This window comes from Lagopus leucura, unplaced genomic scaffold (assembly GCF_019238085.1).
Source record: "Lagopus leucura isolate 7727_CA_CO unplaced genomic scaffold, USGS_WTPT01 Super-Scaffold_100012, whole genome shotgun sequence".
Classification (NCBI taxonomy): Eukaryota; Metazoa; Chordata; class Aves; order Galliformes; family Phasianidae; genus Lagopus; species Lagopus leucura.
Window position 1 is genome coordinate 11,843,654 of NW_024962267.1, and position 222,115 is coordinate 12,065,768.

At 40.9% G+C, this 222,115-nt stretch overlaps 4 protein-coding genes across 9 annotated transcripts; all 4 read left to right on the top strand.

Annotated features, from left to right (window-relative positions):
• The first annotated feature begins 17,834 nt into the window (after positions 1-17,834).
• Positions 17,835-127,351, top strand: ANKRD44 (ankyrin repeat domain 44). Of its 3 annotated transcripts, none has more exons than XM_042874553.1 (28): positions 17,835-17,905; positions 58,184-58,267; positions 65,971-66,049; positions 74,411-74,481; positions 77,226-77,426; positions 78,605-78,692; positions 80,711-80,853; positions 82,191-82,403; positions 83,798-83,876; positions 86,007-86,121; positions 89,416-89,498; positions 90,865-90,928; positions 93,311-93,379; positions 95,523-95,663; positions 98,434-98,514; positions 99,529-99,640; positions 108,971-109,042; positions 111,359-111,560; positions 114,701-114,779; positions 115,766-115,883; positions 116,890-117,106; positions 117,956-118,043; positions 119,265-119,348; positions 120,011-120,156; positions 120,970-121,052; positions 122,165-122,247; positions 122,915-123,006; positions 126,625-127,351. In XM_042874553.1, exons 1-28 carry the CDS (start codon positions 17,879-17,881, stop codon positions 126,681-126,683), a joined length of 2,973 nt encoding a protein of 990 aa, XP_042730487.1. In that variant the 5' UTR covers positions 17,835-17,878; the 3' UTR covers positions 126,684-127,351. The 3 variants fall into 3 exon arrangements, with proteins under 3 accessions (XP_042730487.1, XP_042730485.1, XP_042730486.1); XM_042874551.1 differs by lacking the exon at positions 126,625-127,351 and adding an exon at positions 125,135-125,595 and having other exon boundaries at positions 90,811-90,928; XM_042874552.1 differs by lacking the exon at positions 126,625-127,351 and adding an exon at positions 125,135-125,595.
• Positions 127,352-130,280: 2,929 nt separating this feature from the next.
• On the top strand, positions 130,281-168,090 carry PGAP1 (post-GPI attachment to proteins inositol deacylase 1). Of its 3 annotated transcripts, XM_042874872.1 has the most exons (27): positions 130,281-130,399; positions 135,187-135,340; positions 137,091-137,266; positions 137,746-137,917; positions 138,950-139,110; positions 140,810-140,862; positions 141,025-141,091; positions 142,688-142,793; positions 144,197-144,252; positions 144,327-144,410; positions 145,778-145,827; positions 147,091-147,142; positions 147,380-147,457; positions 148,521-148,596; positions 148,904-148,977; positions 149,050-149,101; positions 151,282-151,348; positions 152,273-152,381; positions 152,760-152,798; positions 153,825-153,918; positions 154,605-154,695; positions 154,913-155,110; positions 156,492-156,624; positions 157,504-157,554; positions 158,562-158,782; positions 159,141-159,245; positions 160,525-168,090. In XM_042874872.1, exons 1-27 carry the CDS (start codon positions 130,367-130,369, stop codon positions 160,661-160,663), a joined length of 2,691 nt encoding a protein of 896 aa, XP_042730806.1. In that variant the 5' UTR covers positions 130,281-130,366; the 3' UTR covers positions 160,664-168,090. The 3 variants fall into 3 exon arrangements, with proteins under 3 accessions (XP_042730806.1, XP_042730808.1, XP_042730807.1); XM_042874874.1 differs by lacking the exons at positions 158,562-158,782; positions 159,141-159,245; positions 160,525-168,090 and having other exon boundaries at positions 130,297-130,399; positions 157,458-157,507; XM_042874873.1 differs by lacking the exons at positions 157,504-157,554; positions 158,562-158,782; positions 159,141-159,245; positions 160,525-168,090 and adding an exon at positions 157,228-157,303 and having other exon boundaries at positions 130,297-130,399.
• Positions 168,091-173,173: 5,083 nt separating this feature from the next.
• Positions 173,174-175,909, top strand: CUNH2orf66 (chromosome unknown C2orf66 homolog). Its single transcript, XM_042874697.1, has 3 exons — positions 173,174-173,411; positions 174,323-174,523; positions 175,701-175,909. Exons 1-2 carry the CDS (start codon positions 173,289-173,291, stop codon positions 174,503-174,505), a joined length of 306 nt encoding a protein of 101 aa, XP_042730631.1. The 5' UTR covers positions 173,174-173,288; the 3' UTR covers positions 174,506-174,523; positions 175,701-175,909.
• A 332-nt stretch (positions 175,910-176,241) lies between these two features.
• GTF3C3 (general transcription factor IIIC subunit 3) lies at positions 176,242-196,221 on the top strand. Of its 2 annotated transcripts, XM_042874899.1 has the most exons (19): positions 176,242-176,393; positions 177,120-177,222; positions 180,412-180,602; positions 181,017-181,140; positions 181,668-181,859; positions 182,329-182,494; positions 184,100-184,247; positions 185,894-185,966; positions 186,722-186,811; positions 187,833-187,936; positions 188,512-188,683; positions 189,134-189,336; positions 189,545-189,646; positions 190,570-190,705; positions 191,349-191,586; positions 191,904-192,094; positions 193,051-193,175; positions 194,702-194,854; positions 195,561-196,221. In XM_042874899.1, exons 1-19 carry the CDS (start codon positions 176,295-176,297, stop codon positions 195,681-195,683), a joined length of 2,733 nt encoding a protein of 910 aa, XP_042730833.1. In that variant the 5' UTR covers positions 176,242-176,294; the 3' UTR covers positions 195,684-196,221. The 2 variants fall into 2 exon arrangements, with proteins under 2 accessions (XP_042730833.1, XP_042730834.1); XM_042874900.1 differs by lacking the exons at positions 189,545-189,646; positions 190,570-190,705; positions 191,904-192,094; ... (1 more) ...; positions 194,702-194,854; positions 195,561-196,221 and having other exon boundaries at positions 191,349-191,465.
• The last annotated feature ends 25,894 nt before the right edge of the window (positions 196,222-222,115 follow it).

Genomic DNA, 222,115 nt, shown 5'->3' on the forward strand with positions numbered 1-222,115 from the left:
AGCACCTTTTTTTACAAGATAAGCAAAAATAGAGCTCTGACACAGGCAGGAATGGATGAGGACTTGCAATTTTTTAGTTGTATCTCAGAAATTTTTTTTTTTGTTTCTTAAAGTCAAATAGTGAAAGTTTTTTTCTGTAGGGTGAAGGAGAGTAACTTCAGCCTTTTGTCTTCCAAGCTCCTCACTATCACTCAAAAGTCATTTTTAACATGGTTTTGCAGAAGATGCAAACTTTTTCTTTCCCAAGAAAGAAGAAAAGGGGAAGGAAATGTGCTGAAACAGCTGTACACAAAATTTGTTCATATTTGGTGTCTTTCTTTGTTATCCGTAGCATCAAGTATGAAATCTAATTTGAAAGAGCAGTACTGAAGTGCAATTCCTGTGTCAGAGCTCCTAAATAGAAAGACCATCTCTGGGTCATACACGATTTTGATAAGACTTTATAGGAGTAGCTTTACAGAATTTCACTTGTATTCTTTAGCAACCATAGCATGTTTTATTTGGCACAGACAGATTCAGGGGACAGAGTCTAATAGTACTGACTGCCATTGTTTTGTCCGCTGGCAAAAGGGTTTGGGGAAGCAAGTAAATCAACTGGAGATAGGATCATTAGAAACAAGAACTTAGCTTTTTGCTTGTAAAACAAAGTGCTGGCAGAATGCATAATGATGTTTTTATTCCAATGCTGCTACATTTTAATACCTTTAAAACATTCTTGTAAATGGGTTTCAGCTTGCAGTAAAAAGGTATGTCACTCTGAAAGTAATACCTCCTATTTATTCCCATGGAAACTACAGGAGATACAATGACCACAATAGTACTGTTTGATAGAGTACATTCCCAGCTATAAAACACTGTTTTTGAACATAGTCGCCACCATTAGCTTTGTGTTTTCACCAGCAATGAACAAGAGCTCCCATGTTGTGCTTGTAAAATGTGCACTGATGGAGATGAGCACTGTCCCTGCTGCTCAAACGCATTGCCTGCTGCCTTACTGTGCTTACATCCACTCTGCGGTCTCTGTGGTGTTCAGCAAGTATTGCTGAATGTCAATGGGTGCCGTTTGTGTCACAGGGAGGAATCCTGTGACACGCATTTCCTTCAGACACCATTTTGTTAGACTGCCCCTCTGCTGCCCTCTGTCATACAGCAACAGAATGTAATGGGATGTTGGTGGGAAGGCTCAATTTCTGCTGTCATACCACCAACGTCTGCCTCTGACGAGAGCCCCTGTAATAAATGGGAGGCAGCCCTCATACACTTTCATTTGTACTTGTGTTATTCTCTAATATCCAGGACTGTACAAGTGCAGACGATGTCTTACTATTAAGCTGTTAAAATGTAATGTGAATACAATTGTGGCCCACAGGTTGTAAGGATCTGACCTTGGATATTCTGGAAGAAGTGAGGCGGTTGAGATGAGCACAGTTAAACCAGGAGCATCCTGGTGAGGGTATGTTAGCATTCCTTTTTAGAAGCTGCTTTTTCAGGTGCTGGGAAAACTGTTACGCATCTTCTGTGGATTTCTTTTATAGTTTAATTATCTGAGTCTTGAGAGCCCAAGAGTATTTGGTGAAATGAAGAATTCTTACCACAATACTGACATGGGGATGTTGACCTGCTGGCCTTTCTGTATAGCAGTGAGTTGAAGACCCTGAGCCTGGGATACCTCTAGCTAGGTTTACTTAAATTTAGTTACTTGTATTTACGTGGCATCCATCCATCAGGGGACAGAGGTCCTCCTTTTCCAGTACAAATGAAAATCAACCACAATAACAAATGGGGGGGTCACTTCAAGGCTGTGATTGGTGATATCCTGCAGATTCTGGACAACAGTGAGCAAAGTGTTCAAAGAATGGAAAGATCACGTTGCTGCTATATAAAATCCATTAATGAATAACTAATTATACAATTAATATAGAAAAATGTATTAGGCTAAGTGAACAAAAGATGACCTTATACTGTTGTGCAGAAATGGGAGACTTGCCATGTCGTGGCAACTGAGAAGTTTACATTGCTGCAGAATTACTGTGGCGCTTTTTAAGTACATGGCAAGTTTGAAACTTGGATGTCCAGAGAGCCTCATCTGCCTTATTTAGATTTCTTTGTGAAGGGAATGAAGTGTTCCTTCCCAGCTTCCCCCCTTGCTCCCCCCCTACTCTCTGCTTTTACATACTGTTCCTGACTTTATCAGTGAAACGCTATGGAGAAAATCCTCACTGCTAACAGCGGGTTATCCTGATTGGGTTCATCCAGCATTGCCAAATTGGGTGGAGGGACCTGTCAGAAAAAAAGGATGTATCCTTTTTTTTTTTTTATTTCTTCTGTAAGTACAGCTGCAATGATACATTTGTGAAGGGCCTGAATTAAAAGAGTAGAATGCGTGCTGTGCTGTCATGAGCAATGCTGCCTTGGACTCTTCCTAGCTTAGAGGAATTAATTTCACAATCGTGTGCCGTTCTTGGTTGTAACATGGTTGTCACTGTTTGTACTTTCTGAATGTGAAAAAGATGCAGCACTTGTATGTGCCCATGTTTCTTTACAGTTTAAACTTCTGCACTGAAACATGTCCTGTTACAGCCTGAGCTGATGTGGCCAAGATCAGCCAAGGCTGGTGGTTATCCTTCAGGCACAGTGGCCTTAAAGACTGGCAGAGGTAGGTTGTTTTTTTTGGATGTGTTTTGTCTGAGCTACTTTCTGAGTGGAGCAAAATATAACAATACAGTTTCCTGAATTTTATGTTGACTCACAGTTAGATCTCTTCTATACTTCTGTCTGTTCTGGTATAATTTCATGCACATATACCTACGCCCCACCTACTGTTCTGATTCACATGTACTTGCTTTGCATACACCTCACTTACCCGTGGTACCTGTCCTGCACCTCCTCCTGGGTCTGTGTCAGAGCTCCTTTCCCCCTGCATTTCGTGGGGGAGCAGCTGCAGTGGCAGTAAGGAATGATTCTCTTGGTCTCTGTTTGCACTTGTAACTGCAGCAGTTCTGGCTGTGTGAATAATTGGTCATTGCTGGACAATTCTCATTTTGCTCCTGTATTCAGGCCAGAGCATGCCAAGTACAGGGAAGTATCAAAGGGGGTGTAGCTGCCAAACTCTAAACTGTCTTGGAAAATACTGGGAAGTAGTGTACCTGTATTTCTATACTGGAAAGGTCGGTGCTGATGTTCCTTGCCCAGCCTGAGGTATGTGAACTGGTCTTCTGCCAAGTGAAGTGGAGATGGATGTCTTGTTATGCTCAATTTTTCATCTCACACTGGAGTCACTGTGGGAGTTAGAGTTGGCTTTTCCAGGTAGAGCAAGGTGTCCTGGTACTCCTGGAAAGATGAGGAAGTGGAAATGCTGGAGGTGCTTTGTGTGCACCCTCTCACCTGGGTGCCTGCTGAAGCCAAGCTCAGGATTTTAGGTCAGTAGCAAAGGTTTGCAAGTAACCATGAAACGCACTGGCAATTATTGTTGCAAACATAAATTCTAGGTTACTTTTTCTCCAAGGTCCTGGAAGTAGCTTCAGGAGAGGCATTTTTTCCACAAACACAGAAGTTTGATGCCTGGTGCTGTGGTGCTTTTTTGCTTTTTTTTTTTTTTTTTTTTTTTTTTTTTTTTTTTTTTTTTTGAATGACAGAATTTCAAAGAAATCATCAGCAAAACATGCTGTTGTTTGGTATTTGCTTTTTAAGTAAAATTACACGTGAAAATCTTGAATTGGATTTCCCCTATCTTGTTCTTATCAATGAAAGCAATTCTACTCTCTGCAGATTGGATCATTATGAAGTAACTTCTACATGTTAAAGGTTAGAGCTGGATATGTTTGTATAAATAGAGCAGTCTACATAAAAGCTAGGAAAAAATTGTTTGTGTGTTGTTAGCACTGCGGCCTATTAGCTTTACTGACAAATGAAAGCAAACTCTTCTCTTAATTAGGTTTAAATCCATGTAGTACAAGGCTCTTTTTTTTTTTTCCCCTTTGGTTACTTCTCATAAGTTTGTTTCTCACAGGCCACTTTTTTAAACCTTTTGGTGTAATAACTGTTGTGAAATCAAATTTCAGACCATGTTGCAACACACTATTTTCTTACCCGTTTCTCTCAAGGCAAGAAACATTTTCTCTCTATGGAAGCTGCTGTAATGAATACCCTCTACTAATAGATTAGAGTGGGATGGGGAACAGCTTTTGAGTTTAAGGTTCTTCACTAAATGTGGGAAGTGTTGACGTGTGAGTGAAGCAGTTGCTGGCTATTTAATGTGCATCTGTGAACCAACTGTAGAATCTCATGCTTTGCCTTTGGATTAAAAAGGAAAGAGGTTAGTGAGGCACAGGCTCTTGATCTGAAGTATAAATCTGTGCATCAGTGACGGTGTGTGGTGGAGAGTCATCTCACCAGGAGTTGCTGAAAGAGGTTCCTGCTGCTGACTTTCCCTCTGACCCATAGAATTTCAGCTCAGCCTTGCTCACACTTGCCTTCCTGTAGCACCCCCAGGAACCAGCATAAGCTGATCCGAGCTCAGACCTCCCAGAAGCTCAGTGAAGAGATGTGGTATGGCCCTGAATGGAGAGTGCCTCTTTGTTCCCCTGTTACACTCAGTCACTGCTAGCTCAGGCCCCAGACTGAGTGTTTTGTGAGTTATGGATAAGTTGGTTTCATCTGTGGGCAACTCAGCAACAAATGTATTAAGAATAAGGGAGTAAATGAATGGCACTTAATTTACTTATCCTAAGGCTGATGGATCTCCCTGGTCAGCTATGTGACTTTTCTTGATAGTGATCATCAGAGTTTCAGGTTTTCTGAAGGCTTGCTTTCTTGATAGAGGGATATCTTTTTTTTTTTTTTTTAAACTCTTTTATGGAGTGTGCATAAGCTTGTTTCATTCACTCTGAATCTCCCGTTCCTTTCACAGGTAGGAGATGGTTTGGAAACCATAGTATTTAAACATTGCCTTCCCACCAGTGGATGTGTGTTCCTTTGCTGTAGTAGCAGTTGTGCATGGAGCTGGCTGATCAGCTTCAATTCGGTGAGCTCTGCAAGTTCCTCTCCCCCTCCATTTCCTGTGACTACTCACATTTCTTACTGAAGAATGCCATCTTTCATGCTCCTACTGCTCTGCACCAGTCTGTGTGTTAGAGCTGTATGTGGTCCTGGCCTTTGAGCAGGCTGGCTGCAGTTTGTTGCTGGGTTTTGATTGAGACCAGATACGATGGCTGTTACCGCCATGGGGTGACAAGGGTCCGAGGTGACTTATTTCCATCCTCTTCTTAGGTAATTTCAAACACAATGACCTTCAATCTGTGCCTGTCATCCAAAGCAGTAGACCAGAACTGTGTGCAAGTACATTAATTCTGCTTTGAAATTCAGACATTTTTTTGTCTCTGTCGAAGCTTCTGAGGATCTGTGGATCTTGAGCCCAGCTGATAAAAGGAATAGAGCTGGCCATTTATTATTTCAGCTAATAAAAGAGGATATTGTATATTAGCTTTTTCACATTCCAAGGCCATAGCAGCAAAATGAAGGTTAAAGGCGCCTGATATTCACAATTAAAGAATGGAGTCTTTGTCTTTAGCATGGTATGCAGCTGGGGCAGGAGGAATAGGCCAGGAAATGAGAACCAGGTGGCTTGAGTTTGAATTTTTTAAGACCAAAGAAATGACCTTCAAAAAAGGCTGTTTCCTCATTCAGTAAGGAAAAATTAATTATGTACAAATACATGAAGTTATTCTGCACATTTGTTTGCAGATGTTTCTATATATTTATCTTGTTTTTCCACAGAAAAAGGATGGTGATGGACAGGTATGCCTTAAAGCCTGCTGAAACGTAGCCAGCAATTTCTGTAGCACTGGGTTCTTAGTTAATTCTGACAAGAGCGGAAGGTAAGTGATATCCTGTGAGAAAAGACAGAACCTTTTGGCTTGCTTAAGTATATATTAGGCATTCAGCTGCACATCTGTATTACTGTTAAATACTGCAGTAGTAATACTTTTATTACATACCACAAATCTTGTGTCAGTACATGGAGAAGAACACTTACATGTAAGCAAAATGACATAGGTAAGTGATTCTTGTCATTTTCTGTTGACTGTTGTATCTATTTCAGGAGACACAGCCACGATAACTTAACTTAGCATAAGGCAACTGTAGCATAAAATGGCAATTGATCATTGAGTGCAATGACCATTTTTTTTAGGTGTTCTTTTCGCTTAAGCAGATTTTGCTAAGTGTCTCGTCCCCAGTTTAACAAGTTTTATTTTGCTTGTGATGAGCTGTGAGGTCACTGTTACCAACACAGCAGAGCAGTTAAAATTGCCATTAGGGCTCCACAGAGCTCTGTGCTGCAGCTGCTGTCTCCTGTAGGGACAGGCTGTGCTGTAGGTGTTGCCCTTAGCCCGGGTGATGCTTGAGAAGTGTGTCAGGCCGAGGTGTAAGGCTGGCTGCTGGCTGATGTGCAGGCCCTGGGGTACTGCACTGTTCTGTAGCAGCAGATCATGTGCAGGGGCTCAGGAAGCACTTTCAGGTGGTCTCTGGGGAGCTGCTCTTGCAGTATTCTCCTTCTGGAAGCTGTGCTTCCCGCTTAGCATTTATATCAAGGCTGGAGATGCTTGCTATTCTGCTCTGCTTTTTGCCTGTGCAAACGAATGCACTGTTAAGCACGTTCAGAACTTGTTGGCATTAAGGCAAAGCATGCCTTTTTTCCCCTGTAAGTACTTGATTCAGAGCCCAGTTTATCTTAATTAGGGAGAGTGCATTTCCAAGAAGTTTTCCTTGTCTGCACATGTGCTGTGCTTTGGGAAGTTGTAGGGAATGTTCTGCTTCCAGCACATGTAGGCCCAGGGCAGCAACCAACTATGATTCATACAAGAGACTCAGCCTGATTTGTGCTGAGCTCTTCAACTCTAATCTGGTATCCTACTGAAGATGCCAGTGATGCTGTTTTATTTATTGGCCCACTAAGCTTAATGAACAAAAAATATCTGTGACCATAGTGCTTTCCTGAGGCTGGTCACCACCCTATGTCTATTCTGACTTTGTTGTTCTGTGCATGAAATTCTAGTGGAATTTTCCTGCAACAATTACATGAGCGAAATTGTATAATTACCGAATGTCACATGCATTGATGTATATAACATACTCACTATTTGTAGGAAGCTGCAATTAGTAATTGCATAAGCCATCACATGGTTTATTTATAAAGATCCTCCTCTGAGGCACTTCTGAAAGTTGGAAAATGGACTTTCCAGTGTTCATACACCCACCTTTGATTGCCCATGGGCAAGGAAAAGAAAAAAAACCTATGCTTCTGAGGGCAGCTTCTTTTTTTCCGTAGTACTAGTTACAGTTTCTTTCCAGGCAACTCTGTGCTTTGGCCAACAGAGACAGTTCTGTAGTACAAACTTTGAGAGCGCTAATACTACACCTCTATGTGTTGTTTTTAAGTGTTTGAGATACAAATCTGCTTGTGACAGAAGAATGCTCTGCATCCTTCGTAGTGGGATGTGTAACGCAGTTGTCCACCCTTCAAAACTCTTGTTTTTATGTTTGTCCCTTTCCTGGGATTGAGATTCTGCCCAACAGCAAATCCGTGGCTGGGGATGTGTGGAGTCACAGTTGCATGGGGTATGCAGTGGAAAAACTGACCAACAGACGAGTGGAAAAGCAAACCTCCGCCACACTTGCCTTCTGCCGTTCATCTCTAGCTGTATGGATGGCATCGATTTGGGGCTATTGATGTTTGCTTTCCAAGTATGGGTTGTAAGGCTTCTCCTCTGTCAGAGACACCTCCAGGAGAGGTCTGTGCGCTGCAGTGAGGGATACCTCTTTGGTATGGATACCGACAGCTGGGAGATGGGTTGGGAATGCCCGTGCTGCTCAGTTATTGAAGAACTTCCTGCCACATCTGTTAAAGGTTTTACCTTCTTCTCACTTCCTTTGAATTTGTTGTTACCTGTGTCTGGAGGTTTACTGCTATAGACTGTAGTTTGTCTTCCATGGGAATGAACGTGCATCTGGCAGTAATATTGCTGTTACTGTTGTTTGTTGCTTGCAAATCCATCTACATGTAAACATGAGGTGCTTTTATTTATTCCCCCCCTCCCCTCCCTGTTTCAGTGTTCCTGCTAAGTCCCCAGATCCCCCTCCAGTCCTTTGTTAACACCTCAGCTGACGATCAATTGTTCCTAACTTTCTAGTTCACACTATTTTTAATCTGTCCATTTTTTATACTGTTTTACTGGTATGGTTTTCCTCCCATACTCAGTCCTTTTCTTACGCTTACATCCTAATAGAACTGCAGGTACCTTAAGACAGAAGTCCTGGGCTTTGTTAGTAGTACCCAATAACGTGTGCTTACATCCAGTGCTGTCGTGCTTACCCTACAATGTGTTTCCTGAGGATGGAGAGTTAAGAACTGGGCTCTTGGTACACTGTTATGTAAAATAAGTGTCTTGTCTGTTGTCCTGTCAGAAGTGGCTTGATTACATGCTTGGAATTGGACAAGTCCAGATGTAGACAAGCGGGACAGCACCTCATCACTGAAGCACAGTAATGGATGTGGGGATTTCTGGTTCTGCTGAAGGGTTTGAGGAATGACCTCATTGCTGAACTTTTCAAATAGTGACATTTAGTTCACATAAACCAGCCTGAGGGAGGTTAAAGGATACTTAGAGTGAATTAGAGTATGGTGGTTACCTTCATCCAAGAGTTGCTGTCAGAGCAGAACAGGCTCTGGGTAAGGTATTGGTCTTAGAAAGAAGAGAGAAGAAAAAGTATTTGGCACGCACATTATTCATACTATCTGCTGGGTGTATGTGTGTGGAGATTAGTTTTTTGGTTTTGTTTTGTTTTTTACTTGATCTGTATTTGCACTGTATGCAGTTACTTTGTAAAGTTCCCTTTACGTTTTTAACTATCTTGTACCTCTGGAAGTTGACACTTCTCACCCAAGTTTCTATCAGGCCCCGTGTGTGGGAGGACAGCACTAAGCTTGGTTTTAGGGCCTACAGTAAGAAGCACCAAGGTTGCACTCCTGAGCAAATGGGCAGGTGCAGCTCTGTGAGCAGCAATGAGCGGGGAAGTCCTGAAGGAGTGCCAGTTCCAGCACCCCGGCTGTGTGCAGCAAGGAGTGCTGTGCCTGTGGTGCATGCAGTCCCCTCCTCTTCCTTCTTCCCATGATAGTGAAGCTGAGCAGTGTTTCATTTCACCTGCTATTCATGTGGTCTAAAAAATGTTCCAGTTTAGTAACTGCTGAAAGTAGAAGTGTTTACTTGCATCCAGGGACATCAAGGCACATTGGTAGCAGGGTTTCCTCCCTTTAGGCTGCCCAGGAGAAGGCAGCTGGGAGCCCAGCTGGTGCTGTATCATGCTTCAGCCATCCTTTGGAGGCAGGTCCCGTTCCCTTCCAGGGCTTGGTTGTGTTTCACTGCTGGGATAAGAAGGCTTCTCGGTGTTCCTTACCTTACACCAGCTAAGCTGTGTTGCTGGAGTGATTGTGGGTCATCTGTCCTGATCTAAGAGAGCACGGCCTGCTGTCAGCTATCCTAAGCCATTAGCAAATCAGCAGTGTGACATGGAGGACTCAGCAAGGAGTCTTACACTGAACTGCAGGCTCTTGCTATTAAAAGCAGGCTGTCCTACTTGGCACAGTGGCTCAAGAAGATAGTGTGTTGTGGGGAGCATTTCAGTCATAACAGCATGGCTTTTCCTGCCTCTGACCATGCCCTCCTCCCACCTCCGTGCACACTGGTTTGAATCCATAACAAACCATTGGAAAATTACAGCTTTCTTTATAGGCAACACAGAAAGTCACAGCGTCACTGAAACACGGTGCTGAAGCTTGTTTTCTGCACGAGCAGAACTGCAAAACCTGCCAGGAAGTGCTGTGCGGTAGGGTGTGATTTGTGATATGTTGTTTATGGTAAATATCAGTTACTTGTGCTGTGGTTGGACAGCAGGATGGAGATGTAAATGCATTACTATGTCATCAGTGCAGCATGCAAGAAAAAAGTTTCCAGTGCAAAGTAAATGAACCAATAAATATTAATATTGTCATACGTTCACAGTTTCATCCTGGGAGATCACTAAGTTCTCACCTTGCCTTTTCCCAGAGATCAAGATTTAACATTGCTGAGTTGCACACTGCTGCTTCATGGCGCTGTTTTGGTACAGCACAGTGTTTTTTTTCTTTTTCACTGTGCCCTAGGATTTAGGGAATTAGAAGGGAGCAAGGCAGCTGCACCATCAGCTTAGGAGCCCAAGTATCCCTGACCTGCTTTATTCTTGTGCTGTATCTGTGATTATGTCTGGAGATGTTAACAGTGACGTTTTCTGGAGCACAGCCATTGGCCCAATCTTCTGATCTTGCAAGAGGACTGGGGAGGCATCTGCACTCACACAGAATCTTACGTATGCCTTGAGGCACCACGCGAGTGCAGGGCCTGTCTGCATGGGCTGAAACCATGGATTTTTATTTTGGAATCAGGATCAGTGTGCTGCGCTTTATTCCATCCCTCTTTGCATCAAAATGTTGTGCAAAGTGGATGTTGCAATAGCATACAATTCCAAAAGAACTGTATGTTTTGTTCTGCATGTGTAAAGGATACTTAACTTCAGAAACTTAGATGCTGTGATGAGGGACATGGTTTAGTGAGAATTATTGGTGATCGGTGGATGGTTGGACTGGGTGGCCCTGTAGGTCTTTTCCAACCTTGGTGATTGTATGATTCTATTATTCCATGAAAAAGAAATCACACAAAGGGAGTCTGTGCTGTATGCTGGTGTTAGCTCTAAAAGGATTCTGACAGTGAAAGACAAATCCATTTAAAAGGGAATTGTCTGCATCAGACTTACTTAATCTCGAGGTCCTGACTTTCCTTCCAGATACCTTGTTCCAACTCACGTAAATAGAAGGCAGGCTCCTCATTTCTAAGAAAGGAAAGTTGGGTTGAGTTGGAAACCCTTTGTATTTTAGTCTCTTGGAACTCTGTCATTCGCTTATTGGAGGCTCTCAGCAGTTCTTAGCCACAGAGGCTGGGTTTTAGTAAAGAGCATGTGAGATGAAACTATGCTGATGCTGTGTTTGTAAGACCATGGTCGTGGGCTGTCCAAAAATGTAGTACAAACAAAGCCAGTCACCCACAGGAGCTTCCAATCTGTGGCATTTTTCTGCTTGGGCTTTGCCAGTATCAGTGTGTGTGTGGACTTCCTGGGACGCGTTGTGCAGGCAGTGTAGCATCATTGCTGCTGAAGAGATTACTGCCTTTCCCAATCTCTCTGTGGTTTTAAGGGGCACTCCTGAGCTAAAGAAATTCTTTTTTTTTTCTCTCCCATGAACACAATAATCTCCTGTCAAAACAATCAATTGTTTATTCTGATGAATTATTGAAAACAGAACCAACCTCTTGAAGAAATTGAACATGCATCAGAATCTTATAAAAGTCTCCTTCCTTCTTTGGAAATGAAAAGAGGTTGGGGTAGAAAATGCTTTGTTTTCTTTTTCTTTGGAAACATCCTTATTTGGCATCTGTAAAGCATTTACATTCCCTAGTTCTGGATCAAAGTCCTTTCATGGCTCATGTTACTTATTTCCTTCTTTAACTGAAGCACAGAGAGAAAAATGGATTTTTCCTCCCTCAGGCTTACAGTATAAGTAAAAAATCAAATCCTGGTTTTTAGCAAGGAAGTAGAAAGAATGAAGAATAAAAGATCTCAATGTAGTTTGCAGAACCATCTACACATGTGCTTCCAGAACGAGTGCTGTCAGTAAGCACAAGTTTCTGTAGTAGTAATGAAGCAAGCAAAGTAAAATTTAGTAAAAAGATGACTGTGCTGCTGGATTTCTGTTGTTCCTCCTGTTCCAAAGGTCTGTGCTCTCCAAGGAGGAATTTCATCCTCTGCAGCATGTGCTGTGGCTGGTGCAGTTGTCCAAGTGTTCAGATGCAGAATGCAGCTGGATTGGGCTACTAGAAGCAAGGTGCTGTTTTCTCTTGTAGTATGAGTGGCAGGATGGAATGTGGGTTTGGCAGGATTATTTTTTGATAGAAGAACGAGAAAGTCCTGGGTCAGCCTTGACGCCATCTCATTCTAAACTTGCAGGAGAGTGTGGATAATTTTGTTTCTGAATGCATAACAAACTCTTTACTTATCTGCCCCTCCTGTTGATTCTGAGCCCTGAAGAGCTTGTTTTCCTGCTTGCTTTCAGTGCTCTGCTGGCTATGCTGCTGGATTTTTGCCTTTTGCACATAGAGCCCAATCAGCCCTTTCCAGTCTGCAGATAAAAGTTTCTATGCTGTGGCCTTGTGTACTGGCTGTTTGCTGTTTCCTAGCATTGCTACAGCAAAGGGCATCTAATACCTGTTTCTGATTTACCTTGTAGGAAAATCTTGAGCATCAGTCATTTCTAGCAAGCCTGTGACTAAGTAGCCTAGGTTAAGGTGAGCTTGCACCATAACACCCCTTTTTCCCCCAAGTTTTGTTGGGAAAATGGATTGTAAATACTCTTCCATATTTCACTGTGTTCAGATATTTTAATTGGTTTACTTCATAGATATTCGTCCTGCAGGATCTTAGTTGGTGTTGCCTTTCTGTAAGAGGATAGACAGCGCTGCATGGCATGTTTTATATGTAACCATAAAGCAATGTAGACTACGGTCTGGCAGGCTGATTTGTTTCCAGTAGCTTTCATCCTGCAGATCTGAATTTAATCCAGACTTCCTTCCTCCAGAAATAACGTTGGAGACACCCACTGTCACATCATTCTCCCTCCAGAGTTCTTGGCCACGTAACTCCTCTGACGGAAGGGAAAAGCCTCCCTTTGGATTATAAGCTAAACTCCAAGGGAAAACCACTGCAGCGCTCTTCTCTCCTTGGTGGCTACTCCATGTTAGTCACTGTGTGCTCCCACGCCCCTTCTAATTAAATGCAACTCCAAGGATAGGATTTCTTGCTTCGTATGACCTGAAAATGTAATCTGGTGCTTGTTTGTGGGTGCTGTGAAGAATCTTGCTGAGTTTTTGGAGAAGGGTTTTGCCAGCAGAATAATCCCAAGTTTTGCTTGGCTCCTAAAACTGGTGTTGGCTCTGGCAGAGATTCAGGTGTAGTCCCTTCTTCCCCTCTGCACACCAAGGATGGTTTGATGTGCATTCCTAGCTATTCTAGCTCTTGCAATACTCCCTTTCTTTCCAAAATTAATTGTTTCAGCTGGTAGATTTCATCACTACTGGAACCTGTGCATTGATGGTGTTCTGGTGTCTGTACTTAGTACTGGACAGCAGTGATATTATCACTGCTTCAATTATCAGGAACTGTGAGGCAAAAGGATCAAAGGTGTGACATGTTCAGTAAAATAATAACGTTCTGATGTAACTGAGATTAAATCTTAGTATCTTTGCAAGACTCTGTGTTAATGCAATGTTTCAGTAAATTTGAAGTAAAAAAGACTTCAAAGCTAGAGGTTACAAACAACTAATTGCTTCAGGTTATTTAGATGAAAAGAGAACATAAAGAGATACCAGCAGTGTCCATTTAGCTATCAGTGATCTCTTCCCAATTAGTAAGACCCATTAGGTAAACACTGTTTGTACAACTACCTGCTGTTGCACTGAAAGGGTTTGCACAGGGTGTATCAATGTGACAGGAATCTTACCCCAGGGAGACCATTTGTGCTGAGTTCTCGGAAGGTCAGATGTACTTCAAAGTGTAAGTCAGAGAGAAATCAAGATTTAGATTAAAAAAGGAGTACTTCAGAGCTGATGAATCACATAAGACCATGAGCATTAGACGATACCGCTTTTAGAGTCCGACAATTACTGTCTTCAGTTGGAAGGGGTAAAAAATAGAACATTTTAAACTCATACATAATTATCTTATGCACTAAGAACTCCTGAAAATATTTATATGGCTTTTTATTATTATTATTCAGCTCCTGTTTCCTAGAAGATTGACACGGGAGATTAAAGGTCTCACATGCAGCCATAGATGGAATAGGGCTGAGAAAAATACTGAACTTCCCTCTCGCTAACTTGGTTTTGTTCACCCTTTCCTTCATCCTCCTTTTTTCTTTTTTTCCCCCTTTTCCAATGAAAAACTTCAAGCAGAACCAAGGAACTTGACATTTCACAAAACATAAGGACAGGAGATGACGTTTAAACCTCTAGCCAAGCAGGCTAATAACGCAAATCTTTCTTGCTAATGAAATACAAGGTACTACAATGCAGTAAAGCCTTTTTCTCACCTTTGTCCTGTCCTCTCTGTGTGCTGTAAAACCTTGTCCAAAGCCCTTGAAAATCAGCATCAGTCTTTGTGCTGACTCAACTGGTTTCTGGATGGAGCACTGGGCTATGTGACGGATTGCTGAAAATTTTCTTGCAGATTATTTTCAGGGATGGTAAAGAGAGGTATGTATTTGCATGTGCCACTGACGTATTATGACAGCCTAATGCTTTCCACAGTTGGTGAAGCACATTTTTGGGGAGATGCAGAGACTAATGTAACCAGAAGGGAATTAGTCAGCTGTCTAGCTGTCACCTGCCTTCATACTTCACTTGTTTTTTATGCAGACATCTACAAGAGAGGTACTAGCAAAGACAAACGGTACAAACACCATAACGTTTGGGGGAGTGTTTATTCCTTTTTTGGTTAATGCAGCAGAAGGCTGCAATAGTTATGAGTTCAGCTTTAGATTTATTGTTTCCAGATTTGTTGTAGTGATACTTATGCGTTTCTCTAATCTGACTCCATGAGAGAGGGGAAGAAAGTTCAGTAGGATGCGTGTGCTGCTGCTAGCAGATAGGCAACAGGGAATAAGCAGACACGTGCTAGATATGCTAGAACCTCAGAAATGGTTGGCAATAACAAATGACAGCCATCAGTCCTATGCTTCATCTGTGCCTCACAGGGGCACTGCTAAGGGAGATGTTGAGTGTATTTCCTTGTCCTTCTTCATGAGGCAGATGCCATTTAAATGCAGCAGCAAGTCTGACTTGGGAGAGCAAAACGGAGTAGAGCTTCTGCTGCTCAGCTGTATGGCAGGGCAGGAGCAAGGGGGGTGGCGGTGCAGATTTTGGCTGCCTTTGAGCAACCACATCCTGTCAGGCTGTGGAAACATCAGACTAATGTAGAGATCTGTCTGAGATGTAGACGTGCATGTGGGAATCTGGCAGATAATTTGCAGACGCATTTATATTCCTACAGGAGGAATTCCTGGTGCAGGGAAGGCTGCTGCCCTCACTCTTGGTCGGTCTGTTCACCCAATTCCCACCCACATCCCCATTCTCCGTAGCACTTAAGTACAGTGCAGACAGATTTATTTCTACAAGGGTGTTTTCCTTTCTTCTAGTACTGTGCAGGAACAATGTGTGTGGCACAACAGAGAACTGATATCCAGTCTCCTACTTAACTCATTGTCCAGATCAAGACATGCAGTATAACGTTATGTGAAAGTGTTGCATAACAAAGATAATAAAGGGCAGATTGGTTATGATGATGGTTAAATTCTGTTGACGTTGCATGTTGAAATCTAAGTGTTCACAGGAGCTTTACTGAGCCCAGTGGGTATGGGAAAGCTGGGTGCTTTCCGACACAAAGCCTGACAAGGAAGTTGTGCTGTGCATGAGTGGCTGCTAGTAGCAAATGGTATTCATCCAGTGTCAGATGGAAGTGAAGGAACTTTCTTTTTACTGTTTTATATATGTATGTATGTATGTATATATAAGGGAGGTATAGGCAAGGCCTATGGTAGTAGACCAGGCTACAAGGCCTGACTGTTGTGGCCAAAAAAAATTAAGAAATTTCAGTACAGGAAGCTGAGAAATATTTCGGGAAATCTTGTTCTTAGTTGCTGTTGACCAGAAATTGCCTAAACACAAACTTACAAGCTTCATATTCCTATTTTTGTGGGTGTTTGTGTTTCACAGAACCCTCCTAGGACTGAGCACAAGAGGAAGTGCACCAGCCAGCCCGAGTAGGTTTTTCAGTTTCCCCATCAGACCCGGTGTGGCTTTCTCCTTTCCAAGTACAGTTTTAATCCAAGACTACGGTATCTGGCAAGATGAAGCATTTTCTCACTAAGGCTGCTGCACACCTGTTTTGATGATACTTGCTAATATCTTAGTATGGAAAGTTGACATAATGCTACCAGTTTGAGAGCTGCAGATGTGGTCATTACTTGGAAAATTAGCTCTGCGTATGGATGTTTTTGTGCCTTTTGTTTCCCAGAAAAGACTGCTGACTGTGCTGTGGGGAAACGTGCCATGAAGGGGGAATGGCTTTAAACTAAGACGGGGGAGGTTTAGGTTGGATATTAGGAGGAATTTTTTCACACAGAGGGTGGTGATGCTCTGGAACCAAGGAGGTTGCAGATGCCTCATCCCTGGAGGTATTCAAGGCTAGGATGGATGTGGATCTGGACAGCCTGGTCTAGTGATTGGCAACCCTGTACACAGCAGGGGGGTTGAAACTAGATGATCATTATGGTCCTTTTCAGCCCAGGCCATTCTATGGTTGTATGAAAGTCCTGTTACATGAGCCAGGGCTGAGAAGCAGTTGAGTAGAACAGCTCAACTATTGAGCCAGCTCAAAACAGCGTGGTAGTTTAGAGGCCTCTGATGTAGCTGCCTGTGATATTCTGTGAACAGGAGGGGAGGATGTTGTACTTTGAGAGAAATTTTGGACTCCTTTACTGTGACGGTAATAACTATGGCAGTGATGGCTGATCTCAGCACTTCATGCAAATGCCACTTTAAATGGATGGTGTACATATAAAGATAAGGACTTCTCTGCAGTGAGTGCTGTCCCCCTAATACAGAGTGCAAGCACTTTTCTTGTCATATCCACCAAGTTTAACTGCAGGGACAATTCTGTGTTGAATGTGAAATCCTCAGAAATACGCCTTGCTCAGTGCAAGAAGTCCCCTTCATTTTCTCTCTTCTCTTTTTTTGCTGGTCTCAGCTGGAAGTAACTTCTGTTTGTTTCTAGTCTCTGTGGGGTGAGCGTGGGTTTCTGCAGAGCCTGGACAGGACTGCCAGGCTGAATTTCAGGGTCGCATCAGCAGGATGTGGCTGCGCTGCGCTCCTTAGCGACTGCTGTGACACAGAGCAGCCTGCTGCTGCCAGCATGGTGCTGCCGTGAGGAGTACCGTAGGGGGTGCAGCTACTGAGAGCAAAAGGGCCTGAGTTCAGATGAACCGAGCGGCTCTTGGCTTCCATCTTGCTGCTCTTTTATTTTTTGCTTTCTTTCCACAAGCTGGTGTACAGTGACACGGGCTCTCTAGTAAGACTTGTTGAAAATAGACGGAGTCAAAACGCAGTTTCTGTTAATGTAAGTCCCATTTGTAATGATACCACAAAAGCCTAACGCAAACGTCTGCCTCCTTGCTGGCTTTTCTTCCACGGAAGACATTGCTCTTTCTTTCACTGCTCGCAGTCCCTCCATTCCGTGACAGCGGGTCAAAAAGTCACGGCGGAGCTACAGCGTCCGCGCCTCGGGGCGGGGGGACGCGCGGGCACGGCGGGCCGGGCGGCGCACAGGTGCCCGCGGCTCCAGGCCTCGGCGCGGGGCCGCCCTCGAGGCTCAGGGCGGGCTCTGGCGGCACCGCCCCCGAACGCGGCCGCGCGGGGCAGCCCCGGGTCCGCGCCGCCGAGGCAGCGGGCGGCGGCGCGAACAAAGGCAGCGGCAGGCGGCGGTGCGGCCCGCGCGAGGCGGCTCGTCCGCTCCCGCTTCTTCCTGGGCTGGGCCGCGCCGGGCGAGGCGAGGCGGCCTTCGCGGCCCCGCCCCGCCGGCGCGGAGCTGCAGCTTCAGCAGCAGAAGCGGCGTCGGTCGCGGGGCGCGCGCGCCGCCCGTCGCTGGAGCTGCATGTGCGCGGGAGGAGCGGCGGCGGAGGAGGAGGATGGCCGTGCTCAAGCTCGCCGACCAGGTGGGTGCCGGGCGGGAGGGGAGCGGCGGGCCCCGGCCGCCGGGAAGGGCCGGCAGCGGGTGGGAGAGCGACGGCCTCATCCGGGGCGTCCCCGGCCGCGGGGGGCGGCTCTCGGCCGCTGCCCGCCCGAGGGGTCGGCGGCTCTGGGCGGCCCGCGGCTCTGCCCGCCCGGCGCCGGGCTGCCGACCCGAGCCGTGCTTGTTTGTCAGGGCCGTGAGGGAGCTGCAGCTCGGGTCGGGTAAATGGCGGTGGGCGGGCGGCTGTGAGCGGTGCTGAGTTATTTCTCGTCTCTTAAAGCGAAGAGCTTTTAATGCGTGTTGTCGGTGGGTGTTTCGGTTCGTGCGCACCGCTTTATCCGCGTTCTCGGCTGGCTGCTGCTCGCCTTGCCGTGCGTAACGCGGTGCCCGCCGGTAACCGAGCCGTGCCGAGCCGAGCCCCGCGGCCGCTCTCAGCGGCACTGCCCTGCCCGGGGCTGCTGCGAGAGGAAAAAAGGGCGAAGCGGCTCTTGGAGAGAAAGCAGCGCCGTGTGACCCGGCTCTGTCCGCAGCGCATCGCTGCGTTGTGCGAAGCAGTGTCTGTGGGCTCCCGGCGCGGCACCCGCACCTCGGCTGTGCTGTCTACCTGCGGGCTCCTGGCCCGGCCGTGCAACAGGCAGACGGGTTTTCTTGGTGGGTAGCCCATCTCTGGTCACCTGCCAGAGGAACGAACTGCTCTGTTGGAGTGCTTCTTATTGGGTCCCGTGTGGTTTTATTCTCAGTTTCTTCACTAGGTCCTCTTTCACTTCCCTGGGAGCAAAGCAGTAGGAGATGCTCCAGGCTGCTGTGTAGTCCCTCACAGCAGGGCTGAGTGCTCAGTCTGCCTTGCTGCACGCTCGGAGCTCACGTGCCATACTGAATCTGCCTGAGTTGCTGCAGCTGTTGGAGGTGAAGTGGCAGCAGCTGCCCACGTACTGCAGCTGCCCAGGTGGAGCTGGGCTGAGGAGAGGTGCGCTGGGAGGCTCTGTGTAACAATCTCTGCCTGCACTTGGACTCGCTGGGGTTGTTTCTGCTCTTCTTCCTGCTCTGGAACGCAGAGTGAGCTGTGCAGTGATAGCTTGAGGCAGTTCAGGAAGCGATTTCCTTTGGCTCAGATGTAGGCAACCGCAGCCGCCTGTGTTGGCAGCTCCCTGCCACAGAGTTGCCATATGTAGGGTGCTTCTGTGGCTGTGACCTGGGCTGCGCTGTGTGCAGATGCTACAGGCGAGTCTGTGATGCCTAGGGAAGGCCAGCTGAAACCAGCCATTCCCCCCTGCCTCTGGCTGTGATTCTGCAGTGCATGCTGCTGTGTGACCAGGGCATTGGTTGGGAGGAGAGGTGTGTGTAGGAGGAGACTGTAGATCCTCACATGGGAAGCTTAAGCACATTTCTCCAGGTACCCTGTTTCCTCCCTGCCTTCCTTGCTACATGTTATCTGTAGCATCCGGTAGAATGCAGAGCCTTCAGGCAGCTGAGAAACCAAACCCAGGCTTGAGGGCAGACAAAGCAGACTTCCCTTATTGCTTCTCTATTGCTGCTGGTAGGTGCTGAAGTACTACTGTGCTTAAATCTCTAAAGAGATGGTCACTGCTGTCTGTACAGGTGGGAGAGCTCAATTCCAGATTGTTGCATGTTTTATTTTGGGCATGTAGGTTACTTGAACTTGTTTCTGAGTGGGCACAACTGCTAGCTCATCTGTTGTGCCATGAGAAACCCTTAAACACCAGAAGTGCATCTCTGCCATTGTTCATTTCTGCGTGAATTTCCTTCGGGTCTGTCTGCCTTCACTAGTCCTTTTGAAAGGCTGAACGTTAAATTGAAAGCAGTCTGAGCCTATTTGACACAAAGGTTAAAATGCTGTGACGATGATGTGTCTGTGCAGTTGTACAAGTTCTAAATGTTTCTGCTGTCACAGGAAAATACTGCAAGAAGTATTCAAAAACTTAAAACTTTTTTGACCTGTTTTTTTTTTTCACCACTTTTGCAGTGAATATTGATCACAGCAAGCATGCAAATTGCTTTAAAGCACTCAAAGTGTATATTTTTTGCATTCTCAGAGTTACTGCTCTGATGTTCTTCCTTGTGAGTCTCCTCTCCCTTTACTATCGTTCTCCCAAGTGCTGTGGCTGCTCCTCCAGCAGCCTGGATTCTACCTTGCCCCTGGAGCTCCCTGCCCGCTGCTGGCAGCTCAGGCACGGCCTGTCTTCCATTGCTTGCCCTCACACGGGGTGCTCTGTTTCCCGAGAGCCATTTGCGTGTTTATTGTTTGCAGGCTTTTCAGGAGAGAGCCAGGATGTCCTGCTGAACGTGCCTTTAATCCTCAGGGTTTCCACTGATGGCTGTGGACAGCAAGTGCACTGACAAGTGCTACTGTCAGCGCTCTGATGAAAGGTTAAAACATCACACAGTCCCACTGGCTGGAGCTTGCCAGAGGCTACATGCACCTCGCTGCTGCTGAGCTATATGTACCTCGGTGTTTTTGGCCCGTATGTAGGAAACATCACAATAATAGGTTACCCTTATGAGTGTGGTGGGGGCAATGGAGCCTGGGTAGATGGTTGAGGCATGCAGCGAGGCCACTGTTAGCTGCAGAACCTTGTTCTGTCCCCCCAGTGTTCGCTTGTTGTCCTCAGTGGCTGAAAGCAGTGGAGCCAAAGGGGCTGTTTCTCCGCCTTTCCCAGGTGCTTTCCTGGGTCTGACAGTTCTCGCTGACCATCAGGATCCATTTTATTATGGTCACAGAGAAACAGCACTGAACAGATGTTTAAAATGATTTTAAACAGATGTCAGAAATCGTAAAAATCATCTGGGAAAAGGTAGGGCTTGATCTGAATACACTTAAAAGGGAAATGAGGAAACAGTAACAAATAGTCTCCTAACGGAGCTGATTACATTTCCAAATGATGGTGCTTTTAACTTATTTCAGAGTCACTCGAGTGGCACAGCTGTCTGTTTCATTTCTCTCAGATAAGGAGAGCATCTCAGAAGGTGCCCCCGATGTGCCGTGCAATGTCAGAGTGGTGAACCTGTGCACAGCCCACAGATCAGACTGTGGGGTCCTGCGGTTCCTTCCCTGCTGTCAGCATTGCTGGGTGATGCTAAGCTGTGTGTTCATGTGGGCCAGCACCCTGCCCCATGGAGTTGGGTGCAGGTCAGGTGTGGCCAGGATGTCACGTATCTTGTGGCCGTGTTTTCCTCTCCGCCGAGCTTCCCTTGCCAGTCCCCATCCCTTCCTGCAGGGCTATTAGGAACAGCAGGATGGTTTTGGTAGCTGGAAAGCTCGGGCTAAGCGGTTCCCCCAGCTGCTGCCTGTGGCCTCAGCCTGGTTCTAGCTGCTGCACTGGGACGTGTAGCAGCCTGCTGCTTTGCCCTGCAGCTGCTGATGGGTGGGAATCAAAGAATCACAAAATGACTTTCAAAAAGGGGAAATTATTTTGCAGTTTAATCCAAGGGTTTGAGGTCACTACTAAAGTTTGCGAGGAGCTGGTCAACAAATTACAGCATTTAGTTGTGGCTGGGTAATTGGGACGTTTTGAGAAGGTGCGTGCTTTTTGACGGCGTGTGTTTTGCTTTGAGGGGAAGAAGTTGCTCCTTTCTGCAGCTGTACAGCCAGAAATGGAGGCTGTTTGCGTGGCCTTGCCTCACAGCACTGAAGCTCCGAGCCTAACGTGAGCTGGATGTTTGTGCTTTGTGTTATGAGCCAGCTTGATGTGCGGACATGTGTTCCTGTGCTGGAATGATTTGTTATGGCTTGCTTCTGAATTTTAAAGGAAGTGCTTGGATAATGCCCCCACCCTCCCTGCAGCTGCGTGCTGCTGCATCCCTATGAGGAAGGAAGTACAGCAGTGGTGGGTGCGCAGCTCTGACAGATGCACCTGACTGGAGCTGTGTGCTGAGCTGGGCAGGCGGCTTTTTGCATAAATAAATTGGTTTCTCACAAAAAGAAAATGCTTGTGCTCTTGGATGATGTCTATTGCAGGATTGCTGCAAGGTCTGTGTCTTGATTACTTCATTGGCACAAAAATCTGCAGATAACCAGTATGATGGATAATCTAATGTTTAGGCATTGCCACTTCTCTTCTGGCATGTTCTGTGACCTCATCTAATGACTGTTTTTCCCCCCTTGTGTTGCAGCTGTTATAACTTCAAATACTTGTTGCTTTTTCCAGTGTTTTTTGTCCATGCGAAGACTTTGAGCAGAAATATCACGTGGTGCCTCCTGAGTTGCACACCTGTAGCTGGTGTCTCTGTAATCAAAGTATTTGCTGTAGAGAGAGAGAGTAACAAGAGCAGACCATGTAACTTAAAGACTTTTAATAGCACAAAGGTAAATGTGAGGCGTTGCTGCCTTCCTGAGCTGCAGGCTGTGTCCTGGCTCCCCATCCTCAGACCGAGCTCTGTGTTGGCTCTGGGCTGACTCTGGGGAGATTGTGGCAGCACCTGTGGCTCTGTCTGTCTATGGGTGAAGTTTGGTTTTCCCTTGTAACAGACAGGTGGGCAACGTGTGCTCTTCACTGTATTTTCGTTCTTCCGTTCCTAGCTGTGGGCCAGCAGGATTTAGGGGCTGAAGCCTGTGATGGTACCAGCAAAACACTGATTTGCTCAGTGTGTTCTTTGCTTGCTTAGCATGCTGTGGGTGAAAAGGAGAGAACAAAGGCCTGAAATACCCTGTATTATCTTTGTACTTCCAGCGGCCTTAATGCGCTTGCCAGTGAGACACTCAGCATTTATCTCTAATTTAAAATCAAGAGAGGGACTTATTTAGTCATTGACTCCAGGAAAGTGTCCAAAAAGCCTCAGCAGCCACGTGGGTACAGTGCCAGAGCCCATAAGCATCCTTTCTACCTCAGTGGTGTACATAGGTGAGCGGCCCTGTGGCTGTCCTCCCCACTGGTGGTGAAGCTGAATGATTTCCATGGCAAAGTTCAGGCTGAGGACACAGCAGAGGCAGTGAGAACCCAGCCCCAAGTGCTACTTTCCATGGGGAATCTCGGGCTGCTCTGCCTCTCTGCATGCTCTGCCAGTGCCGTTTGTGCTGCGTGGGCTGATGCCAGTCTTACGGTGTTGCAAAAGGGGAAACAAATGGTGGCATGCAGTTTCATAGCATGGTGTTAGCAAACAGCCTATTTTGATGTTGGCTCTGTAGTGCGTGAAATAGGCACTGGTGCTGCGTAAGAGAAAATGCTCTCTAAGGAAATGATTTCTAGGTCACCTGGGAAGTAAAGGTTTATTCTGGCTGTTGGCAGTGGGCGGCTAAGCCTGTGTCATGGGCTTAGCGTTGTGTGCTGGCAGAGCGAGTGGTAAAAATGAGATCAGCCTTTTGTGTGGCAGTGCCACTTGTTTAGATTAAGCAGCCTCACAGTGCGGGGCTGCATTGCCTGCTGCGCACATTAAGGCTGGCTGGGTTCTGAGAAATGGAGGTAACTTCTCAAACAGGAAAGCTGCTGTTGGTGGACAGGGTGGTGCTCCTGGGCATGTTCACACAAGGTCTGTTTCACATCAGGCTGAAACTGGGTAGTCTTCTTGCTGTGTTTTGTTTGTTGTATGTCAGTATTGTATATGTGTAATCAGCTTCTAGGTAGAAGAGGATACTCCTATCAGAAGTGTTCTTGTGAAGACTAGTGAATTTGTGCCTCGCTGCCCAGAGAAGTATTAATTCTGCAGTGCAGTGAGAGCAAATAGAGCTGAGTAAATTTGTCCTCCTCCACAGAGGAAATACAATTCACTCCCGTGGCCATGTAGACCAGAGATGTACCAGAACTGCCTGGAAATGGAGCTGGGAATGACAGCGAGCAGCAGGACAGGCACCTCTGGTTCCTGCAATGCCAGCAGAGTTCTGCAGAGTTCTGCAGACAGCTGTCTGAAGACCTTGGTGTGATTCCTTCTGATTGATGCTGTGCAGACACGTGGTCTCCAGCACTTTCAAGAAGGCCTTCAAAGGCCTGTAGACTGCTGACAGTGGTCTGGAGAGTTCTGCACTTGGCTCTGTGGGATCAAAAATATTAAGGAAGCAGACAAGCAGATGTAATTTGGTTCCCTAAGCTTTGCTTCTGTATTTTCTGCCTTCAAAAACCTTTAGTACAGAGCGGGGTTTTACCTCGTGCCTTTTTACAGCTCTCTGCCCAATGGCCAACACAGGGTGTTCCCCAGGGAGGCTTTGACCTGCAGGAGTAACAGAACCCCTCCGTGTGTTACCCAACCCCATGAGCCCATCGAGCTGCACAGTCTGCTGGACGGAACGGCACCGCTGCTGGCTGGGATATTACAGCATCAAAACCCAGCACTGGGAATAACTGTGCTACAGCTCTGTAGGTGCTGCAATCTCTGTGACAATGTTACGTTTGGGAGATAATGACTGTTTCGTTCTTGGTGCTCTCTGTGTTGTAATTTGTTTGCTTTCAGGCAGTAGGCTTGGAGAGAAAGCAGTCCAGATTTCTGTCTGGTTTTAACAAAGTGTTTTGATAACATTAATTGACCCTTGAACATGCACAGTGATAGCTTTAAGCCACAGTGGATGTCTCACTAGTGCAGCAAGTCTCTCTACAAAAAGAGTAAGTGATTTGCTTGGAGGAGAGCCTGGTGGAGCGTGCCTTCCTGCGCACATTCCTGCATGTTGTCTTCCCCTCAGAGCTGTGCTGGTCCCGGCAGTTTGCAGTGTGATGAGTGGCATTGACACAAAAGCCATATTTTTGCCAAGTCCACCTTGAACTAATTTAAAAAACAGTCAGACCTAGTTTGTGCAGCTCAACCACTTCTTGAAGCATACATCTGAAGAAAAGGTTTGCATTAGCGGCACATCCTTAGCAATATAAACAGAAGAAATATATGTGTAATTTCCACAGAAATAGAAGCTGCAGAGGCTTTCTTTGGCTAGAAATGGCTAAGAGGCTGCCCCTTGCAGATGGGAGGTGGGTGAGGCTGCAGAGAGGAGCTGCTCACTGCCACTCATTGCCACTCACCGCTTTCCTATCCCGCCATGGCAGAGCCTGGCTGATGATGCTGCTTCTGACTTCTCCGACCCTTAGCAGTAGCTTATCTCAGCGTTGGGACTTTCGGAGCAGGTCCTTGCTGCAAGCTCTTTACACTGAGGCTAGCCCTGGACTTTAGGATCACAGAAGGAACAAAGGAGTTAAAGTGTCTTTTTGATCATCCCTGCTTCCCCAAGGCAGAGTTACATTATTTGCTGTGAGCTAATCTCAGCTGCACTTGGAAGTGTACAGAAACAGCTTCCCCCAGACAATTGTTCTGGGTGGATATTTTGGTGTGGGTGCCCTTTGCATAAAAGCATCACTTGCTAATCTGTTTTAATGCACTGTGCAAGTGGAATAACTGCTGGCTAATTATTGCAGGAGAGCCCTTTTGGCAGATATCTGAACTCAGAAAGCCCCCATCCCACATCAGTTTCAGAGAGGAGGCTCTTCCCAAGGAATAAAACAGTTCATTCCTGGGTGTTTAGAGAAGAGCATACCAGTGGTAAGTTTTATGGTGCAGGACTTAAAATATTTCACGTTCATTAGCAAACAAGTACCAATTAATTTTACATTATGATACTTAAAGAGTAGACTGCAAGGAATGGTATTTAGCTGAGGCTGTTTGGCAATTATGACCTTGTATATAATAACAGACTGAATAAATTCTTGATGTGAGAGCTCACCATTAATCAACACAGAGTTAATTAACTGTGTTGCTTGCTCAGGAAGCGCTGCACAGAGCTGTCTGGCTCTCTGGAGTGCCACAGGCTGAAATGTTTGATTGGTCTGAGACCTGGTGCATTTCCCCAGGATTTGTCTCAAAGCTGCTGCAGAAGGGAGCAGGCTCTGTGCTGAGCACTTGGGCAGGTCCTGGTGTGGCACTGCGGTGCTGTGACTTTCCATCCCTTCCATCAAGAGCCTGGAAGCCAGCCCTCAGAGGGGTACTGACTATTGGAGATGTAAAGGGGTTTTTCAGCTGTGGATTTGGACAGATTAATCCTACATGGCTGTCTGGGAATTTAGGAATCAAGGCAGTAATTACAAGTTATACCCATCTGCTCTCATTTACACTTCATATAGGATATTTTTCTTGTCCTTTCTTTTTCCTTAGTTTGAGAGGTAGCCCCCGAAGTAGAAAATGAAAGATGTTCAGCACATCTTCAAAGAGAAAAGTATTCCATCTCCACATTGCTTGCCCCTCTGCACTCTGAATAAATCTTGTCATTTCCTGAGTATAGGATGCTTAGAGGTGTGAAATTGGCTCTGCATTTCGGAGTGACACGGGCCATCATTTTGGTGGTTTACTTTATTATTGGCTCAATGTGAATACTATCTTATGCTGCTTTCTGCCTCGCTGTGGCTGAAAATACACTGCCTGTTAAAGGCTGCTTTTACTGGTAAAACATTTTTATGGCTGGGAAACGTCAAAGATTTTTTCTGCTCTTTACATTTGTGCGTAATGATTGCTGGCTTTGAGTAGCAAAGTATTTCACTTGCCTCCTCTGTCTGCCGAGACAAATGGTTTCCCCATATCCACCCTCATTTATGATGCGTAATGGGATGCCCCTGACAGTTCCTGATGGTGAAGTAATTGTGGGGTTCTAGGAGTGGAGAAGAAAGGACAGGGAATGGAAGGAGAGGGCAGTGTGTTTCCCTGTCAGGTCTCGGGGCAGAGGGACGTGGTGATTTGGCCAAGCTTTGCTCCCCTGCAAGCAGACCTTGCCTCAGCTGTACGGCTTCTGCATTTGGTACAGAGAGAGGCAATAATTATTAAAAGTTGGAAAACCATATATTTTTTTCCTTCTCTATCAGAGAAGCAGCAGTGTGCTGATCCCTCCCAGTGTTAGCCCCAGCATGCATCTTATGACTGTGGACTGATGCTCCCAGCAGCCCTTCCTGCCTGCTCAGCAGCCCTGCTTTGCGTGGGCACCCAACACTTCCCGAAATTCAGACTTCTCACACCCGATCCTGTGTCACAGAGGACATGCAAAGGTCAGACTTTCTCCTCCATTTCCTTCCACCCGGTCTATATTCAGCAGAGCCTTTTCCTTTCTTGATGCAGCCACAGGATCTGCAGTGCTCTGGAGCTCAGTGGTAAAGAATCCTTAGTTCTACGTGGGGTGTTGCCATCCCCTTCATTCTGGGCTGCAGGAAACCAGGCTGCTTTTGTCCTAACAGCGTCTGGAGGCTGGAGGTAGTGGCAGCAGTCAGTGGTTTCCCAGATAGTTTTGGGTATAGTATGTCATCTGTGGCTCTTAATTTCTTACATTTATAAATAGGGCTTTTCCTCATTCTTTTTGGCCTTAAACTCTCAATGTCTCTTGTTTATTTTATTAAGCAAAATGGAAATGATTTCATAGGCGTATCAGATGTAAGCTGAGGACAATGACAAATGGTGTGAAAGGTCTGCTTGCCATGTGATATGGAAGGTGTGCAAATGGATGGATGCAGGCAGAAAAGACTCAAGAAGAATTAAAATGGCCACAGTAGAGTGAAACTTTGTGAAGACTTCGTGAGTTTTGGAGGATAAGGAGAGCCCAGGACTTAAGACAAACATGGCATTTAAAAAGGAGGAAGTGAGGAGCCAGGGGATTAGCGACTGTAATGCCCACATTGTGAAGTGTACAAAGCAAATTGTTGAGCAGCAGATTCATAAGCATCCAGAGGATGTTAAGGTAATTTAAAAGCAGAACCAGCAGAACCACAAACAGCATGGAAACAAATGTCCTAGTGAATGACCTATATCTTTACTTTCTTTTTTTTTTTCCTTTTTTGCAAAGGCTCAGAGTAACTGGAGGACTGGTATTACTTCAGATTCTGGTCCCCTGTACGTCAGTGATGTTGGAACTTCCTTTTATTAAATGGTTTTCAGCCTTTTTGATAGTGTGAGAGGAGGAAGAGTGAGAACGCCATGTTGGAAAGTCTTATTCCTTATTTCTGTGAGCGTCTGGGATGGCGGACATGAGGAATTCTGTGAGGGGATGTCACGGATGTCTCTGCTGTTGGTTTTCTTATATGCACACGGAATGAGACTTTTTGCAGCCTTAATGAAACCTGATGTTGTATTCGTGATACCAGCAGCAGCGCTGTAAAGGCCCAGGACTTTTGCTTACTACTGTGGCCAGAAAGAGGCTAACACAGGACTGTAAGTGCTTGCCTTGTTCCTCCTAGAAGCGTGGTGGAATGGGCTGGCACTTGAGTGATTTTCTGCTGTTTTTAAAGTATGAAGCTGATATAAAAACTCCTTCTCTTCCCCACTTGCTTTCCGTAACTTTTTCTTGCAGACCCTGAGAAGCACGCTGTTTTTGTCCTGTGATACGGCTTTCTGATCAAGCTGTGATGTAGCTGTGGCAAGCGTAATGATACATGAAGATGCTTTTGGATGCTTCTTCATTTGGAGGATTCTGTTGCCAAGGCAGGCAGTTCCAGTTTCAGCATGCAGTGAGAGAAAAATAAGCCATTGTCTGGTTTAATGAAAGCTGTAAAACTAAGGGAAAGTAAGTGCGCTCTAGACATATCCTTGTGAATATGTCAAGAATGTAATAGTGTCAAAATCTACCCTGTTATAAGGTAACAGTGGCTTTAAGATACTGATTCTTCGATTCAGAAACATATTTAATCTTTAAATGGTGCACTGTAGATGCTTTCTTGCATTTCAGTACAAATATTTCCAGCATGTTACTATACAGATGAATGAGTGGAAGGGAGAGAGATAAACTAAGGGATGTTTCCTGATCACAAGTGTTCTTTCTGTCAGTTAGAAGAGCTGCCTGTTTAGAACATTTTGGTTACTGGTGTAACAGAAGAATAAGTGGAAGTTTTAATGTCAGGTGGGTGACATGGGTCTGTTAGCATCAGGACACTTGGTTGAAGTAGATGTTTTTTTGTTTTCCTAGTGACTTGCTAGTAGTGTAGGTTCATATGTTATAGTGCTTATGATTTATTCAGAAATTTGGATGCTTAAGACTTCTAGTTACAAAAGACATATCAGAGTTTCTGCTGCCTATGTGGATTTTAAGAGCTCGATATATTTGTTATCTTTTTGCCTTCATAATAAATTCCCGCTGAAAGGAATAGTGAAGATCTAAAAGTTAAGAGCAGATAAAATCTGTACACAGCAGATCTGTGAATACGTTTAACTGTTTCTCATGATTACGGAGCATACTATCTAAATGCTTATAGGTGAACTGAATTAAGTCAAATCTTGAGAAGAAATGGGCAAGTTAGATGAGGTTGTGAGAGTAACAGCCAGGAATGGTATTTATTTATATACCTTCAGTTCCTGGGACAGGCTGTTTTATGTCAGACAAAGCCTTTGTGATAAGGCAGGTGTTCTCTGTTGCTGATGCCAGTTTATCCTTTGAACTCCATGCTCTGAAACCACATTGTAAGCATTACTTTTACTGTAGCAGGTTGGCTTGGTGTCGCAGCTGTATTGATGTGTTCATGCTGACATCAGGGGACTGATCTCTTTTTCATTCCAATCAATTCTGAATGGAGCCTCTGCAGTTGTTTGTTCCACATGGGAATGTCTGGGGGACCAAAGAGGAGAGGAGAGACGATGAGAGCAGAAACGATGCACTGCTGTGCTTCCCTTGGGAGGAGAAACCCGAACATTGTGCTTAGAGCATTTCCTTTCTCAAATGTTGAATATTTTCTTTTAAGGACGACTGTGCTTCTCTGATATGAAAGCGTCAACATTGCTTCTCATCATGAGTGTAATAGAAGCGTCCCATCTGGTGTTACAAAGATGTAGGTCTGCGCATAGCCACAGTTCCCTGCTGTTCAGAGGCCCCCGTTGCAAGTCTCCAATGACTGGCCTGTAGTTGCATTGCTCAGGTTAACCCACCATTTAAAAGTGAGCAATGATGTTTTTTCCTTTCTTTCTACTTTTCCAGAGCATGCAAAAGTAGTATGCACCACTCAGAGCTACTGTCTTACTGTTGTCAGAACTTGCATCTTCAATAAAACCTCAGTGCCCCTGTTCCACTTCAACCTGGTTATCTTACTGAATTCTGCTTGTCGATCCTGTGACATGTTCTCCCCCTCATCAGAGTACTTGAGACCTTTTGGCTGACTGTGATTTTCCCATCCTGAACTTTGTCTTGCTTCTTCTTAAGCCACCCACAGTCTGTCTCTGAAAGTGTCTTATAATTATTTTCATCTGTTCTTTCTTTTTGATATTTTTTCCTGCTTTCTTCTTGTCTTTTGAAATTATTGCATGCTACTTGTTCTGCCAGCTGAGATTTTGCTTGACTTGCACACTCAGCAGTGCTGCTGTCTTTCAGAGTTTATGTAAAGGAGGAGTCCAGTGCAGGTAGCTGGGCTGGAATGGCTCAGCGGGGACCTGGCACCTGGCCTGGCCAATCCAGGTATTTCTTCTTAAATAAAGAATGCTCTGTGTATGCATGTACACATGCATAGCAGTTCTACACCAGGGCATACATCTTTGGATCCTGAACCTTTGAGACAGTGTCCTCTTCTTCCTTGTTGAAACCACTTGTCAAGAATTCCTCTTTGAATGTTGCCTTCTGTCTCCGGACCATGAAAGTCTGTACCTTCTATTTTGCATTCTGTCTGGTTTTGAATTATCTGGTGCTAAAATATGCATGTGAAGAGCTCTGTCCTGGTGCTAGGCGGCACCTATTTTTGTAGCTGCAGTTGAGTTTCTAAATGAAGTTGAATTTTTATTTAAAAGATTTTATTTTGGTGTGTGGCTCCACATAGTTTCATGCTTAAAAGATCAATAAAACCACATCCTGACTCTAAAAGGTAAGGAGTGTTATTCAATGTTAGGAATGTGTCCAGTACGTAGATGTACTGTATACTGAATACTGCACTATTAACATAAGACAGCAACATATATTTTAAAGTTTATAATATATTTAAGACAAACGTGCAGTATTTACAGAACTAAGAAATGATTTACAAACTCGTTCTTTATTCTGCACATTTCTCCTGTGTGGGCTCTACATCAAAATCCTTTTGGAGAGCTGCAGTAGCGATAGGGCTGTGGTTTCCATTATGTCCTAGTGGGGCTTTCTGAGAGCAGCACACAAGAGATGCAGGCTGTGAGCAGGCAGCTGCCCGAAGGTCCTTGCTCCCTTGGCCCTAGGAGCAGGACTTGGCCACCGCTGAACTGCCAGCACTGAGCCGTGTTCCAGCATAGCCCAGGAAGTGAAGTCAAGTTTCATGTACCAAAATAAGAAAAGCCTGCTCTAACCTGTTTTACAAAGTTTTCCTTCTTCTGTTTTTTTTTTTTTTTTTTTTTTTTGTATGTAAGTACAGTCTTTAGCTACTGCTTTTTTAAAAGACCAGTGGAGTGCAGATGTGGTATTGTAACATTCACAGAATCACAGAATGGCCAGGGTTGGAAGGGACCTCAAGGATCGTGAATCTCCAACCCCCCCAGCCACATGCAGGGCCGCCAACCTCCCCATTTAATACTAGACCAGGCTGCCCAGGGCCCCATCCAATCTGGCCTTGAACACCTCCAAGGGACGGGGCATCCACAACCTCTCTGGGCAGCCTATTCCAGCATTTCACCACTCTCTCTGTTAAGAACTTCCCCCTGACATCCAACCTCAATCTTCCCTCCCTCAACTTAAAACCATTTCCCCTTGATAACTGCAAGACAAGGGGAAATGGTTTTAAGTTGAGGGAGGGAAGATTTAGGTTGGATGTGGTGCATTACAAGCAGCAGCTGATTCTTGTCCTTCGTTCTTAGGCTGCTTAGCAAGATGCCTTAGAGCTATGTAATTTTACCTTTCTTAGTCCTGTCTGATTTATTTCTGGTGCGTGTCTTCTCTCTCCTTTAAATCCCCATGTGTTATGTCCAGTGTTGTTAAGATTTGACTGTTTTCCCTCCTGTAGACTCTGTGAAAAGACTGACCTTATTGTGGCTGGTGCAGCATCTCTCACAATCTTGGGGCACAGTTGGGAACCTAGCAGCAATTGTAGGGCATGTGCCCAAATGCACCTTGTGGGCCAGCAGCTCATGCCTCTGGGCTGTGCCTGCCAGTGCTTCCCCAAATCTTGAGAATCAAATCATTGAATGGCAGCAGCATGGCAGTGCTCTACCTTCTCTTTTCAACCAGATAAATGAAGTGCGTAAGTGACTGCAGGAGCAAATCTCCAATGCACTGTTGGCCTGTCTTACTCCCTGCTGGTGGAGATTGAGTTTGAGTTAATAGAAACAAAGGAAAAGGAAAAGAAAACATGGGGTAGGATGATGCCAGTGGTGCACACCCCACTCCCAGAGAGGTTGGGTACTGGACTACTGCAGGACTTGGTCTAAATCACTCCACTGAGTAATTAGCATCTTAAGGGGTTGCTGGGATTTGCAAGACCAGCAGGACTGGCGTGCTTTAGGGGTATTAAAGAATGGGGTATGAGGGAATGTTGATCAGGGAGTTGGACTAGGTGACCTTTAAAGGTCCCTTTCAACTTAAGTGACTTTATGATTCTATAATCTTACTCATTGCTGTTCTCCTTTGCTGTGTGAAGGTGAAGGCTGTGTGGCAGGGCAGAGCTGTGGGAGGGCTGTGCGTGCTGTATGGGGCCATCTGTTTCCCAGGTCTGCTATGAACTCCTTGCATATGTGCTGTTATTCCGCAGTATGTTTGTGCAGCATGTGCAGGCTCAGGCTAGCATGAGAAATGCATTTATCTTCTGCTGGCAGAGATAGCAGCCCTGCAGCACTGACATGAAATACATTTGTTTGCTTGTAGGGTAAATAGAAGTCTCTCCTCTGCAATTGTTAACCAGATTGTTTGAACATGGTTTACTTTGTACAATTAACCTTTCATTGAATAGCCAATGTGAAACCTTTCTGGGTTTACCTTGGTGGTCAGTGACAATAATGATAAATATTACTGTTCAGGACTTACCTTTTAGATACACAGCCAGTGAAGCTTGTCTCCACCAGAGTTAATGGGCAAAGTTGATGGGTGGGTGTAGCATTTCCCCCCTTGTGTGCTCAGGAGATGTTCATGTTTCATTTCTTTCTTGCATGTTGATGGGAGCTGCGAAGGTTATGGAGCACCTTCCAGAGCTTTTGTGTTGTATTGGAGGAAAAGAGTTGGGTATAAAGTAGTACAGCAGCGTTTCTGCCTATGCAAGTCTCTAATCAAGGCATCCTCTACGCTGTGCTGAATGTCCGCTGCTGGGCTGGTGCACCTGCATTTTCCCTTGCCAGAAGGAGAAAATAAAGCTTGAGCATGATCTCCTGGTTGTGGTTCAGTCTGCCTTTCTTGTGGCTGCAGCAGCAGTCTGCAACCTGAGTGGCTTTTGAGATGCTGCTGGAGGGAATGGAATGGAAAATGGAGAAGTATCAGATGGCTTAGATATTCACTCTGACATATTGCATTAATGTGAGGAATTTGGGTGTGTTTATCATCCTCCTGGGGATTTGCTCCATCAGGTGATGGAGAACTTGGGAGGAAAGGAGGGAAAGGTGGTGTTTTGGTAAACGTTCTGTGTAGTAAAGGTTGACAGTGGTGTCATTTCTGTTCTAGTTGTTTTCTGGGACGTCAGCATTGTTAGCCTGAGTAATTATTTGTGTAGTTATTTGTTATGGTATTACTTGCTTTCTGTCCTAATGTCTTACATGGTGTTTTCAACTGTTACACAGTTGTCTTTTTTACACCTCACTATGTGTACAATCACCTGGACCTGTTACTTGGCAATCCCTGTGAATGATTTAATTCTGGTACCAGTGTGTTTGAGCGTTCACAGGTAAATGCCTGGCGTTAAGGAAAACAGGAGCAGAACAGACACCTACTGTCCTTTCCTTTGTGTGCCCCTGGTTGAAAGCTAGGAGTTGTTCATTTTTGTGTATGATAGTAAACTTTAATTTAATCCACTTGCAGTGGGACTAAAAAGCAATCTCTTTTCCTCCCTACCAGGCTTGGAACTTCAACTAGCTCCAATTATTGGAGGATGAATTTATTTCTGTTTTAACACTATACGAAAGGGGAGAACATGATGTAGCTGCCAAGTAGTTATTTGTTAACTGTATTATTTTAGACACTAAAGAGTCTTTTACTGAATTTTTAATTAGTAAAAGTATAATTTCTGGATGTCTCATTGCTTGTGATACTAACTGCAAATTTAAATGAATCTCTGCAGTCTTCTTTTACATGTAAATTATATATCAATTTGCTGTGGTTGAGAGCAACACAGTTCTGTAATAGCAGTATTCTGCCCTGTGTCAGATAATTTTTATATGCATAGTTTTTTCTACCATCATTTCTAGTGTCCAAGAACCACTGGTCCACGAAATCAGATCTGTGTGGCTATTCCTGGTATACTAGCATTACCTAATTTTCTATGACTAATCTTGGTAATGCAATATGCTGGAGGTTTTTTGTTGCCTTTGTTCAGCTTGAAGCAATCTGAGTTGTGTGTATTGCCACGCTGCTTGGCATTCTGGCCTAGTTGCTCATCAAGGTGGTTGTCACCTGTGTTTCTGGATAGGCAGGTGCAGATTAATTGGCTTCTAGAGAAGGCAGTGCATCATTGCCCTGCAAAGAAGTAAGTTGAATCACACATCTCATGGCCTGAGATTGTACAGGCTTTACAGTATTGTAATAGAGATTAATGTGTTTGTGTTTCTGGTTTGGATGGGTGGCTTGGGACGCTTGGGTTCCTGTATATGCAAGCTGTGACAAAGGCAGCGCTAGGTGAAGATGTGGAGCAGAAATGCTAGAAAATAAGAGTCTAGTTCTTGCTAAATGAGCTGGCATCAGAACATTGCAAGTCACATCAGCAAGTGCCCACTTCCCCTTTTGTGACTGCAGCAGACGTTAAGCTACTGTACAGGAGTCTATCTGAGAGCTAAAGTTTGGGTTAGAAAGTACTATGTGTGAAAACTGCTGGTGAGAAGGAGTCTGGGGGCCACTTGATGCGAGGAGCACCAGGCGAGTCAGCCATTGAGCCCTCTGGGGCAATGGGTTTGGGGAAGGTTTTGGAACGTCCCAGAGCTTTTGGCATTTGAATCAGTGGTGTTTTAGGCCCATCTGTACACCTCATTGCTTGCTTGGAGCTGCAGTTCTGCTGAGAACTCTTGGAGTCTTTAGAGATGTGCATTTCATTTCTTTCCTTAAGCTGGAGACCCACCTCTGGTGCATACTTACTAAGCATAGAGTGGCCTTCTAAAATGAAAGCAGGCTGCTTTTGGAAAGAAAATCAATGATGAGATATTAAACATGCAATTAACTGTATTTCAGTGTCGTGATATTCAGGTAGCATCGACATGAATGTGTTTGGGGGGGACATTTACTGTGTGATGCTGATAACCTCTACTGGACATAGAAAAGCTGAAGGTTCAGCAGGAGCAGTGGCACTGTGTGTTGACTTACCTCCATGTTATATAAATGACTAGATGTGTGTTTGGAGAGTGTCCACAGGGTAGCTTTGAAAGATACTGCAAGCTTTCTACCTACAGCGATGCGTTTGCGTGCATGCTGGCACAAAATAATTCTCTGTGTAGTAGTTGTCTTCTGGGTGAAGAAAGAAGTCAGCCACATAACAAAAGTTTCAGATGTGTTCAGAAAATGTGTTTTCTGTCACGAAGCTTCTCAGCTTCCTTTTTTCCTTGTTTGGAGGGTTTGGAAAACAAGAGACAACTTTTCTCCAGGTGCAGACGTCTCAGCCGTAGTTGTCCTGCAAAGTAAAGCTGTGTTTTCCATGTGCACCTTCAGCTCAGTTGCATTTTTGAAGGCTTGCAAAGTGATGACATCCCTAAATTTCAGGTAGAACAAAGTGGATGCTATAAACATGCTACTCGCTCCTTCCATGCCTTAGTGATGATCTCATTCCTTTATGCAGAGAAATGGAGCGTTGTTATAAACAGGAAACATGATCAAAACAAATTAACTGCACCCACCCACCCTTAGAGGTTCAATTATATCCCAAGAACTTGGTTGAACAAAATAGACTGCGCTTGTGGACAAGCATAGGGATCCGATTATATCCCTGTATTAAATAGGGGGTTGTAATAACATGGGAGAAAATCACAAGTTTCACAGGAAAAACTGGAAGAAATCCAGTTCTGAACTTGGCAGGCTTACTTACATAATTGAAGGTCTGGGAGGTCAGTCTGTTCCATGCTATGGTTTAACTTAATTTATATAATTAAAGCTGCTTCCGTCTCCTTCCCCCCAAATAAATGTGGCAAAATGCTGCTCTGTCTTTAGTGCGGGAAATAATGAGAGTTATCAGCTGTGACTATGAATTACCTGGTGAACTCTGCATCCATGAGGGAGATAACATCTCTGTGAGTCTCTTATCTGGATTCATTAGGGCTCATTAGATAACAATAACATTGCCCAAATAGTATTTATGCTGAAGCATGCTTGTTTGTTTCCAGGAGGAACAGAGATAAAATAAAAATAGAAATCCTTTCCAGTAGCTCTCTAAAAGATACATTTCTGCTAAGTGTAGCTGTAAGTGCATTTAACTTTGCACGGCGGCTGGTGTGCCGCACCGCACCTTGCCTGGTGCAGCTGGTGTAAGAATGACAACGTTCTCTGCTCGTTAGCAGTGCGACCTGAGCTGCAGGTAAGGCAGAGGAGTGGAGTTGACCTGGTATCTCTGTTGGAGCATGGTGCTGGTGTGCCTGAGCCCCTGCTGCGGATGTGGCCTGGCCCTCCCTGCCCACGCTGCGTTCCTCAGCCCTAATTGCAGCAGGCCGTGTCTCAGTGGAGGAAATCATTGGTAACCCTGCTGCCGTGTGTCAGTGCTGTTTGTTCTCTGTTCATCCAGGCTGCTGCTGGGGATCCGTCTGAGCCAGGCACTCAGGAAGTGCCGGGGTCAGATGCCCTGCAGGGCCAGGGACTGGCCTGGTCAGGTGTTGGACATGTCTGCTGCTGCTCTTCAGGGTGAGCAATGCTCACGTGATTATTAAAGGTAGCACAGGCCTGTGTTCTTGCATCGTCATCCCAACCTCCTAGTTCTTGGTACTTGCACAAGCAAGACTTGTCTTGTTATTGAAGTTTGGCAGGTGCATAGATGTTAAAAGCGTCGTCTCTTCTGTAATTTTCCTGATCTGGCCTTTACCAGTTGCCCTAGGTTTAGATGGCACAGGATATAAACAAATGAGTTTGCTGTGCTCCTGTGCTTGTTTTAGTAATAATCCAAAGAAGGGCCCTTGGGGCTAGCTTCTGCAGGGTCTCAGCTGCTGTTCTCAGAATAAGAGCCTTTGTGGGAGACTTAAAGAGGTGCAGTGGATTTTGCAGGCGTGGCGGGTTCTACGATACTTTACTTCCCCAGATCAGCCTTGGGAGCCTGGTGCTGACTGCAGAGAGCAAGAACTATCACTGTTTAAAAATGTGTGTGTGGAAATAGTCTGCTTATACAGGAGAGCATCCCAAAGGACCAGTCTTTGTCTCCTGTCCTGTAGGCAGCAGGAGCACTGGTGCCCTGAGCACCAGCAGAGCTGCTCCTGCCTGCTGCTGGGACCACACCAGCATGCTCTGACCTCAAAATACAGCGCATTTCATGACCTAAGGAAGCACAGTGGAAGGATCCCAGTAATTAATGGCAATTTTCAAAACTGTCTGCTTCTGCCCAAGCTGAAAGGAGATGAATTGTCCAACCCAGCACAAAGTTAAATTCTGCTTGGCATAATTTCTTGATGACTAAACTTGTAATTGGCTCCATGTGGTCTGTGGTGAGCTGGGACCTGCACAGCAGACACAGAACGTGTTGGAGGGAGTAGGTAGAGGCAGCATTTGTATGGATGCTACATGCTTCAGTGTTTTAATTGTTGCTCTTCAGAAGCCATGTCCAGCTTTTTTAAATTTTATTTTCTCTTCTTTATCTTCAAAGGATCATACATAACTTAAAGGCTAACATCTCTGCTGGGGGACTGGTGCATCTGTGTTTCTTTTCTGTATGAATTCAGATGACAGTGAACCCTAACCAACATCCAGGAGCCTTGTGTAGTTGCCTTTGACATAGTTAACCAAAGCTGAAATAAGTCCCCAACATAACAAAACTACTCCAAGTTTTGCAGTTAAATTTTCTTAGTGATGATTGCCTGGTATTTCCATTCTCAAGGCTGCTTCTATACGGTTTTAAGTTTAGATGCTGCTTTCCTACGCATTGCTCACAGGTATTTGGCTTAAATACAAGAAAATGACAACCAAGTCCTGCTCATCCCTGTTTAAATGCCAAACAACTCCATTAATGTCATCATTATTACTGTGAGTCTATTAGTCTGGGTCTTATGTGAGCTTTTTCTTCCTTTCATATTTTTAACAATGTTGTGCCTTTTTAGTTGAAAAAGGCCTGATTTCAGAACAAAAGTTGGCTTTTATATGCATGTTTACTTCCTTTAACTCTGGAAAATTTTGGCCTTTGACTTGAGACTCAACATTTTCTGTCTGCATGTAACCTCAGTGCTCACTTTGAGGCACATATGTAATTTACAGACTTCTGTCTCCTGGCAGATTGTTAGGGCTCCTGTCTGCTCTGTTGAGATGACTGCACATGGCAGTTCAAGTCACTCCTCTATTTTTTTTTCTACCAGGAGCAAAATTTTTGCTGCAAGCAGAACCTGAGCTCTCACCTCTGTTAACCTCTTTCTTTCCTTTCTTCTTCTCTCTGTGTCAGCCATGGTTCTTTTTTTTTTTTTTTAAGGTGTTGGTGAGTCTTATTGGTTCTTATTTCTTTTTAAGGTGTTGGTGAGTAAAATCAGGTATGTAAGTGGCTGTTATGGTAGAACCTCTTTGTCCCTGCCCTCTTGGTGCTGCGCTCCTGGCTGTTCCTGGGCACAGTGTCAGTGGTCCGTGCCTCCTCTGTGCAATGAAGGTGGCTGCAGGGCAGAGCTAGCTACAGCAAAGCTGCTGCTATCAAGTCTCTCTTCCATATGTTAAAGAAAACCAGTTCAACTAACGAGGTATCAGACATACAACCCGTTCCATAAATAATTCCATCCTTAGCAATGAGCGCTTATTAGCTGAAAACATTGCCAGTGCCTCAGGGAGCAATCTGAGGGAGCCGATTTTAAGGTGCTGAATGAAGCCTCATTCCCAGTGATCGGTTAAATGGTGCTGCCTAAGGACCAGTGAGGTGGAGGAGGAGGGCTGCAGGGAGGCATCTACTTCAGTAAGCAAGGGAAGGAACCCCGAGCCCTCCAGTGCTGTCATTCTTTGTGCCCTTCTGGTCTCAGCTTTGCACTCCTGTGGTTTTGGGCTGTGAGGTAGCTGAAACCCAGACCACCACCTTGGGATCATGACGTGGGACCTCAGCAGAGCAGTTGGCCTGTCTGTGCATGCCTCCTGGCATTGCTGCTTGTGTGGGAATTGTTCTGCGATGGAAGCAGTGCTGGATGTAAATACAAGGATGCACTCCACTCAGCTGACATCGGCTGTGTTGAAAGGGAGGATAAAAACAGCCTAACTGTATATTTGCAGTGCCTAGTTCAAGGTGTCTATTTAGTTAGGTAGCAGTCCCTTACTTGCAAGGAAATGGCATGCTGTCTCTTCTCACAGCAGTGTCTCAGTGAAAAGTGGAATTGTTTTTGGCCTGGCCACGTAGCAGATAGCAGCCTTGCAGTTCAGCTTGTCGCAGTCCTCTTGGTGACATGCAGCTGTCCTTAAGGGACTCAGTTCCCCCAGCCCAGTACAGGGAGCAGTAAGTGTGCTAGGCAGCATGTGGGCAGTGTTCAGAACAGAAACTGCAGGAAAAGCCTTTTGCATACCATAAGATTTCATTATCAAAAAGCTTAAACTTCATGGAGAATTTTATTGAACATAGTTACACCTTGTCATGTTATTTTTAATTAACTTTTCCTTTTTACTAATCACACTGCAGCACAAGTGCAAAGCTGTTTAAAGGGTTTATTATAAAATTGCTGCTGGGGTGTTAAGCTCTGAAGTGTGCTGGAGTGTGGGGAAAGCAGTGACACATGCATGTTAAGTGCAAAGGTTACAAAGATGCATTTTCTTAAAATATGCTTTTCTAGCTTTGACTTGGGAAAGTGATTAATGCTTATTGTTTAACACAGGAATTCAGGCACTTACAAGCTTTAAAAAGTAATGAAGTAATTTTATCTTGAAAAATATGCAGTAGAGATCTGTTACATGAGGAGTTCATAGAAGACAAGTTTGTAGCGTTGGGATTTCCTTAAAGAAGTTGGTCTTTCTCCTGACAGCTTCATGCTGTTGAATAGCATCTCCGTGTAGGCTGTGATGGAATCAAAGAGTGCTTTATTTTTGCCTCCTTCATGACCTCCGAGGAGAAAAAACAGGACATTAACCTTTTCATGTGTACATGTTTGAAATTATAAACTTAAAAATCCTTGAATGTGCTTCTGTGAAAATCTCTTCCCAGCTGGGTTCCTGTAGACCAGCTCATTTCACTGTTGTCTTTCAATAGCAAAAACACTCTTGCTATTTATGATGCATTTTTTGGCTACTTGCCATTGCGTGCTGTTTATCAGCAAGCCTGATGTTTTAGGTGGAGGAAACACCCTTGCTTTTTTTGCCCTGTGTAATCAAGTTATGCCTAGCTTAATTCAGTTTTTTTTTGGTTGCTGGAGATGTTCCTTTGCTGTGCCAGCTCTGCTAAGGAGTTTTGCAAGTGTTTCTTTTGTATTCCCTGTTTATTGTCTGCTGAGCTGGGATTCACCCTGTCATTACTCAATTAAAAATGTTAATCTTTACAGCGGCTCTTTTGTTCCTCACGTGTATAAACCAAAAGAGAGACAGAGATTAAAATTCTCATATTTTTTTCAGTTTGTAAAGGAAAACAGAACAAAGATTTATGGAAAAGTGATGTAGTAGCAGGGTTCAGTGCACTTGGAAAATGCTTTAATAGGTGTTCGGAAGTAGACTAATTTATCTGTAGGCAATCCTCAAAGTAGTGTTTGTTAACTTACTTTAGCTGGGAAAACAAGCAGTATTTTTCACCAGAGTGAAGTAGGACAAAGATTCACACTGCAGCTGTTGGCCACTGTGAAGTAAGTTGCCTAACTTTCTTTTCTAATTCTAGTTTCTTGGTGAACAGGGCACTGTCTCATACCTTTTAGTATTCTGTGGTAGGCTTAGCCTGCAGTCCAATAGTTTGTTTAATCTAAGTCTCCTTAGAGCTGTGAACTTTTTAATAGGACATCTACCTGTGCAGAAATTTATTTGGAAACTCTCGTGTATCTTTTCCTGGTCTGTTTCTATACCTTAGATGGAAGGTAAGTGCTTACAGTTACAGATGTGAAAATAATTATGAATAGCTGTTTGATTTATTGAAGAAATCTCTGATTAGAACTGATGATCAAGCAGGGCTGAAAGAGAAGGGTCATTTGTAAGGATGTAAGGAGCTGAACTTCTTCAGAGTTGAATAGTGTCCGTGCAGGTTGAGGATTAGATTTACCCAGAAGCAGTGCAAGTGTTGCTGTTACAATTTGATACATAAAAATCATTATCTTTCTTTTCTTACATACTGATATAGCATCATTTTCCAGTATTGGGTTTTTTTGGAGGGATGGAATTACCTAACATGTAGTTGGTAATGGAAATTCCCATCCTCCTCCTACCACCCCCTTGATGTGATGATTTGTCACCTCCCTCCTCCAGCCAAGATGTTTTGAAGAAGCCAGTATTTTGAGGCAAACGAATAACTGCAGTGAATGCCACTGTATTGCAGCATATCCTTCCTTTATGCCAGCCAAGCTGTGCTGCCAGGAAGCAACGTGAAGGTGTTCAGAAGAAAACCCTTGCTGTAACACATCTAATTTTGTCCCAGGTCCGAAACTGATTCCTTTGAGAGGTGGTTATATGCTGTCATAAACGGTGGTGATACATTTCTAAATGAGTGCATCTTTTCTACTGTTTTCAAGAGCAGTGAAGTGATGGAGCTGCTCCCAAACCTGATGCTGAACATGGGTGCGTTTTGTTTATCTTGAACTCTTCCTTCAGTTGTGCAATAAGCTTCAGCTGCATGAACTCTCAAGGCCCGTGTTCATCTGGAGACCCAGTGCTCGAGTTCTTACCTGAAGCTATCATATTGTTCCTCCCCATGCTTTCCTGCTTTCTCACTCCAAGTTATCCCTCAAAAACATCAAGAAGTTACCTTGTATTTCTACAGGAACTTTTCTTGGTTTTAGTTCATTTAAATGGAAGAAACTTGAAACATTTAGCAAGGGTCTGTCTCAATGACTTCATTTTTCTTTAGGATAATTTGGGAACATTTGAGCAGCTACCGAACAGCACATGCTTCTCTCTTTGGTCTGAAGAGGACGTGCTGTTGGGGAGGGCAGGCAGGGGAGGTGGTTGGGGTGGCAGCCCCCCGCTGCTGTCTGCTGTTAGAAGTTCCCCAACCTCAGACGGGTCCCAGTGGTTCCCCTAGCGAGGGAAAGGATGGTGTCAGTGTCTGTGACAGCCCTGCTCTTCTGTGGGCAGTTGCCTTGCCTCCAGGCTGGGCTCTGTCAGCGCACAGTGTCTCTTTCTGTCCCACATAGCTGCAGTCACACGAGCGTGGTTGGCTAACATCACTTGCCTGTGGAATGGCAAACATTTTTCCTTTTTCTCTTTTTATGCGAATAGAAATTCTTTCCTGTGCTGATCTCCTCGGTGGGGAAGTTCTGGCTTCGTGTTCAGTTCAGGCTCCGTGAAGGAGCCTGCTGCCTGCAGGGCCCACACCCAACAGTGAGCTCAGCCTTTAGTTCTGTCCCTCAGTGTCCTCTCAGCATGCCCTGACCTGGCCTCTCGCTTTGCCTGCCTGTAAAGGGGCAAACACCAGGAGCTTTGGTGTCTGGAAATGCTGTGCCACATGGCAGTGCTGCAGTGTGGTCCCTGCTTCTCCTTTCCCCGTTTGTTGTTTACGCTGCGCCTGAGATGAGTATCTTATGCTTTTCCTGTAGATAATAATAGAACCCTGTCTCAACCATTACAGGGTTGAGTTCTGCTTTCAGGACGATGTGGCCAGCAAAAAATAAACGTGACTTTTGTAAAGCGTGTGTGACAGTACAGACCTGAGGGCTGGAGAGCAGTGGTCTGCAGCCAGGTGGGAATGTAAAGCAGCAGCAGTGCTCCTGAAGAACCTCTTTTTCCCTTAGCCTGCTCATGGGCTGCCCAGTAAGATCTCCTCAGTACCAGCTTTTCCATTCATGAAAAGACTGGCTTTGCTTCCTAGTGGCAAAAAGCCACAGTTGTGTTGCTGATAAGCTGTGCCAGTAACAGATGTAGGAGGTGCCATTTGGGTTGATGAGTTTCCATCATTGATCTGATCCATCTTTGGCCTTCTGTCACCTCTCTTTTCAAAATAAGTATTGTCACTTGTTTACGCCAGTTCATGTTGTTGTGTCTCTGTCAATATGGAAAATCGATCTGCCTGCTTTGATAAAGGAAGCACACTGCATTTGGTTTGGAGTCTAAATTGAGAATCTTTATTGATCTTTCCTGTTGGCCAGGGCTGATGAGACAACTGTTTTTGTTCTGATGCAGTGTGTATGGGAATGCTGACCTGTCAGTCTGTCACTCTGGATATTCCTGGAAATTTGTAGAAATGCAGGTGGATGGATTTATAGATCAACACCTGTAAAGAGTTTGCAGTCTATTGAATTGCCATGTGTTAATTGGACTATGAGCTGGGACAGAGCCCTCTTGCTTTTTTTCCCCACTCACTGCTGAAGTGTGGCTGCTGCAAAGTAATATGGAAGCGTGTACAGAGGGGAAACTCCCTAGAGGGGTTCTGGTATTTCTGCATTAATTCCACTGCTGTGGTGAGACACACAGCTTGGTCCTTTTTTCTCGTTTCCTTCTCATATTCATTCATTTACTTTAGGCCTATAGGTCTTATTTTTGTCAGCACAGAGTACACAGTCTGACTCTGCTGTTTACAGGATTCCTATCTGCCATGCATTTTCATCATCTCATGGCTTTGCTGTGCTGCAGACTTCCGAAGCTATGAAGATGTATTGACTCCCTTCTGCCTCAGCCTGTCTGTGTCCGTGATGTTTTGGAAGCGAGACCAACGTTTCCTGGAGCCTCCTTTATCTCTTGTTTTTCTGCCTCATGAAAAATCTATCCTTTTTTATATTTGTATAAATTTTGGCTGTCTTATCTCATGAAATGTGCTGGCATTTATCTGTAACCCGCAGTTACTCGTAAGATTTATTCCCTACTTGCCTGCAGAGTTTAGTCTTGCTTTAAATGGGACTCACTTGGATGGCAGCCTTTTGCACTGCCCTTCCAAAGCAAAGATTGCCAGCTCTTCTACTAACCTAAAATACAACTTTGGAATGAAGTGGCTTGACTTGTCACTTACTTAGCACTATTTCCTGCCTTTTGATATGGTTGTGTTTGTGGATCTTGTGTTTTCAACTGCTTTCAGTGATACCTGGTAGCAAAAACTTCCTCCAAGGTATCTTTACAGCTATTCTTGCTGCTCTGGAGGAAGTGGTCTGAGCTAGTGGATGCATTTCTGTTAACTTATGGACAGGGAGGAACTTCAGGCTAGCACGGCTTGAATAATTTCTGACAGCAATTGTAATTGACAGCAGGAATTTTCTATTGATGGTGTGTCAAAATCAAGGCATTCATGTTGCTGTCTTCTGAGAGGGGCAGCCATGTGAACAGAGCAGTGCTGACTGCTCTGTTCCAGTCTTGCACTGGAAAGGACATTGCTTATGTTTTTCAGGTGTAGTTCAAGAGCTGGAATAGCTTTTCATACAACAGATTGACGAAGCATAGAAGAATGCTGTGCTTGTAGGCCAAGGTTCACCCTGCTGTTTTTACAGATGCTGTATTTTAATTGTTTCTTGCTCTGTATGTGGAAGAGATTGTTTCATATACTCTCTGAAAACTACATGACAGTTAAGTGTCCTGTGTGCCTTTATGCTTTTCCCTACTGGTTAGATGTATTCATTTTTCTTTTTAATTATTGTCCAAGTGTTTTTGTGGATATTTTGCAACGCTAAAATATACAGGCACCAAACATGCAAAAGCGGCAGAAAGGGTTCTGTGTTGGTACGTCTTGGAGATGCATTTTCCTTGTGATCTATGAGGTTGAGTCCTGTCTTTTTATGTACTCTGTGTAGTTCTGTTTTGGTCCAGAGACTGGAAACACGCTTGCCCTAGTGATGCTTTTGTCTTGGCTGAAATGTTTTCTGATGCAAGGGGTGCTCCTGTCTGCTGGCTGTAACAGATACTTGCCTTCAGTACGGTGCTGTTACCTGTTCTCATTTCCTTCTGGTGTCATCTGAGACACTGTGGTCCTGTGCTTGAAATGGGGGGCAAACCACCTTTTGGGGATCTTTGTTTTAGGCAGACACGAGGAAAGGGCATGGGAGACTGCTGTTTTAAGATCTGCGTGCTGTTTCCTAGATGTTGTGCCTTTAAGAAAAAACGAAGCATTTCAGCCTGGTGTCCGTGTGAAATCGTGTTTACCCTACAGTGTTTATTAAACCTGAGTTAATTTTCCTCCTTGCTCCTTGGCTCCAGGAGCCGTGCCAGCGGCGCTGTGTGATAGCTGGCAGCCTCGGAACGCCGGGCTGTGGGCCAGCTTCCCTGGGCTGCCTCGCCGGTGGGCCGGGGGCTGCTGTGTTGGGGGCCTCAGCAGCCCTGGAGCGATGCTCTTGTTTAAAGTAATAATTAGAAAGCCTTAATGATTCTCCCTCTCTCCTCCCCTTCCTGTCTGAAGGGCTCTTGAAATGAGGCAATTAGCGTTGTGCTATCTCTTGACAGCCTCCGATCTTTCAAGCAAAAAAGATGGCCGTGTATGTTTACCTTCACTTTCGCAAGATAAGCAGGAATTGCTGCTGCTTCTCAGCCTGGTGATGCTTTCATCAGGACTGCCCTGGCTGAGGAGAGTGATGAGTCGTCACCACTGCTCCTCACAGCAAGGGTGGCCGTGGCCTGATTGCCACCTAGCCTGAAGGGATGGGGCTGGCTCCTGGTTCGGATCCCAGCACTGCCTTGGCTTGAGTGTTTGCAGACCTAATTGGCAGGGAAACTTTGTCTGGACAAATCTGGGAGAAGTTCCATCTGTGCCGCCCACAGATGGGTTACCAGGGTGAGACCCGAGGGGTTGTCAGCCTTACATACCAGCATCCATTGGTATCAAGAAGGTGCTCAGTAAGTGGGTGTGTCTGACAGAGATGTCTGTGCTGCTGTAATTCCTCTGTTGCACATCTTTCAGCATTACTGCTGTTGCTAGGAGTATCTCCTCTGCCTTGGCTATCTTAGGGGATTCACCTGCAGCCCTGAAGAGCACCAAAACAAAACATGAAAGAGGACAAGAGCTGCCCCTGGCCCAAGAGTAAATGACTGGTCTGGGCTATGAAGACTAGTCAGTTTCTGGGTAAAAATGCCATGCTCCTGGAAGGGTAAAAATGAAAGTTTTTCCAGCAGATAAAGCACAGCTGCACCAAGACCATTTCTATGCTTTGGGATAAACACCTACAGGACGTGCATCCGCATGTGAATTTTATTTACACAATGTTCCACTTACACCAGCAGCGTTTCTTGACGTGACATTGCAAGGCTGAGGCATTTGGGTTTGGTTCCTCTTTTTTGTTTTGCTTCCTTGTATAGACAAAATTGTACCAGTTGTACCAAATTATGCCAGATTTAGTTCTGCTGTATTTTAGGTTGCACAGTGAACCATGCAGGCTAAAATTAAAAATAAAACCTCACAAATAACACGAATTTTGAAAACCCTTCTAAAGCTCTTGTTAGGCAGCAGAACTAAAAGTGGAATGTCATCCTCCCTCTCCCTTAACTTGCTGGTTCAAATGTAAGAGGTTGTCCTGTGCTTCTTGCAAACTTTTAGTATTCAGCCAAGTATTACTCAGAATAAATAAGAACTGTCAGTTCTGTTGGAAAAAAGGTCATGTTTCCATGGCTCTCTTCTCGGCTGCTTTGATTACTTACTTGTTTCCTTTTAGAACAATCTGATTCAATGAGTCTGACATCTAAAAGAATTGTACCAGTGCATCGCATAAATGTGATTTCTTGAAAATGAGATAAATTTTCTGGGAACCATGCTAGGTCTTGGGCTGTAACATCACCTAAGTGTAAGGTGCTTGCTTCCAACTGAGGGATGTGGTTTGCATTGGTCGCAGTAAATGGAAACACCATTTTAGCTGTATTTCCTTGTCCACATCATGCTTTTCTAAGGAATTAAGCTCTGTTTGGAGTTGAGTTTTCTATGAAGTCATGATCTTTTCAGTGATACGAATGCTAATCCAGATTAAGAGGTAAGCCCAGTGTGGCAGGCTTGTCTGTCATCAGTACAGACCGGATGCAAGCTGGTGTTCTCAAAGGGAGAAGCTTGGTGTCCTGTTATGTATCTTTTGTGCCTTCCCAACTGCTTTGTGAAAATTAATTTACAGTGTTTAGGAAAATTCATTTTATGTGATAGATTTTTGTCCAGAATCTTCCTCCCTGTGGAGGAGGAAATATCAGCTGACACTCAGGGTTGACTCTGACTTGTCTCTTCCTTTTGATGACTTCCATGCAACACGTACACTAGACATTTTCCCTTTGGGATTAAATTGTAAAGCCTGTTCAAGCTGAAGTTGAGTGGGTTGGGGTTTTCACTTTGCTGAGCTGAAGCACAGCATCATGTCACTTAATCGTACTGCTGCTGATTTGGTCTCTCAGGCTGCTTTCTTTTTCTTTTCTTTGCACCTTCCACCCCCCAGCTTATTTCCCTTGGACCTTTTAGGAAATCTCAAGAAAAGCAGAGAGTTGCTGACACTGACAAAACCAGGCTAATGACAGGAAGAGGGCTGTTGTCCCAAAACGCAGACAGCTCTGCGCTACGTTAGCACACTTCAAGCTTTCTCTCCTCAGAGTACTTGAGGAAATGTTTACAAGAAAGCTGTATGTTGTTGGCATCCATTTATGGTAGTTATTTATTTTTCAAGGCAGTCAAATGAACAAAATGTTGTTATTAAAGCGTTTGTTATAAAAGCAGAGGTCTTAAACCTGCTTTCTCTTGGACCCCAGTCTTTGAACGTATTTCATGTTCCTGGCAGAAATATGTTTCCACTTTTGCAAAGCTAAGCTCTGAGAGCAAAGTGGAATCACTTCATCTTTGTGTTGATGTCCACAGCTTTAGCAGCACTCCAGTGCAGGGCACAGCAAGCACTCTGCACTGCAGTTTTTCTCGTATGCCAAATTTAATTGGCCTCAACCCTTGCAAGAGAGGATATATACATATATTTTGCTCCATATCAGAGCTCCAATGGGCAAACTCTGGCTGACTGTGGTATGAGGAATTCTTTCCTCTCTGCTGAATGTTTTCAGGGCTGTCACAGTTTCCTTGAACGCTTAACTGATGGGTTTTGTCCCAAGACCAGTGGGAGCAGATATGGCATGTGCCTTGTCCTGGTGGCCCTGCAAGCACAGAGGTGCGGGTTGGGAGCCTGGGGACACTGGAACCTAACAGAGCTCATCCCTGCCCAGGCTGTTTCTGAACAGGGAAACGAAATAGTGAAACACATGGGTGTTCAGGCCTCTAGAGCAGAGGCAGTGAATAGGCAGAATCTGAATTTTTCAGGTCGCAAGGAGCTGAAGTGAGGTGACTTTCAGAGCAGGCTCAGTGGTGTGTCACTGCTGCTCCAAGTCTCCAGGTTAGGGTGGCAGGCAGTGTGCTCCATGCATCAAGTTCTGAGGGGCAGACAGGCAGTTTGAATTGCAGCCATGCATTCTTCAGGCAAGGCAGAGGATGTTGATGGATAAGAAAAACATTTCAGAGTTTCCTAAAAAGGAAACTTATCTAAAAAAACCCACCACCACTACCAACAACAACAACAAAAAACCCCAAAAAATAACTCTAAATGTTATCTATTTCCAGAAGATTTATGTGGTGTCAAGTTTTAATGTGGAAAGATTATTTGACAGTAAATAGAACATAATTAAAATGCTGAAAAAGCAGTAATAATTCATGCTTTCTGAAGTGAGGCAGCTACCTCCTGCCTGGTTTAGAAGGAGACTTCCTCCATAGATAGGGTTTGATGAACAACATGTCTTTACATGATTTGGAAAAAAGAGCAGTTAGAAGTTCACTCTACTCACAGTAAGCAAGGGCTGAACAAAGACTGATGGTGCCCATTAAAAATGAATCATTTCTGCAGGAGAAAAAATGGCCTCACTGGGAGCGACAGCAAAGAAAAAGAAGGGCAGGAAATGAGAGTGCAAATTAGACAAAATTGGGTGAGAAAATATGTATACTGTGAAACCAGAGCAAGGAAGAAGTTACCCTGAAATTTGTATTTCGCTTTTATTGCGCCTCATTGAAGCATGAGAGAGTCTCTGAAGGGCCCAGTGTCTTTGTGTTCCTGGTGTTAATTTTTACCACTCCTTAGCTTGCTTTCTTCTTGAGGGCTTGTTAGTGGCTGCTTTGTTCAGTGACATCTTTGGGGGAAGGGGAGGGGAGGTGGTTTTTCCCCTGGTGGAGTGTTAGTCACTGTGCTTTCTGTGTTACTGGGGGTGTTGGTTGGGGTTTTGCTGTGACACAGACAGCAGCACGCTAGGAATTGGGCTGTCACTCATCCAGCTGCTTTCCTAGGGGCTCACTCCCAACTGAGTGTATGTCTTCATGCAGCAGCAGGGAGTGAGATGAGCAGTGATGGCAGCGAGTAGGCACTAGCAAGAGGCTGGAAATTTGGCTTTTGGGGTTAGTGGTGGGCCTGTAGATGTCAGTCCCAAAGCGGTGATGCCTTACAGCCTTGGAAGTGCCTGATGCTCTGCTGATGTAAATTCCTTTTTGGGTGGAAGTGAGAGTACAGAGGGAATCACGGTGATTTTTTTTCTATCTTGTCATTCTGTTTGTTCTGGTGCCTGCGAGTTCATTTAGAGAACTTCTTACCGATTCTTCTCTAAGTGCTGGTTTACTTAGGAAGTTTAATAATGCCATCACTCAACAAAAAGTACTGGAGAATTATTTTAAGTGCTTTGCAAATGCAGAAACCTGGAAACAGGTTCAGGATGTGTGAAATCATCACCACTCTGAGGGTCAGTGTTACTTGAGATTTGTAATTCAGAGCATAATTCTCAGAATTTTAGAAGCACAGATTTTTTTTTTTTTATAACTTATTTTGGATAGTGCCATATACAGTGGTTTGAACTGAAGTGATTGTGCTAATTTTCATAAAGCTGTCCTGTTGCTGTCACGTAACCTTTCCAGCTAAGGAATGTGATAGTTCTCTGTCAGTGTGTAAAAACTGGGCCGTGCTTCCTGATAGCAGCACGAGAGCTGCTGGGCAAATTAACACTGGTAATTAACTGGGCAACTAAGTTGTTACAGCGGGCAGGTAGTCTTCCTTGGAATGGACAAATCTGTGTGGAATGACATTGTAGTGGCAAAGTAAGCCTGTATCACTACCAGCATAGCTAGGAGGGAAGCTGCAGCAAGTCATCAGAGAGCTGCTGTGTTTGAATAGCCAGGGCCATTTGTCTTCACTCATGCTTGGAAAAATGGTGAAGAACACAGTGTTTGTAATGCTTTGCTCTTTTGTGCTTGACGTTTTGTGGTGGTTACTAGGCATGTTTCCCCCCCAACCCCCAGGCTACTTGCTCTCCCAGCTGTCATAACCTTCAGGAAGCTGTGCAGGAAGGGTCAGCTGGACCTGCAAAGGAGCTGCACTCGGTCATTACAAAGGCTAGAATTGGTGATGCGGATGGAACGGTGCAGGACATGGGCTGGCTCAGGGCTGTGCATAACTGCATTCATCCAGTCTGCGTGGAGCCCTGCTGGAGGCAGATGGGACATCCAGCTGTGATTGCTTCCCCCTTATCTCTGTCAGGCACTGCTCAGTGGGCTTGGAGCATGGGGTGACCAGCTTCTGCTCTCTTCTTACAGCAAGCAGAACAAAGCTGGAGTCAGATAGCCCCCGGCACAAAATTGCACAGAGCCTGGCATGTGCTCAGTCGTTGCCTCCTACCAGGGCAAGCTGTGCATGTGGTGCTTATGTCATCTCAGGCGGGCTGGGCTGCTGGAGTCAGATGCAGCCATTTAGAAATGGCATTTGATTTTTCCTTGCTTCACACAAACCTGCCTGAAGTATTTCCTGAGGCTTTTCTCAAAAACTGTGTCAGAGCAGCAGGTTAGCCAGTGACAGCTCTGTCTGCAGAGTTGAAATGTAGCACAGTGATACTGCAGCATCTTTTTAAGATGCCCTTGATTAGAAATGTCTTGCTCTTGGTTTACTGAGCTCAGTTCAAATATTTGATGTTGTTCAGTGTGTTGTGGGTTTTTTTTTTTCTTCTTTAGTAGAGACATAAAGAATATTATAGTGAGAAATGCTGAAGTGCCTCTAGGACTCAAACAGCTTTGGGGACCAGGAGACTGGAGTTAGATGCATCAGAAATGTCTCCCCTCCATGATCTACGTGCAGCTATGGCATGGAAGGAGATGAAAGATTTCCTGTTTCACTCTGCTTTTACTGCTTTATGTGTTTGACCTGCTCTGTTTGGCAGGATGTCCAACTCAGAAGTCTGAATTAGCTTACACATGAGGCCAGTGAAGATCCTGACTGCCCTCCTGGGGACCCCCATGCAGAGCTGCAGGTCCAGCCCAGTGCTGGCTTTGGTCTGGCTGGGTGTGAGCTCTGGACCATAACCCCAGGAGCGAGGGGGGCAGAGGGCAGCTCTCCAGCTCAACTTTCAGTTTAATTTGGGTCATTTTGGAGGTGCTGGATCTGTCAACATCAGATCCTTTGTGCTTGGCAGATCTTGAGCTGGTTTCTGAACTGCAGCCAATTTGGAAAGCATTTTCAATTTCCATTTCATTTGTTTGGCCTCATGCTACATTCATCAGCAAAGGTTGATTTTTACATTCTTAATTCTTTTTTCCTGTCAGCTTCATCAATTTGATTGTTGATGAGTTTGAGGATATTAGGATATGTTGAATCAAGCTAATCTGTTTCAGATTCAGAACAGAGATGCAACATGAGCTTGTGCTGCAGAGTAGAGGAAGAGACAGAATGTTGTTACGGACTGATCCGTGTGCTCACGTGTTGTTACTCTGCACAAGATATGGGAGTGTGTGAGTTCATGCTGCAAACTGCATCCTTCCTTAGGAGAGTGTTATGTCTGAGCTCATGGGAAGAGAACCTGAGCTGAAATTACCTCCTGACGATTGAACCAAATGGGGTCTGAAGGTCTGTTGGGACTGCCATGAGTCAGTGTGTTTCTCTCCAGACACTTGCCGCCCCTTGAACTTCTGTGATGTACGCATTTTTATTGATTTCAGCTGAAATATCCCTAGCACCATGTGGCACACCATTTAAATTAGCTGCCCCTTCATGATGTAATACCCAGCTGGAAGGCTGCGTTGCCTGTGTTCTTTGCTTTCTTTTGAAATTGCACTCCGCTGTAGCTTATCGTTTTTGGGTTCAGCTTTGTATTTATGTCAGTGTGGTGTGAACTTCCTTCAGGCTCTCTTGCTTTCATATGCTCAACCCCTTGCCTACTGAAGCCTGCAAAAAAAGATGGCTTTCTCTTATCACTGGATTAGATCTATTTTTGAAGTGAACTTTTGCAGTTCTCACGTTGTAACCCTGCTTTTTAATGCACTTTAATGGAGCAGGGTGAGTTGCTTGCTTGCGTGCAGCCATTTGAGTTCTGTGTGACTCAAAGGTGGAAAGCGGATGATTTCTTTTAGTATCAACGTTTTAAGTGTTGCAATTTGTTCTCACATTCCCTTTAAGTTTTCTTCTGGGCAGCCTGAGTAGCTCTGGTTTGTTTGGATTTTCCCTGAAATTCATGCTTAAGAGCTCCATTTCAGTTTCCTTGGATTTGTGCTTCCACACACCAGGTGCCTCCCTCCAGCTGCAGCCCAAGTGCAGAAGGACTCTTTTGGGTTTTGCAAGCTGTATCCTTAATGTGAGGTCTCTTCCTCTTTCATAACATTGTTCACTTGCGTTCGCTTTGCAAGCTGCAGCTTCATGTTCTCTGTGCTTTGGATTTCTTGCTGAATGGCGTGCAGTGCTTTCCTCCATAGGGAACAGTGTCCTCGCCTCCCTTCAGCCCAGCTGTTTGTGTAACGCGTTGGGGTGGTTGTATATTCTGTTCCTGCCTCCAGCGTGCTTGTAGTCACTTGTAGTTCACAAGTATCTGCACATTTATTAAGGCACACTCTGCTTCATAGCTGTCGTCTTGGTGTGGTGTGTGTTAATATAAAACAGACACGGCTAGCCTGCAGACGTCCTAAACTTTTTGAGTAAGATCTTACAGGATCAGATGTCACTTTACAGTGCTCTAAATCAGAAAATGAAAAGGTTTATATTAAAGTTCACGATGAGTATCAAGGCAGGCTAAAGCGGGTGCAGCCCTCACGGCATGGATGGAGTCCCCTCGCACTGCTGAAGGCAGGTCTTGCTGTGCTGGAGGCATTGCTGCTCCTGCGGGTGTGCAGAGCTGTGCTTACCATAGCTGCAGAGCTGGAAGGAGATAAGCTTGCAACATTTCCGTTTCAGTCCTCTTTATTTTTTTTGTTGCCATTGCTACTGATACAGTAGGGTGAAGGCAGGATGTCAGTGGTCTCCAGAGGACATGGGGCCTCCGAGTGGAGCACATCTGTGGGTGTGGGGGGAAGGCTTGCAACCAGCATGAATCTGGTTGCTCCCCAGAGGATTCTCCCCCGCACACAGGATTATTTTTAGTTGGTATCATTGATGTGTACTTGGTGAGCTGTTAGACAATGGGCAGTTTGTATCAAGACAGAATCCCAAGAAACGTTGATGAAATAAAATGAAAAGGGCAAGAAAAAGTTAGGATACCATTAGATCAATTATCTTCAAGCCAGTCTCACTGGGCTGTCTGCAGCAGACTTCTCTGTGCTAAAATGGGAAACGAATGCTGGTGAATGTGACAAATGTTATGCTACTATATTTATGTTTGTCTCCTTGAAAAAATGCTTCCTTATTTTAACTAGTCTGTGGCATGCTGGGTGTTTGTCTCCATTTGATTAATGAGACTTCAAAATGGTATTTATTAACTAATTTTCCAATATGGTCTACAAGCACTTAAAAAAAAAAAAACACACAAAAAACCAACAACCCGAAGTATCCTCACATTGATGCCGATGAACAATCTTCAGTAGTGAGAATGAAGGAAAGGCCATTGAGTGAGCACATTTAAACTTACTTAGCTCTCTTCCTTTTTAGAAGTGATCTAAATTTAGCATGCCAAGAGTTATTTTGGTGCCTTAACTGATAAGTGTGTTGTCCACTCTCAGCATATTCTGTGTGCAGATTTTCAGAATTCCAGGAACAGCAGGATGTAACCTTTCTTTCACCTGGAAACATAAGCAATTCTTGGGGCAGCTGATAGGCGACGTAATGAAAAATGGGAGGCAGCCAGGAGCTGGAGCCAAGGCAGCAGTCTGAAATAGGCCTGCCAGAAGGCTTGCTTTGCACTGCCCATGCTGATGTGTCAGAGGTGGTATGAGCAGAAACACAGAGCTCAATCTTGCAGTGCACGTGAAGAAGTAGTCTCAATCATTTCCTTTTTCAGTGTCGTGGAAGCTTGGCTAAATAGATGTTACAGTTTCAGCTGTCTCAATGTATGGTAGCGCCTTGCTCCATTTCTTTATGGTTTCCTTTCGTTTTCACTCCTGGGCAGTGTGTCCATCATCCTAAAAACTCCAGCTTCAGGGACACAAAAATGAGGCAAAGAGAGTCCAAGTTTGAAATGGTTTGGAGAGGGTGATCGGAGAAGGGGGGAGAGGGAGGCAGTGAGAGGTTGCGGGGAGGCAGGGGTGCAAGGGGTTTTGGTTGTGCTGGTTTACAGGCAGCATGCTCATGGGAAAGGGTACAAAATATTCTGGTTTGCACATCACTCGCTAAATGATTAATCGAGGTCACGTTTAATTATAGAATCAGCTCCATCTCTGTCTGGCTGGAGGTGCAGTGTGCTGCGGTTGGGCTGCGTGCAGTTGTGTGTCTCGCTACACTGCCTTGCCAGCTGAGGAAATGTGAGTTCCCAGACATCCAAATGCTCAGTTCAGTAAGGTGCTTTAATGCCATTAGAGCAAGCTAGGGTTCAATATATAACTTCTTTTCACTCAGAGGAGTGAAGAATAATTATATCAAACAGACACAGAGACTATCCTTGACCCATCTGCCTCCTGCTCCTGTCAAAATGAGAATTTGTCTAAATGAGTCTTGAATAGTCCTTGTTAGTGAGTCAGGACACCTAGAGTCAAGACAAAATAGTTAACAGATGTCACAGTTACTTGACAAAATACTAGCTGGTTTAGGAAGCTGGGGGCTTCATCAGCTGCTTTGACAGTAATTAAGATGCTGCACGAGACATCTGCGCAGTGCTTCATCTCATCTGGGGCTGCAGAACCTGGCAATGCAGCGTGCTGATAGTCTGCTTTTCTGTGTGCTGCCCGTCGGGTGTGTGGAGGATAATGAGAAGTAATGGGGAGAGTTATTTTTGTTAGCTGCTGGTGTATATTTTCAAAAAAACAAATGTGAACCCTCCAGCTAAAACTCTCTTTAGGAATTTGAAGGCTCTGGAGAACTGAGCTGATGAGACAGCTGTTTGTCACTCCGTGTACCCTTATTTAATTCTAGTAATAGAGACACATAAGCTGTGCTGCGTTTGCTTTCTGTTTTCTCTCCAACTTGATTGCTTACCAGCTTCTAAACTTGAAGAATGCTTAAGGAACGTATTTGTGCTAATGGAAGAACCATCTGATGATGCTGTCACGGGTTTTAGACGATTTAAAAAAATATTGTACTCTGATAGCTAGGAAACTTTGTTATTCACCTTTCAGGAATAAATAAGTTACTTAAAGGTGAAGTCATTCTTGCACAGGTATGGATATCACTGGAGATCAGGAGTGTAATCTGTCCAGGTCATTGGACATCTGTCATGAACACACACCTGGCTGCTCAGGCTCTGTGTTGTCGCTGTTGGCTGGTGAAGAGAACAGCACCCCCTTATCCTGTGCTGACCAGCAGTTGCACATTCTTACCTCTGACTTACAGCTGCAGAAACAGTGCTTCAGCATGCTTCTGACGTGTTTTTCCTAATCAGGACATTATATGTGCCCTGGTATCGTACACATACTGACAGATCTTAATGCAATTGGTGTGAAAAATTCCTTAACAGCCATATGCTTCTTCTTTTAAAACTACTGCTTTTAAAAACAAAGCCAAATTATGAAATGGCGAAGTAGAAAAATGGCCACTTGGAGCCAATTGCGCAGCAATGACTCGATGAGTATTGACTTATGCTGGTTTTATCTGTTTTATTTTCATGTACAGACTGTGATCTCTCTCTGCCATCTTTGTCTCACTGTTTCAGTTAGCAGTGATTGATCCCAATTCAAGGAATTTATAAAAACTAAGTGTCATGGGGAAAAAAAGAGCCTAAGGAGTAAGGCCTTTGGAGAGATGTAAGCTAGTTATCTCGTGTGTATCAGCGGTTGGAGAGTTACAGCCTGCTTTAGAGGCAGAATAAATAGTGGGTTCTCATACAACAAGCTCAATGTAATATGTTGGAGGAGAGTTGAGACTTATGTGTATGCTGCAGGTCTCAGGAATGCTGTGTTATTCTCAGTCAACTTTCCATGTCAAGTAGCTGATGCTAATTAAATAGGCCAAGCGTTTCCTGTAAAGCCAAGTGTCTGATGGAGGCCTCTGGCAGATGGAAAAAGGGTCAAACTATCTGACAATACAGAGTATTTTACCTTCTCCTGACGAGAAGAAAAATGTTACATGTGACAGTATTCAGAAGCTTCTGAAGACGTTCGGATGCTGATCCAAGATCCTGGCAATGTCTTGGTCACTGGGTTGTGTTGCCATCCAGCCTGAAGCTGGGGAGTTCTGTGCTTGTCTGTTTTGTTATATTGGGATAAACATACATGAAAGGGAAATATTTTGTTGTTACTGTTCTTATTCTCTGTTTCTTCCTAGCCATTAGCGTGAGGTTTGTGGTCAGCCTAGGAAATACTAATTTGATCTATTGTGTCAATGGGCGTAAGATGAGAAAATCACTTGAAACGACTTCTTTTGGTACTGAGTAATGCAGAAATGAGCAGATCTTACTGTTAGTTAAATTCCAGTATGTTTGAATATAGGTTGGTGGATGAGGGAGGACGGTGCAGGCTCGGAGCTTTGGCTTGGCATCCCCCGGGGAATGCTGTGTGGCTCATCTGGCATGAGCTGGGAAGGAAGCATGGCAAATGTCCCAGTGAATTGGCATGGTTTTTTTTTTTCCTATTCCAAAAAACTGCTGCAGTACACAAGCCCACAGTGCCATGAGGCACATCAGGCAGCTGTGGTAAAAGATGCCGTTTTAGTTCTTTTTCTATCAGAGGTGTGGCAGGAGTGGAATTCCAGTGTGAATCTTTCTTAAGGACATAAGGGATTAATGTATCTTAAAATAGACACCGCCAACTTAGAAGTGGGTTTTTCAGATGTGATTATGATGAATATTGTGGGGAAAAGAATGGGAATAATGGTATTTGGAATAACTTGTTTACAAGATTGTTACATTCCTCAAAGCCTGGAGAGCTGTTGTGGTTTTATGTGCTCAAGTAGCCAGGCACATTTCCATTTTGCAGGGTTATTTTTAATTCTGGTGATCACATGGCACCACAGACCTCTCTGTTGGTTGCTGGGGTGGGCAATGAGCCCCCAGACTGGCTGGCACCCACCTTGATTTTGGGGGGGGAGGGTGTCACTGACTGTGGGGTGGGCAGCTGGAATAGGGGCACCTCCTGTTTCTAGCATGTGCTTTTCATCAGGGGACAGGTAGCTTTGCAGTGGTGCAGCTACTCCTTAACCACAGCATCCCCTGCCCCTGATGGCAGCAGTGTCAGTGGAATAAGTGTGGCATATTGCTTCTCCTGTATGCCTGATAATTTATTTACGCATTCCACCTAATTATAGCGTAATAATAGACTTGAAACAATGTGATAATTATTTCGTTTTTTGAGTGGTTAAAATTAACTGTGCTCATTGCATATTTACTCAGTATAAAAGATACAAAATGTTTAGTAATTGTCCAGAAATTCATTATCTGGATAATATTCTGTTTCTAAATGTGTATTGCATGGCCAGTGATGTGTCAGCAGCAAGCATACAACAATATCTGATGTCATTACTTTTTTCTGTACGTGCCATCTCAGCTATTGGTGTGTTGTTGACAAAAGTGCTGTTTGGATGGGAGTTCCAGTTTGTGCTGAGATGCTCTTGTTAGCTTGGTACTGAAGTCTTGCTCACACCGCTTTCACGAGTGTTGGGATAAATAATATGTTATCTTTTTAAGCAGGGGAGAAATAAACAAACCCGTAACAGTGTACCTTCTCTTTTGTTTTACCAGCCTCCACTGGTCCAAGCTATTTTCAGCGGTGATCCAGAGGAGATACGGATGTTGATCTACAAAACCGAAGATGTCAACGCCTTGGTATGTGACTTGGGATATGTTTGTGCTGGGATTTCTGAGTGCCATGCCTGTGAACTTTCTCAGTGGCAATGCCAATCATGTCCTTAGCAATTAGCATATAACAGAATGGAAAAGGCTGGGGGCTTCAGTAGAGTCCTCATTATTCGTCTGACATATAATTATCTCCAGCAGGTGATTTCTAAATGTAATGGTAATGATTCCAAATGTGCAGGTCACGGAAGGACATTGTTTTCTTGCACATTGAGAAAATGAGTGAAAACAGCTGAAAGCTGCATGTTTTTATTCTCTGTAGAGTCTCCTTTTTGGAAGAGTCTTTACAAATCAGGAGCTTTTATTCACCATCTGACTGTACTTGAAACAAAGCTTAACTAAAAGTCTCAGCAGTGCGAGTAAGGAAGCAGCATCTTGGCCACTGTTTGTCCACAGAGGAGCTGCTGTTCTTCAAATTGGCTTGTTCTAGATAGAGCAATGGTAAGCAGCTGCAAACAAGTAGTATTTAAGTATTTTAGCAGAGAAAAAACTCTCTACTTGAGCTTTATTTTTTTGCACATTTCCTCTTTCTTCCTTAGGCTTCTTAAAACTTGGTTTTAACTGAAATATGTACTATTTGAAATGAATCTTGCCAGTCTGGACTACAGTTTGTGGCCTCTCAGATTGGTGACAATATCAAGCAGAAATGGAGTGATGTTTTCCTGGTGTTTTTTAGACTTCGGAATCAACCTTCCTTTTCTTCATGTCTTTCTCTGACATAGAGTCACTAGTTCATTCAGAGCTAATTCCAGCACTTTAGCCTGGTGCAGCCGTGGCACTGCAGCTTTTACAGATAGGCAGGGTCCTGACATCTGGATCAGAGGTGCAGAAAGGAGCAGGAGAGGTGAGCGTATTCAGTTCTCTGTCAAGTGGATGGAAAGATTTGCTTCTGTTTTTAATGAGGAATTTGGGCAGAGGAGGAAGACCTTGACGTGAGGCTTTCCTTGTGATTCACTGACTGCTTGTTTTCTTGAAATGTCTTCTCAAAAGTGCTTGCTTAAAGCATCTTCTACTTTGAGCTTCCTCCGTATTTGTTTTCCCTGATCATCTTAAAAATTATATAAAACAAAAATAATAATAATAAAAAGTTTAGGTGAACATGATAATCCTAAAATTTCCTCTCTATTTTGTGTTAGCATTTCAAAAAGTGTTTCTTGTACGAGGTTATAGTAGGCTTCTCAAATGTTTTTATATCCTTTGGCTGCAAGTGTGCTAGTGATGGTTGCTAGGGAGATGCTGTCATCTGTCAGGTACAATGTTAAATGCTGAATATGTGTTTTATAGATGAGCACCATAGTGTTTAATGGAAAGAGTCAATTGAGTGGTTTGCCTACAATCCTATTTAAGTTAGTAACAATGGGCACAAGAATGTTCTGACTGAGCAGCTGTTTTGTCCTTAGTACTAATTAGAAAAATACCAGTCAACACAAAGTCTGAAGATTGTGTTTTGAATAGTCTTTGCAGAGAAGTGTTAAATGCCTAAACTGTCACTAGAGAGATCAAAAGGCAGCATGTTTTGCCCCTGTGCTGCCAACTGGCTATTTGTGATACTTGCTTACATTTCTATTTTAAGGGTGTTTTTAATTACTTCCATGCTAGTTTCTCTAGTGCTTGGGTGCTCACGTGAGAGGAAACTGACACTGTTTGGCAATGCTTTGTCCTTTGTTGATCGTTTTTCTATGCTGTGTTAGTACTGAAATAAATCAAATGTAAGTAGAAGAGGGAAATAAAACTCTCTTCTTGCAGCAAATTTTAGGGATTTCTAAAGTTTTATAGATTTTAGAGTTTTCGAGGAAGGCAGAAAAAAAAGCCCATGGAGAAACTATGCAAAATGAGTCAAATATATGCATGTTTCTTAAGAGAAAATTTACCTTGCAGGAAAAAATTCAGAACAAATCAGTTTAAAAGGTTACTTTGTTTTTTTTTTTTCCACTCTGGTCAAATAAGTAAAATCTTCCCAAGCCAGGAAGCACATGTTTATGAAAACAGCTGCTTTCTGGGTGCTGCTATAATTCTGACTTCTGTTTTGCAAGTGAGTTGCAGCTGCTTGGCTCAGAAGCGTGTTTTCAGGTCATTCAGCAGTCACTTTGACCTCCTCATTTCCATGCTGTGCCTGGGGGTACGTGGTGTTGCTGTGCATCACAGAGGCACGGGCAGCGTTGCATGTGGCTGGCGGTGATCAATGATGTGTTGTGGAGGACTCAACATGCTGCTTCCCTGGAGAGCCTGGGCTGCCTCTGGGTAGTGTTCAGCAGCCTGCTCTCCCAGGCTGCATGGCGGATGGGCTGGCGCTGTGCAGACCACTGAGTTAGTTTCAGGCAGGAAAACTGAAGGAGGATCTTATCAATGCTTATGAACATCTGTTGTACTGGAGTCAAGTGGACAGGGCCAGGCTTATTTCAGTGGTGCCCGGTGACAGAACAAGGGGCAATGGGCACAGACTGGAACGCAGAAAGTTCCATACGGACGTGAGTATGACAGAGCACTGGAATAGACTGCCGAGAGGTTATTGAATCTCCTTATCTGGAGGAGGTAAAAACTCACCTGGATGCTTTGTGTGAGCTACTCTAGGGAGCCTGCCTTAGCAGGAGGTTGGATTTAGACGTTCTCCAGAGAACCCTTCCAACCCTCACGATTCTGTGAATTTGGCTCATTTTCATTCAAGCAGACGTCCTGAGCTGGCAGATATAGTGCAGCTGCAGTGACTCCTGATGTGCCAGGCTGAAGCCATGTTGAGGTATAAGACCCTTGGGCATTGCCTGCCCACTTCCGCCTGCAGATCTGGTTGGTGGATATGACACCAGCAGAGACTGCAAGGCCCTGCACGCATGCGCAGAACTTAAATATACTTCTGCAATACTGCTAAGTGTGCTGTTTGGGATGGTGCAAATGTTTGACAGTACAAGTGTGCACATGTTTCAGATTCTGAATGTGAAAGGATTTGCATGCTTAGGATAGCTAATGTGGAAAACAGCTTGTCGCTTAGTTTAGAGGGACATGTTCAACTTGGGACAAAAAGGCAAAGCCACGTGGTATTTCAGTCATCTTGGGAATCAGGCCCCTGTCTTTGCTCTCATCCAGGAATTATTTTTTTTTGGCACTGTGGAATCTCATAGGAGATAAAGCTATCCTGGAAGCAAGTGACTGTCTTTTGGAAGTGCTCCTGCCATGTTAGAAAACTTCCGAAGGAGTGGATTCAGGATGTTTGGAAGGCTTCTGTTTTGTCACCGTAGGGCAGTTTCTTATGAGCTAATGGCTGTGTTGTCAACAAGTTAAATTTTTATAGAACAGTAACACTTGTCCTGTTTTTTAGGTTGCAAACCCACCTGTAATTGAAAGGAGAGAGTTGAAGAGGTCTGGTGCCCACAGCTTTTCCTCTAAAAGTAATTTGATTTAAGTAACAAAATGCACTAAACTGGTAAAAATCAATTTATCATTGCAAAACTAGTTGAAGAACAAATCTCAAGATTTAAGCTGAAAACTTTGAAGTAACGTAAAGTCAATACATAAATATGATCAGAGTGAGCACAAAATCTTTTTAATTTGGCCCTTGAAGGACAACAGTAGCAGGCAGTGAGATGGTGCATGGCTAAGCCCTTTGGAAGCATGTTTTTCTAACAAGGTTGCAGATTGCGTATCTTTGTCAAACCCTTGTTTATCAAATTCAGTTTAAAAGAAGTCGCATTTCCCTTAACTGCTGTAAGTAATTATTTGCAGAACAATTGTGGCTGATGTTATGTAGTAGAAATACTGTTAAGCATCTTATTTTCTTACAGTACTTTCCTATTTAATAAGAAGAGCAGTCTTTCTATTTTTTCTCTTTGACAAATTCAAATACTGTGCATTAACCTTGCTGTTCTTGTAAGTGAAGAAGAAATGAGAAGACGTAATAGGAATAATCTGTGCAAGTAGTCTGAGACAAGAGTAGGAGTGTATATTGGAACATAATCATCCAGTGCTACCTCCTGTGATGCACTTCTCCAGTATATTTTCTCAGTCTTAGTACTTAATTTGAATAGTTTTTGCGACCTCCTGGCTGTAGCTGGTTGCTTGGAGATGGTGGGAGTCCCAACCTTCTCTCGGCTCTCAGTCACCTGGTGAATGCTGTTTCTGTGGCACTGTGCTGAACCATTTCTGCTGTTTTCTCAGGCAGATGGATTACAAAACGTGGATGCTGACACTTATCTTCTGTCGAAGTCCCTCTTACATTGTAATAATAAATAATTACGTCCCCCAAATGATCTCATCTGAACAGCTGATACAAAGGTTCAAATCTTTTGCCTACTTTGAGATGCAGGCTATGCTGAAGAGAAACTGCTGGCCTGTTTCTTGATGTGCCTGAATATTCTGCGTAGGATGACATGATTCATGTGAGCCCCACCACGTATACTGGGGCTCTGATCCAGTAAAGCACTTAGGACTTAATCTGTGGTGCACCTTATCAGTGCCACTGGGATCCCTTCAACAGCTGAAGCATGTGTTGAGTGCTTTTCTTGTTGAGGCCTTCTGCTCTTGATCACCTGTTTGTTAAATTCATAATTTCCTTTATTAGTTAGTTGAAAAATAAAGAAGTACAGATACTGTTAACTCTGAATCATCTCTGAGAACCGGTGTAAGCCCCTCTCATAGGTTTTAGTGAGACAATGTTTGTTTCAGCTTCTCTTTTACCCACTGTTCAGCTTATCTGCGGTCTCTTACTGACCTTTCGTTCCTTTAAGAGCTGCACTTGAAGCAGGCCTGATTGTTTGTCTTGGTGCTATTTGTAACTCTGTTATCACTCCTTCCCGCCTCCCCTTTCAGGTTTGGGGCGCTGCCAAACTCTCTTGCTGAAACGACAGATTTCCTTTTTTAATTCCCATCTCTGTTTGTAGCCTTTGGTCTTTACACCGGTGACTTATTTTTTGTGCTCCTTTTAATGCCTCTGCCCCAGAATGACACCTGTAGCCCAACACCTGGACCAGGAGCTTTGCAGACCTCGCTGGAGTGGCTGGCGGCTCTCAGGAGGACACGAGGAGCATGGTGGGACGGGCAGGCGGGTGCTCCATTTCCTCTGCATTTCTATCAGCTTTGAGTGCAATGTAAACAGGAACTCGAGAGTTTTCCTCTGCTGAGTTTCTCAAGGCTCAACAGCAGGCATCTTGTTGGCACTTCCCAGTGAAGCCCAGAAGACGCTGCCTGGAGGGCTCTTATGTTCGTTTGCCCACACTGTACATCTTTCTTTTTTTCTTCTGATAGTTTGTGTGAGGATGAACTTGTTATTGCCTGGCTGAGGTAAATGGAAAAGGTTTTGGCTTTTGTGTCTAAAACTTGGATAAATCAATCAAGTACAATTTAATGATGGAAACTTTTCTTTCTCTGAAGGCTTTATTCTCATATACTGTGAAAGAATTTTGCTTTGACTTGTAAAAACAATAGCTGAGATTACTTACAGTTAGTTACTACTCCAGTGGTGGAAGCATTCCTTCTGTTGTTCTTTTCCAGGTTTCAGACCCATCAGTATCCCTTTGGTTTTAAAATGTACTGCAAAGCAGAGCGTAACAGTTCTACTTTTCTGTTTCCTGTCCTTTCCTCCCTGGATTATCAAACTTCTGTCAGGCTTACAGTTTAGTACAAAATATTGTTTATTATCAACAAAGCACTGAATAGCCTTGGTTCCTTGATATAGAAGATTTTTTGTTCTTGCATTGTTAGCGTTCAGCTTCAAAATGTTTCAGCTCTGTTGGCAGACTTGGCAGTGCAGCAGGAAGCTGCTGCAAAATTTATCACTGACAGGTATGACAACTATTAGAAATACTACGCTTGTACTAGGAGAGATTTGTGCATTAACTTTTAAGAAGGTAAAAATAAATAAAACACATTATTTTCTTGTACAAGTCTTGCATGCATCCTAGTAAAGTAATGCAGTGGATAGCATTTGTATAGGCAATGAGAAGCAGTATTTATGAAAGTTGACAAAAGTTATCTTGATGTATGAAATCTTGCAGCCCATCAAATCTAGTCCTTAGGGGATGACAGCACGGCAGGTCAACAAGCAAGCAGTGCACAGATTAGCCTTGGTGAAGCTTTAGCTCTTGTGGTAACTTGAGTGTATAAGAGAATCCAGTTTATTGTAATTTTGGTTTCTGGGCAGATGCTGTTGGATGTGGAGCTCTTATGGAGTGTGGCCCCTGAATCATCCAGTACTCCTGATTCTGAAAGTGAAAATGGAGAACAGCTTCATATTCCTGTAATTTGCGTATGGCATGAGGAGGTGAAGCTCTCTGAGGCATCTTGTCCCCTGACCTGGGGCCGCAGAAGTTGAGGACAAATGTACATTGTGTATGGCTGGGAAAAAAGCATACAAATGTAAGAATTGTGCGTAGCTCATTCTGGACACCAGTGGCTCTATTGCACAGCTGGAAAACAATTTTCAGCATGCACATGACAAATGATTCGGCTGTGCTCATTTGTTCACATTTATAGCATACTTTGAAGATAGTCCAAAATAGCTTGCAGTTGATGACCTCTTGGGCATGTTAAAAGAGATATTTTGCTTGACAGACTGAGAGAGATATTTCAGGGGGAGAGTGCAAATACCAGTAGGATTTCTCTGCTGGTATCATTTGCAGGAGGTGGTGAATTTGTTACCAGTATTGAATGATGGTAGGCTGTAATTTAGAAAGTTTAATTGATAAGTCTCTTAGAACTTGGTGTATTAGTGGTTAATAGGCCAAATGAAATACATATTGGGACTGAGAACAGAGGTAAAACAGTATGATAAGCAGTATTAGCTGTTGTGATTTGTTGCCCGTATCATCACATTCAGCAGTTTCTTTTAAAGGCCTGTGTTCTGGAGTCATCAGAATGAAGGAATAAAAAAGGTTTTTTGTAAACACCATATTTATAACATGAAATCACAAGAAGTCTTGAAAATTTAGCTTCTTAATCTTGAAAGTGACAGAAATCAAAAGGAAACATCTTTGCTTTCTAAGTTCTATGCAAGATTATTAGTGATTTTTAGAAATTTAAAGCTGCAGTCCTAATTGGTAATATTTTTCTAATTAGTGTTTAAAGTTTCATCACTGTGTACAAGTCCATTTCTGTCTGCATTAGTCAATGAGAGTAAATGGTGTACGATTGATTACCTTTCAGGTCTATGAGAATTGCATCTTGTCTGTGTGTGGTTCCAGACCATCTTCCAAAGATGGCTCTCTTGATGGTGAGGCAATACTGTTGATGCAAACTGCATTGCAGTATGATGTCTACAAGCATCTGAATTATGTTGCTACAGTTTTTAGTTGCAAATCTTTCCAAAAGAGACCCGGGAGACCCATGTCTCTCATGTCTAGCTGTGTTCTGGCTTTCCAGGATGTGATGCAGTGTGCAATGTGATGGATAGTTCATCTAAATTTGGATTAGATGAGATTTTATCTACCCGTATAAAGGATTTCAGAGTGAAGAGAATTTCTCTGCTAGGTCTGATGGAACCTGGTGACAAAACATTGAGGATTTTTGCAAGGAAGTGTTTTCTTCAGACCTTGAATTCTGTTCTTTCAGGGGTTGAACTTGTGTTTTTAATCACAAGCAGGAATAGTTGTAGAAAAATATACACCATGTAAAAACACATTGCCTGCTAATACTAATGCTTGCAGTCATCAGCCATGTTTTGTAACTGTATGGTCTGTGGCTTTCAGGATGCTGAGAAGCGAACTCCTCTTCACGTTGCGTCATTCCTTGGGGATGCAGACATCATTGAGCTTCTTATTTTGTCAGGTAAGTTAGCACCTCTCTCTGCTACTAACTGTTAAATTAATTTTAAGTCTACAAGAAATAAATAACAGAACACATGAGAGTGAACTTTGGGAGTAGAAGTTTCTGGATTTCATAGAGCTGGTTGCAGTTGTTTGCAGACTTACAAAATATGTTTAATTTGGGTGGTGTAACTATAGAATGTACTGTGACTGAATGAAATTAATAGATAAAACAAGTAGTTTGTAAAAGCTTCTAAAACTTTCAAGCTGATAATATTTGTGGATTCAAGTGCATGCGAAAGTAAATACATGTTTGAAATGTAGACTCTAGTTCTGGACCATAAGCCAAGAATTTCTGTTAGGTAAAAATGATTATGGAATAATAACAGAAAGTTATGAATGAGTTTGAATAAAGTGTAATTGGTATTTAGAATAGAAAGGGAGTCAAGGAAGTTGACTTGGAGAATAGGAACACTGCAGTAGAATGTATCTAAGCAAGAACGTGCAAATAGAACAACAGTTATCCTTTGAAACCACTTAATACTAGTTGATACTTGACTTTCTGAAATGCATATTTTTGTCCATAGTCTCTGAAAAAATGAGAAACTGGTCAAAAAAAGAAACTGAGTAGAAAGTTAAGTGTTGTCAGAGTAGAAACAGCATGCATATGTGTATATATATACATGTGTGTATACAACACAAAATATTTTTATTTTTTATGTTTGTACATTGTCTTAGGGTACTCTAGTGAAAACTAAACTGTGTTAAAAGTGTTCTGTAAATGCTCATATTCACATAAATATCTTTGTGTAATGGTTTAAATGCTTTCTTGATGGGTTGCCAAAAGGCTCATCTTGGATGTTGTCATCTAATGTCACAGTCATAGAATGGCGTAGGTTGGAGGAGACTTGAAGATGATCTTATTCCAGCTCCCCTGCCATGTGCAGGGTTGCCAACCACTGTGTCAGGTTGCCCAGGATCACAACCAACCTGGCCTTGAATGCTTCCAGAGCTGGGACATTAACACCCTCTCTGGGCAACCTGCTCCAGCATCTCACTGCCCTCAACCTTTCTTCATAGAAGAGGTGCTCCAGCCCTTTGATCATTTCCGTGGCCTTCCTCTGGACCCATTACAACAACTCTGCATCCTTCCTGTACTGGGTACAGGAATCCAGATGGGGTCCCACGAGAGCAGAGTGGTGGGGAACAATTCTCTCCCTCTCCCTGCTGGCCACTCCTCTGTTGATGCATCCCAGGATACTGTTGGCCTTCCAGGCTGCTAGAGCACACTGCTGGCTCATGTCCAGCTTTTCATCCATCAAGACCCCAAAGTCCAAATCATGAACAGAATAAGCTGTTTGTATGCATGGGGCCTGGTCAGTGATTCGGTGATAGGTGCTCAAAATACCTCACTCTTATTTATTTATTTATATGCTTAAGTAGTGTGTGTGTGTGTGTGTGTGAGAGAGAGAGAGAGAGAGAGAGAGAGAAAGACTAAATTACCATCTTAACATTGAACTATAACTCTGGAACTCCCCTGTTGTAATCTCTCATGCTGACACTGCTGATTTAACTTGCTCTAGATTTTTTCTTCCCAGTTTTCCATAGGAATATAACGCCAACCTTCTTTTCCATGAGCACTGTGAAAAATAATGGTAAATGTTTCCAAACTCTTTAAGCAACAAAAAACATGATCAGAATATGTCAGAAGAAAGCATAAAGCAGATGTCTCTCAAGAAATACCTGTAATTCATGGTAAATTCCTGGATATGCTTGCAGATTTCAAAAGCTGTTTTTCTAAACTGGAGAACTGTAAAAGGTACAGCTTAGGGTGATTTAAGAGTGGAGGATGGGAAGGAATCTTATGGTACGAATTTCCAACCCCTTGCAGGTTATCTTACTGTGTGATTCCTGCTATATGATACTTGAATTTTGGATCTTACAAATTATTAGAATGCCTCTTCAAATGACTTGCTTATTTTTTTAGTGAAATTATTTAAGAAATATTTGAAACTTTGAACTTGAAAATAATGCTGTCTGGAAGGAATTTCTGAAGGTTACTTGATCCAGCTTGTAAAAGAGCTTTTGTAGCCCAGAACTAATAGTTCTGTGAGCCATGAAATTGAAGAAAACCAGCTTTTCTGTTGTCTAGCAAGGTGAAAGTGCCAAACGAAGCTTCTCCCACAGCTGAGTTACTCAAAGCCGTTGAACTTTCTAGATGCTCTAATATCTAGCATGGATTGCAGTAATGTTTCAGTCTTCTCTCTAAGGTAGCTATGATACATGTAGTAGATTCACTCTAGCCATTTGTGTGTCCAAGGCCCTAACACCAAAAGGACCGAGCTTTTTTGCTTGGCAGTAGCACCATAGGCAGTGCAGCTGTCTGTCACAGTGCCCTACACCCTGCAGTCTCTCTCCAGCTGCAGACTCTGCTGCTTCTTCATGATCTTCAGCTTTATTGCTTGCTTCACCTCTTCTCTCTACCTGCATTGTTTTTCATTTTGTGTAGACCTTGTCTCCTTGTTGAATAAAACAAGGGATGGAGGAACAGATATTCTAAATGTTTCTTTGAACAGAGCCAGCCTAAACTTCATTTGGTGAAGGAAGAAAGAATTCATTTGCTGTAGCTGTGTTTTCTCGGTATGTTTTTGAGGTTGTTTTGAGTAATCTGATTGTTTAATGAGGGTAACTAGTTTGTCATCCATCATAAATTGGATTTTTCTGCTCTAACCCTCACGGCAGCAAAGCGATTTAAATGAACATTCGTCTGCTAGCAGGTTGTGCTTGGATGCTTTTTCATTATGTCAGATGCAAGCAGTCTTTTCTTCACTAGGAGACAAAAGCTAAACTTAATGTGTGTGTGTGTTCTTGCAGTGTGTGTTGTTTGTAACATGCTGTTGTTCTGCTGTTGTGTGTCTTTTTTTCAAGTACTGCAAATAACATCACAGGCAATATCTGCATAAATAGAAAGGTGAAGCAGTTCTGCCGATTCCTCCTGTGAATCCCAATAGCGTCACATGTCCTGACGAAGGCAGGGTACATTCTGCTGCTTGTTTTCCATTGTGTTCCTAATGAGAGAAATAAAGAAACTTTGCTGTGTTCTTCTGGGACAGTTTGTTCCAGTGCCTCACTGCCAAAATGTCATCCGCAGGCTGTAGGATTTGTCTGGTTAGCAGCATAAAAAGTAGGTGATAAATGTTGCCTACTAGCTCGGCATGAGTCAAAATTAAATCTTACATTGTGTATATCTGTCTACTCATTGTACTGTAATCTCACTACTCTCATTATGTATCAGAATGTACATCCAAGAGCAGGTTTGGAGGAGCAGGTCTATGAGTTTTTTATAAACACATTTTTGTTACTGGAATTTGTGAGCTAGGTTCTGAAGAGAACAACATCTTTTTGCTTCACTTCTCCATTGCAAAATCGTAATACGTAGGAGTGTTTCATAAAAGATTAATCACAAAATTAAGTCATATATAAGCAGAAAAGCTTTGTTATCTGGCCTAAATGAGATAGTGTTTTTACTGAGCAAAAACACAAAAATGCTTGCTGTTGGAATCAAACTAGGGTATTCTCAGCCTCGAGCCTAGCAGAAGCTTCTACTAACTTCTACAGCCTAGTAGAAGCTAGGAGAACTGGCATCCCATTGCACTTTGTGCAGAGCTCAGGAAAGAACTGAAATGAAATATGTGTATTCTAAGGTTTGTGGCCCATGAACTGGTGACAGCACAAATAATTATAGTATCTAATGAATAAAGCTTCTACCCAGATGCTTGGAGTCATATCAAAAATGGCTTTTTAGCCACTGAAATGGAATGCGTTTGGAATTGATAGAGGTGCAATGCCAAGTCCCTCAACTGTTATAAATCATCTCAGTCCATGAAATGTCAGGGCTAGGTGGATTTACACCAGCTCAAAGATCTCATCCGTAGTCATGTGGTTCAAACTGGAGAAGTACGTTATGTGGTTTTGTTTTTCCAGGCTATATGAAAACGGGCTATATAGAGCTTTGAGCACTTCTCCTTCACCTCCTCTCTGTCAAGGAGAAGGACCATGGCAGCCATCTCATGTAAATACTGGAGAGAAGAAGGCTGCAGGGTGACCTCATTGCAGCCTTTCAGTACCTAAAGGGAGCCTACAGAGGGAAGAGGAATCAACTCTTTGAAAGGGTTGATATGTGTAGGACGAGGGGAAATGGTTTTAAATTGAGGGAGGGGAGATTTAGGTCAGACATCAGGGGGAAATTCTTTACCCAGGGAGTGGTGAGGTACTGGAACAGGCTGCCCAGACAGGTTGTGGATGCCCCGTCCTTGGAGGTGTTCAAGACCAGGTTAGATGGGGCCCTGGGCAGCCTGGTTTAGCATTAAACATGGAGGTTGGTGGCCCTGCATGTGGCAGGGGGTTGGAGATTCATGATCCTTGAGGTCCCTTCCAACCCTGGCCATTCTGTGATTCTGTGATTCTGAAATACGATGTGGATATGATGGTGTGTTCATGGATATGACAGAAGAATTGTCTGGGTAAATCCAAGCTCCATGGTTATTTGTGCCTGGACCTCTCCCCTTCCTGGGCTTAATCTGGTGCTGAGGGCAGAGTGAGCGAGCTCAGTACCCTTATCCTCTGTTCTCTCCTTCCACAGGAGCCTGTGATCTGGACAGTATTACCATATCTTTTTCTATTTCATATTTTTTTTTAGTATTTCAGAAGGCTTTGAGCTACTTGACAAGAAGATTATGCACTGGGGAGGGTGTGTGCAGTATTAACATCCATTCTTTCTAAGTTGTGCGTAGGTGAGGAAAAGGACAAACCTCAGCATGCTTTGGAAAGGTTCCTGGTAAGCCCTGGCATGCAGATTTGACAACAAGACTGTCATGAATTTGGCAGGTTCTGGGCCATCCCTGTCTTGTAGGCCGCAGGGAATGGCACTGCCTGACTTGAATTCATATACAGATTTTTCTCTCGTATGGCAGGCTAAACAGGAGGAGGTCTGGAGTGGCAGCTTCTCTCTGCCTTTCCCATGGCTTTCAGACTCCAGTCCTTGGGGATTAAGAGTGTCCTCTTCTGAATAAAGTGTGGAGGATGTCCCAGGACTATCTCCTCACTCTTTCATGATGGACCCAAGACCTGTGTGCTTTTACCTTGCTGCTTACTCTTCCTGTCCTCTGACCGCAGCGGCATCTCTGGGCCAATTCCCTAATTAGCACGTGACCGAGACTTAGCTCTGATGAAATTCCAGCATACCTGTTTCTATCATGTAGCTGTTCTCAGGCTCTTAGGTACATTTATCAACATCTAGCATGTGTTGCTCTCTTGTTGAAAGTCCCAGTTCCACCTACTGTCTAGAGCCATTCTGTTAAATTTTTTGTGCTGATCTTTGCTTTATGTTGTGCATCTCTGTGTGTGGTGGTGGGTCACTACTTATACTTTTGTGTTGCTGTTTCTCATCAGGACTTGGAAAAGTGTACATTATTAATGTCATTGATAGATTAAAGAAGGTTCATCCGTTGATCATCCCTGATTTCAGAAATTTAGGTTGCAGAGGTTAGGCTTATTGAAAATATGTGGATTTTGCCAGATGTGCTGGATGAAAAATCATTTGGTTAGGAGAAAGAGATGTTAACTTTATTCCTGAAAGCAAACATCGGGTTGGTTGTTTCTGATCTCAAGTGAACAGAGGAAATTTCAGATTTGTCTCCTCTTTTGGCAGAAAATAAATGGAGAGTGAAAGATCTCAAAGGCTTCTTCTCTGAAGGAGTATTTCTTGTTGATATTTTGTGGGGTGGGTGGTTGCTGTGGCTACATGGAAGGATGTTAAGAGACAACTTTTAAAAGGTAGAGTGTTACTGTGAAGTCTGCCAGATAGAGCAGCTGGAGCGTTAGCAGCTGTAGGCCTCTTGCAATACATTTATTGAACTTTGCAGGTAATTGCAGGAAGTCCATTGAAACATGATTAAAGAACATACTTCATGGTAGAGAGTGAGATGCTGAATTTCTTGGTGACTTGAAAATTTAAGCTTCTCATTTTGGGACACAGATGATGTTAGGTGCTGGAGATCACTTTGTTTTCAGAGTTGGATTTCTGTGTTGCTGTCAAAGAGCTGTCCTGCAGGGTGGGCATTCAAGTTTGTTAAGTGTAGAGGAGGCCTTTGAAAATATGAGCATTGCTCCTCAGGTGTCTCCACATTCTCACTTTAAAATGGAGATGTTGTCCATCCCCAGAGGCGTGCCTCAGTGCTGGTGGAGCTCTTTGATCATCATTAGCTGTTGCCTGCAAGGAACCTGATGGAAAACTGCAAGATGAATTTTGGTAAAGCAAATAGGCAGTACAAAGGGAATCATTTTGAAACATCTCTTCAGAGAAATATGTGCCTCAGTTCACAGAAAACACTGGCGTTGCTAACGGGCAACAGCTGAATTATGCAGCTTTTTAAAATCATAAATCACAAATTTATTCAGCTGGCGCATTGAATTAGAGGTGTAAGATGTGTGAAATCACTGTCACATAAAGAGCAGAAAACCACAGAGAGGTAAGGGAATATGGAAAATTACTGAAGAAGAAAAGGTCGATAGCATGCTGTAGATTATTTTATTTATAGTAGCAGTGTTTTGCTTTTATTATTTTCTTTCGTGCTTTTCTTGGCAGCCATCTACTGCAGCCTCCTGAAGGGTGAGTGGATCAGTGAAAGGCATGAATAACTACTGGGGGAGACACTTGCCTAGGTTTTTTTAGTCACCTTTGTGTTCTCTAATACCATGGGGTGCTGAATACTGACAAATGATGTGATTTCTACTCTCATTTTGCTACTCTCTACATAGGTCTTTCTGATTTCCTACCATCTGCTTGTGGGAGTTGGTGAATAGGCAGCAATAAGGCAAAAGAAAGCTTTGTTAAGAAAATAAGGATTAAAAAAAAAAAGCAAGGTAAATGTAAAATAGATTTCTAAACCTGAAAAGAGGCATTTGATGGCAGTCATTAGGAATTAATCTAGGCAGTTTGCATCCCCAAAGTCCCTATAGGATCACAGCAGTGTATCGTGAGGTATCTTGGAGTTCTGATGGTGGAAGATATGGCTGCTTTATGTGTGTCTGGAGCACCTCAGACAGTGCAGACTTAGAGTTGGTACTGATAGGCATCAATCATAATGGCCTTCTCAGGAAGACGAGGGAAGGCAGCAGCTTTCTTCCTTTATAGATTAATTTGGAAATACTTCGAAACCGTCACACACCTTTACTGGGGTGTTTCTCTGGAGTGCAGATTGTGCCACCAGATACAAGGTCTAAGGTGAATTATTGCCTCTGATTGCTGCACCAGTTATGAATATAGCTTTCTTCTTCCAGCCAAAAAATTGTGTCCTAACTTGTGATTATCTGAAATAAATCTTTTTTTTTTCCTCTGGTTACCTAGTACAATTCCCAGTATCTGCTGTGATTCAGAGGCAAACACCTTAATATTCCTGAGAAACAGCTTTCAGAAATCATTTCTGATTCAGAATGTGATTTATTAATTACGGGATTTGACATGCGCTTTTAAGTTGTGGTGCACAATGGGGCTTAAGAATCTCTTTGTTCATGAAGTTCAGAAGCTGATCTAGGCAATGTGCATGATGCTCTTGCTTCTTGTAATTTTTGTCTATGTATGCCTGTCTTCTCAAACTAGTACTGCTGTCTGTAGACATTTAAAACATGAGTTTCTCTAGTTCTTTCCATTGAACGTTTTATTCTGAGGTGTCACTTCAATGGCTAGTTTAGTATTTCTTTCAAACAAATCTCATCACACAAATATAGAGTCCCTTTATGTCTGCAGTCAACCAACACTGTAGTAGTTGTTTGATATTCTTCTTTTATCCATTATTCTGGCAAGCGACCCTGAAACCACCCTCTTGCACAGCTGCCTTTTGTCAGGGTGCACATTAGCACTGAACTGTGCATGAGGCAAATGGATCGTGCCCTCTATCTCCCTTCTGATGTCTGCTGAGGGGCGCCTGTAGATGTGGAGGTTGGGAGGCATCCTGTTTCCTCTTCAGCCATTGTCCTTCCCTGACTTGTCTTCACAGCAAGGGAAGCAGAATTTTAACAGATATCCTATATTTGTTAATCTTATAAATGCATACACATTAGTGCACGTGTACACATGTATGTACGTAATCCCTTGCTACAAACCCGGCTTCTGTCTCCAGTAAACAAGGCTATATCGAGTTCCTTTCTTTCTGTGTTTGCTCCTATCTGTCTGGATGATGGAAATGTATTTTTAAGGGTAGAGGAGTGCCAGAAGAGCTGAGATGAGAGACTAAATCCGCGCCTGTTACTAGGAAACCAGTTGGGCAGTGCTCTTCATGTCGCACCCAAGGCATGGATGTAACCTCTGCTTGTTTACTTGCAGGCGCTCGTGTTAATGCCAAAGACAATATGTGGCTGACTCCTCTCCATCGAGCAGTTGCTTCAAGGAGCGAAGTGAGTACGATTTGATTTCTCTGCTTTTGAACATAAACTCTGTGCTGGGGGGAAAAAGCAAACCATTGAAAGCTGCAGCAGGCGGCACTGTGACAAACGGGTGAGCATTTGCTGTGTGCAGGGCCTGTAGCATTGCAGCCAGCGGCCTGCTTTTACCAGCTAATTACAGCTGCTGTTGAGCCTTGGTGTGGCTGACTTTTCCCTTTGCGTAACTGGAGCGGGTTGCACTGAGCCGCTGGCAGCTGGAGGGAGAGATGCTGGCTGAAGTGAGGTAGTGTCACCAGTGTGCAGGGCCATCATCGTCAGGCGGTGAAACGAGGAGGAATCAACCCATACAGACGTGTGCACACTGCGTGTATGCCAGGAGGGAGTGGATGTGTGTGAGATCCAAACTGCACTGCTTGTTTTGGTTAATTGCATTTCAAGGCATCCTTCGGCTTTTCTGTTAATCCGCTTTGATTGGTGCACAAAGGAAGGTTAGCCCTTATTTCTTCTGCTAAACAGCTAGAAATCTTCTGGCATCACGTTGTGCTTTTTCCACTACTGTCTCAAAAAGGAGCAGCAGTAAGTACCAGGGATGACTGTGCCATTATTTTGGCTTTCTGTTTTGGACTCCTTGTGCTCTCCCTAATACTCAGCTAAGGGTGAGCCCAATTCAGGCTGAGTTGGCTTCTGGGTGCAAGGGGAGGGGTTATTGGACAGACAGAGTGTGGCTGCCTTCCAGGGACTGGCGGAACTTGAGTCACCTTCGTAACAGTCCCAGTGCCTGCCAGGCCCGCAGGCAGGAATGCTGGGCCTGCTCCTGAACTCGGGCATTGTTTGGCTACTGGCTGAGCTTCCAGCTGCTGGCAGCTGCCAGAACCCTCTGAAAGGAATATCTGATAGGATATGAGTGCTGTAATGAGGCAAAATACAAAAAGCCGTGTTGAGAAACAAAGGTCAGACTTTTAACCTTGAAAATAAGCCGCACTCTTTCTGGTGCAGGAATTGCAGCGTGCTTGGTTTCTTTTTTGGATGCTTTGAGTACAGGATTTTTATTTCCAGTCACAGTCCTAACTGAAAATGCATGTCTTCTTGGGGGTTTGTGCCTGCTCTTTAACTCTTCAGCTGCTGAAAGCTGGTTTTGCAATGAGAAACTCTTCCCTTGTGCCTGCAGTTCTGGTACCCAAAGGAAATACCCAGAGAGGCAGCAGGAGAAGGTGTGTGGTGTGGGAAAGCAGAGACATCTCACTGATAACATGGCCTAGCTGGAAATGCTGGACACAAAGGCTTTATATAAACGTTGCAGATAAAGAAGTCAATCTAAACATTATTAGCTTAGACTTTTCAGTCTTTACCATTTACTTTTTGGAATTCTCCCTTAACTTTTCCCTTCTTTCATTGAAAGTCAAATGACATGAATATTCCTGCTGACTTCGTATCCCAGCTGGGTAGGTCCCCAGTGTATTGCATGTAAATAGCTTTTGAAACAGCAGAGCTGTAATTAAAAAAAAGAAAAAAAAAAAAAAGGAGAAAAGAAAATTCTGTTGAGACATCAACAGTGTATCATTCTTGGTGCCTGGAGAGATGCTGTCTACTAACTGAACCAATCTGTTAGATGTCAGTTTGTGGGATGGCTATAGAAAATGAAATTGCTGAAATTAGTGGAGACCAGAGAACAAAAACTGCTCTAATAGATGTATTCTTGATGCATACTGCAGGCGCTCTCCTGGGCCTTTCTAGATACAAAGGGGCTATTTAAACATACACACGATGAATTTGTTATTCATTAATAAATCTCTGGCTGGACTTAGCAGAAAACTTTTCAGTTTATGGAAAAAGAATTGAAAGAACATGTAGTGCTGGTCTCTCCTGCTTCCAGCTGTGAGTTGTAACTAGCAGGCAAGGCTACTTGAATGCTACTGTCCCCCTGTGACTCTTCTGTATTTTGTTTCTGAGGAAAAATAGAAGAGGAAACAATGTAATATAGACAGAGCTATTTTTTAATCCAACTTGCTTAATGGCAGATGCGTGAGGAGGAGCAGAAAAGAGCTGATGGTAAACTAATGAGACAATCTCTTGACAGAGAATAGTACATTTTGTCACTGGGAAATACTCACTCTTAACCCCTTGGGGAGGGATGGAACACTAATGGCAACTGGGGACACCAGTGCAAACTCTTGCATGTGGTTCTCATGGTTTTTTTTTGTTTGTTTGTTTTTTTTTTTTTTTTTTTTTTTTTTTTTTTTTTTTGTTGAAAACTAAAATTTTGTTTTTATATCTTTTGTTGTTGTTGTTGTTTTTTCCTTTGTCCTGTTATAAATAAAAGAACAGTTTGCTATGATTTCATGGTCCAAACTGATACATAAATATCAGTTTGAAGTAACTGATGCAAGTGCAAGCTCAGATCTATCCATTCATTTTGTCAATTGAAGCACAGTTCTGGTGATTCGGGTCTCAAAGGTTAATTGGCCAAACAGGTTGGGCTATCTGCATGGACAATTTTGTATATCCTAAAATCAAATTGGAAAATTGTGGCCGTGGACATTGCTTTAAATGACAGCAGAAGTGATGTGTGCTCTGGCATTTGAATCAACAGTACCATGTCAGTAACCATGGCTATTGCTTGGATGAGTGTTGCTCTCTCTGTGTCCTCCTGGGCTTGCCTGAGATGCATAACTAAAATGCATAGGTAACACCATTGGGCTGTCAACTGCATGTTTATTGGAACTGCTTGTTTACAGCTGTAACTGTTGCTGTTGTAGGAAGCGGTGCAAGTACTGATCAAGCACTCAGCTGATGTCAATGCTCGGGACAAAAACTGGCAGACCCCGTTGCACGTGGCAGCCGCAAACAAGGCAGTCAAGTGTGCAGAAGTTATCATTCCCATGCTGAGCAGCGTCAATGTCTCTGACCGAGGCGGGAGGACAGCATTGCATCATGCAGCTCTGAATGGCCACATTGAGGTGAATTGTTTAATAGCATAATTGATCTTTCATTATCTATTCTTTTTTTTTTTTTTTTTTTTTTTTTTTTCCTCTTTCAAACAGTTGGCTTGCATGTCTGGGTGTAGACTAAGCCATATATCACTGACCCCCGTGGTTGCTGCTTTCCAACCTGTATGCCAGATTTTCTGCCTGCAGAAGTGAGAGTGACAAGAAACTGCCTGTGCAGATCTGGCACACTAGTGTAATGTACATGCAGACTTGGGGGGCTGACTGTGCACCTGGCTCTGGCAATTCAAATGTGTCCTGGCTATTTAGTGCTCAACTGCCTGAGAAAGTAAGAGGTGGAATGGAAAGACAGGAAAACTGGTGGATTCATTTCATACCAAAGTAATGTTCAGATGTGTGAGATCTAGTCTGCTTTTCCAATTGTTTTCTAGAGAATGTCTTTCTGGTTTTGAGATTGTATGTGCTGCTTCTGCTTACCTAATACGAGTAAGCTCTTCTAATTACTGGTTCTATATGAAAAACATAGTTTGGTAAATAAAGCCCCTGCGTAAAGAGTTTTGTTAGGTGTTAGGCATGGTTGAAAGGATTCTTGTTGCTTGTTCCACACTCAAAGATCTAGATAAGGAATAGAAAGTCTTTAACTAGAACAGCAGAATTCTGTCAAAGGAAGTTGATCAATTATGCTGTAATTAACAGGGCAGGGGAATGTAATTCCTGTAAAACAGTGATGGTATTTGGCCTTTAAACTACTGCACTGTTGGAAAAAAATAGTGAGGCTTGTGAGCTCTGTATCTAACTATCATGATATTAAAGTCCTGAACTTTCAGGTAGAGTGTATTAGAAGTGGTAATGGAAGTGTGTTGTTATTAGCTGATCTCTGTACTGTGGCAAAGCAGCTTACTAGTGGAAGGCAATTATGCATCTGTGCAATTTGTGATGTTAGAATGTTTTGTTGGGGAAGAAAGTTGTTTAATGTGTTTTTTCTTTTGTTTTTGTTTTGCCTGATTTTGCTTATTTCTAATATTGCATGACTGGTAATAGAGAAAGCAGCTTTTCAGCTCTTAGCCATACTGCAATCACATACAGAACAGCCTGATTTTATGATCACAATTTTATCCCTAGAATGTATTTTTACAAAGTATTGAGTGTCTGATCTACAGGGTTTGTTTGCTTGCTGTTGTTGCTTCTAGATGGTGAACTTGCTCTTAGCCAAGGGTGCAAACATCAATGCTTTTGACAAAAAGGACAGAAGAGCTCTTCACTGGGCTGCATACATGGGTAAGGCTCAACTTGTTTGAATTTCCTGTTGACGAACTAACAGTATGTTTTATGGAAGACAAGATGCGGACCTGTCCATGGAAAATGAGAATGGTATTTATGCTGTGCAGGGAAAGGGTTGTCTGATCTAAATACAGTGTCTTTTCACACTTTTGCAACTGGTGAGAACATTGCTGTGATTTTAATGCAATTAATGTGGGCTTTTAATGTTGCTTTTTTTATTTTGGTCTTTCTATCCTGATCCTAATTCCAGGTATACTCCCAACTGAAGTATATTCAAACTTGAAAAAATACAGGTTGAATTTCTATCTATTTTTGCAAAAAAAAACCATTATAAAATACAGATAAATGTGATAATGATTTTTGCTTCTTATTTACATTCATAAGTAGACAAGTCATGGTATTATTAGAAAGTTCTTCTCTTATGTTAGAAGCAAATTGTCATCTTTTATTTCAGAGCAGAGAAGATCAACTAATTCATGTAACATAAATGTTACTAAATGCTGCTTAAATAAATCAGACTGTATTATTATTTTCAAGTTATAGTAAATTTTGTTATTGCAGGGGATTGTTGGGATTGTTTTGTATTTAAAAATGCCAGGACAAGAAATGGTAGCAGTCACTCTTGTTCAATCGCTGTGGTGTCAGGAAAGCAGTGTATTCAGGCTATAATTAATGAGACATTGTGTGCCCTCTGTCAGGCTTTTCACCTGACCTATCAAATTCTCAATCTTAGCCCTGGCATCTTTGGAAATGAGATAATAAGAGATTTCAGAATGTGAGAAAAGCATATTGTGATGTCTTGATAGGCACAGACAGATGGAAGGCTGCTTGCCAGCAGGCATGATTTGGCTTTTGAGCTAGTGAGCTTTGAAGACCACTCTGAAGTAGTGAAAGGCTTTTCTGTTGTGCTATGTAATTCCACGTATGTTTGGGCAATTGAGATGTTGTCAGTAAAGACCAAAGCTGTCTGTCACGAAAGTGCTGAGCAGCCCAGGTGGCACACATCTTCCTATGATGCTTGCTCTCTTTCAGTCTCTTTAACCTAACAAAATTCTAAGAATTCAGCAAGGAGCAATAATGACTGTTCCTCAGTTCCTTGAGTTAATTTTGGTGGCTAGGGCACTGTCTGGGATGGCAGGACATATACTTTGAAACCTGCAGAAGGAGGAGGAAACTAAAGATAGGTGGGCTATAAGTTGCATTTTGAGATGCTTGGCTTTTCTTATGTATTTTACGGGAGACCTTAATCCAGAGGGAGGGTATTTCACTCCTGAAGACATATGTCCCATGGGTCTGGCAGTAAGCTTTAAGTCTGTGTCACTTTTGAGGCTGTTGCAGTTATTTTAGTTTGCGGACTAAATATGTATTTATACACCACAAGTTCAAATTCAAACATTTGTAGACCTTTATTGAGGATTTTTTGCTAGATTTTTGCTAGATAAACGTAATCTGAAGATCAGCAGTCAGTAGAAAATCTTAAGATGGTACTGGTAGACTTTGCACTCAATAAGTATTCATGTCCTCAGTGCTCCTGGAAAAGAGGGAACCTTTATTTTGAAATTTGTTATACACATTAAATATTGTCAACAAAAAAAAGGAGCATTAGCAGTCGGGTCTACAAATAACATCATCAGGATGCTGTTTTGGAAGTCTTATTGTCTTGCTCCTGTGCTCACTGATCTTTCTTTAAAAGGGAGGAATAAAACAGGGCTGTTATTTTTAATGAGGAGTAATGTGGGAAAGAGATGTGCTTTTGTTCTTTTAATGACTGGAAAACTAGCTCAGTAAAAAGAAATTTGACCCACCTGATGGAGAGGAATACGTATTGCATGGATTTCTTGGCAAGGCCTAGAGCTAGGATTAAGAGCATTTATGAAAACCCTTTTCCTTTTCCCCTTGTAAAACTGGGAGACACTAAAATGCTAGTGAGAGGGCCAGCATGTTAGCATGAGAGTAGTACTCTGTGAAAAGCGATACTGGTATACCTGCTGACTACTTTCTCTCATCTTCTGAAGGTCACCTGGAAGTTGTTGCCTTACTGATTAATCATGGTGCAGAGGTGACTTGTAAAGACAAGAAGGGTTACACCCCGCTTCATGCAGCTGCATCCAATGGGCAGATTAACATTGTGAAACACCTCCTTAACCTGGGAGTAGAGGTACGTGTTTCTCTGTATTCAAAGATAATATTTTTCTCTTATGGATGCTGCTACATCAGTGAAGCTTCTAAAGAAAGTAGTTCCTGTTTTCTGGACTGTGAAAAGCACCTTATACTTTGTGTAGATTATTGGTTTAAGAGCCAGGAAACATTCTGGAATGAAAGTGTCTGATATGGACACTAAATTCCAGGTCACCTTGCTGGGGGATTAGGGAAATATATGCTGTTTTTGTAGAGAATGGTGGAATAATGAAGTCTCCCTTGGCCTGGCATTCCTTTCGGTATGGTGAGAGGAGATTCAGAGTACATAGATGGAATACTTTACTACATTTCAGCCTGTTTACATTTCAGGTTGTGTATTTCCTGTGTTAGCTAGTGGAAGGAAGGGGAAGAATTATTTTCACTTGGGAAAAGATGTTTATTTCAGGGTACAGACTTCTCCTAGACTAATATTGTCAACTCAGTGGTCCAAAGCAGCAGTGAAATGACCAGAAGAATCTGTGCTGGTTGTCGATCAAATATACTAAATCAATTCATTGTATTTGCTAGCTGTGTAGCCAGCTGTCGTGACCTGCCAAAAAATTGTCAGAAGTCTGTGTCAAATGTGAATAGGTGTTTTCCATTATTAGCAGTACCAGTGACATTAGTGATAGTGACATTGAAGTTTCACATTCTCCACAGAGATAGGATCTTCGAGATCTTTTTTGTAGAAGTGTACTCACAACATGCCCAAGTGTTCTGTGCAACCTGCCTCACCCTGCTTTACAGAACAGCAGTTGAATTCTAAGCCAACGATCAAGAAGTAATGTAATCTTAATTACATCTTCATAATACTGAACTGCTGAAAGTGGTTTCTTTATTGAAATGTGAATGGCTGCGCAGTTTCTCCATCCATTCCCTAAGACACTTGCCCAACCTAAAAGGAATCTGTGGAAAGAGATCGGAAGCCTGATTCTACTCACAAAAACTCAATAGAGTGTATTGTTATTATTATTATTATTATTTTAAAGACTAAGCTTTTTATTTATCTTACTTTCCCATTTTTATATTAAAAAGCTTCTAACTTATTAGGATTTTTATCATCATCATTACATAGTCCTGCTATCAGCTTTAAGCTTTAGAGTGGCTTTTAGAAATTGCCAGTAGGATAAGAAGTTAATGATAATGAAGGTAAAGCATTCCGACTTAAGCTCTCTGGGAGTATTTCTTTTTTTGTCAGTGAAATTTGCTGGTGAGAAATATGCCCTATGACAGTTCAAGCCTCTAGCTATTTCCATTTGCAGTACGTGATGCAATATGTAAAATGATAAGCTGATGTGTCTCCTTGTCTCGTTTTAGATTGATGAAATGAACATCTATGGAAATACTGCGCTTCATATTGCCTGTTACAATGGTCAGGATTCTGTTGTTAATGAGCTGATTGACTATGGTGCTAATGTAAATCAGCCCAATAATAATGGATTCACTCCCTTGCATTTTGCTGCTGCCTCCACTCATGGAGCACTGTGTCTTGAACTGCTAGTGAATAATGGGGCAGATGTTAACATTCAGGTAAAACTGGCATTTTACCTCTTCAATTTTACTTTATCCTATTTTGCATACCTTTAGAGTCTGGAAACTGCAGCAATGAGTACAGCAAGTCTTTAAGTTCTTAATAGAATTAGAGTGATGCTGAGAATGCCAATCATTAAACCATTTGTATGAGATTAACTTCTAGCAGAGGAGCATTCAGTGCCTTTATAAATGTAATAGCAGCCTTAAACTCTAGGCAAGCCACTCTACTGAAACCACAGCTAAAGTTTAGTCTCAGGAGCTCCGTCAAAATGTTGACTTGGGCAATGGTAATAAGTCAAGGAAATGTTTCTTTCTGGTGTTTTCCTTCCTCCTGCAATATGGATTTAATTAAATCTGATTCTAACCAAGTTTCTTTAGACTTTCCTGGGTAAATAAAACCTCAAGGTTATTTGTTTACACATTTTAAAACCTGGTTTTACAAAGCCTGATTCTGTTTTGGTTATCTGGATGCTTCTTGAAAGGTACATGGGTACATATACCTTGATGAACCTGAAATGGACTTGCTAGAAGACAAGATCTCTAAGTTCAAATAAGACTTTGGCTACTTTACTTTAAATTGTGCATGTTCCAGTTTCTCATCTGTAAAAGTGGTCTCCTAGCATGTAGTAATTGTGGCTGGTCCCTTGAGATCAGCGGACAGTCAGTGTACTATTTAAACTCAGCATTATTGAGGTGAAATTAGATATTGTGCTTGCCAGTGCGTGCAAAACTCAATGCCAACAAAAATGAAATGATGTGAGTAGTGAGGCAACTGTCACTTGCTATTTTCTCAGCTCCTCAGCTTTCCCAAACTCAGTTTCGGTCTCTAGATCCAAAACATTGATCTCAGCCCATTGTAGCTTTCCTTGTATACTCACTTCTTATTTTCTGTTTGTCTTCTGTAGACATCTTGTTTTTGATTAAGTTGACAGAACTTCTGTTCTAGGATATATCTACAAAATTGCAGATTGAAACATCAGTTATATTCCTTGCATTTCTGTGACTGCTCCTCCTTAGCTTTGTGGTTCATTTTTAAGAAATTCTTCTTGCTGCAAAGAGTAAGGAAGAAAAAATGACTAAATGGGAGATGGCATGGTCACATTTAAGAGTGATACGTTATGCACTTGGAAGTTTCTACCTAACATTGCGTATGGCCAGGCTCTGAGGATAGGCTGTAGCTCAGATCATTTCCTGACCACTGCTGAGGAGCTGCTTTGTGTGTATGTTTGTACCTCTTGCATTTATTATGACATGCAGATTCAGGCCTGTAGTCTTTAGAAGCCATTGGAGCTTTTATGTGAAGAATAGCTGTAGGATGTTGAACTGAGAGACTTCAAGTTGTTACCTCTTCTTTTCATGCTAGATGATTGTTTTTACATTTTGTTTGTTAGAGTAAGGATGGGAAGAGCCCACTGCACATGACAGCTGTCCATGGGAGGTTCACACGGTCACAGACCCTCATTCAGAATGGTGAGTTTCAATGTCTGTTCAATAACTCTCCCAAAGAGTAGGCATTTCTTGGGTTGGAATTTTTGGTTTTCTGACCCAGAATGCCAAAGAACTTCTCTGAATGGTGTTCAGCTCTGCATCAAATTCTGAGTATGAGCTGCGTTTACAGGTCTCCTTTTACAGTGTCACCATAAGTGGCAACTCTTAGTTCTAGACAAAATTCAGTCTTCCTCTAGCTGACGATGAAACGACTGATCTTTTGTGATCAGCAGTTTTGTCAACCTGCTAATAAGAGTTAAGAGCTCTGTTTAGGATATTTCATATGATGAGAGGAAGGCATAGCTAGCTTTCTCAAATGATTAAAGGAGTAAAAAGTTCTGGTTATCCTCCCTTGAGAGCTGTGGTGCTTTTAGAGCCCACGCTGTTTTCTCTATGCCACCACTCAACAGCTGTACTTGTCTTACCTCCCTTACCTGCACATCTTATCACTGTCTTCACTAAGTGCTGAATAAATACACTGCAGGGTGGACCAGCACCGCTTTGTTTATTTTGGCATAGCCATGAGTAGATTCCAGAGCTTGTAATTACCTGTCACACTCATTAAATATCTCTTTTGCCCAAAAATACTAGAGCATATAGCAAATATTATTGTTGGAGATCTGACAGAGGCCTGCCTTCTGACTAACAGAGGCTGCTAATACCGATTGTTTGCTTGTATTTGTTTTGGTCATTATACTGGACAAGACAGTCTGTTTTCTTTTATTTGTTTCTGTTTTCCTCTTTCTTTGTTTAACTACAATCCCAAAGTTGGAATCTCATCTAACTGCAGTATCTCTGTTCCAGCATTTTGCTAGCCTTTATTTACCATCAGAAAATTCCTCATAGCATTTCACTAGAACTTTTCTTGCTGTAGTTATGGCCTGTTATCTCATTTGCGTAGTGGAAATGCAGTAAATATTACCATATCCTCATTTTGGCAAGACTTTTACCTAATTTCACAAGGTATTCTCACAGAAAACTAATGAAATATGGTCTAAATGGAAATATTATTGTGTAGGTGCATAACAGCTAGAAAAACTACACTCGGACATTAGTAATAATAAATGGATCACTGTTGACATAGAAGGTATAATGAGATCTTTCAGCTTCCCTCCTGGGTCTGGTATACTATCCAGTATTTTTGTTAACAGCTTGGATGATGGAATATGAAGTGTGCTTTTAATATTCAGAGAAAACATGAAGTTAGGAGAGACTGTTTTTCTGGCAGAAGCTGGAGTTGAAAATGAGCGCTTAAAATTGGGGAAAAGTTGTGATGAAAGTAATGCAAAGGAGAGATACAACACAGGCAGGGATATCAGTTAAATAAATACAGAATGGCAAAAGCTGAGTGGGTGACATTTCCTCAAGAAAGGATTTGGTGTTTGCAGAGGATCGGAAACCAAATGCGCATCAACAATGCCGTGGTGTTGCCAAGAAGAAAAGTAGAGGAAAAAAGCATAATGGTACAGGAGTGTGTAGATAGGAGCATAGCCAGCAGGCATGAAGTAATCCTTTTGCTCAGCATTAGTAGACATCAGCTGTAGTACTGTTTCTGGCTTTTGACATTTTCCTTTCAGAAGGATGTGGGCCAGCTGGAGAGAACTGGAGGAAGGACAAGGATGGTTGAATTACAGCAAACCTAATTTACAAAGAGAGACTGAAAGAGCAAAAGTTGCTCGATCCAAAAATGAAAGCAGGGACTTGATAGCAATCTTTGCATGCATCAAAAGCTGTAGCAGAGAAGAAAGAAACAATCAGTTTTTCCTGTTTGAGGATAAAACATGAGATGACAGGCATAAACTGCAACAGGAAAAGGTCTACGTAAGCACTGTGTAGCAGTTTCTAATGATTAAATGTTAGTCATATGTCATCGTTCTCACTGCCTGTTCCCCACCATGCTTCCCCACTGAAGCTGGACAAGGAGTTGAGAGCACTGCTGTTGAACCATGGTCGGTACCATGGCTGACAGCTGATGGCTCACTGTGTACCGATCTCATTCTTTGAAATTCAGTGGCTTGATTTTGCTGCATTCACTGGGGAGAAATAGCATTTGTAGGCACAGGTGCAGACTTAATCTTTTGGTATTAAACTGTCTGAAAATATTTTTTGCAGGAGGAGAAATCGACTGTGTTGATAAGGATGGTAACACCCCATTGCATGTGGCTGCAAGATATGGACACGAGCTATTGATTAACACCCTCATAACCAGCGGAGCTGATACTGCCAAGTAGGTGGCTGCAGTGGAGCTTCCAATGATCTAATGCTATATCTGGTGTTGGGAAACATAGGTATTGCTCAGCTTCTGAGGTGAAGATGGATAAATGCATTAGCTCTACACTTCACTAAAATATTAAATGATTAGGCAGGTGGAAAGAAAGAAACCATGCTAAGCTCTTTGCGCAGTTATATGGTTGCAAGTAGTACCAGCACTGCCTATTTTTCTGAAGGGTTATCAATACAGGGTGTATATAAAAGTGCATCTTGATCACAGTTAGTCCATAAAGTCCCTAGCAAAAACTTTGTCTAAGAAACATAATTGGAAAAATTTCAAATACTTTCCAAGGGAATTATGTCCATGTTCCATAGCATTTAAATTGGTGTTATAATGGCATGTTACATGCAGTGACAGTTCTGTTATCTTGTGTCTTTTGATGAGACAAAGGATAATCAATAGAATTGCAGTACTACAAAGCAGATGTTACTAAGCCTGAGCTCAGTATAAATTTAGATCCTGTGTTGATTTTGGTAGCCACATGACTGAAATAGTAGCACAGGGTTTTTTTTCTGATTCGTGATTTTAGGGCTTTTTTTAATGAATAATGGGACAAGAAGTTGATAATCGGACACAGATTGCTAAATATTGCTAGTCTAATGGCCTGTCAAAAGAAAACAGCAAACCTGGAATAACAAAGTAGTGTAAGAATAAGAAAAGAGTAATGCTATGCCATGAGATACCTATGCTGGATGTTTGCAGTGGCATCTGATTACATAAATATAATTTTTCAGCTACCAGCTGTGTATTTCCACAATAAAATTTAAGTTTTCGATCTCTAAAGCACTGCAGAAGTCAGTGACCTCTCTTGACTTACCTAGAAAAACCTGTTTGCAGATTTAAATTAGCTTGTTTTAGTTTTGAAAGTTCTTGCAGCTCTCTCTGATTGATGTTTGAGGATGTTTAAGAAAGAGATATGTTTGCCCATATTTCTGCATAAAGTATGGCTGTCTCTGTTTAAACTCGGAAGGTGGGACAGATCTTCAATGGGCACAGATAATAAAATTCTGTAGTTTCCAGTTAATGCCATATTAACATAGCCAATACAAAGATCTTAGTGTCTAAATCAGGGTATACTTTTGCTAGCTTTTTCTCTGGTACAGTAAACTTCAATCTGCCTCTTTTCTTGAGGTTTGATGTAAAATGAGCTGCAGTGGAGTAGCACGCTCTTGGACTTAAGGTTATCCAACTCAAAATTTCTGTATTCCACTCAAGTGCCTGGAACACTGATAAAATGAATTGCTTCTTCCAGCAACAAAAATGAGTGAAATAAGAATTTGTCTCAGAAATCCCTGGCAGGTCCAAGTGATGCTCAGCCAGGAGCACTGAAACACTAGGAGTGAGCTTTTGTATGCACTGAATGTAAATAGCTCTAGCTGAGCTCCCCAAACTGGGTTTGAAAAAGAAAACTTCAGAACATTGCTAGCAACAACAGCATACAGCTCAGTCAATCTTTGAGGCAGTTGTGTTTTAAGGAGAAGGTATGTAAGAGGTGGGAGGAACCACTGTGAACAGTGCTGTTGAAGCATGGCTGGTTAGCAGATGTGCAGATGGTGTATTTTGATGGAAACCAGCCAAAACACGTGCTGGGTGGAAATCTTGACCTAAAAGATGAAAAATATTGCTTGAGATAAAACTGCGTGGAGGAGGAGATGGAGGGAAATGGGTGTAGGAAGAAATATGGCAAGACAGAGTGTCCAGTGTTGGCTTAAATAAATGACTCCACAGTTAAAAAAGAATTGCAACCTGTTTATACAGATGCATCAGCTCAGTGGAGCTTGTGCTGTTTCCTTTAAAAGAACAGACTGCCAGATCGTTTTTAAAGAGATTGACTCTAAAATGTAGATGGTGAACACTGGCAAAATTAAAATGTGTGTAGCGCCCCTTTTTGCTTCTTAGTGTAGAAAAGCACCAAGGAGGACAAATTTAATGTGAAGACAGAGGAAGGATGGAACTGTGGCTTCTGAAAAGAATGATGTTTTTAAAAATAAATCAGTATTGGTTAAATACGTATGTGTAAAACATTGGTGAGAACGAGACAGCTTTATTAACATTCACGCTTCTTTGTTTAAAGTATCATTAGTAATTATGATTTATGGTGAGCCTTACAGGAAAAAAGGTTAGTTTGTCTTTTGTCCATATCTAAAATCTTCCGTGAGGTGATGGTGCTTTCCATCCGCCAACTGTATTCTCAGTAGGAATCCATCTGCTGCTGTTCAAGTGTTTGTCATGTTCCAAAAATGTATCTGCTGAAGCAGGCACTAGATTATAATCTTGGTGAGATGGTTGGTTTAAGGTTCCGTGTTTGTATGCAGTTGGAGGACTGCCTGCAATAGCATTTCTAGAATAACTGTATACTTTGCACAAAACACGGCGCTAAGTGGCAGAAGCCAAGATGTCTAAGCTAAGAAATCTTCTAAGATGGTGAATAGTGGCATGTTCAGGGGCTGAGCTGGGATGATTCGTGGGTGCCAGTAACAGCTGCTGAGTGCTCAGCTTGTTGAAAAATGAATGTGACTGCCTGATACAGATTTAGCTTAATGATAGGTGTCTGCTTTTTTGTTTTGCTTTGGTTTTCTTTGTTTGACCCAATATGTCTGCTCTGAGGAGTTCATAGTGTAATTGAAAGGAGGGTCATGTATGCAAAGGGAAGGGAGAGTGAAAGAATGTGTAGGGACAGTAGCTGGAGCAAACAGGGTTAGATGATGAGTTGTTTGGGTGTGGGAGGAAAACCTAAGTGTCACAGCGCTCGAAAGGAAAGCATGAAGAGAAGTCATCTGGTGCTCCAGCCCTGTGGTGAGGGAAGAAAAGGAAGCTTTTGAAAACCCAAGTGAGAGTTATGTAAAGCCAGATAACAACTGTACAAATGGGTTCCAGAAATAATGCAGAGAAGCTTTTGGTATTTACTTTTACCCTCAGCGTGCCATTGCAATATACATAGCTGATGAACAAATTTATGTATCCCCCACTGGGAGATTGACTCTGCTCCCTCGCTATCCCCCTTACAGAAGCTTTCATTTCACATTTTTAGAAACCTTCCTCCTGCATTCTGTTCAAAGCATAGTGCCAAGATTTTTCTGTATAGAATTAATTTTAACTCCTGAGCGGGATAGTAAGGAAACAGAGATAAAAATCAGCAAGGCAGGATCAAAAATGCGGCCTCTTTGGAAGGACCTTTTCACGTGCAGTGTTTGTATGCCACCTGTATTTTTACAAGACCCTATCTCATGAGGCTGTTGTGCCTTTCAGGTGTGGGATCCACAACATGTTTCCTCTGCACCTTGCAGCATTGAATGCACACTCAGATTGCTGTAGGAAATTGTTGTCCTCGGGTAAGTAACTGTAGCAGCGTTGGTGGAGCTCAATAATGTATCTGTGCAGCTTACAGCCCCTCTATGCTCTTTGTTGTGAACTGTTGAAATGAAAGACTTCCTGTGCTGCTGCCTGGTGTGGTGTACGGCGTGCACAGGGTTTTCCTAATGACATGCTGGTAATTCTTTGCATCCTGGATTGTTCATGCACAAAGCCCTTTTTTCCTGGCAGACACAGAGTTTTTATACCGGGGAGAAGGAGAAAACTTGGGAGCCTTTTCTAAATTATAGGAGTATGAGTGTCAGTTTTGTTGTTTTCATTTTGTTCACAATGAAATGCCTCAAGAAATTACCTCCTTGTGCAAGTGCAGGCTTCAAGTTTTGGCATCTTACTGATAATGGTGTATCTTAGTTACAGCTAAAGTGTGTTTCACAGTCTGATCAGAGTATAGGAGTGAGGCTGGCCAGAATTCGATGTGCACAAGAGGGGAAGCTTAGTGAAGGTGCCATGTCTGAAGAACAGTCCTGGGTTCTTCATCAGAGCCCAATGCAAAAACAGCAGGAGTTTGCTGACCCAACTGTATTAAAAGGGGCAGTTATCAGAGGCCAAATCTCTTTTTTTTCCAGGCAAGAGTTCATCTGTGTTAAAAATAAATAAATAGATAGATAAAACAAAAACCCATCTAAAAACAGGGCAGATCATTTTCTTTCCTAAAAAAAAAAAAGTTTCATTGCTTATTGTACAAAATGTCCTACAGCTACTTTTTTTTTTCCCCATAAGTATGAGTCCTGTAGAGTGTAAAGAAGATGTGAAAAATACTAATTATATACCCTTTACTGGTATACTTTGACCTTGACCACCAGATCAGGAAGGAGAACAAAACCTCTGGGTGACCACAGTTACCACTGCCATGCTTTATCTTGGGCCTTGTGCATCTTTATGACTATCCCTGCATGCTCCTGGAAGCCTCCTTCCAAAAACTAAAGCCGGTCTGAAAACCACACACACTAGAATTGGCCCTGTTTCGTGTTCAGGCTGACTCTGTGGTTTTTCTTCTTTCTTCATGTTTTCTGTCTTCATGTCCTGCTGTCGCAGTTCTCTCAACTATCTGCCTCCTGCCTGCCACATGCTTTTCAGTAGGGATGTGGTGCAGAGCTGGATGCGGAACTAAATTCTCGTTGACTTTGCAGCTCTTTTTATAGAGCTGCCAAAGTGGAGCAGTCGCTCGCCATTTCCGTGACAACCTTTTTCTGACTGTAGTTGCTTGTGTTCTGTTTTTTTTCTAACTAACTGATTTTTCTGTCTCTGCAATGTTTCTTGTGGTTTAACTAGGACAAAAGTATAGCATAGTGTCCTTGTTTAGTAATGAGCACGTGCTGTCTGCAGGCTTTGAAATAGACACCCCTGATAGTTTTGGAAGAACGTGCCTCCACGCTGCCGCTGCAGGAGGGTGAGTAATTGTGACTACAGAATATACACAGACCAGCTGTTACAAGTCATTTTGTAGTTCCATTGCAGATTTGGGGCATACCAATTCTGCTGTGCCAGCCAGAAATGTCAAATTTGGGTCATCTGGGATGGTATTTTGCCACTGTCCTCATGCTCATGTTGCTTGCTTGTAAAACAAAGAAAATGGTCTGATCTCCACAACAAACAACTGACTTGTGATTGAAGCGTGAGTTTCAGACACAGAGTGAAACTTCCTTCTCACGTCCCTGTGAAAACTGCTTCAGTTTGGGTAGGAGTGCTGTGTACTCACCCAGATCCGTGTATTGGCCATGGTTGTTGGTGAGGGCTGTCAGTCAGTAGGAAACTGTCAGCTCCTAAAGCAAAATGTGGAGTAAGGAGGAGGTGTGGCTCCTGAGATGCTGCTGGTGCAGTTGTTGCCAGCCTCCTCATCTGGGCTGCATTCTTGCCTGTAAACACAAGCATGCACTTACATTTGCTGCCTTGTACTTGATCATGCATCCTTGGAGTCCAAATGCAGCTCATCTCCCTCCCAATTCTCAGGTGCAAGTTTGAAAATGAAATTAAAAAGCCCCACCAAATTAGAAAGCTAAGATTGCTATCCTTTCAGGATGATGTATTTCTGCCCAGAGCCTGGGAATGAAAACAAATGAAAGCTGAAATGTATCAATTTATGTCGTAAATATAGCATCCAGTCAGTTATATATTTCCAAATTATTGTCAGTGGAGCACTGTGAAATAGCAAATGCACAAAACGTTTGGCAAACATTGAGTTTTGACTCTTCTGCTGAGTACTTTATGGCTCAGAAAACAGCTGAAATGGAGCCTTGGATAGAACCACCTTGGATTCTCTGTGATGATAGCAAGCAGAAATGGTCATCTGTAGTGCATACTTGGCAGTCTTTCTGGAAGTTGTTTTTCTTCCTGGTGTATTAAAAGGCATATATCACAAAATTGTCATTATTACAAACACCTAATGAAACAGATCCTAATGCTGGTTGTATTATTTTTATGGCATTATTCTTGTTGATACTTGTCTTCTGTTAATTAATGAAGGAGGTGTGAGCCTTGCTTTGATGGGGATTCTTATAGTACATTTCAGATACTACCCCTTTGATAAGGCTGCACCCAAAAGAATAATAAAAACCATCTGAAAGTCCAAAAGAGAGCGAAGGAGAAATTTCATAAGAAGCAAAAGTGGCTTATGAAAATAAGCTGTATATTTCCAGTGGCTTTACTACAATTGTCATCACTAACAAATGTTTCTATTTTTAGTGTGTTGTGATGAGTGTTTTGCAGTTATTTTATGGAATAGCAATTTTGAGTAGGGATGAACTTATGCCAACATTCTGCATCCAGTCTTTTTTTTTTTTTTCTTGGAGTTGGAACTATGCAAATAACATTGTTTTTTTTTTCCTTGCACATACCTGTTACTCCCATTACATTAATGGGAGTTGTATGGGCTTGAGGAAAAGGACATACTTTAAGGCTTGCTCATTTCATTTTGATTGTGAACAGAATGATTTATTGCCCCTGTTAATGACAAAGAAGTCTTGGAAAGTGCTATGCTTCTTTATGTTGTTTTCTAGCTTGGAGTCATACATTTACTCTCTTGAACTACAAAATAGATGAGTATTCAGCTATTATATTTTTGTATTAAAACTCACCTGGCTTTAAATGAGATGAAGTTAGGATGTGGTGAATTCTTTCAACAGATTAAAAAAGAGAAAAGCAATGGAGCCTAACTCATCTGCTTATATAAAAGCAATGTTAATGTGACAATCATTTTAGATAGTTAATGCTTCTTATTCAGCAAAGTACATAAAGGCATGCTTAAATCTATCAATTGCCAACAAATGATTTGAGAATAAACCTAAAAGTAACTCTGTATGGAATCTCACTGAAGTAAACAGGATTTTAGCACACCATTGCAGCTTTGCAAGAGGGGGTGGATTTCGTTAAATGTCACCTCTTCATTATTAGACTGGCATTTTATCAGCTAGCACCAACTTTAAAAGTCTTCTCATAAAATACCATTCCAGCGTGGGAAGCGTTAGAATGCAGCCCCCTTAGAAAATCTCCAGATGCAATGAATTCAAATCATATTTACTGCTTTCTCTTCAGAACATTAATTTTTCTTCTGCAGAAGTCTGAGGTTTTCTAGAAACAAAGGAAATAATTTCTGAAACTTCACTTTCTGTTTGCTGTGACTGGATTTCAGGTTGTAGTTATCCATATCCTGATTTTGCACTGCAAATAGTTTAAAAAAAAAAAAAAAAAAAGAACTTTTTCCTTTTGGAGGGAGGGAGGCAACCGAGATGTAAGCTTCTGCTTTGTTCATGCTTTGGTTTTCTTCTCTTTTCAGTAATGTTGAATGTATAAAACTCTTGCAAAGCAGTGGAGCAGATTTTAATAAGAAGGACAAACGTGGGAGGTATGTAAATACTGAAACTCACTTAAAAAAAAAAAAAAAGAAATCTAGCAGGCAAGGGTGAAAGACTGCCTCAGTCTGGATATCATGTGTTCCATGAACAATGGCAGTAAAATAAAGTAGGAGTTTGACATTCCCTGCAAAGCTGCTGCTACAGTTATATGCCAAGCAAACAGGTGCAGACTTCATTAAATACGTAAAAGCCATCCCATCCTCTTGAGCTTTCTGTTTTAAAAATACCACTGATTTTTTTTTTTCCTTATTGCTTTTCTTATTGCCTGAATTCTTGTGCTTATGTGCCCAAGTCAGCACCTGGGTTATGATGGGAAGGACTGCTGCTATTTGATGTGCTTCCTACCCTTTTACGGTTTTTTTTACTGTTTTCTCCTCCATATGAAGTGTTGTTAAGAGTGTTGCTATGCCAGAAATGGGTTTCAGTCTTTGATTGCTGCAGAATATCTGTCTGGTGTTTTGTTCTGTGTTTTTCAACAAGGCAGATGTTTTCCAAACCAGGTTCCCCAAAGCCTACTGGTGGAATTGGAAAGGGAGAAGAGCTGTAGCTGACTTAATAGCACTATTTGGTTTGGCACATTGTGTCTTGTGTGGCAGCAGGCTGTGCCATGACACACTGATAGATCTGCAGCCACAGTGGATATGGTATTATCTACCCTCAGCTGTAACAATGAGGCACATGCTTGGGTTTCCTGCTTCTTATGAAGCTGTAAACCATGGTGGATGTATGCACAGTTGCTTTAGATCAGTAAGGTGATTCACATTAAATGGCTGATGATAGTAGCTCTGTTTGAACTGAAGACACTGCAGAAATTCTCCTTAACTACTGCTGGGATGTCTGGTTCTTTGGAGGAAACACAGTAAAAGCCGCAGGTGCTTCAGAGGCCGATGAACTCTTTTGGAGGATTTATGGCTTTGTCATTATACTAGCATAAAGGAACTATGGTTGAAAGGGTCCAGCGTGGCTCAGGCACTGTGGGCAGTACTCCATGGTAGAGAGACAGCAGTGATTATCATTCACATCCTCTGAATATAGCTGGTAGAAGTGTGTCAGATATGTCAATAAAAATTACTGTGTTCTTCTGTGAAGCAGAGCTGTCCTTGATTTTTTGTTTGTTTTTTTCAACCTCCACCAAAATAAAAGTAGATTGTTTTAGGGGACAAAAGAATTTAAACTAGTTGAGCACTTTTGTGTAGCTGATAGAGCCTTTGCAAGTTTCAGCCCAGCTGGCAGTTGTCCTGATGATTCGAGCTCTCTCTGAGTAACATTTGGCCTTTGAAGTGAGTGTGCTGAGCTTCCCTGCACAATGGATCTCTTCTTGGGCTTTGGAATTCGTCAGCGATGGGATCCCCCACATCTCTGTCCACCTCTGGTGCTGCTGAGCCTGCCCACGCTGAGCTGATTTTGGAGCTGAATCCCAACTGTGGTTTCTTTGTCTGGAGTGCTGTTGCCTCTGTGGGCTGATGCTGAGCAGCTGGAGTGAGCAGAACCAAAGCAAGGAGCTGGGTTTGGCAGAGGTGCTGAAGCTCACATTGCCAGTGCTGCTGAGGGGTGCTGTACAGCAGGTAGATTATCAGGCTGCAGTGAAACCAAAGCTTTTAAAGCTTTGATCGTGTGTGCTCTTAATAAAGAAAAAAAAGTTCATGATATTACTATGCAAGTTAGGCTTAAAAAAGAAGTTTATATATGTGTTATTTTAAAAAAAGAAAGGCAACTGTAAGAGAGGGAATAACAAAGTCTCATTTACTCTGTTCAGTTGGTATGGCTCTGAAAGCTATAGCAGTTCCCACTAATCAAGGTGCTGTGAGGGCTGTCTGCTCTGCCCTGACTCCCAGCTGAAGCAATGTAGTGTGAATGCAGAGCAGTAGCAGAGGCTGTTGCTGGGAACAGTTTGCTTGCAAGATGCAGAATGTGTGCAGGTCTGTATGCTCTTAAGCTTGGTAGGAGTATCAAAACTTCCTAGTAAGACAGTAATTTGTTAAATTTGCATAACTTTGAATGTCATCACAGTAATGTAAGGTGCTGATTTTGACTGCTGGAAGTCTGTAGGAATGCAGCGGTAGTTAAGGTTTATTGTGATCCTTAACAGTGCGTGTTGGAATACAAGGTAACAAACTGTCCCTTTTGTTCTAGGACACCTTTGCACTACGCAGCTGCAAATTGTCATTTCCACTGTATTGAGACACTGGTGACCACAGGAGCCAATATTAATGAAACTGATGAGTGGGGACGCACCCCTTTGCACTATGCTGCTGCTTCTGACATGGACCGAAAGTAAGAGAGCCTGTTTGTATTCCTTGTTCAGTGTTTTTCCAAATCAAGCGTTCTATTCTCATTATGACTGTGCCATTTGAACCAAAAAAATGAGCCGGCTGGCACAGGATTTCTCTCAGGTGTATACATTAACTCCACACTGAACTGCTGTGCCTGTAATCTGGATCCTCAGGTGATGTGGCACCTCAGCCCTGCAGTTTACCTTTGAAGTAACACATGATTTTACAGCCCCTCTGTCCTAATGAACTGTTTTTGCTACATACTGTCTTTCTTCTTCTGTGTGGTTTCCTGACAAGGGAAAGCTCAGAGAGTTTTGTGTCTGCTTTCCAAGTCCATCAGAAGGAATGGAAAAAGAGACAGTAGAAGGAGTTTTCCCAGGTGGACTGCAGTGATAGTTGGCCATTCTGATAGACTTTCTGGCAAAAGCAAGATAGATCTACCCATCACTCTCTCCACTGTCAGAGCTAATAAAAACTCTTACCTTTTCCAAATAGGTTGCTTTCTAGAGACTAAAGAGAGAGGCCTGGGGAATATCCTTTGGCAGAATGCAGAACTGTTCTTCTGAGAAAAGTTTGGAAGGGGAAAACAGCTGCAAAACTTAAATATCTGGAGGTTACTGAATAGAGTTTCTGCATATTTTGGCAATCTTTTTTCTATAACATATTGCATGAAACAGCCTCAGTTATCCTGTTAGTTGTCTCTTAAAACTGATAGGGACTCTTCAGACTCTCAGGAACTATTTTCCTGGTTTCTTATATAGTGAGGTCTGGTTAAAAGGAGGGCACAAAAACCAAACTGAAACATAAAAAGTATGGCTTATTCCCAGCAGAATACCACCCCAAAAGCACTTTTGGAAGACTTTTCCCTAAGCTCGTAGCAAAGGTTTGGATACCATAGGTGTACATCAGTAGCTTCTTCACCATTTGCTTCATTTGCTGTGGTACTACTGGTATCAAAAATGTCTGCCCCGTCAATGTAAAACCAGAATGGTACTGGTAAGAAGGCATCAGGATGTTCAGAGGACTGTTCTTGGCGTTGCATGCTGAATAGGCTTGTATGAAGGCTTTCACCACTGGCTGTTTCTAATTAAAGCTTGCCAGGGTGTGATGTTCCCTGGGGTGTTGAGAATTGTGATTCAGTATGCATTTTCAGCTTTTGACTATTTATAGGTTATGCTCCTGCATGTAAACAATCTTTTGGCTAACTTTAGGGTACAGTTGCTTCCAATGATAACTTTAAAGTTAATAAATAAATAAATACAAATCTAGGTTTAGTCAGACTCTGAGCATTGGTAGGAATGTTTGGCCACCTTTGCCTTCAGAGTCTAAGCCTAAATTGATTCTGATGTTGTCTTCTCATTAAATTTTCCTGTTGGAGATGTTTTGGAAGAAGCCTTGTTAGATGAGATGTTATTTACAGTCCGTGATTTTGTAGGTCAGCATATTTATTTTTTTCTGCTGAACAATGGCAAACTCAAAGTTGGACAATCTTTGTCCAAAGGTTATTCAAAATCATTTAACTTTGAATGTGGGCAGTTAATGATCAGAGAGAAGTCTTTGTGCAACCAGGTTGTCCAGTGTTTCAGCTGATTTGGTAAGTGTTGTTGCTTATGGATTTCAGAAAATACTCCTTTCCTGCAGGGGAAACAACATGGGCATTTACATTAAATAGATTATTCAAGTTTATGAGGATGTATTGTTTTTCCTGATGATAGCTTACTCTGTTCAGGGAACATTATATTGGGATCTCACTAATTTATCGTTAGCAGAAAGTAAATGTGGGTATGGCTTTCACTTGCTATGTGAGCAGTTTGAAAATATGCTCAGTACAGTTACTTCCAATGGCTTTTTTGAGGTTGAGTGTCTTGCTTCAACATGGTACATGAGTACTGTCTATATGTTTACAATGTTAGGATTTTTTTAACTGATAAATAAGATTTCTTTTTGAGTTAGTGAACATCAAACAAAACAGACCTCAGATTTGTGGAGCAGCCTCTTACTGTAAGCATCCACAGAAAGAAAGTCAAATCTTGGAAATACATATGGGAAATGACCTGATAAGGAAAAGATGTATTATTCTGCATTGTGCAAAACTCAGTCTGGAATACATGTGTTATATAGGAATTGAATTTAGCAAACTGTCCTTCAGACCTTCCAAGGTACTGATCTGTAATGGTACTTAGCAATTGGGAAGCATGCATTCTGTGTTGGCCTTGGTGCCCAAGGAAAGTCATAATCCAAGGCTCATGCTCATAAGCTCACAGATCACAATCTTCTGGCTGCCATCCATCCAGCTGGGAAACAGAGATGCCAAAAATGATCCGGGTGTGCAGGAGTATGAAGACATGCTGAGCAATTTTGAAGAATCCAAAGAATCTGACCAGACATCTGGGAATCCGAGATATCTCACAGTGCTGCCAAGGCATTTCACAGAAAGTGAGAAGAGTCAGCAACACAGCTAAAGCTGATTAAAGATAGACTAATTCAGTATTAGTGACTAAACAGTACCTGATAGAACCAGAATTCTCTGGTGGCTTTTTTGTTTGACACTCACTTGGAAGATGATAAACTTCCATGCTGTTGTTGTCTGCGTTGTTTGCAAAATGTATTATCTGCAGATCCAGGTAGTACGCTCACTAAGCTTATGTAACTTTTTACTTTTGGAAGAGGTCAACTCCATGTGAAGGAGATTGGGGATGGGTAGCATACTGCATCAAAATCACTCATATTTTGAAAATAAGTTGCATTTTTCTGTCATTTGTGTCAAGAAGAAAGAATATTTTAGGTAACTCCCATGAAAATGCTGAAGAACTTGAAAGAACCAGTGAAATGAAGGAAAAAGAAGCTGCATTGTAAGTGGTGTCAGTAAAGAAGTTAAACTTCATTTCTGGAGAAAGCCATTGCTTTGCACTACAGCTTACATCCTGCTTTTGCTCATTCATTGCTTTGCTAGACACGATGCTTGGCTTTAATGGGAGCTAACCTGAGGAAAAAAAGCTCTGCACTCTCTTTTATGTGCATATTCCCTAATATTTCTGCTTCTGTGCTTGTTGGGCTTCCTTAATGGAAAATAAACAGCTTCAATAATTTAATAATTCATCAGTAACATGCGCTGCTTTATTTTAATACTTTGCATTGAGTATGTATGTTGCAAACATAAGTTAGCTAATGGCTGCTTCAGTGTATTTGCTTGGACTAGCATTTTCGTATAGCTGCATATTGATTATTTCTCATTTTAAATATCCACTTTTTTGTATGACAGCTTATAGTCACTAACAATTACAAGTTACTGAAGAACATAATAATGACAAGATGATGATTTCTTGGCGGTGTAAGAAAAAATGATAGGAGCTGAGAAGAAGATATGGGATCTTTTGGAAAAAATGATTTAAAAAATGCCAGGAAAGAAGACAATATATTTATATACATACATGCTGGGAAATAACCTCAGTAAAATCCAATTTTTATTTTGCTGTAGTATGTGGTTGGAGGCCAACTGTGTGGTTAGAGAATTTGCAGATAATAGCAGTTCTGGCTTTCTGAAATGGGCTGTTTACATCATGGGGCAGAGTTTTCTTTCAGTCTCTTGTTAGAAGGCCGTTTTGGAATCTAGAGTAGCAGCAAAGGTAGGGTTTAACATTTAGGAAGATCTTCAAAGATGAGGGGGGATCTTATGTTTAAGAAAACAAAAAAAAAAGTTGAATGTGGGAAGCAGTTGGTGAAAAGGAAGGAAACCTGTGAATGCTTTGAAGTGGTGTTAGAGACACCAAATGGGCTGCTTGTCTGCAGTGCCGCTCCTACTTGCAGTGAGGGATAAATCTGTTAAATATTGAGAGTTCTCATTTAAACTAATGCATTGTTTACAGGTGTCTGGAGTTCCTTCTACAGAATGATGCCAATCCATCCATCCAAGACAAAGAGGGGTACAACACTGTGCATTATGCTGCTGCATACGGACACCGGCAGTGTTTGGAACTGGTGAGCGCTCAGATGGTTGAGAGGTCTCTTAACTACTGATACAGATATATGTGTGTGCATGAATGTCCCAGTATTGTGAATTCACCTCAAGTTTATGATTTGAGTCCTTTGGAAATACATGGTTCTGTGAAAACTTGCAATAAACTTAGTAAAGTGGAACTAATAAGCAACCAGGTACATGTTGAAGACGTGATAGTTTTGTTAAACCAGTCCTTGTTCAACAAGCTGGTGCTTAAATGTTGAACATGAGTGGAGCTCTGGTTATTTTTTACCGTAATGGAAATATTCCCAGTGTTTGTGACAGTAATAAGGAGTAGTTACCTGTGTGTGGGGATGTGTGTACACAATTATCAGGCTTGTGTGCTGAGAGCTTTTATTAGCTGCATACCTACACTGTGTTTTTGCCTCTGAAGAAACAATAGCAGCACTGACAAAGCTGATAAACCATAATCAACCTTGTGGGCCATGTGGCTGTTTTCTTTGTTGGTGTGTTTCCGCTGTTGTTGCACCTGAGTGATTAGAAATTGCATCTCTCAAGAAGCCCAAAATGTTCAGTCAAAAACTGGATTTGGGAGATCTCACAGTGAGCATTTATAGTAGAGTGGAAGTTGTAAGTAAATAAATCCATAAAAATCCTGTGAAAATGGATGTTACCTGAACAGCTTGTTATACAGGGGGATCCAACACAGATATAAATAGGCTCTGCTTTAAAAAAAAAAAAAAAAAAAAAAAAGGTAGAAAATTGTATAGATGTTCAGACCTGAGTAAGAGTGCTGTGCGCTGTTCAGTGTTTCACATTGTTTGGTTTGCTCTTTCCTTGTTAAAGAGTTAAAGTGCTTAATAATTGAAGAAGACTTACGCACAAACATGTGCTGCCTTCATCCCACGTGCACCGGCTCTGTCAGTCGCTGCCACCTCTGGGAGATCCTGCAGCTGGCCCAGCCTGGGTCACAGCTCCAGGTTATAAGCCTTTCAGCTCCCACCTGCACACACAATTATAGTAAGGACACTTGGAAGACCACTGCTTCTTTTTGCTTGTGGCAGATGTTCGGCCTTTCCTGGTTGGGAGGCGTCTCCTGGAGCTGCTCATATGTGGCTCTGCCCCTTGGGGACTGAGCAGTCCTCTCCTGCACACTGCATTTGGAGCAAAAGCAAATGTTCTTGGCCTTTGAAGGGTGTGTATGTAGTTTGTTTGGTGCAGTGTACAAGCCTATGCTTGTATGGCTACAGCAGAGTGTACTGCAGCCTCACTTCTGTCTTACCAACAGATTCTTGCAGGACTGGTGTGAGCAGAGCTGTCTGCAACAATGTCTTCTCTTTCAACCTGGTATTGTAGCCCTTGTGTGCCCCTAGGTGCTAGGCAAGCACAGGGAAAGGTCTCTTTTCTTGCTGCTGGACACATTTTCTCACAACATAGCAGTTACAAACCTGCTGTCAGTTCACAGTGTTACTTAGACATGCCAGACATACAAGAGCTGGGAGTGCAGCACGTATTGGAGGTGTTGTGTTTCTCTTCATTTTGAAGGGTGACATGCAAACCATGAGTGAGAGGCAGCAATGCAGCAAATGTGCTGTATTCATATCGGGAATTCAGTGTTGTTTCATGTTAATCCTCACATATTTGTGACTAGAGCTGCAGTATAGAAACCAAAGGCCAAGGGTCACTTGCAAAGTTACAGCCATACAGCGTGTTTTCCACACACCTATGAATGACCATTTACATACTATGCTGTCTACCTCAGAGCATTATGTGGACCAGGATTTTGCCACTGGTGTTGAGAGATTGACAGACATTTCACCTCTGGAATACAAAAGACTGAGTGCTCTGGCAAGCAATTGTGCTCAGCCTGCAGCAGGACTGGGGTCATCATCTTTTGTATCCACTGTCAGAAGAGACTGATTCTGTTTAGTTCAGTGAGTAGTTTTCCCTTAGTTCTAGTGAGTTACAGAGACCCAGGTTATATTTGTATGATGATATTTGATAACGATAATGAATTGATGCAGGCAGTTACCTTTACATTGATTTTTTTGATTTTTTTTTCTTCCCTTCATTTCTTATATCTGAAACATCAAATGAGCTAGGAGCAGTATCCAGCAGCTGAAAGGTAGTGTTGCTGTGAGCATATTTTCAGTTGTCCTTGCTCAAGGAGTAGTGGGATCCCAACAATGCCAATTCCAGTCTAAATGCATCTGTAACTAGATAGAGAGACTTCTTGTTTTGGCTTCACATGTGTAATAACAGGTACTTGGGTATCCAAGTGCTAACCTTGAACCATTAATCTACATGACAGGGTCTGTCATGTGAAATGTTCCTTCTGAAATATTTACAGTTTCATCCTAAAGAAGAGATTTCTCAGGCAGGATTATTGAAATTAAAGCTTTTTTTTTCAGTGCCAAGTTAACTGTTATTTTACTGTTTTATCCCTTGGGTGTATAGTTTCAGTTTATTAGTGGCAAATCAGACAAAAATATCTGGAAATTTTCCCTTGTCCTACAAGACAGTTTTTATGGGCACAAAACTGTTAGGGGAAGAAGTTCATTTAAGATATGAAGCTTTGGATCTGATCAAAACTAAGGCAAAATGTTGCAATGCTGAGCTTGATTTCTGTGGTAACAGTTACTAGCATTTCCCTAAATGCACAATATCAAGCTAAAGGGATACATTAATGCATATTTTCAGTGTTGTGGACCTTGCCAAATGTGTCAGAGCTTGTAAGCCTAATTTTTTAGTTCCTCCTTCCCTCCTGTTTCTTTTATGCAGGTAACTGAATTAATCTATTTCAAAAGAAATGATCACTTAAAAAAAAAACATTCTGAAGAGGACAGTGCAGTGTCTAGTGAAGTTTCCTTAGCTCTAAGGGATCTGATCATTACTTTAAACATCATGGCTTCTCAGCATGACAAAATATTTACACCTCTGAGTACAGTTTTGGAAGGGTTGGTTTATCTACAGAAATATGTTTTTAATTTTTGCCATATTTTGTGGCACAAGAAATAAGGTGTGTGTTTGTGTGTTCAACCACAGAGCTCAATGCCAGAAGCTCTTCTCTGGAGGACCCTTAAGTTGCCTGGAATATCACTTTGCAGTGAATGACGTGATGTTGCTAAAAAGAGAACAGTGGAAGCAGATTCTTGAATTCTTTCGACATTTGTAGCAAGCCATTCATAAAGACTGAATGGTGAGCATGTGTGCTTGAGAGCAAGTGAAGCTCTGTCTTTCTTGTGTGCTTTCATACTTCTAACAATATAACCTCATGTTTGCTCAGATTGAGACTGAGCTTCTTTGGTGTTGGATAGTCGGAGATGCTGTTCTCTATCACTTACTGATACGTTAGAGTTGATCATGTTAGTGAACTGAAGTAGTTACGAGTAAAAAAGGTTTATTTTTCATTGAAATGATCTATCACAAAATCATTATTGCCATGGAAAGAGTGAAATTGCAATTGCAAATTAAAGTGTAGTGTGGAGCGTCAGTCAGACCCTTTATGTTTTAATGTCAAGACAAAGGAAATGAAGCGTGTCAGTGTTTTGCAGTGATATCTCTTCTCTGACTGTAAGTACTGATTGTTAATTTTCTTTTAATCTGCACTTCTCCTTATCTCATCAGCAAATGAAATTCACTTTTGGCCAACAGAAACTGAATTGGCACAATGGCCGATTCTCTTAAGGATGGGAGGAGGGCGCATGGTTTAATGGAAAACTATATCTGAGAGAAAAAGTACATCTTGGTTCATATGCCTGACCAAAGCAGTGAGCTGCAGAGCCATCTGCACTGGGAGATCTGCTAGCAGAGCCTGTCACTGTGGGCTGTGTTGTGGAGTTTGAGGGCAAGGACACATCTTTTGTTAGACCAGGTGTGGCAGTGAGGAAGCAGCAAGCTGTGTGTTCCATGTTCGGTCCCTTGCATGTGGAGAAGTTAGAATCACAGACCCTCCAGGTCTTTCATATGACTGCTCCTGATTTTCTGTCTGTTCATCAACAAGAATGTGTTGGTTCATTCATCTGAGACACTGGCAATCAGTGGTGGGCAAATCACATGTGGTTGGGATAGGCGTGAAGTAGCTGTCTGCCGCGTGGGGTCCTGCCTCGACCACTTGTCTGGCTCCAACCCCTGATCTGCCTCATGGCCTGAATCCCTGCATTCAAAGGGGCTGTGCTCTGTTTTTCTTCTTTTATGCATGTCTCACTGTCTCCATGACAAACGCTGCTATTCTGAAAGGGAGAATTTTATCTGACAGCAGCAGTGATGGTGCTTTGTGCCAACCTACTTTGAATGTCTGAGCAGTTGTTCCACGTGCAGTGCAGAAATTTGATGTTTCCTCTGCAGTTTAGGTACAATTAGGACTTCACGTGCTTACTTTTCATGAAGAAAACACCAGGTAAGACTCAAAAAATACACAGGATAAGATTTCAAATAAATAGGCTCCCTATGCACAGAATTCAAGGGAGGTTATGTGAAGTATAACTTTGAGCAATTCTGAAAAACGTGAGTATGAGTTTGGATGACTGCTTAGTGAAGGGCTGTTAGCAGCACCAGCTGATATGTGAGAGTGGGTGCCTGTGCAGGCAGCTCTCAGTGCATCACAACCAGGGAGCCTTTCTGTCAAACCCACTGTCGTACACACCTTTCTTGCATATTTTTTCTAAGCAGAGGAAGTTTACAGTTATTCTAGTATCCTTTTTTGTTGTTTTCTAAAAGGAGAATGCAAAAGAAGATGGGAACATATCGAACATTTGTACATGCTGATTAAATTATTAATAGGAGCCTATATGTGCTAGAATTGCCAATATATGTTAGCTTATGGCAGTGCATAAGCTTTGGCTTAGGTTTTTTGTTTGGTTTTTTTTTTTTTTTTTTTTTTTTTGCTTTGGAAGCTGAATTGGAAATCTTTTAAGAATCAAAATTAGGATGCTAAATACTGCTTTTGAACTTCATATGAGGGCAGGAATTTGCCATCTGCATCCGAGTGGCACTTTGGCTCCTAGAATAGCAGGATTGCCTAGGAGGGCTTTTTTCTGTCTAACAGATTTAGGGATTTTTTTCTTTTTCTTTTTTTTTTTTTCTTTTTTTTCTTGATTTTTTTTCTTTTTTCTTTTTTTTCCTGACAGAGAGAAGCAAGCTGTTAACATATGCTGTCTTTTGTCAGAGAGTAACAAGGTGATCACAGAGCTGCAGGATATGGTTTTCCTTCAGGCATGGACTTGTGCTGTTGCCTGTAGTACCTGTCTGTGAATGTGTGTGGTGTTTGAGTGGAAACGTGGACAGGATATCTGACTTTCTAATCTACTGAATCCAGTGAGAGAGGTGTATGGCATTGCATTAGACAGCATAGCTCAGAAAGAGGTGTGGCTGCTGGGGTCTTCAGGCTGTAATCAGGCTCTTTTATTCAAGGGAAGATGTTTGCCTGTTTTCAGCAGACTTCCAAAAAGCAATGTCTCTGGTTTATTGCTGTAAGTACGCTTTAGACAAAGGCTCCCACAGCGTGCATATTTTGTGTCTGTCTTTTGCCAGTCGAACAGATTGACTGTAAACATTCTCCCTGACTATTATTTTCCTCTTTCTCTTCCTCCCATGTGATTTCATGCAACTGGTATCTGTTCTCAGGGGCTGACATTAGGCAGTTGTCTTATTGCTGCTTCAGGAGCATTTCGTCCATAGGTGGACAGTATAGAGACAGATGTGTAAAGGTGTCCTTGTTAATATGCTTTTATTCATTCCTGAAAGTGCCACGAAAAATAGCTACTAATTGATGAACATTTTGACATTTTACATTTGGTATTAATAGCACCCAGCTATGGTGCTATGAAGAAATAAATCACTTGTGGGTGTGGAAGTGATATGTGTTTAAACTTGGAAATTGCCTTATTGAAATAATCAAACTTTCAGTGGAAAGCCACTTGAATGTCAGTGGTGGTTAGATCAAACCTTTGACATAGCTACAGGTGGTGTGTACAGGTGGCTGTGTACGTGCATGCTGTTTCATACAGAATCATGCTTTCTCTTTTCTTCTAGGATTTGAGGTAGCACCCATCACTACAGTGATCTGGTTTGAAGTTGCTTCTGATATCTTATTTTTAAAAGTGTAGCTTAAAGCTTTTATGCATGATGAAAGTATGACCTCATTTACTTCCTAATAGTAATTTTAAATTACGGAGATACTCCATCAAGCTTTATTTTTTTAAAAATAGAGATAAATAAATAGAAGATTTACTGTAGTTCAGAAGAACAATGGTGTCAACTATCCTGTCAGTAAACAGCAAATCGGAGTGGGGAGAAAAAAAAAAAGTAAAATCAAATGGAGTTAAATACCCCACACCATATTCATCCATGTAATCCTATATTGTAAGCACAAAATACATTCAAACAGTGAGTCTTCTTCTATCTGTAAATACCATTACTGTACAAATGAAATTGTGAGAACTGAATGTTATTAATCTTTGCATGGAACGGGAGGAGAGAGAGCTGCAGCCTCGTAGTGCTATTAGCTGGTAGCAATGGAACTGAATAATTGATGCTTTACCTTGTTTTGTCTGCATGTCACTCCCAAAGCACCAAGTTCTTGAGTGTGAAGGAGACTTAGCAAAATAACTGATGACGTGCAGTGCTAAATGGTGCTGTTATGAGAAGTGCAGGATAGAACTGGGGATCCTTACCTTTTAAGAGGTGATGGCCTAACCAGAGAGGACAGTGCCCACCACTTTGGCTGGCAACAGCTGTGCAATTCTGACAGCACTTAAAATCTGCAGATGACTGAGTGCAGAAATGTAGTATTCTGAAAGACATTATCTTAATGGCACAAGACACGAGATATGCTGGGATCTTCCCCACTCAGCCAGCTGCAACTATGAGCTGTTGGTAATGTGTTCTTATTGCCTCTTGAGAGAAGTGCTTTGGCCAACTTGCAGCAGGAAAGTTTTGCACTGCAGCTGGCATAATTGGGTTGTTTTGAGAAATAAATTGACATTTCTTATTATTTAGAAAACACGCAGTGTGCATCGCTTCCTACAAAGGTGCTCTAAGGTGGAAGCTAATGCTAATGGAATTAGAACCCTGAGGAGAGCTTTGTGTATTCTTGTAACAAGTATGTGAGAGGTATTGTAAATGCCTCCTTCTTAGAACCATTGCAATGCTAGTGAAGCTGCAGAATTTGCCTTGTAACTTACACCTGGTACTTTTTGTGTCTGAGTGTGGTGTGTATCCTTCACATGAATTGGTTTTAACTGCAAGCTGTGCTTGATAAGACAAACAAGAAAATCACTAATTCTGTGCCCTTGGTCTTCTTTTATGATTTCTCTTCTTGCACTGTTGGACCACGTATCAGGGAGCAACCAGATTTACTCTCAAGTTCTCATTTATGCTTGACTTTATGATAGAGACATTCATCCTTGTGAATAATAAGCTCATTAACCTTAGTCTGCATTAGTCTAAGCTGCTTTAACTAAGCTATTGGGATGCCTTTTGTGAGGAGCTCTCCAATCCTGCAGTAAAATTCCTTTAGAACCTTCATTGTGTCAATTTTCCCATCTATTTGAAAGGCAGTTATCTGCCTTGTTCCAGAAGACTCACGGAGCCCTCTGACAGGTTCAGGGAAGTACTAAGATTGTGATCCCAGCATTTCAACAGATGATGATCAGCGTAGTTAAAAGCAATTAAAATAGTCTTCTGTGCCCACCTTTATGGATTGTAGTAAAGGTGAGTATTGAGCAGGCTGGGGAACTGGCTTTGTACTCACATTTGGATATTTTTTATTTCATTTGCTCAGTAGAGAAGATCAGAATTAAATTAATTACCTTATTAGAGCGTGTTTGGAGTAACTGAAAATTTGTGACCATGTGTTCGGAGTTGCCACTTAATCCTGTTTCCATCCATTTAAAATACAAGAGAAGGATGATATTTTAAATTGGAGGTCTCTCCATGTGTTTGTAGCAGATGTGTTTGTGTAACTCTGCCCCAAATCTACTAAAAAAGTGATGTGGACTTGTTGTTTTTTCCCTATCTGCAAGGTTGTGTTAGAATTCATATTGCATATTAATACACACACTCATTTATGAATAGTATTTGCATCAACACATTTTTTTCTCTGTCCAGATATGTTACTAGGTTCAAGATACACAAATGAAGTTACTGAATAGTTTTTTGTTGTTGTTGTGCTTTGTTATTGTAATAGGCTTCAGATTAATGTCTTTGTTTAATACACGATTTGTGATGCTTTGGAAAAATTTATCTTTGATGTAGGTCTATTAAGGACTGTTTTGTTACATAGAAAGTTTAGGCAAATGTGAGTTCAGTGTGTATCATCATCTTGCAGTGCAGGTGGGTAATTTCTGCGCCTGCCATAGGATTTCAGCAGTTTCTTTGGACAGCATTCCATGTTGGTGTACCATAGAATTGTCCAGATTGTCACCACTGTCCCTTTTTTCAGTTTTCAAGTTAGATAATGACTCTCTCAAAAAAGTTTGAAAAAGTTGAAACCATAGAAATGTTTTTCAGTCTCTGGTTACTAATTTTTTGGACAACATTAATTTCCAGTCACAGGATTTTGGAGACTAACTGTTTGAGTAGTATTCAAGTAAAAATGCCTTGCGTGCCAGCAGTAATGCTACTCTGCAGTGTTGAATTCACAGTATTTTGTCAGTATCTGTGAAGTTTTCTTTACAGCCTCAGTGGGGTCAGTTGCCAGGGTTCATGTGCTTTTGTGAAGGGGTGCTTGTCACAGTAATTCTGTAGTTTTTCATTCTGGCTGGGTAGAAGTACCCCATTTGTAAGCCTTAAAATGCTTTGGGAAATGTAGAAAATCATAAACATATGATGCATTTTATTAGATATTAATTTTTTTTTACTTTTGTGAGCATGGTTATGTTCAAGGATGTGTTGCACTCTGGAAGACTGTAAGGAAGTTCTACTCAGATGAAGTATAAAAATGGCTGTGTAATTGCTAGCAGCTTAGTTCTAACTATTCTCAACCCAAATAATGTATCAGAATGATAAAAGAAATGCTGAATCAGAGATGGTTTGTATGTGCATTACCCATGTATTCATGAAACAGTGCTTCTGCAATGCAAAATAACTGAGGGCTCTACTCCACAGATTATTCCTTTTACTGCTGATCAGGGTAAGGATGTTCATTAAAGGCTTTCAAATTACTTTTAAATCTCTATCCTATAGGGTAAGAAGACTTGAAAATACTTTACTGTAAATATAAAGTACTTACTCCTCATTGCCCTTCAATATTCACTGTAGACATCAGAATTTTTTTTGTCTGCTGAATCATAAAAACTTATCCTAAGTTGTACAAGAATGTTTTAAGACTTTTTTTCTTCCATTTTCAGCTTCTGGAAAAAAACAGCAATATGTTTGAGGAATCAGATTCTTCAACTACAAAAAGTCCTTTGCATTTAGCTGTAAGTATGAGATGTGTAATATGTTGATCATCTCAAAGAATAATTCTTTAATCTCTGTCTTTGAAGCAGGTTTAATCATAGGCTTGGTTTTGAAACAAGTAGGCTTAGATGTAAGAAAAACAAGTTCTGAACGGGAATTGTTGAGTTTCTGGCTGTTGAAGCTCTTTGCTCTTATTGATTATAGCACTCAGGTAGTAGAAGAAACAGAAACTGAAGTAAAATTAAATGGCAAGCTACAAATTTTTGCAACCAGTCTATAAAGTTGGAGCTGGAGCTTGAGCCTATGGCTCTGATGATGGAGTGGGATGTTCTGCTGCAGACATACAGTGTGCAGAAATAGTCTGATGCACAGCTAGGTGTGGGAATGCATACAGTATGTCCCAGTACCTGAACACCCTTGTGGTAAAAACGTTTTTTCTTGTATTTAAATGGATTTCCCTGTGTTTAAATTTGTGCCTGTTACATGCCTCATGTGGTGTCACTGGGCACCACTGGGAAGAGTCTGGCTCTTTCTTCTTTGCTGTCCTGCTCAGATGTACAGACACATCAATAAGGTCCTTCTAATGCTTTTGTGTTTTTAAACTGAACAGTCTCAGCTTGAGAGAGCTGTCTTTACAGGTCAGCCACAGACTGGCCCCACACTGACTGTTCAACATCACCATGAATCTGCTCTCTTCTCAATAGGGAAGAAACTTGCTTACTGGAAAATAGGAGCATGTTTTAGTTCTGTAGTGATCATATCTCTGTTTGCCAGCTGGTCAGAACTGCTCTTAGCTGGTGTTTGAATTTTCCGTACATCATCTGAGGGAACAAGAGCCAGAAGTTGGTTTAAAAGGGACTCACTTTGTCACTAAGCTGTTCTCTCAGTTCTTTACTTCTACAGTTTGAAGACTGCAGGAAGGACAGTGTCTGAAACCCAAATAGGGGTTACAGCTTTCTCTATCACCAATGCAAATTCTTGTGCTGGGAAGGGACTTGACCTGCACCTGGCCAGACAGCAAGCTCATTTCCTCGCTGGTCTTTCTTGGTCAAAATCCTTGCAAGGACGCTGATGGAGGTCTTTCCTGTTGTATCTGTTGCCAATTAACAGCTCTTCATTCACTTGAGACACCCCTAAAACAATTCAGGGAAAAAGAAAAAAAGAAAGAAAAAAAGGAAAAATAAAAAATTCACATAAAATGTTGCTATTTCTCACACTTCGAATGTATCAAAAATCAGGTTATTGGGTGTTTTCCAAGAAATTATAATAGGGAAGGAAATTACATCAAGACTGTTTTCTGCTATATGGATTCTCTGTGCCCTAATCTCCTTACCCTTTTTTTTTTTTTTCTGCCTTTGCCTTTCTTCTTTCCTTAAGTAATTTTCTTGGTCTAGCAGTGCAACAACTGCTTGGCCACTGCTCTGTCTCATTCTTTTGTACTTCTGAGAACAATCAGTAGGAGTGCTTAACCTTGAAGATTGGTGTCTGGTTATTTCATGTTTGTATTTCTCTTCTGTTTTCATTAACTGTATCAACTCTGGCAACATGTTTATACATTCATGTTTAAATAAAAAAGATTATCTTAGTTGACAGTGAGGAGGACAGTCACTACAGAACCATATGAAGTGCTTCCACTTTCTGGAACTATCCATTAGGTTTTTGCAACATCAGCTGCATTTGTGTAGTCATCCCAAATGTGACTGCTGGTCTGGAAGTGCATCTACTTGTCCACTACAGTTGTTCTACCAAGTGATCCTACTGGTAGGAACACTCTGTGAAGCATCAGCTGTGAAGAGCTGGTCAAGGTTTATTGTGTTTATTAGTACTGGCACAAAAGTCTGTTTTGGGAATTGTTTTCATTCACTTAAGTAATACTCTACATTAAATGTGTATCTTAAAGAAATGGCGGATGTATTGATTTTGTCAGATAATCCATGTGGTTTTTGACCAGCATCATTCCCATGAACCTAATTTTTGAAGCCACCATTTCCCTGAAAAATGCAGTGCAAGCTGAAAAGTGAATTGTTGATTAGCCCGTGTTGAAGTGAATCATTGCCTGAAATTCCCCACCTTGAGCTCTAATAGAATCAGGGTAAATAAAAAATCATAATTACTGTCCATGAACACTAGGAGTTTTTGAGAGTCTTGGCTATTTGTATCAGTGGCAGTGTAGTTTGGCAAAATCCTTTCAAGATGGAAGAGTCATGAGAAATCAACAAACTGTCATTTCCATTGTGTTTCATAAACCCACAGTGACAGATCTTATTCATGTTCTGCGTGAAAGTCTTTGAAAGACAAGACTTGTGTTCCTTACATGACTCATTTCATATTTCCAGGCCTATAATGGTCATCATCAAGCTTTGGAGGTGCTGCTCCAATCTCTGGTAGATCTGGATATTAAGGATGAGAAAGGACGCACTGCTTTGGACCTGGCTGCATTTAAAGGGCATGCAGAGTGCGTGGAAGCTCTCATCAGCCAGGGTGCTTCTGTCACTGTAAAAGACAATGTCACCAAAAGGACCCCCCTGCATGCTTCAGGTGAGTGTGCTCTTGTGTTACATTTGCAATACAAAGCCTTTAGCATGTTTGCAGCTAACTTTAGTTACCTACTATCTCTATGCTTATTTCTTCTAAACAGAAGAAATTTTGATGTGTATTGAGGTGGTCTTGCAGTTAACTCTGTCGTTCTTGTGGTATTTTTCCTGTCCCATGGTCCATTTATCCCTCACAGATACTCCTGCTTTTCCACACTCTACTACTGCTCGGACTTTACCTGCTCAGTTGTGCTTTACCGTACCTCTATTACACCTACTCTAAGATGTGGGGTGTTTTTCCTGCAGCAGTTTCACTTAATGGTTCTTTAGCCAAAAAAAAGAGAAGAAGAGAGAACAGTTGTTTCATTGCTTATCCCAAGGAAAGAATAATTGAAAATACAGGTGGGCCTTGGTGGCAATGAAATTGTTCTGTGTTCAAAGCCTTCTGCCTGTTTCAGCGGTAATGTTACAGAAATTCATCCGCTTTCAAATGTTCTTCTCCTCCTGAGCCAGCTTGTGAATTTGCTGTTGTTAGGAGTTGCTCCATTCTTCATACGTTGTGTACAACATGTTGCTTAATTAACTAGAAAATGTAGGATTTGCCAATTATTTAAAGGTTATTATTTAATATATACTTGTTGGTTAAACACAGCAGTGCTGGAGGGAATATTGCTCCTCTGGCTGTTAGTTCAAGGACTCAGTGCAACCCAGCAGTGACCTCTAGTGGGAAGAAAAATGAATACTTGATTAGACAGTTTTTTAATTCTCAGGCTTTATTTTTTCTCTGTATTTTTTCATCTTGGTCAGAATAAAATGCATACACAGTTCCTGCTGTCTGGGACTTTCCATGTGAGCAGTGCAGTGTTCTGCGCAGTCAGCACAGCTCCCAACAAAGCTTTCATCTCCACCCATTACGAAGAGCCACTCGTGCTTTTTGTTACGCTGTTCTTAAACGTTTTGCTTAGGAGTGTTTTAACAAAGAATGGTGTCACCTGTTGGAAGCTGCATGGTGCCACAGTGATGTTCACTGTCTCTTATTTGCAATGCAGTCATAAGAGATAAATTGGCATATTTTGAGAAATCTAACAGAATTCTTGCTGAATTAATCCTTTGAGTGGCAGTATGTGTTTGCACACACACAAGTGAAAACTTGCATGCATTTACCATTCACTGGAAAGAAACAAGACGGCAAGTGTGCCCATCCCCTTAACAGTGTCTGCCTTCATTCCTTCTTATTACAGAAGCCGAATTGCTGAACACAACAGTTAAGGAGACTTAAACCTATGGATTAGATTAGAGGACTCTGCAGAGCTCTCTTCAGCATAGGGGTTTTTGACTTCAAGAGGCAAATAATTCAGCTAATGAAGTATTTCTTTTTAAATGTCTGTTCCCCAAGGGGACTTCCTTTTTCCTCATAACATGGAGAATTTCCTTAGCCTAAATCATGTGTTCCCTGTATAATTTTATTACCACCAGACTTTACTCTCTCTGGCTTGGGGGATGCATTGCAAATGTTTGCCTAGTGTAGTGTTGTAGCTCCATTGACAAAACTAATGTTCCCTGCAGGGTCTGTAGTGCTCAGCAATTATTGGGTTAGCTCTGAAGTCTTCCTGGGAGTATCTGCTCAAAAACTCATTTACCAAAATCTTTTTCAGACATCAGTGTGAACAGGTTTTGATTTCTCTTCCTCCTGCTGGGTGATAGAACTGATTTTTTTTTTTTATTATTTTTTTGTTTTCTCTGTGAGTCACTGGTTCGTCAGCCCTGCAGAAGTGTTTCCGTGTTATGTATATGGCATTACTTAGTGGTAAATAACTAAAAATGTCTTGTTGTTTTTTGTTGTTTTTTTTTTTTTTAGTAGAGTGACTAAGATTATTTCTGGAGGAGTGACTTAAATGTGATGATGTGCACTCATTTCTCTGCAAGAATGGTGTGACATAGGTGGAACCCGAGATTTTTGCCTTGGTTCACAGGGTGTGGGCAGTATGAGTGCATGACTCTGAAAGGAGGATATAATTTCTGTGTACTGAATACAGGAATTACTGGATTTTTAAAGATGAAATTCTTGTTCTGCTCATCCTGTGGGTCATATAAAGCTGAAGCCTTTAAGCCAGCTGACAGACAGATGGGTTTTCAGTGCTTAGCCCTGCAAAATGTACCTTGGAGCTGTTTTCCAACAGCACTAGGTTGCATTTTAAGAGCAAACCCTGTTTTTGAGAAGTAACCATGGCTTCAAATGTTAAAGTAGAAAAGAACCAAGAATTTTTGTTTCTCTGGTTCAAAGATCCTTAACAGGGTTTTGAGGAGGAAAAGAAGCAGAATGGGATAAAACAGCCTTCCAGTTATAGAATATCAAGAGTAGTGGTGAATTTGTGTGCTGAAACTTCAGTCTCCTTGAACATGCCCAACAGTCAGAGAAATTTGGTGCTGCAGCAAACCAGAGTGTTGTGAAGCAGTCCGAATGGCTTGAAGAGGTCTTGTGCAATAGACTGGGGGAGTGTGATTGACTAGCCTGAGAGGCAAAAGTAGAGACACAATAGCTGCCTTTTGTGGTGGTGTTGCTCTGAGGCTTCCATGCTGCTCTCCTTGTGGCTTCCCCAGAGCTGTCAGTAGTCAGCCTGGAGGTCACTGGGGAGCAAAATGTGGAAGTAATGTCATGCTTCCTGGAATATAATAAATGTGTAACACTGGTCATTCTTTGTAGATGCTTTTTAAAAAACAAAACAAAACCAAAAAAACGAGCACTAAGGAACTTGTTTGTTCCTTAGCCCACGCAATATTAATGAGCCCTGCTGAGAAATTCCTAAGGTGTTCCAAAACTGGTCACAGAAAACCTCGTCTGCCTCCTGACTGCAGGGGATTTTGGAATGCTGTCTGCTTTGGTAGAAATCTTCTCTGTAGTAAGAATCACAGTTTCTGTTCTACTCATTGGGGATTTATGTACGAAAGGAAAGTAGTACTTACTGAGGAAAGAGAAAAGGAGCTCGCCATTTTGTTGGTAGAAGTAAATTGTGGGAATGTTCTTTTCTTACACTGGGGAATATTTTCTGTATACATATAAGAAATTTCTTATCTGTAAGCATTCCAATGGGAAAGCATCTGAAATTAAGCCTATTCTAATTATACACACTTTTTTCTTTACAGTCATTAATGGTCATACACCTTGTTTACGGCTGTTGCTAGAAGTTGCAGACAACCCTGATGTGACGGACGCCAAAGGACAGTAAGTTTCTTTGGTTGTTTTGTTTCAGTTCCGTAATTCAAATGGCATCTCAGGTTTCTTACTTCAAAAAAAAAAAAAACCCAAAAGTGTTTATTTGAAATACTGTATGTCCTGCACTATTTGTGAATAGAATTTGGCAGAGACTTCAAGGTACGCATGCAGTTGATCTAAGCCATTCATTAATCATAGCCTCTATTTCATACGTTAAGGTAGCTTTTCACATATTCTTAGAGCCAGATTCAGTAAAAACTAACAAGATTCTGAGATGCCTGGAGAGTCTTATTTTCTAAGATGCTGATGTTTCAGCATATATTATGTGTCTAGAGGTATATTATGCTGACAGAGTGACACAGAATGTTTGTTCAAGGCGAACCCGAAATTGGAGATGTTCCTACAAAAGTTTTGTGTCTCATTAAATGACAGCTACAGAGAGAATAATCAAGTATGTTTTAGAAGTGAAAACTTGAATGTTTTTCTTATTTGGGGTACCTGGAATATATCTGACTATACATATTATTTTAAATGGTATTAGTCTTACTTAAATATAGAAGGAAAATAGATCCCTTTCAGGATGAAAAAACTGTTCATTATTTTCAGAAGAAATACTTGGAGTTGTTGTCATCTTGGTGCTTAGCAGAGGCATTCACCCACAACTTGGTATTGTAAAGCTTGTATTGCTGGAGATGACAATAACTGTAGGTTTTTAAGAGGAAAAAAAAATTGTCTGGAATGATGTTGCTCTGTAAACTGCTCACAGGTGGGTTTGTCTATCGCAGTCATGATAGCTGGCTATTAGGCACCTTAAGAAAAGCTTTATGCAACTGTTTTCACTTGTGTTGTATAGATGAGTATGGTGAAACGAATAGATTTCTGGGTAGGAATGGAGAGAAATGCAGGGCTTCCTGATTTATGCCTTACAGTAAGTTAGCAGTAGCAAGTAGTATGCAGTTCATAGACGTGACTTTTTTGTTTCTTTTTCCTTCCAGAACCCCACTAATGCTTGCAGTGGCACATGGACACATTGATGCTGTTTCCTTATTACTTGAAAAAGAAGCATCTGTAGATGCAGCAGATCTCCTGGGGTGCACAGCTTTACATCGAGGGGTGACTTCATTTTTCTAAATTCTAAGTATTTGTTCTATTGTCACTGCAACTAATTTATAAACATAGGGATGTTGAATGTAAGAGATATAGCTAATGATTGAAAATACGACCAAAAACAGTCAATGAGGTAAAAATTGGGATAAATCTGCTCTGTTTTTGATTGTTCGCTTTGATTAATTAAAGACTGGATCTTCTCTTAGAGAAAATTAGTGAATAGACAATTCACTATCGCAGTCATTATTGTTCTGAGAGCTGTATGAATTTTGAAAACAGCAAATTTAAAAGGACTGCCCAGCAGTTATTATCCTTTTTCCTGGGTAGCAGAATGTAACTGTGTCAGCCCTAAACTTTTAGCCAGAAGCAGTGAAGTGCAAGGCAGATCTAACCTTTTCTAGGAGCCATCTTCCTGCCCAATGTGAAGTTGATGCAAACGATCATATTTCTTCACAACTGTGTAATAATTGCAGTGAGCAGTTCAGCTTAGAGTCCAGCACTGGTTTGTAATAAATGTTATGGTGAAAAATTGCTGTTCTGCCTTGACATCAATACATGAACATGACCAAGGTGCTAAAGCTAAACTAGATGTGTTATGGAGGCCCAGCTGTTAAATATCTTTTTTGTACTTCTGGTAATTTTATTTATGTTCCCCTCAGTCCTTTTCGCACATTTGTAAGCTGTCTAGAGTGTCCAGATTCAGGTTTTGTAGCCTCACCCTTTGCTCATACGTTTCCTTAGTCTTAAACTCCTCGTTGCTTTTGACTCTCACTTAGAGAAGCCTTTTAGAGAAGTCTCGTCCACAAACTAATAAGTGCCTTTGAAAGCCAGTACCAAATATATTTCTATATAGCAGTTATCATAGGTACCCATGGGAGAAGTGGAGCTTTCATCTCTGCCACCTGAATCCCATACAGGCTTTTTCATGTTTATAGTCATCAGTCATATTCCACATCTCCTGGGTAGAAGTCTGTGTTTGTTTCAACCTCTTCACTCATTTCTTTGTTGCCAGATTATGACTGGGCATGAAGAGTGCGTTCAGATGCTTTTAGAGAAGGAAGTGTCTATTTTATGTAAAGATGCTAGAGGTAGAACACCTCTGCACTTTGCAGCAGCTCGGGGTCATGCCACTTGGCTGAGTGAATTACTGCAGATTGCACTTTCAGAGGAAGACTGCAGTTTAAAGGATAATCAAGGTTATACACCACTGCACTGGGCTTGTTACAATGGTAAGTTTATCCCTGTGGATTTTTGCCAAGTTCGAATGTGGCCTTTGTTTTAGGGAAGCATGATAGCAAAGCAGACTGACAATTTGAGAAGGCTGAAATGAAGAGTCAGATCATTTCTCCTCTACTTGCTCTCTGTGGTTTGTTTTTGCTCTATTTACCCTTCAGTTCAGGAGCCAAGGAAGTTCCAGCAATACCTCCCAGTGACTTTGTGACTTACAGGGAAGTTCTCAGTCACTGTGCTCATTTGTTCCCATCGCAGGAGGCCAGAGTGAAATTCTGTGTTTAATGAAGTAAACTATAAAGTTCTCATTTATTTACCAAGGGACCAGGAATGCTTCTCTGAGGTGTTACCTTTTCATTTATTAGTGCAGGAGACCACATCATTAGTTGAGAAGTCTGAACTGATTATGCTTCTTGCCTAATGTAAGAATAGAACTCCTTTCTGTCATCACTTCAGACCATCTTGGAATGTGTAAGGTCATGTACATGGCATCACATTTGAGAAAGAAATACAACTTTTTTTGTTTTTTCTTTTTATTCCTTTTTTTTTATTATTTCCTTTTTTTTTTTCCTTCACTTATGGCTAATATTGGGCTGGTGGAGCTGCATTGCTGCTGCCTTTAAAACAAAACAAACAAAAAAGACCCAAAGCCCCAAAACATAAAAACAACAAAAAACAAAGATAAAAACTCAAAACATTTTCTTATAATTCTGTTATATGAAAGTTCACATTCACAATAGGTCCAGCCTTAATGTGCTTGAAGTGTCAAATTATAATCCTTCTGTGCCTGGTCTGAAATAAGTTAATTCCCTGCTCTGTGCAACACTTGAAATATCTGTTTCTTGTAGGTCATGAAAACTGCATAGAGGTACTATTGGAGCAGAAATTTTTCCGCAAATTCTATGGTAATAGCTTCTCTCCGTTGCACTGTGCTGTGTAAGTAGAAATCTGTAACAAATGCTTTGCTTTGGGTTATGCCTGGAGAAAGTAGTAATATAAGAAGAAAGCTGTCTTTATTTCATATTATTTGCATGAGCAGATCATTTAAAAATTGTTCACAGAACGGTGCTTATTCTTTTCTGCTGAGAAAAAGAAGTTGCATGATAAAGAGTATTTGGCAGAAGTTTGATACATTTGAGCTACTTGATGAAATGCTGACGTGTCATTAAACAGCTGTATTTATACTCCTTTTCCAGTTCCTTTTCCCTTGCTTGCCACTGCAGGCCTATGCATTCTCTGCCACTCAGTGGAATTTCATAGCTCTTCCATTCTTAGGCCACGACCTGGGCTATTAGAATGACAAAATTATGAACTCCTCCTACTATTAGAAGAGTTAATATGTTTGAGAAGTAATGGTGAGAGATATTGTTGCATAAACTTCTATTCTACAGTCCACATTGTTGCAAGATAGAAATGTTGTTAGTTTCCAAGTGTGATACATAATTAAACAAAAGCAATTACAAAGTTACTGGTTTTATTCTACTTAAAATAAATTCTTTAGGGAAAAAAAAAAATTAGTATGTAATTCTCCAACCCACCTCTAAACACATGCAACTTAAAGATGCACATAAATTTAAAATGAAAGAACTGCTGCTGAGATGACATAAGTGTGTCTTTTAGCAACATTAGACATAGACTGTATGTCATTAGTTACCATACGCTGTTCATTTTCATAATGAAATAAGACAAATTACCAATAACCAGGAGAGTATTGAGTACCTCCAAGAAAAGTTATTGAGAGTGTGTGTTGAAAGAGGTGTGTATTTCAATACCTTAAACATGAGAGTAAATCTCTCTGTGTTTAGGTACATATGACCGAGTGCTTTCTCAGTTCAGCTGTGCTTGTTGATTAGTCTCAAGGATTTAAAGGTTTTAGGGTTTTAATCCTAGCTTGGTACTGCAGTTTCAGTTAATCTGGTGCATAGGGAATTGAAGGATCAGCTTTGCTTTACATGTGGAAATCCATAGCAATAGATGCAGTTTGGTTAAGAGAAGTGATGAATGGTCAGAACTGTGACTGAAAGTGTTAAGGCAAAGGTATGTTGGGATAAATTATAAATAATCACTAAGCAATATTAGTGGGAAATGAAGTAAATGAACATGGGGTAATGGTAAATATGTAGAGTTTTTATCTTCTTGAAAATGTATCTTTGGCAGAATCAACGATCATGAAAACTGTGCATCAATGCTCATCGGAGCCATCGATGCCAGCATTGTCAATTGCAAAGATGACAAAGGAAGGTAATAGCTTCCTAAACAAATTGCTTTTCCTCATCATGAATATATCTCTCCTTTTTCACAGTTCGTTTCTGAATTTCTGGAAAATAACCCTTGCGGTTGAGCTAAGACTTGTAATGCAGACTCTTTCAGACAGCAGCTTTCGCTGCAACACAGTTAAGTGATGGCTGACTTAAAGCAAGTGAGCTGTGAAGCATTCAGTTTTGCTATTAAGAAAATAGTATTTTAGTTCTTTAAGATGGGTAAAGGTCTAGGATGTTTTCCTGAACCTATTTTTTTTCTTTTAAATGTTTAAATGCATTCATATTATTTGCTAAATGAAGTGATGCTATGTGCAAATAGAGAAATATTTCATTAAAAGTTGTTATACTAACATTCTCTGGGCACGTAACTGGAAATGAAATAATTCATGCTGGTACAGCAAGAAATATACTTCAAGTCAAATCTTTAGTCAAACTGATAATCTCACCATATGTATATACTTACATAAAGTTGCTTGGACAAACACTGTAAATACAGTTTAACTTGTTTTGGATGTTGCCGCTATAACTTCCCCCTGGTGAGAATGTTTAGGAGGATTCAGAACGTCTTGCACTTTCAGGCCAACAAGCAGGAATATTGTAATTCTTTGGTAACAGCTGTGGCTGTGTGACTCTGCCCCACAGGACGCCCCTTCACGCAGCAGCCTTTGCAGATCACGTGGAGTGCCTCCAGCTCCTCCTGAGTCACAGCGCTCAAGTGAATGCTGTGGATCATGCAGGGAAAACAGCTCTCATGATGGCAGCTCAGAACGGTCATGTGGGCGCTGTTGGTAAGTGCATCCTTGCCCCAGCTTATCTTCAGGGTGAGTGTGACTGAGGCCATTGATTTTCAAGCAGATGATCATTTTTTCCTGGGAAAACTAAGAAAGAGAAAGCTTCTTACAGCCCTGCTCAGAAATTCTACTTCTACGCTGTTAAAAAAAAATATATTTCTTCTTCCTTCTGCAGTGTTTGCGAAGCTTTGCATTAACCTGAGTTTTATTTCCTCCAAAGGGAGCACTGTAATGCACTCAGAACATGAAAGGAGTAGTAATCCTCTTCTCTTGACTACTTCCTTAATTTTAAGGGTCAGGAAAACTGCATGTGTGAAAAAGATTTAAGTGTTATCTCTCTTTCTGTTATGTTATAGAGAGTCTTGTTGCTTCCTGGCTAGAATACCTGAGGCATAGGGATTGCAGTTGTACTGACTTAACAGAACTCTCTTTCCTCCAGCTTTGACAGCACAGGCTGCACCCTGAATTCTTTATATCCACTTAGTCCTCTCAGAGCAAGACCCAGGAGGTGACTCAGGCAGAACTTGCTGACCTGCAAATGGGGAAGTTCATTTTGTCTCAAACTGTCAAGCATAGATTCATCTTTGTTCATATATGAGGTCTGCCTTTGGTTGCAGATAACTGCACAAGATTATTCTGATGTCTACCGTTATTTTCACTTCATGCTCATAAAGCTTAAGCTGCATCAAGGCTTAGCACATAAGCACACACATATTGGAAATAGTAACAAATGGGAAAATTTTTTTCCTCTGTTTTCACATGCTGCTTTGCCCATTGCATTTGTTCATTGATTTATGTTCTAAATTTCAGACTTTTTGGTGAATATTGCCAAGGCTGACCTGACATTAAGAGATAAGGACTTGAATACATCTTTGCACTTGGCTAGCAGTAAAGTAAGTTGAAGACCACTGTGTGCTTCTGTAATCGTCAGTCTCTTGTGTCGGTGTGCCTTCTAAAAAAAATAATTCCACAATAGAAATGTGATGGTCAGACTTGTGGTGAGAACACTGTATTGAGCTTCTTTACAAGTCTGTTTCCAGACTTAGTAAATGGAGAAATATGAGTGTCTCTTAAGACAACTGAAACATAAGTGACACTAGGAGAAATAATTGAAAATCCTTTGATATTTTTACTGAACAATATTACTGTAAAATAGCTTAACATAGGGACAGTGGAAAAAACAACAAGAAAAAACAGATATATATTTATTCTTTTTCTCCAAATTCTGTGAAAGGGACCCAAAATTTTATCTTGAATTCTGCAACAGTGAAAGTAGGGGCACTGATAAGATTGATGCTGATGTCTTTTCTCCCTCCTTTTTTTTTCCCATTGGTTCCAATTGCTACTGCTGTTGCCTGTCTTGGCAAAAAATAAAAACAAAGCGTCCATGGCATTCCCTCTTCAAAGACTTTTCTTCTGCTGCTGTTCAGAGATGGGATTCCAGATAGCATCACTCCAGTTTCTGTAGACATATGAACTTCATTGAATTTTTAAGGTCCTTCAGGCTACCAGGGTCTCAGAAATAAGGCTCTGGTCTGTTATTGCCTGTTCGATCATCACAGAGCTCTGATGCTGAAGAGCTTTTATAGTTTATAATTAATTAATAGCACGGGAAGGCATTTAAAAGTCCTAGGAAGTACAGTGTTAGTTTTTGAGATTAAACCCTCATTTTCTCTGTTATTGTGTAGTTGTAGTAATCACTTGAATAATTTCTCTTGAGGGAAATTCAAGTCTTCCTGTAATCTGAGGAGGTGAGTTCTGCATGAGTGGAGGGTTGAAAGACAGATGAATGCCTACGTCTGTAAATGTGCTAAACATTCTAGTAATGGCAGTTTGTAAATGGTTTTATAGGGCTTTTACAGTTCACCTATTACAGATTCTTATAAACTGAGTAACGTTCTGTATTTTAAATAAACTTTTTACACTTTGCATTTGTATATAACATTTATTTTACCTCAATTTTAAACTTCTCTTTAAATTAATACAGTCATTTGTTTCCAACTAGGGTCATGAAAAATGTGCCTTGTTAATACTTGACAAGATACAAGAACAGAGCCTTATTAATGCAAAAAATAATTCACTGCAGACGTAAGTATTGCCTGATCCTCTCAAGTCCAGTTGACTTTCCAGAAGATTCTGATTTAGCTTCTCAATTTCACGTCTTGGATTTTTTTCTAGATAAAATTAGATTCCTTACTATTTTTTTAAGCCTTGACAACACTGCATTTATATTGCATTCTCACTTCTGAATTCTCTAATGCTCCTTGTATATGTGATCTGGTGGAAAATATTAGGTCATTTCTTTGAACACTGTATCAAAATGTCGTTTCGTAATGTGACTATATAAGCATACATCTAACTGCAAAATATTTTCTGTCTATTTCAAGATTTACTTTAATCAATCTAAGGTTTTACATTTAATTTTTCAAATTATTTGAGGTCATATTTTATGTATAACTGCCTTCCATACTGCACATTACTAGCAGAGTTGTAGCCATCAATGTTCTTACTCCAGCTGCAAGTATTTGAGTGGAATGGAGGAATTGCACAGCAGAAGATTTAACCGCGAGCTCAGGCAGTTGATTTAGTGCTTGCTGATGAATCCATTTGTCCTTAGCTCATTTCCCTTCCCTCCCACCCTTCAATTTGCAGTTGTTCTTCCTCTCCCATTAGCTGCTTCTAAACAGGAGCAACCTAGCTTTCCTTAGAATAATTATTTTAAAATAAACTTGAGTTTTGTTGTTCTGCTTTGTAGACCTCTCCATATTGCTGCACGTAATGGCTTAAAGATGGTGGTTGAGGAGTTACTAGCGAAAGGGGCATGTGTCCTAGCAGTAGATGAAAATGGTAAGTAAATAATATGCTCAGACAATCTTCAGTAGGTACCTAATATGTAATTTTACCACAGACTGAAGCAATAGACTTAAAAGCTTGTAGGCATCATTGATGCTTATATTCTTCCAAGAACAGTGAGCTGTGTGAGTATATTAAAAAGGACACTTTTTTTTTTTGTTAATATAAAAATGTATTCTCAACATCACAGTGGTCCCTTTTACTGTTCATTTTGCATGTACTGTCAACAGCTAGTCTTTTTTAATGCTTGAGTGCAGTGGTAACTTGAATTTCCTAAACATGCAAGTGGCGCCGGATAATTCTGACTCCTTGCAGAAGAATTAAGGATTATGCATTCAATCAGCGCATGTTTTAATGGGTAGGAAGAAAATCATCATCATTTGTTTGATTGTGTCCTGGTTCATTCTGAGAGCAAAACTTGTCGTTTCCAACTGTCTGACCTAACCCAAGATGCAAATTAATTACTGTTGCCTCCTAAAATAAATGATTAGTTAATAAATCTGATAATTTTATTTCAGATCTCAATGAAGTCCTTCCTTAAACATTACAGAGTCTATAGAGGGTTGTGCTTCTATTTTTTATTACAAAGTCTTCCTGAAATATGCTGCTTTCTCTTAAAATACGGACTTCATGGCATTAATGTAACGATTCAGTACTTCCATCTTGCTGTATCTGTAAAGCAACAATACTGCTACTTAGTCATTATTGCAAGACATTTTGAGATCTATGGATGAAAAGGGCGGAGTGGTATTTATTGTTAACCAGATGCTACCAGATGGACTTGCATGAAGGAGTCCTGCAGAAGTCATCTGGCCCTAACCTCATTTAGAGAAAGGGGACAGGAAAGTGAACCGGACTAGCTTCTAACCATAGTTTTTTTATAGGTAAAATCATACATGCAGATCTAGCCAATTTGCATGTATGTAATGAGTGAAAATTAAGTTTAAATTTGATACTAGCTTGATTTTTTTTTTTGAGTAGCTGCTTACACAGAGCAGAAGAGAAAAATTTAAGTACAATCTTAGTAAAAGTATAGTTCTAAAGAACGCTTGCACTTGGAACACAGTAGAAGAGGGAGTTCTATTGAGAGTATTTATTCACTGCTGTTGATGCCTGAGTGTGGGTAGTTTGCTGCAAAGCTGTTCTCAAACTCACCTGCTGCAGATGTTTTCAGCTTATTTGAGGCAGTAGGATATCAGTGGAGGTCATTGCTTTAGATTAAGATTGAAGCAATCTGCAAAAGAACTCTTTGCACTTAGAATAGAGGAGTTGTTGGAAAGTCCTGAAGTACTACATAGCAACATGTAAAACTGGTAGATAGAAAGCAAAATCAGCACATCCATTTCAAAGATGTGTGTATGTGAAGAGCTGATTTGGGGAAGCACTTGAACAGGTGCAAAGTTAAACTGCAGTGAAGGCAAACTTGATGGCTCCCCATTCTTACAGTTACTGATACCAGTATTATTTTAACTTCACATTACAAAACATAGGCCATGCTTACTGAATACAGTCATTGTTCTTCTAACATAATGCAAATTGTGAAAAATATCCAGATAGTCCTACTTGCTGTACATGTACCACGTATGTTGATCTGATTAGTTTCTTAAATTTAATTCCTAAATAAATTCTCTGAGTTGAGTATGTTCTCAACCGACCAATCTTTGAAATTGTTTGCTTGTTACTTCAAAATATGATTAAACTAATATCTGTCATGTTTCAATGAAAGCCGTTGTTCTCAGAATGAGACTTGTTCATCTGTGCAGAAACTGAAGCCAGTTTCTGTCTCTGTTGCTGTACACCCGTGTTCTGTATCCACCGTATTGTTTGTGCTGTAGAATCATGTTTGGCAAGTGCTTTTATTTATATTGTTGTGGAGTCTGTTTGCCTTGATTTAAAAAAAGCAGTGCTTGTGGTCACAGCGATTTAAATGCTCTACGAAGTGTGTATCTTCCCAGCATGTCTAATTTGAGAACAGTAACACACCCCTGCTGCTTGGCATGTGACTGTAACTGGACATACATCTCCTGCCTACAAAGTGCTCTAGAGATGTATATGAGGATTGCTCAGTGCCGTTCTCAGTACCCTTAGTACTAACCGTTGCCTTGTCTGCGTTTGTGCCCAGGTCATACGCCAGCCCTGGCTTGCGCTCCTAACAAAGACGTGGCTGACTGCCTGGCACTCATTTTGGCTACCATGATGCCTTTTTCTCCTTCCAGTTCAATGACGGCTTTCAACTTCGCTTGTTATAAAAAAGACAGTTTGGGCAGGACACATCTCTGCGATGGCTCCGCTATGGGTAGCATTAACTCTTACAATAAGCCCTTGAGTAATAACCTAGGAACAGAGGATGGGTACAATGAAAATGATTCTGATTCTGAAACATTTTGACTTTTTGGTATTCAAAAAATTTTATTTCGTTACTATTTCCTTTCAGTTTTTTGTTTTTGTTTTTTCTTTGAAGACAGCTTAAATCCCACTGCGATATTCTTAACTATGACTCTTGACAAGTAGGTGTTGAGATTTGTAGTGCTGATGAGAATTAAGCCTTTAAATAACCAAGTTGGGGGCATTTACTGGAACGTATTCCCATTACTGTTCTGTGGCTTTTTGTCTTCCTCGTGTTTTCTTTAGGCCCTAAGTGCCCCTGTGGAAAGTCTCTACCTCTAACTTCAAGTATTAAAAAAAAAAAAAAAAGAAAAAGAAAAAAAGAAGAAAAAAAAAAAGAGAGAAAGAAAATGCCTTTTTTTTTCTTTTTGACAGCACAATTAAACAGGGAATTGTTTGTAAAAAGTACTTAAGTGATTTAGCTGTACTATTAGTACACAAATGTGTTTCCAACGTAGCCTTCATAGCATCATCATTTTTCTCTATCTGTCTGTTTCTTAGTTCCAGGGGCTCTAATAATTAGGTATTTTTTTTCACACAAACCAAAGGTAAAGTTGTAAATCTTAAATCTGCCTGTATTACTTTTTTACAGGAAAAGAAATGTTTTACATTCCGCATGCATTAAGCACTTAAACGTACAGAAGGCACTTTTTTACAGTTATTAGTTACAGCACACAATCAGAAAAATATTAGCTCTTCAGGCCAAATTCTACTTGTCTTAACATATGTCCCACTGATGTTAGTGGAAACACTTGTGAAAATGGAAATGGCTTGGTCCTCCCCCCCACACCTCAATTCAGCACAAGCATGAACAGTTGATTTGCACTACAGAATTAAGGAATTAAGGTCAATAGAAGTTTCTGTCACCTGAGCTGTTAACCAGGAATCTAGCTAGTATCAGAACAGAAACGAAAAATCAGGTGTAGGCAAAGGTGTACATAAAGGTTTGTGATGTCTTGCCAACTTGAAGGGATTTTTTTTTTCCAATGCTTAAATACCTTGTTTTTACTGTAGACAGTATTGATTTTTAAAACACTTTTGCCACTGTTTGGATTGACAGAACAAAGGTAAAGCAATGAAAGCGTAACACCAAAAGTTGAAATACCAAACAGGAGAGAAAACAAAAATGGACCAGGCAGGGGATTGGAGATGCACGCTAAGAGCCTTTTGTCACCAGCTTTGAAAGCAATGTCAGCTTTGTGAATATGTTTACTCCTTCTGCCAAAGTTTCTAGGTCAAATGGACCCCGACCCTCTTCTACAACAGATGTACAAAAGGAAGAATGAGACTTTATAAACAAAACAAACGCCTATCCAAACTAACCAGCTCTACCAAGAGGACCAAAATGCTTCAGTGAATAAATGGAAGACTTTATTGCTTTTATTTTTTCTTCAAATGTGAGTGACATAATGAAGTAGCTTTTCTAAACCACGAAAATATAAACTTTTGAGGTAATGACTAGTCTTGAGTGAATTTTACATTTTATGACACAGGTTTCAAGATGACATTTGTAACTAACAATGTGTTGACCACAGGTTTGTTCTTTTTTTGTTGTTTTTTTTTTTTTTTCAGGCTAAGGAAAATGTTCATATGCTTTTAATGTAAATGTGTTTATATTTATTTGAAATGAAACAAATGCCCAGGAAAAATAACTATAGCTTTTTCTCTATGGTAGTATTTGTGCATATTTTTCAGCATAATGCAAAATTAAATGTGAATCGAGGCAGGAGTGATGGCCTGAGTGGAAAGAAGGGAGTTATGCACTTGGGAAGTGCACCCATCTTACCACTTGGAATACAAAGATGAAGTCCACAGGCTATATTGGTAAAATGCATGATCATTTAAGAGCATAAGAAAGGGATCCAAAACATTGCTAGACAAGTGAGAGAACACTGTACAGCCACAGGAAAGAGGAGAAGGGTAATATAGCATAGAGTGGGATGTTGAAGTTCCAGTGATCAGAATGTCTGCAGGCCTAAGTCTTTGGAGGGAGAGGGAGAAGAGCTGCTGCTTCAGTGTACACTTTTGGCAGGGTAGATGAACAGTAGGGATTTCTAGTTTAGTTGCAGTTTTTAGCTGTGTTCCACTGAACTGTTTAAAAGCTGTCTGCAAACTTCAGTTCTTCAGTTAGAAAAATGATATATTGTTCATTTTGCCTTGCTAAAATTAAGCATTCTTTTCTTGAACAATAATTCATTTCCAAAAATTGCAACAAAAAATCCTGAGAGGCAGCTCTGTGAGGATAATGATGTTTTCCCTGAACCCTGCCTTTTCTGCAGTAGAATGATAGAGCACCTGAAACTGTGGTTTCCTCCTCAGAAATAGCACAGAACATTTTTATCATTGACTTTATTCAAAGTTTCAGCTTGTAAAAGCTGCAAAATAGCAATAACCACCTCACTTCAAGCACTGAAAATAAGAGACAGTTGTTGGTTTTCAGTGGTGTCTGCTGAGAAATGAATGGAAATCCCACATTTTACTACTTTTGTTTCTGTGGAAGGGTGGCATTTAAAATGAACAAACCAATGGGAAATGGCTGGCACCTGCCTGATAGGCAGCACCTTCATCTTACTTCAAACAGAGATTAATCATAGTCCAACCCTGAAATGCAGAGATATGTTATCCTATACGAAATCATTTCATTTGGAGAAAACCAGTCCTCTTTTCAAGGAGGATGTTGTCTTATCTGAAGCAGGCATTCAAAAAGAAAATAAAAACCAGTATTTTTACTCACTGCCACACAGTTACTGAAAATATTTCTGTGTGTTTGCAATACCTCCTAACTCTGGTAACAGGTAGTGCAATATCTGCTGCTGCTTACGATGGATGCAGTGTTACAGAAGCATAGGTGATTACTGAATTAATTTGTACCTTCTAGGAATCAAATCTGAACTTAATTGAGAAATCATTTCTGTAACCCAGTGGTGACGTAAGTACTCAATACTCCAGAAATCTTGGAAAAGTATGATGTGTTGGCATCCTAAGGGCATTGGGAAAGCCGTGTTCTGAGCATGGTGTTCTTAGGAGAAGGGACAGGAGCAAGGCGCTTGGATGTACGCAGCATTGGCCTGCCTCAGATCTCACCTGAGTTGCCAGAATCCCTTTTCATGTATGCCAATACGTTAAGCTGTAATATAATTTATCGCTTGTAGCAGTTAATTAGTTATTTAGGGCATGGGAATAATTTTACTCTTGTAAATAATTACCTTGCCTTTCTGTGGACGTTGTACGAGGGTAGAGTTAATCACACATAATTGTTGCACTTAACCCCAGATCCTGCAATTTGCAGTAGATGGACTACTGCTGTATCTGCACCAAACAGTGGGTGTTTGGTACGGGCAGCAGCCTGCCCAGCTTTATTAGCAGGATGGTCCCATCCTGTGTTTTAACCACAGTCGCAGGTGGAATCCATGGCGGGATTGGGTCCGTGTCTCTCTCACAGATACTGAGTTACAACCTCCGGACTGCCTGAATTGCTGTGAAATAGCTCAGGGGATTTCTGCTCATCGCTACTAAAAGGGCACCATAATGTGTTTGGTACTTTTATGCAGTAAACCACTGCCAGATGATGAAAGGAGGACAAACACATGAAATGAACCGTTTATCCATTGTACTGTTGAGAAACTCGGTTGTGTATCTTGACGATGATTTTAAAAAAGAAATTGTGATTTTTATTCTTAGTCTTGTAAGAAATATTAGAGTGCCTTTTTATATTTGCGTATGATGGAAATGTTTTGTGGAAGTTGTCATTTTTTTTTTTTGTTGTTGTTGTTTTTCCTCCTCATTTGAGTGTTACAGAAGCAATATATCACCAGTAAATTTTCATTTCAAACCTTCTTTGAATGTACAAAGTGTTTCTCCTTTTCGTATGTTCTACCTGCATTGAAATGAAAATCGATATGCTAAATTTCTATAGGAATAACGTCTAATTTTTGCAGTGCTGAAAAGGCTTTCTTATTACACAAAGTAAACCTTAGGTCAGTGTTATAGGAAAGGGCGTTTGAAACTAGTGACAATCCGAGCGTGCGTGTAAATGTGACTTTATGCGTTTGTATGCAGTGATTACATATTAAAGCCAATATCTCATGTTTTGTAGGTTTTGTCTCATATCTTATGCTTTAGCATGTGCAATATATCCTTACAACCCACGGTGATACGAATCTGGTGCCAGTGTTATATTTTGCATAACGTTTGTAATAAACGATATGAAATGTTGTTGCATCGTTTCGGTGGGGTTCTGTCGGTATTGTTTTCTTTTGTAAACGGCAGCCTTCGGCTCGACGTCCCGTATTCCCGAGGCAGGATGCGGCGCCTCAGCCCGCCCCTCTCAAGCACAGTTTGTTAACTCCTTTCAACTACTGAATGCTGTATTAATGTAACGAGAAACCCCACCCGTGAACTACACTTGATATGCATTCAGATGGTTATTTTTACAAATAAAAATGGTACAAATACTGTCAGAAAAACGGAGTACGTTTTGTTTGTTTATTCAAATGAGGGGAACGCGTAAATATTCAGCGCGGGGGCGGTGCTCCGAGGGCGCTTCGTTTAAAGAACGGGAAGCGGCCCCGCTCCCGCGATGCCGGGACGGTGGTTCTCCCGCACGCGGCACCGAGCGGAAGGCGGCGGCGGCAGCGCACCCTGAGCTCCCCATCACGGCACGCGCGGCCGCCCCGCCACGGGCGGACCTGTGAGGAAGTGCCGGTCCAGCGCCCGCCCTTCCCAAGATGGCGGCCGCCCGCTCCGCCTCCCGGGCGGTGCCGGCCCCGCCCCGCCGTGTCTGCGCGCGGACGGCTGGCGAGGAGAGGCGGCCTCCGCGCCGCTTCGCAGCTCAGCGTGGCGGGGCGCCATGGGGCGGGCTGGCCGGCGGCTGCCCGCCGTGGCGGCGGTGCTGTACGGGGCTCTGGCGGCGCTGGTGCTGCTGGGGGTGCGGGATGTGCTGTTCGTTTACGAGGAGAACCGGTGCAGCATGACCTACATGTACGAGTACCCCGAGTACCTGGTGAGCGGGGGCTGCGCGGGGAGGGAGGCGGCGATGGCGTAACAGGTGGCGGCTGCCGGGCGGGTGAGGTGGCATCGCGCCGCCCCGCGGCTGTCGGGGCCTCACCGCTCCGCCGGGGCGCAGCCGGGGACGGCTCTCCTCGGCCCCGTCGTGCGGTCGAAGGCAGCTGTAGGGGGACGGCTGCTGGCGGCTCCGAACTCGTGTGTGCCCGGCGTGCTGCTGTCGGGAAGGGGGCTGCAGCCTGGGCGAGTTGTGGGGCTGGGCGGTGCGCCCTGAGCGGCTAGAAAATAGCCATCTACTTGTGGGGTTACGTGTAGTGCTGTCACCTGCGCAAAAGAAGACCAAAGATTGCTGCTTTTTCCTCTACCTGGTAGTTATAGGTGTGTTATTTGTGATCGCGGTGAGACCAGTCAGGGGCACGTTCCTCTTGTGTAAGAGGAATTGGTCGGCCAGGTGCTCCATCAGCACAGTGCGGAGCCGTCGGTGCTCGCAGGCCGAGGCTCGTTCCGTCTCACGGTCCTTGCGTGCTCTGCGGGGTGCCAGGCGGCTGTATGAGGAGGGGGAAGCTCAGCCGTCAGCCTGTGCCTCGGGTCGGCGAGCAGAGGCGCTCAGGTGAGCGCTGCCGGCAGCTGGGAGGGCTGCGCGCCTGATGGGGCTTTGCTGACGAAGCCTTTGTAAAAATCTCTTTGGAAATCTGCTGTACTGAAGCGGTGCGTTCATTTTGGATCAGTTAATGTGTGTCTGGTAACCTTGGTATGGTCAGGTCGTTTCGATGGTGGCATCCAGAAGAGAGCTGCTTGAACAATTTTACTCTACCGTGCTGACAAAGAACGCAAACACTTAAACATCATGCAGTAAATTTTGAGGTCTCCTGGTAGCCAGACCCTACTTCAGGTTCAGTCTGAAGCCACCAAATCAAAGTTACTGGCAAAATCCTAGAATGGTTTGTGTCGGAAGGCACCTCAAAGATAACCTGCTTCCAACCCCTGCTGTGGGCAGGCTGCCAGCCACCAGCTCAGGATGCTCAGGGCCCCGTTCAGCATGGCCCCGAACGGCTCCAGGATGGGGCACCCACAACTCCTCTGGACAGCTGTGCTAGTGCTTCACCACTTTCTGAGTGGAAAAATTTCCCACATCCAATCTATATCTTCCCTTTCTCAGCTTAAAACTCTTCCTTCTTGTCCTTTCATTACCTACCTGTGTTTAGAATTGATTTTTCTGCTGCATGTAAGCTTCCTTTAAGGAAGAACTATATCTATATCAGGTCTCCCCAGAGCCTCCTTTTCTGCAAGCTGAATGAGCCCAACTCCCTTAGCCTGTCCTCGTAGGAGAGGTGCTCCAGCCCTCTGATCATCCTCATGGCCCTTCTGTAGACCCGTTCCAACAGCTTGGGATCCTTCCTGCACTGGGGGACCCAATGAATACAGTACTCCAGATGGGGCCTCACGAGGGCAGAGAAGAGGGGGACAATCACCTCCCTGACCCTACTGGCCACAACATCTGGATGTTATCAGGCGTAGCCTGAAATTACCATCTGCCAGCACACACCTTCTATGTTTACTTGCCATGTCAGTGCTTGTATTCTCCATAACATAGGTTCTGTGCTGTAAGAAGTGTGAGGCCCGGGATGAGCACAGGGACAGGGAAGTGGCAGCAGCTCCATGTGGAGCCATGCACATCACGTGTGGCTGTGCTGCTGCCTCTCACAGCAACTGCTCCCAGAGTAAACTCTGACTGTGTGGAAAGCAGTGCTTCCTGAGGATAATATCAACTTGTTTGGGTTAGTGAAGTCATCGTACCTTTCAGCTACCTGCTTGTTCTTGGAGGGGTTGTTTGTTTTCATTTTAACGCATGGACTTTGCAGTGCTGCCATTGGTGTGACGTTACCAGGCAAAACTATCAGGTAGGGGTGCCTGTTCTTTCTGGTTTGGGTGTTGCATTACACAACAGGCAGTTCCTTGAACACTGAAGCACAGTAGGTTTGATTTTCTGGAATCCATGTTTTTCTTACAGCTCGCTGTTGAGCTAATACCAAGTAGAAGAATATTGGCATGGATTTTTGTTTTTCTTCTTAACCTTTTTATTTCTCTCTTCTTTTTTTTTTTCTTCCCTCTCACCCTTCCTCCTTCCCTCCCCTCCCATCCCCCAGAGTTGTAAACCACAACATTTGAGTATAACCAATCCTTGTCCTGTTGGGCTCACCTCAGTGAGAGATTCCAAAGTTGGTATGGAGGGCTTTTTCCCATACGCCTTATTTCCATGGCAGTAAGATGAAAAAGGAAGCCTACATTGACATTGTAACAAATTGCTGTGACTCATTACAGCAAATTATGTAACTGAGGTCCTGGGAATTCAAGACCTAAAACCCCCACATGGAACAGGGCGGCCTGCTTCACACTTGGACTCTGTCACCATACTGTTGTAATAGTGGGGCTCCTCAATTTGCAGGAAGAAAACACCAATACTGTGGCTGTACAGTTCTCATGGTTTGTGTAGGTTTTTGCTTGGGATGTTGACCTGAAGGTGACAGTTTGTTTGGCTTTTATGTTACCTGAAAGCTTTTGACAAACCAGAATGGTGCCGTGGAGGAGCAGCTGAACAGATTATTTGGCCAGTTGGGAAGTGTATTTAGCTTACTAATGAAGGCTTGTTTCACTTAATGCAAGGATGGGTCTGTGCTTTTTTTTTGCACAGAAACCTGAATGCCTTTGAAAAAGGAGATTGTATGGGTGATCTGCAAGCGTCAGGCCTGAACAGAGCCCAGTGCTTTTTGTTCAGAGTGAAGGAATTACAACTATTTGTGTGTATTTATAATGTGATATATGTATACGTATACGCACATTACAGAAAACTTGAGATATATCTTAATCTTCCATTACAAACGTGTATGGAAGACCATAAGGGGGGGTTGCCAATAGCTGGTATGGGAAACAGTTTGAAAACTGAGGGAGAAAGGAAAAGGTCCTCAGTTAAGGAGGAACAGACAGGGAATAAGAGGGGAAGGGAGGAGTGATACATGGGGGAAAGAAGTACAGCTTCCCCATAGGCACAGCTGAGAGGAAACTGAGGCAGAGCTGCTTCTGTGTAGGCAAAGCTCTCAACGGAGACCTTAGAGACATTTTTTGATGCAAAACTGAGTTTAATTCTTTTCTTGCTGCATAAAATAAAATGTTTCCTTAAGACAAAAATTGCACCTTAACATATTTTAAATTATATTTGTCTCTGATGTGCCATGGATGGTAACATAAGTAAGTGAGAGCTATAAGTAATGTCTTCGTACTTCTAGAAGTGTTATAAATCTTTATCTTGGAAACCTGAAATTACAAACCAACCAATATCTATAGGGAAGTGAATTAGATGTTTTCTTGCTTACTGCTTATCTAGTTTAGAGCAGTGTCAACAGGGCTGTGAGAGCTGTGACTCCCTGCCCTAAGCTTTAAGCAAGACATCAGGTTCCACGAGGTTTTGTTCTTTGCTCTTTGGGAACTTGTAGTGCAGTGTTCAGTGTGGTGTGGGTCGGTTTTTCAGTTAGTTTGATTTTTTCAAATACAAGAAATACGACATTTTAGGATATCATTTGGCTGTAAATTGGCTCTTGAGATTTTACCAGTGTGTGTCTGTGGCCCAACCGACTGACTCCGAAGACTAGAACTCCTCAGGTTGAAATGGGCTTCTTTCTTTCTGCTCAGCCATGTTCACGCGGTTAGCTCTGTTGTTTAAGTTCGCGTTACAGATGATGTCTCCATAAGAATCACTGGAGACAGTTCCTGCTCCCTATGTGGTTTTCCCCTCACAGAAATTGCTGTCACTTCAATAGTCACACTCTAGAGATTCAGCCTCAGTGCTGCATCAAATAGTGCAGGGTTGTTCTGAGTTGTGTGATGTCGGACATGACTCCAGAATCATCCAAAGGCATTAGAAATAAGTAATTTGGATCACACAGATGTCCCAGTTCCTGGTCTCAAATCTCTTGTCCTGGGAGATGCATTTATGGTTTAACACTTTTTTCACCTGAGGCACAAGGCAAAGTTTGCTTGGAGTGTGCAACTGCGGAATTGTAATTGCAGTCATGCTGTTCAAATCCAGTTAAAGTCAGGAAGTGTTCCAAGGAGCTGGGTGTCAGAGTTTGGTTCCTTTAAGCTTAAGTCAGCATTCAGAAACAGAATCGCAGAATGGCCAGGATTGGAAGGGACCTCAAGAATCACAAATCTCCAACCCCCTGCCACAGGCAGGGCCACCAACCTCCCCATTTAATCCTAGACCAGGCTGCCCAGGGCCCCATCCAACCTGGCCTTGAACACCTCCAGGGACGGAGCATCCACAACCTCTCTGGGCAGCCTGTTCCAGCACTTCACTCTCTCTGTAAAGAACTTCCCCCTGACATCCAACCCAAACCTCCCCTCCCTCAGCTTAAAACCATTTCCCCTTGTCCTACAGTGATCTACCCTTTCAACGAGTTGGTTCCCCTCCTGTTTGTAGGCTCCCTTTAGGTATTGAAAGGCTGCAATGAGGTCACCCTGCAGCTGCCTTTTCTCCAAGAAACAAATGTTACTTAGTTTTCTGTGACTGGGTGAATTTCCAGGCGTCAGGGTCTTCATGTTCACAGCTTTCATGCAGGATACATTGTAATGAGAGCATGCTAATAGTCCAATCTGCATCAGCAGTGCTTCAGTAAGTCTGGAGCCCCTACGCCTTGTTACTGGGTGCAGGCCGCCTCCTTTGTATTGAGTTCATGTGTCCTCAAAGGTAGTATTTTAATTCTGTGCTGCATTTTTCTTTTGCAACAGAAAATAAAATTACCGAAGAAAACAGCCAGACGATATCCAGCGTATGAGCTCTACCTCTATGGAGAAGGGAATTATGCTGAAGAAAACAAGAATCTGATATTGACAGGCATTCCAATTCTCTTTCTTCCTGGAAATGCTGGCAGTTACAAACAAGGTAAGCCTTTGGTAAATTACAGCCCATCTGCAGAGTAGTTATGCATTAGGTGATGGCAAGGGGTTTTCTATTTGAAATAGCATCAACAGGGGCTGTAACATCAATCTGCTTATGGCAGGGAAAATCTTTATTAGTCCAGGTCCGTTTCAAGCAAAGTGTTTTACTTTCTGTAAATGCTTACAGACTTGTAGAGAAAATAATATCCAGAGGAGGTTATAAATATCATGATAATGGGAGATACTGTATGGAAAACTGATGGTGTATAATGTATTGCAAAGCTGCTGTGAAGCAATACTGTCTCAAAAAACATGGCAGAACAGGAAATAGAATGGTACCTGCGTGTAGGGGAGGTACGAAGAACAAGTTTGGTGAGTTGCAGTACTGTTACATGCCACAGATAACACGCTGCTTTACAGTAGAACCTCTAAAATCTATTCTTTGTTTTGAGAAATTGATTTAAGGAGACTGGCAGTAAGCTGGGCTCATTTTTCAAAATCTTTGTTAAAATAATTCTGTTCTGCCTTCATCACTGGCTCAGAATAGATTACTGCTGTGTTGTTGGTGGTGGGGTTGTTTTTATTTTTTTGCTTTAAGAGGATTTGGCATGAGAATTCATATTTGATTTAGTATTTATTATGGGACAATACCTTTTAAGTCTGGTGCCTTGCTGCAGAGCAGAGTTGCTGCTAACTGTTATTCACAAGCTTTTTGAAACTGTGCTCATGTTTGCTGAGAAGTGAAAGCGGAAGTGCTGCTGCTGGGCTTCTCCTTTGGTATGTTCTGGGCACTTCTGAAAGATGAGATTTCATTATCTTTCATGGGCACTGAAACCAAGCTTTTAAAATTTCCAAAATTCAGATTTCGAGTACAGGATGATAGTCTGGTTGAAATATTGGGAACGAACCTGAAACTGGGAGGTTAGAGATCCCTGTCACAGATGTGGAACGCAGTGAGAGTTCTGCACTGTGAATGAAGGCTGTATTAAGCAGCAGCCTGGGTGGATGACAGGTCAGAAGCAAGGCCTTGTCAAAAGGGCATTTTGTCCCTCAAGATATCAGGTGTGAAAAGTGTTCTTTGTGCTTTCATTTCCCTCTCCATTGGAAATGTTGTTCTAAAAGTTGATGGTCCTCAAGAAATTTTAGAAAGCCCTAGCAAGAGCATTGTCTGCAGAGCTGAGGGATTTCTGCATTTTGCATTCTCACCCTCTTGGTGATAAGGTGCGAGTGAAGTCTTTAGGAAGAGAAGCATAATCATTGATCTTGTATCCGATTTAGACATTGTGTCTATGTAGTCAGCTGCTGAGAGCAGCAGTTCTTGCTAGTTCACTGCAACCTTCTTTGCCATCTCATCAGATGTATTCTTTTCCACCTTCTTCTGTAGGCTTCTATTATAATTATTTACTAATACTTCTTTGTATTACAAGAATTCTTACAAAAACAGAAAATAAATTTTCCATTGTCCATTTAGCAATTTGGTACTGTCTTTGGCCAGCTGATACTTTGTTCTATTTATTTATATATTCAAGTCAGCTGTTGTGACACAAAGTCGGATTGCATTTAGAAAAACATTTGAATGTTTTTGAACACATTTGAATGTGTTTTTCATCCTCTTTTTTATGTAAGACTTGAGTTTAATTATACATTTAAGATAGCATTTGTTAATAGATAACATATTTATGTGTCTATGTATGAATTATGATGTAAGGATTGTCTAATGGTCGCTGCTTAATTGATGTGATTTCTTTCCCTAGTGCGTTCTCTTGGCTCCATCGCTCTTAGAAAGGCAGAGGATCTTGACTTCAAGTATCATTTTAATTTCTTCAGTGTCAACTTTAATGAGGAGTTGGTTGCATTGTATGGTGGTACTCTCCAACGGCAGACCAAATTTGTGCATGAATGCCTAAAAGTAATTCTTAAGTTGTACAGGGTAAGGAGTGACATATTCTAAACTATTTACTTTTGTTTCTGAATGGAATGCTGACCTGTCTGTTCTGATTGGAAACAGAAGAACGTTGAATAAGGAGGGACAGTTTATGATGTATTGAACATGCCAATAATAGAAGGGAGAAATACTCTGTTTTAATAGGTTTGTACTGCTTGTGATAATCCCGAAGTCTGGGTTAGGTTTTATGTTGTTTCAAAACAAATTCTTCCATTGAAATACGTGCCTTTTTGTAGCAGAGCATTAAATTTTCCCTAACTTATTTTAGTAGTAGTATAGCATCACCTTCCATCTGGTTTTTCCTAGAAAAGTTTTCTGCTAGCCTGTGTCATTCTAATTAATATTATCCTTGAGGGAATGCAAGTGAATTTGAGGAGAAAAATGGACAGCTGTTAGCCAGAGGAGATTTGTTTAATGCTAAATCTGTTCTTGATATGCTAATTACCCTCTGGTCTTTGCTTCAGGGTCAGGAATTTGCACCAACCAGCGTCGCCATAGTAGGTCATTCCATGGGTGGTCTTGTTGCAAGAGCACTGCTTACCCTGAAGAATTTTAAGCCCGAACTTATAAACCTCCTCATTACACAAGCTACCCCTCATGTTGCACCTGTAATGCCTTTGGACAGATATCTTACTGGTAAGGACTGCAATTTGCCTAAATACATTCTGTTTCTTTACTGATTTTTCTCTAGCATTAACAGGTGAGATTCTTGCAAATTGCTGTGGCCTTGCAGCAGCTTTTGTGTGCAAAATGTACTGTTCTGTTTACTGTCATTAATCTATTCCTTTCTTATTATGATGGTTGCTTGAGAGCACTCAGCTACTGAAAGTGTGGTATAAAATTGACTTTGTGGATTTGAGCTCCTGTGAAGGGGCTGAGAGTCTAAATATAAACTTAATAAGCTGTAGAGCACGTAACTAAATTTATAAGCTCTGCAGAGCATGATATTCTTTCTTTTTTTGTAAAATTTGACCTATGGAATGACTTTATATATTAAATAAACTGACTAAATGGGGATATTTTTGTGGAAGTTGTTAAATTTAATGCTTATTGCTCTCAGTCAGGGAGAAGGAATGTTGAATATAGATAAAATTATGTTTTACATAATGTATTTTCATAAAAGCAGCAATTTATTGTCTGCTCTATAAGAGAAGTACAGTCATTATTTATGTACTGTTAAGTTATTAGAATGATAGATTTTACTAAATAGTGCTGATAAATATATGCTATGTAAGTGAAAATTGTTCCTTGTAGATATCAAAGGAATTAGTGAAGGAAAAGAGTAGATGTTTATTTTCTTTGTTCTTTATGGCACCCAGAGGAAATGGATCATCTGTAGCTGCTGGATTTGATTTACTGTATTTGTATTAATCTTCTACAACTGATTATAATACTTCTTCATTGCTGTTTCTGGACTACAGCTGTACTTAAAATAAACCTGTGATTTGCTACTTAAATAATGTAAATGCTCAGCTAACGTAGGAAGTGTGTCTGTCTTTCCCAACTGCTACCTCCTTGGGGTTAAAACAGCAGTTAAAACAGAGTGATGCTTGGATCTTGAATGTCTTTAGGGGAGCTTACAAAAACTTCTAGTTGAACATTTTTATGGTATGTTTGTATTTAAAGCAGATGTGTGGAAATTATCATTAATTGTGATCTATCTTACAGATTTTTATACAGCTGTAAACAATCACTGGACTCTAAAGGCCCAAGATTTAAGAAATTTAACTACCCTTTCTGTGGCGGGAGGATTCAGAGATTACCAAGTTCGTTCAGGACTGGCTTTTCTACCAAGACTGAGTCAGCATGACAGTGCCTTATCTGTTGTGGTAAAAAAACAACAACAACAACAACAAAAACAAACTTTTTTTGCTTTTGCATGGAGCTGTGTTAAGTAGCTATTTATGTAACGCATGTATCAGTATGTGATTTTAGTCTGAATATGTAGTCTAGTGAAACAAAATATGAGTAATATGTGTGAAAAAGTATATAACACATAGTGCTCTAAGTAGTTAATGTAGCAGAAAGCAGTGTTGCTTGGGCTGTTTCTTTTCATCACCTTCTTGCACTTTTCTGTTCTAAACTCAGTCTTTATTTTCTCGCATTTTGCAAGAGGTGTGTATGTGGAAACTAACAGAAGGAATGTAAAAGTATAGAGTAGAGTTCTTGTTTGATTACAAAAGGACAACTTTGTCATTGAGCCGCCTTTTTTTTTTCCCTAATTGTTTATTTTTGAAAGAACTTAGCATTTTCTGGACCATCTAGTCCAGCCTTCTGCTTTTACAAGCATCTCTTTCCAGTGTTAATCAAACAATGTCATAGAAACAGTTTCGTTTTTCATTCCGTGCCTCCTACCTACCTGTTGCCTTCATGAAAGACACTGGAAAACACTCCCCAGTAGGGTTTGAAAGAAAAATTGCAGCTTCCAACTTTCATCTAGTGAGTAAGCCAGGTTATAAGTGGGTTTGTTCTGACATCAACTTGAAAAGTTATCTGCAGTAGTTTCTGTTTGATCGGTGTTTCCCTCCTTGTTCTTTGTGAAGAAGCTTGTGTATAAATAATCTCAGCTCTAGTTCTGCGAGGCTAAGAAGATTAACTCTGCGTTTGTCCTAGTAGCCTTCCTCTGCTTCTGCTGCACTTGCATTGCTCTTGAGCATTGGTCACCAGAATTTTGCATGAGATCCCCTATGTAGTGGTGCCAGTTCTTTATTGTTTTGTCATCTGGATGTAACGACGCACACTATGTTACCATAACATGGTGGAGTGATTTGTTTTGCTTTATTTTTTTCTTTGTGGCTGTAATTCGCAGTTCTTTGTAGTTTACTTGAATTGAGTTGTACTACTAGCTGATAATCCCTGTTTATGGGAGGTTTTTTATGTTAGCCCCTAAGTGCAGTAGGTGCACTTGTACAAACATATAGCTCCAGACCATCCAGCCCTGTCTGCACGATGTTCTCATGATCCTTTATTTTAAGGATGTCCTTGATTTTTCAGCAGCAGACTTCACTGGCACGTTTCTGTTCTAATATGCCAGGGTCACTTACAAAAATAAGTAAGATTAGCCATAGAAGCAGTCTTTGAAGATTTTTTGGTAAGTTTATTCTTGAACATAATTCGTCCTTTCACCACTAGGCTCCTCTATCTAGTATAGATACTTCCTTAGTCGTTTTGTTTTGCAAGTTCTTATTTTTGCTGAAGTAAACAAGGTTTTGGTCTGAAGATGCAATTCTCTTCAAACCCTTTCCCTGAAAATCTTCTTAATTACCCAAATAGATCCATGTGTGACATGTGGATCTGTAAGCATTCAGCCTCCTGTGACATGCCCATGGCATCACCAAGGCAGCTGTGATGCCTTGTGCCCAAATTGCAGCAATGCTGGTGTTATTTTGATGACATATCTTTGTACTGATATCTACAGTACAAGCTGTATTAAATAGATTTACAGGAAAAAAAAAACCACAACAAACATGCTTAGTATTTTTAAATACTGAATATCAAAAGAATGTCTTAACTCTATTCCTTCTCCAGAGTTCAGCTGTGCCTCGGGCTTGGGCCTCAACAGACCATCTCTCTATAGTGTGGTAAGCAAATGAGACAAAAGTTAATTGGCTGACCAAACATCTCTCTGTTCTCTATTCTTCTTACATTATACAGCGATGTTGTGTCAGCATAGTATTGTCTCTTCCTCTTTATTCCCCTGGATATTTTCTTTCTAGATTTAAATTTATAATTCTGTTTTTCAGGTGCAAGGAATTGATCCTGGCTACCATCAGAGCTTTTTTTGATCTCATAGATGAGAACACAAGGCAGGTTTGTAAATGTGATCCTGTACGTAATCCCCAATCCTGTACATTTTGTTTTTCCATCAAAGAATGCTTAATCAGAACAAATAACACCCTGATAGACTGGAGGCTCACTTTTGATTTTTTTTTTTTTTTTTTTTTTTGCTGTGTCATGCTGAGAGAATTGTTACCTTTTTGGTACCAGTCTCTGAAAAAATCCCACGGCTTTGTGTTATTTGCTCAAGGTGTCAGAAATAATTAGATGTTATATTAATTTTTATTCTTTTATAAATAATTATTACTTGATGTTTTATAGCTGGAGTATGGACTAAACTTTTATTCACTAATGCAGTAGGTTTAGTTGACCTTGCATCGTAACAAACAGATTTTGAATGGAACCTCTTAGTGTCTTCAACTCCCCTTTTATACCTCATGTATAAAGGATGAAAAACTGTGGTAGTTTATCTCAGGCATGATGCTACTCAAACTTTCCCATGTGTTGTCATAATGGCTGGCAAATAAATACAAATACTAGCACAAAGAAAAGCTAATGTTTTTATCTCCTGTTACCATCACTTATTTCATTTCTAAATAAATATCACACATCCTACTTCTTGAAGACTGTTGGGAAATCTGCCATTATACTCTGTTCTCTTTCTGTGGTGTTAGGCAGCAATAAATCAGAATTGGGATTAAGGTCCAGAGCTTGGAAATATGCAAGAGCAGAGCCCCAGGCATAGAAGAGGAAGGCTTACAGATGTTTGGTTTTTGGTTTTCCAGAATCCATGGTACAGATTTCACTGGTTTCTTAAGTATGCTCACTTCAACATGAGATTTATAGAGATAGAAAGGCGTTGCAGTTGCTCTGAAGTTGACTGACAGTGTGCTGGAGCGTAAAACTTTACAGAAACCCACTGTAATGTCCACGGTGTTGAAGAAAAAACATTAGTCTCTGTGATTTGATTTTTGGGATAAAAAACAAATTAGAACAAAAGCAAAGCCCAGCATAGACTTAGAGCTGTTTGGGTGGCGGAAAAATATTCAATGAGTTGTATTAAGCTAGAATTATAACCCCAGATAAGTAAATATAAACCTAAGGATTTTCAACTCTGCTAAAAGTGTGATATTTTGAGAAGAAGGTATGAGTGTCTAATTAAATAATACTATTAATTATAGTATAATATCAAGGAAGACCTGATAGCAGCTTTTCAGTATCTAAAGGAAAGGAACAGACTCTTCAGCAGGGCATATTGTAACAGGACATGGGAAAATGGCTTCAGTGTAAAACGGATGACGTTTAGATCGGATATAAGTAAAAGGTCTTCTAAGATAAAGGTAGTGAAGCATTAGAACAGGTTGCTCAGAGAGGTGGTGGATGCCCCATCCCTGGGGGCGTTCAAGGTTCAGCTGGAGCAGGCTTGGAGCAGCCTGATGTAGGGTAGATGCCCGTGTTTGTTGCAGGGAGAGTTGGACTAGATGACTTCTAAAGGTTCTTTCCAACTCAAATGGTTCTGTGATTAATAGTGCGGTTTCCTTGTGTTAAGAGCAGGCAAGAATACAAAGCACCCCTAAACTGTATTCCTACAGATCATGGCAGTTATTTATGTATTTGTTTGTTTTTAAGATAACTGAGGATCCCAAGAAGAGAATGTCCGTGTTGAATCACCACTTTGTTAGACACCCTGGAAAGATATTTGAGGAAAATCCTGAAGCTTTCACAGAACTTACAGGTGTGCAGCAGTTTTCTCCTAAACAGGATTCAGTGATACTCCTTGGTTAAGAGTTGATCTTCTCACCAGCAAACTCTTGAAATAAAGTTTGTCCTTTTTTAGACATTGCTAAAATAATAATATAGGTTTTAAATGTAAACTGGTCAGTGTTTGTATGGTTTCCAGCACTAAATAGGTTGAAAGTGTTAGGGGCAAAAATAAGCGTGTTGTTTTTATATGCCTTTGATTCTGAGGGACGTGCTAAATAGACACATATACCAAGATGTCCAATAGAAAGTCTCAGAAATTGGGTGTAGCTGGACATTAAAAGTACAGTGTAATATATGCTTACATCCCATCGTTGTTTGAGAGATAGTGTGAGTATTGTAGAGCCACTGTGATAATTCTGTGCTACTTAAGAAAATTCTGAATGTCCTGGGCTACTTTGTCAATGACTTCCTTTTCATAACTGTGTCAAGTAGTAGGGCAAAATGCATCACCTACTGGTGGTTTTCTTGTTACAGACAAGGTTTCAACCACTGAGTTGACAGATAAGAAATCTTGAGCGTGTGAATTTTCGGGAGCTAAAAAGATGTTTTTATAGGGCACAGGTGTATTCCTAGATCTGCTGAAGAGCTCTGAACTGAGGAAAACCATTTTATTTCAGAAATGTTTAAAATGTAAACTATTGCAGAGCTTCTGAGATAGCTAGAACTTTGGTTTCTGGTTTTGGCCACCCTCTTATGAGAAAGTACTTAGGCACTGATGTGCTGGAGTGTGTCCTGCAGAGGGCCATCAAAATTGCTAGCTCCTGGGGAGCTGTGTTTGTTCACACCAAATGAGTGATTACCTTATTCTGGTTTATTAATATTAACCTTCTTGCACAACAACTTGCATAGTTTATATATCCAGTCTATTTTTTATTGTATTATTCTTTTTCTCCACCTGTGTCTTTAAACTCCTACTGTTTTCTTGTACGTGGTATTAAGCTCATCTTTGACTTACTTTCACATAAGTTTCACATAAATATTAGTTTTCTTGTAAGGATGATGGAAACAAAAATTGGGGATGTTTCCAATGCTGCCTCATTTAATGTCTGTCACCCTGTAATTGTGTTTATGTTACATGGTTTCTTGTTTATTTTGATTTTCTGTGAGCCTTATTTTGAAATCCATAGACTTTTTCGTTTACAACTAATATGTAGTAATGGGATCCTAGAGTTATGTTACTTCCTGTGTAACTGACAATAACTATTGCATATAATTTTAAGAAGCAGCAAGCCTGTGAATGGATTAGAGCTTATAAAATTTAAGGCCACTTAAAGATGAGAGACAAGACTTAGGCAATAAAAAAAAAGATGAGATTTGAAAGATAAGGAAGAATATTTCCTTCAGGTGACAAATAAAAATTTATTTGTTTTTTAGGAACTTTCATGTGGATTGAAGTCAAAACCTCAAAATGGACTTATTCAGCTTACAATGTAAGTAACATTTTTCTTCGTTGTGTTTTTATGTTTGTCCTCTTCACTAATGAGTTCTTTTTTTTTCTTTTAAGGATTCTGATGGAAAATATTTCACATTTCCTCTTGCAAGCCACAGAGAATCCTACAGTCATGTTTACTGTGAAAACACTATGTTGGTGAGATGATACTTATCGTTCTCTCTGGAATTTGTTTATAGATTTGTATGGTGTTAATTTGGATTCACTGCATATTTTAAGACAATTTAGTGAATAGTAGTTGAAATTAATAACATCCACTTGCAGTCACAGCCTATGCTTTGCATCAGATGTACTTTTTGTTTTAGCATGTCATGCTAAGTGTTTGAGGTGTGAAACCTTCCATACCACCTGAACTTCACTGTCTTATTTCTGGCTCTATTACTCTGAGCTCCAGATTGCTTTCTTCTTTAATTTGGTATAGCTGTATTGATTGCTTTAGATGAAGAAGTTATTTTCAGTGTTGCCAGGATTCAGCCATACTTGTAAATCAGGAAGGCTGTTTATATGTTTGCTTCCCCATGATAACATTGAAGCAAGTCAGAAATTCTACAGAAATTTTCCACTAGGCAGTGGAAGTGAATGAGAGCCAGCTGAGAATATAGCACCTTCTCAGCTGTTGCCTTTGTGGAGAGCTGATAGCATACGTTGTATTTTTAGTTCTACACGTATTGTTTCAGCCAAGATGTTTTTGAAATAATTTAAAAGATATTTTTGAAAAGAAGGAACGTAATCTCTTGGCAAACTGGAGATTGATAAATACACCTCTTAGAATTACAGGACTGTTTTGGATTAGTGGCAAGAAAATTTAAATGCTTTCCTTTTCCATCCTTCCCATCCTCCTTACTGCAAAAGAAAAGGTTCAGACCATTGTTATGGAGAAGAGTGTATATCCTCAGAGCTTTTCTATTTGTTCTTATCAGGAGCAGCTTCAAAGTCTTTACTTCTATTTGCCAAACGTTGGATTTGCTTTAAGAGAATAGTATTGGTTCATAAATAGAGAAGATGGCAAAAAAAAAAAAGGAAATGGTTCCTGAAAAAAGAAACAACACCTTTCACAGTGACGTTTCATCCTTCCACAGCTGGAATTCCAATATGATGATACCAGACTTCACGTTGACTTCTGTTAGTGCACAAGTCTGACTTGGCTGTGAAATGGAAGAAAAAAAAAGTTAATGGATACATTTCATTAAAAGCAACTGAAGTTTAAGGGAGACCACTTTTGTCACCATTCTTGCTTTTGCACTTGAGCTGATTAAATCCTTAAGAGAGTTTGGTTGCTATAGAGATAGCCACTGCAGATGTACTGAGCAGAAGATGAGTGAGGTGAAGGGTGGAAGTTTGTTTCTCCTTTGTAAATTAATTGCAGCAGTTTCTTCTATCAAAGAGTTTTAGAACAATTGGAATACTGAAGCTCTTGCCTTGTTTGAGTTCAAGAATTACTATTTTTAATCTATCTATAAATTCACACATCAGTAACGTACTTCATTATGGTGTTGCTGTTACAGGACACAAGTAGCTGGATTTATGGCTGTATGAACAGCAATTCTTCAGTCTGGTGAGTATAAACAACTTTTTATTTAAATAGATCTTGTAAGACTACATTTCAGTTTTTGAGCACATAAAATACATTTTTTAAGAAGAAATTGGGAACAAAAGTAGAATTACTGCTGTTAATAACTTGTGCTTTCAGCAGGAAAACAGAAAAGATAGGCTTTCTCAAAATATCTGCATGAATGCAGAATATAATGAGTGAAGTTTCTTTAGCTGTATGTTTGATTTTTATAGCAGTAAAAAGTTGCTCCTGTTGCTCTGTGCTATATTGGATCCTAAATTGTGTGTTTTGTAACATCTCTTTAAAATCCTGTGACAAAGACATAAAACACTTACTTGAAGCCCTCAAAAAATGAAGTGTCTTTTTTATTTTTTTCATGTTTCAGAATTGCTATTGCTTTATTATATGAAAATATTTAGAAATGTGGCTCAGTTAGTAATTATTTGAATCATGTCATTACTGTAATTACAAAAAGGGATTTAAAGAAAACCCTATTCTTAACACTGACTTAGCTTTCCTCTCCGAAGTTATCTCCACGTGAATTCGATCTGCTCTTTGGATTTAGGGAAAGCTCCCAGATAGATTTGGGCTGGTGTGGTGTTTGGGAGCTGTGCTGAAACATGTTTGGCTGTTACTGTTCTGTATAACCTGTGACTGGCATCAGATAGAGGTTAACATGGTGCAGGACTGCTGTCTAAAACTTGGCCTAGTAAAATCCGTAGCAAAATCAGCATTGTCCTCAGATCCTTTAGCACTATTTAGAGAAATAAATGTAATCCTGATATTCTAAAAAACATATGTTAAATGGCTGACTGAATTTCTTACTGTTCATTATATAACTTAGTATAGATGCACACCAATTTTGCACGCAAAAGTGTTGTTCTGTACAGTATGGTTTTGGTATTCATGGAACCATGGACACTTGTGATATTTAACACATTAAAATTTGTGTGTTAATTCAGTGTTGATGCTGCATTTGTTAGTTAAGAGTTTTCATTATGTTGGCTGTTGTGTGGTTACTGATTGCTGTGCATGACAAAGTTAGAGCTCTCCTTACTTTGTTATTGCAAGAACAAGATCTGCAGTATCTGAAATGATTGCCTATAATTTGATTAATGACTGTGGAAGCCAACTGCAGTAGGCTTAGACTTGTTCCCAATTCACAAATGTGAATCTGTGTAGAGGGGGGGAAACCTGGTCCACAGTCAGAATGTAGTGCCTGGCTAATTAATGTGTTCATCCCTTAATGTGCATGGATTTTTGCAGTCTGGAAGCTGCTGATCTATCCTGGAGAGCTGAGTTACTTCCAACCGTCAAGGTAAGCATTGTACCTACCTTGGAGCAGGGGAGAGTGTTTGGTGGGTTGTTTTGTGTCTTGGGAGATATAGCTGTACTGTTTACAGCATTGAAACATGCAGTTGTATTCCAGAGGACGGAATACAAGAAGTGGACATCTGATAATTGATGAGCTAAGAGCTATGTTTAGTAATGATTCTTATTTTTTCTCTTTCTTACTTTCTTTCTGTTGTGTTTTTTTTTTTTTTTAATTTTTGAGGTTGCAATACTGAAACTTCAGGACTATCCTTCTTTGTCCCACATTGTCATTCTTGTACCACCCTCAGCTGGCAATAAGGTAAAAGGATGGAAATTGCATGCTCAGAGTGTTCATAGCTTTCAGGTCCTACGATGGAAGATAAAGAATTAAATATGTGCTAAGTTGCATTGATAAACTGTATACCTTACACTACAGTGTGGTCTGAAGGTTAACTGCATTTACTTCTTTAAGCCAATAAATGTTTGCAGTTGATAAACTGCCAAACTTAAAGCCTGGATAGTAGTTGAAAGATGCTGAACAACAGTTCTCAAGCAAGTTCTTAGAGTTCTTGGCAGTTCTTGCATGTTTTTCTTAATATTCTGGTATCATTCTTGTATGTTTGTTTTAGTGAAATCAATTCCTTTACCAGGGTAGCAGACAGCTGTAGATATTTGAAGGTAACATGTGGATTCTGGGGAGAATGGTGCAGATACCCATGCAAGCTCTTGAACCTCAAATAATTAATAAATTAGTAGTGGTAGACTGAATTTCACACAGTTGGATACTTCTGAATCTCACAGATAATTTGGGAAATACAACCTGCTGAGTTGCAGTTCACTGTTAAAAATCATGGAAATTGCTTTTCGAGAAAACGGCTGATAAACTTACGATGTGATGGAAAGTAATCTTCAAGTGAGTTAAATGTGTATCAGAGATGGTAAAAATTGTATCTGCTGCATGCTTTTCTGTCGTTTATGTAATTAAACTTTAGGAGCCAAACTAGAGGTTCTATCTGCTTAGACAGTGGTACAAAGAATTGGGACAGATCACTCTCCTTTGCAGCATCACACCCCCACTTCCCATCCCACCGTTGAATAAAAAAATGTGAACTGAATTCTGATCTTTCTCAGCTGTTTGGATGGTCTTTTGAGGATTGTTGCAGAGGATTAAAAGCAGGAGAACTGTGCAAGTTATGCTTAAGATTGCCAAACTTGTACTGCTGTGTACAAGAGCAAACAAACTGCCATTTTTGATCAGTGGAGTGTAGAAAAGTGACATCTCAGTATTTGTGTCTTGCACTTTGCCTGAATTGGAATTGGCTAGAGCGAAGGCTTTGGTCTTGTGCTGAATTTAGATCTGTGCTGAATATTCTGAATTGCAGTTTACTTTGGACTGTGAATTCTTCAAAGAGGATTCCAGAACAATACAGCTCCCTGTAACAAATCTTTTTTCCTTTGGTAAGTGTATCATGTTACTTCTGGAAAAAATGTGAAACGAATATTGCTAGCACTTTGGATAATATTTTTTCCCAAAAATTCCAATGGTCAGAGTTTTTTGTTAGTTAGTTAATTTGTTTTTTGGGAGATGAATTGTTTTTACGAAAGTTAATACAACTCCTGCTAGCAACTAACAAATAAGAAGTGTGCTTTTTTGACTAAGAGATATAGAAGCACATAAATTGCTTGGGGGGAAAAAGTATCTGAAGATGTAGTGAGCTCTCAAATTAGTGGTATCTAATGTTTTGAAATAATGTATTCTTTACAGGCCTTTCTTCAAGCAAAATTCTGTTAAATTCAACTGGCTTATTTTACAACATACAGCTTCAGCACTTCAACCAAGTAAGAACAGGACTTTTTAAGCTAATGTAACCACTGTTTGGAGACTAAGTTGAGGTTTTTTTTATATTTTAGGTATATCAAGCTTTCAAAATACATGTAGAGAGCCACTGCCAGCCACTGATAGGTAAATATATGTGTTCAAAAGTATAAATTTATATCACAAACCTTGCTGAAAATTCTCAAGGCTAAAACTTGCAGAAATATAAGTCCACTTGAGCAATAGAGTCTAGGCAGTATTATAATAACTTTATTATTAACTTTTATTTAACTTTATTATTAATCTTACATTATTATAACCTTATTATAACCATTATTAACTATTATAACCTATCAAACGTTTGCTAATACTTCACAGTCACAGGGATCGGGAGGGACCTCTTGAGATCATCTAGTCCAACCCCCTGCTAAAGCAGGCTCCCTAGAATAGGTTGCACAGGAAAGCATCCAGGTGGCTTTTTATATCTCTAGAGAAGAAGGCTCCACAACCTCTCTAGGCAGCCTGTTTTAGTGCTCTGTCGCTGTCAAAGTAAAGAAGTTCTTCCTCATGTTTGTGTGGAACGTTGTGTTCCTGTCTGTGCCCATTGTCCTGCTGCTGGGCACTGCCAAGAAGAGCCCATCCCCATTCACTTGACTCCTGCTCATCAGATATTTAGAAATATTGATAAGATCCTCTCTCAGTCTTCTCCAGGCTGAACAGTCCCAGATCTCTCAGCCTTTGCTTGTATGAGGAGATGTTCCAGGCCCCTAATTATCTCTGTGACCCTCTGCTGGACTCTCTTCAGAAGCTCTCTGCCTTTCTTCAACTGGAGAGCCTGTAATTAGACACAGTAATCCAGATGCGGTCACATCAGGGCAGAGTAGAGAGAGAGAGAATCGCCTCCCGTGACCTGCTGTTCGCACTTTTTAATGCACCCCAAGACAACATTGGCCTTCTTGGTCACAAGGGCATGCTGCTGGCTCATGGTCAACCTGTTGTCCACCAGGACACCCAAGTCCGTCTCTTTGGAGCTCTTTTCTTTCAGATCAGCCCCTAATCTTTATTGATGTGAGCAGTTATTCCTTCTCAGGTGTAGGACTCTACACTGCCCTCATTGAGCCTCACTCTCTCTCAATGGCAGCACAGCCTTGTGGTGTGTCAGCCACTCCTCCCAGCTTCATATTATCAGCACATTTACTGAGGGTGGACTGTGTCCCTTATCTAGATCGTTGAAGATGATGTTATACAAGACCAGACCCTGTAGTGGCCCCCTGAGGTGCATTGCTAGATACGGGTCTCCAACCAGGCTGCACAGCTGATCACAATCCTCTCAGCTCTGCCAACCAGCCAGTTCTCCATCCAGCTCACTGCTCATCTATCCCATGCTTCCTATGTTTACCTAGAAGGATGTTATGGGAGACACTGTCAAAAGCCTTGCTGAAATCAAGATAGACAACATCCACTGCTACTCAGCTGGTTGTGATATTTTCAGAGGCTATCAGATTGGTCAAGCATGTTTTCCCTTTTGTGAGTCCATGCTGACTGCTACTGATTACCTTCTTTTCCTCCACTTGCTTGAAAGCAACATTCAGAATTTGTTGTTCCATCATTCCATTTCTCACTTTTTATGAAGTTCAAAGAAAATGGGCAATTAGTCTTTGTTTGGTTTTTGTTTTTTGTTGTTTTTTTTTTTTTTGCTTCTCAGCAAAGGAAAGCTCAACTTTATGTAGATTTCTGTGTTACGTTGCAAGTGTTTCTCAACCATAAAGTGCTTCACCAATCCTGGCACTCAAATGTGTTGAGCAAACATTAACTCAAACAGAAAGGGATGCTTAAGGCATTTTTTTTTTTTTTTTAGCAAAGTTTTATTAGCTTGAGGAAATAGCTTTCAAGTGAAAATCAGAGGTTTTTCTTGTAACTGTTCTGCTTTTTAACTGTTGGTTCTTGTCTTGTTTTGTAACAATGTGTTTAAGAATGTCATTTTTGCTCAATGCTGAGTTCACTGAACCGCACTGTGGTTTTAATTGAAATTTAAATACAAGCAAAATGCTTCTGCATGATGATTTTTAGGCCACTCTCTGTTTTACTTGCGTTTTGAAAGTCTTTAAGTGAAATTATACCCAGTCAGGTATGATACACAGATGTAATAAGCAGTAAGCAGTGTATGTATATATTCGTGCTTTGGTGTTGTTTTGAGGAAATGGTACCTTGTAAATGTTGTGTCTGTATTCAGTGAGACTATTAAATTTTCTTCATTTAATTTTTGCAGATATTTGTCACATCTTGTTCTGAATGATTTTTGTGCTTGTAATTATCTTCCTTTTCAGAAAGAAAACCCAGTGTTTACAGACTTCATATACCCTGGTCTCATGAAGACTCAGTAACTGTGGTTAAGTAAGGACTTTAACAATTGTAATTTCTTGTTATGTTTTGGAACAGATTGAGCATTCCACTGTGGCGTATTTCTGACACGAGACAAATTCTCCAGTCTCAAGTGCTTTGCTTTTGTGTGTTTCTCTCATTTATCTGTCTGTCTTTCTTGACAGAGTTCTTTGGATTTTTCTTCACAATGTCTACTAATAGATAAATTAGTTGCTTGCTTAGTAGTTATTACTTATTTTCTGGTAGTGGATGTTCAATTTCCTGGTAATTTTAAGGTTTGACCCCCCTTAATGAATGGGAACTGGAGCTTGCTCTGGGTACTGGTTTCTTACTGTAAACCAGATTTTTGATCACAGAGCAGCCCTAAGCTCTTTCAATAGTATAGCTCTGACAAAAACAAATCATACACCTTGAAATGTGTGTCACTCATGAATTGCAGTTGAACAACCTGATTGAACTTCAGGTATTTTTCCCGTATTTTCTACTCCAACAGCTTAATGCTTACAGGAGACTGAATTTTCTTGAAAATCTGTCCTACCCATTCTCTTCATTTAGCATATTTACATGTTCTGTGAGGTGTTAGCTAAATATGTCAGTTTTCATTACTACTATGCTTCTTGGTAGACTGGAAGACAGTGACTTGAGAATATTAAGTAGTTCTTGGGTGGCTGGATGGGACTTTGAGTTGCCTGGTTTAGTGGAAGGTGTCCCTGCCCATGGCAGAGAAGCAATACAGACTGTAAGATACTTTCCAACGCAAACTGTTCTATGGTTTCCCGTGGTAGAACAAGCACGTTCAGTATGCCGTTCAGTTCACAGATTGTGATGGCACTTGATGAACTAGTTGTGTTTCACGTGCGCTTGCTGAAGACAAAAGTGTGTTATGCTTTTTTTTATTATGAGGAAAAGATAACCAGTTATGTTGCTCTCTTTCAGCACTCCATCGTTTGTTGAGATTTCTGCGAAACTGCACATGGCTCAGCCTGAAAATGAGAGCAGGGTTCCAGTGCTAAGTATTTACTCTTCGTCAGACTGTCAGTATGAAGTAAGAAAGAAACATTTCGTTGCTAATTTGTGTCCGTGTATAATTTTGGTATAATTTAGTCTTTCAAATCACATGGTTGGTTTTTAGCAAAACAAATACGAAGCAAATCTCAAGTTCTGGTCTTTGGCCAATTCGTGAATGTAGTCCTTGTTATAACTGTTTTGCCAAGTTAGAGGGCTATTGAAAGTTGGTCTTATGCTTCTTTACGCAAAATATTAAAGTATTTCTTTAAAAAAAAAAGTTGGTAGTAAGTTGTTGTACATTTCAATTACAGGATTGCTGTGTTCTCATAGTTAAGTTGGTTTCTTAAAAGCGTTTTGTATTTGTTAGCTGTTGTGCAAAATAACACTCAAATTATCTGTTACCTTTTTTATGCAGGTAATTCTGAAAACGTCGTTTTTACAAATTCTTGGACAAGTAAGAGGGGCTTTCAATACAAGTTCTTCCTTCCTTTGTCTCCTACTGTAGCACATGAAATCCCTTCTTGATGCCAGAAGAAGCACTATTTGAGGACCAGTTAAAACTTTGTCACTTGACAAGTCATCCCATCCCATGGCCCCGTTTTCATAATAGAAAATCTTTCTAGCTCTAGAGAGTGTAGTGTAGATGTTGAACATTTGTCTTTGTAGTTAGCCCAGTGTCTATAAAAGGATGGCACTGGAAGTCATATTGACTGTCTTGCCTAATGAATTAGTACTGATAAAATTTGAACACTTGACATGAAACAAAAGTAGGATTAAAAAAGCAGAAGAACTTCAGTTTGTCTCTTTATAACTATTTTATTCCTTTATACATGAGGAATACTTTTCTACGTTGGTGTCAGTAAGAATAGACCACCCATCTGCAGTTCTCTAATTCTGAAAAGTAATTAAATTCCAAGCTCCTAAGTATGGCTCTGGAATATTAGGAGCAAGTTTCTGTATTTGAATATATGCAATTATATCCAAAATTTTTCATTTTGCTATCATTTTAGAAGAATTTCTGTACTATTTTTATGCAAAGGGATATTATTTCATTACTTTGTACAGTGGATGCCAGGTAAAATATAAATGAAATTTGGGTCTGAAAGGGTTCGTAACTGTGCAGGTTTTGCTTGGAAAGTGCCTTTTGCTTTTAGGGTTTGCTTATGTATATTACTGAATTACCAGTAATGTGCTACTCTGTTCTTTCTGTATTTGTCATGAATGGGAAGAAAAAAAAAAAAAAAAAAGGCTCCTGTTTATATTTTGATCCTTTATAAAAACACATTTGAGTAGCCATTTATGGGAGTATTTTCCATATATGCCATTAATTGTTAAGAGTGGTTCTCAAATACTTGTACATGTTAACAGGAAACCAGTAGTATCTTTTAGGATAGATCTTCCAGTTAAATTGTCATGCTGACTTGATGTTGGTTTTTGTGTGTGTATGTATACAAAGGATTTTCTTATCCTTGTCTTTCAGATAATAAGGTTCCATGCTGGTGCTCTTCCTGTCTATGTTGTTTCTAATATTCTCCTTACCTATGGAGGACAGTTGAGTACACTGATGTCAACAGGTAGCTTTCTGGAAAAATATTTTTTCTAGTGTTGTTGAATTAATTACTTCTCCAATTTACTGTTGATGATTTAGCAGCTGTGATTTTTTTTTTTTTTTTTTTAAGCCAGGTATCATTGAACTTGAGCAAATGGTTTGGATATATATTCTTTAGCTTCAGCTTTTGTTGATAGTTCTCCATAGTTGTGTTCTAGCAGTTTGCTTTTTCTTTCCTTGTGATCAGTGTGTTGCAACGTATTTTAGTATTAATAGAAAACCACTTAAAAATACATCTAAAAATTAAAAATATAATGTTAAGATAAATGAAACAACTTGATCTTGCATGAAGATGAGATTTGGAGACTGGTTATTAGACATGTCTTAAGACAGAATGTATTTTCATTTAAGTTCAAGTTGGTATTTTTAACAAACTCCTCTGGAAGCTCTTGTGCTCTAGAACCTGACCATGATTGATGCAGTGAATAAGGCCTTCTGATCATAGAATCACAGAATCTTTTAAGTTGAAAAAGACTTATGATATCAAGTCCAATCAGTGCGGTAGGCTGACTTACAGTGTTGTCATAAGACATGGTTATGTTGAAAGTGAACTTTCAGATTTTTTCCTGAATTTGCTTTTTATTGTGATTAGTCTTTGTTCAAGTTCATGACAAAATAATAACTATAGGTGCTTTCTGTTCTTGATTCTAGGCCAGTGTTCAGAATTTTCACTTGAACTAGTTAGAGCAGCTAAGCCCTACAAAGTAGAACCTATTATAAGCATTGTTGTGTTTCTGCAGGGGTAAGTTTGCATTATCTTTTTTTTTTTTTTTTTTTTTTTTTTAGAGCAGTTTCTAAAGCAAGAAAATTCAGAATAACTGTTGGTGGGATGATTATTATATTATGGTCTGACTTTGATTTTGTTTGAAAGCCTGTAAGTAGGAAGAGTAGTTGACTGATTGTCTTACTGTTGTAGCAAGTGAAAGTGATAAGTAATACTGCTTTCATGTTTTTGGCAGGTTTAACTGGTTTAGAGAGATATGGGATTCACTCTTGCTACCAGAGGTGGATGCTGCTGTACTGAGTAGTCAGGATGCATGGTTCCCCCTTGTGTCCCTGATTCTATTTCTTTTTGGGACAGGCATTGCCTACTGGAGTGCAGTATTTTTCTCTACGTTTCTGAGAATCTTCTCTTCATTATGGTTAACTCTGACTAGGTAAAACAACCTTATGCTCTAATTATGCTTTTTTAGATGTCTGCAGCACGGTCATTTTTGTTTGCTTCAATGTGAGTGGTTGGACGGATGAAATTCTGCCTGATTTTAGACATCTGAATGTGCTAGTGCTAAGTACTAATGAAGGAGAGGTGCCTCTCATTCCTCATCACGCATCACCAAAAGGCAACTTACATGGTTTATTAATATCATGCACGGTTCTAGTATCTTATGCAGGTTCTCATACAGTCCTGAATTTCTTGGGGGGGTTGAGGGGGGGGAAGAAAAAAAAGATGATTTACATATCTCTCTAAAGTGGAATAGTATTTGTTTGGCTTCGGCTCAGTATTTGAAAACATTCTGATGTGGCCAGCAGCAGATAATTTGTCATTAGCTGTCTGTGGAGTTTTTTTCCTGTCAGGTAGTCTTCTCAGGCTGCCCAGAGATACAGTTGTGCCCCATTTCTGGAGACCAGGCTGGATCAGGCCCTGGGCAACCTCTGATTTAGCTGTAATGTCCCTGTTCATCGTAGGGGAATTGGACTAGATGATCTTTAAAGGTCCCTTCCAACTCTAAGGATTCTATGATTCTATGATTCTCTTTGTGGTTATTTTCAGTATTTGTTCCAAAAGCTTTTAAGATGTTGTTTTCCAAATAACACTTTTTTCCCATTTTCACTGTCTATTTTAATACTGGAATGTTCAGTGAAATTCAAAGAAATTATAGATATTGCGCTATCTTCCCCATGGCATTCCTCCATTTTTCTATCTCATCATCTCATCTTTGTCATTCTAGTTTCATCCTTGTCTCTTAATAACATCTTCTGGAAAGCTGGGACTCCCAATAAGCTTTCCTATGTCGCTCATGCTGTGAGCAAGCAGAAATTCCTGTCTGAGATGAATGTCACAAAATTAATATTGCAAGCTTATTGTTGCATGCTGCTGTGCTACCTTTGAAGACCTCAGTGTATTAAATGTTTGCAGTTGGAGTCACTTGAACGTGCAGCTTGCAGCAGTAATGACACAGTGCTGGTTCTCTTTGTCTCAAAGAAGAACTAAGTGACTATGTAGATCTAGAGTTAGGATAAGCTAATGCTTTATGTTCACAGGAGCATGCTGTGTTGCCCCAGTGAAGTAAAAGTAATGCCTTAGTTACAAGCTAGTAACTAATAATGTGTTAGTTACAGGAAGGTGCGTGATGAAGTTGTTTTGTCAAGTAGCTTACGTGGCAGCTGGTGTATATTTGTGTAACCTTATTTTTTCAGTGCTTTATCAGTTTGGGAGCAATGCATTCTCCTGAGTCATTCGTGAAACAGAGTGATTGTCAGGTATCTTGTATTGACATCAAAACTACAAAGTGTGAGAGTGCTTCTGTCTTTTTTCAGACCTACTGTACTTTCGAAAGCTAAATTGATTACACCCAGAAGACTCTGCATGGTGGGGTCCCTTGCTTTGGTTAGCTGGACCACTTGTGGTGCATTTGCTCTATTCATTATTTATCTTCAATACTTGTTCAAGGTACTGAAAAGCTAAGCATTTTGAATTTGTATATGAAGTCAGAATTTTGTATGTTTTGAATTAAAAGTGTTAAAAGCAAAAAATGAAGGCTAGCATATTGTATACTTGAAATAAATGTTACAATTTAGGTACTTGAAATTATTTTTTTTTTTTTAATTTTTCAACTTTGTCTTGTACTTCTTAGAATGATTTTGTTGCTTTGATAATACTTCTTTCAAAGAAATTTACAGTTCTGTATGCATGCTGTGATTATTTAGTTGCAATTTTTATCTTATGGATATGTCGTGTTACAAAATCAAAGGCTAATAACTTCCTTGAACAAAAGCTTCAGTGAAAGAAGGTCCTGAAGGAATGTTCTGTAGAATACTTTCTTGAATACTCTTCACAGATCCTTTTGAAGTAAAGGGAGGAAGATGGATATGTGACTATACTGAATTAGAATTTTTGTTATATGTCTAATCTGATCCCTTGACTGGTGCTGTGAGGATCCATATTTAGTCCCTGCTATTCAGTTTCCATGGTCTTCTGTGCATCAGAGTGTCTAACTTAGGTATCTGATTCACCCTATGGCTATAGAGTTGCTAAAACAGCTGCTATCGTTAGTTTCTAGGGAAGCCTTGGGAGCACAAGACTGGGAGTTAAGGGTACAAAAGGAAGCAGCCTGCAGGTGGTCTGAGGTAGGTAGGTGGCAGCAGAAAGCACAGCATGAGCAACAGGATTTCTCTGTGGTCTTCGAACCTGAGAGATCTCCATTGAGGCCCCAGCTGTTAAAAACAAACAAACAAAAAAAGTCAATTAATAATTAGCCCCTTTATTTTTTTTGTATGCTACAGATTTCATGTGAAGCAACTTTACTGAGAAAGTGAATCTGTCTTACAGGTTATAAAACTGAGTGTGAATGTAAGAGCAGAGCAAAACGTGCTGAATAAGGTGAGTGTGTTTACTGTTTCTGTTCAAAATTCTATGACCAAGAACTGTTTGGCAAACCTGTGCATTGTAAATTATTATCATCCTGTCCTGCACTACTATGTTGTGCTGTGATAACTACGTGGCTGCAGAGCTTGCTTAGTGTGTGCATGATGAAAATATAGGACACAAATGTCACCTTCTGTCATATATGATTATTGCAGTCACAGTTCAAGATCACTGCAGTGTGAACTTGTCTGAAGATTCCAGTAAATTGGGAACTGTTTAGAAAGAAGAGAAGAGGCAAAGTATTGCTGGTTTTCATGCATTTTCATTTCTGATCCTTTTTCAGTTACTTCAATGTATAGTATCCAAACTCTGTGTGGATACTTGTGTATAATATCTGCCTGTTCTGTTTTGCAGTTAGAAAAAAAAGCAGTCTGCAAGGAAAAGTTTTGATAAATTTCTTTGAAATTTTTGGGTCTCCCTTATGTTTAGTTTAAATTCTCTCTTGCTCTTCTTCCATATCCAAATAATCTTTCTTATCTTTCACTTGTAGTTTTTTCAGTCATTGAAATGTAGCATCTGCCAGCTTACTAATTTGTCTTTATTATTTATTCTTAGAGCTACTGTTTTACTCCCAGTTACGTTACCTCCTGTATTTCTTCCATGAATGATCACCTGTGATTCTCACCCACATGCTTTATTATTTCTTTTATTCTGTTCTTCCTCCTTCCAGGAACTCCATTTCTTATCACTGCAGTGGTGCCAGGATATCTCTACTCTCCTAAACGTCTCTCTATTCTTTTCTTCCAAAGACACAAACTATTAGTGTAAGAGAATTGCTGGATGCTTTATAGTGGAACCATTGAACTTTGCTTTTGATGGCTTTTTGAGGGATAAATTGCAGATTTTTTTTTCCCGAATCAGGGTTCGTATGCTACTGTAGGGATAGCTTTTCCTTCTTTGTCCCTCTGTATGAGTTCTATCAAGCCAGTGCATGCTCTTGTTTTTTGTGCTTTTTTTTTCAGGAATTGGAGCGCTCAAAAGAAACTTCACAGAATTCCATTAGATGCACAGTCAAAAAACAGGATTTGATAGACAGTACTTCAGAAGCAACACAGTCTCTCTCAAGCAGTACAACCGCTGAAGCTGCTAACAGTCTGAAGATCCATGTTACAGTGTTCAATTTATTCACATGGATTGTTCTGCTCAACTTGCCATCTTTAGTTTATTGGTTAAAAAATCTCAGGTAACTTCTTAAATTGTCAGTAAGGGTGGAAGAAAAGAATCCAAACCTTTGAAGATGCTTACAATTGCAAATAGTTGATTCTTCAGATTGTCTACCTTATTATAGCATCGAAGAGTGCCGTTAACTTTAACTGTTCTTTCTATGCAAACTGGCTTTAGTTATGATATAAGTAGATGTTAAGAGAACCAATAGTATGTTGAAGAAAGTAACAATTCAAAAATGATTTAAATTCAGCCAGGGATGGCCTTATTCATTTTATGTTCATTGTTGTTAGCACATCCGTGCTTCCAAATTGGATTTTATCTGGTGGCCTGGTTTAGAAGTAACATGCCCTTAAAACTAATTCACCCTTTTGCAGGTACAGTGCTAGACTTGACCCTGACCCGTGTCGAGCTACAGCTATTATACTTGTGTGCATTTTAGAAATTCTCATGAATTCGAGTGCTTCTGAAGTGAAATCAAGGTACTGTAGCCCAATCCCCAGTTGTTTTACTGTTTATTTCTTACCACATCAGTTTATGTGTTAAAACTTCATTTGCACTTCACAGTTCTGTAATTATTCAACCTTCACAGAGATGAATAAACTCGCATGTTTTAAGTCTTAAGAACTAGGTAAGATGCAAATGAATGTAGTTCAGGTAAGTGGAGAAAAATCACCTGTATTTGCCTTGCAGACTTAAAGTATTTAATATCTACAATATCAGTTGCGTAAAGACTTGTTTTAACTGTGTTTTTTTTCATTCATTCATTCATGTAATCCTTCTAAATGTAACAGAATCCTACTGTATCTCAAAAATTATTATCTGGACGTTAAAAGGATAAGTGGATTTCAAACTGTTACAGTTATGTACACGTAACCTCTCCTTATGGGAGAGGGTTTTTTTAAACATGCCCACATCATGCTTTGTTTGGAGCCCTTGGTTGTGCAGTTCTTCCTCTGACATAAAATTAGACACTGTACCATGAAAAATGTGAGGCATGAAATTGCCTCACAGATTCGTATCTCCACAGAAACATCATTGGGCATGCTGCAGCATGTAATAGCAAACTATAACCATCTCAGCTCAGGACTTAAATGTATAGGTGAACTGAAAGAAATGAAATTCCACCTGAAGAGCATGCAGCTTTTATACCATCACTCTCCTTGAGGGGGCTGTGTTTCTTTATTATGATAGTGATCATATTTTCAGACCCCAAATTGCTGCAGGTTTTTTAAAAGTGTTAAATGTTCACCACAGCTAATCCTAGTTATTGTTTCCAAGCACATGAAATAGCAGAAAATAATCAGGAGTGATTAGCATGGTTCCACCAAGAGGAAGTCATGCCTAACCAACATGAAATCATAAATCTGATGGATGAAAGGGGAGCAGTGGATATTCTCTATCTAGACTTCAGAAAACTTAGTATTAAACAATGTAGTTTATCTTCTTGACCAGTACTTGTTAACTCAAATGATGTAAAACGATGCATATTTCTGTTACTGAGAATTTATTTCTAAATTTACATAATAATAGTGTTAAATGACATTTTATTAGCCTTTTTGCATAATTTCTCTTGCTTATATATCAACTATTTCCCATTGAGCCTGTCTTTTTTTTTTTTTTTTTTTTTTTCCTCCCTACTTTAAAAATGGCAAATCCTTGAAATCTATGCATTCATTTTCTGAAGAAAATGAAATAAGGTATTTGGACTCCTGCACAAATGGCCACAAAAATGGCAATTTTTTCTTTATGTTCTTACAGCAAACTCCTGAAGATTGCGGCCAAAGTTCCACTCCCTTTGTCTGTTGCAGTGTTGGCTTTCGGACGAATGCATTTATACAAAGTACCACATTTTGTAACTTTTTCTCTTCTTCTACATGTGCTGTGTTGTGTTGTGTAACATTGGTTTTACATAAGAACAGTGCAGCCTGGAAAGGTACGGTGGTGAGGAGACAAATTTCAACAAAGGAATGCCTAGACCAACATAACTTGTGTTATATGGGAAAGATTGCTGAAATGCGATTACTTCATGAGAAGCTTTTGGTTCTGTTCATGCTGCTTAGAAAGTTTCTCATGGTGTTCATTTCCTGACTGTGACAATTAAGTGAATTAACTGTGCGTGTGTAAGCACATGAGTTGTATTAATGTTACATCTCAACACTCCGTTTGCCTTGCAGACACTTGGATATTTCACTGTATTTCTTAGTTGAAATAGACTTTTTTTTACTCAGTACACTGTACAGTGCGTATGTTCTGGACTTGCTTCTCTTGCAGGTCAGAAGTATGCTGGTTAGACTCAATAAACTTCAAGCACACTGTGACTATCAGAAATACTGCACAGCCAAGTATACTTTCAATCATTTTATGCTACATTTAAAAGCTGTCACACTTGTATCTAGTCAAATCAGAATGTACTGCTTCTATAGAGCTGTTATTTCTAGCAAATTACTTGTTCAGTTACTGTTAGATGAGTGAGAGATTAATGACAGTTTTAAACATTTTCATTTTTGTGAGAGTGAGAAAACAATGACAGTTTGTGTGGCTTTCTATTCTGGAAGCTTACCAGCAGGTTCATAAACAACTGGCTGTAATGTTGTTTTAAAACATTGCCAATTTTGTTGGAATTTTGTTAATTCAGAAATGACTCCTTAGACCTCATCCATATGTAGGAGGTAGCAAATTTTAAGGTATGATGCAAGTTGACGCTAGAGTTGCTATACTGCAGTTTCCAGATAGCCAAGGCAGGGTTCTTTCCTATTGTAAATGGAGAGTCTTCATCTCATGGTAAATGTCCATACAGTAATTTAGTATGAAATAGCTACAACATATAAATCCATGCCTTGCCATACTGTGCTAACTTCCTTCTGTGGGTGAGCTCTTAGGTAGTACAAAAAACTGTCTGTAATTATTAGCTCTACATAAAGAATTATCTTAGTGCCTAGATGCTAGTGACTGCCATTTACAACGATGCCTAGAATAGCTGTGTGTAAGGAATTCTATCTCCTGGCATGTGTTTTGCCAACAGAAGAAATCACACTAACCGTTATGTTATTTAAAATGAGGTATTGATTCCATGTAGAGATGAGTGCTACTACTTGCTTCTTTGTTAGCTGTCTCCACTATCTGAGATATGTCATCTTCATATGGAATTACTATGCCAGCTTGATTACCTAATAGGGATGATAACAGGAAATCTGCTACCTACTGTCAATTGAGTGTATTCTTAATGTAGAAGTAGAGCCTGACCCATTGGTTTAATCTTGTTATTCTTGCCTGAAGTGCCTCAGTTAGTTCTAGCTTGTTCTTAGAGTTAATTCATCTGAGCTGCCTGAAAAGACTTAATAATTCACACAGTGACTTTGAAAATGAACCTATTCTGTCTTATAAACCAATCAGCTATTCAAGCTATCACTTAGTCATTAGAACTGCTCTCAATTGTAGTTAACCAAACCACCTGTTACTGCTGTCAGTAACCTACCTGCTGATCTTCAAGTCTTAACATCCTATTGACAAGATTAGATCATGTGCATAGTGTTAGTAAATCAGAGAAGTTAATTGTATTATATCCTGGTACTGTCTAAACAAATGTATGCTACAGTATATGTATATAAGATAATTTGTGTCCATATATACTTGTAGCTTGATTTAGCCTAGAGATTTCTTTTCAGGCACAGAAGAATAGAGTAGTTTTCCTACTTTCAGGTGGCTGTTAGTGTGATGGACAGTGACAGAACTGCAGTGCAGTTGGTAAAAGGCCATCTGTAAAATGTGCAAAGGTCTGATTTCTGTGAAAGATCGTTTCCTTGGCATTCATGGTCCCTTTGGCCTATTACTGTATTTTGCTTCCTATTTTGGTTTGCCATTTTTATCACTTCTTCATGCGTGAACCCATTTGTTGGAGCTGTTGATGGAATGATCAGAATAAGGAAAGCAAACAGTCTCAAGATGTGGTAACTTCCAAAATCTGGCGGTGCATGAAACATACCAAATCACAACAGCATAGAGTAACACCATTTTTCTTATTTAATGGTATTCTTGTAAGCTGGGAATTTTGATGTTGCTATCGTTCCTCATGAAATGGGTTACAAAATGTTATGAAGTGATTCTTATGTGATTTTGAAGGCGTAGGTAGGAATGGAAAGATATAATCCTTAGTCTGAGATCCCAGGTCTGTTGAGGCTTTCAGACTTTTGTCACTCTTCTGTTGATGCTTCCTTTTCCAAAAGTCATTCACTTTCACAGGGGGAAGAAGTAGGTAGTCTTATTGCAAATTTGGATTTTGTATGCTTTGTGTATCGTTGCTAGATGAAAAACGTGCTCTCAGAGATGTGCACTGAGGTTTTGCAGTGACTGAGGACTGTCTAACTGCCGTTTGAGAGATGAGGGTTCTGTTCTACAGATTTCTAGTTCAGCCACCTCCCTCGTTACAGTCTCAGCAGAAATGTGGGCTAACCCACATTTTTAATTGGCTGTATGACAAAGTATAAATATTACCAGAGCATCTTTTTGTATGAGTGGACATTTATAAAACAGCTTTTGGGAAATACATTCTCTCAATACCTTTAAATCAAAATTCCAGTTTAATCTTCCAACTTTAAACTCTCTGAAGTTACTGGAGAAGATCAAGACAAGCTATTTCGTGATGATTTAAAGCTCCATGCTGAAAGGAGCATCTCTGCTAACTCCCACTCCAAGTTTGTTGTTCTGTTCCTTTTCAGAAGTTGAGATACTAATTCTGCAGAACCACTGTGGATGTTTGCCTCGTTTACGTGGAGATCATACCATGTAAAACAAAGGCTTTTTGGCTCGTATGTCAGGAGACAATCAAAATAATGATGTGTGCCTCCCTTATGTTTCTGTAAGCTGTTAGAAAGGGATTAAAAAACAAAAAACAAAAAAAACCAGAATACCAAATGTCACTAAGTGGAGCAGAATCTTTTTCTTATTATGCTGCAGTAATAGCTATACCTATAGCTATCAGTTCACAAAATATTTGTATTTGTAAGGTAAGGAAAAGGTGTTATTTCTTAACTCGAACTACAAATGGTGATATTTGCAGGATTGATTTAAAAGCTGGTTGCAGAATGTCACATTTTAGCATCATCTGAAAAGGGGATTTGTCTTTTTTTTGTCGTTGTTGTTACGTAAGGAAAAAAACCAACCACAGTAAATGAAATGCCATTTAATTTTATTTCTAATACTTGAAGTTCTGCTCTGATGGTTTCTTTTTTTGATACATATAGAAATTTATTCCAAAGTACTCATTTGCAAAGTTAAAATGAAATCAAAGCTGACAAGTGTAGTTGTATTGCAGAAAGAATGGGGGCCACCTGTGTGCTAAAGAGAGCTTTTTAACTACCTGGGCCATCCTTAAAGTCATTCTTAAAAAATAATAACAATAATAATATCTTGATACTGAAAGTAAACAAACAAGAGGCAACGAAAAGCATTATTTTATAGGTTGGTATTTGATATGAAGTCTAATTTTCCATCTGTTTGCCAGTAACAAGGTTGTAAGGCTGTCACTTAGCTTTTTTTTTTTCCCTAAAGTCTGATATATCTCCTTCAGATCTTGACAGGATGAACAAAGCTGATTTGTTGCCTGTGCATAAAATGAATATTTGGGAAGCCTTTTTGATCAAGTTGATCAAAAAGTTGAAGTTTAGTTCAATGCATTGATGAGTGTGCTGATAAGGAAAAAGTTTTGTTTGTTTATACTGAGAAAAAGTGCAGCCATTTATAGACCTTTAACGCCCTGAGCTACTGAAAATGGTTTTGAAGGCAGTGATCGTGTGTGTACAGTAATTGTGCTGCTGTTTCAACTCACCAAGCCAGTAGAAAACTGTTAGCTGCAGAAGAGACTGAGGTCAATGCTTTTTACATGTCATGGTGAATGTTAATTGCTTAATTTTCAGGTTTGGCTCTTTACATCTCCTTTTTAGGGAGACATGATCAAACTAGCCTTTATAAGCACTTAGCACTGCGCCGTAAGTGGTTTTAAATCTTCCATCACCAGACCTTTAGGGGAGCTGTGTTTCTGTCACCAAAGCTGTGTGCTGCTCTTACATACCTCTGCAAAAGTGTACCAATGAGTGACAGTTGAGAAGCAGATTCATTTTTGATGTCAGAGTAAAATAGTTTTTCTACCTTTTCCTAGAGCTATAAGCTAGTATTCATAGTAAAATACTTGAAGTCTCTTAAAGATTATTTGACAAACCTATTACAAATATATATTTTTTATTTATGGAAGAATGTATTCAAAACTTCTAGTTGGGACATTGAAAGATAAAATAATAAGTATACATTTAATCTTATTATAAGCATTCCATTTTTTTAAAACAAATGTGAGTATTTGGAAAATTCTATAACTTCTACTGAAGTCTGCCTACCACTTCAGTTCTTTAGCTATGTCTAAGCGTGGAACTGCTTCAAATATGTGCTCATGGCATTATAGCCTAGAAACCAAAGTCAAAGCTGTGACATTTAGACTGCAAGTTGTTTTAAGATTTAGGGCATCATTCTATGTTCTTATATGCATGCAGGTTTTGCATGTGAGTCTCTCATAAAAGATATTTTAAGCTCGATGTCTCTGCGGTTCTTGATGGGTTGTGGTCTAAATTCTCTTGGAAATGTGTAGTATCAGAGCTGATTTTGTCTCTCTGAAGTTTGGGGATGGTACACAAAAGCTTGTTACTTCGCAGTACGTTATTCCAATTGCTCCTTCCATACAGAGTTATCCTTCATTTGCTCCATCCTTCTGCTGTAGCACAAATCTAGAGGTTTGCAGTAATAGCAGGCACTGCAGATGATGTAGAGAAGGATCTGTCTGTCCTGTAGGCTGTTGCTTTTTTGGAGTTTTTCATGCTCATTGAACTACAAATGAAGACTTTGCTTTCCTCCAAATTCTTAAATTACTTCAAGGCTTATATTAAATGTTTAGATGGGTATCTTTTTTAAATGTTAAAAGCTATTTTGGGATCAACTCGGGCTTCTCTATTTCCCATTCATGTCACTCTAAGTGTGAAAACAGTATTAGACACCAGTACCTGACAACTGAAATATTTTACAGAAGTCTGCAAAAGTAGACCTGAGATGCATAATGAATGCCAGACCAAAACTGAAAATGTGGAATTCCTCACTGTGACTGTGACTTGAAACCACCAAAACACCACCACCACAAAACAACAGAACCCACAACTGTGTGCCTTAAACCACTAAATGAATACACACTAACTGTAGCCTGTGAACTTGTGTAGCCTTATTTTTCTTTTTTTGAAATCAAAGGTAGTCATGTGAATCATGCTGATAATTGGTTTGAGGAAAGTCATTTTTAATTTTTAATTTTATTTTTTTTAACTACATTTACAGGCATTAAGATTTATGAGAAGTGCAATGCACTTACGGTTTGGAATCACACCACCCAAAGGCAGGAAACTTGAGCTGACCTTAATTTCTCATTTCTTTCTATAATGGCAAAGAAAATGAAGGGAGAAAAATTCACGTCATCTTCTACATCTTTGTTGGAATTTTTCAAATTTACTTTATTTTCTTCAAAACTGTAGCTCAAGCAAAGTACTTTATTTTAGTCATTAAGCACCAACATCTACTCAAAGTGGTAGAGTTGAGAGGCAGAGATGCATTTGTTTGCGAGCTTTCAGACATTTGAATAAGGAATTTCATGTTTCAGGATAAATGTATAAGTTAGGAAAAACAAGTTCTGCTCTTAAATCATCAGAAAGAAATATTCAAGCTCTTAAAATCCTGCTTTGATGTAGTAAAAAATAAAATGGAATTCTTACTGTTTAGCATGAAGAAATTGAGGGAAAGCCACTTCTCTATGATTGCATATTTTAAACAAAGTCCCCAAAATTCTTTTTTATTCCCAGCAATAGTAATAAGTAAAACTTGTTCTTGAATAAAGGTGTCATATCTGGGATATTATCAGTGGGCTGTAGATGTTGAGATGTGCACACAAAATGATATCATCTCAGCTCATCACAGTAATTGGTGGCAATACAGATCTGTTCATAACTTTCTTTTATTGAGATATAACATGAATCTGGCTGCTGCAGTGCTGTTTTCATTGTGGAATAACAGAAAACATGTGGGGTTTTTTTTGTTTTTTGTTTTTGTTTGTTTGTTTGTTTTGTCAGCCCTACTGATTCCTTTGAGTAGCCTCTGAGTTCAGGACTGTTAGAACTTTTTCCAGTCACCTATGTGTCTCTTCTTTGTTCTGTGCTGGTGTTGTTCCAGTCATCCTAGTAATGGTTGACTTCCTGGCTACAGTAATACTAGTGTGAAAATCATTGAGAGGGCCAAGCTACTTTTATGTATGATAATGAATCTAGAAAAAATGTGCAAAACTAGTAACTTAATTCCTTTGTTGCCCTTTCACTGTTTTTTTCCAAGCACAAAGACAGAATAATGTTGGACAGAATACTTATTTTGGGTGATGGGCAACCAACTGGGGATTGATGGTTGTTTGTGTTAAGCAAGCTTAAAGCTTTGAAAAGCTTTAGTTTTTAGAGAAATCTTATCAGTTACTAAGCAACCTAACTTTTTTTCTCTTCTTGTTTTGAGTTCTTATATAGCTACTGTAAGCCTGGTATTTAAAGTGGAGCTAACTCTAACAGTTACAGGTGTCTATAGTTGTTAACATGGTCTTATCGATAAATGTTTAGCTAACACTATAATAAATTATTGTGCTTATTAAAAGAGGTATAACTGAATTCTCAGATACATCTGCTTTGTGTGATAAGCTTGAGCCAAGTCTTTGTCCTGTGAGATGCTGAGAAAATCTTGGAAAATAGCTATCTTCAGCTAATGTTTAAATTAGTGAAAGCTGTTCATGTGAGTCATTCAAAACTATGCTTTTAAATACTGGTCCTTTTTCATTAAGGGCAACTTGAATGAGAGCTACACCGGGACTTTCATGTTTTGATGGTTTCCATGTCTGTTGTGTATAATTCATATTGTTTTAACATGTTTTGTTTTGTTTTTTTTACACTAGTGTGCATGATATAAAAGTACACTGTATAGTATAAGCTTTGCTAAGTAAACACTTCTGTATATTTTTGTATGGTGTCTTAACATGGTTGCATTAGTACAAATGGTGGTAATTCACACCAAGTGCCACTTACCAATCATGCTCTGTGGAGTGTTGTGAATGTTACCTGTACATTTGTTGTACAAACATGCTAATGAGTGTTGTGATGAACATCTGCCTTTAGTCTTTGCTCAGGTACTGATGTGGAGCAGTTCGGTGCTTTACCTTCTAACTTGTAATACTTGGGACTCTAAGCAGAAAATAAAATCAGTGAACAAAAACATTGTGGTTAGAGCATTGCTTTCCATAATGGACTCCCTTTTTTCGCATCTTAAGCAGAATGCAGTAATGGTCATGCTTGATGAAGCCTGTCTCAATATCTTAACTTATGTATCTTACGCTTTTACATCTGTCTAGCTATCTTGAATGGGAAATATAATAGAATGAAAAAAATATCTGTTGAATAATGTAGCTTATATACAGCATCGTGTGTGTGAAACTTGTTCTGTAATTAGCCTAATTAGATTTAAGTTTGCCTCTCATTTTAGAACAAGGCTTTTACTGTTTTGAGAGAACTTGCATGAGACTGAATGTGCAACACAGTGAGCATAGAAAGTAATGCAAACACACTCAAGTATTACCATGCCACAGCAACTATGTCATTACTACAGCAACTTTCTAAGGACTTGATTTATTGAAGACATGCTTCTACATAGGCAATTTGAGAAAAACCCAGTGCTTTGATCACATTTGATCACATTCAAAAATGCAGGACGCTGACATCTGCCTTGGAAAGCGCTTATTAAACGAGGTGCTGTTCTCCAAGGAGGAATCAGTGTAGTCCAATATGTGTAAGTGTACTGATAGTATATTAATATGATTGTGTACTAATGTTTGACTTTGGAAGAACTGTAACATATTGGCAAAGAAAAAAATGGCATTAAGTTTTAGCAGACTTAGATCAAATAATTTTTAGTGTAAATGCTTTTAGCTTAGAAAGTAATAATACAAGTTTATAGAGTTTTCAGGGTTTTTTTTAAGACAGCTTATAGAAAATACATTCTAATTGAATTTGTTGATTATCCACGTGCTTCATCAGTCAACCTCCCTGTCTGAATTCTGTTAGGGGATACCATAACATCCCTAAAGCAATAACACTTGCTGCAAATTTACAGATGTCCTCGACATGCTTTACTGGTTGAATATACTGCATATCCCCCACAGCTTTCTTTTGGAGTAAATCAAATGAATGAAAAAATTGAAGTAAAAATAAAGTAATGGCTGGAATAAAACTGCTGCTGTTCTGGCTTTTTGATACTTGTTTATTTAAGTTAAATAAAGAACTGAAATGTAAGCCCAAACTGTAAACCAAGTTGTTTTTTTTTCTTTCCCTTACATTGCCTCTAGAGGAAAAATACCACTTCTTCTTGATTACATAAGTTTGTGAACACTCCTGGAGAGGGAAAGGAGGATTGTGAGGAGAGGTGATCACATCAAGATCGGAGGTTTGGAAGGGCTTGAGCAAACAGCACTGACCAATCTGTTTTATGGCTATTCTGTCTGACACCAAATTGTAACGGCCTGCTGAAACTTTGCTCCAACAACACTGAGGGATGTCTGCAATTGCAGTGGTCATGGTGTGAAGCAGCGATGTCAGAACTAAGATAGGAAGTCCCAGGGGGAGAACATTAATATTTATAAAGAAGACAGTGTAGTAGAAACAAGAGGTAAATAGCTGGTATTGAAACACTGATTTACAAAACAGTAAATCAGTTCCAGAAGATGTTCAAACTGGTGAAATGATTAAGGAACAAAATGATGTGGATAGCCAAGTATTATGAACTGTTGTAGAGAAGAAACAGTTCTAAGATAAATGAGTCTAAAATAAACTTGGTGGGATGGGATTCAGGTTAGGAAGATCTGTTTTTCAGGCAGCAGAACTGAATCATCTGTGCTTTCTTTACCACTGCTGTGTGCTGACAGCCCGCCACCTGAAGTGTTATTGGGCTCTGACTAATGAAGATGGGGCACTGGACGTGCATTTACCACGGGAAGAGTGGAGGAAAGTAAAGCTGTGTGTGTACACCTGTGCTTACTTGATGGTAAGTAAATGAAAAGAGCTGATTAGAGACCTGTTGACCTTAACAGTGAGTACCATCAAAGAGTTCAAACAGAAAATGACTTATGACTAAATTTAGGTGGAATTTCAAATTTAGCTGTGTGTTTCTTGTCTTAAAATAAGCCACCTCTTCACTTTAAAGATACTGATTGTGCATATACACAGGGCTCAAATGTGCATTGACCACCTGATTATACACTGAGTGTAAGAGGAATCAAGACTGAAGATTTTTGGGTTTTCTTTCTTAAGTTAATATCACTTTGAAATGTTATCAGCTGATGTTTCAGTATATCTCAGTTTCGGAATTTATTCAGGAAGCACCAGAAATAAAATTCTGAACCGAGTTTCTGGCTGCAGAGACTGGGGTCTCAGCAAAAAGAAACCAAAGACTGACAGAAAGCAATTGAAGTCATGATGAGGAAGATTAAGAAATATTCTTCAACAGGAGCGAGTTTTGTGGAGAGAAGATCGTTCAGATTCCTATCTGGGAGAGAGAAAGAAAGGAGAATCCCAAACAACTATTCTAAGTTCCCTTGATCGTAAGTAATTAGGTGTTCTACCTTAAGGTCTCCCTGCCAGTTAAGGTGGTGGCCCTGAAGTGGCTGCTGAGTAACTGAACTGTATGTTGGAAAGAAGTTAGGATGTTGTCATGCATTTTTTTAAGCTGTTCATTAAAACATCTAAAATTGCTTTATCATCATAAAATTCAGACCTGCTATTTCCCTTCATAACCGTATTTTACATCTGCTCTTCTGTCACTAAGAAAAACAGTTAATTCTCCTTGTGTCTGATTATGCAGTTCCTCTCTTTTTCTAAATGCTATACAAATCGGTTCTTTCCTTCAGAACTTGAGAGGTAGCTTGTTCCTAAGATTCCTTAGAATTGACCTTCGAGTCAGGTGGATTGGGAAATGAGTGTATTTAAACTTTCTGTAATTTCCATTTGATATCTTAACTCAGCACAAGACTAAGGGCATTTAATCTGAAAAACCCAAAATATAAATAAAATACATCATCTTTTGGCAATAAAATCAAACAAAACCAACAAAAGCAGCTGGGCTTAAATAACTGGAGGGCAGCAGCTTTTACACAAAGCTAAGGAAATCAGAAGACTGCTGTGGGATGTTAGTGCTAAATTCTGAGCTACACACAATTGTGGGTATCTGATGAGAAGGATAAAACTTGCCTATAGATGTTATTTCACTGGGAAGTCCTCATTTTATGGACAGGGAGTTGAGATGCAGAGGATCATGGCATGATGGTTGTTAAATGTGTAGGTTGGAGTAGGCTAGGAATGGTTCTCAAACCAAATATATCAACCAAAGCCTGTTTTTCAAGTAAAGAGATACATTATACTACTTTACTCTGATTTTAGATGAAAATGTCAAACAGTGTTCCTGTATTGGAACATTATGCAAACTGGTTTTTGTGCTCTTTCAGTTTCGGCTTGAAATTTTGGAACTACATTGGGTTGTGCAAAATTGAAGATTTTCACACAGTTTGACATGATGAAGAGAGATACTTTTTTTTTTTTTTCTAACAAGAAAGGACTGGTCAAGGTGTGTGTTTTGCAGGATAAATGGTGCAAAAATATGCTCTCAGTAATTCACTAACTGTCCGCACAGTCCTGAAGCTCGGGTAGAAAAATAACTTGCATCCCATGTTGTTAGCAAGCAGATGAAAACACTCATGTTTTTGTCTAACAAAATGGAACTGGAAAGTAGTGACTACCTGAAAAAATAGGAAATAAGAAAGTTTCCTTACTGGCTTTTCTCTTGCTAATGCTATTCTGGCACTGATGAGTCTATGAACTATTGATGAGTCTGTTATCAGAAAGTTCCATTTTGACAGGAGTAACTGATTGAGTTTGATGAATATATAATAATTTTGTAATATTATTGTTTTTCAGTGATGTTTTTTTTTTTTTTATTTCAACCTTTAGAATTTAGGTTTAGAATAATATACAAGCTGAATAGCACAAATTATACTTGTATGGATTACTGCAACTATGAAACTAATACTGCTGGGAATTTTTTACCCTATGAAAGTAGGGGTAGGATAAAGATTTATCTTAACAAAAAATTAGTTTTAAAATGTCTCTTTAGAGATCTATCTTATTATACTAACCAAAATATCACTTAAATAGGAGAGAGAAGTGTGCAATGAATGTATAGGCAAGAAAAATCAAGCAGCGTTGAGCTAGAGGATGCTACAAAATAAGGCCAAGACAAATTAACATAGTTGTTTTTGCAGGCTTTGTCTTAGCTTGTAGCATCACTGGAGGATACTGACTGCTGATAAAATCAGGGTAGGAAAGCAACGCTTTAATTAAAATACTATGAATTTGGAAACAGTCTCTGCTTTTCTCTCTCTCCAGCATCAAGAAAATGATCTATAGCTCATCTTGCTTGAAAACCATTCTACCAGCTGTAATTACTTGTCACCTTTCTAAAGATACCAAAAATTATTTTCAATTAAAACCAGTATTTTGATACAGCTCTGCTCTCTCTGCTGGAAACAGTTTTAAACTTCCTCTATGCTTACCGCCAATTTTCTGCAATACAGCATTAGGAGGAGGAATTTGCACTGCACTGTTCAATAGCAACAGGTCTTAAGAGTATTAAAGATGAAATTCTCAAGGGTCTTTATGTCATGGATGGAAATGGAATCATTACTGTATTTTTGAACTTCTGCTAACGTCACTGACACCCACCTACAGTCCACTAGAAATATAAGTGCAGAGATCAGTTCATTCACAGATCACAAGGAGACTAAGCAAGAAGGGCAAGCCAGAGCAAGATTCACTGGTAAGCTTTATTTTAAAGAGAGTGAAAGGTAGAATGCGATTATCTTTTTATTTTTTCTTGACTGAAGGTGTGAAACTGTTCTCCAGTATCTTACGCCAGACTGTGCTATTATTGCACTTATATGTAGTACGTTCTCCTTTTGTGCAGTTTTAAAAATTGAGCTATCTGGATGTCAGGCCACAGTTTTGCATTATCCTTGGAGCCTGTAGACTGGACGCTTTAACTATTCAGCCAGTGAAAATGGTTGTATTGTAATTGCAAATGTAAGTTTAAAATGGAAATATCCTCTCCTAAGCATCAAACCGGTCCCTTCCAGAAAGAAACCAGTATCTAGAAGTAACTTTGATATGGGAAACGCTTATTTACTTCCTAGTACATTAGCACAGAACCTAGAAAGTTCATGGCACACAGATTTAATCTGTAGTAAGCAGATTTTCCTTGCCATGGATGAGTGATTTCCAGAACTGCTCTGCATTGCTTTCTTTGGTGGTGGTGACAGTTCTGTAGGGCTGGTTCTTTGTCCTTCTTGCAGATAGTCTGTTCATCTCTTCGACATGTGGAAAGTGGTGCTCCTGGGACTATATGCAATGCTGGCTGTCAGAGGACTGACAAAGGGTGCTCCTTTCGAACCAGAAGAAAAATGGAAACCTCTAGATAATCCTAGAAACAGAGACTTGGTAAGGAAATGCTGCAAGAAACAAAGTCGACGTTTTGTGGCTTTTTTTTTTTTTCTTTTCTTTTTCCATCAGAATAATTTTTGCCCATTAAATTTAATGGCAAGAGGGTTTAGTAACCATGCACTTGACATAGTAAGTACAAGTGGCTGAGCATTCTTCAGTGCACATGTACCCCTAAACTGAAGATGCATTCTCGGCGTGCAGTAATGCACGTAACTTGCTCACATCTTCAGCAGTTTTAGTTAGATTATACTGCTGCTGCTTTTATGAACCTGAAGAGGAGTGATTATTATGTTTCTCTTGAAACTGTACTGCTGGTTACATGCTGCATCTTAAGCACGTTTCCATCTGACACATCCTTGTGAATAGTGCCTGAAGATCTAAAAATTAATTAGGAGCTGAGGAAATATAATTAAGGCAACATTTGCAAGATCTCATAAGGAATTTGTGAGGGGGGAAAAAAATCAGTTTCCCACAGTTTTTACAACTGTTTAAAGGATAATTGACTAAATTTTTCTTTTTTCAAGCAATCTAAAGGGCCAATTAACATCAATTGTGCACCGTTGCTAGCTCTTAGAGAACATTCCATGTTGTTAAAGGTACTAAAGGTACTCTAAAAGGTACTGTTTGCCCTCAGCAAGAGTTTTGCCATATCTACTTCATAAAGGTTATGGCTTGAATCCTCTGTGGCTCAGTGGGGAACACAGACTACCAGTGAAATGTTGGTGGTCTTGGAACAGCACATAAGATGTAAAGCCATGGACAGATCGGACATGTCCGAATTATATTGCTTATATCACAGCAGTTTATGATCAAAATAGATAATTTCATCCCAGATAGGAGGGGATTGTTTCAGTAGAAATAATCAATCAGTTGGGCATACTCAGTTTTCACTTATGAAATATGTTCAGTTTTTCAGAACGCTCCAGGCATACTTTTCCGGTCGGGGTCTCGATCTCAGAAATTTCCCAGCTACTTTCACTGTGAACAATGAAGGACCAAGGCCGGTCATGTTCTACTCAGATCCCATTGCTTCTGCGTTTGCAGATTATGAAGAAAGGAAAAATTCTTTTCCAAACGACTTGAAAGGCTAAAAGATGCTGCCGACCAAGGTAAAGGAGGATGCTTTTACATGTAAGCCAGGGAAATCCTTGAGTTTCAAGCAATTCTCAATTCCATCTGACATATAAAAAACAACTTGTTCTTCAGACGCAATTAAGTGTGACACCTTTACTCGTGCCTGAAGTTGTTTTGAAACTGACGAGGTTGAGATATGTGAGGTATTTACTGCTTCTGTAACAGCACACATTGTGCTTGTGCAGATCTACGTAGCCTGTGGTCTTATTTTTATTTTCATCTGGAGATACATGATGAAAACGTACAGATACTAAAGAAAACCCACCTTATCTATATAAATTATAGATTGAGACTATTGGTTTCCTGTCATGCATGTATCAAAATGCATTTATACGTAAGATACTGCACTAACAAAGCATATGGTATTTGTATCTGTCTGTGCATACTGTTTCCTTTACTTCTACCACTAAAATTGAAGGTTGAATAAAGTAATTGTGAGCTCATTCACACTTCTCCATAAATACGAAATAAAGGTGAAGAGGGCTGAACTTTGAATTATTAATAAATGCAGCCTCAGTTTATAGCAAGTACTTCTGAGCTGTTTTTATCTACGCACAGCTATACTCTGTAGCAAATAAATGATCATTTTGAAAGTCAGTGAATACTGCTGATTGTGAAGAAAGGCTAACAATTGTTTTCTCCTGTTTTATAAGTAGGTGAAGATCTCAGTCAGATTTGAACGTAACAACTTAAGTGATTTGTGCAGTGTTTGACAGAGATTAATTTGTTATCAGTGTTCAGCTTTGGATTTTTAGGTCTGCTTAACTGTTTCTATTCCTGAACTGTAGGTACAGCTCTACTGTTCCTCTTTTTACAAGTAACAGTCAAGATGGCGTTCAGATGTTAATATCCAAGTTTTCTTTTTTACCAAGTTATTATCAGTAAACAAATCCAACACAAAAAAAAAAAACCCAGTACAGTGAGCTCTGTGCATGACGAATAGGTTAGGACTGGACGTGAGCAGGGATGCTGTCACTCTGCCATGCTACAGCAGTGCTGAGAGAACTACCGCAGGAATCGGTGCTGTGTAATTCAGCACGGCCACGGTTCCCCCCAACCTTAGGAGCGGGGTCTGGTCGCCGTGGTCAGAGCAGGGTGCTGCGCTGAGTGCTTCGCGACGTGCCTCACGCCCTTGTTTCCCCTCTCTTTCAGGTGTTAGCTTTCGGACTTCACGCCAGGCGCTCACCTCCACGGCGAAGTGCTGCCGCCTTGCCTTCTTCCCTGCTCGCCGGCAGTTTAAACGTCCCCTCCGCCCCAGCTCTCGCCCTGAGGCGGGCCGCCTCGCTGCCATCCCCATTTGCTGTCCGTTGGTGTTACGCGTGGTGCTTGGGGGCAGCGCTGGCTGTGTTTATGTCCGAATAAACGGGGAATACCACCCTTGTTCAAAATAGGTAAATAAACGAGACCTTCCGGATTCCCGGAGCTAGGCGGTGTGAGATGCGGGCGGGGAGGGCGTTAGATATTATTTTACCAGCAGCCTACCGCTCTGCGGGGAGATGAACGCCTGGGCACCCCTCCGAGCGGCCCTCGCACTGCGGAGGCGCGCTCCCCGGACGCCGTGGACTCCCGGCCGTGTGAGGAACGGCAGGGCTCCCGGGGGACAGCGGAGCCGCGCACGCCCGGGCTGCGGGGTCCGGGCCGCACCGCGGCAGCGCGGAACCCGAGCGCGAGACGCGGGGCGTGGCGGGCGCCATAGCCGGAGCACCGCGTTCCGCCCTCGGCACTTCATCCGGCCGGCCCAGCGCGATGTCGGGGTTCAGCCCGGAGCTGATCGATTATCTGGAAGGGAAGATCTCCTTCGAGGAGTTCGAGCGGCGGCGGGAGGAGCGCAAGAGCCGCGAGAAGGTCGGACGGGCCGGGCGGGAGCGGCGCGGCCTCCTCTGCGTCGCGGGGCGGCCTGCGAGGGGGCCCGGGTCGGGAGGAGGCGGGGCGGCACCTAGGGCGGCGCAGACGCTACCCCGCGCCCGGCCGGCGGGTGCCGGTGGGCCGTCATCCGGCGTGTGCCGCTGCTGGCTTCCCAGCAGGTACGTGGGGAGGCAGGTGCGCGAGCGCGGCGAAGTGCCCGGAGAAGCTCTGCCCGCTCTGCGTTCCTTGCCGCCGCAGCATTGAGGAGAGCTGTGCGGCTACGGCGGGACGCGCTGCAACCGAGGGACGAGTACCGTCCAGAGCAACCTCGTAGTGCTACGAGGAGTGCAGCTGAGGTCTTTTGTGTTCAAAAAATGCAGGCTTCTAAAAGAGTTCGCCTTACCTTACCTTAGTTTTTTACCTTAGTTTATACGCTGAACCCTACCATCTTATTTCAGCGTAATGCGGCGTGAACGACGGCCTCTTCAGCCGGCAGTCGTGTGAACAGTCACCACCTGAGTCACCCCTCGTTGATTAGAATGTGAATGTCTGAAAGCAGGTGTTGCTGAGATTTCTGTTTAATTTGAAGATACAGCCCTTAGCACACCTGTTTCACTTGCAGTGCAAAAGCTGAAAGCCCTGGTCTGAACGCTAATCCCAAACATCAGGGGAAACAGGAGTGAGGCATGTGGCAAATCTGGTAACTAACGTTGTTGGTGTGTGTAGGACAGTGAGAATGCATCTGCTGAGGAGAACACCGACGACATAGATGCGCCCTCTTCATCCAGAAAGGCAGCTGGGAAGTCCCAAAGCCAGGATGAAACAGATGGTAAATATTACTGTGGTGGTTTTGGCAAGAAATGTACTCTAAAGGTGACTGAAAGCATTTGCTCTCTAATAGTTGAACTTCTTTAAAAACCTGTCTGTTTCTGCTGAACCTGTGGGTAACGAAGCACACAGAGTGCATGCCTTTGTAGGATTTTTTTTGCATATGTAGGCTTTAACTTTGTTCACTAGTCTTAGGGACTGGATCTGGTCGTCTTTTTTTCTTTGGAACATCCTCTTGGCTTTGTAACCACATGGTCTCTGTCATTTACTGAAGTTACAAATACATATCTCAGAAAGTTTTCTGCCTGTGTTTTGTTTTGGTTTTCTGTGCTCATCTGCTAGCCTTCTTGGTTGCGACAAAAGAAAGTTGGGATATTTGATTGTGTTGTATGGGAGTTTTTCCCCCTGTATTCAGCTCCGGCCAGGCCATTCCTCAAGTCCAGTTTTGGGCCCCTCGCTGCAAGAAACACATTGAGGCTCTGGAGTGGGTTCAAAGAAGGGCAACAAAGCTGTGAGGGATCTGGAGCGCAGGGCTTATGAGGTTCAGCTGAAGGAGCTGGGATTGTTTAGTCTGGAGAAGAGGAGGCTCAGCAGAGACCTTATTGCTCTCTGTAACTGCCTGAAGGGAGGTTGTAGTGAGCTGGGGTCGGCCTCTTCTCTCGTGTAAATGGTGATAGGACTAGAGGGAATGGCTTCAAGATGCACCAAGGGAGATTTAGGCTGGATGTTAGGAAATACTACCTCTCTGAAAGGGTGGTCAGGCAGTGGAATGGGCTGCCCAGGGAGGTGGTGGAGTCACTGACCCTGGAAGTGTTCAAGGAACGTTTAGATTTTGTGTTGAGGGATATGGTTTAGTGAGAATTATTGGTGATGGGTGGATGGTTGGACTGGATGATCTTGTAGGTCTTTTCCAACCTTGGTGATTCTGTGATTCTGTGCTCATCTCTGCTAGCCTTCTTGGCTGAGATGAACGGGCTTAGGGATATTTGATTGTGCTGTGTGGGAGTTTTCTTCCCCCCCACCATCTAAAGGAAAATAAAACAGCTCAAAATAGAAGGGTTTTTTTTTTTTTTTTTAAAGTTGTTAATAGTTTTTTTATTCTTTGGCTTAGAGGACTCTGGTTTATCTCTCTGTCTTCTGCTGGATATTCCTGACTATCTGAATGAAAGATCTCTGTAGAACTACATCCCAGTAACACCAAATTATTCAGGAATTCTGCGTAATGTAAGGATCTCAGGAAGTGGTAGAAGCAGCACTTTGTTTCATATGTATCACTGATTAGTTATCCCACTCCTCAGGTTCTGGATTTGAGCTTGGGCCTCACAGTGCTGCAGTCTGCTTCAGACACCTTTAGAGCACGTTTCATGCAGTGGCTGGGCACATCTCGTGGGATTGCCAGTGCTGTGAGATAGCAGAGTGCAGTCCTTGATTTCTGCAAGTTGGTTCTTGTACAGAGTTGGACTCCGTGATCCTTATGGGTTCTTTCTCACTTGTAGTATTCTGTGATTCATTTTTTACTTTCATTGCAAATTCTCATAGTTTTTCTGTTCATTTATTTATTATTTATTACCGTTTATTTTTTGATATATTTTTTTTTCTTCTCCTTTAAGTATCAAAATAGGCAAATAGGCCTTAAATTGTCTCACACAGAACGTGCCTTAGCGTTGCCTTGATTTTGAGAGAATGGCCAGACCTTATTCTGCAAAAGCAAACAGAATGCTACAGGTGGGGCTGGAGCCAGATGTGTGCAGTTCCCTTCTTTTAGCTGATGTTTCTGACACAGTTCCAAGCTGTGGTCTTCGGCTCTGTATTTCACCTGCTCTGTTACATGTCTTTTCATGCACGTGGTGCTTATCAAAGAGAAAATGCATGAGAAATGTTACTTCTGCTCTTATTACAGAGAATGCAGGAGTCTAAAAAGCAGTTTAAAAAAGGTTGCGTTGATAGTATGTATTGCTTTTGTTTATATAAAGAGTTACTGGAAGAATCACACTTAAGATACTTGGAAGAAGGAGGTTAGAAAAGGTCAGTGTTGAAATCACTTTTGAAACACTGATGTTCAAAGCTGAAATAAAGGTGAAATTAGGTTAAAAACTATATGTTTTGGATTGGGGAGGAGTAGAAGATAGTCTTGATTTTTAGACACTTTATATCTAAGTCAGAATAAAAACAACATTATATTCAATAAGAATATTGACTATTTTGTGTTGAGTATTGAATAATATATTGGCTAAGAATAAAAACAACCATGTGTAAGAGCAGTGCTGCCTGTGGCACGGGGGTTGGAACTTGATGATCCTTGAGGTCTTTTTCAACTGAAGCCATTGTGTGGTTCTATGAATCTATGACATTTATAAGGCTGTAAAAGGTATAAATCCAGCTGTAGTACCCAAATCCCTCTAGTTTGTTGGCAGTAGGTTTATTTTTCAGTACTGGCTTTGTATTATGGATGGACCGTTATCAAATCTTTAGATGCCCAATCCACCATCTCTACCCTTTCAATGTTTCATTGGCAAGCAGAGAAAGAGGAGCATACAGAAAATGATTGCTTTTAGTCCATTTTTACTGGAAATAGATCTGTGCACAGTTATGACCCTGGGGTAAGTTAGTAATGAAAGGTTTTAATATTATGTGCTTTAAGCATGTTTATTTTGGACATATAGCCTTATGCATTTGTTTACGTTATTTTTCTGGAGTTATGTTAGTAATCTGGATTTTGCATTTACATGGGTTAAGAGGTACTCATTGTCATGGATAGAGTGGTGAAAGGATCTTATTTTAAATTACCTCTAAAAATTGAGCACTGCATTATTGTTTGGTGTAATTGTCTGCTCGCTTGGCCTCTTCAGCTGAAAAGCTTTATTCCATCCACTGTGCTTGAAAATTGCTTCTCTTCTGTTGTTTGTGAAGAGTGTAGAATAAACTATTGCTTCGTTCTGTGTGTTCCCCCATGCTTTCTTATCAAATATCCAAAAAATGTTAGAAGCTGTGGGATACGAAGCACCGTTGATGAGTAAGACAGCATTTGAAAATACTAGAGGTTGCATAGAAGTCTTCTACATTTCTGAAGGCCTTTTTCTTATAGAACAGCTCTCTCAAGTAGGCTACTAATTGTGAAGAATTCTGTTTTCTGTGCACTTGTCCTGATAATGTAGCACACATAAACCTTTTCTGTTACTTTCTCAACCAGGAGAAACTGCAGATGGCGTCAGTAAATCTGTTCATCGGGTCTTTGCGTCCATGATTGGGGAAAATGAAGATGAGGAGGAGGATGAAGAGGAAGAGGAAGAAGAAGAGGAAGAAACTACTGAGCAACCCACAGCTGGAGATGTTTTTGTGTTGGAGATGGTACTTAACCGAGAGACTAAGAAAATGATGAAAGCAAGTATTTATACCTTCACCTAACTACTCTGTGTTTCATGAAGTATAGTAAATAAATGCTGCTTTGTGCCATCTTAGCTATTGCTGAGAGGCTTGCCTGAAAATAATGCTGTGTAGGATGCTTCTGCTTAAGTTGGTGTGTCCTTTCTGGTTTTCTAGAAAATTACTGTAGGTTCCTGTTTGAAAACTTTCAGAAATAATGAAGTGAGTCTTTTCCAGTGTCTGGATTTTATTTGTGTTAGGTATTGGAGTTACTCTGTCAGTTATGAAAATCAGCAAATACCTTGGTCAGTCATTTGAACTCGCCCTTAAATAGTTTGTTGTTTGGTTGTTTGAAGCACAAGTGTAACTGAGGTCTCCTGAATTTGGACATAACCGAATCATTGGTAGAAATAGTTTCTCTTTTCTGTTTAGGAGAAAAGGCCTCGCAGCAAGCTTCCTCGTGCATTGAGGGGTCTAATGGGAGAGGCCAATATCAGGTTTGCTCGAGGAGAACGGGAGGAAGCTATTCTGATGTGCATGGAAATCATTCGACAAGGTATTTTAGAGTGGTATAAGATTTTGGTTTCAGAAATGGGATGAAATTGCCACGTGTATCAGGAAATTCACTGTGGCTTCCCTGGTGAGGAAAATACTCAGCACACAGGGTGTCATTGTGTAACTAGCATGAAATTTAGAAGTATGTGGTGCGTTTCCGGTGGTGTTTTGCTTTTGAGAAGAAAGTAGCACCCTAATTCTGCAGCTTTACACACATTACTTTTATTGTCTTTGTAGAACTAGAAGGAAAATGCAGAGCCATTGGCATGACTTCTGATGTTTAAAAAAAAAAAAAAAAAAAAAAAAAAAAAACCACTGCAAATAGTTGTTGTGAGGTTCAGTCAACCTCTTCAATGATTTAAGAAAAGGAACTGGAAACCTGCCTGCAAAATTTATTTTCTGAATTGAAACAATGATGTTGATTTTTCATATACCTGTGATATCTGTAGTTTGAAGAAAGTCAAGTTACTTGTTGTCATGTAGTTCTTAAAACAATAGTTCTGAACTGTTCTCTTTGTCTTTTTGTAGCTCCTCTTGCTCACGAGCCTTTCTCCACTCTTGCCATGATCTATGAAGACCAGGGTGATATGGAGAAGTCATTACAGTTTGAACTGATTGCTGCTCACTTGAATCCTAGCAATACAGAGGAATGGGTCAGGCTGGCAGAGATGTCACTGGAGCAGGACAATATTAAACAGGCTATTTTTTGCTATGCAAAAGGTAATGTAGCAGTAATTTTAATATTTTAAAGGAAATGTTGGGTGCTGATGACAATCGCTATATTTTCTTCTGCTTTCTGTTTTAGTTTGTTGCAGTTTGTTAGGATTCTGCTACCTCTGTCCAGACATTGGTAAAAGATCCATGAACCTTTAATGTAGGATGATGTCCTTTTCTTACAGAAAGCTTTTGTGTGTAATAACGTGTCTGCTGACATTCTGTCAGTCGTGTTACCTTATGATTTTGGAGAATAAAAAAGAGTCTTAGTTGAATCTGTTTCACCAGGAGCATGTATGTGTTTTGCAATCTGTTTTGCTTCCCTCAGGATGTAAATACTGCTTTTTCTGTTAGCTGTTATCTAGTTAGAAACTGCTGATATTTGCCAGGGCTTTGGCAGTGGTGTAGATGAATGTGAAATCTGTTATTGCTTTTTTGCTCAGCTTGACTACTAGCATGCTTCTCCTTGTTACAGCTTTGAAGTACGACCCAACCAATGTGCGTTATCTATGGGAGAGATCAAGCCTGTATGAGCAGCTGGGGGAACATAAGTTGGCTATGGACGGCTACAGGCGTATTTTGAATCTTCTGTCTCCCTCTGATGGAGAGCGGTTTATGCAGTTGGCTAGAGACATGGCAAAGTAAGTTGGGCTTCAAAAATGGTACAGTTTGGTTTCCCAAAGCTTCTCGAAGTCTGGCATTACTGAGCTCTTTTGCTGATTCAGGTTGGGTACGCAGCTGAGATTGGGGCACAGGGGTGTATCTGCTGGGGGGTGATGAACATGCAAGCGCACACCCCTCAAGTACTGTGATGTTTCCAGCTCCTGACTTGTGGGAAGTATTCTGTGCACAGTCAGTGCATCATCACAGAAGTGTTGTACTCTCTTAGAGTAGGAGAGTAAAATACAGGTATCAACTACAAAAAAGCCTATAGTATACAATTGTATACAAATACAGTACATTTCTGTATCTGTGTAATATCACTAGAGACTCAGAACCGTACTGCTGATAACTCTGCATGGAAGAAACTATTCAGTGTAAAATGCAGTCTTCAGCACAATAGTATGTGTGGGTTCTGATTTGTTGCTGGAGCAAGTAGACATCTTCCCCTTTTCTGCAAATGGGTGCAGATCAAGTCATAGAAGTTATCCTGTGGCAGAGGAGGTTGATAGTTAAATGTGTCGCTCTTATAGCTCTTAGTAAGCTAACTACTTTCTCATGTATAACTTACAGAAAGATGTCATTGGACTGTTTGAGAGCCAGTAGATAAGTCTTTTGATTTTCTTGGTCATGAAATGTACCTTTAAAAAAAAATGCAAGAAGTATTACAATGTGATTGTTGGCATTTTCTGTCAGACCAGGTTAATACTATACACTGCTGATAAGTGGCTTGAGGTGAGAGATTGTGTAATGAAAACTGCTGTTATTTCCTAGCATATAGAGGATTATAAGATCTTATAGAGAGGATTATTGGTAATTATTTGAAACACATAAAACATTGTCAAAAATTGTAAGGAAAATCAAACTACCATATTTCTCACTGTTTTTCATAGTTTATCCTCCCTAATGAATACATGAGTTCTGCTCTGAAAGTCACGCCTCCTATTTTATGATGTTGGCCCATGATGTCAGAAGCAGATGTTGGTGGTGTGGCAGTAGAAGCTGAACTTTCCCCCCATATCCCATTACACGTTGTTGGGGTGTGAGAGATGGCAGCAGAGGGGCAGTTTGACAAAACAGTGTCTGACCATGGAAGTGTGGATGAAGCAAAGATGTGACAAAGTTCCTCCACAGGGAAAAAATGGCACCCACTGACTTCCATCAACACTTACTGAATGTTTGTGGAGACCAAAGAGTGGATGTGAGCCCAGTGAGGCAGTGGGTGGTGCATTTCAGTGATGACAACTGTGTGAAGGATGAGCCACGTTGTGAATGGCCATGTGGATTTTTGCAAGTGTGGCATTCAGGCTCTCATTTATTGCTAATGAAAATGCAGAGCTAGTGGTGATGCCTCCATTGAAAAACAGTGTTTTGTAACTGGGAATTCGCTCTATCAAATAGTGCTATTGTGTTCTTTGTCTCTTTTGTAGTTTCCATGGAAACAAATAGAAGGAATTACTTTTGGAGCAAGCTCTGCTGATTAACAAAAGTAAAAGCAAAGAAATACGAAAAACCTTTTGCTTGTGATCAAAGTACCTCTTGTTAATTATCTCAGATACTTAGTATGTCTTGTCTGCATTTCATAGGAGTTATTATGAAGCCAATGATGCTGCCTCTGCTATTGAGATCATAGAAGAAGCCTTTACTAAACATCAGAGCCTCGTCTCCATGGAAGATGTTAATATAGCAGCTGAACTGTATATTTCCTCCAAGCAGTATGACAAAGCATTGGCGGTATGGAGAACTACGTGCATTTGCCTGTTGTGTTCAGCAACTGCCACGCAGGATGGACAGTTTATATTCCTGCAGTTCTTAAATACAGTCGTATTTCTGTAGCAATAGAGCTGATCAGGTTGCTTCCAATTAGTTCTGTGGTAATCAGCACTGAAGTTAACGCTGGGGCTGATAAGACTCTTTTGCTGTTCCACATTTAAAGTTTTGGGATCTTTTCTCTCCTTCTCTACAACTACCATAACCTCAGTAGCCAGGGGATAGCTATAAGCTGATTTTGGGTCTGTTGTACTACCAGCAAAGGGCATTCAATAAGGTGAAGCTTAAAAGAGTGGCACCAAATGGCTTAATGCTTCACATGCCCACACGCTTGTGCTTTATCTGGTATACCCGTGATATAACTAATAATTTTTGCTTTAAATATCAAGCACGCATTCCAGTACACAAGATTCAGCTCTGAGACTTAAGGAATTTGAGAAGATCACATCTCTATTCCCAATTCATTCTTGTGGTTATTACCCCTCACTTCTGTGCGTGTTTCCTATTTGGTTTGGTCTGGCTTTGAGAAGAACATTGTAACGATCTGACCATTATAGTTCCCCAAATTAGAGTGAAGAGCCACTAACAATTGGGACCTTCTCCTTCTAAACATCCTTATTTGCTGATTTTACTTCATATTTTTCCTACATAAGGTTTTTTGTTCTTTGTCAGTGTAAAGCATTACAAGCCTGCAGGCAGTTCTACCAACTCTTCCCTGTGTATCTCTTTCTATTTTAAAAATTCAAACAGGTAATTCTCTGTACTCAGTATTTGGGTACAAGATTTGTTAATGCAGCACTCAGTTGTAGAACTGTTCTGTGTTTCTTTCTGATGGTTCTCCTCAGGTCTCTTGCTCTGATGGTGTTTCTTGTTCCTGGATAGCTGAATCTGTATTTAAGTTAGTAAATGGAGGGCCATGTGTTTATTTGACACTCTTGTTTTGGCAATGGTAATTATTACCTAAATATTTACTTTACAATTCTTGAATGAAAATGCCAAATGGCACTGGATCTCAAACCAACAATCCTTTGCACTTCTGTGTTTCTCCTCTCGCAGCCCTCTGTGGACAAGTGAATGTCTCGACTAGTCTGTCTTGAGTTTCATTTCCTTACTAAATTGTTCTGTTGAATTGTGCTGGTTTTACTGAGGTTATAATGCATGAGCAGGGCTTTTGTAAAACGTCTGACTGTAGGTAGCTGTGAATCTTGTTTTATCTGTTTTAAACTGAGATGAACTGTGCAGTTTCATTGTGTTGTGTTAGGATGAGCACTTTGAAAAATCTATGGAAAATTTAGCTGTTTACGTGGTGATTTGCTTTCTATACCTATCTTCTAAATGCTATAAAAAGGAGCTAAAAATGTTTAAACAAAACTTTTCCAGTTATGATGGAAGTTACTGTTTTATTTCCTAAGGAGCTGCTGATTAGACCAAAAATAGTGGATAAAGACATAGGGTGATGAAACCCTATACTAGTGAGCTAGCCCTAAGTGAAAGAAAGGCTGCCTTTCTTCTGACAACCTCTGTGATATCTGAAGAAACTGCCACATAGGCTGATTGCTGCATATATCCTTAAAGCCTTTTAAATGATCTGAGTTATTCTTCTGTTTTAGGTTATTACTGATTATGCAGGAATTGTTCTTGAAAGGAAAGCATCAGAAAAAAGTCCTGCTGAGGAGAAAAAAGGTAAGTAGTTAACAGATGGTCAGTATGGCCCTTCTGTTCATCTCCTATGACGTTTTTCTTCTGTTCATCTAGTGTGACGTTTTTCTTTCCATTACCTCTTCAACTCATAGGTGTGTTTTGACACATATTGACAGAGAGTTTCACTTCTGAAACTCTTCAGTGTCTTTAATGAGTTACATTGCATGACCTCAACGTTCTCTGAGGAGTTACTCTGATGTCCAATTAGCTCTGGTGACTCATTAGGGACAAGGACTACCTTCCCTGCAATCGGGGGCCTTTTAAAGTTCTAAACATTCCTCTGAGTGATGATGTCAGGCCAGTTATTTATTTCTGCTAGCTAAATAACTTCTGAAAAAAAATCTGATAAAGTTTGTGTTATCTATTCTCAAGAACATCCAGCTTTGACCTGAAACTAATATGCTGTAAATTATACTTATTTTCCTGAACATTTAAATGTTGTGATGTGCAGATATCTAGGGGTATTTGTCTGCAATTTTGACTTGAGTGAAACAGGTCCTCTTTAAGAAATCTGTTTCATGAAAGCCATCACTCAAGTCTAAAGGTGTTTCTGTTTGGGCTGTAGAGTGACCCCAGCATGCCAGCTCTGTAGCAGTCTGTTCTGTAATTGAACAGGACAGTTGTTTTGGTAATCGAGTCCAAAGCTATCATAGGTATAATCCACACTTTATTGGTGTTCACAGCTAAGTAATTCTTGCCTTAGCTGGTGCTACTGAGGGTAATCTCTTTCCCTTTAGATGATACAGCAGCAGTGGTAGAAACTGAGGAAAGCCAGGAGGCAGTGACTGACAACCAAGGTGATCCAGCTGTTGAATCAAGTGCTGCAGGTAAGTAGCTGAGTTGCTGAATCTGGTAGAAATCTATGAACTGATCATATACTCAGGAATCAGGTTGGAATCATAGCAAAATCATGAGAGTTTCTAGCAGTAGGGAAATAGGGCTTGATCCAGGACAGGTTCCTTGCATCCTGTCATCTTTACTCAGAATTTACTGTTAACGCATCCAGCCACCAAAGTCAGAACATTCTCCCAGGGCTTATACCCAGTTTGAAAATAAAATTCTTTATTTCTGTGTGAATTTACCAGTAGGTGAATGACTACTCTCGTGCTGGGTGAGGATGATGAAGTAATCTGCACGCTGTGATTTGCTGTAACTGTATGTGGATGTAGAAGATCACAGGATAGCCTTGAGTTGGAAGTCACTATTTTATCAGGTTTTAATGGTCACCCTTTGAATGTTCAGTGTAAGAAGTAAGGTAAAGGAGAACTTGAACACAGTGCTTTGGATGTGTAGTGACTGGTTGTGCAGGAAATGCAATAGGGAAGTTTGTACCAGTTTGGTAGCACTCATGCTTTCATTCTGATCAGATTGCATTTGTTCTATGTGTAACATAATGTTCTGTAGTTATCTGTATCTAACTGTATACAAGTACAGCCAGCTCCTTGATACATAGCACTTAGTTTAATAGGGAAAAATAGCTTAATATAGGATATTTCCTAGAGAAAGTGAAGAGAAGAGGTTACGGGTGCCTTTATTCCTAAAGAAAAGCTTTACAAAACAAGCCCAGAGGGGGAACACTGAACACATCATACAGATCCTGCTGTTGAAGTCAGTGCAGACTGTGATAGCTCTTGATATTTCAGATAAAATGGTAAGGATCAGGGAGATGAGAACGAACTTCTTCCAGCTAGAGATAAGTTATAAAAGAAGGGAAGAGAGCAGGCCTACACCAACATATGCTAGAGTCTGAGTATTCTTCTCTTTGTAGCTCACCATAGGCTGGTGGGGCTCTGTGAAATGGTTGTTAAAGCTTAAGGGCTCAGAGAAAATTTTTTCTTCTTTCCACAGCTGTGGAGAAGGTTAGCTGCTGTATACCTGAAGGGGTTCCCATAGACATCACAGTCAAGCTGATGGTGTGCTTGGTACACTTGAACATCCTAGAGCCTCTCAATGTAAGTAGAAACAAACTCAGAAGTCAGGGGATAAATTAACAACGCAAATGATTTTTTTTCCTGTCTTCATATGACTGAGGTCATTAAGAGGGCTTTGGGGATTCTTGTTGCTTTCCTTCCACGCCAAGACAGACACCTAGCAAACCTCTTGTAGCTGAAATGGTATTTTTGTCCTTATATGTTATGCCTTCAGCTGAAAATATTTCCAAGGGGCAGTAACTGAAAAACTGTGGGCTGTGTTAGGCCAGGGACCACGCTACCAAATCTGGAACACTAAGGAGCATACCTTGACTTTGTTTTCAAGCCCTAATAGATCTTAATGGTCTTATGAAAGATAGGATGAGTATAATGTAAAATGTCTGGAACAGTAAAATGTGGCTTTTTCAGCAGTTGTGAAATTCAAATCTTTATCTTTCACTTCTAAAGTAATATTGAAGTGAAAGAAGTATGGCTCAAAATGCAAACTGCATAAAAATTATAGCCTAAAAAGGAGCTTCTGAAAGCAGATCTTAAAGCAGTGTTGTTGGTGACTGTCTGTGGGTTTTAGTATTTTGTTTGTTTGCTTGCTTTTAAAGCCTCTCTTGACCACTCTGGTGGAACAAAATCCAGAAGAAATGGGTGACTTGTATTTGGATGTTGCAGAGGCATTTCTGGATGTTGGAGAATACAACTCAGCCCTGCCTCTCTTGAGTGCCCTCGTCTGTTCTGAACGATACAACTTGGCTGTCGTCTGGCTTCGGCATGCAGGTTAAGGGGGGGCTGCTGAAAAACGTGGTACTGAGGGATGGTAGCACAGTGCTGAGTATTTCCAGGGAACTTTATCTGAGATCACTGGAATTTAGATGCACATGTTGAACAATAATTTGTATTTGCAAAACTATAACTGAAGTTTACTACGGCAACCCTGCCGTGAGGGCTTTGTCCTTGTTGGAGACTGAGATTACCTTCAGCTACGAATACTTTATTTTCATCTAAATGAACAGCTTCTCTTCTGCATTCCATTTTGTATCAACTGATGATGCTTAAGTGGATCTACAGATGCATCAGTGCTTATTTCTGAACGTTTTCACTTTAATAATATATGTATCAAGTGGTTTTAACTGGAAGAGCACCTGGAAAGTATGTTAACTATTTTGCTAGCATTTAATCTTCTTTTTCTGCCATTTAAGTATATGGTGTGTTGTATGGTATATCTAGAGTGCTTGAAGGCTTTGGGACACATGGAGCGTGCCGCAGAGAGCTATGCTAAGGTTGTTGATCTTGCTCCATTGCATCTGGATGCAAGAATCTCACTTTCAACACTACAGCAGCAACTGGGCCGGCCTGAGAAAGCTCTGGAGGCTCTGGAACAAATGTATGATCCAGATACACTGGCTCAGGATGCCAATGCTGCCCAGCAGGTGAGCAAGGTGTTTTCTTTGCTTCCAGTTCAGGATATGGTATTTGACAGACTACGGTAGTATTCAAAGATGTTAATGGTGTAGGACCAGAGATCGACACGTGTGGTTTTCTAGCAGATTTGACAGTTCTATTAATTCTGTGTTGCATTAATAATTGTTTGTTTCATTTTTTGTGACTGGTTGAATAATGATATTTGGTGTTACCTAGGAATTAAAGTTACTCCTCCATCGTTCTACTCTGCTGTATTCCCAAGGCAAAATGTATGGTTACGTAGACACTTTACTGACTATGCTGGCAATGCTGTTGAAGGTAAGCCTGTCTTTGCTTTACCAAACTGGACAGCTTTACCAAACTGGACAGCTACAAGTTGGGTTAAGACAAGGGGCGAACAAGCTGAGGAACAAAACTAGTGGTTTTGATATGCAAGTATTTTCATAGTTTTGTTGGATGGAAATCCTGCGGAGAGCCTTCTTATTCTTGGGGCCTGTAACCATGTTGTTTTTTGCTCTTCAGAACAGAGCATCATTTGTGAATATAATTCTCAATACATTTATTTCAACTCCCTGTTTCTGAATATACGGAGAGCATGGCAAGTGCTGAAGTTGCTTCTTATCTGTTTAGGAGTCAACATAATGCTTTTTTCAGATTTACTTTTGTTTGGATACTAGATTGTATTTTAATAACTTCATGTTGAATTATGTAATCTATGATGTTATTTAATGAGCAAGGAAGAATTTACTTAGTTAACAAATACAGCAGTGTTATCTGTTTTATTATTTTCCCTTCTTTCACTCAGAAGTGAGGGAGGGGAATATTTAAGCCTTGATTCTATCCATTTGATTTGATCCATTTCTGTTCTATTACACTGGCTGAATAGTTGACCATCCACATCCTTCTAGAATTGATACTGGCAGAATGGTGTTGTTTTTGTTCTGCCTCTATGCAAATAGTTTTGATTTGAATATGTGCAGGGATGTTCCATTCCCAGGAGAAGTCATGCAGTCATTGGAAGAGTTTCTGTCTTTCTTCTGCATAGCCCAGTTTGCAGTGAAGTATGAGACAATGCAGAGATAATATACCTATAGGGAATGTTATCTTGTGTGATCTTGCTCTGTTTGGCATTTCTAAGCAGCAGACTGTTTTAGCAGGCCATGTGAGCATCGTCGTAACGCTGTATCTGAGATGGGATTTATTACTGTGATTTGAAATGCTGCCTTTAAATTTGTCTCTAGGTAGCAATGAGCAGAGCTCAGGTGTGTTTGATATCTAGCTCCAAGTCTGGAGAGAGGCACCTCTACCTTATTAAGGTGCCAAGGAATAAAATTTCTGACAATGATGACCAGGAGGCAGCAAACTGTGATGCGAAAGGTAACAAATGTTTATTAAAAACAAAGCAACAAGATTAACTTCTTTATCTTGAAAATGAAACCAATGTTAGTATTTTGCTTGCTAAATCTGTGCAAACGTCGTCGTATTTCTAGGGCAAGGAAGGCAGCAAATATGAGGTAATATAGCTTCAGGGAGCAATGCTCATTCAGAGAAAAATAATAAAATTACTGAATAATTCAGATAGAGAAGGACATATAGAGACCATATGGTCCCAGCATTCCTCTCAGCACAAATACGTAATGCATGCAGCTCTAGAAAATAACAGAAATGTGTATCTCTTTTAAGAGCCACGTGATTATTGAACTGAACAGACTCAGTTAAACCACACTACAGTTTTTTCAGCACTGTTTGAAAGATGAAGAGGAGTAACTTTAATGCATTCCTTTGCTGTGTTTACAAATCAAAATGTATTTCTTATCATTTGTTCCCAATTTTGCCTTTTTATAAAATGCTCTTAAAAGTGGAAAAAGAAGTGAATTATTTACTTTTATTTTGCCAGTTAATGCTGAGACTTTTCTTAAAAGATCAGTTTGTGTGCACATTTTTGTGTGCTTTTTTTTTCTTTTTAAAGATTTTCTCTCTTGTTTCAACTTTGTTGACTTAATGCCTTCAATATTTTCAGCGATTTTTGCTGTTCTCACGAGTGTTTTGACAAAGGATGACTGGTGGAACCTTCTCCTGAAGGCTATATATTCCCTGTGTGACCTCTCCCGGTACAAGGAGGCTGAGCTACTAGTAGATTCCTCACTGGAATATTACTCATTTTACGATGACAGACAGAAGCGCAAGGAGCTGGAATACTTCGGGCTTTCCGCTGCAATCCTGGACAAGAACTTCAGAAAAGCCTACAACTATATCAGGTAGGGAACTGAGAAGGCAGAGCAATCTGTTCTCTACTTCCCCCAAGGCTGTAGTCGTACTGCTGGATTTCTGAAGGAGGGAGGTTAGTGCTTTCCAGCTTTCCCTGAAACAGATAAGCCTGCTGAAGCACAAGGAGTTGCTCATGGCCTTTGATTACAAAATAACGTATAGTGCAGTAGGATGTTTGATTAGTCTCAAACCCTTGGTTCTGTCTTTCATCGCCAGCTTTCCCTCAGTCACTTAAGCTGTTTTTATTGCAGGTGTAGCATTTACTGTGTAGTGTTTACTAATTTCTCGTATGGTTTTCGTTCTGTAGAATAATGGTAATGGAAAATGTCAATAAACCTCAGCTGTGGAACATCTTCAATCAAGTTACTATGCAATCTCAGGATGTCCGTCACCATCGCTTTTGTCTCCGCTTAATGCTGAAAAATCCGGATAATCATGCACTGTGTGTCCTAAATGGGCACAATGCGTTTGTATCTGGCAGCTTCAAGCATGCTCTTGGTAATGTCCTTAGTCTTCTAATTTTAGCAAATACAAGTCTATACTCTTTTTTGTTTTTGTTTTTTATGCAAGAAACAGTCATTTTTTCATATATCACAAATTTCTGCATGGCTTCATAGTATTAACCTGGTGGTTTGATTGTGTTGTACCAAATGAAAGCATCAGTGCAGTTTTCCTAATAAGAATTAAGCTGATTTTTTTTTTTTTTTTTTTTTTTTCTCAAGTTTAGGATGCATAGCAAAGATAACCAACTTGTAAAGATAACAGAGGGCTGATGGTAATAAAGATGAGGAAAGATGAAACCAGAATAATTTAAATAGCAAATAATGTTGATTGGACATGTTTAACACGCCTTGGAAGTAAGCCTGTTGTTTTAAGATGCCTCCAGGTGTCATAATTGAGACGTGTTGGAGATGGAGATGCGTGTTCCATTGATGTTCAGCAGCAGCAATTATTTGTTTTCAGTGTAATGCAGGAAAGTCTTATTCATGGCCAAGGGGTCACACTGTGCTAGAGACAGTAGTGTGTCGCTATGTCATTTATCTTTCCAATGCTCTTAGGCAATACTTTTTTTTTAATTTGTTCGGTTTGTTTCTCACTGTTTAATATATAGGGGAATGATTGTTCTTTTCTGTGTCTTTATTTCAACTGCATAAACAGACAGCTTAACCAAAATAATGAAACTGAACTTCCAAAACCTGTCTGTTGCATGTGGTGTTAATTCTCCACACATTGCAGATATAAATCCTAGCAAGGACCTTGTTTGCTTTCTGTGCCTGATAGTTTTGTGTTTACATTTTTACCTCACAGCTTGTGTTCTTCCTTCAGAATCCCAAGGAGTGCTGAAAATGTAATGATTTCTTAGTGGTATTTTTTTAATGAATACTTTAAAGTAGGAATATTAAACTGTTATTTTTTTTCTTAGCTCACACGTTAAATTTGCTGTTTGCTTTTAGGACAGTACGTGCAAGCCTTTCGTGCAAACCCAGATGAACCTCTCTACAGTCTTTGTATTGGCTTAACCTTTATCCACATGGCTTCTCAGAAATACGTGTTGAAAAGGCACGCTCTTCTGGTACAGGTAAACTAGTATGTGATGATTTTTACCTGTAGTGTGTCCTGGCTTTGTATTTATAGACAGGTGGGACTGCAACATGTTGTGCGTAAATAACGGCATTTCAAGCAGCATTTCAAAAGAGAAATAGTGAAACACAAATACAGATGAGTGTGCTTCTGAACTATGTTTTGGCTGAATCTCATCTTCTCTTACCTAAAGGTAGCTTGTTCTGTGTTGTTGTTTTTTTTTTTACACAGTGGTTATTGTAGTAGACACCCATGTTTGTGAAACATTACTAATTCCAGTCTCAGTGGCTGTAGATTGGATTTCTTTTTGCTTTGTTAAACTTGTTATTCAGTTTTGAAGAAGTGCCACAGAGTAGAATCTATGCCACATACCCTAAATGGACATGTCTCATAAGCTCCATAGTTTTCTTAAAACTTTCCAGACTTAGAAGGCATTAAATGTGGTTGGTTTTTTTCTGTCATCTTTTTCTCTTCCTCTTTTTGGTGCCTCTATATAGCTCTCATTGCAAAGATCTCGCAGGCTCCGATTTAGGCTACCTTCAGTTTTTCAGCTTTCTTATTCATATTTTTCTTTCATCTGCCAGATGCAGTTACAAACCACAGGCTGATTGTGCCCAAATGGAATCTTGAAAGTCATTCCCTGTACTCTCCTTCAGCACTGAAATTCCTTTAAACTCCTGTGGCCTCTGAGCTCAGAGTCAGCAGAATGTGGTTAGGACCTTAAGCTCTCATATATTTCTAGCCTGTTAAGAATTTGGCTTTTACTTAGATTGTGACAAAAGGTGCAGATCTCTCTAAAACAAGACCAATTATCTTAGTATCCAACTTAGAGTATTTGAAGTTTTCAAACTTTGGCCTAATTTTAGTATGTTCAGCCACTTCTTTCTGTAGTCAGCTTGCCTTTCTTATCTAGACTGCTGCGTTCTCCTTTATAACGTGTCCTATTTATGTTACCCTCTGGTGATACTTCTCCCTGTTTTTCTCTCTCAGTACTTGCTTTTATGACAGTTTATTTTTACATCCTCTCCTGTTCCTATTGTAGTTGATTAATAATTCAGCCATAGAAACACACTGGTGACATAAAGCAAGATCATTAGCTGCTAGTTTCTGAACTAATTCCTCATGTTGACAGAGCTGTCTTCTCTGTCTACCAACACGATCGCTGAAAGAAAGGCCACAGTTGGCAATGGAACCAGCATATTCCAAAGCATTAATAAAAGAAATTTAAGTTTCTGCACAGGAAAGGATGAAAAACTCTGCTCCAATTTTTTTCCTTCTGAATTCCTCTCTTCTTCCTATTCTTAAGCTTCCCACAAGATTCGTTCAGCGTAAAGCAAAACACTGCATTTTAATATAATACTGTATCTTTATCTTTTTTTTTTTTTATTGGAGGCAGTTCTGGTCTAATGCCATTCATTTTTTAGCATCATATAAGCATCGTTTAGCATCATATATTAGCATCCAGTGTATTTTATAGCTGTCTTCTTAACGGGAACATTCACCATGTGTGTAAAATGTGTACAGGGATTCTCCTTCCTTCACCGCTATTTGGACCTGCGTGGACCGTGTCAAGAAACTTTCTACAACCTTGGCCGTGGCCTTCACCAGCTGGGGCTACTGCATCTGGCAATCCACTATTACCAAAAAGTACTTGAGCTTCCTCCTCTCACCTTGGAGGTACAGTATCTTTCTGAGCTGCATACTGCAAGTGGTCAGGTCAATGTTAATTTCTCAGCCGTAGTTAAGTACTTAGGATCTGTGTAGTTGAGAACAATTCGTGGTGGAATTCTCTGACACTGAAAACCCAGATCTGATTGTTACCTGTTGTGCATGTGTTAATTTCAAAGACATACATTTGGAGGGATTTACTAATAGGCTTGCATTAGCAGCAAAAAGAAGGTTGCCAAACTTTACCTGAATAGCTGAACTTAATCTGTATTGCGTGCAGTATTTTATGACTGGAAGTTTGTTGCCTAGCTTGGGCACGAGCAGGTAGAAAACTTACAATGGGAAAGATTGGTAAGTGAAAAAAGGTTGGTGATAGTTGATATTGTGAGTTCAAAGCAGCATTACTTTGATGACATGAAAGATAAAGCAGCATTCATGTTCTGGTTGTAGAAACAAATATGTTACCTACAAATACAAATTTGGATAATGCATTACTGCTCTATGATTTGGCTACCTAATTTACAGCTAATATTTTGAGTATATCACAACTACAATTCTTCAGTGATTAATAGCAGGTGGAAGGGATGCTTTAGTTTCTATGCACCTAAGTGTCCGTGTAAAGTAATAATATGTGATTAGATTGCACTCTAACAGCTACTTAAGTTTCACTTTTAAACCATCTTTGCATATAGATAACTTTTTATTATTTTTACAGGGAATAGAAACCGATCAGACAGACTTGAGGAGAGATACTGCCTTTAACTTGTCACTTATTTATCACAGCAGTGGAAATACCAGAATGGCTCAAAAGATGTTATACACTTACGCAGTTGTGTGATGAAGATTGTGGCAGGTAGAAATGATAGCCTTTGTATTAACTCTTGCATCATGCAGTGCTGGGAAACTGATTTTGTGCACATCTTTTTCTGTATGTGGTCAAAGATGTGGCTTGTGCTGTGTATAGTTTGTATGCTGTATATAGACTTTTTCTACTTCTGACGTTTGAACTACATCACGTATAGATGGAAACAGTTTGCTCTGAGCACAAGGCTGACAAACATTGATGAACTGCTTGATCTTTTGTGTAGAATAGAACAGTGAAAACTGAGGCCCAATATTTTCTTTAGAAAAGTTTTCCGTGTGCAATACTAGAAATACTTACAAGCAAGGTTGTACTGTAATGAAGAAGAAAGAAATGGGCTTGTACTAATTTCTACAGGATGGAAAACTCGGTACTTCTGAGATCATTTAAGTGTTCGGTGTTGCTAGGAGTTCATATTCCTTGCAGCTGTTCTGCTACAAGGTTGATTTCTGTTTCATTGAAATCCATGTTACTTTTGTCCTTCTGAACTTGTTAATAAAAATTCTAAAGTTAATGATTGTTTGTGCTTAGTTTACTCTTGTTTACTTGCTTGTTTACTCTTCCTTAGGAAAAAAAAACAACAATGAAGCTTCCAAACAGAAAAAATAATATCATTTAGCTTGTTGTTGAATGTTGCATACAGTCTGGATTTTTAAGTAGTTGTGACAGCTGAACAGCAGCACAGAGTGGTAGAAGCAGGCAGCTCCCAACCTAGCGAGAGAGCAGTAAAGATTATATAGCTATATGGATATACAGGCAGGGTTCATTGCTAAAGCAAAATAAGGCTGAGAAAGTATGCTGAATAGAAATCCAGCCATGCTGTTGCTTCCCGAGCACTTGTTGTTTACCCTATGACAGCTATCTACTTTTTACTTTCAGCTCACTTTCGTGTGTTTATGCTTCATGCTCCAATCAGTGCTTCAGAAATGAGTCTCGTGGAATTGTCTGTGCTAATTTTAAAGCTAAGACAAATTTTATCTCAGATCAGATGTTACATAACAGTATCTTGCATGTGTGCTTCAGTAGGGAAGTGCTGGGCCATACTGAGAATGCAGAGATGAGAGTCAAATACAATGAAAGTCTCACCAACTCTGGAAAGCACAGCATGTTTACTAGGACTAGTTTACCAGATGAACTAGGAAACACTGCCCGAATCCAAGTCCTTGCTAAATTTGCAGAAATAACTGAAATGTTTTTTTCGTTTATATGTCAGTCTGTAGTATAGAAAATGCATAAGGAAGAGAATGACTCCATCACCTCTGTTTCATTTTGTAATCTCTGTGCTATCTCATCACCATCTGTGACATGACAGCCAACTGTTTGCTGTGTAAACTTGCGCTGACTCACAGTGTGTGTACAAATGTGACATTATTGTATCAGCTTGGTGTAAAAAGTCTCAGTTTAAGTTTTCCCTGTCGCTTATTGGTCTCTTCACATCTTGTAACTCTTCTGATTATTTTTTTTTTCTTCTCGCAGTGAATGACTCCTCTGTCTTCACTTGAAATAGGCTTATCATGTCCTAGGAAGCACAGTCCTCAGCACTCAGTATTGAACTAATGCTTTGGAAACAGAAGCCAGAGGTCCAGTATGCAGTTTCCCTTTGCATTACTTTTTTCCAAAACTGAGTCTGAAATGCTCAGAATCCTATTGCTTATGTATTTTATAAAATAGAAGAATTAGTAACAGTTTCAGTCGATTATTACGTATATTACCAAACTACTTGACTTAATTATGGCATTTGTTAGTTTTTTGTTGCTAAAGAGATATTTTATATAAGACACTAAAGGCATATGTAAGAGGCTGCCCGTCAAAGCATTTACTGCTTGTTTTAGGAACCAAATACCAGTTTAGTTGTATTTATATGCATTGAAGATTGTAGAAAGCTACTAATTATCCATGTTCACCAGTGGCCACAGACTGGGAGGAAGAAAAAATAACAAAAAAAGAAACCCAACCCACAATGTTTAGAAGATGAATTTTTCAATACTGTGAATATAGTAGAACATGTGACTGTCAGGCTTAGCAACTATCAGCCACCATGGAAAAGCTACCAATGTAGAACTCAGCTGTTGATCCTGCAAATGGCAGCAAAGCGTTAATTTACTATACGTCTTTTTTGCAGCTATAAAGAGTAGAATTACAAGATCACATTTATAATGGACTTCTGATGCTTGAATGGATTTTATATGGTGGTTTTCCCCAAATCTTTTGTAAAGAAGTAGCATTTTTGTAACTTTAACAGAGATACAGGCTTTATATCCTTTATTTTTAATTGGTATGATTGCATCATTTGCTTCATTATAGTTGTCTTAGCACAAAGGAGACTTCATGTTTTCTTCTTACTGCTGGTTCTCAGTTGAACACTAATGAGCTGTCTCTCAGTTTCTCCTGTAATTTAGTCCTATCAAATCAGAAGTAAAAGTCTATCTAAAACATGTCCTGGACGTTTGGAAGAGCTGTTTCATTCTGTGTGCATCCTGCAGAGCTGCATTGCTTGTTAAGGCAGACACAGCCAAGCCTTAAGGTAGCGTTAAAGGTAGGAGGGGCTGTGGTACAGAAATGCTTTACAATTGCACTGTCTTAATGTTTCTTTTTTCCTGAAAACCCAAATAAGTGTAGAAGCAACAGTATGTGTTGAATGTATAATGAAATATTATGTGCAAACTTAAATACCAAGTTTAATGGCTGCAGGCATATAATCAGACTCGATATATCAATATATAAAGTAAGTGTAGATGAAATAGTACTAAAGACAGCAGAGGATTCTGGAACAAGGGAGGTGTGCATAGCCAGCCCTTGAGATCCATTATGCCTTTGTAAGAACTCCTGCAGTGGGAATCCTGGGGGTGGTTGGTTCTGTTACCCTGCCAACAAGCCATGCAGTGCAGCTGCAGTGTGCTTTTTCTCTTGCATGGGGTGGTAACAGCCATTTGTCTCTCGTTAGGCAACCTACTTACACATTCAATAAGGATTCATTCATTAAAAACCTAAGGCATTAAAAATGCTAAGAGCACTTCTAGAAGACTTTGTCAACAATGATTACACTTTGAGTTAATGCCAAGCAAAACTAATGTAGTTTTGGCTGCTGTTTGGCTGGGGGCACTGGAGGTGGAGACATGCAGGTTGTGCTAAATCATCTAGGTCAGTGTAAGGAACAGGTGCAGTGAGTGCCAGATGATCTCTGAAAGAACTAGTTTGACTGGGATGAATCTAAAGTCACGCTGCATAGGCCTGCTTTTCAGCTGCACAACTTGATGAAGATCAGGTGAATGAAAAATATTTGCTGGCTTTCACAGTGCTCAGCCACCCTCGCCCTCACAGTATCCATCTGCTGAAAGGAGGTCTCTTTAATATCAGGTCTTTAAGAATTAGTCCAGGCTACTATTGTGTGAAGTTATAGTTTAGGACCAGATTTCTGTAGGAGCAGGGTGACTTAATGCCACTGCATCCTTGGGCTACTCCCAGGCTCCAGAAGTACACAAGACTTCCCTCACTGAACAGATATTGACAATAACATGTATAGATCCCACAGAAATAAGTAATACCATTGGTCACAAAGGAGAGGGCAGTCAGCTCTGTTGCAGCAGACCAGAGTACAACACGCTTGTACTGAAGATAGGTCATACTGGCAGGGCCACATGGCTGAGTAAGCCATGATGCAGATAGCTGGTCCAAAGAAGTACAACCACTGTCAGTTTTAAAATCATCTTCAGCTTATTACAACGTAAGTCTAGTACTCTTATCCCAGCTTGTTGTTCCAGAGAGAACATGTAAGAGAAGTTAAATTCCATTGATTCTTATAAAGGTATAACATTGCACACCTAATGAATTCCTTATATGCTGCTAAGACAGCCCAAGGCTTTTGTTCTCTCGTGACCCTGACGCCATTTATCATTAGAAGCCAGTCCTGCCAGTTCCTCCCTGTCCTAGTCACACGTCAGCATCTAGCCACAGATGTATGACTGCTTTCAGCAATTCACCTGACCCGTCTGTAAACCGATCTGAGATTTGTTTTGATAGCACTTGCCAGGCCTTATTCAAAAACTGGTAAAAGTGATGAAAGCAAAAATGTAATGCATTAGCAGTGATATGTAAAAAATAATTGTTACGAAGCCTCATGATGCAAAGCATCTGAGTCAAAAGGATAATTCTGTTAGAAAGCTTGTCACTCATGCAAAACAATCCCTGTAACAATGGTGAGAGGTATGAGGTAATTTACAATTGAAACAACTATTCCTGGGTTCCCCACCTGTGAGTAAGCACCTTTATTTGCAAGGCCTTCTCAGAGATAGAGAAGTATCTTGCATCAGGTAAGGTTCCTGATTCTTCCAGCACCTGGGTGCTTGCAGAGTCTGCTGGAGGCAGGTCATGTTTCCCCTGGTTGTGGCACATGCAAGTGGCTCTGGGCTGCAAATCACCCAGGTGAGCTCATTTCCTGGCCAGCTCAGGTAGGCATTTCTGCTGGTGAGCTTGGGGTGGGCCTTTATTCTGCTCTCCATAGAGGTCTAAGCGGGAAGATCTGGTGGCCTTTTCTTCTGGGAGTAAAATGTTTTATGGAGATGTTATTGGATTGTGGAACTTCTGTGATCCCCACCACCAAAAAATAGAGATTATAGTTTTAATAGCTTAATATATAAGTCTCCTAGAAAGCTGTTAACAAAGCTATGTAAGAGCTGCCAGTTATGGAGACAGCTGAGGAATCTACGCAAACAAGGTAAGCGTGGCTTTTTGAAAGGCTATCTGTAAAGGTTTGGGGGCTGAAACAGTTGAGTACGGAGAAAAAATACAGTGGGAGTTAGTTTTCAGTCAAAAACTTGATTTATGAGTATCAACAAAACACGGAGTACATGCAACATTACTTTTCTAAGTAGAGACAGTTTTTTGAAGCTATCTTGTACATAGGATATTTTAGCTGCTAGAATTGGAAGAGGAGTCTGCTCTCCATACTTGTTTAAGGGATGGAATAAAGTTTAGGTAACTGAAATTCTGAGTTATTGTGAGGTCTCAAGTACTTTGCTGAGTTTGTTCTCTTTGTTTTGCCTTTGAAATTGAATGTGTTTTCTTGAACACCTTCTTGGAGATGCTCTCTTCCAGATTCAATGGCTGGTGGTTTTTCACAAGTTGTAGCTGTAGGCTGTCAAACATTGGTTTGAACCAACAGTGAGCTTCTTCCAGCTTGTGATCAGGGAAAGGTAGCGGCAGTTAGAATTGCAGGGAGAGCAGTTAAATGCAAGCTGTGTTCTGATTCTTGAGCTGTGGGAGAAAGGGTGAAATGGCAAACATTTATTCAAATCTTTTTCCCATGCTAATGTATAGGTGTTCACCATAACGCTCTCTTGAAGGTGCCCCTCTTGTAGGAGGGTAATAAACACAAGTTTCTTCAGCACAGTGTAAAATAGAGACACTGGGAAGAGAGGAAGGGACAGAAACTGAGATTGTCTTTGCCGGAATAGCAACAAGCTCTGTAGAAGCAGTCTCCTGCTATTAAATTCTCTTCCCAATCACAGAACAGTACTTAAACTGATAAGCAGCATGTAAAATATCAAGCAAAGTACTTCTACTACTTTTTAAATTATACTTTGTGTTGGTTAATACCTTGTAAAAATCTAGAAGTCTTTTCTCCCCCAAGTACTATGGTAATCCATGCACGCTATACTAATTTGGGTACTGCTGTGAAGTAGTGCTAGGATGAGGCAATGCATTGACAAATGATTTCTTAGCAGATGGAGGTGAATGTGATTCGGAATTATGCTGCATATGGTTGGCCACAACACTCTTCTTTATTTGATTGACAGCCTCCTGAGCCTGATTTAAAACAAACAAAAAAACAAACAGCTTTTAAGAGCTTTCCCCCCAGCTTACTGAAGTTCTCTTAATCACGTGAAAGATGAAACTTCAATCTCAAAAGAAAAAAAAAAAAACACTTGAATTGGAGTTGGAAAGATCAAGAATGTGCATCACACCCCCTGAGAGGCCTTTATTTGTGATTTAAAGGGTGACTTGGTGCATAGACAGAAATACCATCTTGCCACTTCTAACGACTTGTAGTTCTATTGCCAACTACTCCCACTTGTTCTGGTGGGACTTTTTCAGTTTAATTTCTGCTGCTGCTTTACATTTCTTCAGAAGTTCAACCATTTTTTCTAGTACCTAGGTAGAAAAAATAATATCTTCTAGGAATTCTTCTCATGCTACAAATAAAAATCTGCAGTGTAATCGATCTCCAATTTTTATTGTAAAAAAATTTGGTAAGTTTGAGAGTTTTATCATTTAAAGAATGAATCTCTGTATCTGACTTTAATGTTGTTGCTTGGTCTTCCTGGAGCAGGTATTTAAGACTTACAAAGATGCTTTTTAAAGTGAGAGTCATAAAGTCTTTCTACCACTTCTTCTGTGTTGCCTTTTCATAAAATGCTTCCACAGGAGTTTAGCCACCTATTCACACCATTAGTGCTTCACTTGATGTCTGTCTTCCCTCTGCTGCTCTCCCCTTATCTTCACTTCTATCTGGGGCTCCAGTTGCCTGTTCTGCACTTGCACCTTAGTTGGTTTTCTGATAATATTTTGCATCTCACTGTGCAAGCTATTCAATTCTGACACCGTTTTTTGGATGTGCTGTAGACAACACAAGATAACGCAACACAGAAGACAGCACAAAAATTCCAGTAACTTCTTGACAGGGAACTGGTCAAGAAAGCTCACCTGATCATAATTATTCTCCAGATACTACTCTTTTATTGCTTCTGCTTCCCTTAGTTAACATTCTGTCTCTTGGTAATTGTTGAAAGAGGGGAAAAAACAAACAAAAAAACTTCCTGAATTTTTCAGGCTTGCTGTTAGATTGGAACTATTTCTACAAATATCTGCAAGTTGTGTCCTTTTTTCTTGTCCTGTGAAAGACTGAAGTCAAGATAATGTGCTTCATTGGAGAAAGGAGAAACAAGCAGGTGACAGAGTTACAGAGGAACCTAGGTTCCCATTTGGGATTGGGTATAAGTCAAAACATAGGTTTTACCCAAGTATTAAGAATGAGAGGAGGCTAATCACCATAGAGATCAGCCCTTGGCACAGTTGATGATTAAATCAACTATCTGCAAAATCAGCAAGTAGGTAAATGCTGCTATAAAAGCTATGGTGTGTGTGTGTGTGTGGGGGTGGGGAACAGGACTCTCTAGCATTGTATTTTATATAGGAGGGAGGAAGAGAAGGTAGGACAGAAAGGCCTTGCAGTTAAAGTGGCTGCTATTGATCTTGCGGTCAGGTTTCAGCATGGATTAGCCTTTTTGTTCAGCCCCACCACAAAGGGTTCACTGATGCTCAGTTTCTTTGCCTTTCGAGTCATACCAAGTCTGCATCAGCTTGCTTTGCAGGATATTGTTGGCTTGCATACTTCTTCCAAATGAAGAGCAAATGTATTTTTGTCTGTCCTGGCAACTTCTAGTGTCTTAGAAAGCAGTTTCAATTGTGCAGGAACAACAGATCAGATTTATATTTACCCAAATGAAAAAGCTTTTTCAGGAGTATTTTGTCCAGTCCCAAGCAGTGTCAGCTTACAGGCAGTGAGTCTGTTTGCCACTTAGCTGACTAGAAATGTCCTGAGCACAAGCACATAGATGAGAATACTTCTGAAGCCAGCCCACTAACTAGGTTAGTCAGAAGGATCAGAACTCATCATGTAATCATGAGTTTTGGAAAAAATGCTCTTTGCTTTGTGTTTGTTTAATTATTTTTAAGCTAAGTATTATGGAGGGAAGGGGGAAAAGAAAGCAATTTCCTGGGCTTCCCACTTTCACACCCATCCATCCTCATTCGTACAAACAAAAAATAGCTCTATATGTTCCATGAATCTCTATTTTCTGGATGTAGCCCCAAACAGCAAAGCTTTCATCTGTGCTATGGAATCTTTCTATAGAGAGAAGAGTAGTTCATCCCCTTCAGCACTTAAATAATGATTTTCCTGTTTCACAGCCAAAAACTTTTTTTTTTGCCCCCTCTTTTCCTGTGTATGTCATGCTATCCTGTCTTTGGGGAGGGAGGAGGAACGGTAATTGGCTTACCCCCAGAAATGCATGCAATATTAGTTGTAATGGAAAAACAGTCTCTACCTGGCTGCTGTGCTGCCTTTCCACTGCAACCAGCCTGGCTGTGTCATGTCCCAGTTCTAACATCTGTATTTTCTCACGTTCACTCTCCTGCAAATGGAAACGAGACAGATCATCTGCATGTTAACTCATGTGCATCTCCTCTAAAGTGGTCTCTTGAGTTTGCTTTGTTACCTTAACCATATTCAGTTTTGCCTGTCACTGAAGACAAGTTCTTTTTAACCTACTTTGCAGGAGATGCACGATACCTGACAAGCTGCACGTTTGCAGGCATAGTTCTTGCAGCTGTAGCGGCAAGCATTTGGTGTGTTTCGCTCAGAATTACTAAATTACTTGCAGGAAAGGATATGGGAATTCTTCAGACTAGCTTCTCCTGTAGCTTATTAGCCAGAACATCAGAAAGGTGCCCATCTTCAGCCACGCCGCGCTGCTGCCGGATGACAGAAACGGCGTCAGCCTATTTCCCCTCCCTGCTGGGAGGCTGCTGCTGTGCCTGGGCCCCGCGCCGCTCTTGGTTCTGGCACGAGGTGACGCCTCGCTCTCACCGCCGCTGCGAAAGCCGGACCGGAGCCTGGGATGCGGCCGCAGCCGCGCCTCGTGCGGGGCGGTTCCCGCCTGTCGCGCGCAGGCCGTTGAGGCGGAGGGGCGCGAGGCGCCGCTGGTCGTAGCGCGTTCCTGTCACGGGGCGGCGCTCCGTTCTGCTGCTCGCATCGCTCTCGAAGCTCCGCGTGTTTCACGGCAAAGCGGTAAAAAGCTGTTCGTGTTTCAGCGGTTACGGTCGGTTGCAGGGCTAGGTAGATTCCAGCCTTCGCGCAGAGGCTGCGGTGTGTCCCCAGGCTGAGAGCTCCTCGGTGCGATCGTGCTGCTGTGTCTCACGCGAGCCATCCTGCACGGGCTGTGAGCAAGCAGCGGTTTGTACGCGAGGAGCGCACGGACGTCGGTACAGGGCTCGCTGAGCTGCGCTGTTGCGCCGTGCATCCGAGGTGTCCGTGTTCCACTTGGGTCTCCGGCTTGGAATCTCAACCAACCCGGTTGAGACTATCACACGTGTATCCGAAAGTTAGATTTATTGCTTTATCCCGATTCGATGTCTATCTGAAGATGGCAGCAGAGAGCAACCGTGTTGGAACGTTGGTGACTGCGCATTTCGTATTCGTGTGCCTGCAGCTGGTGGATGTTAACGCGGATAATTTTGCGTTCTGTTGATGAATATAATTGGTTTGGTTTGATTTCAAGTGTCTTTTGGCTTTACTGTTTGTTTTGGAGGAAGAGTTGCGGCTTTCCTGAGCAAAAAGAGCGCTGCTGAAGGCAGGCAGCCCTGCGCTCGGTCTCTGATGCTCCTGTTGAAGGAGATTCCCAGCTGATGTAAGGCTGACGCTGCTTCACAGAGCGTCTGTGCCAGGAAGCCTTGTTGTGGGGGTGCAGCCAAGGGGATGGCGAAGAAATGTGGGGTGTGAGGGAATACGAAGGTCGCTAAGGAAAAGGAGATAAATGGTGATAACTTAAGGCACTCCCGAGTTTCTTGCCTAAAGAAGAGAGGCATAAATGGCATTGAATGTTATAAATAATGTTGCTTTACTGTATAGTGTCTGTGTTGCGCTTAAGCTGCTTGTTAATCGGAGCACACTGATACAACAGCAACGTAGGAATCCTCCCTCTATGCAGCAGAGTGCTGTGAATGCCAAGTGGGAGCATAAAAGAGCAGCTGATATGTAGGTCAGATGAAAACTGCATTTCTGAGATGCTTTCATAAGCTGCAGGAAGGTGACAATGTTTGACAGAAAGATAGTTAATGGTGAAGGCTCTGTTTGAATTCTGTGACAAACACGGATCAAAAGCTAGTCCTAATTTAGTTCGCAACCAAAATAACAGATTGATCTGAGCTGTTAATTCACATCTGTTGTTTTACTTTCCAAAGTTACTGTGTAGTTCAGGAAGAGTCACTTCACATAAAAATGTAGCCGTATGAAGTATACATCAAACTAACTGTAGCATGCTTTCCGTGGTAAACTTTCAAAAAGAGGACTGATCAAAGAACTGAAAGTTGAAAGCTGAAATTATAAATGTTATGTCCTTTTCTGCTCCAGAAAAAACTTGCTGATGATTTCAAGGTAGTCTTTAAAATAGCCTAAGATTATATGTAGATTTATTTCTAATGATATTTACATGGCAATAAGATTTAAGGCAGACACCATGATGGAGGCAGACACCAGGATGGTGACAGACCTCCTTTTCTCTCCCAGTCAGCATCATCTCTGCCATGGTTTGGAGCCTACGTTTGTGCCTGGTGAATCATCACTGGGAATCATCGGTGTTGCACAAGGTTGGAGGCTGAACAGGGAGATAAGCATATTTTTGTAGCTTGTGGTTAAGAACATGGGTGTCCTTCTGTTTCATACCAAAACACATGTGCTTTGTGTGACGTACCAGGTCACTTATTCAAAATTTTTCAGGGAATGGGGTTTTTCACAAAACGTTTTTCCATGTTCTGATAGAACTCCACTTCATTTTACTTTCCCATAAAGTCATTACTTTTAGTTATAGCCTTTTTGCTCTTCTGATAATTGATAAGTTCTTTTCGGTCTGATGTATATTTGACATACATTGGTAAATGGCGATATGCTACAACTGTCATTAGTCAACAAAGTTTCACTCCAGCATGTGTGGAATACTTTTCCCTCCATGTTTTTATTGATCTTTCCTGAATTCCTCTTACTGTTTTGCAGTAGAACTGCAGTCTTTGTTCAAGGTGCAGTCTGAGAGCTGCCGTCACTTGTGTAGCGCTCATCCTCAGAATTCTTTTAACCTCGGGTGCGAGTTAAATGCTTCAACGGTAGGTGGAACTTGTCAGTTTGAGTGAAGAAATGGGATGTATCAGATCTGCTGAACAGGATTGATTTATGCATCCAGATTAGCATTCTGTGATGGAGGGTGCCTTATAGGAGGAAGAACCTCAGCTCTGTGGTCTGTTTCAGTCTCTGCTGTAAGTCTGTTTTCTTTGATGGTTGGTTGGATCAGTTGGTGTTCTTCCCTTGGACTTTTCCCAGCACTAACAGTTGCCATGCAAATGTAAGTGGGGTCCCGTGCACTGCCAAAATAGCAAAGGGAAGCCAGAAGGCATACTTGAGCATGCCCATAGGGCTACTAGACACCTCTCAGTAAGCAAGCAAATTCCATTCATAATGTGCAAGAGGTAGTTTGTGTGAATCATGAGGAAAACAAACGTGAGGTGAGTGTTTCATTTCTCAGATCATTTTCTTGTTATTAAGGTCATTTGTATGTAAACCCAATTCAGATTGGTGTATTTCATTTCAGTTTCCTATTTTCCTGTCTGAGTGATCTGTATTAACCTTTTACATCTTTAGAATGATTGGGCACACAGAGTAACCGGATACTTTCCCACTTGATGGCTTTCTCCTGTAATGCTTTTGGGCTATACATACTGTCGGCCCGGCTGAAATCTTTAGGCCAGGAAAGTCTGTGTTCACATAGGTGTGAACAAGCATGTGAATATAGATCCTAGTCTGCTTTTCACATGTGGTTTGTTTAGAGTAAAAGCTGGTACCTGTGGTTCAGGACACTGTGATATAGTTGAAACAAGTGCTGCAGCAGTGTTCTGTCTTTGTAGGCAGACAAAAAGTCTAGTTGAAGTGTTGTCACAATACAACTTTCACGTTTCTCCTGTTTTGGTTCTCTTTTCACTGTCCTATGATTGCAGTATTTAAAATACATCGTGTACAACGTTCTGGTTATGAAGGTTCATACTGTTCTCTAAAAAGGGCTGGAAGAAAAACTATCAGCCATTTCTCCACTGCTTTATGAACAGAGCAAACGAAACTGTTCTCAAATTGTGATACCGAATATTAGTACCTTTAGTGTGTAAATATATATATGAGAAGTGTTGAACTTTTCTAGAAGTATTGTTTTCTTAATCTTTTTCTATTAATTCAGTTGAACAAAGATCCAATAAGATGACTAAGTGAAAGATGGATTCCTGTTATGAACTCTCACATTTGTAAACAAAGAAAGAGAATACCGTGCACTCGACTGAGGGACATTTAATATCTGGAAAATGTCAATTTGCCACTCTGCTCCTTTCTGAGAAGTCTACAGTATATGGGATGACATCTGTTCATTTAGGAGTAAGTGGAAATCCCATTGCTTTAAATAAATAGTGTTTCTATGGCACACAGATTTACTTTAGCAAGTAGATGTTAGCCAAAGTGCAGTGATGTAATATTTTTAACTTCTGTGTACAGTACTAAGAAATTGGGAGCACAAGAAATAGTGACAACGTTTTGGGTCTCATTGCATCACTGAGTTATGGGAACGGAGAGTCAGTTTCTGCTTTCGCTGCTATTTGTCAGTGTTTCAGTCTAGCCCCGTATTTTCAGGGTTTTAGCACATCAAGCCCGGTGTGGCTCCAGTCCTTCCTGTGTTTTCACCTTTCTGAGCCAATTCTCCCATTTTCAGGCACTAAACTGAAAGAATATGGGAGTCACGTAAAAACACTGTCCTTGTTCCTTGAGAAGTTAGTGCATAAATTTCAGTTTTAAATGTATCTGGCAAGTCTAATCCCATCTGAAACGTTCAAAATGCGATAGCCCTGCCATGACAGAAGTGTTTTCTGTTATTTTATTTGCCACTCTTTGTGTGTCTTTGACTAAAATCAAACAAAATCATACCAGAATATTTGGTACATGGACAGTGGCCTATGCTGCTGCTGAGAAACAGTATGTCATGTAAGCAGGTTGCAGTGAAATCTATCAGGTGTTTGAATCCATTGTAAACATCGTCAATAATGCTCCTCTGAACAGTAATGTTCCTTATTTATATCTGTGCAACTCAAAAAAAAACCCCAAAAAAGCAAAAAAAAACACAAACCAAGTCTGTTCTTTGTATTACTGTTTTTTCTCATGCTTTGGGCACTGTAAATGTTAGTTTTTAATGTGAGGAAAACATCATATGAAAGCAGAAAATAAACTTTTGAATGGTTTTTCATATTACAACCTTCTATACCTTTAGTAAGAGAGGTTGCCTTTGGTTACGTGCCTGAAAATACAATATTGTAGCAGAATTGTAATATCACAAGTGAAGCCAATATCAGTGCTCTTTGTCTTCCTTTTTTTAAATTATTTTTTAAATTTGCAAGACGAAAGCTCTAAATCCTGCTTAGATGCTTTTTGTGAAACAGAACTGAAGTCTGTAAAGGCTTGCCTCTTGTTTTAGTGCCGGTGACATATCCAGCAGACATCCTAAACTGAATTACAGGAGTCTCGAAGGCCCATACGCTGACATAAGAGAAGAACGTGACTGGTGTCACCTTCATATTGCTTTCAGTTTGTTACTGGAAGGAAGACTTCTGCTTGAGAATGGAAACAGCAGCACAGTAGAACCCTATCAGAAAATGAGGTAGGGGATGCTTTGGAAACAAAGGTGTAGTGCTTCCTGTGAGGGACACAAAACATTTTGACTAACATCTTATGCTCCCTCATGGGCAACAATTTAATTTTGAATATAATGAAAGGGCAGAATATCTTTTTGGAAGTGGTTTTGCCGTACTATGTAATAAATCTGTCCTTTTTGAATTGCACTGCTATTCTTCGATGAATAGGCAGACTGCTGCGTGGCTTTGGAGAGCATGGCCTGGATCCTGGGAGCTGCAGCCTGATACGCTGTGTAAGCCAAATGCCTGCACTAACAGAGAATACAGCTTGCCTTTTTTTTCATTACAGAATTCTGTTGTCCATTGTGTGCAGGATTCATTCATCAGCGAGAGGAAAACAATTGTTTATCTGCTTGGAAATTTTGGTAGTCCTTTAGGACTGAATGGCAGGACCTGGGGATTTGAATCTGGGTCTGTGTGAGTAGGTTAAACAGGAAGAGAACAACCTCCACCACTAGCATCTGCCTTGTGCTGGTGCTTGTGGGACTAATGCAGTATGCTGTAGTGCAGTGTGAGTACCAGTTCCACACTGGAAAGTTTGGGCATTATCTCTTTAAAGAATTTTCAACAGTGACAGTTAATAACGCAGATAACACATGTAGTTTTCTAGAGTAGCATAATTTAATTTGTACTAAAGACTTAAGCAGCGATTTATATTGCTGTTTTAATTTTTTGAATCTCCTGAAATTAATCCATTTAAGCTTTATTTCAGTATTGCTTGATTTTTCTCTACTGGCTGTCATTTTTGCTGTACTTACAGAAAGGTGATGATCTGCTTAAAAGGCTTAAGTGCATTTGCAAACAATGCAGAGTTTTCTGTACTTCCAGAGGTGCAGTATTTCATTATATTAAAATGCAATTGCCCTAAATACTGCTTTATAGGATACTGTCTCTCTCTTCAGACCTTGTTTGTTAATGGCTGATGGATTTTCTATTTGTAATACTCCATGTCAAACTGAGATGAGCTTCCTAGCTCTTGCTCAGAAAAAGTGCTTATGAACACACATTCCTTGAAGAGAATAGTAAAATTCTTCTGGTAAGGTTGATATTGGAGAGCCTGTTCACACTACAATGTAGTTCTCTTGGTATTTTTGAACACAAAGAAGTAGTCTAGCACTGGAGATTCTATTTGTGCATTAGGTACCAGTCAGCTGGGCAAATGCATGCACTGTTATTCGTGCAGAACTTCATCCTTGATATTGGCAGCTCTCACACTGGCCTTTTGCGTTCCCTTTATGCTTTCTTTTTGCAAAGTTAGACTTGAAGTACTTTTTTTTAAATGGCATTTCTCAGTTAACAAGAGGGAAAGTCTTTGGGAACGTAATTCCCAGAATTGTGCTTCTTTTCCGTTCTTATTACTGAAATGATTGTATCTGTAGTAGTTGGAGAGGTGCAGTGGTTTTATGATTTTTGTTATCAGTATTCCACATCAAGACATCACGTAGTGCACTGGGAGTCCCAGAAGAGGAGGAATGTACTACAGCTCCCAGAAAACTTCGCTTGTTCCATTTCCGTTTTCCAGTTGGTGGGAAAGATAAAACTGAAAGTCACGGGACTTTCTCTTTTTGCTCTCTGGAGTGTCAGAATAAGAACCCTGGCTTTCAGAAACTCGAAAAGATAAGAAAATATCTTATGAAAGAATGAGAAATGACCATTTTTATGTGAGTGAAAGCAAGATCCATGCACATGGGTTGCTTTCTAGAGGTGCTTGCTGAGGGTACAGCTTTGTGCTCGCACCACCCAAAGCTCTTGAGTAATCGTTCCAAACAGAAGTTTGTAATTGAGCTAACTGGGTGTTTATGGAAACACCCGCACACAGGCTTTTTGTTAATACAGATGAAAACAGAATATTGCTGTTAAATGAGTTTGGTTTACAGGAGGAAATTTTAGACTATCTTATGCCAAACTGGAAAGCAGAAGGAAAACCTCCTTGCTGTTAATTTTATGATCAAGGTTATAATTCCTGCCTTGAATCACTTGCCAGTGTTTCATGTGGCAGCGTAGAATTCTAATCCTTGTGGAGTGACACCTCTGTTTCACTTGGTTATTTTTGACTGTAAAAGATTTCTAGTCAGAATAGAGTTCTAATATTATATGGAAGAGAAGCTGGCAATCTGGGAGTTGTAGCCTCTTCTTTTATCTGTGTTGGACACTTAGAAATGCGCAGGTGCATTCAGCAAGGCAGTGTCAGAAATGTAAGAAGGTCAGAGTGGGAATATTTTAAAATAAGTGATAGACTGTAGGAGCACAGATTTTATCCTGTATGGGCATGATCATTACAGGCAGTGGTATATGCTGTATTCTCACAGGGTGTTTTGAAGGACATCGCTACTCCTTATAGAATTTCTGGGCAAAGGTAGCACTGTGCTTGTTTGCCCTGATGTCCTGAAACTTCCTCTCTTAGAAATGAGTTAGCCATGATTCACTGGTTCCTATATTGGTAAATCTATGGCATTAGGTCCTTGTGGTACCCAAAACAAGAGATGATGGCCTCGTTGTCTGTAAGGAGTTTCAGTTCCAAAAAGCAAAATGCAATCTTGCAGAAATATATTTTTTAATTTTGTGGTTTACCAGCTGTTATTGACTTTTGATGTGCAAAGTAAGGAATTTCTGTAGTTTTTCTGATGAATATTTAAAATGGTATACATGGTACCATTTTAATTTAGTAGAGTATTTGCCTAAATGGTGTTTTTCACTTGCCTTGTGCAAATATGAATACGTTTTCCATAGGTCTTCTTTCTGAAGTAGTGTTTGGTTCTTGGATTTAAAAAAAAGTTTGGAAACAGAAGAGTACATAACCTCACTGTATTCCTCCTTATCCCCCCCAGCAAATTTGAAAAGAAGTAGAAAAGCTCTGAACATAAACAGTTCAAATGGTTTCTAGAAAGAACGTATCTTTGTGCTGTCGAACAGCAAAGTAGAGCTTGGTGCCCAGATGTCAAATGTTTGATATCAGTGTATGCTGCTTGAGAGTCCAACAGCGGAATTCTTGGTTTCCAGCATTGGTTTTGTTTTGTGAATAACTCCGAGTAGATCACATAAAACTGTCCCTTGACATGTACCTGGCTGAGAATCTGCCTAGCAGCTTCCTATGCAGCCTCATCAGGGTGTAGAAAGCCTGCTTTTATTGAAGTAATTGAAATAATATACTTAACTATATATACTGTATGTGTAAAATGATAATGATAAAAAGCTTACAGTACCAGAGCAGCAGGTAGGTTTTTACTGTGCCCTTCTGTTAAGGTAAATTTGCATTTATCTGTCAAAACAAGAAATAGCATCTCCTCTAATCAGAATTTAATGGAACACATTGAGAAAGGTCTCAAGGTGGAATGGCCATCATTTACAGTGTCCCAGTATTACTCTGTAAACTGAAAACCCAGATGCTGTAAACAGACATTTTGCTCTGAACTGATGGTTCAGATTGGTTTCAAGTAATGCTCCTTGTTCCCATGTTATGCTTCCTGTGCTGGAAATTATTTGCTATTCCATGGAGTTGAGCTGACTGGGAACATTGAAAAGCAGCGCTGCAGAAATATTTTGTACTGTTACTGTAAAAGAAGCTGTATTCCAGTGTGTGTGAAATTGCAATGATGAGGTGAAAGTTGTGAAATGGAACAACAAATAAAACCCTTCTAACAGCCCTGATCAAACCCTTCAATTGCAGTATTTTCCAGTACACAATATCAGCAGAGATGGACTAATCCTTTTGTAGCAGCAGTGGCAGTGAAATCTGTTGCTACATTGAGATGATGACTGCAGGAGAATTAAGCTTCCTGGATTAAAATATTGCAAATTGTTTTCATTTTTTTTTTTTTTTTCCTGGTGAAATGAATAGATGTGATCAAATGCATTTTATAATAAACAACAACAAAAAAATAAACGCTGCCATCTGTCTATAAAAGCAGTATTTGACCACAGCATTGCACTGAATTTAAAAGAAGCATTTACAGTTTCATGTAAAAGCTTTGTGTTAGACTGGCTTCGTTACTGCTAAATCCTGTTTTAGGATTTTAATTGTAAACCATGTTCTTGTGATATTTCTGTCTGAAGGGGAAAAAGTCATGACCTACTTCATTGTAATTCTGATTCTGGGTTTAGGTCTGGTATCAAATAACTGAAATACATGTGATCATAAATTCAAGAATGAAGAAGTTATGTTTCTTCTTATGCAGTCACACCATTGCATACTCTATATGTTGGTATCTTCTCCAATATTAATCTCGGTAAAACTCTTGCCTAATTCATTCTGAAGGTTTTACTTCTTTGTCCATTCCTGGCATTTGTAGATCTGAAGTCATGGGCTTCTCTGTTGTTTGTGAATTTAGGGTTGCATTTATGTGTGATGCAAATGAACTCACAAAACATGTGGATAAAAGTACAAGCAGGGTTTCCAGGGAGCAGAAAAGGGTCACATTTAAATTATGCATCAGAGTAACAGCTTTGTGCTTCCAGACAGAAGATGTCTTGCTGCCTTCTCTTCCTGTCTCTTCTCAATCAGGCCTTGTGCCTATGGCATTGCATGTGGAACCCACTTTACTTGCCATCTCAGCAATAAAATGCACGCTTTTGCTGGGTTCTTTTTCTGGTGTTTTAGCAAATCAATCAATCTCTGCTACATGATTAAGCAATTATCAAAGCATATGCTCAAGGAGAATTGGTAGGGATTAGGACCTCACCTTTTTGATGGTGGTGAGATGTTACCTTGGCTAGAGCTGTAAGATCAAACTGCCTTTTCTAGCTTTCATATCACTGTTCTATTTTTATTCTAAGATTTAGAAATGCATACCTGAGAATATATTAAATAATCCTTGTTTGATTTGAGGATTTGAAAGTGTATGGGATATTTTATGAGCCCAGAAAATTGCATGTTCTGCTTGTCTAGTCTTCTGGCTCAAGGACTTGAGAAATAGCGAGTCCTGGATGTGTTCCAATCAGGGACTGATAAATCTTTGCTTAATTGAACCTCAACCATATGGTGCAGTTCAAAGGTCTGGGCACAAATGTGCCTCTGCTTCATTTTTAAGCTTTACATTAGTGAGCTTACTGTGGGAGAAACAATATTTCTTTTGCTGCCACTTTTTGGTTGTGTCTCACCCAGTGCTTCTCAAAAGCAAACAGGCCTAATACTTGAAATGAGTGCTGGCTGCAGCAATCTTCTCCATGTTGCATGTAATTTTAGGCAAATTAAGAAATTTCACAAATATGTGTTTATGATATTCTCCAATGTCAAGTCATAATCATAAGGATCGTTTAGTGGTTTATTACTGGATTATTTTGGGGTGTGCTTTTGTTTCTTGACATTGATGAGTACCTACCTGCCTCTCTTGAAGTCATGCTATAACATCATATGAAAGTAGTAGCTTAATGCCTCACTAGCATTCATTATTCATAAGGTCATTAAGTGGTGGTGATGTTTTCTCCAATAATACTGTACTTTACTGATGTTACACAGACACCTTTGATAATGATGTGGTAAAATACCATGAATTAGTTGTCGAGGCTTCACTAAGTATTTTTCGTTCTTTCTTTTTTCCTGATACTTTCAACTCCTGCAGTAAGAAATGAATTCTACTCATTCTTAATAAGATACATTAACTTAGAACTGTTAGCTATTCAAATCTGATTTGCAATCTTTTCTTTATCTTCAGAAAACAACAACAAAAAAACAACTAGTAATGCTTGCTTTGCAGGATAACACACTTTGTAGCGTTCTGTCCTATGACATACAGGACACTTGCATAGATCGACTCGTGAGCAAAATTCTCTAGTATCTATGGCCAAATAATGTCATCTTTGTCTTTGTCCCCTGGAATGGAATCCTTAAACAAGGTGTATTTTTGCACTTGCAGACTGCTCTCTGCCGTGGCAGAGTTACTTTTTGGGATATCACTCTATGCAACATTGCTTTAAACATCTCTGATTCCACACTGCACAACGCATTCAGACTGACTTGCCAGCAAACATGAGGTAACATTTCATTTCTCTAAAGTTGCCTTGTAAAACAGCTGTTGTAGTAAGGCCATAGCTAAGGCTCGCATTCATCAAGCAAAAAAACCCAAACAGCCGACAACAGAGAGGTGTTGATGTAGTGGGAATGATAAATCCTGGGAATTCTACAGTAGAACTTCACAGACAGAAGACATCTTAGTTTTCCTGTCGAGCAAAGTAGGCAAGGCCAACTGGAAATGTAGAATAGCGTGCTGCCTTCCTTTGCTTAATAATGCTGCTTGTGAAAGCAATTGAGACAATTACATGAGCTATGGATACTCCTTGAATTTTTGCCATGCTCTAGCTTGGATTCCTGTTCTGAATCATGTATCAGCCCCACATCTTGTGTGGGGTTTAAGTGGTTGTCTGATTCAGTGACCTGAGCTCAGCCAGAGCCTGACAGGTATTCCTGATCCAAATATGCCAGGATATGAGTGACTTTGATCTGCTCAACACGTGCTCCAGATATCCTAGGAGAGCTGTCATTTGTGCATCAGAGTATTTAAAGCTGTAAATAACTGTAGAGATTTATTTCCTCCATTTATCCCCACGTTGTGCTTTTCACAGAGTTGGTGCAGACACTGTGGACTGCTGCTCTTACTCAGAACATTTTCTCCCTGTCTCTGCATTTGGAATATTTGTCTCAAGAGTTCTCCTCCTCCTTTTTCACTCTGCTCTCCCAAAGCACCTGCAAGGCCTCACCACTAGTTTCCAGTATAAACTCTTGTGCAGATGAGCATATTGAGCATTTTCAGGAGTATGCACTACCACTCGTTTTCTAGAGGTACCGCAGGCAGATGGTGATCTGGGCATAAAACTCAGCAGCACAATGGGCTGTTGAAAGCTCTGAAGTTATTACTTGGTCCTTACTTCCTATGTTCTGTACTGTGTGCTTATTTACTCTGTAAAACCAAGTATTTGTTTTTTGTTCTTTGTCAGTGAGAAAATTTCTGATGTTGCTGCTTTCTCTACGCATTCTTTGCTGCTGTCATTTCCTATTCGTGTGTCATCGCTCTTCTCCCGAGCAGTTTTAATGCAGTGAGATTTGTTTTTCTCTGGTATGCAGTGTATTTGTTTGGCTTAACTTGAAGCACATGATTTAATTTATTCCTCTACAGCTAAACAGTGAAATTTGTGTTTGAATTTAAGTGTACGCGTAATGCACAGGCTCTTTGTGACCCATCAATTCTCTTCACTGTGACTTCAGTTTGGAGCATTTATTTCTTTGTGTTGTATGGCTGAGGTCTTGGTTGGAGTGCTCATTGCAATTCCCTGATCTAGGTATTCAGAATCTGTAAGTCTCAGGAATAAAATTTTTGGTTTGCTTAGGTTTTTTGGATTTTTTTTTTTTTTAAATATATACAACTACTGTTGGAAACCAGGGTAATAATTTCAATTTTGTTTAGTTAAATCTTTCTACCATAGAGCAGAGGAATTTGTATAACATTTTATGTAAAGTTAGTAAGAAAGTGGTACACCTACATGCCTCTATTCCTGGGACTGTTTTTGAGCTAGTTATGGAAAAAAGTGCTGGTTCACACAGTGGAGCGGCAGTGCCTAAATAAAATGAGTGTATATTAGGAATGGCTAAGTTGCAACACTTCAAAGTGGACGTGCAGCCTCTAGTATATTAGAAAAATAGAATATGTTAGGTTACATTCTCATGGAATGCATGTTGCCATTGCTATGATCTAATGGTTCGCTTCTGCTATCCTTCCCTGGAATGCCAAGGAGAAAATGCCAGGCAAAAATTAAACTTGGAGTTGTGTAATACCTTGCAGTAGCAAGAAGGTGAAAGTATCAAAATACAAACTCTTCCTTTGGGTTTCAATCTTGATGGGGAGTGAAATGATGTTTGAGGCTGTTAGGGCTTTGGGGATATCCTGCCTGTTAGCGAGGCATATATTCATGTTATCCAATGAAGCACGCGTATCTCCTGAAGAGAAGCTTTCACTCAGGGTAAGACATGGATGTGGTATTTCTGCCTCAGCTGCAGGGGCATTTTCCAGCTCTGCTAATCTCACGTTCAAACCCACATAGGATGTGGAAGGAATTGATGTCACTAGGGTAATCTGTTGCTTGGTTGCCCAAGAAAAGACAGCTTGCGTTAAGCCATTTAAAGAAAATTAATTGCTTGCTTACTTCACGTCTGATTTATTTCCTTACTGGATGCACCTACATTGTAACTATCTCTGTTGTGGGAAAAGATAAAACTCCTAAAGAGGTTGTTTGAGGATTCTAGTCAAATTAGTGGCCAAGTGTGTAATTCAAATAACCGTTATTTGTCTAGAGAGGTGTAGGCTGATGTGAAGGGGGGCACATGGTGTTACCAGTGCTGTGGCAGCTCTCTGTTACCTGCTTGAGCCTTTCCTGCTCAAGAGAAAATCAGAAGTTGTTCTGCTACTGTCCATAGGAATCGTTAAATCCTCCAGGGCTCCCGAACAGTCCTGGGATCCCCTTTTCAGCCTCGCTGGTGTCTAGATGCATTCTTTCTATCGGTACAAGCTTTCTATCATCTGATTTCTCAGCATGTTGTTGGACTGTTTCCCCACAGACTCCTTTTATCTCCTTCAGTGAGAATATTGCAAAAGAACCAAGTGTTCATTTCCTTTGGTTATGGATGCATCCTCATTTTACCAAAGCATGATCCATTGGTACTGGAACATACTACCTTGGAACAGCCTACCAGTACTGCAGGCTTTCTCTGCACATTTGGCAGGCACGTCAAATAATAAGATCTTAAAAGTGTGTTTTACAAGTGGCATTTTGGTATGACTTTGGATGCAGTGTTTGTGGATGTAATTCTATATTACTTGTCCAAAGGTACAGCTGTAAAATTAAATCTCTGCAAGTACCAACAGAAACTCACAATTAGTTTTATTATCATCACTTTAACCACAACTCTGTGATCTGTTCCAGGATCTGGGAGTATTAGGAACTGCAGCAAATTTCATTTCTGTACCTAAGAATTGTTTCCATAATTTAATGCAACATTATTGGTAGGAGATTGCTTTAATATTTGTAATTAATATACTACTCATTAATGGCTTAAATTTTTCTAAATTCCAAGATGGCCATGTGTTTGTTTTATATACTAATATTACGCTGGGCTCAATACCAGAGGAGCAGCTCAGGCAAGTGCTCAGAGCTGCATCCAGGGCTGTTTTGTCAGATTAGGGTCTGTCGATTAGCACTGTGACCAGATGAGCCCGGATGGCCCCATTTGCTCCATGCACAGAAGGGTGCAGAGCTGCCATGAAGCCCCTCAACTCCCTGGCTGGATGCGTGCCTGTCCTGGCACCAGATGATAGCAGATGGTAGCAGCCCTGAGGGCCTGTGGACCAGCTGCAGGCAGCTGGGGCAGCAGATCCAGTCATGCTTTTCTGTGCTGAGCCCTCCCCCTTCCACTGCTGCGATTGCAGGGCTGTGTGGCCTCCCATGGGCTGTGTGACTCCTCTGTCACTCAGGGACTCCTTTATACCACCAAAATCCCCCGCTGGGGACTGCAGATGGTTTGTGCTCTCATTGTCTTTTGTGCAGCACAAAGGAGGCAGGACAAGCTGAGAATACATTCTGCAGGTTTTGGCATCTGTGGTGATTTTTCAATTGATGCTTTCACCTGCTGTACCGTGATCTGCTCAGAAGTCTTGTGCAGCACTGCATTTCCATCCCATGTCAGTCTTCTTCCACTTGATCCTTTTAGCCTTTTTTCACTTGTCTTTTTGATGGTCTCAACAACAAAACTTTCATTTTGTGTATTCAGCTTGGCCCATTGTCTTTCACATAGGTGAACGACTAGGAAAACGCAAAATCTTTACTTAATGTGCATTTCTGGTCTTCAGATGCTTCTAACCGTTGCACTGAAATGCTACTTGCTCTGAGGATCTTGCTTTTGTGCGCACTGCTGCAGATCACAGTGCAAGATGATGACCTTTGGTAATGATCCATCAATTTGTCCTTTGCTCCAAGTGAGAGTCAACAGGAAGAGAAAGGAGATGGCAAGTACTGGTACATAGTTTACTTTATTTGATGTTTGCTGAAAAGTTAGGTTTTGCTTTTTCAGTACCTGTCTCATAGGTATTTTTTTCAGGAATGAAGTCATACAGTCAGGCAGCATGCATCTTGCTTTTTAATAGTCATCTAACGACTCATTTGAATTATGTCCTCTTTTGTTATGTCACTGAAATTAGAGCAGCTGAAAATCTCTTTTTATAGAGGATGCATTCATGAGTATGTTGTAGATTCTCATTATGTGCAGAATTGAACGGGCAGCAGTTAGAAATTGCAGATGTGTAGCTTATTTTTATGGTAGAAGATTCGTAGACTTTGTAACATTTCACAGTTCTCTTACTGAGTCATTTTGGGGGGTGAATGAAAATTGTTTTTTCTCTGGTGGAACCATTTTCAAGAATGAATAGCACAAATATTTGTTGAAAGCTGTAGTGCTCTGGTACAATTTCAGCTATTTTCAAATCCTTGTCTGTGGGTGAGAGTAGAATAGCTTTTGTAACTTTCATCCAATAAGAACTCTGCCTCAAATGCATTGAACTTAGCTTTCTACTGATATTTCTGAACCACTAGTACGCCACCATTTGTTGTGCCTTCGCACTTCTCTTTCAGAAGGGTTTTACAGTCCTAGGGAACAGAGTAGGAGCCCCCACTTGGCCAAAGTTGTTTTCCTAGAGCTTCTGTTACGTGATTTTCTTTTGTGTTGACTGTTTAGCAAAGGAGAAAGGAAGTGAATCCAAATAAGGAAAAATAAAAAAGGCAAGAGGGTAAGGAAGAGGGGAAAAAGCATGTGTTTGCTGCAAAGCAGCCAGCTGTTCTCCATGTTTGGAGCCTGATGAAGGCTAGCTACCCATTTCCTCTGTGCGTGGCTCTGAAAGTTAGCCCATTCCTTAGCAGCATTGTGCATGTAGATGTCCAAGCACCCATGAAGACAAAAGAAACAGCGATTGGTCTATGACGTGCCTTTATATTCTACTGTGGGCCCAATTCTGTTCAGCTACAGAGAAAATAGAAACTAGCTCCAAGCCACACCAAAGGCAGGTGCTCTTAAGGAGCTGGTTGGTGTGAATATACCAGAAAGGTATATTGGTGCATTTGTAGTTACTGTAGTAATGCTGAAATTCTGCAAATCCTTTGTGTTTTACCACTGCTGTAATTGCTGCCTGTTCAATTTGTTGGAAGTCTGGGGGACTTTAAAGATTCAATATATATTAACATTTTTACTAGAAATCCTAGAAAATAGGATTTTTCTAGGAGGGGTGCAAAAGCCTTCTCAAAGGGAGAGAAATGTGAAAATCCAGTGATGATTTCTGTATTTTTTAATTTGACAGATAAAGAGTCTTAACTGAAGGCCAGCCTCCACTTGTGTCACATGTCAGATGGCTCTTACAGCTCGCAGATCCACTGAGAATAATTCATTAGCTAACTTCATCCTCTCTCATCATCATAAATATGTCAAGATAAGCAAAAACAAAGCACAAATAATGAAAAATGTTCTGAAATGCTTGGCATTTCACTTCTTCTCTTTTCCTCGTGCTTTGGGCAGTAAAATAGGTGTTGTGCTGTCTGTGCCAAGTGAGGGTACCGCAGATCAGAGGGATGTGTCTGTGAATGACCAAGTCACAACTGGCCTTTAAACGATCATTCCGTCTGAGCCTTCAGTCTAAAGGGATTTATGCAGTGGTACATCAGAGCAGTACTCCTAAGTCAGGAAATCTGGGCGAGACTCATCAGCGGCGCTGATCATTTGCACTCGAAGCATGTGCAAACGGTGTTGTAAGCACCGGTATGTGCGTAATACATACAAAGTGTAAAAGCTTCAGATAGATGGAGGAATGTTAACGACTTTCATCGTTTGACCTACTTTGGAATGCAGCCGCGTACGCACGTATCTGGAGCAGTTGTCTCCCATCGTACAGCGGAGCTGAAGAGCAAATTCCTTCCTACTACTGAAGCCCCAGACAACAATGCCGTGGCTTCCATAGGGCAAGGATTTCGAACCCTTGCTTTGAGATTACACTGCAGGCGGTACAGAACGACCTTTGCGTTTTGACATAAATGTAGTTGCCAGCTGGTTATTCTAAAGAAACAGTTTGTGAAGCAGCCTGTTTAGTTGCTGTTTAGTAGGTTGGTAGCCATCTGATAAAGAAAACAGCCGTAGCTTAGGGCAGTTGCGACTGCTGTGCTCCGTGCTTGTGGCAAGATTTTGCTCTCCTGAGACTGAGCAAAGAGAGCAAAGCGGGAGGTGTGTCAGGACCCGGGGCACGGAGCTTTAAGTCTGTGCGTGCCCGTGTTTCTTGTCATCTGCATTGCCACGGTTCTGTTGGGCTGTTCTGCAGTGTTTTGCGGCACTGGTCCTCGGATGTGGCAGTGCGTGCCTTAAGTTTTCATTCCTTTTACGTTTTGTAACCGCTTTTTCTTACGGGAGTCAGCTCAGGAAGTCGCCGTGATGGTCCAAGACGCGGTAAATAGATGAGTAACGCGAGGCGTAGAGCTGGTCACACCAAACTGCTTTCAGATAGCCAGGGTAATTGAAATGGAAACGGGGATGAGGGATGGTTCTCGGTCGCGTCGATGACCCCGATAACTGTTAGCGCTAATATCTGTACGAGGACTGAAGAAGGGAGAAAGTAATGGGCGTGCTAACGGCGCCAGCTCGTAAATCGCGGTAACAATGTAGCAGCTGCAGCGCTGCCCCTCGGGGCGCTTCTTTCCGGCGCCGCCGCGCCTCCCGCTGGCCGCCGCCGCGCCGCAGACCCCGACCCGGCCCGCCCGGCCGCCCCCCGCCCACCGGCGACGGTGGGGAAGGGGCCGGCGCGAAGGCGGAGGCCGGCGAGGGGCGGCCCGGTCCCGGCCCCGCC

Coding starts and splice junctions, on each gene's coding strand:
- ANKRD44 (XM_042874551.1), top strand. CDS start 17,879: ATGGCCGTGCTCAAGCTCGCCGACCAG. Junction 119,349..120,010: donor TGCAAAGATGACAAAGGAAG/GTAATAGCTTCC, acceptor TCTGCCCCACAG/GACGCCCCTTCACGCAGCAG. Junction 121,053..122,164: donor TGCACTTGGCTAGCAGTAAA/GTAAGTTGAAGA, acceptor GTTTCCAACTAG/GGTCATGAAAAATGTGCCTT.
- PGAP1 (XM_042874872.1), top strand. CDS start 130,367: ATGACCTACATGTACGAGTACCCCGAGTACCTG. Junction 142,794..144,196: donor AGCTTTCACAGAACTTACAG/GTGTGCAGCAGT, acceptor TTTGTTTTTTAG/GAACTTTCATGTGGATTGAA. Junction 157,555..158,561: donor AGCAAAACGTGCTGAATAAG/GTGAGTGTGTTT, acceptor TTTTTTTTTCAG/GAATTGGAGCGCTCAAAAGA.
- CUNH2orf66 (XM_042874697.1), top strand. CDS start 173,289: ATGTGGAAAGTGGTGCTCCTGGGACTATATGCAATGCTGGCTGTCAGA. Junction 173,412..174,322: donor ATCCTAGAAACAGAGACTTG/GTAAGGAAATGC, acceptor AAATATGTTCAG/TTTTTCAGAACGCTCCAGGC.
- GTF3C3 (XM_042874899.1), top strand. CDS start 176,295: ATGTCGGGGTTCAGCCCGGAGCTGATCGATTATCTGGAAGGGAAGATC. Junction 191,587..191,903: donor AAAGCCTACAACTATATCAG/GTAGGGAACTGA, acceptor TTCGTTCTGTAG/AATAATGGTAATGGAAAATG. Junction 192,095..193,050: donor CAGCTTCAAGCATGCTCTTG/GTAATGTCCTTA, acceptor GTTTGCTTTTAG/GACAGTACGTGCAAGCCTTT.